This window comes from Siniperca chuatsi, linkage group LG3, assembly GCF_020085105.1.
Source record: "Siniperca chuatsi isolate FFG_IHB_CAS linkage group LG3, ASM2008510v1, whole genome shotgun sequence".
NCBI lineage: Eukaryota > Metazoa > Chordata > Actinopteri > Centrarchiformes > Sinipercidae > Siniperca > Siniperca chuatsi.
The window spans coordinates 27867555-28102662 of NC_058044.1; the positions used below are offsets into that span (position 1 = coordinate 27867555).

Sequence of the window (235108 nt, forward strand, 5' to 3'; positions counted from 1 at the left end):
TAAGTGCACATAGTAGTTCTTTGTGTATCAAATGTCAACAGAAGAACTACATGTATGTTTCTGTCTTTCAGGCATTTTGGCCAATGCAGTTTGGTGCTGCATTATACGGCCCAATCAGGCCGGCTGCGGTGCAGCTGCAGCACTCCGAGCAGCTTCCTAACTCAGTTGTGCAGGGACTCAGAGATGCCTTGTACTCTGCCATCACTGAGATAAAGTCTCTCAAGGAGGAAAACAAAGCTCTGAAGGAGCAGATTGGCCTGCTGGGAAACAGGCAGGTGGAGGTGAGCCAGCTCCAAGAGGAGCTCAAACAAAAGATGACCTCCTCAAAAGGGTCACCAAAAAAAGGCGGGCTAGAACAAGAGCCCACATGGAGACCCTGGGCCTGCTGTCTCAGATGGAGAAGGAGCTGAAGAGGAGCGAAGAGCAGTGGAAGAGCACATGTGATGCTCTGGAGGCGAGCCTCGTGTCCAAGAACAACCAGCTGCAGGTACGCTGCCTCAGCTCATCGCTATGCTTCAGAATAATGACTTGTTGGATTCTAACAGCTTGTTTTAGATGGGTTCAGAATGAGCTTTTGCAGTAAAACATATACTGTTTTTCTCTTTTCAGAAGCTCACTTTCAACACAAAGGAGCAGGAGCAGTCTGAGAAAAAGATAGAAAGGAACAGGAGGAGAAGAAAATGAAAGAGGAGGAGGAGGAGGAGAAAAATGAGAAGAAGAGAAAGGAAGAAAAGAAAAGATGGAAAATGTGGAGAAAGAAAAGGCAAAGAAAGAGAGGAAAGAACAGATGGAAAAGGTGGAGAAAGAAAAGATGGAGAAAGAGAGAGGAAAGAAAAGCTGGAGAAAGAAAAGGCAAAGAAAGAGAGGAAAGAAAAGATGGAAAAGGAGGAGAAAGAAAAGATGGAGAAAGAGAGGAAAGAAAAGGTGGAGAAAGAAAAGGCAAAGCAAGAGAGGAAAGAAAAGATGGAAAAGGAGGAGAAAGAAAGAATGGAGAAAGAGAGGAAAGAAAAGATGGAGAACAAAGAAAATGAAAAGGAGGAGAAGGAGTTGAAGAGGAATGAAGAGAAGGAAATGAATGAGAAAAATGAGAAGAAGGCAAAGAAGAAGAGGGGAAGAAAAAGAAGAACAGGCGTGCAAACTGAAAAGCAACAGTAAGGAGGAGAAACCTGCTGCCGGTTTGACTCAGGTCAGACATCAGCCCAACATCCTTCCTCCTGAAACCCCTACCCCTACCCTCCACCCCCTTCCTACCTTACCCACTCCCCCCTTCCTACCCCTTCTCCCCTCCTACCCCTTCCCCCACCCCCTTCTACCCCTTCTACCCCTTCCCCTCCTACCTCACCCCCTCTTATCCCTTCCTCCCCAAACCTCCACCCCTCCCCACCCAACCCTTCTTGTGCACCTATTAAATATTTTAAAATGTTGCAAATTGTTCAATCCAGTTCTGTTGAAGTAAATTACATCTGCCTGTGTATGCCTTTCTGAATATAGATATAATTTTAATATGATACCCATTTTACACTGGGAAAAATCCGCTAACACCCACTAACATCTGGCTTTTGTCTTCAGTGTGAGAGGGTACAATCAGCATTCACTCAAAAACCTGCATATACACGCTAATTTTGGTGTAAATCATTTTATACTATAATAGTATAAAATGATATAGGCTCCATGGCTCCTATCAAGTACTACAGCATTACAGTCCTTGTTTTGGAGGAACAGAGCCAACATGTAAGGGGTCTTTAAATTAGGGTTGAGCGAGTACTCGGCTGAAACGAATATCCGGTACAGATAATATCCTTTTTACGAGTATGAGTATCATCAGAGTAAAATGTGTCAATATCTGTACTTGTTATATATAGCAACTTTTATTAAAAACCTAGTTCTGTAAATAGTTCTCTTACTCTTGTGATCAAAAACATTGCTCTGAAGCTCAATTCTGAGGTTGTTCTGTAAATAGTTTTCTAATAAATATAGCAACTTCTGATCAACCCATATCAATTTCCGGCTTAAATGAACAACTTCTGGTTAGTCACACCAGTAGTAACCACCCATGTCTGGTTTAAGCCCGGATACGAATACAGATCATTTAGTTAGTTAGAACAGATACAGATACAGATAATGGTGTACTCGCTCATCCCTACTTTAAATCTTTAAATATGTCACTTGTTTTAGACTTCAAGTAGACATATCCAGGAATCTTTCTTCAAGTGTGTTTTTTGGTGTTCAAATGAGGCCTAACACCCCAAAAGAACTTGGATCAGCACTGAAATCTGCTCGCTTTTCCCTGACAACATAGGGAGTCAAGTTTAAAGTATCATTTGGATGATCTGATTAAAACTGCCCCATTCTTAATGGTAACGCCCCTGAACGTAGTGTATTCACCATACTAGAAACACTTCCAGTTTTTCCCATTCTATCTCCCAAAAGCAATATACTATTTAATACATCCCTGTCCATATACTTTTGTGTATTTATGGTCTGGGGTTGTTTTTAGTTCCAAATCTTCCTTCTAATGAGAATCTTAATGCTACAGTACACAAGTATATTTCAGATAGCAGTGTGCTTCCAACTTTGTGGCAACAGTTCAGAGAAGGCCTTTCCTGTTTCAACATGACAATGCCCCCGTGCACAGAGCCGGGTCCATAAAAAAAAGGTTTTCCCAGTTTGGTGTGGAAGAACATGACAGGCCTGCACACGACACTTCTCAGAAAGGTGGAGCCTGTTATAGCAGCATGTTAATTCCCCATGGTTTTTGGAATGCGATGCTTAACAATGACATGTGGGTGTAATGTTCAGGTGTCCACATAGATTTGGCCATGTAGTGTATATAATGACACGTGCCCCCACTAATTGAATGATAATTCATCCTCACATAATGACCTGCACCTGCAACAAAAACCCTCTTCCCTGTGCACAAATCAAACAAAGCAAAAATGAAGACTCTGATTAGGATCTGAGAGCTTGCCAATCAAATGGTCCTAAAATGCAAGATAACTCTGAGGAATCAAAGATTGTCTTAAAGAAATACACAGTGCTGCTGTGAAAAAGGCTGAGTGTATTTGGCCTCTTAGCTTGTTCTTTAGTGCCACTCTCCAGCCAGACTGTCAACATTGTACACAAAATATCAGAATTTACAGGATGGGTTGCCACAGCATCTGCAGAGCAGTGTATTACTGGGAATGTCATGCTCATCAGAGGATAAACCTGTTTTATTTAGGTTACAATGTAGCCTTTTCTCAGTGTCACCTTCAGGTCAAACATTTCATTTTTTTTGCCCCACTTATGGTATGGTTGCCTCCACAGTCTTCATCTGTCCAAGTTTTCTGGTGTGTATTGAACATCACAGCCTCAATGGGCTGCTGTTGTGGCTTTAGACTTCCAGTCTGTTAGTCCTGTTGAAAGAAGAAGGCACAGGAAGGATCAACCTGTGTGAAAGAATGTGAGGGACCAGTTTGTTGGAACAAACTAAAGTAGCATCAAACTAAATTATTTTTTCACTGTGATGGATAGTGCACAGCTATTGCATCGTTAACTAATTTGTTAGATAAGGAGTCTCCCTTTCTCTCTATCTCACCAATTTTATATATATATATGTATATATATATATATATATGTATATATATATATATATATATATATATATATATATATATATATATATATATATATATATATATATATATATATATATATATATATATATATATGTATATATATGAAGAGAAACCTCGGGAAGAGCTACAGAGGAGGGATCCCTCTCCCAGGAGGGACAGACATGCAATAGATGTCGTGTGTACAGAATAGATTCACAACAGAAAATACAGTACAAAATGTATATGTATATGTATTGTTTGTACAAATAGTACAAACAATTATGATGACAAAATGTAGATTGTAAAACATAAGTGAAGAGGATCTGGATGGATCCAGAAGGACAATTACGCAGCTGCAGGTGATGCCCACTAAGTAGGATCTGAGCCACGCAACCTCCTCTCCACCATAGAGACAGCAGCAGTGTTCCAGCAATCACAGATCCAGACTCTGCAGCTCCTGAGGCAGAAATACCTGCTGAAAGCGACAGAAGGAGAGATAAGAGACGAGAAAGCACAAAACTACCGGAACGATAAAATGTAGAGTTAGTAACATGCATTAATGGGATAATTATTCTGAAATTTTTGCTCGATGGTTGTGGAAAGTCACTGGAAAAACATAACAACTGCTGTCTATGTCCTGGTCGATTCATACAGCCAAAATGATTTGAGGCAGACTGCAGGTTAATGACTCAAACTGGCGTCTTCTGGGGTCCCGTTCTGAAAGACCTGGAAAAAAAGGAAAAAATAAGACTAAGGCTGTTTTTGTTTAATGTATCAATCAAAGACATAAACTTAACTACTTTCAGAGGGGTTGTTCTGCCCACACTGTTCGACATGAGCGCAGCTAAGCAGAGGTGTATTGTCTTCTTTACTGAGACGATTCCTTGAAAATGCTGACAGAGTAGAACTGGAAGAAATTAACAAAGCATATTTTTCAGGCACTTGGCTGTGACATATTAATATTACATTCATAGCACCACCTGCTGGCGAGAATTAATCTATCAACATAAGTGTTCTAAAAAGACACCAGATATTGATAACAACAACTCCACAGTGTCCGTTTGTATTGTAATTATCAGAAAGAAGACCACGGACCCAAAGCAAACCTAGATAAATATAAAATTGCCACATGACATGACATTTTGTTGTTATTTTGTCATTACAGTCGTGCCGGAGAAACCTGGGAAAGCACAACAGGGTTGTCATACCTTCTTGTGTTGTGCTCCGTATTCATCAGGAGTACCCGGATGAAGATGGGGAGTACACAGACTTTAAACCTCCCATTTAAATTTAAAGTCTTTTATACTGTAATTTGTTATGTACACAATTATGCATTCAATACACTTTTAATAAATATCATAGAAGTCTTGGACAGCTGTTTTTGAGTAATGACATGTTTGTATGTGTGTCACAACTTAACTTTTTTTAACATGGAGGCTGGTGGGGCTCTAGTGCAGGGACGGACCGAGGCAGGAGGCAGGCAGATATGCTGGAGGAAGACGATGACAGCTGCACGTGGGGAAAACACTCTTGTCAAATCTTACTATCATGTTATCATATATCATACAATAAGTCGATAATGTAATTATTGCAACAGGCCTAATGTAATGTATATATTACCCAAATAACAAAATTTTGATTAAGGGCCAGATTAGTACGGTGAGATGATGACTTACATGCTGGCAGAAAACAGCTGATTAGGGAAGGGGTTGTGGGGTTAAACACAGCTGAGCCTGAACACATGGCTAGCAATTGCGTCTGATTTCTCAGGTCGCTCATACTGTGAGCACAGGAATCCAGGAACAGCCACTGCATTCATCTCAGCCACAAAGCGTGAAGGGTCATGGATGACCTCGTTAAAGAGGAGGTCCGTAAGCTCAGTCACATACTCTAAAACACAGGAGAGAGCACATAACATAGCATATAGTTTGAGTCATTCATATGGTTTCAACTGTTGACAAATTGTTACCAAAGTAACTGCAATAGAAATGTTGTGTTTACTGCTAGGAATTGTGTCACACTGGCAAATGTACTACACCTTGTCGCTCAGGTGGTGCCAAAATCTCGCCAGCGGGGCGGATGTGTTTGGAATCATGCATATATTAGTATGGAAATACCAACAGACAATTGAGAATTACCTAACCAGTAGTATATTTGGCCTTGACCATGGCACACAACATGTTCCCCTCTCTTGGCCTTGGGAAATTTTATTTGGAACTGCAGTTCTCCTGCTGCAGTCCTCGCTTGGGTAAGCCAGAATTTTCATTGAAATGCAATGCGGCCAGGTAAAGTCTAAAATGAGGAGGATTTGTATGGGATTACTCCAAAATAGTTACGCTTGGGCCACACTGCCTTCCTCTCTCTACCTGTGTGTGGTGGCTGTCTCGCTGAACTGCTGCGGCTCGCACATGTGTGGTGTCCACACAGACAGCGGTTCCACGACGCACACACGCTGCTCAGATAGTTGGTTCAGCCCCATTCCCCAGTAACAGCGGCTTATCACTGAATCCCAGTTATCTCCGATGAAAGTTTGTAAAACTATCAGGTGTAAAATGCAGAGGCAGAGGTGGGTGTTGGTGGTGATCCATAGCTCTCCATCAAGGTGGATCTTCACAAAATCAATCCACCTTTTCTTGATCTCATAATTCTTGAGAAATTTAAATGAGGAGGCCGAGCTGTTTCGTAATTTCTTGCATTCAGGGAATATGCATTGGCGGGACGAAGGCATAGCTAGCTAGCAACCTGTAGGCTGTAGTAACTAACAGCAAAGTTAGTTATTGTAGTGTTAGGGGAGGGGCCACGCTCGGTGACTCCAGTGCGTCATGGAGCCATGGTTTCAGCCCCGCCCAAAAAATCCTGAACACAAAGATGGTGAAAAACGGTCTAACTCCACAGTTCAGTACTACATAGTTAACAGTCTTCGTAACATGTTTTAAGCAATACATTTTTAACATTTATGATGCGTTTAGAAACAAACTTCTGAATTTCCTTTACACGGTCTGTTTCTGTTATGCTGACCATCTTTTTGTTGCAGATTCTCCGTACAGATATATTCAGCCCCTTAAAGGTCACGGCGAGAATGTTTTTGAGAACTACTTTTGCATTCCCTCGCAATATGTTTTAACATATCTAACATCATAACATTTTGATTAACATCTTCATTGCTCCACACTGAAACGGCTGTTATAGTGTAAAGTGGGAAAATCCATGTAGCAGTACAGTGAGCAGGATGAAGCTTTTCTCAGTTCCTGCCAGCGTCACTAGAGGGCGCCATAAAGACATAAAAGAGGTGAAACCACATCACTGTTCAATTTGTTTCTTATCACTTGCCAGCAAGCAAACTTTGCACTACTTTTGAGTTGTGGGGGGAGAGTGGATAGTTCACTAAGCATGTGTGTGTGCATATGTACTCTATACAGTACATATACATGTGCAGGTTATCTTAGACAAGCTGGGGCAGCATACAGAGCACTTATCCCACAGTCTGATACTTACCATTTAAATAACTCAATGAAACAGAAAGATAAAGTCATCCAAAGGTAATTAGAAATGTGTGTGTGTGTGTGTGTGTGTGTGAGAGAGAGAGAGAGAGAGAGAGAGAGAGAGACAGGGATTTTCATGGTGTTTTATTCATGGTGTGAGACAGCTTAGGCCTTGCTCTGCTGTTATCTGGTGGCCTCCTACTCCTCCTCCACCACAATGGCTCCTGCTACCACATTCATCAACTTGACACCGCACACACACACAGACACACACTTTTCTCCCTCTCACTCCACACTATCCCATCCCCTGTTCTCTCTTTCCCCCTCTATATGTCTTTCCACTCCACATTTCTCCAGCTACATTTCTTCACCTTATTACTCTCTGAGAGCGAAAGAGACTGAATGATTCTTCTAACTCATCTCCCACTCTTTGTGACACATCATTTGTCGTTCTGATTAGAGCCCATAACGGTGCCTCTGGAGTGTGTGCAAGGCTTATGGTGTGTGTGTGTGTGTAAGTGTTTGGCTACAGGAGGAAACTGGCTGTCATTAACTTGGACTTATGGCTGGCTCGTTGTCTGTGCTGCTGACAATCTCCTGAGCGCTGGGGAGCAAGAAGACAGGTGTGTGTGTGTGTGTGTGTGTGTGTGTGTGTGTGTGTGTTCATGAGGCCTTTTACCTGCCACCTGCCCTGTGCAATAATTAAATTAGTTGGGTTAGACTTTCCACTAAAGAAATTATGTGTTTTTGCTGCAAAAATCAGCAATGTCACTTTTGCACTGCAAATTTGTAAGTCATCTAGCTTTTTAGCCATGCTAGCAACAGTCGGTCAGGTTGGTCCACCACTTTGGTCTAGACTAAAGTATCTCAACAACTACTGGATGGATTGTCAAGAATTGTGGTTCAGACATTCATGTCCCGCTTAGGATAAATTATTATCACTTTGGCGATGCCTAACTATTCACCTAGCACCATCATCAGGTCAAAATAATTTACAGCGTGTCCCAGATCCCAGCCCGTTCTCTTCAATCTGAGTGCAAATAACACAACTTTACACTTTCAAATTGTGTGCAGTGTATACAACAAAGTCCAATTTGGCGTGCCGGTGATTTGCCAATACCAGGCTGGACTTCCATTGTGCAGAGACAGTGTGTCATTTTACCAAGAGTGTCCAACTGCAGCACCTCAGACCTCCATCCTCAGACCATACTCTCCTCAGGCCCCTCTCATGCAGGAATTATTGCGACCCGATGGCTGATGCAAGATATCAGTAACAGAATATATTAATAATAATAATAATATTATAATTATAATAAGGATCAGGAAAATGACAAAGAAAACCTATGGCGTTTTAGTTAAGTAGTTAGTTGCTGATCTCAGGCGTACAGGTTGTATGCAGTAAACTGCAAGCTAATGTTAGCTAACTCGCTAACCTGTATGGGAAATTATGGTAGTAAGCTAATAGGCTAGCAGTGGCAGCCGGCAGTGCAGCCCTTGTGTTACGAAAGTCAGAGCAAACTTTTAAATTAGTTAGGCCTTGTAGATCTGAGTGAAGATTCAGTAACTGGATTGCTCATTTCGTGCCTCAAATTTGTTCAGAAACAGATTTTGGTGGACAGAACCCTACTACTCATGCTTGCCCCATTGGCTCACAGAACTAGGGGCCTCTCCTCCCACCGGGCACGATCCTGGGGAAATGAAGGCTCGCTAGCTACACTAGCTAATGCTGACAGCCAGAAACAAACATCTACGATCCATTGTCCGTTTGATAATCTAAACAAAGAACACATTTTCTTGCGGTGGCCTTTCTAAAATGAGCAGTGGTGAAAGTTAGCATATTTTGTTATGATCAAGGAGTTGATAAGCAGACAGCTAGCTAGCATAGCGCGCTAGCTAGTTGAAAAGTTGTCCGAACAAAACAAATGATGGATGGAGCGTGAGTTGTTTGTGTACCACCCCATCCCCCTTATAATACCATGAAGTGATTCGCTGAATCAAAAAATAGTAGTCACCTGGATGTAACTCCAGTTCTGCGTAGCCCTCTAATTGGCTTCGCATTGCTCGTCTCCCATTCATTGCTTGTCTCCCTTTGAAATTCACAACCAGGACTAGCTGGGCTTGTGGTTAGAGGGCTACGCGCATACTCACAGAACTGGAGTTACATTCAGGTAACTACTACTTCTATTTTGTATGTGCGCTGCTCTCTAATGGGCTTCGTTATTAGTTAAAACCTAAGGCGAAGGCCAAGGGATGAGATGTACTTCCAGCTGGGCCCGAAACAACTTTAGTCCAAACCTTGCCAAAATATCAAGAAACGACAGCAGTCCAGCAAAAGCTGGGTGTTACCAAAAAGCACCTCAGTCTGCTACAGATGAGGTCCCCACCCAGAAAGTGCACCAAGCAACCGAATGAGACACAGAATCTGCAGTCATGTTCCTGAGATATGACTGCACAAAGGTCAAGGTGGAAGACCAGGAGGCGACAAATGTTCTCCACTGACACACCCCTGAAAAGCACCACAGCCAGCGGACGTGATGCCCTTCATGTAGTGTGTCCTCAGGTCCTCCGGAGGAGGAGCGTGATCCTTCGCCTCATAACTCCTGCTTCGCAAATCCTGTGAGCGAGCCGCTGCACAAACAGAGGGGCCCCTTGAGCCCGACTGCTGTGGCAGGCAAACAGCCCGTTGGGCTTCCTGACAGACCACCGTGCGCTCCACAAAACAGCCCAGAGCGTGCAGTGGACACAAGGTGTCAGTGTGAGGGGAAAAGAAGCCTTCAGGCAAATGACCCTAGACCTGAATGAAGAGGTGATAACTTTGGGCTGAAAGGACGGGTTCAGACGCAGTGCCACCGACCCCGTCGGCGCTGACAGACATACAAGACTGCACAGACAGGGTGCACAGGTCCCCTGCCCTCTTGGCAGACGCCAAAAGGCAAGGCAAGGGTCGTTCTCTAATCAGAAGATCGGCGGTTCGATCCCAGCTCCCCCCAGCCAGTGTGGGCCCTTGGGCAAGATACTGAATCCCAAATTGTGTGTGTGTGTGAGTTAATTTCTTTGCACTGATGAGCAGTTGATACCTGCCATCAGTAAATGACATGTAGTGTAAAGTGCTTTGAGTGGGCGAAAGGTGTATACAACTACAGTCCATTTACCATTTAGTTTTGGTGACTAAACCAAACTGAGCCTCGCTGGTGACGTCATGCCAGTCAAGATGATGCGTGGCACAGTATTTGGATGCATCTGCTCTCCACAGAAGTTAATGGGAAGGGTTGGCGTATCGCCTGCACACAAAATTGGCATATGCACTGCACGCAATTTGAAACTGTAAAGTCGTGTTATTTGTAAGCAGGTTTTGAGTATGTAGTGTGTTCACACTGGAAAAATGACCAAATGAAGCATACTCAAACAAGACAGCATGCATGCTAAATAGTCGATTTTCGAGCTGCTCAGAGCTGGAATTTTCTTTAATAAATTCTGGGTGGTGGCGAAACAGCTCCACAAAGATCTTAGAAAACAAAAAAAATACATTGCATGTATTGTATCATTAGTGGTATGACAACTTTAGCCTTTCAAACGTGTGGACGTGTGTTTATGATGCATGCCTACAGTGAGCTCGCCCCAGGCTCCTGTTCAGAAATAGTTACAAAAATACAGAGAAATTTCCACAGTTCCAAGACAACAATCCATCATTTAGGTAGAGTAAATGTAATAGCTACATAGCCTACTCCAAATATTTTACCAACCTGTTCAAGAGCAGTAACGTGACAGCTGTGTCTGCCCTCAGTCCCGTCTCTCAGCGCTGTCCAACAAGGAAAAGCTAAAGCTACACCAATGGTTATCCGTGTTTGTCCTCGCCATCGATCGCTTTCTTTTTTTTTTACATTAATCCTTCCTCTGAAGGATGACTTTCTTTTAATAATGATTATTTTTTGGTACTTGGTACTACGGTTGCCCCAGAGCCATGAGAGAGTTGCACCATCTCCATTCAATTTCAATACAAGTGACTTTATTGGCATGACTGCATACAATACAATGTTGCCAAAGCATATTAACACAAACTATACAATCATAAACAAAATAAACAATAAACAATTCTCAATAATAAACATTCTCTCCAATGGACCTTTTTTTTTTACAGCAATGGCGGATCGCAGAGCTCTCTACATGGCTCTGGATTGTTCCCTGCTTCCTGGTGAGCCAGCAGGGAATGTCAGATATAAAAACTCCGGTTTACTGCCAATTAGAGATTTACCTGCCGGCGATAGGCTTAATCAGCATTATGTGAACTTGTTTGGCAAGGGCTTGAATGTAACGGACGTTCATTTATATGTTAAAGTCCCGCACTCTAGCTTTAAACATTATACCTGCTAAACATCAGCATGTTAGCATTGTCATGGTGAGCATGTTAGCATTTAGTACAGCCTCACAGAGCTGCTAGCATGGCTGTAGACTCTTAGTCTTGTTCATTTTATTATTTTAATATTCTCCTTACTGCTCTTGCTTGACATACTACTAATTCTAATTTTGAAAGGTAATAATTTTAGCAATTTATCAAGTGAAAATACCAAATACTTACTAGTTTTAGCCTCTCAAATGTGAAATGGTGTTACATTTTTATAATAAATATATAATAAATTCATATACAATAAATATATAAAAATATGTTTTGGGTGTTTTTGTCTGTTGGAAGAAATTCCTTGAAACTCTGGTAATGTACGATCGGAATTTGTCATTGGAATTTGACATTTTATACAATAAATGATTAATTGAAAGGAGCAGCAGAATTAGTGATAAAGAAAATTGTTGTTTCTTACAGCCCTGCAGCTACGCTCGTCTGATTGGATTTGTGTAGGGAGACGATGAGTTTCAATCTTCCAGGCTGCTGGTACTATCAACAGTTGCTCTACTTTTTCACACTAGTAATGAACACCTCAACATTGCGCTGTCTGGAGATGTTAAGGTGTGTGCTTGGGGGTGGATTGTAGCAAACACCTACAACTGCAGCATCCCCCCTCCACCCCTTCACTCTCCATCTTTCTCCTGTCCTTCATCCTCCTTCTTCCTCTCGTTTTTCTGTCCTGGGTGGTGTCGCTACTGAACATGAGTAATGATATTGTCATCTCTGTTAGTCTCCATTTATCAATGTCAGATGGGAAGCAGGAGTGTGGTGGATATGTGTGTGTGTGTGTGTGTATGTGTGTGTGCACGTGTGTGTGTGTGTGTGTGTGGTGGGTGGAGGGTAGAGAATCGAGGAGAAACAAGGCAGCTAGGGAGAGCGGAAAGGAAAGATGTAGCAGGAATATGAGGAGAGGAGGTAGATGAAGGTTGCCATGACGAAGAGGAGGGATGAAGAAAAGGGGCGTGGTTGACAGAGGATGAGGAGTGCGTTTGAATGGGAAAAAGATGAATTACAACAAACATGTCCTGGCCCTACGTGTGGTCTGTCTGTCTTTCTGTCTGTCTGCTGACACCAACAGGGAGCCCATGATTCATCGTCTATATTACTGCGAGACAGAATTAAGCCTCTGCTCTTTAGCATATGCAAGTCTAATTATGCAAATTAGGTCTGTTAGACAAAACATTACTGCAGCAGTTAGTCAGTCTGGTTTTAGGTGCTACTTGAATGTGTGTGCATTTGTCTCAGTCAGTCTTGAGACCCTGAAATGAAATAAAATTACTGCTCGTCAGCTAGCCAGGCAAGTATTGGTGTTGTTGTGTACGGAGCCCAGAAATGGACAATAACCACTAACCAGCTGATGAAATAATAAAGTTTTTTTTACTCTTCTTCCCCATGTTTTTCCCTAAAGGAAAAACATTTCCTTTTCATCACCACCTTTCCAGTTTTCCCTATGTTAATGAGATGGACATGTCCATGCATGTCCAGAGCAGTGACTGGTCCAGGGTTTGTGTGTGTGTGTTTGTGTAACATTAATGGAGACTGGAGATGACTGTGTGGCTAGGTAGCTTAACTAAAAAACAACTGGTGGCTAAACAAACTGAGCACCATCCTTTTCAGCTAGCTACATGTTTAAGCTAACTTTCATCATAAAACTACAACATTTGTTTATCATCCATATACTGTGCTCAACTTAAGCATTTTAGCCAGCAGGCTAACCGTTAGCTAGGTAGCGATACTTGGAAGTTCACAGACACCCTACTTCTATCTTTATAACATTAGCTTCATCTTCAAGTGCTCGCCTAGCCTTCACAATGGGAAGAAGTCTTGGACTTTATTGTGTTACCCTTGACATTTTGTAGATGTGTGTGATTTAATATTTTCTTATAAAGTCAAACTAAACTAAAAACTTTCAAGTAGTGTTAGCTAGCTAACTTTGTTAACGTTTGCTTGCTGAATGTTTTTGTTATATTTGTATTCAGTTATTTTTTTTACTTTTGTGATAACCTTTTACTACATTTTGTCCGTTTCAGGGCTCCACAGTTGTGGTCTATTGACTGGACTAACAAATGAACCCAATGAACAACAAAAACTTTCATTTGATATGATCAGCGAGAACATTCTCTCTTTATTGTATCTTTTTGAAAAAAAAAAGGCTTTTGTAATTCTCTTTTGTTAACATTTCAGAATTCTGTACAGGATAAAAAGAAACAAGCACTGCTTAAGAACAGAGTCAAATCTCAAACTAGAAAAAATAAATGAAAAAAAAATCCAAAAAAGAGAGGTTTACAATACAAATTAGTAGTAAGACATTGTCTGAAGTGCAATGGCATAGCTCAGATGGGTTAAACGTGAAACCAAAAAACGTCAAAATAAAAATACTTCTCTATTTTCCAACAAACAGTAAATTCTTTACAGAGTAGAGACTGTATTATCTGATGTATTTAAACCTGTAAAAACATATTTACAAATAGCCATTATCTTTTATATACTTTTTCTCATAATCACATATATGTCAGCACCAGTAAAAAAAAAACAAATAAAATAAAACAAAGAACATCAACAACAACAATTTTTGTTAAAATGTTGTCTACAGACTTGGTCCCGGTACATAATGATATTTGGAGGAAGCTTCCTTTCTCTTCCTGAAGGGATTTCAAACCAAATCATGAACCCTTACTTTGAAGAAGACAAGGTCACAGAGGCTGACCTTAACACTGAGAAGTGTTTCTCTACCTTCCTGCCTCCAGTTTGGAGTGGTAAACCTCAGGTGTTTTCCTACACACAACCTCCATTTCACTGGTCCGACACTGAATTTTTATTTGATCCTGCCTGGAGTACTGGAGCGGTATCAAGGTTTTGGAAGCATGAGCAGTGGAGCCACTGAAGTGGTGAGTGCACCACTGCATTTCCGACACAAGGAAGGCTCAAACAATCCAAGAGTTTATCTAGAGACAGGGTTTTTATTTATTTGACCATCTCCCTCTGATAAAACTGGGGGACGCTACAACCCTAAACACCTGTTTTCCCTTAACCTTCAGACTCCACACAGTGAGACGGAGGACTTCTACTCCCCAGACATGACAAAATAAAAGTACAGAACCTCATTCGTGGGTGCTACCAAATGCAGCAACCCTTACAGGATGATGGGCGTGGTGGTTTAAGTTTGTAGTTAAAGGGTTGGATTATACAACATCAACAACCATGAGAACAAATGTGTTGATGGCAAGGAGTTAGTTTACAGAGAAGAAGGCTTTTTGGTTTGTTGATTACAGCATCATCCTTCAAACTTTCACTCTGATGAGAGCTAAATACAAAGTAATGCACGCACAAACACGCTTTCATTCATCTTTTAACCAAGATTACAAAACAGTAAGAGAAGTAAGGTGTTATCTTACCAACGACTACTCTATTAAAACCTATTCGACACATATTTATTACTCAACCATTAAAAGAGTGGACAGCTTGTTGACGATGAATGAAAGCCATTAGGCCTGAAGTAAAGCCTATAGTTTACTTAAGTAAGCTCAGAGAAGGGGAGACACTGACTTCAGTGGAAGCACTGATTGTTTTGATGCTAACTGGCGCTAACCTTGTCACTCTTTAAGCCCAATCATCTGTCTGGAGTTTCTCTACTGTCTATAAAACAAACTCAAGGCTTAGCAGTGGTTCATTTTCCTAGTAAAGCGTTGGAAGGGGACAACTCGTATTTCTTCACAGTAGTGTTACAGTACAGCACAGTTACGTTCTAGTTTGGAGCGAGGGCGTTCTATAGCTGCGGTACAAGAAAAGCCACGATGTAAAGCAGGGCTACGGTGATTGACAAGTAGCTGTGTCACAATGGAAGGGAAGGCTGTGCTGCGACGGGAGGACAAACAGATTTTCAAAAGACAACACAAACTAAAAGAAAGGCTAATTTAAACTTTTTTTTTTCCTTTTAATCGACAAAGACACAACCAGCATCATTGTTAGACATAAAACACAGCAACAAACAAAACAATGTGGGTGGACTTTCAATGAGCTTTTTTTTTTTTCCTTAAAAAGAAGAAGTCACTTGTGGTGCTTGAATACATTCAGTGCCCAGCGATCATTTTGCTTTGTGTCAGCCTGATGCATGTGATGTGGTTTGTGTCACACAGGCAGAAGGTTTAATGTAATATTAGCTCTGTTAGCTGCCTCTCACACATCCGCTCATCCTCCCGGGTTGATGCTTGTTTGTCTGTTTGTCTATGTGTGTGCATGAGCTTTTAAGTCCAAGTGCTTGCTTTAGCTGCCTATTCTCTCCTTCTTTCTCAGATTTTCACCCTCTGTCTTCCTCTACATGTGTACCCTTCATCCACAGCCACACACAGGAAATGAAACCCCCCAAAAAAACGGCACCAGGTCGGTTGCCTAGCAAAAGCACTAGAGGGCAGAGTGAGCTTGGGTGGCACAATAGAGGAACATCATTTGTTCTGTTGTGATGTTCACAATTTAAACACAGAAAAGAGTGTTGAGAGTGAGGAACGAGTCTCTGGAGAGAGGGTGGGAAAGACAGGAGGAGAGAGGGAAGGAGGATGAGAGAGAGAGATCAAGTGAAGAGAACAAAGTGAGAGAGTGCGAGGGAGACAGATTTGTGTGTGTGTGTGAGTGTGTGTGTGTGTGTGTGTGTGTGTGTGTGTGTGTGTGTGTGTGTATATGGGGGGCACAAATCTAAGAGAGGAAATGGGAGCGCTGAGAGTGCTTTCTACTCCCTTCAGCTCCTCACATAGTTGAGAGATCTGAAGCACTGAGCTGGGTGGCACAAACACACAAACACAAATAAATTGCTGTCTTGAGAACAAGTCTTCCTTCCCCTTCATCAGTCTGCAGTGTTCAATCAGCCCCTGCTGAAGCTCGGGCTCAAAGCGCTGCTGTGTAAACGGGGCTCACTTTCAAACACTGGAACACAATTTATTCCATGGAGAAAAAAGGGAAACTAATGAAACACACCTCTTAATCTCTATATTGGTTTTTCATTAATATGCACGAGACATAATGATCGCTCTCTCCATCTCACACTCACACACACAAAACATAACACAACTAATTTATAACCTTGCTCATGTTTTACAAAACAAAAACATGCCAGTCCACATCATGTCATCCTTTATGTTTTACTTTCTCAGGTTTTAACATTTGTCCTACTTTAATGTTTAGTTCATCCAGTAAAAACTCATCTCCAGTGTCCCCGTTGGCTATTGACTCGGGAAAAACTCCTCCATCCAACCATCGTTTGAGTCCAGCTCCGCCCCTGAGCCATCACCCAATCCGAAGGCTCCTCCCCCTGAGGGCCCGCCCCCATACCCATAGGATGACATGTCCTGATTGGCTGTCCTCTGGTAGCCCGGTGGCTGACCTCCAACCCCGACTCCCCCTGGTCCGTAGGGTCCACCTCCTCCTCCCCCTGCCCCTATTCCAGGCCCCCCGGGGCCTGGCCCAAACCCTCCCATCCCAGTCATCCCCTGGCCCATCACCCCCTGGTTCATCCCCTGGTTCATGACCATGGGCCGGGGCTGGTTGGTCCTGGGCTGACCGCCCATGTGAGGGGCCATCATTGGGCCGCCCATACTGGCCGCTGGGTTGCCCACTCTGGGGTCCATCCCCTGGCTCATCCCCTGGCCTGGGCCCTGAAAGTGTTGCTTGGCCATGCGCGGGGGTTGACCCGGCTGCATCCCATAACCCTGGGCAGAGCTGAACCCCACCATGTCTCCTCCCCCTCCTCCTGTAGTCCTTCCGACTCCTCCCCCCATGGCCTGCAGACTCTGTCCTTGCTGCTGTGGCCAGCCGCCCCCCGCCATTCCCCCGCCTCCTGCTCCCAGCATGCTTTGCAGTCTCTGTGCTTGGGCTTTAGCGTTGGGAGGGCCTTTGAGAGGTTGCTGAGCCATGGAGCTCATTAACATCCCCTGTCCCCCATACCCCCCAGCTCCACCACCTCCAGGGCCTCCGGGCATACCTCCGACCCCAGGACCTGCACCTGCCTGCCGGGGTGGCCCTCCAGCGGGGTTGTGCTGCGGTGGAAGACCCATAGAGGCTTGGACACTTTGGCTCTGGTGCTGCTGCTGCTGGTGAATCATTTGGCTCATGGAGGGGTTGATCCCATACAGGGAACCCTGGTTGGACCCCTGGTTGCCGTAGGGTAAGCCCATGTCAGTTTGGGGTCCCACGGAGCCCCCCTGGCCCTGAACAGAACTCATCTGGACCATCTGCTGCTGGTTCTGCTGCTGCTGTTGTAGGAGACGGGCGGCTCGAATGTTCTGGAGAGCTTGGCTCCTGGATGCCAGATCCTGAGGAGGACCTAGGAGAGAAGAAGAAACAGAGGAGTTAAAAGCAGAGAACAGAGACAATGGAGTTGAGAAAGAATTAGAGAGGCATATGGAGACCGAAATCACAAAGGAGCTAGACTTTCGTAAAAGAGCTTTGGAGCCTGTATGCTAGATCCACTTAAATCACCAAATGGCACATAAGATCGATCTAATAAGACAGCGCTGAGGCAAAGATTTATGTTCCGTGACAACCTGTTTACTCTGGAAACGAATGCTTCCCTCCCAATTTACTTCAAATCCAACCACACTAAAATAAATCTAAACACACTAAAGCGCCAGCACCTCACTTCCCCACTTTTTCCTATTAGAGGATCTGTAGTGGCAGAGCAGAGGAGGTCTACTAGCATAGAAATGGCTCTAAATCCTCCAATAAACCCACCTCTGACATCATTTCATTAATCCCTCACCTCACAGCTCGGACTGGAACTGTAACAGAGGAGTCAGAATGAAGAGGCTCACACACTCAAGACTCAAGTAAGTAAGTAGGGAGTGAGCAGAGTTGGAAGTAATGAAACATGACAAAATAGTCACATCTATTCCACATGTCATGTAAATATAAATAAGTACAGCGAGTGTGATTATGTTGTAATTGCAGATGATACTAGCGCAATCATTGCTTTCAAATCACTGATACGCTGCTAGATAGCTGAACTAACAGGCATATTTCTAGGCCAGAGTTTTATGCTGAAGCCCCCTCTTCCTCTCCACATTATCTCCTAGACTTGCAGACAGACTCTCTGATGGCTATAAATGGCTTTCGACTTGACTCTCCTCCTCCCTCTCTGTATTTTTCTTCCTCTCCATCATCCTCTCACCCACTCATCTCTCTCTTTCTCTTCCCAAGCTCTCCTTCTACCGACAAGACCATCTACCTATTCCTCTAGTTGCCAACCTCCCCCCTCTCTCCCCCTCTCCCATTTCCCTTCTCTCATCCATCTCTCTGACTTCACCGGAACTCTGGGGGATCCAGGACAGACAAGTTGCCGTGGTAACAGGCAGAGCAGGAATATTCTTTTTTTTTTTTAGAGAGAGAGAGAGAGAGAGAGAGGAGAAAGAGGCTGAAGAGCATCTGAGCGCCAACTGATGTATCTGACAGACAGACAGAGAGGACAAGGTTTGGTTTCAGGGTGATGTTCAGTCAGCGCTGCTGTTTGCATACATGTTTTTATGTGTTTGTGTGTATATCTGTCTCTGAATATGGCAGAGAGTGAACTGTAAAATCTGTTAAATGTCTGGCGCTCTACCATGTATACCATACTTGTCGCCGACCAAGTATGCATATGTGATTGCAAGCCTTTTTTGTGTAACCATCTGGATGCTCTACAAGGAACTAGAAACTGATTTCCCAAAAATCCATTTACTAAGGTATGTCATGTCATCAATAAAATGCTGAAGAATTTAGGTCAGGTCTTGCCTTGTTTATTAGAAAATTTATTGGAGTGATGCCATTCTTATGTTTTTGCACATATTGTGTATATTGTTAGATTGCGCAGATGAAATGAATGCATGTGTTTGTGTGTCTCACCTTGGTACTGACTGACTTGGGGGTATGGATTCCTCTGGCCCTGGCCCATCTGTCTGGGGAGATGCTGCTGCTGCTGTTGGAGCTACACACACACACACACGATTGTTAAGAGTGTAGGTTATAAATGTGTTACATTCCTTCATATCTATTTCATGAATTCAAGATTTGGTATCATTATGGGATACAAAAAGGGTCACACAGAAAACACAGAAACAAATTTTACATAATAACAGATAAACATAATTAAATACTGTTACAAAATGCACACTGAAGTCTTAGGTCCAAAGCTAGTATATAATAATAAAGCCAAGCTTTTTGTCACTAGACCTTCAGTGGGGCAAACATATTTGCCTGATTTGTAATCATTAAATACTTGCATTGGACTTGAGTGTGCAAAGCCTTCTTTTCTCCATATTAGAGTTTTTTGGCCTTCTCGTGCCTTAACATTGTCTCATGACTGTGGTAAACTTCCAAAAAGTGTCCACTGTCAGAGTCACAACTTTCATTACATTCTGAGCGAGAATTGTGCATCGACAGGTACGAAAGCAGGGACCCACCTCAATTCTAATTTAGATAGCTGATCAGTCATTTGAGTCATTTAGTACAAATGCCACAGTACAGATGAGACAGATGTTTGGTACGGCAGAAGTGAGACAGATGTTTGGTGCAACTGAGGTGAGACAGATGTTGTGGTATAGCAGATGTGAGGCAGATGATTGGTACAGCAGAGACATGTTTGGTACAGTAAACGTAAGACAGATGTTTAGTACAGTAGAGGTAAGACAGATGTTTGGTATAGTAGAGACATTTATTTGGTACAGTAAAGACAGACAGATGCTTGGTAAAGTAGAGGTGAGACAGATGTAAAGTACAGCAGAAGTGAGATGGGTTTTTCGTACAGTGGAGACTGATGTTTAGTACAGTAAAGAGACAGATGTTTGGTATAGTAGAGGTAAGACAGGTGTTCGGTATAGCAGAAATGAGACAGATGTGTGCTGTCAGGATTAGATTAGTGTACAGTGTCTGCATGATGTTCTCCTACACAAATAATATCAAAATTGATCAGTGTTCAAATAGGAAACCAGAGGTAGCCCTGATACTATATCATAGCCATAGCTGTGCTGCAGGTATACTAAATTAAGTGGAAAAAAGGCAGTCTGGGTCCTTGCAGCATAAAAAGCAGCTACTGAATGTGTGCCTGGAAAGCAGAAGGTGTTGCTCATTTAAATGGAGGTTTGATATCCAGTTAACAACATACACTAAACCCCGGCAGGATGTGTTTCCTTTCAGACACCTATATTTGTGTGTCTGTGTATGTTTTTGCAGATCCAATTAAAACCAACATAGTGGGTGGTGACTTTAGAGTTCAGAACTCTTTAACACTTGATTCCCTCACAGAGAGAGAAATAAAAAGAAAACACCACATTATCACAGCAGGCGGCATGTGGCAAAACCACACACATACACATGGACACACACACATTGCAGAGATGAAAAGGAAGTAGTGAAGAGGGGGCTGGTTGAGGGTAATTATACATGCAACCAGACAACAGTACGGAAGAGGACAGGATGAGCTGCACTTGTTAGAGCTGTAGACACAGACAAATATACAGGAATGTATGAACAAACAATGCACACACACAAATTTTAATTTAAGGCATGACAGATGAATCACATAGACCTAGCCATTTTTTTAAAATCACTACACCATCACACTAACCTTATGCTATGAGCACACTGATTTAAAAACCCCCTCACCTGCTCAGCCAGTAGTTGCTGCTGCTGTTGTCTCTGCTCTCTGAAGAGCTGCTGTTTCTGCTGCTCCATCATGTGCATCTGCACCCTCTTCTCTTGCTCCATCGCCATCATCTGTTTCATCATGGCCGCCTGCTGCTGATTGCCCACGTAGCCCGGAGGTGGACCTGAGCCCTGGTTGGGCCCCACCCCTGAGGCCACGCCCCCAGCAGGGTGAGGAGGCGGGATGGCGCCCGGTGGTCGTGACATTCCCACCACACCTTGTTCCTGTACAGACAGAGAGGAGAGGACAGCTGGTCAGATGACTGTTGAAAAACCAGTCAATCACTTATCAATCAAGTTAAAGGAGTAGTTTGGAATGTTTATTATGTTTATTCGATTTCTTGCCAAGAGTTAAATGAGAAGATCGATACCACTGTACCTACTGTTAAATATAAGGCAACAGCCAGCAGCTGGTTAGCTTAGCTTAGCATAAAGATTGAAAACAGCTAGCCTAGCTCTGTCCAAAGGTAAGAAAATCCAATTACCAGCACCTCTAAACCTCACTAATTAACACGTTATATCTCATTATATCTACAACTTCCTGGAGTCTCCACTGGTTGCCTGGCAACTGCTCCTGGTCGTGAAATAGTCCGGTACATAACTTCCCCATAAAATGTTAAATTGTCATTTTTACACTTTACACGGATTGAACAAATGAGATATAACATGTTAATTAGTTAGCTTTAGATGTGCTAGTCGAATTGTGTTATCTTCAGACAGAGCCAGGCTAGCCGCTTCCCCGTTTCCAATCTTTGTGCTACTGGCTGCCAGCAGTAGCGTCATATTTACCATACAGATATGAGAGAGGTATTGATTTTCTAATTTAACTCTTGGCAAGAAGGCAAATAAGTGCCAAAATGCTGAACCTTTACTTTAAAGTCCAGTTATTATTTGTATAGCCACTTCAAACTATGCAAACCTCCTTTTCAGTGCATTTGTTACTGATCTTTATCACAAGCTAATGTCACACAATTACATAAGGTACAGAAGGAAGGCAAATTCAATACACTCCCAGCGTTGTTGGCATCTACAGTGACACCTTTGCACAGCCTGTTTTAGGCATGAAACTGTGGTCAGCCATTATGTTGTATAAAAGACACACTCCAGGTGTCTGTGAATGAGAGTGAAAAACAGGATAAAGACAGAACTGCCTCAAGATTCAGCTTGTCGGGCCACCCTGAGTCCTCCCAATGGGGCATTGGTTGGTCCTCGCTGCATACATTATCTCCTCATTAGCATATAAAGAGCACTTCCTCCTCCACTCAGCCGTATGCTAATCTCTAATAGGATGAAATGGCCTGCACTGGCCAATGGGAGGAGAGCGTTTATGAATCTATTAAAGGTTAGACAGCTGAACGAGAGTAGACATCGTTTAGGCCTGCCGGCAGTAAGAGAGGGGAAAGGCCAGAGAGGAAGAAGGACAATTCAGGCCAGTAAACAGTATGTGCACACATAAAAATGCAACAACACACAGCCACCCACAGGCACACAGAGGAATATACAATGTACAACAAATCACATTTAACTGTAGGGCAAGAATGAAACAGCAAAAGCAGGATTACAGTAGCGCATCGTAGCATTGGCAAGAGTCTGTAACACATCACTATACTCAATATGTTTTGAAAGAGCCAAAGCCTCATAATCCGCATTGAGGCTCCGCTCTTCTTAGAAAGGAGTTAGGTGGAGATAAACCTCATATATTAGAGCACAAAAAACCCCGTGGAGCAAACAGAATCGGCTGCTCAAGACTGGCTCACCAGACAGCCAGACCAGACTGATCGATGTTCAGAGCTACGTGTCTCATCTATGGTTGGCATGTTCTTGCTGGATGGCAGCAGGGCAGTCAGACGATGTAAGAAAGGAGAAGAGAGGGGAAGGAGAGGCGTAGTGTCACGAAATGACCAACGGGTGGCAGTGGTGATCTTTAAACATACATGTGTGCGTGTATGTGTGTTTGAGTCTCACTGGCCTCCTCTCAGCAGATGGCTCAATCATGAAGGTTCTGATCTACGATCTCTCCCTCTCCCCCACTCACTCGACCTCTTTTCTTCCCTTCTCTCTAAACATCCCACCATCAAACTCCTTTCTCCACTCTTTCTCTGGTTCTCTCTCTTTCTCTGTGTAGACAGGGGGCCCTGAGCCATGGCCACTCAATTGCCAGGGAACGAAGGAACGGAAGAGAGATGGATTTCAAAGGAGGGAAGAGAGGAAAAGTCTCAGAGAATTCAAGATTTTGGTGGATGAGGTGTGTGTGTGTGTGTGTGTGTGTGTGTGTGTGTTGCAGGGGAGAAGAGGTAATAGCCCAGTAGCAGTTTGCTAAAGAAATGAAAGAAAACTACAGTATGTACACACTGTATATAGTTAAATAAAGTGAAAGGCACATGAAAGGATGAAAAAATAGCGAATGAATTAGCAGTAGTATCAGTAGTATCTCAGTGTTATTAGTACTTCGCTGAAGCGTTGCTAATATACAATGAATTCAATGTCACGCCAATAAAGCTTACTGAACAGAATTGAATAGCAGGTATCCTCTTTAGACTGAAAAAAATGGAAATTAAATGAATTGAAGTGAAGAGAAAAGAATGTGTGTGAGGAAAGAAGGAAGGCAGGAGAGCAGAATGAGAAAAAGAAGAGAAAAGGAGAACAGATCTTGTTTTGGGAAAAAAAACAAGAGGAAGCGAGGAGGTGATGAGCCAAAAGAGGAGGAGTGAAAGGTGGGATTGAGGAGAGGAGAGCAGGTACCCTGGCAACAGTTGCTGTGGCGAGGAGCAGATGGCGCTCGGAGGAGCGGTTATGGCCGCCGCGCCTGGTAACCCTGCACAACACTGGGCAGACCCCAACAAGACACACATAAAGTATACACACAAACACACTCAGTTATCCTACAATTTTACATTGGCTTTCTTTGACCTCTTCTTTCTCTATTTATCAGCCCATCTTCCATTCTCTCTGTCCTCTCTGTCCTAACTCATGAATGTTGCTGAATAATGTAACAAAGAGCATCCACAGTCTGTCTGTCTGTTTTCTCTTTTAGCTCTGTCGATCCAACTTTCTCCGTCTTTGCCTCTGTTTCTCTGTCCGCACCCCAGACGCTTCATTCCGGGACTTTGGACCGGCTCGAGTCAGTCCTTAAACTCGGCTAATGAGACTAAATGGTTAGCTGCTAACTAAAGGAGGAACAGAGGAGCTCAGTCAGAAGCTGGAGTTTCAAACTACAACAGCTACTGTAAGTTGCAGATAGATCAGTTTGGAGCAGGAAAGATCAGGCAGAGAAAAAGGAACAGAGGATGAAATTAAAGGGGCGGTGAATGTATCATAGGTTGATCTGGAGGATGTGTGTATGAGTGTGTGTGTGTGTGTGTGTGTGTCTGGTGGAGGCTGTCAGCTTTATTGGGTTAGGAAGCATGGAGAGCCCAGGTGATTACATTACACATGAAGTGAGCGGAAATGTGTGTGTGCATGTGTGTAAGTGAGAGAGTGGGGGAGAGATTGTGAGAGAGACTGTTCATTTCATTCCTACGTCTCATGGAGCAGAAATACTGTGTCTACTGTATTCACTGTATGTGTGTGTGTGTGTTTAAAGGTGCATCTGCATACACTGGTATGATCATACACTCTTGAGTCAGGATGAAATCACCTGCTCCCATGGTGACCACACAGCAGAAAGATTGAAGGCTACACTTGCTATTACAAAATAACACACACACACACCACTGTGCACACCTTGTCACACACACACACACACACACACACACACACACACACACACACACACACACACACACACACACACAGTACAGTACAGTACATGCAACCACATTCAAAAAACCAAAAACAAACACAGACGGACAGACTACTACAGCACAACATGATGCCTTACAGTTCATGCATAAAGGCATTAAGTGAAACAACTGCACACCATGCGTGAACCCCCCCCCCAACACACACACACACACACACACAGAGAGCCTATCAGAGCAGCGGCGCCTGGCAGCAGAGTGCTGGGTGTCTGTGTGCTCTCCAGAGTGGCTCACATCTGTCACCCACTTGTGTAAGAGAAGGAAGGGAGGGAGTGTGAAGAGGAGGAGAGCAGGAGCAGTGAAAGAGAGGGAGCAGGGAGTGAGGGCTGGATGGATGAGGAGATGCCTCATTAGACTCTTACGCAGCCTATGGTTGCAATCAGACTGAGAAAGTGAACGGGAAGTACATTATTTGTTGATTGTGCATTTGGATCAGCAGCAAAGCTGGAGCAGGGGTGGGTGTTGCAGCAGTTGATGGTGCAGATGCTTGGAGTGTGTTAAAGCCCTGTCTCTGGTTAGTGTGGCCAGCTTGAAGGTCACAGGTTTTATTGCTTTCACAGCCAGCGCTCATCAATGTTTGAATGTCCTTGAGCTTCATACTGGTTGACCTTGCACTCTGACCCTGCTGGTGATGTCTACAGATGTGTAGAAATATGCAAATGAGGCGCCCCGGTAGCTCACCTGGTAGAGCTGAGCCCTTACCACAGCAGCATGTCATTGCCCTCTCTCTCTCCCCTGCCTTTCCTGTCCCTCTCTACTGTCACTGTCACAATAAGGCGAAATGTCAGGAAAAATGGAAATATACAAATCAAAAAGCTTGAAAAGACACTGATAGTAAGAGTTTCTGCACTTTCAAGGGCTCCAGCCTGAACGAATAGATGTGTATATAGCAAGTATTGATGTATGTAGAATTAAAAGAAAGACGAATGTAGTCATGTCAGTTATTTTTGTCAATGCATGCATTTCATTTTAAAATGTACCTCTACGTTCCAGTTCACCAATAAAAAACATTTGCAGCCCATATACAGTATTTATTGTAGAGTATTTAGTGTGAGTGCATCGCTAACCAGATGACCAGGACACTGCATACAACGTTTATGTGTATGTGTGCGTATCACTATCAGGCTAACATTGAAGGCTAAGAGTTCTGTAACTCACAGGACTAAACCCAGGAAAGTACATGGTTTAACTAAATTGTCAGGCATTACGATGGTCTTGCCTCCCAATTGAGCCTCATATCATAATTATATTGAGCATTTTCAAGTTTGTCAACTGGAATCTGCACAAATATGAACATTATCATGTAGTTTGGCTGGTTAATAACAGATATCTGACTGCAGTGTGCTTGTCTATGGCTATAATCTGAAAAATGCAGTCGATAAATTAAGTCTTCACAGTTTCTAGGTTTCTTCTAGTCTGTTCCCATCTTAAATCATCATATAGGAGGACAGGACATGTGTCAGCATAGGTTTTCATTCTGCTTAACATGGTAGATGTGAAATCGAGGAATAAAGCGTTTGTAATAAGGAAAAACAGTATTGTGTATTAGAGTGCATGGCTAAAACACAAGTATTATGCAGCACCTGGCACAACCATAACGACACATGCACATACAAAAACACACATACACACTGACCCTGAGCAGATGGTGGAGTCAGACCTTACAGTATTAAACTATCCCCACAGTGCCAGAGGTAAAGAAGACATCACTTTGACACACACACACACACACACACACACACACACACACACACACACACACAGTAACAAGGATAGGTGGAAGTATGAAGCCAGTGGTTTGATTCTTAACCACCACTTGTGTAGAACACATCCACCCACCTACCCTTACACCACCCCCTCAAAGACACTCACACTCACACACACACACACACACACACACACACAGACACACACTTACTCAGTTTCTCCCTGAAGACAGTTATATTTAAACTGCTGGAGAGGAGTCTTGCTCCCCACAGAGGTCTGTTTAATCTCTTAACATCTCTCTACTCTAAACCCTAACTGGCCTATTTCTGACTCTAGACACACACACACACGTATAATTTAAGGGGCAATGTCAAAGTGAAATACAGACAACCCCTTACTTTTTACAAAATTCTCCTCACAGACTCAAAAACAATGGACTGGGTTAACAGGTTTTCTGGGGATCATCCTTTAACCATAACTGAACCAACATGATGCCATGCAGGGATGCTGTAAAATGGATGTAGGCATGCAGGAGTGGATCAATTTAAGTAAATGAATCCCTGCAGCATAAATGCTGTTTGGAGGCACTGTGCTTAACCAAGGGATTTCTCTTCACACAGGATGCCACCCACAGACAGCATAGAACCTGGAATGTCAGTTCATGCTTGTTTGCAATCATGTAACATGATATTCTTTAAATGACAATTTATAGTTACAGATACAGTAACCATCTAATATTCACTCTATAGACTAATGACATATATCATTGCATTTATAGCCAAAACTAATTTGCAACGCTTGTCCCTTCATCCGCCCTGAATGACTTTTACTACTTTGTGCACGCAGGAATGGTTGCGTTGGTTTCTTGCTGACTTCACCACAGCTCCACCCAGGCTCCTCCACTTAGCAACAAATTATTTTTTCCCCCTAGATTCTAAAGTAGACAAGGTGGCAGCTTGTGGTAATCAAAAGATTACCTCAGAAATCTACAGGTTATTTCACAGACCCATGTTCACATTTTTAGCCACACTAGTAGTGTGACTAAATTATGGCAACGTGGATCGATCGTTCCACCACTTCGATCCAGATTGAAATATCAACTATTGGATGGACTGCAATGAAACTTTGTAAAGACATCGATGGTGCCCAGAGGAAGTGATCTCCTGACCTTTCCACTAACGCCATCGTGAGGTTGACATTTGTGGTTTTGAGTGAAATGTCTCAACTGTTAGATTTATTGTCACGTAATTTGGTTCAGACATTCAAGTTCCCCACAGGATGAATTGGTGATCCCTTAACTTTTCATCTACCGCCACAATCAGATCAAAATTTGAATTTGTCCAATATTTTTATGATCAACTACCTAAAAACTAATTCCATTTATTCCCATTACAGCAGGTGTTTAGCACTAATTAGAAAGTGGTAGCATGCTAACACTCAAAACTAAGATGGTGAACATGGTCAACCTAATACCTGCTAAACATCAGCATGTACGTCTGTCATTGTGAGCATGTTAGCATGCTGATGCTAGCATTTAGCTCTGAGCACTGCTGTGTCTCAGTAATGCCTCAAAAAGCCGCTAACATGTTGTAGACTGAGTCTTTTTCTATAGTCTGTACTCAAGAGGATTTACTATAGTATAACTTTTGGAGCACAGGTGGAGAGTCAGGAAGAAGCCCTTATTCTTTGATAGTAAGAAGAAGAAACCAAAAGCCAACGTTCACTGCTAATGGATGGAAAAAGAGTCAGCTATCATATCGAATTTGTAGGTGCGCTTGGATTATTTGGTCACACTTTATTTGGATAATCTGCCTACAGATAGTTTATAGAATATTTGTTACATTTCAACAGCTTATTAGTTGAGATTCAACTGTTCAACAAATACAACTGTTTTCCAGGTTTGGTTAGGTTTAGGCACAAAAAACATCTTGGTTAGGATATGTTCATGAATTGTCACATATACTCTATTGATAATCTGTTAAACATCTACAGACAACAGCAAAACAGTTGAAATGTTACAAATACTATCCAAATAAAGTGTTACCGAGTATTTAAATGTAAAATCTGCTTTTTGCCGGATAATCAAATATCTAAATTGTGGATAAATTTTCTTTCAATCAACTAATCATTAATTGATAAATTGTTTCAGCCCTACTTTTCACGGTTGTTTGTTTGGATCTTGTAAAGCAGTTTACAAGCTACTCTAAAGAGTTGCTTCGCTCTTAGTTCCACCCAAGTTCCCTCTTATGAATGTTATTACTGAGGTGGATAAACGGTCACAGACAGGGGAATATGACGAGCAGCGAGAGGACAGAAGACAGGAGTAAATCATGTTCATGACGACAAGCGAGGAGGAGGGAGTGTGAGCGGAGCAAAGGGATGAGATCATCGGTGGCCGGGGAGTGATTGTGGCGAGCAGACGAGTATACCACCCTGAGAGGGACCAGGTGCTATAGTAAATCACCCTGGAAACGGTCGCCATGGAGACCTTAAAGACACATGTGCGCACACGGGAGAGAGGGCCATGTCTGGGAGTGTGTGAGTGAGTGATGTAAATGTGTGTATTTTAAAACAGTAGAACAGTGTGAGTGTATGTGTATGAGAGAGAGGAAGATGTGTTTCTATGTAATCTAATCATGGCGGCTAAGAATGATACATCTGAGTGACAACACAGCAGGTGGACTGCTCTCTCTTCTCTCTGTCTCTCTATCACTCTTTCTTGTCTTGTGCGCTTTCATATCATAACCTCCATTATTATTACTGTGCGTGAGTGCACACACAGATGTGTACTGAGGGTAATATACAAAGCTTGTAGCTAGAAGTAACTATAAACAGAGAGAGAGAGAGGAAATTAAACGCTGTGGTGAGTGTGTGAGTGTGTGTGTATGTATGTATGTGAGGTTATCACATTCGGGCTCTTCCCAGAGAGAATTCCCAACTAGAGCGTTTGAATTATTCACAGCTGCGATCAGTGCAATAACACGGCTGTTAACGGCGGTAAAGATACGTTCCACACATCCGTCTATCCTCCCATCTCTGTTTGCCTCCATCCCTCTCTCTCGTTATGACAGTAAACTGCCTTTTAACCCATCTAGCCATCCTCCATATCTCCGAATAACCACCTCTTCAATTTCCTCCTTTCCTGTCTCACCACGCGCTCTGTGTTCCTGTCTTTCTTTTTGCTCTCTCTCAGTCTCTCACTCATTCTATCACTACTTCTCTTCCTCATCTGATTCAATATTTTTCTTTTCCACTGTTCATCTATATTTTTCTTAAATCCCTCCCTTATTTCTACCTTTTTTCAGATCCCTCCATCTAGCCATTCCTCCCCTCCAGCTGCCCTTCCTCCCTTGTTCTCTGTCCACCCTTCGACAACATCCATCTTCCCCTTATTCTTTCCTTCTTTGTTCACCCGAGGGCTGATCCTTCCTCTTCTCGCCTGCCTCACTCGCCCAACAGCGCTTCTCTCTCCTCCTCCACCCCCGCTTTCATTTGTTTTTCTACCTGTTTCACATTTGTTTTTCTACATCCACTCTCATCCATCTTTATTCTCGCTGTTGCTCATTTAACGTCTGGATCTGTCCCTGCCTCAGCAGCTATCATCCTGCTCCTTCGTCTTCCCCCCTCCTTTTCACCATTTACCGTTTCCCTCTTTTTCACTCTCTCCTCCTGTTTCATTTGACTCCATCTTTACCAAACGGCCGTATAACCTCCACCTCTCTTTGTCTCTCCCTCCATCAACCTCTCTAAATCTATCTCTGCCTCTGTCATAGCCCCCTCATTATGCCTTCTCCTCCTCTCCTCTCCACTCCCTCTCTCCAGAGAAGCCATTAGGTGCTGCTGTAAGGCTATCACTCTTTTGCTCTCTCCCTCTCTTTTTCTCTCTCTGCCGTAGTCTCGGGACAATAGGCTCCCCCTTCCCTTCCCTCTGCCATTCCTCCTCAGTCTCTCCATCTCTCTTCTTGTGTTTCTTCAGGCGCTCTTTTCTCTCCTCCTTTTCCCTCCCCCTCTACTCGTATCTTCAAATCATCTGACTCCCTTCTGCTTCCATCCTCTTCGCCTTACCTCCATCTTGATTTCTCCACCCCTCCAACTACCCCCCACCTTTCCCTTTATCCTACCATATTCCAGTGAGCTAGTCTAGGGTAGTGGTGGGCTTATATACACTCCATAATATATATATATATATATATATATATATATATATATATATATATATATATATATATATATATTTTTTCCCCACATTTGATCAGCTACACAAACACTGAAGGTGCGATTGATCAGGGCTGCAACTAATTTGACAAAATTATGCTAAACTAAATAATTTTTATGATCGATTCAATCAATTCATTTTCTCGCTTAATCGTTTGGTCTTCAAAATGCAACAAGTCCTCCAGTTTAAATGACAAAATATGATGTTGGTCCTCCAGAATGATACATATAAGCATTTTCTGATCCATCGCCCTTTTAAAAAATGAAACAGTTTTCTGATCTTACACCACAGTGGTTAAGGTTTGGGTAAGTTAAGGCACAAAATGACTTGGTTAAATGTTAGGAAAACATCATGGTTTGGGTTAAAATTATAATAATATAATAATCGATTATCAAGATTGTTGTCACTTATATTTCTGTTTATAGACTAATATATTAATCAACTAATCGTGTCTGCTCTACAGAGGGTTTCCCTGCCAATCTGTGGGTTTGAATCAGTGACCCATTGCTCACAAGTAGGGTTGCAAGTTATTTTCATTATCGATTAATCGCATGGCTTATAAAACTTCCGGAAACAGTGAAAAAGTCCATTACAAATTCCTAGAGCCCGAGGTGACATCATCATATGTCTTGTTTTGTTCGATCAACAGTCAAAAACTCAAATATTCAATTTACTATAATGGAAGACCAAGAAAAGTAGCGTATTCTCACATTTGAGAATCTGGAGGAATCAAATGTTTCCATCAGTTACCAAAATAGAAAAGAAGCAGACATTTCACCAGTGACCTGTGGTTGTTTTTTTTGAACATACTGTAAGCCTTCAGGAATACATCTGCTGCAGAATTCTGGCTGGTTTATACGCTCTGGAGAAGGGATATAATCATGAATAAATCCAATTTTCTTATCTACTTATTTATTAGAAGCAAACATTCACAAATCAGTCTGAGCATGCACACAAATGCTATCTACAGTGCACAACCTATCCGTACTTCCTTTTGTCTTACACATTTAGCTGCCTTTCTATGCGCTGCACCTTCAGCTATCTCCATCGCCCCCGACTCTGCCCATCTTTGTATGCCATTAATCTCTCTCCTCCTTTACCTCCTCTGCCTTACCCCTCCCTCTTTAACGCAGGGGAGACAGAGCAAGGGAAAGAGATATGGAGAGAGAGAATGACCATTATCTAAGCCAGCATCTGCAATAATTCCACAGTAGCCTATTATCCACAATAGAGCCAAAATGGCCTTTGGTAATATGATGAAATCTGCCGTAAAAAGTAGAAATGGGACTAAAAGCGTCAGAGTGTAGAAAAACCTCCATTCCTCAGCTGCTTTATCACATTATTGCATTCTACTCATCTCTCTGTCTGTCTGCCTCCCTCCCTCCCTCCCACATTCGGTGCATTACTGTGTCTTTCTCTAAATTCTCTCTATTTCACTCTGTTCCTATCTATTGCTTTCCTCATGTCTCACTTTCTCTTTCCGTCTCTTTATCGCGCTCTCTCTCCATCTATGTGACTCTCCATGAGTATGTGTCGATCTGTCGTCAGATAACACCATGTTCTCAAAAAGTAGAAAATGGAAATTCCATTAAACTAAGTGTTGGTCTCAGTCTCTTCCTAATGCTGCTAAAACGCTAATCCAACTCACACCCACATGCGCACGCACGCACACACACACACACACACGGATGTGCACGGATGTGACTGTGCTTGCACACAAACACAATCGAGAAAGGACCTTCCAATCAGTAGTGTACCACAAATAGGCACGGGAAAAACAATTTGTCGTCATTGCTAACAGCTGCTGCTGGTGGTGTGGGGGTTTGAGTGTGTGTGTGTGTGTGTGTGTGTGTGTGTGTGAGTGTGAGTGTGAGAGAGAGAGAGAGAGAGAGAGATCACCAGGCAGATCTCTCCCCCATTCCTTTTCTCCCCTCCTCCACTGCGTTGTCCCAAGGGAAGTGGATAGGTGATGTACAGACCCTCTCCTGATCGCACGACTCAGCAGAACAGATGGACAGAGAGAGAGAGAGAGAGAGGTGTACAGTGGTAGACTGAACAAAACGGCTATGTGATGGTGTTTCTGCAGGTGTGCAAATGCATGTAGTATGTGTAGAATGAAGATGCTAAGAGCTACTATATTGTTTCAATAATCTTTAAAGCTGCAATCCATTGAGTTGGCGGGGTATCTTCAAAACACCATGCTAGCACATGAAGATGTTCTCCATGGTCTGGAACACTGAAAAATATTGATCTGCTTGTCAAGTCACACCTGTTCTTGAAAGCAAGTCAGTTCAGAGTGTGGAAGTGTTTGTCCTTGCCCACAGCACTGAAATCAGCTTTAGCCTAGCTGTATCACACTTAACCTGCTAGCATGATCTTTGAAGTTTTGCAAAGGCTATTTCAAATAAATAGCAGGCTTACATCCAACTCTATGATGCTATTTGCTGTAGTTTAAATATCATTTCAATTACTGTACCACCACTGGAAAGGGTGACAACTTATCTACTAGTGGATTTTATTCCAGGCAGGTTGGAAAATAAAGGTCCTCACAGGTGTGAAGTTTTGGTCCCAATCTGAGACAGACCTGTGGAAAACATACCCAAACCTTACATGAGTAAATTTTAAAAAAAAGTAAAAGGGGCCCCATCTAAAAGGTACCCGAGGACAGCCAGAAGCTTTACAAGATAGTCCCAAGGACACCTAGATCCGAACAACCATGGTACATGTACACTCCGTCTCAACTCAAAAAACTTCCATCCCCCAATTATTCTTCTGTGATGATTATGACATGCTATGTGATCAGAGCTGATAGCGAGTCCACGTCAGTCCTCTTGGTTATTAGACATACATAGTAGGGGTGGACGGTATACCAGTTTCGTCACCGTCACCGGTGTCACGTTCTGCCACGACATGGATTTTGCAATACCGTCATTAATGTGATCAATTTTTTAGCATATTAAAACTGATGTGCTTTACTGTCGCTGCGATAACAGGTAGAGGGCTACGCACGTACTCATAGAACTGGAGTTACATCCAGTAACTATAAAAACAAACACCATAAAAAACAAAAAAATACCGTGATATACATTTTAGGCCACCCATAACACGTAGACATAGTTGGTACAGAGACCCAAAATCTGCAGCAACAGAACAGGACCCTTCCTGTCCCTTTGACTGATTATAATAATTTGGACCCTGTTCCTTGTCTTGGTTACCAGGAACCAAGTGGACCCATGTAGACCTAGAGCGAAAAGGCCTCTGAATCAGCATTTAAATAAAGGACACAAAATATAATCTCTCTCTACTGAAATTAATAAAAAACTAGGGCTTATAACATACAGTGTGCAGTACGTATGCTTATGATGAATTCAATGGTATGATAAGAGCAAAGCACAAAGCATGAGCAGACTGTAGACGCAGCACTGCTCATCAAAGAGCATCCATCTGTTCATTTTGCTAACATTTTACTTCTTTGAAAGTCTACCTGAATAGATAATGGCAGACCTTCACTGGCTGGCATGACGTTGTGGGGCTCTGGTAGTGAGGCTGCTAAGCCAGACTAAACTGAAGAACTCTCCACACAAAACTAAGCGGTAAAGAGCCAATTACCTTGGTTGTGACCAGAGACCCTTCCTCCCGCCGCCTTATCATTTCTACAAAACAAGAGCAATCGAGGAGTGGTTAAGAGGGAGGGAGAGAACCGTGTGAGGGGTGGGTGGAGGAATGACTCGAGGAGGGATGGAAGGAAAGCTGTTGATAAAGGAAGGGAGCAAACAGTCACCCTGAGGAGATGAAGAGAAGCGGGAGGAGAAGGGAGGGGGGATATATAGGGGAAATCATTTTTGAAGGAGTGGACTGTCGGCCAACCCAGAGGGAGAAATAGAAGTGTAAACAAATAGGGACAAACAAGAGTGAGCCGGAGAGAGAGAGAAAAGAGGGAGGGGAAGATGGAGGCAGAGTGGGAGGAAGGCACGAAGTGAGAAAACAAGCTCGACCATGTGTTTAAGTCAACAATGGCAAGAGAAACCTCAATAGAGAAAAAGGTGTGGGCGGGAAAACACTCCACGGGGAGAGATGAGACAGATGTAGAAGGGAAACAGGCACTGTGAGATGTAGAAAGAGACAGAGAGAGGAGAAGGAAAGAGATGTATCGAGAGATTCAGAGAGAGATGTAGAGAAAGAAATCAAGAGAAGATATTAAGCAATGGAAAGTAAAGGAATGCAGGAACTTCCTATAACTCAGTGACAGTGTTGACTGTTGACAGCAGAAACACTAAGATGAGGTGGGAGGAGAGGGATGGGATGATGGGGGGTGGTGGGAATTAAATGACAAGAAGAAAAACTAATTATTCTGTGATTCTGCTAATTAGCTCTGGCTTTACTGACAAGCTCTGTAAGGCAACAGACGTTTACCAAAGGATACACAGTGCCCTGATGGCCCGGGTGGGAGGGACCAGAGGAGGGAGGGAAAGATAGAGGGAAGGCGAGGTGGGAAAGAAAAGAGAGAGGGAGCGACGAAGGTGGGGCGGGGGGAGGCGTGGACAGACAGATGAGCGGACATGGACAGAAGGAGAAAGGAGGTGGCAGTGATGTGGGTCTGAAGTTATCTGAAACCACTCCATCAAGTAGGAGAGAGAAGAGCAAACCCCGGGGAATAAACTTGTGACGTCTGTTTACCCATGCATTGAGCAGCCTTTACATAAACTAACTATTAAAAAGTGTCATTTAGGCTCTTAACCACTGCAGATAATGCACACACTGGCATATCAATGAGTGGAAGTCATCTTTAAACACTGACTGTATTCTAATAACAGCTACTTGAAATATACAGATGCAGGGCGTGTGTGTGGTAAGGATGAAGGATTTCCAGTGATTTTTAAAATAATTACTTCCTGGGAATATGCCTCCTTTCCTGGGATTTCTCCCCATAAGTGGAGTTTGATTTTAAACACAAAACTGTGGATAATTATATAAACAGAAATATAAAATTAATAAAATGGCATGTCATACTCTGACATTCTTTCATATAGTCTACATTAGGTAATATAGTGATATTCTTTAGTAGTACAATTGACCCTCCTCTAAGCCCCAACCTCCTTTACTGCTGCTCCTCCTGTCAAGCTTTCCGTTCTAGCACGCAGTTAACGGTGGCAGGTTTACCACTCGAAATTCTTAGTAATTCAGTTAAAAAACAAAAACAAAACTATGGGTCCTTGACTTCAGACAGAAGCAGACAAAAGCAGGCAACTGTTGCCAGCAGAATCTATTAACTGTAACTAGCTAATGTTAGCTAACTAACAAACTTCATGGGCTGGTTGAAAATTCTGGTTAATACTGCGTGCAGTGGCAGGAAAGGAACATGTGTTGCATGCATGCATATTTGGCGTGTGTTGTTTGGTGGTGTGAGTCACTGAAGCATTGTTCCAGGATGTTTAGTTGTAGTGTTGGGGCTATTTTCTGCAATGTGCTTCATTTTTAGAATACTGTTCTCCATTTTTGATTTGAGGATGGTGGCCTACATGTCTTCTTGAACTGGCTGCATTTTTGTTAAACTCTGCTTCGTTCATACTTCTCATTTCAATTTGCCTTTTTAGCATGCAAAGACATTGGAAATAAACACTGCAATAGTAAAGTTAGTCCTGTGATATTACTGTGGTATTTAGCTATGAAGACAGTTGCATGTTAACATTAATGAGGTTTGGAGAAGGCGTCTTTGTATCAGCACACATGCTAAGAATCCTGGGCCCCGCAGGTGTTTTTCCCAGGCAAAAGTACGGAGATTTTGGAAAGAATTTCTAGAATTAGTGCATATGTACGGTAAACTTGTGCACAACTGGACATTGTGTATGCGTCTGCTGAAAAGTTATATAACGTACAAACCGCTTTATGTTCGCGTGTGTGTGAGAGAAAGTGAAAGACAAATGTAAAAGAGGTGTGTGTGTGTGTGTGTGTTTCTGCCTATGCTGAGAGCTCATTTGCAGTTCCTGCGTTTCACTCTGGCAGTGAGGTACGCCACGTGCCAGGAACGTGGCACTCGACAAAGCATTAGTTTACTGATCACATACACACACATTCACACACAGACACGCTGCAGCTAATGGTTACTGGCAGATCCAAGCACGAGTGAAGGGGGCGAAATGAAAGAGAGGGGTTAAGTCGTTGAGTATGGAGGGATTTAGACCTCAAACAGTTAGAGGAAAAGAGAGAGAGAGAGACAGAGAGAGAGAGAGGGAGAGAGAGACAGAGGGGGGTTGGGGGAGTAAAAGAGTGCACTGAATGACTCACTGAGCATGTTAGTGTTTAACTGTGTCGTACTGGTGTTAGTGAGTGATAGGGAAATCTACAGGGACCAACAGTGAAGGTAATGCCACAAGTGCGCCAGTAACGTCTGTCGTTCTCTAGATTTCACTCTGTTTCTGCTTTTCTGGTTCTCTCTGAGCCTCAGGAGACAGAGGAAGAGAAGAACACGCTGTGGAAGGAAGATGGGATATCCATGCATCTCATTTCTCTTCTCCTGGCCTCTGACTTTCTATCCTTCCGTCCATCCTGTGGCAGAAACGGATGCTTCTTTAACCAGATGAGATATCCCAGATTATTGACCCAGTGTATTGATATGTTCCACATTTCTTTGTGTACATGTATATGTGTGTGTGTGTGTGTGTGTTTGTTCTGGGAGACTAATGCTACGCCTCCAGTTTCTGCTGCAGAGAAATCAATGACAACACCACTCTTCTACCTTAGAAAACCAATGATGGAGTGGTTAGCAACACAAGTGTGTGTGTCAGTGTGCACATTGTGTGTATGTAAGTTTATGAACGTTTATGTGAGCTTGTTAGTGGATATTTGCCCATCCCCTTCATCCCTGCAACACAGACGGATAACAAGACGTTTCATGGCTGCAGCAATAAAATATGCGTACCTATCCGCTAATCCTCACTAGCGACATTGTCTTTCAAACCTGGAGGTGTTCATTAGTGCTGGCTAATGGTGGCTGAGGTGGGCTAATGCGTCAGGTCCTCTCAGAGACTACAGAGGGCCATTTGTGCCATAGCTGCTGAGATTGATTGGGGGTGGGCAAGAGTGGCATATTGTAGCATTAGCCATGCTCATTGACCATATGGAGATCAATACTTGAGAGGCCCGAGGACAGTCAGAAAGACACACACACACACACACACACACACACACACACACATATATATATATATATATATATATATATATATATATATATATATATATATATTTAACGTGAGCACACAAAAACTCCTCTATGCGCAAACATGGAGGGAGATAAATGCACACACTCACATCCACAAACAGCCTGTGGTCTAAATAATGTTAATGATTTGACCATTAGGAGTGAGGCATGAATCAGAGGTAATGGCTACAAGAGAGGGGCTGTATTGATAAATTGTTACACATGTAAAAGCACGGCACGCACACACACATACAAATACAAACAACAAAGCATGGAGCACAATATAATTAGAGCCACACATCTACAAAATAGAGAACGTGTCCAAGGTTGTATATGTACCTAACACATTATGGAGGAAACAAAGACATGTCACGTTCCACCAGTAAGCCATTTATGATCAGGACCAATCAGGGTACAGGTACTATTAATGGCTGATGACAGTCCCATGTTACCGCTTTCTCTTTTATCTTAATAACTCTTGCCAAAGACCAAAAACAGTAGCCGGTTTGAGTAAGAGATCAACAGGTTTGAAGCTTGTCAGACTGCCAAAAATCCTGGCAATTATTTATCTACCATCTTGACAATAGTGAGGTATACAGTCAAAGTACAGAGTTGCAAGGGAATCTACCAGTACCACCTTGACACAAATTTGTGACTTGACAGTAGTGTAAATTTCCACATATTTGACTGGCCAACACAGTGCATTTCCAGAATGATGTTACATTGTGTTGAGGAAAAAGTTGAGACTGGTTCAACTTTTTTGAACCTTGCGTCTTTTTGTCGAAGCATCGGCATCTCCACTGTGCCAACGCAGTGTCCTCATTGAAATGGATGAGAGGGTTGCAATTTTCACACAGTGTTTCAATGTCAGTGTGAACGTAGCCTTAGCAATACACAGTTGCTACAGGGGCAATAAGAATGATTTTTATTGCCCCTACCAGAACTTGACTAACATATTTGCAGGAGGATGAGAGAAATGTTGATTAAAACTCCATGATTACTTTGCTGGGTATCAACTGGCCAGAATTCAAACTCTGCCAGTCCCCAGAAAGTACTATTCTAACATTTTACTGGATATTGAGATATATTAAATGTTTGCTAGATGTTTCAGGTGGAACGTCGATCTAATTAGCTTACTTAACATGCTTACTTGTCCGGATTGTAAAAATTGAGCTTTCTGTACATCAATTACATGAACTGTAACAGAAGGGGCTGGAAAGGATGTGAAACCCATGGCAGAGCAGGGTGTGCCAGAAATCAGTGCTATTGCAATTTCTACTATCACTGACAAAGTTCAATATATGCCACAGATGAATAGATAAGGAATAGTTTCAACATTTTGGAAAATAAGCTTATCTGCTTTCTTTCTGAGAGTGAGATGAGAAGGGTTAAGTACGGAGCTGGAGTCACAATGTGTTTACCGCAGTTGACAAAGCAATCTCACCTCAAGGTCCATTTAGTGGTTATTGTGGGGCTTTCAATCATATAACATGATGCTCACAAAGTGCTCAAAAAAAATGGAAATGGGAAAAACGTGTACAGTTCCATGACAACTGAAAAACTCCGTCTGCCAATAAAGAGCATGGGATATAATTGAAAACTCCAAAACAACTACTAAATGGACCTTGTGGGGAGATTGTTTTGTCAACTGCTGTTTCCGAGGTCAAGAATTAATGTTAAACCTCCACTGTTTAGCCTAGCTTAACAGAAAGACTGGAAGCAGGGGGAAACAGCTAGCTTGGCTCTGTCCAAAGTGAAAAAAATGCACCTACCGACACCTCTATAACTGTCTTATTTACACTGTGTATCTTGTTTGTTTACACTGTACACTAACAGAAATGTAAAAGGAACAACTTGTGAGTTTAGGGGGTGTTACATGTTGCAAACTGATAAAACAGGAAAATATGAGACAAGAGGCAAGAATAAATCACTCTTCTCTCAAAAGCTCACATAGCCAACACCCTGACAGTCAATGAAACAATAAACATCAATGTCTACAGGATACATACCTTGGATGACAATCTTTCTACAGAGAGCCCATTGTGTCACACTGTTTCCATGTATAATGCACATGCAAGCCAGCTCTTACCAAGCAAAACAAACTTTAGGCATTGTCCACACACAAGGATGAATTTGCATTCACACCTATCAAGCCAGTATTTCTGACCACCAAATAATAAGGTTAAACCAGACTTGACTTAGTTTTGGCAAAAAAAATGCACTCAGGTATTAAGAGGTCACAGTTGCGTGAATATGACAGTAATGCAAGGTCATTATCAATGCCCAGTGTTCTGATACAGAAGTTGGCAGGCTGGAGGGAGGTGGAGAACGACGGGAGCGTTTAGGGCCCATATTCCCAGGTGAGTCTCAAGACACAATGCCAGCTATTTGAGTCTCATCTGCAAGGAGGGAGAAAAGGAGGAGCAGGAGAGGAGGAACGGGAGGGTAGGAGAAGGAAGAACGGAAACTAAGGCTCTAAATTTAGCCCGATGCGACATTCCAGAGAAGAATAATACTGCTTCCCTCTAGTGCTGCTGCTAGTGGAAGAAGACAGAGAGAGACAGAAAAAGGCACCAGAGGTGGGAGAGATACAGAGACAATGACGATCCCATATGCTTTACAGGCCCTAAAACACATGCAAAGAAGGACTCAACTCGAGACAATAGGCTACCAATGAGAGAATTTTAGAATGTTTCTGTGGTTAAAAGGAAACAATGCTGTGGTATGAAAAGTTTCCACTCACTGACTTGCTGGTAAATGTGGAAGATTTCAGAGTCTGAGTACTCAGGGAATCTATCATGTGATTCTCTGCTCGTCCTCATATCCCTGACCTTCTGCCTGGGGGGGTTAGTGAGGGGAGGAAAGAGGAGAGGAGAGGAGGAATGTTGAAAGAGCGAGAGAGTAGATATATTGGAAGCAAAGAGGCAGAGAAAGAGAAAGGAAGGAAAGATGAGAGGGAGGGAGTAGAGGAAAGGAGAAGGATGAAAAAATACAAGAGGACAGGAATGAAAACATACTCCTACTCCCTATTACATGCACATGTGGGTGCAAACACACACACACACACACACACACACACACACACACACACACACACACACACAAGAAATGAGTTGATGGTGTGGTTCCCACAATATTTTAACGCAAAGTTTCTTTGTGCGTGAGTGTCACAAAGTCAGTATGTGTGTATGTGCTCCTCAGGCTCGTGTCTCACATGACCACACACAGCTTGAGGTACGTCACCCACCAGGTAACTGTGTGCTCATGTCAAAACAGCTGCTATAGGCGTGGTGAGGAGTGTTATACATGACCTTTATTTGTCAGTGTGTTTCTGTGAATAAGTAAGCATGTCCGTGTACGTGTGTGTGTGTTTCTCCTTGCACGTAGGTACAGGAAAAACCAAGCTTGCAAACTTTCCAGAGTGACCAAAAATGAAGGAAGTTATCATCAAATACTTAAATCACTTAAACAAATTCAAACCACTTAAACTGTGTCCACTCTTTGAGATCAAAAACAAGCATTGCAATTAGCTATCTACACACATACACACTTTCGGTTAAAGGATAATTCTGGTTTATTTCAACTTGGGTCGGATTTTCGTAGCTTTGCCCACCTTTTCTATCAGTTATGATAACATTGTACTCAAAGTGATCACTGAGATCACTGGCAACACAGCAACATCGCTACAACAAAGTTCAACAGAGCAAGAAACAAGAGCAGTCAGACCATCAGACAGGAGATAAACGAGTCAACAGATGGAGATAAAACTGACAATAAGCACCCAAAATGTCAGTAGAAATCCCTCACTGGACAAGAAAACTGTGGGTGCACACAGCTACGGCAAGGTCAAAGTAGCAAATTGGTGTCTATAAAATGCGACAGTTTGACTAGTAATTTTCCGTTCACCTTTGTTTGCTCTTCTAGATAAGTTGGACTAACCTTGGGGTTTAATCTCAATCTTTGATCAATCTCATCTAACCATCGGGAAGAAAGCAAATAAGCATATTCCCCAAAATATCAAACTATACCTTTAAAACCTGTATGATCATCAGACTTCTTTTTAGCGATGTTAGCGCGTTCCCACATCTCAATTAACTTGGTGAGTACAATGTTATAATTACTGAAAAAGAAAGTAAGTTTGAATAAACTAAAACTTTTCTATTTAACACCTTAACTGAGTTGGTGTGGTAGGCTGACAGAAAGACAAAGCAGACAAGTATTAACTCAACGACAGGGCAGAGTACAAGTGTGTGAAAAAGTAAACGGAAGAAAGAGAGAGTGATAGACACAAAGGGAGAGTTCACGCCAGAGAACTAGGAGGGGGAGGGCAAGTTTGTGCAATTTCAGCAGGAACTGTTTGTGCCGTTCCAGACCGGGGTGACATGGCAGTGGCAGACATTAACAAACAATCAGCAGCACCAGAACATCACGATCAAACCGCTGCTCAATTGAAGTCATTTCTCAGCACACTGTGGGAGCGTTCCTGGTAGTTACTCTTAAATGGCACAGATAGAGAGATGATTGAAGGTTCGGTGAAGGTATGATGGGAGAATGTGTGTGAGTGTGTGTACTGGTGACCTCCTCTTACATGTCGACAAACAACCCCACCCCTTCTATCTCCCTCTCTCGCTTTCTCTCGGGGGTAGAGCGACGGCAGAGCCGGCCACAACGAGGTCAAAGAAAGATTTACTTCCTTATCAACTGGACCAGACAGCTGCCTGTCAAAGGAAAGCGAGACAGAAAGAAGGAGAGATGAAAGATGGAAACACGGATGAGATGGAGGGCTGCGATGGGCAAGGTCACGTTACTATGGAGATTTTACAGCAGCACGACATCGAAGGCGACTGTTGTGACTATCTGACACAGACGCACACATCAAGGTCTCTAGCCCTATGAAAGACAGGCAGGAGGATAGACAGGAGGAAAGAAGGAGGGAGAGAGTGATAGATGGAAAACAAGACAGATTTGGTCTTTGCTACGGCAGCAATGGAGAAAGTAGAGAGCTCAGTATGTGTGTGTGCTGCTGCAGCCCTCCTCTGCCAGATTACAGAGTGACGTGAGTGTTATCATTTCTCTGATAGGAGCTCTGCCACAAGAGGAGGAAGAGGAGGAGGAGGGAGGGGATGGAAGGAGAGGACAGAAAGGGGGAGGGGTGACGAGTCTCATTGCTGGAAAAATGGTCTAATAGCCAAGAAAAGGGCAGGGAGGGAGGGAGGGAGGGAAAAGGAAAAGTGAGGCAGAGAGAGCAGAGATAGAGACATAGTGCCACACAAAGGAACAGAGCATACACAAAGAAAGAGACAGGCAGAGGAAAAAAAGGACAAGGGAAATAGAGAGCAGTAGAAAGTGAAAGAAGAGGAAAAAAAGGCAGGGAGCTCGAAAAGAGAGTTCTTTGTGTGTGAGATCAGAGAGTGCAATAGCGAGGTGAAAAGTTAAAAAAAGCAAGGGAAAAAAGGGCAGAAGAAGGAAAATGTAGAGGTGACGGAGAGGTGAAAAGACAGGAGAAAGAAAGAAAGAAAGAAAGATGAGGGACAAGACATGGTGAGGTGCCCTGAGCGACTGGTGGGTCACAGAAAGTGTGTGTGTGTGTGTGTGTGTGTGTGTGTGTGTGTGTCTGTGTGTGTGTGTGTGCGTGTGTGTGTGTGTGTCTCCACATGGCAGCAGCAAGCAACATTTACAAAGAGGCAGCTGTTCCATTAGCTACTGCCATTGTGTCTAATTACATCCTGGTCTCCGTAGACACACACTCACACCCTTACACACACACACACACCCTTACACACACACACACACACACACACACACCCACACACACACAGCATATGTGCATATAAACACACAATCGCTGCCTCTCCAGCCAACCAAGAAATCCCTACCATGCACGCTAACAAGGAAAGGAACTTGGATCGACAGAGCCACAGTGCGTGTGTGTGTATATGTGTATGTGTGTGTTAATCACAGTGTCATGCACACTCCCTTACAACCCCACCCCCCTCAACACAAGAATACGAGGCAGAGAAAAGATCCACGAGTGTCTGTGTATGTGTGTTGCCAGCATCTTTCTCCCTCTCCCTCACACACACACACACACACACACACACACACACACACACACACACACACACACACACACCTCCCCCAGCCTTTGAGAAGAGGAGGATCTGAGGCTTTGTGAAATACCAAACATACCAGAGAAGCCACATGAGAGAGAAAAAGGCAGCTTTTGAGGAGCCTCAAAAGACACACACACACACACACACACTGACGCACACACACACACACACACACACGCTCACTCACTGAGACACAGGGTTTGCAGTTGTTACAGGAATGAGGCTTTTCACACACAAACAAACACGCACGCTAAGCTAACATGATGTAAAAGCAGATAGACAAACACATATTCACACAAACAACTCACAAACATACATACACACACACACACACACACATATACAGACTTCCTCCCTAATCAGCTCAGTGGTGTAGCATTTGGATAACAAGCACTCCTAAGACTCCTTGACAATGGTGAGACAGGAGAGCTTACATTATATTAAACCAGACAAACCATACACAAGCATCCTTCAAGCTAAGCACTGCTGCTAACCTGCTGTCTGAAGAATACACCGGCATGGAAATAAGAAAACCCAACGGGCCAACAAAAGTGTGGTTTTCCATTAAGTTAAGCCAGGTTAGGTCACAATTTTTCCGATAAACACTTGCAACAAAAAGGTTTGTCACTGAAGTCACTTCATTGGTCAATATTAAATAGTCAGATTCAAGCTAGAATTTGCAAAAGGATAAAAAGGCCCTTTATCACATTTGCTCCCTGGGTTGACACGTCACAGCCAAGACGGTTTTGGTGTGTGATACAGTTGTTAATTGATGCGATGCTTCACAATGTGGCTGGTGTGTGTTGAACTTTTGTCCCATTCTTCTCGTCCTCACCTGGTCAGGTTCATGTTTTGCCACCTGATGTATAGTAGATATTCACCTGCATTTCTGAGTAGGTCTGTTGCATATTAAACTTTGCTGTTCTTTAGTTTCTACTGCTTTCAGCCCTTGTTGCTGTTGCTATGTATTCCCTCAACTGTAGCTGCTAGCCTTACCCAGGAAGACGCTCACTGCTAGCCAGCTAGCCTACAGCAACCTCCTAACCTAAAGCAAATCAGGGCTGAGCAATAAATCATAGTAATTTCATTTATTATTTGAATTTTTTGAATTATTTATTAATTATTATTTGAATTAACCTAGATAATAGCTGGCTACAATAGCTATCACAAGAGTCACAAGATTACTAGCGTGTCCTGAATCCATACTACATACTTATTCTAAAGTATGTACTACATTCTAATCGTCATACTATATTACTTAATTAGTATGAAAAAAATCAACATACATGTGACTGTGACGTCAGTGAGAATGTCACTGAAAACTAAACTTCACAATAAGACAGCAAACTGTCTTTCTTAAGATTGAACACTTATTTTTTTGTTTTTCAAATCTGTCTGGAACTGTTTCACCACCCCCAAAACTGTGTTTACAATTTTTTTTAACTGTGAGCAGCTCCTCTATTTCCTTTTTTGCATTGCATTGTGGGGAAAATAGTATCCATCCACAGCACACTCAAAAACCAAGCGTATTTAGTATGCATGCTGTCTGTTTTGAGCATACTTCATTTAGTCACTTTTCCAGTGTGAACACACTACATAATCAAAACCTGTTTAGAATTAGTATGTAGTATGGATTTTCTGTTAAGAGCTCAACAATTGTGAAGCATTGAACTGCTGTGTGTAAAGACGCAGACAGCGGACGCACATGCAGTTCTGTTTCTACTACAATGGGTGTCTGCACACATGGACGTGTTTACGCATGTTTTATCTCGTCTACTTTAATCTGGCCAAATAGAGTTTTACGTCATCGAGCGTCTGCTCACCTCAGCCTGTCAAATTGCGTGTTTTTATATCTGAAATGCAAAGACAACAGGACAAGAGGGGGATTGGGAGAGACAGAGAGAGACACAGAGAGAAAGGAAAGACAAAGCAGGCAGGTCACCTCACTGAGCTTATCATCAGCAAAACCAGACATCGCTCTCTCTCCCTCACACACACACACACACACTACAGGTTTCTCTCATCTCACACTTAGGAGGGGAATGGGAGGAGTTTGCCTTATGAGAGTGACTGCACTACCAGTGCTCCGAGGGCACATTGTCCATTACAGCTCATTAGTTTCCTAAATCGCTATTCATTTTCAATGGGGCGCCCTGTGGTCTAATCCCACTGTGAGGAGGAAATGGCAGGCCATACAGGAGGGAATGAGAGAGATCAGTCACGTCATCGACAAAGAGACTGACACTATGTTGACGTCAAGCGAAGCAAATACAACATCTGAGGAGATACACACATCCCCATTAACGACAGGTATGAGCTTGGTGAAAGAGTCACATACTCACACACACACACACACACACACACACACACACACACACACACACAGTCTTCATCCCCCATTTCCATCCCCCACCTTGATTTATGAGCTCAACCTGGGAGATTGCTTTCCACAAGAGAGGGAGAAACATATACCAGCCTGCCTTTTGAAAGACACACACACACACGCACACATAAACTCATGCTGCCGTCCGTGTCAAGGTGAAATGGAGTAGCAAAACAAATAGATGTCTTAGTGGCAAACCACCGGTCCGGTGAGCAGTGACTCTGGAATAACTGTCGACACACACACACACACACACACACACACACACACACACACACACACACTTGAATGATTTATTTTTTCCCCATCTACATCCAGAAATCAGCAGGACAATAAAGATGTCTGCAGGTCTACAGATTGTATCAGACTTTAGGATGTCAAATGGTCTGAAAAAGATTAAAAGATTATTATTATGTTTTAATGCCTTGCTTCTCTTTCTGCTGCTGATGTTCAGTACTAGCAAAAATCAAAAACTACTGACACTGTCCCACAGGATTTTACCTATTTAGGGGTAAGAGCTGTGGCCAACAACATTTCCCTAATTCTTGAAAAGTTCAGGCATTCTGGAAAAAATCCTGCAGAGGGGAAAAAAAAAGCTAATTCAAATCCCTGAGGCAGGCAAGTATGTCACCTAACCTGCTCCTTTTAAACCCCCCACATAACACACGCTAATGCTCCCCGTGTGTTGATTAATGGCCACAGTGGAATGGCTCATCCTCAGGGGTTGAGGTTATATTGTGATTACTGGGCCATACATACTACAAGAGATGTGCGGCTAAATGATGTTTAATCACATTTGGTGTCTACTTGCTATCTATTTCATTGTCGTGTCTCTGTGTATGTGTTCTGCAACCATGTGGCACCTGGTCAGCAGCTGCGACTGCAACATTTCTATTTCAGGTCTTTTAGGATGACATTGTGATACATGCAAGGAAGTGTGTGTGTGTGTGTGTGTGTGTATATTTCAGTGATGTGACAGTGTCCAAAACGGGCAAAAAGAGACCCAAATGCCCTTGTGTGTGACGGAAAATAGCAGTCAGCCAAGAGCCTAGGTGTCAAACCGTTACTGAAGACTGATGGTGGCTCACTCAATTTTCTGTCTATGGTGTGTGTGTGTGTGTGTGTGTGTGTGTGTGTGTGTGTGTGTGTATTGTCCCTCTCAAAACAGAAACATATAACCTTTAATGCCCAGAAATAGTCTTCTGAATGATACTGTCAGCATGATCTGTAGTCTATTACTGTCCAGCCAGCAAGCTGGCTACTGCTGACGGAACAGGGCTCTATAACAGTAGACACTGCCGTTGTGGATTAGCCTACATAACCGCACATGTATTAAAGGATGTAATGCAGGTATTTAGCATTTCTGGATCTGCTTCTCTGCTGTCAAGCAGAGGGGGAGCACATTTTTTACTTCCTTTAGGATTCTGGAACTCACCAGAAGCATCTTAACACAAATCTATACATTACTACCGCGGTAGCTTGCCTTGAGTAGGCCCCCTCCCACCACACACACACACACTCTGTATTCGCTAGGAGAGTGTACGGTGTGATCATAATTGATGTTTTACTACCTGAGTAGGAATCGACTACATAATTACGCCGCATCACATGCCAGCTGCTTTCATACCACAACCATACAGTCAAAACAGAAAGGAATTTCAGAGTTAATTATCATCATCTCAACAAAATAAAAGTTGTTCAACAGAGCACAATGGAAACAAAACACTGCCAGGGAGCTGATTTTAAGCCGTAAGAGAGCCAAGTGCATTTTTCTTTAGATAATATGATCCCATTTTTTCATTGCGATTTTATTTTTCAGCACGGGTTCAGGTTAATGTGACTTTACCTGTCAGAAACAAAGAATACAGTGAACTGAAAACGTTTCTGATACAAAATAACATGATGTTCATCTGTGATAAAGGTTCTTTACTATCATTAAAATCAACTGACAGTCTACACCCCCCCCCTCCTGCTCCTGTTTAGCTCAGGTGGATCATTTAAAATATTCTGTGTGTCACAGCTGCTGTCCGAAGTGCTGATCCCGGGACCACCAGGGATCTGGGAGCTGTCCGGGGTGCTCGCCATTGTCGATATGCTGACGGGCAGGATTCCCACTGCTAACAATGACAGAAGACAATCTCCACTGCTGAGGGGATTTGCTGTTCTACACAGTCATATTATTTTAGGAAGCTTGGCAGTAGATTCTTCTGTTTGTCTTTTGTTTTCTGGGCACCACTCTGGTATATTCCTCTTTGTCGTCTCTGTGCCGATGTGGTGCTGTCCTCAACTTGTACTGATTAAAATTTGCTGCCTGATGTATCAATTTGACCAGAAGACGCCGATGTAAAGCATGTGACACAAAGAAAAATCATGCCTCAAAAGAGTTTTGAACTTTTTAAAAAATACACTCACTATGTGCACCCTATCTGCTTTTATTATATTTTCATACTGTGTCTGAGGCTCTTGTATTATTTTGCATTACAACCCAGCATGATGGCTAGACTTGTTCTCAATTGTACTCAACAATACAGAATAAAAGAAGCATGTGAGATGACTCAGCACTGATTTATGTCAGAGCAACAAACACACCCAAACATGTACAGGTATTGTTTACTGTACACACACACACACACACACACACACAGAGAATATGTATGCACATATAGTATATACACACTCATGCACGCACACATACACACACAGGTTTGCTGTTGATGGTGCAGGTAAAGCTGTGCTTTCCCAAGCAGTTTGAACTTTGTGTGTGACTGGCAAACATCCCTGTGTAGGGTAAGCAGATTTTCTGCCTTCTTGCGCAAAAACTACAATAAGGGAGAGTGGGATGGAGGGGAGAGGGAGGGAGGAAAGGGATGGCAAAGGGAGAAAGGGAGGGATAAGGAGAATGACAATGTGTTTTAGTGCTTACCTTCAACAAAATGATGGTAGACGAGGAAAGAAGGTCAGAAAATATATGGGGAAGGTGAGATCTCTTTCCTCAACCTGCCTCACTGTCTTGAGGATGGCAGCAGCACAGAGCACATGCTTTTTACTACTCACAGGTAGAGCTGTTTACACATCTCAACACAGCTTCTACTCAGCTCCATCTGCTGAATTTATTTTGTATAGCTGAATAAAAAATTGCCCTAGTGTAATGGGCATTGTTCACTATTTTCTGATATTTTACAGACCAAACAATTCTGCCATTAATAGAGAAAATAATCGGAAGATTAATTGATAGTGAAAATAATCGTTAGTTTCAGTCCTACACTGTATAGTGGCCTAAATCTAGTGCTCACTGAGTGGCACATGGATGTGTAATTCAGTTCCTATATAGGAGAACTTGATTTCAGTGCTTAGTTGTGGAGCTTCTAGTCCTGTTTAACACTGGGTTCAAGCCATGATGCCCGTACTCCTGCTTTTCCTCACTTTTCACGGGCCATTAAAACCAAATGTTGTGAAATTGCTGTTCACAAGTGTCAGAGCTTTGGTGGAGGGTTGACCAGCTGTTATTGTTTATAGATGCATATGAAATAAACCTGGAAACCAGAGCTACTAAAGGGGAGCTGCTGATAAGGGTGCAGCCAACCACCCATTATCCCACCACTGATGCACCTAATATCCATAGTACAAAATTACAAAGAGTACATACAGCCAGACACACAGTAACAAACTTGAAACAAGCACATTGAAATATGCAGAGTACTAGACAAAAATAGCATCTTCAGCCATATTTAACACACACACACACACACACACACACACACACACACACACACACACACACACACACACACACCAGGCAATTGGATTTCGCTGCTGCAAAGAGCAGCACAGAGTGACATGAAGCATGTGAGACTGCCGCCAAATTGAAACTCTGTGTCTAAAGTGAATTATCTTTGGCTGGCTGTGGCTGCATCACTGCTCTGTGTGTGTGTGTGTGTGTGTGTGTGTGTGTGTGTGTTACCCCCTAAAGTTATAATGTGTGGGCGTATATGAATGTGTCCCGGAATTAGTGTGACAGCGCATCTTTCCTGGTAAGGGTGTGTGTGTGTTTATTTGTGCACTTGGACGCGATGTTGGGAAGCTTGAGAAATTATGATATAAGACTGAGAAACAACAGTCGGGGGAGCTAAAACAAATACACACACACTCACGCAACTCGCATGCGCACACACCTCTGGTATGGACAAATTTGTCTGAGTATTCCTGTTAGAGGGGTTTGTGAATATACTACACAATCAAATATTAACAATGGTCAACATTTGTTTGACACAATATCAACAAAAACAGAACTCTGTAAGCCTCCCAAAGACATAATTTATTGCAGATTGGATTGCGTTATATTGCAGTGGTGATATTTAGTCTTCCATCCACATGCCTCAATTCATCAGTGCTTTACTATTGTCACCACTGCTACAAAAATAAAATCAATTGTTGCGTTTGTATACAATGACAGCTATAAATCAATACTGGCCTCTTGGAGTGTGTGTGTGTGTGTGTGTGTGTGTGTGTGTGTTTGTGATCAGGTATGCATGTGTCACAGACAGTCAAAACAGCGGTCTTCAACGTCACACTGTTTGCCCATGACAGCCCTCCCCCTCTTCCATCTTTAATCTTTTTCTTTCTGTGTCTTATCATGGCGGATGAGACAATAGGACCCTTGATAGGTGTCCTGTGCCATGCCTGATAACACTGCCTCCCTACGCTGCAGCTGTCACACCGGCTGACAGATGGACCCGGTGCAGGCACACACGTACAAACCCATGGAAAGGTACAGTTCACACACACAGACAAGAGCATGTGTTTGCTGACCATGACAAGAATAAAACACAGAGTACAGCATGCTAACCTATTAGCCTAGCCATACTTGCCAACATAGCCCTGATGATCAGTTGTTATTAGGGATGGAACTATTCATATCTTACTGGTAATAATCAAAAGCAGCAAAATTGATTTTATGTAATAAATAATTTGATGTAACTTAGAGGGTAAAGTTATGTAGTCATCTCATTTTAGCCGCAAAATGACAAATGCTGAATATAAACTCTGTACACTGGCCAAACTGCTAAATGAATCTTTGTTGTTGTCTTGTAACATTAAACCTGATCTGCTAGCTGGTGTCTGTAACAGTCAAAGGCATCTTTTTAAAACACATTTAAAAAAAAAAAACACCACTATGCTGTCTGTAGTTCCGTTAGCAGTAGATCCATGTGGTACTGGCTGCTAGCTAGGTAGCATTATCAAAATCTCCCAACTAAACCTTTAGTGATATCAATATTTTAAGCTTTTCATCTTAATATCACTAAATCAGGACCTCCAGAGCACTCAAAGCTTAGCAGCAACTTCTCCTGTTAGTCTGGGACCCTGTAACGTTAACATTAGCTACCAACCTGATTATTTAGGAGCTGTCAGATATCTTTAGCTTGAACTAAGTGTTAGTTTGTTGGTACTATCTTAATTAGACAACCAATTCTGTGTCATGACGGTTATTTTGGAAACTAACTACTAAGCAAAGCTATGGTACACCACTAATCAGTAATAAGTGTATTAGTTATCTTGGATAATGGTTTAGGGCAAAGTTAAAGACTCTGCACATCCGCACAGGTGTTATCACTTATTCCAGCTCAAGTTGAGCTGGGTGTAGCTATCCTGGGAATAATGTGAAGTCACCAAACTACATGTACCAATAATAATAAGAAAGGTGTAAGTTGTCCTGCTCTAAAATGTGCAATAAAGCTAACATAGTGTGAGGGAAACTGTGTAGGTGTACCATGGCCGTGTTATTGACCTTTAACTGTATGACGTGAGCTTCAATAGATAAACAGAATATATGCAAAGTGTTTAATCTTAAAATAATGAAAACATTGCTTATTATCATTACTTGTGGCTGATATCAACTTTGTCCAGCCCTAGCTGTTATAAAGTACAAATAAATGCAGCAGCTTGTCAAAAATAGATATTTTTTTAATGCTTTTGGATAGTTTGAAATTAAAATGAAGGGTTTCACTCCAAATGATATAGTCTTGTCTGATAGGAATATCGGCTGAATTACTTTGGTAAATGTGTAAATCTGTTAAAAACATTTTGCAAGTGAAATCAAGGCACAGGAACCCTTGTGCATATTTTAACTATCTAGTGTATAAGTGTCTATAAACTATTTATAAATCAGTTTACTTTTTTATGCCCATTATACATCTTTTTAACCTAAACCACAACAACTACAGTTCTGTTTGTTGATATTGTAGTAATCTTACTGCTCCTCAAGGATACATTAAGTCTATCTTATCTCATATGAACTATTCAGATAAGAAAGCTGAGGTCATGCTGGGAACAGGTTGCAAATAGAGCAGGGAACCAAATTTCTGTCTTCAGGTAACAACCAAGATAGTAAATCCCAAACTTCACCAGCCGCACTCAGCATACAGACCTGTAAATAACATCTGAATGTCTTATAAAAGTGGCTTATAGAGATACACCCCAGTTACAGCTAAAATGTATCCATATGTAACTGGAGGCTGTAGTCAATTTCACATCCTTGGTACGAAGCTGCAGAGATTTAGAGCAAGAAAAACCTTCTTATTTTAACTACCACTGACTAATGCAGCGAGTTGTAACTGAAAGTGGTATTTTTTAGTAATTAATTTTTTATCTCAGAGATCGTGTGGTATTTAAGCAATGTGCCTAGTGCTGTGATGCCTTTCGTTACTTAGATGTTCTGATGATGAACTTGATCTGTAGGTGGCGCTCTCCTCTGTTCAGCCCAGCTGTATTGGGTACTGCCAATTTCATGAACTGGGTTTGGACTGAATAAAAACTGCATTAAGTCAAAGGGTGACAGAGCGAAAAACAACATTTATTTATGTTTAAATGTTGCAGATCATTACTTTAACCAACTAAACCTGAGTTTTATTATCAGAAGCATCTGAAACCATTGTGCATCTTGTAGCACACACTCCAACATATAAAAATGACTTATATGTGCTGTATACCTGTATCCTGCAGACCCAAATAATGAATCAAACTACACAAACAGTGTGCTTTTGTGTATGTATGTGTGTGTGAATGAGAGGGAGCCACTGTGCCAGTGGGAGAGAGGAGAGGGAGGTAGGGAGTGTAGGAATAAAGAGGGGAAATAAGGAAGGAGATGGAGAGAGGGAGCTTTGCGCAACCATCAATCACCTTCTTGTGGTTCAAGTTTATTTGGCTTCATTTTTTTGGGGGGGGGGAGATACACAGCACACAGGAACGGGAGAGGAGCCGGGGGATAGAGAGAAAGGGAGGAAGACAGAGGGAGAAAACAGCATGGGGGGGAGAGAGGAAGAGTGGAAAGGAGGTGGAGAGTAATATACGGAGAGGGTAAACTACCTGGGAGTGAGAGGCAGTGAGAGAGGAGTGGAGGGCAGAGAAGTCAGGAAATAAAGAAGAAGAGGGTGAAGATATGTGCAAAAAAGGAGAATTAAGGGTTAAAAAATGCCTCTGCATCTACATGTCTTTAAATATGCGCAGACATTGTGTACAGACATTTGTATAAGCATCAGCACACAATGTTAATGTGCATTAAGGCATACTAGTGTTGCATTTAGCAAACCCCATTATATATGAAACACAACTAACACTAGAAACAGATACTCATTCCAAACACCACGAAACAAATCTCTGGAAAGAGAGAGAGAAAGAAGAGACATAAGCCAAGTGCACATATTGAGGTGTGTTTTCTCTGTGTGCGTGTGCATGTATATGTGTGTGTGTGTGTGTGTGTCTGGATCCACAGCCTGTCTCAGAGATCTAATGAGAGACCAGAGCTCCCTTCGTCTCCATTTCCTCAAATCACTACTCCGTCCCTCCTGCTCTCTTGCCTGCGCTGCTGTCGCTCTTCATAACTATTTGGACATTTGTATGTAGGTTACACTTTCTTTGTATGTCTCTATGTTGCTCTTTTTCCTCTCTCTTGTATGGGCATCATGTGATTTTTCTCACGTTGTGATCAGTTTCCATTCTCTCTCTACCATGTACCTTCTCTGCCTTTTAACAGCATGCAGCCCATGAGCCAGTCTTCCCCATGTTCTCATACAGTTCTTTTTCCAGTGCAGCCCACTTCTCCATGCCATATTGCCCTACTAACATATGACTCACAGTTCCTTCTTACCATTCTGCTCATTCATTCCTTCTGTTTTACCATTTAATCATCCACCTCTCTCTGCTTTTCTCTCTTTCCCTGCCACTATCTCTTCATCTCGGCCTGTTAAAGTTTTCAAATCAAATTTAACTTTTTATTGCGGTCACTGTGCGGTATCAGTATCATGATGTTATATTGTATAATTTTTTAGCATTGTATTAACTGCTGGTTTTAGCTGCTGTACAGAGCAGTGGAACAGTGGAAAAGCATCTATACCAGGCCTGTCCCCTAAACATGGATGATACGATTTATCAGTCAATGAGACCCTGATTTGAACGCAGATACAAAGTACAGACTGACATGGCTTTGAATGATCTGCTTATTGGAGTCTGTCTGTCAATTCCTATATGGATTACTATTAACTTTGGCACTTTATACAGCATAAGACAAACAATATCAACTTTGACTTCTAGGAGGAGCATGTTAGCCATTGGGCTTGGTTCCATTGGATGGGACAGAAATGTTGTGTTATGTTAGATGGCAGTATCCAGTACATGGCAGTGTCATGGTGTTCTGCCATCTATCATCATTTGGCAGTCTAGGTGTAAAGCCACCAGCAACTACTATTTATGGCCCTATGTGGGGGTATACTCGACATAAACTAGTTTGTATGATGTGTTGTCCAACCACGATTGAAAGCAAAAGTTTATAGCTATTCTGAACGTCCACACTCAAAGAACAGGTGCCTTTATAGCGAGAGGTGAGGCAGAATGAATTGTTCACATGGAAATAACGGCGCACACTTTCAGACAGCTCCTCATGGAAGGCATTCATAGAGTTGCATTTGCTTTAACATACAAAAAGTGACACAAATAGTTGTGTGAAGAGTGGAAAAACTATCGGACAGGCACTACGCATACTGACGCCTTTACAAATAAAGTCTGTGTACAGCGTTTTCTTATGGCTTTCTTGTGTTTGTTCTTTTTTTTAAAAAAAAACAGTTATGGGAAAGATGTTATCAATGAAAAGTAATAGTATCATTGTCACCTGCCCTGGTATTACTTCATTTTGTAACAAAACCACCCATAACTCAGTCATCTTATTTGAGAGACCTCCAAGAAAAAGGTAAAACACTTGTGTAATTTTCTGTCCCAGCATAGACAGTACACCAGGAAATTGGACGAGTTCTTAAAGGCTGACAAACTATTTTTGCTGGCAGTGCTGCGAGAATATGCCAGTATGCTCACTGCAACCTTAAGTTGTTAAGATGTTAACGCCAAACAGAAGATCTTACGAATCATGTTAGGTAGCAAATATGACTTGCGAGCTTCTCAAAAAGTACAGCAGACACTTTAACAAGTTCAGCTGTCCAGCTTGTGCAGTGTTGGAAATCAACATATAATCTGGCAATGCTTTTTGATATTGCAAATTTACCATTTTGCCTTTCTGAACACGGCAAACTTGATTTTGTTTGGCGTATAGGCACAGTTTAACACACACACACACACACACACACACAGACACAACTCTCTCCCACACCCTCCCTTGGTTTTCTCTCAGTTTTCTTGTCTTCCTTCTGCCGCTCTCCTTTCTCTCTTTTCTCAGTATCAGGTACAAGACTGTTGGATTAGGCTCCTTTAAGAGCGGATTAGCTGTGTCGGAGCCGTTTGAGGTAAATTGCTCCAAGGAGTCAATCTATCCCCTCCACCACCACCACCACCACCACATCCTTTCTCCTCTGTAAGACAGAGTCAAAATTCTCAACCTAATCCTCAAAGAGCCTTACTGCACCTCCCTCTGTCCTGCACCCTCTGTCTGCCTTCTCTGTTTCGGTTTTTCCTCCTCCATTCTCTCCCTCCTTCTTTCAGCCCACACAGAGGAGTGATGAGGAGTGGAGGAGTGGAGGAGTGATAGACGTGTGGGACGGGTAAGGTGGGGTGGGGGTTGAGAGGAAGGGCTGGCATGTGAATGCAGAGACTCCCGACAGACACACGTAGGTGAACCGTATGCCTTTACAAGACTGGCTGCTTTTGTTGTGTGTGCGCATGTGTGTGTGTGTGTGTGTGTGTGTGTGTGTGTGTGTGTGTGTGTATACCTGCTGCAGCATGTTACTAAACAGTAGTGAGTGGTGTTAATGGTAAGTGGCAACGTGTACGTGTGTGTGTGTGTGTTCGCATATGACTGAGCAGATGGGGAGGATGGGGTGCATTTTGGGGACAAGGGCGGGGTCACATCTGTGTCGTCCCTCGCGTTTGTCTTTGTGTGTCACTTGGCATGGTGGCCACATTTAGAGCCATCAACACAAACAAGGTGATTAGCAAGTTGGAACAAACACATTATTACTTGAAATGAATGGACTGACTTCATAATCTTTCTAATAGCCAACGCTTTACCCTCCCATCTCACTTAACATGTCCAAAAAACTGTATTCTGTTTATTCTAGGCTTATATCCAATTTGTACAACATTGATAGTGTGCTGTTAATGCAATCTGCAGCTGAGCCTTATGCCATATTTATCACTAAACTATACACAAGTGCAACCTGCTTATAGCCTGGAACATTTGGACGGAGACAGGCTGTCGCGTATACACACACATACACACAGACACACACAAGCTACCGCTGCCTACCCTCGTCTTGGAGCTGCCATTGATTTGGGCTGCAAGGTGCTGTGGGCAATGGTTACCATGGCAACCGGCAGCCGAGCAAGGCAGCCAAAGTTTGAGCTGGCATGAGGAGAGAGTGTGTGTGTGTGTGTGCGCGCATGTCTGCATGTGTGGACTGTTTGTGAGTGTGTATATAAGAGGTAGAGCAACCAAGCATGCATTTATGTTTCTGTGTGTGTGTGTGTGTGTGTGTGTGTGTGTGTGTGTGTGTGTGTGAGGTGCTGGCGGGGTGACAGCAGTCTGTTTAGTATGCAGCCTTCTGACTGCATCTCCTTCCTCCCTCCCTTTGGCCCACAGACACAGCATAAGAATGATCTACCCCCAAACACACACACACACACACACACACACACACACACACAAACACACACACACTTGGCTATGGCTGCTCTTCTACATATGCACATACTTAAAGTCACACACACATATACTCAGACGCCATGTGCCTGCAGACACATTGTGTCATGACTGGTTTCCAACACAGTGAGGCCTGCAGGTCAATACTGCAGATGAGATTAATATTAGAGAGGGCTTGATTACAGGCACACACACACACACACACACACACACACACTGAAAATAAACACTCCACCATATAGTGACATTCTTCTGAAAAAGCAGCCTGTTGGTGAAGGTGAGTATTGATATTTCCTCTCCAACCCTGTATTCACACCCCCAGGGCGTGTCGAATGGGTGGAGATGGTCTGTCTCAGTGTGTTTTCTCTGGTGCTGTCAGAGCGAACCAAACAGCTTTGTTGGGGTGTGTGTGTGTGTTGTGTTGTGGTGGGGAGTCTGGGGACCCTGGGAATTGTTTTCCCTCCCGCTGCTGCCGATACCTCACACACACACACACACACACACACACACAAAACATACAGCTATATAAACACACACACACACACACACTTATGTGTCCACTCTTATCTCTCAATACATTTACATAACACACTCACTATCATGCATGCTTACTGTGTATTATACACACATATATACAATCTTACATAACTTACATTCACACACTTACATTACACACAGTCTTAAATCAAAACCATATACACACTGTTGTATCAGACACACACATGCACAGACTAGCATTAAACCAGATACACACACACGTACATTTATATATATTAAGAACATACACAAGCAACGATACACACACACACACACATATTGATTGGGAGTAGTAAAGTGGAGCTCAGCACTAATAGCTCCCACTAAGCACAGGAGAGGCAGAGTGGTTAAGGAGGCAAGGAGGCTGTAGAGGGAGGGAGGATGAGGATGAAGAGAAAGTATGGGAAAGGAAATGTGAAGAGAGGAGAGGAGAGGAAAAGGGAAATAAAAGGAAAGTAAAGGAAATGAGAGGAGAGGAAAAGGAAATAAAAGGAAAGGAAATGTGAGGAGAGAAGAGGAGAGGAAGCAAAGAGAACAGATGTGAAAAAATGGACAGCAGGAGCACAGAGAGAGCTGTTTGTCTTGTGTTTGTCTTAACAGGAAGCATCTCAGGAGGGACAGAGAGAGAGAGAGAGCAAATACACACCAGAACACAGCAGTCTCCACCCTGCCCCCTCCACCTCCCTGCTCCACCCGAACACCCCTTCACAACCTGCCCCCCCCCCATCTTCAGAGCCTCTCTACAGGATCTGAGAGCAGCTCAGCTCAAGCCCTGACACGTGTGCCTGAGCGAGAGAGTGAGAGAGATGGGAGAGTGAGAGAGTGAGCAGTATTCACTTGTGTGTGTGCGTACGTGCGACTCAGAGAGAGCGAGTGGGGGGGGGGGGGTGACAGAGTGAGCAGGAGATAAAATGTGTGTACGTGAGGGAGGGAGGGCGGGAAGGTAATATCTTCTGCTCATGGGGATAGATGGAGGAAAGAGAGAGAGAAATTACTTGGTCTGGGGCTGTGCCGTCCCCAGTTCTTCGCTCTCTCTCTCTCACTCCCCTTGTGGATCCTTCCCTCCATTCCTCCCCATGTGGTTTGTAATAGAGCCAAACAGATATTGGATTTTTGAGGCAGATACAGATATCGATATTTGGGAGTTTATATAGTCTCATATCTGATAATCAGCTATTGTTCTTCTTCTTCTTTTTTTTGTAAATACATAACATAAAATCCCTTAATTTCCAAGTCCATTAAGTTTGCTTACATTAATTTTTCATAGATGAAAAATACATTTGTCAAAAACATAACAATAAACTTTAGACAGTAAACCTAAGTGGAAATTACATTAGTATCAGTAACAACTATATCCAACAAATACTACAAAAATATATTAAAGTTTTGATAAGAAAAATAAGATGCAGCCTATAAAACTGGAAAACAAGCCAGAACTATAATACAGAACTATAATAAACCTTAATTGAAGTAGTATGTGGTGCGGACAAACCTGTATTATGAAAATTAAAATAACCTGTCACCAATGACTACTTTATCTTTATTAATTTATCCTTCATGTAGTAGGACCGTCACTTCTTCGAAATATAAAGTACGAACTAATGAGAACTACATTTTTTGAATTTATTTGAATGCAACCCACGGAGCTTAATCCTAAACTACGCTGTAGAACTGAAGTTGTTCTGTGCATTTTTAAACGGCAGCAAGCGACTTTATCCGAGATTTGTCCGTTTCTGGTGTCAAATCCAAAATGCTTCCTCACATAGTATCACAATAGTCCTCAGCTGGTTTGGTGTCATGATTATCCCTTCAGCACAACTCGCTAGTTTCTGACATTTTGCGTTGACAAAGAGATAAACAATTAGCTCATTTACTGATATACTGGAAAACACCATGGATATCTATTATAAGAATTAATTTCAATAAACTAACAAAACAAATACCACTGTAAAATATGCGACATATATGAACTCGTCATTTTTCAGTGAAATAATATAGGCCTATTCTCAAAAAAGAAGGCAGCTTAGGCTGTGTTGCTGTGCTGATTTGCAGATAAATATTGAACTTAAAATAAACGAATAAAAATGAAGTATGTTCAGTGCACGTGAGACACCCTATGGGAAACTGGCTCTGTGTGTGTTTGTGTGTGTGTATATATGTGTGTGTTAAGTCTGCCACCCCTGAGACCTTGTGGAGGTCAGGGTTCTCAGTAGAAGAGGATGGTGAAAGGGATGAAAAGGAGGATGGAGGGGATGATGAGAGAGGCTTTACCTCTGGAAAGAGAGGGGTGGAGAAGGTAGAAAGCAGGACAGGGCTTTGTCAGAGAGTAGCATGCCTGTGGGTGTTTTTCAAAGCCTGTTTATTTGTTGAGTGTGTGTGTGTGTACATGTGTACATGTGTGTACACGTGAGGGGGCTGGTGTCGTGACTCACAGGGTCATTAGCTATGGCGTCGGCGCCTTCGTGCACTGCAATCGGTGTGTGACACCGTGATCTCCTACACGCACAAGCACACGCACGTACTCATTCACACATACACACAGTCAAACCTTCCGCTCCAATTTATCCGGATGACACCAGAAGTCCTCCTCTGAGCCCAACACCTGTCAATCCATTCTCATCCAATCATCACTCAGATAACCCCAGAGACCCGCCCCCGCGCTGCTAGCTTCACACAGCTGCACGCACACTTGTGCAACAAGCCACATCCGTCTCACAATCATTCTGTCTCACACACACACACGCGCGCAGTGAGCGACCGTATCATCCGTCACACGCAGACAATCACACATCTTCCACAGGCTCGTGCACGCGCCTTTGCTCCCCCACTTGCGGCTTCCACTGAGACATCCACCACTGTGGCGACGGTAACCGCGACAACGGGCATAAATTAGCGTCATGGCGATATGCAAAGAGAGGGAGCAACAATCAAAGCTTGACTAACGAGCTTTTGAGGAGCGAGGCTGAAGTTTACCCGAGCAGCTGCTAACTGGATTAGCCTACACACACACACACACACACACACAAACACACAAAAATAGAGCGAGGGAGAGAGGATGGAGCAGAGAGACAGTGATATTTAAGCACCACCTCTAAGACGACGACACACACACACACACACAGTCAAAGGTTAATGTACACATACTCTAATGCAGACAAAGAAAACAAATCTAAACACAGCTAGTATCACTTCACCCAAACGCAAACACCATTACCAAGGGTGTCTCAGAGTATATCAAGATATCAGCACACTCCACAACAAGAAATATACATACATACACCTTTAGTTAACCAGGTGAGCTTTGACAGTCATCAACAGCTTTAGCAGACATTGGTTGACCTGAATAGTCCAACCGAAGCTTTGCCTATGAACTGAACAACATAGACGCAATTACTGTTACAGAACAGAAAGTGGGAAATGATAAAGGGTGTTCTCTAATGACACAAAGAAACCAACAGGCTAACAGGTTTGCTAAAGCAGAAAGGAATTGTTATTGAAACATGAGATGCCCATGTACTAGCTGAAAGAACACATAAGAACAATAAGCAGTGGTGAAAGTGTTGCTAATACTGCCACTGGTTACTTAGGCAATATGCCAGCTTTGCAACAGGAACGCAGTTGAGTAATCTAAAAGCAATAATTATAACAAACACTGCTTACTATTTATCTTTTATTTGAAGGGTATGTCTGTTTAATACCTCATTTGGACCAAGCAATTAAAGATCCAATGCAGGGGAAAAAGGAGCATTACTATTTTCCTATTGCTTCATTTCAGCTTGTAACTGTAGCACCTCCTTGTTTATTGCATTTGGCATATGTTGTCATTATTTTTCAGGATTTCTCACCTTGACACACTGAAGAGTTTTGCAGCTTTTCGTCCAATGTGCCTATAATTTGGGCACAGATGGTTTGAAAACTCTAATATGAAACAGCTGATTGCCAAGACCTCTTTTAAGGCTGACAAATATTGCTAATTGCATTCAATATAATACGACCCACCTCTATAATACCCCTTTTACAGTGGTCTTCAGTGAAAGGGTACAATCAGCAGTCACTCCCGGGTCAAATGTCACGGGTATTTATTGGCTCCAATTGTAGATGTTTATGTAGTATTAGCATGCTAGGCCAACAGTCAACACAGTAAACCAGAGGCAGGCTGGCAAGAAAAAGCGGTCCCAACGTCTTTGTCGAACAAATCATTCATTTAAAATAAAATAAAAATAAACACAATCTGTTTGTTTCTATTGTTTGTGTTAAGCTAATATGTAAAATGAAACAAATTTTCAAGGTTGTCCCTCCCCATGTTTGTGTGTACAGAAAGCAAAATTTCAAAGTTGTCTGACTCCGCATTTGAAATTTCCAGATGACCAGCAATTTAGTTGTATTCAATCAGTAAGACCACATTAGAGCGCAAAACATATCTATGCTTCAAATACTTTTAAACTCCATTGTTTAGTGGCACTGGCTGGTCGTCACACATACCCGTCTCCATAGAGGTCTCTGTAAAGACTTCCTCAAAACTGTCCCTGTCTGACTCAGGTTCATCTGTTTGTTAAAAATGCATAAAACAGACATCATTTGGACTGTCTGACATGAGCATCAAATATTGTTGTATTCATTAAATTCATGATGAAGCACAGTCCAACCTTGACATAGGCAGATACATATGTGCTGTATTATGCAACACACCTGCCATTCATTCTATTTCTTGTAATGCAACAAGAAATTTACTTGAATGAAGTAGTCCAACATATGAATGATGTATTGTGCTCTAATTTACTTCACAGTCACACAATAACATTCAATAGTGCACTTCTAATTGGATCTGTGCTGGTTCCTGCTCCCTCCTCCTCCATCCTTTCCCTTTCTTGTTCAGAGCCTTGTTCACCTGTAGAGTAAGCATTTAACAAATCATTTTTATTGCTGTGCTGGCTATCAAATATTATATGCCTTATAGGCTATACGGCGAAAAAGAATTGATGAGTAGTTTAGAAGAACATGATCAAATTTACATGTTTATTATACCCATTTACAGTCGAAGTTGATGACCATTTTTTAAAACACTTTAGAGAAATTTAGCATAAACTGTTATGCACTGAGTCTGACTAGTGAAACCATTTAACTAGTTCATGGCACATAGCATGTAAGCATGACAAAGCACCTGCTCCCTGCTTGCTCCTCTTTGAGGTTTTTGACTCTTTAACGCTAAAACAACAACGTTATTTTGCGGCGTCAGTCAGCAAAGCCTTTTTCTTTTTTGCCGTACCTTCTCTGCACCCCTGGCTGCGGGTTTTCTCTTTCCACCCACGTTTTGGCAACGAGTGCTACATACATTTAACGAATGCTAGATACTAACTGTCCGAGTGCTAGACACTTTTAGTTTCAGTTGTGATGGCAACTGCTACCTGCTATTACAGACTGCACCAGCCGCGTCGCTGCAGCTAAGATGACTTATTGAATATCTGTATATACAGTAGGCTATACAGTATAATGCCGGATTTGGGAAAAAAAGACCAGCCCTCAAGACCGGCCCACCGGGAAAATTCCCAAACTTCCCGATGGCCAGTCCACGCCTGCCGTAAACACACCTGTCACTGCCCAGCACAGTGCTGTTAACCAGAAGCACCGCAGCTACACCTTATTTTTATACAGTCTATATGGGCTACACACAGCAACCATCGTAACATTGTCACTAGCCTCCATGCTGCTTTCTACTGTTTACTAATCCTGTTTTCTGGCAACACACTTTTTGACACATCAGAAAAAAAACAGAAAAGGTAAACTCATCTACTGCCAGTGTGAAAAGAGTCAATTGCCTATTTTTCCCGCAACTTGACAAAGCCTTTCCAGAACCACAGAAGACAATATAAAAACTGTTTTCATAGTAGTAGAATGTGAAGAATGGGTGGAGCGTTGCCACTAGTTGTCCACATCCTGTAAATGTTGATGTAAAGCTCATCGGCACCCAATAAATAATAAATGATCAATATTACAAAATAAAAAAAAGATTAAAAAAACGTGCACTGTAATTTCTGTTATATGTTTTATAGTGGACTTGCTAATGTTATTTGAGACCTGTGTGACTATTCACTAAAATATTAGAAATATTTCAGACTCTGCATTCCCATTCTGCATTGCTCACTTGTTTCTCTCTTTCCAGGCCCTTGACTTTCTTTTTAATATGCCACATCCTCACTCAACAATAAATCTCTCTCTTTCTGCATTGCCTTTCTCCTTTAAGTCGTTCTTTTTCTTCTCTGCACATCCCTCTCCTCTCTCTTCCCGGTCTCCAATTCTCTTCTGTTCACTCAAATAAATCTCTCCACCCCCACCCCCTTCTACCCACCCCCAAATCTATGAAACACACACAAACATGCATGTGCACTGACTCGCACTCACTCACTTACGCACACAAACACACAGCCCTCCAGGCAGCAGCCACAAAGGCCCCATATTAATAAATCTGCTCCTTTATTGGTGCTGAGTGTCTCTGGCAGAGGGAGAAAGAGAGGGAGGAGAGGGGGAGGAAAGAGGAGGAGCAGGACAGAAGACGCAGAGATCACCAAAGGGGAGGAGGAGGAGGAGGTGACTGACTGACTGTAGCCATATCATGAACACAAGGGAGGCAGAGTGAGAGAGACAGAGAGATAAAGGGAGAAGGACAACATCATCAACAAGCATGCACACACCAGCACACACACTTACAATACAACAATACAATGGCCCTGAGATAAAGAGCGACACCATGAGAAGAACCATACAAGTGTGAGGTTTCACTTGTGTAGGTGTTTATTTGTTAAGGTGTAGTCCACCCACACTTCCTTAACGTCCTCCGTCCGGTGGATTGTTAAGGACACCTAACACCTGGCTGAACCACTGGAGCGTTCAGAGTGGGCTGTGCTGGTTGCCGGGCTCGGGAAACAAACTGCCCGAGGTGGGCTTTCTGTAATGACAGCAGCTAGCTTGGTTTAGCGGTCCAATCTCAGCCATCAGTCAGCTGTGACAGATTGGGGATATGAGCTAAGGAGCTGTTTAGCTTTGGTGTTTGGCGTGGTGTGTGAGTGCATGCGCTTGTGTGTCTGGGGAAGGAGGAGTGGGGGGGAGTGGGACTATCAGTGCCGCTAGTGTTGCAGAGGCATCAATACACTCTCGACAGGCCATTTTCCTATGCCTATTCCCAGCCCTAGCTTGTTGCTGGGGCAACTACCGCCATTTTACCTTCCCTGACTGCACCTCCAGAAGGTTTTATAAAACAGCAATCCATTTTCTGTAATCTGCCCCGGTCAACTGTTTAATAACCGTAGCTCTTTTTTTTTTATTTCTGAATCCTTGCCATTGGGCATTCTATGTGTAAAAATGGAGTCCAACTTATCTGTATATTTCATAGGAAACCTCCAGTGAACAGAAACGTTTGATTTAGCTCCTCAAGGATTGACAAGCAAAAACTGTAGGGTGTTTTGTTTTCTTCCCAAGGTCATGGTTTGAGTGTCCTAAAACACCATGACCCTAAAACATGGCACTCATCTCCAAAGTCTGCTTTCTGTTTTCATTTGAAGAATGACTCTGGAATCAGAGCCATAGACAAACTTCAGTTGAGGGAAATCTTCCTCCTGGATCCACAGTATTGACTACACCTGAACTGCAGCATTGCTATGCAAACAACTTTGCCAAGCAACATTTATTAAAAACGGTAATGGAGAGCATCAAACAGTTCCCTTACCTGTCCATGAGGCTGCATGGCGCTGTAGGGCATGTTCTGGTTCAACACTTTCTGCTTCATCAGCAACATCCTCTTCTGCTCCTCACTCAGGTGGGCTGTCTGTCCCGGGATTGGCCCCTGGGTCTGCCCTGGCCCCGCGCCCTGGCCACCACCTCCCCCACCACCCATGTAGGGAGGCATCATGGGATTCTTGACCTGATTGTTCCCTCCCATGGGTGGAGTCATCCTCTGGCCTATGTGATCAACCCCGCTGCCGCTGAAGTGGCTCAGCGGTTTGGTGTTGTTATAGGACAACATGGCTGCTGTTTGCTGCTGCTGTTGCTGCTGTTGTTTGGACAGGGTGTTCTGGTTGATGCTGTTTGGCTGTTGCTGGCCCATCATGCCCATGTGGTTGTGAGGGAGGTAGTTATTCATGGGGGCTTTGGGCCCATTGTTGGGGGCCATCCCAGCCACTAGAGGGCCCTGTGGTGCATTAAAGGCTTGCGGTGGGTACATCATGGGGCTGTTGGGTTTGTCTTGGTTAAAGGGACCAGAGTTATAGGGACTGGTTGGAGCGCCTGCAGGGGACCAGTTGGCTGCTTGTTGCTGCTGCTGCTGCTTCTGCTGCAGCAGTTTAGCACGTTGCTGAGCCATTGCTTTTAGCTGCTCTGCTGGAGAAAGTTCAGGCGTCACTGGCCCTACAGGCTGACCTCCAGGGGCAACCCCAGCTGCTCCGGGTCCTGTGCCCGCCTGACTGACCCCTGGGCCTGGGTTCATCATGTATCCATTCCCAGGCCTAGAGACTGCTTGTGTCTGAGCCTGGGTTGGGGTCTGAGGCGAGCGAGCCACACAGTTATGCAATGGGGAACCTGATGCCATGGCAACGGCTGGAGACTGCTGCAAAGGTTGCTGAGGAGGAGTTCCATTGGCAGTGGTGGCAAACTGAGGGCCTGACGATGATGGTCGGACCTGAGGAGAGCAGTCCAAACACAAAAAATCCAGTGAGACTCATTAACTCTTAAATGAATAGTTCAACACAATACCGGTAGGTGATTAGCTTAGCTTAGAATAAAGACTGGAAACAGGGGGAACAGCTTGCCTGGCTCTCTCCAAAGTTCAACAATAGGCCTATCAACACCTCTAAAGCCTTCTAATTAACACATTGTCTCTTGTTTGTTTAATCTGTACACAAACAGCAAAATACAAATGACAATTTGTGGTTTTAGGGGGGGTTACTAGAAGGTTTGGTACCAACTTGCCTGTACAGAGACTTATACTAAAGCCTGTGCTCACTGGCCATATCTGGTAACCAGCGACGCAGCCGGAGACACCGCACAGAAGCACTGGATGGATGGATGGATAAACTGTTGTTTGTCAAGAAATATTCACAGCACAGGCTCTCCCTTAACTCACAACTTTTACATTTTTGTTTGTGTTCATATTAAAAAAAAGATTTTATTACTTATTGCAGAGCCATATACATTTATTAAATTAAACAGTTCATATATATATATATATATATATATATATATATACATAAATAAAAGAGTATCTAGATATTTTTTCTGTTTAGTGACCTGGTTGGAGTATTTAAGAACTGGTGAGTGATACTGGTTCACAAAAGTATCAATCTGATTTTCCATTTAGAATAAAAGACCATGACACTTAACCATTACAGAAATATATCGCTAAGTAAAGCCCTTGCAATGTCCACAAAAATCTGTTCATAACTTTAGAGATTTTTTTGTCGTGTTTGAAGCCATCTGTCCCAGACCAAAATACCTCACAGCTATCTTATAAAACTTTATATAATAATAATTATTATTATTATAATAACTTTGATTTACATAGCGCCTTTCAAGGGACCCAAGGACGCTTTACACAAAAAGGGGGAGATGTTGTTAAAGACCATAGGCCACAGTGTGCAAGTCTTTCATGTAAACAGGCATTTAAATTGGTACTCCACGTGAGTTACATGTTAACAAATGTACTGTAATTCTGCCTTTAGAGAAATATCAATATGTGACTGAATAACGTAAGCTGGTCACAATTTAGGGCAGAGATTTAGAGGAGGGTTTAAACACCCCTGCCATAGGTCATCAGGTTGACCCTCTCAGCACTGACCTGTGGTGAGCCCATAGGAACCTGTGGGCCTCCTTGTGGAGGCTGAGGAGGAGGAGGCAGGGCTGCTGCTGACGTCACCCCCGCTCCAGGTGCTGTCGTATTTCCAGCTGCTTCCTGTGGGCCTGGTGTCTGATTGTTTGCCGGCCTGCCAAACTCTGCCTCTTTCTTGTCCTCAAAGTCCTCATTGAAGAGGTCGTGCATATCGTCCTCTGGCACAGTGTTGGCCAGCTCGTCGATCAGCTCCTGCCACTCTTGGTCATTGAGGTTGATGTCAGAGAACAGTTTGTTCTGATTGGACAGAGACTGGGGATCAGAGGACTCCATCCCACCTCCGTCATCCAGTGGCTCCTGTTTCAGGTCTTTGAGGAGGCTGAAGCTGTCCTCCAGGTCCAGCGAGCCATTCAACTTCATGTCCGGGAGATGGCTGCCACCATTCTTCGCCAGCTCATCTGATGATTGGCCTACGTGGTTGCCATTGCTGTTTATAGTGTTGTTTCCGGTAGAAGTGTTGGGCCCGCCAAGTATGGGCTTAATGTCAATTTGGTGATGCAGTGGAGAGATGGGTGGTACATTGTTGTTATTGTTGTTGTTAGGGAGACCTGTTAGTGAGTCCAAACCACCGGAGCCCTCCTTCCGCACCCGTTTGGTAGTCGGTGAGTAGTTGCCTCCATCACAGATGCCATTTTGTTCTCCATTGAGGGGCGACCGTGCACTGTCCAGTTTCCTCTTTACAGTCTCCTGGAGCTGTAACAGGCAAAGGAAAATGGATTAGGGCTGAAGAAGCACCAGAGATGGGACATGCTAGGAATGTGAAAACTTTTCTGTGATCTTCAGGGTGCTAACAATGAAAACAACATGAGATTGTTGAGAATCAATAAGGCAACAGACTGCTTGCTCTCTACACACTTCAAGAACTGTCATGAGAATGTAAGAGGTGTGCTGAAAATCAAAATATCACCAGGACAAATCAATCAGGCTTTCAGAACAGATTCAATCTCGCTGAAATAATGATCACATAATAATGAGTTCTGACACAGAGCACATATGCATGTGTGCAGAAGTTTTCTTAAGCATAAAGTAAAACATGGGGCAAAGCAATGAGAAGACTAGCAGCAATCTCCATGAGCAATCTCAGCAGGCTCGACTCGAGGTTTTCTGAGGAGGGAAGGAAAGATCAAAAGAACAGCGCGTTCCATCTGTAGTATTCTCCCCATCATTAGCATCAGCCAATGGCCACATCCCATTCTTAGCCATACTGTAAGCAGCCTCTGCACAGTCTGCTTAACTTAAGAGTCTCACTGCCTCTGTCATGGCACAGACGAGATAACGACAGGGTGCTAACAAATGCTGGCTGGCAGTTAAGGTAATCACTATCATAGACCTGGGTTGGAGAGGAGAGGAGGTATGGGGGGACAGCAAACAGAAACTGAGATATACAAGAGAGAAGTGAGACAAAGGGCAGAAAACGGGGGAAAGGAGTAGAGTTAGACCATGCCAAAATGAGAAATTTAAAATCATCTCCATTTTGGCTTTTTATCTATGCTAGCAGGTGTTTTCCATCACGAAAAAAATGTGTTTTTCAAAAACAGTCATACACTGGATACATTTGAAAACAGCAATCTTGCCCTGTAGTGCTGACATGAAAACTGTAAAGCTAGGACCCTGCTGACAATTATACGGTAATTCTGTTCGGTTGATGATACAGGGCTTACAGTTCAGTGGAGTAATGAAAATATATAAAAAGATTATTTTTTAACAAGCAGACAAAAAAACAGATTTTGTAATGTGCTACTCCGTGCCCTAACTATCTGCTGGTGTGCTGTTATGGTGTCAAAGTGTAATTTACACTCAGGACATTATTCCTTTTAAACATCAGCTAGTCAACACAAGACATTACCAGCATTAAAGAGGACATTTCCCAAAATCTGAGCGAGGCAATGAGGCAACCTCTGGGTGCATTACAATCTCCCTGTGAATCTTTTTTTCAGGAGAACAGAGAAAGACGGTGATTTCATGTCAAAAGAAGGCACACTGTAGTCTTTTCCCCCGCGAGGATAGCAAGGAAGTTGACAGCAATGTGGACTCAGGTAAAAAATTGGAATTGTCAACAACTAAACTGTGATGAAAAAAGGGGGAAAGTGCATATAAATTGAGGTTTCTGTGTAATTTATATGCAATTTAATAAACTCTCAATCTCAATTTTATTCTTAAATCCTGTTAATTTCAAACCCTAATGAAGTTGGCAGAGAAATAGTAGATGCTATTAAAATGACGGATGGGAAGCAGGGATCTCATTTATGAAGGGTTCCCTGGGTGCAAATTTTGTGCTCCAACCCAAATCCAAGAGAAAGTTTAGAATTTATACAAAAAAAGATGATCTTTGTGTTCAAATCAGTGCCACATGTTTGCATTTAACTCCACTGTACAAAGAATGGATGGTATACTTACAGTATTTACATCTTTAAATGTTTTAAAATGCAGCTGACTTTCTAAAGGAAGTGAAATTAAATAAAATTGTTCTTATAGCAAAAATCTAGAATAACTGAAACAAAGAGCATGTAATGAAAATGTAAATGTACAAAAAATGAATACATGGGATAATATACTGGAAAAATACATTTCATTAATACTATTTGACTGAACCCTTCTTGTACTGAAACCTCCCTCCCTCTCAGTCAGTTTACACACACACACACACACACTTTCACAAACGCATACAAATGCATAGCCCCACAAATGCACACTGATTGGTAGGCAGTTTGCAAGTTATATACAGTACGTGTATCCTGCAGATCTACATTTCAAACTGTCTTCTGTGAAAAAAGGAGCTGAGAAGCAGTAAAATATTTTAAAATCCACACTCTCAGCGGTCACATGTGAAAGAGTCAAACACACACACACACAACGGAAACACCACTGATACATGTATGTGTGCAAACGCACACTTAGCTCTTTGTTATTCAGATGGAACAACAGACAAAATATATTCAGATTGTATTCTGACCCCGAGGTGGACCCACTCAAGCTGGCAGACGTACGTATACACACACACACACACACACACACACACACACACACACCACATCACCAAAAACACATAAATCATCCTTTTTTGACTTTCTTGCCCTACTGAATGTGTGTGTATGTGTGGGGTGGGGCTGTCAGGTTGGCTTCACCCTCTGTTCTCCACTATGACTGACAGCCAGCCTAATTATCTTTATGGCATGATAAACACTATTAGTATTGACAGCCAAAACTACAGTGTGTGTGTTGGTGTGTGACTTGAACTTTTATGCTGGTGTAGCCATTAGAGGAACAACTGAGAAAAACACACATCTCCACTGTCACGACACAGCTTCATCAACTCTGTGTGTTTGTGTGTGTGGTCCTGCAATCAATGGGTTTAAAAAAATGTAGGTCTCCTGTATGCTATGGGTTTGCTTTTGTGTGTGTAGGGGGTTTGTGTGCTTGTGCATGTGTGTGTGTTACAGGCTTTCCCTAAATGCCAGTGACTCATGTTGATAATAACAGACTCGCCTTTCAAAGCCCACCTATAAAAACTCCCATAATTATCCAGGTGGTGTGAACTATAGCACCCTCCCACAGACGCATACATGTGCGCACACACACACACACACATACGCATACACACGCATACACACGCGTGCACACAGAGAGCGAGAGAGAGGGGCTTTGTATACACACCCACCTATAAAAAAATCATTACCAGTTTAACCTTCTTGATAAAATCCTGAACATAGAGACAGAAACAAAGAAATAGAAAAATACACCCAGACAGAAAACGAAAGATGGACTGTGGTTCTGTCTGCTCAGTACTGTATGAGTCAGCATGCCAGAGCCTGAGGGAACGTGACAGGATGAATGACAAAACTGTGAGCTAGTACAAAATACTTTATATTAACTGTAGTTAATGAATCATTTGTTTCTTTTAGCACAATTGGCAACCTAATTACACCTCTGAACCTGTCATGCAGTGCGAACAGAAACAATATTTTCGTTTATTTGACAATCATGGCAATAAAATACCTGAACTGAGAGAAATAAGTGTCTGAGAGAAAGAATCAGAGCCAGGCGAAGAGAGAAGACAATGTCGAGAGTCAGAGACAAAGAATTTTGAAGTAGTTTATAATCAAGCTGGAGTGCTAGCGAAAGCAGAGGGAAAAGAGCATCGGAGTAAAAAGGACGAGAGGATGTAAGAGGGCAAAGAGAGAGAAAAAGGAAGAGAGCGCTATTTGTTTCCCCTCCTGCGTCTCTCTCTGTATTCTTTGACATAAACACCTGCTGACTGCTCCTCTGTCGGCTCCCAGAGCAGACAGAGAGAGAGAGAGAGAATGACAAAGATACAGAGAGACAAAGGTAAGAGAGACACACACACACACACACACACACACACACACACACACACACACAAGGAGGGGAGAAGGGATTTATTTGTCAGGCAGAAGGTCTTTTTCCTTTGAGTGGAGGAGCTACCAGAACATGAAGATGAAGAGGAGAGAGGGTGAAGGAGAGAAGAGGTAGGTAGGGGAGGGAGGAGGAGAAGATAGGTGGCTTGATGGAAAGGCATAGCGCGCCAAATGACAGCGGGGAGCAAACGATGAGAGGGTGATCAGAGAGGGAGAGGGAGGGAGAGAAGAGAGACAGAGATGGAACCACTAAGGTGCTGTTGTTATAGCAACCTGCTGCTCTGGTGCTATGTGTGCTGCATCCTCCTCCTTCCTCCTCCTCCTCCTCCTCTCGCTCACTTACTCCCTCTCTTTAAAGGTTGAGCATCATATTGAATTCCAACCAAAGTCTCAGCATTAAAAGAACATCTCTAAGTCGAGACAGTTCCACAACATGGAGATTGTTTTATGTTACAAAGCACATTGTGGAGATGTCTAGCAGACGTGCCTCTCAACATGAGCATACTGGTCAACAGCAGAAACCTTTTGTCTATAGGATTACACTTGTACAGCTAGAAAAACATACTGTATTCCTCCTAATATTTATCACAGAAGGTGGTGTTGTTGTAATCAAAGTCACACAGCTATTGTATCTTCTGTGAAAATGATTGCAATATATTTAATCCTTCTCACCATCCTTTTCTATTCTATTATACCTCTTTCCATGCTTTCTCTCTCACTCCCGCCACATCATCTCCTCACTCTTTTCTCTATACTGACTGCAGGGGACAGTCCTGCCAATAATAGGCAGGATATGGCCACACGACACACACACAAACACACACTGAGTGGCTACAGGGTGTGATGACAACTGTGCAAGAGAAAAAAGGTTAACCTAAGGCAGTTACCAGACACACACGATCATAGCACGCACATGCATCCCAGCATCACAAAGGAGCAACCAGAGCTTTTATGCTAATGATAAAACCTAGTGTAGGACCCATCCACTAAGTTTAGTGAACCTATCAGCCAATAGGGGCCACTGGTTGTTAGGATTATCTGTGATTCAAATTTCACCGCCAAAAGAGCAGTGTTGTGCATGAACGCGCTCATGTTTTCGGTGAACAGTGAACCGAACGTATCCGTTTGCAACTAATGAACATGAACGTCGTTCACTCCCGCGAGCCGTAACGATGCGCACGCTCTGTGTTTTACAGCATGCCGGTGTCTTGGGAAATATCTGCGAGTGAATGGTGATCACAAGAAATCATTAAAAGGGTAAGACCACGAGCCAACAGGCGCAAAGTTCCTCCACTAAAGTCAAACTCACAGCATTTTGTAAAGGAAAAAACAGAAGAAATGAAAGTGAACTAGTTCATTTTTTGATACTGTGAATTTTGTTCAAAATTCAAAATTGTGAACTATGAACGTGAACTAGTTAATTTGAATTTGTGTGAACTGAACTTTGAGCCAGCTCTTGTGAAGTGTGAACTTGCACAACACTGCAAAAGAGAAATATAGGGGAATTCATCTCTCAAAGAGAATAAATCCTTATCTACATTTTTAAACAATTCCCAGAATATATATACATTTGTTTAGGATTCTGCTTAAAGTTATGTTAAGTGAATTTACAAAGATGAATTATGTGGAGGGACTATAATCAGGTAGTCAGATACAGGTAGCACAGACCCATAAATATCGGTCATGACTGTCCAAATTTCATTTGGTTTCCCTGGTGGAGGCCAGTATACACCTTGCGCGTGAGTATGTGTGTGTATGCTTGTTCCTGGTCTGGCCCACTAGACTGTGAAATGAGTCAATTAAATCAAACAGGTCTTTAATAAGTAAGTGTGTGTGCCGCTGTATGTGTATTTCTTTGAGTGGTGTTGATGGGGGTTATGGCAAAAAGCTCTGGCGTGTATCCACCTATTTTAAACCATAACCTGCCAGCAAATTCTGCTGTTTGTAGTTGTAGGGTCTCTAACGTGTGACTTCAAGATTAAAAGATTGAAGATTTGAAAAGAAACCAGGAGCAGATGCTAATGAAAAGTCAGTGTTTGCTGTAATATCTCACAATTTCTTACAGCAAGACAGAGAGTCTGACATCAATTCTAAAATATCTCCACCTGTGTGGAATGTCAGTTAGCTTTAATGATACACTCTTTTTATTTCATTACTACTCAAGTCATTTCAGTGAAAAGAACTGGGAGGATATGAGGGCAAATCAAGAAGAAAAAAGGCAGGAGTGTCAGAGAGTCTGTCCTTCATTTCAAGGACACTGGTACAAGCACACATCAGCAAGCATCCATCCTGCCGAAGTGTCCTTGAGCAAGTCACTGAAACTCACCAGAAGAGCCTTTCTGTGAATTACCCACACATAAAGGGTCGGCAACTTGGTCCGAGCCCAAAAGGACCAAGATGGAGAGATCTGGACCAGGTTCTGGGCCACGTTGATGAGAAGACTGAAGGTTTGGGTAAGGTTCGGACCTTAAAGGAATAGTACGCTCATTTGCTTTCTTGCAGAGATGAGGAGACTGATACCACTCTCATGTCTGTACGGTAAGTATGCAGCTGGAGCCGGCAGCCAGTTAGCTTAGCTCAGCATAAAGACTGGAAACAAGGAAACAGCTAGCCTGTGTCTTTGTCTTCTCATCACATCAAAGTCTGGGTGTAAAATATTAGCTTTGGGCTTCTCACTAGGCCAAAATTCCTGGCCTGCGCAGTGCTCCGCTCTGAGACCTTCACATTATTTTGATTATTGTAAGATTGTAATATTTTCTTTCCCGCATGCCAATCTTTTAAGACACACAGTGTTTAGTTTTCCTGAACAGATCCCTGAACATTGAGCAATAAATGGACAGAACACAAAAACAAAGAGTCTGTGGGAGTGGAGGACAGAAAACTCCAAGTGACAAGAGGAAGGTACAAACAAAAGAACCATTTGGCCGCCATCCCGGAGAAGGGTGTATGTGTGTGTTTGTGTGTGTGTGAGAAAGCGCCTGCCAGTCTGCCTTTTGTACACAGGGGGCCTATACACCCCTGATTTGAATACACGCGCACTTCTAATCTTATAAACAATAACACCTTAAATTCTACCTTTTCCAATTCCGCAAATGAATCCAGTTTCATTTTGCAGTCGTAGCGTTGGCAGACGTAAGTCATGCTTCTTGCTCCTTCTGCCACAATAAAAACTATATTAAAACAACATACTGGTATTCTTATGACATGGCTCTGAGTTGGGATATTTAGTGTTTTCACAACAATTTAATTTTTTAAAGGCTACATGTCCTGTCCAACAAATTCAACAATATAGGGGAAACTCTGGTGTATGTTGCTGACTTTAAAATTTGTATTTATTAAAAAAGAATCCACACACATTTACATGCAAAAAACAAAAATGAGGCATGTATCTAAGTAGCTGTTGTTAGGACGATGTTGGCCAATGTTAGCCTGATATCACTTATCAGGTAGAACCCTAACACTAACGGCACACACAGAATAAACACTGTTGTGGTGTGATTTATTACAGCTCTTTCTAATATATATTATATGTCATTTGTGTGTGTGTGTGTGTATGCAGTAGAAAAAAAAGAGTGCGAGCGTGCACATGTACGTGTGTCATCAGCAGTTTCAAACCTGCTGAACTGACATAAAAACCTAGTGGCCACAGAAAGCTTTTTTCCTTCCCCATCTACCCCCATCCATCCCCGACCCCCCGACTAAATAACAGAGACCTTAGTGTGTGTGTGTTTGTTTGTGTTTGCGAGAGAAAGAGAGAGAGAGAGAGAAAGAGTGAATAAAAGAAAAAAGAAAAAGGGAGTAGGCTAAGGAGCAGTGTGTGTTAACAGACACATTTACAAACCATTAGCATTAAACACACAACTAATTATTATCCGAGTCAAGGGCTGTGTGTGTGTGCGTGTTTCTGTGTGCATCTCTGCATGTGTATACGCCTGAGTGTGTGTGTTTGCATTTTCGAGATAAAGTGTAAGTAAGACAAAGGGCAGGCGGAGAGAGCACAGAAGCAACAGAGAGAGAGAGAGAGAAAATGAAGGGATGAGAGAGGGGAAACTGTGTGTGTGTGTGTCTGTTTGTGTGTGGTTCCTGGCCAAGCAGCTCCTCTCTATTTATAGAGCTGTGGCTCCTTCCTGTTTCTGGAGCTGTACCATCACGCCAGGAGGAGGTGGGGGGGAGCGAGAGAGAGAGGGGGGGGGAGATGAGGAGAGGGAGGAAGTGTGAGTGGGTGTGTGGGAGGGGACACTGGTCGTGTTTGAGTCCTTAGTAAATCATCTGATCCTCCCCCTCTCTCTTTCTCTCTCTCTCTCTCTCACTCTCTCTCTCTTTCTCCCCTCCCACCCCATCCCTTCTTCCTCCCCCGCCCTCTCTTACTCAACAACATGGGCTCAGCCAGCAGCTACGAAAAAAAAAAAAAAAAACTACACACCAGAGAGGGAGAAGGAGAAACGGGAAAGAAACAGACAAAACTAAGCAGTGCTCAAAAATGATTAGTGGGATATTTTTGCATCTGATGGTGAAATTACAGAGTTCTGTTGCACAATGGGACACTGATGATTTAAAAAACTGTTAAGAGATGATTGCTGACATGTAATAACAGAGCAAACAACTGTTGACCTATTAGCTTTATAAAATCACGTGGTATCTGTCTGAATGAAACCTCTCTATTGTTCTCCCTGATTTGATTGTCGGAAGACAAACTGGGATTCAAAGTTTGGTACTCTGGCAATCACAACACAAAAAGAAAAAAGAAAAATCGCACAAAATGAGTGAGACTCATCGGTACAGTCTGTGAGACCGGCAATCCTTAAAAACCATACAGCCACTCCCATCCTATACTGCCCGTGAAGGAAGACAGTAGCTTGTGATCAGAGTTTGTCAAACGAAATACTGGAATATTTAGATTTTAAAAAGGTAATCATTTTGTGATAGAAAATTATCCCAACAAAACCCAGAAGCAGAAACAATTTGTCATTTCATGATGTCCTTTAACTACATTCCTGTTAAAATATAATGTTGAGCCTGGTATGAGTTTGACAGTATTTGGTAGGACTTTGAGAAATGTATAGGGCTAAAGATTAACATAGCACGCTTTTGACTGTACTATTTTTGTGATCTTTTTTAAAAGCTAAATAAAATTACTCCTATGGTTGTTGAGCTAGATTGCTTGTCTACTCGTTTACTTAAGACCAAGCAGCAAAGTCAAATTCTATTTCAGACTAGCTAATTAGCAAATTTAGTCTAGGGCTGGGCGATATGGCTTATAAATAATATATAATAATATTTTTAGGCTATGCTGCAATATACAATATATATCTCGACATACACATTTTCTCTAAAATAACATAGCTTAAATTCTCCAATAGTGCAAACATATGATGATCTGAATATGATGCATTGCTGTAGGTTAAACTACTTAACAGTATATGAAGTAGTTAAAATTAGCTCAACCTTAAACATCTACAGCAGTAAAATGCAACATGCACATTAATGCTTTAGTAATATTAATCCAGAAACATCATATATAATAATAAAACACTGACAGGGATCATTTTACTGCACAATGAGCACTTTAATTAAATGTTGCTATAATACACACAACCTTGGTAAGGTTATGAATGCAGAACTTGGAGTATTTTCAAAGTTTGTATTAGTACTTATGCTTAATTAAATGGATCTGAATATTTTTTCCACCTCTGGTTAGCACACACAACTGCAACTGCACCTGCGTTACCGGCCGAGCCTTCCCCTTTAAGAAAGGTGGCCTCGTGGGTAACCAGCGGTGTTGATGTGAAAGTGAGCCTTTCCCTTACGTTACTTTCGTCAGTCCTAAAGTGTGTAGATGAGGTTGCAGTATAATATATACTGGATGGCTGTGCGTTTGCCGCCACACAAAATAAATAAAAAGTCCCTGTTTATGTAACGTTACTACTGCGTCTTCTTGTACTCTTCACAGCAGAGTTAGTTCAGACTGTGAATAGCTAGCTGGTTAACAGCTTCGAATCAAGCTAAAGTCAATTTCAATAGCCTAACTAGCCTTCATTAACTATTATATTGCAACTTGAGCTTATCTACACATTTTATGGCTGACTAAAGTAACGTAACTACCCCTCAGCGGCAACCAGCGGAAACACTGAAAACTCGAATATGACGATATGGTCATCTGCTATATCGCACATTAATTAATATTTGAATAAATGGAAGATATTCAATATATTGCCCAGCCCTAATTTAGACTATTTAAATGGAGTGGAATGGAGCTTAGCAGTGGGGGATCTTGGAATATTGCATAAACACTCCCAAATCGGAATAACAGGAGGTTTTCCTGTTCTTCTAGAGGGACCATTGTGTCCCAACAAACACACATGGATAACTCCATGACAACTGAGAAAACTCAATCTGCTGATGAGGACCATACAAATGCTGTTCAAACCTCTGGCAGAAGCTCACAAGTGGACCTTGAGTTAGAATTATTTTATCAAACAAATGACATTGTTCATTTGTGGGAAGCCAGTTGGGGATCACGCCCTTATTACAGCAGTAGTGACTCTACTGGGTTGTGGCACCTGCCCGGATGGGGTCCAGGATCCAGGTGGGAGAGCGTAAGCCTTTTGGGCGTTATGCCCTCCAGGTGACAGGTGAAAACAAGCTGCTGGCGACACCATGTGTGATGGAGGTAGTAGCGCACGCCTGTCTACACTCAACTGTGGATTTAGCATTGACAAGGATGCTGATGCAAAGAGAACCAGGCATTTGAAATTGTGGAAACAGGGCAAAAATATCCAAAAAAGCAAGTTTAGAATAAAATTTTTAAGTACAAAACTGTGCAGTAGTTGTGTCTGACATTCAGTATTTTGTTCATGCTGGGAATGAATGAAGGCGGTCAAGTCCTGTCCAAACCCTCCAAAATGACTCTCCTGTCTCGGTGGCGATTATGAAAAACACTACGGGACATTTTACAAAATATTACAAGAAGCCATTAAAAGAAAGCTGAGGTGCAGGATATATTTCTTAATGCACAACTATTGAGTGATATTTTGGCTTAGCTAATATTCATCATGTACCTAGGCCCTTTCCAGGCTAAGTGTGCACTGTTCAGCCGTATTATGTAGGAAAATATAAATATCAGATTGGGACTCCATATTGGCAGACAAATGACTCTGTTTGGCATGGGGCCAAAAATCTTGATCAGGACATACTACTGGTTTTCCTGTGGCTGCTGGTGAGTTCCTCTGATCTGTTGGTCACTTTGGAATGCGGCCAGTCACTGTTTGGAAGGCCTATTATATTGTCAATATCATGGGAAAGTAATGAAATATGTAATTTACTAGCTACTTATGCCAATGAAAAAAAGTGTTTAGTCCTGTGTGTATATATGAAAAAAGAATAGTACAAGAGAGGAAAAGAAAGAAAGAGTGAAGGGAGAGACTCCTTGCTTCATAGCCAGATGGTCACCAGGAGGGGCCTGACAGCTGTGTGTGTGTGTGTGTGTGTGTGTGTGTGTTTGTGTATGTGAGGGTTTCTGTGTAAGTGTGTGTGCGCGAGAGAGAGAGAGAGAGAGAGAGAGATAGGGACAGATTGTGTCCAACACCTGTCCTCCCTGGACACAACAACAAAAGGGAAAGCAAGAAAGGCCAGCTAAACTCATCATGGGCAACATCAAACACAGAGCAAGAAACAGAAAGAAGGTGAGAGAGACAGTGAAGGAAGAACTGAGTGAAAGACAAAAGGCAACAGCAAAAGAAAGAAAGCAACAGAGAGCGATATACAAGAGAAAGAATGAAAAAGTTGAGAGACACAGGTGGAAAATTAGTGGGAGGATTTTCACCTTTGTTTCTTCATATGGAGCCATTTCTATTATCACACATGTAGAGGATGACATCTGCAGCCAAAAACAAAGTATGTTTGTGTGTAATATTAGTATTAGTCTGTGTAGGAGTGTACTGTATGTGTATATCTGTGTGTGTTGCAGAGGGGCTCCTCTGATAGGCTCGGTCGGGCGATGTGCCACAGAAGGCCAGCGTACGATTGGCTGTGTCGAAACTCAGTCAGCTTCTGCCTCTGCCAGAGCCTGTCGTGAAGGGCAGACTGGTGCACACACACACACACACACACACACACACACACAGATTTATGGATGCTCAGTAGCAGGCATAGTTTTTTCCCTCTTTTTCACCAGGTTTCCCTCTCTACACTGTTGCTTCTGAGCTGAGGGGGGACAGAGGGAGAGAGCAAGAGCTACAGTGAGGGAGAGAGGCTGCTATGGTAACAGATCACTGTGGCAGCGAGTGGAGGGGCCCTGATGGCTATTTGGCAGCAACGCCAGAATCTCACTGGCTGCACACACGCGTCAGTGTGAATGAGTGTGTGTTAAGTGTGTGTTGACCAGAAGACATGCTGAATGGGGAAGTGTGTGCGTGTGAGAGCCTTTCTGGGAGGAATGAACCCTTTGAGCTGGGTGTGTGTGTGTGTGTGTGTGTTTTGCTCTGTGCTCCAGATGTCCTTAGTCGTGCAGATCGATGGCCACACGAGAGCACATCCCACTAACTTGAGTCACGACACCCGTCTTCTTATTCCTCTCTCTGTCTCTTGTATATCCAGGCTGCAGGACTCTTCCACTTCTTCTTCTATTAAAGATGTTTTAATGAGCAAATACTTTCCTGTGGATTGACCAATCAGTTGATCAACTAGCCTTATGATTTCAGCCATGATAAATGAGCTGATGAGACAGCAGCAGGATGTTGTCTGAATAAAATAATGTTATTCCAGTTCTCTCTTCCTGGCTGCCTTCACTCTCTCCTCTCGCTAATTTTTCTGTGTGTATAACTAGGTCATGCAGTAATAGACTGCTGTTGCCTCGACACTGTGCAATTCCTTGAATGTGTGTGTTTTTGTGTCTGTGTCTGTGTGTGTGTGTGTTTGCACAGCCTAAACACACATTTCAACTAGACCTGGAAAGAACAAAGTCCAATCCAGTATGTGTGCATTCAGGAAACAAATGCAAGATCTAAGTATGCATACACACACACACACACACACACACACACACAGAGATAATTTATGTCCTTTATAATGGGTTGGCATTTGGGAGAGGTAGTATACCTGTAAGACAGTGTGTGTCTGCGTGTGTGTGTGTGTGTGTGTTTGAGACTGCGCCCACATGCATAGGAGATTATGTTTACCCTAGTACTGTTACAGAGGTGGGTAGTGTAGCCAAAAACTGTACTCAATAAAAGTACTGTTACTTTGCTCAAACAAGTACTCAACAAGTAATATAAAGAGTGTCAACATGTTACAGTGTCCTTAAACTTAAACAACCAGGTCTCTCCAGTCACAATAAGATTAGAGAAGCGGTCAAATCAGTCAATTATCTTTCTGAAAATGTCTCATATCAGAGGACTCATTTAGGTAATTGGGAGAAAATGCTGTGACGTTTCATCATTAATTGCCTATTAAATACAGGTGTGTTCACTTCTTCACTTTTACCTGAGGAAGACCATCTGTGGTTGAAACACTATATCAGTCATGTCCACATGAAATAAAAGTAGTTTGTCTTTTTTTTTCGTGTGCATAATTTGGTCTTCATCAGACTACATGAATGAGCGTGACTTTGCAACTTATTAGCATTAACACCACAGACACTTACTGCTCTCTGTCAGCTCAGTTCTCTGATGTACTGACCTCAGACCAACGTTCACAACCGGAGCCCGCTGCACTGTGCGCTGTTAATTCGTCTGTAAATATTAGCTGCTAGCGCTATTTGAAAGCCATACTCCGGCTGTAGCTTCAGCCATTGTGCTGCTTTAAACAGAGTCACGTGGAGGCGAGGCTGCAGTAGGAAGACAGAGTGCCAGCAGACCTGGGACCAGCTGACCACCTGCCTCTCAACAGATCATGAATGCATAAAATAATAAATAAAAGTAGCGCGATGAATGTATCCAAATGTAACGGAGTAATGATTTTTCTCTTAACATCTACTCAAGTAAGAGTAAAGAGTATGCTGCATTAAAACTACTGACAAGTACAATTTACTCAAAAAAGTGACTTAAGTACATTTAATGGAGTAAATGACTACTGTTGACTACAGATTTGAAGTACTGACACTTTGCCTGAGAATTTGCATTACATTTCAGAGGGACACATTATACTGGTTGCTTGTGAGTAGTAGAGTAGTTAGAGCAGTCTAACCACACAGCAGCCACATACAACATCTACATTTTCTTACCGGTTAATGCATCGATATTTTAAAGCCACTACACACCCTTGGTACACCCACACAGGTGTTTTCACTGGCCTGGTTTGACATGCATGTCCAGAATGTGCCCGATTGGCATCTCCCCGACTCTGTGTCACCTGACCTGTAATGTGGGCTTGATTAGACCAACATTAATTTTGGAAGGAAATTTCAAAATTTTAAGTTTATCTGTTAGTTAATTTATTACAGGTTATACCTGTTAACAGGTTAGTGACTGTGCAAGCAAGCTAGCTTGGCAGGCTATTGTGGCTGGCATGCGCTAGCATGTTGCTGGTTAGCTCGGTAGCTACCTTACAGCAGCTTGCCAACTAGCCCCACAAGTAGTCACTATAGTCCGAAATCACTCACTGAGATTTCGATATCACCGACGGGTGTGATGATGCATTTCCCTTTAGCTATCTTTTCCATTATGGTATTGTTGCTTTCAGTTAGTAAAGGACTTGACTAATTGTTCTGCAAGTGTAAACTCTTGAATGGATCTCTGTGTCTGAGTGTGTTTGTTCACGACTCTGCCTCCGGGCAGAAATCATGAGGGGAGCCAGAAGATAGAAAAACTAATCTATCATGACCTCTACAAGACACCTCCCAATCCATCTCTGTCTTGCTGTCTCTCTCACTCGTTCATCCCATTGATCCCATCTCATGGCAGAGTGATCTTCATTTAATGCAACAACAACTATGTGCTGTGGTTATTGTTTCTGTGTGTGTTTACGTTTGCTGCGTTCATGTGTGTGTGGCTCCCCTTGTGTAAACTGTACTTTTTATACCAAATCAAACAGACTGTTACCCTCCCTCTAAAAATCCAACTCTATCACTCTTCATTCATCTTTCTTCACCTCTCTATCTTACTCTTTTTCAGTATCTATCCCCTCCTCTCTGTTTCTCTCCCTACATCTCCCTCCATCTATCCCGTCCTGTGTTATGCATCAGCTCTCTCCTCTGTGCAGAGCAGGCAGACCCATCATTACCCCACCATGCAAGTATTGATCCACTGCCCCAGTGTGTGTGTGTTATTTTAAGATGCTCAGACCTGTAATCAGCGTGTTAATGATAGTTATCGCCAAAGCGACAAGCTCTATGTGGTTATTCCAGGCCTGTGGATACCAGCGAGAGGCTGGCAGCCTGAACGCACACATACAAACACATATACGACCACGTTACAAGGGTGGAGTTGTGGGCGTGCTGGTGTTCTAATGAGGGTGAGCGCTGCTCTGGGGCTCAGTGGGTCAAATCTGCAGCGAGGTTTGCCTTCTGGTGTCTGTCCATCATAAAAACGAGAGCTCATAACTCACACACAGCCCAGGGCTGCTGCAGGTAAGTGTGTGCGCCTGTGTATGTGTATATAAAACAGATATACGTGGTGGCTGCCATATCTGAGAAAGGTGACGTCATTTGTGCCCATGAGCACTGTGGTTTAAAAGATATTAAACACCTGAAGGAGAGTCTGGGATTGTATCTTAGGTCATCTTTTATTTCTTGCATTGACATAGACATAAGTAAGTGATGTGTGTGTGTGTGTGTGTGTGTGTGTGTGTGTGTGTGTGTGTATGTGTGTGGTATGGCTGTGCATGTGTGTGCATGCTGCTGTCCATCAGCAAAAAGGAAGTGACTCTGTGTAGCTGTGGGCTTTGATTCGCTCTGGACCAATGACTTCTGCATTTCCCCAAAACACGGCACTTTCACATTCCTATCAAAAAAAGGTATCCTAACCGCTGCGCCCACACACACACACACACACACACACACACACACACACACACACACACACACACACACACACACACACAAAGGGTACACACATGCAGATACAATTCATCTTGATATATTACAGGATACAGGTGTTGCACCCCCACACTATCCTTCCAAAAGCAAATCCATATTAACACACACAAGACACACACACACACACACACACACACAGCTTTGCCAGTATGGATAAGCCCTATTTGGCAGTGTTGAGGAAGATGCATTTCAGAGGTAAATGACATCATTACCATATAAATGACTTCCAGCCAAACACATCTGCTAATGTAGCTACACACACACACACACAAACAAATATGATATGGGTTACACATACTTTTAGTGCAGCAGACTTTCACATAGTGTGCACACTCAACACAAAAACTCAGCCTTAACCTTACACATCACACACACCGTACAATTTAAACATAGACACACACTGTAGGCTCTGATTGGGTTTAATGCTCACAGGATGGGAAGGCCAACCTTGACTTATGGAAATAACACCTATAGACCACACGGTATGCGCAAACAACACAGTGTTAGCAGACTTAGAGGTGAGTCTAAAGCCCAAATCAAGTTCCACTTCAAATAATTATTGTTGTTCTAATGTTTAGTCATGTGTAGAAACCTTTATTTATGCGGAGAAGGTTGCTCTTTAACAGTACTACTCTGGTTCAAATTCATACATTATATTTATTGTAAACACATTCACACTTTTGATTTGCTCAGAATAACACCTATATTTTTCTACTAATGGCCACTACAAGTCAAATGCCTTCTTCAAGTCACAGGGCTGGTGTTTGTTTGCTGTGTTGTTTCTGTTTTTCTGTGCTGTGTTTTGTATTGTTACAAGGGAGCTAATTACTTTTTTCTTCTATTTTCCTATACCCTTCTTATGCAGTTCTTATACATATGTTGCCAACCACTGTATGAATGACATGATGGCTCAAACCTGGGAGTCTATTTTCTATTTACTATCCTCTGGCAATTTACTACAGTTTGCACATAAAGTACATTGAGATTCATGTATGTAACACAGTAATATTCCAAGGTAAAACACAGAAAAGCTTACAATTAGGGCTGGCCGATAGATTTCCTTGTTTAAAAAAATGAGAAACTTTGATATTCTGTCAATATGTTAAAATGCTAGACAACATACTAACCACCAATCACATCACAGAAACAAAGCTATTCCTAAACAATCATATGGCAGTCCTTTACAAAGGAATGGATAACCCACTTCCCAAAGTAAGCATAGCAGGGTTGGTTGAGTTATCTTAAAACGCCAGATGCTATTGTTTTGGTAGCAAAAGTCAGAAAGATGGAACAGACGAGCGCTCCTTCACGTACTTCACGGTGGTGTGGCGATTCTTTGGCTATTTAAGCCCCTTTTTGGCCACAAGGTGGATGAGACAGAATGTAAACAAACAAAAGTTATGTTTACATTCAGTGTTTTTCTAAATCGTGCATTTTTTTACATCCATGTTTTCTAGCTTGCAGGCTTTTTCTTCCTTTTCTTTACTGTTGCTGCTAGCGCTTGCGTTTCTTTCCACATTACCAACTGTTGATCAATGTAATAGCGTAAAACCAGCAGCAAGAATGTCTACTGTGCACATGCAAGTGCACAATCTAAATAAAATGGGGATTCACTTGCAAAAACATTGCTCCATAGTGCTATTGGTGGTCAAAAACTCCACAGGGTACCTTTTAAGTCAGAAACGAAACAGACTGGTGATATAAATTGTTAACTCTGCCGAATATATACATGCTAACATATACTGGAAATACCACCAACTAAGTTTATCCCCTAAAGCATCTCAATCCAATAAAGCACACCATGCACTTACAGTCTCAGACACTAGCACATACATGTATTTACATATAGGTACAATGTTCTCATTAGACTGTTTCACATAGCCACCATAGTAACACTATCTAGGGTTAGACTTGAGACAGTGTTAGGCATTTGTATAGTTTTGAAAGCACATGCGAGAATTCACAACCCTCTTCTGTGGCGTCCTTATTTTTCTAGCTTGCTGCTGTTTTCCAGCTGTGCTTCCCCCCATGGTGAATAAAAAAAAAAAGCCTAGTATGTCAAAACCAGTGCTTTAATGGCCGAACGGGATTGACACAGAATTTCTTTCCATATAGGAGATCTACAGTATGTGTGAACGAAGAAAAATGCTACCTTAGATACAGTACCCTGCAATGATGCAGCTGCATGTGAGAGGAGCTTATGTGACGAGTACAAAAGAAGTAGAAGGATTTGGTGTGACACAAGACTAAGCTCAGACAGAAGCATTACAGCACCTATACAGACGGTCACTGGCTGTGTGTAGTGGGTGCTAACATAAAGCTGGCACTGGAAACACTTTCTCATGCTACAAAGACAAGAGGAGGCAGGTAGGCGACGCTGACTGCAGCAAAGCTGTGATGGCCGTTATTGTCCTCAAGACTAGGACGGCTTTTATCTGCTCTCCAGGCTCACAAAGAGGAGCGAGAGAGAGAAAGAGGGGGTGAAATAAAGAGTGAGAGCACACGGACTGCCTGCGGCTCGCTTTCAACATCTCAATGACTACATACACTCCTCTCTCTTTCTTTTTCACCCTGTTCTCCTCACTGGTCCTCCCCTCCCTCCCTATCTGTAGTTCTGCCTTTTTCTCCTCCTACTCGCTCTCTCTCCCGCCTCATGCCCCCAGGCCATAAACATCCGCATGTCACACACATGCCATGAAACACAATGAATACACATGCGCGCACACACGCACACACGCACACACACACACACACACGCACACACGCACACACACACACACACAAACTGCTGTGGACACACACACACAAACACCACCAACACTGAGGAACACCAGCGGTAGGCTTTGTTCCAGAGCGCTGGTTCTGGGGTCCTGAGGAACCGGTCATGCAAAAAATAAGTGTGTGTGTTTGTGTATGTGTGTGTGTCTGCATGCACATACACACATACACCCTTAACCGTCCACTGCATGACCGCCCTCCCACCCAGACTGTCGCTTCTTAACACCATCACTTATTCATGTGAGTGAACATTAGAACAGGACTCTCCCCCTCTGTATCTGTCTCTCAATCTCACTACAGTGTGTGTGTGTGTGTGTGTGTGTGCATGTGTGTGTTTTTCAGAGGAGGGGGTTTGTTAGTAGTGCATGATTACATGGGTTATGTTGTGGTGTGAATTAAGGAAGTTTATATTTCACAGAAAACAACAAAATCAGCCAGACAACCAGTTTGCTCTTTACTTGCTGTTTACCCCAACCAATGTGTGTGTTAATTTGTGTAGTGTCTGAATGGGTCCCTGTATGTCAAGAGTGTGTGTGTGTGTGTGTGTGTGTGTGTGTGTGTGACACAGAAAAGAGAGAAATAAAGGCAGAGAAAGAAAGGAACAGAGGAAGTTATTAATTATTTTAGCTCCTATTAGGAGGAACACGTCGAGTCGATACCCCTGGAGACGTGTCATGAACGCCTCTTATTGTTCTCTAGCTGACACACGCCACTCCCCCCCATCCTTCTCTCCCTGTCACATGTACCTTTCCTCTCCTCCCTCCACTTTCCGTCCTCCCTCTCGTTCATTTCGGCTGTGACACGCACATCTCTCCTCCTACCTCCCTCATTTGCTTAGTATTTTTTTGTTTTCCTCCAGCACCACATTTCCTCCGTCTCAACCTTTTCACTCTAATTTCCCATCTCCGCTGCGCTCCCCACATCTCCAATTTCCCTCTCTCCTGTCTTGTTCTCATCTTTCATCATTTTTACTTCCTCATCTCCTATGATATCGCTATCCTACCTCGAGCTCTTCATCCGAGCTAGATATCCTGCCCCTCCTTCCATTTCTATTCTACATTTACTTCATCTCTGTTGTCTCTCCTCCTCTTCATCCACACAGACACAGCTCACTCATCTCTGTTGAACTGTCACACTGTTTTTCGTGTGTGTGTGAGTGTGTGCGTGTGTGTGCGCGCGTGTGTGTGTGTCTGCCATTGGGAGATCATCTGGAAACTCACAGCCTCGGCTTGTATCCCCTGCTCAGTCGCAATGACTATAACCCGCCCCCAACCCACTAAAACAGCCAATGAGAAGATGGCAGACCACTTCCTTATTTCAAACGGCATGTGGTTTAAAGAGGCATTGGACAATTACACACAGCGAGAGGAAAACAGAGAGAGACGGAGAGAGACAGAGACAAAGAAAGAGGAATTCCTAGTTTATAGATACAGCTTTCCCTACAAAATTAAAAATACCAGGAAAATCCTGTTTGCTGTTGCTATGATCGGGTCAACATGGGTTAATTCAACCTGGCTCCGCAACCCTGCTTATGACCAGGGTTTAACTCAGGTAGAACTCTGAAAAGGTGAACACAGGTTATGATAGAATACCTATACTACGCTGTAACTAGTTGCTACAATCCTTTTTATAACATATTAGCTGAAAACCTTTTGTTTTCTCAAACCATAAATTCTGCCTATGTCAATCATAAAAATAATATGTTGTTAATTTGCTGCATTAACTTTTCACAAGGTAACTGAGTAAAGAAATCTTGCAAAGTTGCACCACACTGTCCACCACTTCCAGCAGACCTGTGTGATATTATCCTAAATCTCTTGTCACATTTACCTAATTAAAGCTGCACTTATCAATATTTTCATATTAACAATGGATCAAATGAAGTGTAATGTGAAAGGGGTCCCTGATGGTGATGAACCCAGAGATAATCACAGGACTCTGCAGTTCTCTTCAGCCTTACAGAGCGTTTTAGCATCTTTTAGGTCATCATTGTTTTGGTATTATAGCCCACAGCTTTACTGTTCTGGTTCAGTCTCATCACCCCTTCCAGCTGCAGCATGCAGCTGTTTTCAGGGGGAAAAAAACTGATAAACTCACTGTGCGCTACCTGTCCAGCACCAAATAGCTGACAGTTAAAGTTAGCAATGCAGCTACTAAAGAGTCTGATATTTCCCTCAGGAGTTGATGGAGACCAAAACAGAGCTAAAAAGAGAGGGAATATTATATAGTGAATATTTAAAATATTATTATAATATTATCCTTTACTAGATTCAGACTACTAACTTCTTGAAATTTGTGATAAGAGTATATTTAGGTCAGTAAGAGTCACATTGTTGGTAATTCAACAAGTTCAGTTTGTCACCCAGCTCCAGTGTAAAGTTTCCAGTGACCACTTTTAATGACACTAATGCAATAACCCTGTTTAGTCCATAGAATTACATAAGATCTGCTAGCATCTAGCTAGCAAATAAGGAACTCTCTAATAAGCAGTCAGCAGGACTTAAGTCAATACAGGAAGCTCTTTGACCTTGGAATCTGTTAGGAGTCGCCAGTCTAATATACAAATGAGACACTATTTATCTGTGAGCACACATGCATACACACACATTTGTAAAAATGCACACGCACACACACGCACGCACGCACGCACGCACGCACGCACGCTTAAGCACGCAAACTGAGATCAAAACCGTGATCGAATAGATGCACGTACACCCACAGCTCTCTACTGTCCCCGAGACAAAGACGGGAGTGCATCCCTGTGCAAGTGCCCCTGGGGGAGACCTGATTTTCCACCCACCCCATAACCCCCTCACGGATGCGCACACACACACACACACACACACACACACACACACGGATATTAACCCACCCCCGTGCTTGACGGCCTATTTTGAAGAGTAACAAACAGGATAGCAGACAGAAGTGGGGGGTGGGGCAAAAGGGTCCCTCTATGGTAACAAGGACATTATAAGCCAATTAGGATTGCCGCCTGAGTGACTGACAGACAGGGTGGAGAGCGTGACACGGCTCGCTGTCTGATGTGAAGAAGGTGTGCGTGTGTATGTGTGTGTGTCTTTGTATCAAATTGCATTCCCCTCTCTTATAACTAAAGCTTTGGGCTAATAGGCTCTAATATGTGCACATAAACACAGTCTAACACACACACACACACACACACACACACACACAAACAGGGCAAACATCCACATGATCCCCTCCCTTGAGGTCCACCTCCTACACGCGAAGGCATTCAAAAGATCTCTTTGTCTCTCTATCGTGCCAGAGAAATAAAGACGAGAGAAGGAAAGTGAGGAAGACTGGAGAGGGAAAAAAGAGAGCAAAGAGGAGAAAAAGAGCAGCGAAAAGGATAGGGTTTGCAGGAAAACAGGGAGACCTGAAGGGGGGGGGGCAGAGAGAAAACATGGAACAGGAGACACAGGAACAGGAGGGGGAGTGCAAAGGAGAGATGAGGAGAGAGCGGGCGAAGAGATGGAAGCTGGGAGAGAGCAAGAGACAGCCGGGCTCCAGCACTGCTCTGAACTCGTTTGATCCAGTTCGTCTCGCCAGGCGTTCCTCGAGATACATTCCTGTGGCTGGCTGGGCGCAGAGTGAGTGAGAGAGAGAGAGAGAGAGAGAGAGAGAGAGAGAGAGAGAGAGAGAGAGAGAGAGAGAGAGAGAGATACTGAGGGTGAGACCAGCAGAGAATGAGAAGCAGGGAGAAGCTTGTAGGTAATTTGTGAAAAGAGTAGAGAGACGAAAATCCACTAGAGGAAATTAAAAGACCAAGAAAACAAGAGATCAACTAGCAACACACAGAGAGAAACTTAGTGAGGAAATGTATTCAAGAGAGAGGAGCCGTAACAAAAGTTCACTAAGTGCCAAACGTTACCTGCTACAAAAGTTCAACCCCCCAACCCACCCTCTTTCTCTTTTGTTTTTTGTATTCTCTCTGCCGGAAGCCTGAGTCCTACAGTCAAGCAGCCAAGGAAAAAAAGGAAACACAAAACCATGTACAAGGAGAGGAGAGCCACAGAGAAAGGTTTTGTCACATTTAAAGTCACTGAAATAAATCCCTGATATACGCAACAAGCAACAAGAGCAGATGTGAGTGTGTGTGTGTGAGAAAAACATACTTCAGCATTGTACAGACTCATACCCCACAAACTGAAAAAAGGACACCATGAGAAGTAATGGAAATCCAGAGAGGAAGGATTTATGCATTCTGTCAACCCGGCCAATTAGGAGAAGATTAAATTGAAGCCCCATCTTCTCCTATTTTAGTTCCATGTATCAAACTTCAGAAACCTTTCTACTATAGACAGGTTGAGAGCAGTAACATCCTGACATTAGACAATGAGAGTCATGTATGACATTGAATTTATGTCTAGGTTTAGGTCTACTTTCAATCAATTTTATTTGCTAATCAATAGGCCACCCTATCACAGAGGTGATGTTTCCTGCCTGTAGCAGGTGCCACAGTTTCAGTACTTTTCAAAAAGCTGAAGTAATGCTATTAGGAATGTTGCTAAACATATGTTAGGTATACGTACTGTATACAGTACATCACTGTTTCTATGCTGTTTCTACATATGTGTTGGTTGGTGAAGATTCTTCCATGTTTGGGCCAACAGTGGTTTGGCCAAAAGAATGTCAATCAGGCCATGTAATTCTACTGCTGCAGATTCACAACATGTAAAGTGACAGTGGGAAATTTTGCATCATAAAATATGCAGTTATATTTGTATGTGAACCAAATGGTGTTTTGTTCTTCATCAGTAAGGATGTGCTATTTTCAAATTTACCATTATCCATTAACACCAGTGTGAAAAGCAAACTCAGTTTCAACACATAAACAGTGTTCTCAAATTTCACATTTGTCAGTCCTGGTGAGATATGTGACTAACCTGTGGACGTAGTGAACACATGAACAAAGTCGAAAGCAAAGGCACAAATTCTGTTTCCTGTGATGACTGCTTCAAGTCAGGCAATTTTGAATCTTGTGTATGTGAGTCACTTTTTCAATAATGTGAGGGTCGCCACCTGCTAGAGTCCCCGCAGACTCGCCTCAGCTTCAGATTTTACACATCGAATGCTACTGCTCCCTCCCTAAACACACCTCTCCTCCTCAAGTCCTTTTCCTCCCTCTAATCTCTACCCATTCCCCTACACACTCACCGTCCTTCTTTTTCTCTCTCTTCTTCCACTCGCTCTCTTCTTCCACTCGCTCTCTGCCTCTCTTGTTCACATCTGGTGTTACAATTCAAAGAACTGAATAGTGTGCGAGTCTGCGTGTGTGCACGCGAGTGATGAGAGGAGAGAGAGATGGGTCAATTACTGCAGGAAATGGAGAGTGAGTGTGTGCATACGCGTGTGTGTGGGTGGGTGGGTGGGTATGCGTGTGTGTGCGTGTGTTTGTGTACATGCAAAGAGGTGGGGGAGGGTTTAGTCTGTCATTACTTCCTTCCTTCAGGGTCCCTTTTTACGCATCTATAAAACGCCTGAACTGCTCTAAGGCCCGTTCCTTGTTACTTCTCTGTCAATCTTCCCAACTCATTCTCTGGCCCACCCTCAAGCTACCTTCTTTTATCCCCACAACCACACATGTATAAGCTCTGTATGGGCTGCTATTAGTGTGGTTCATGCACTCCTACTAACCTCTGCCCTAGTCCACCAAGTACTGTATACACAATAGCTGGACAAATTCACATCAACAAACTGTAGTCCATTCAGCGAGTGGATTTACAGTACAACAATAGTCAAAAGCTGTAAAGCAAACCCTTACATATACAGTCTGTGACAACCTTCCTTTCAGTACCTTATTAGAATGTACATAATACACAGTCTTCATCACAATTTACTTGACTTAAAGGAATAGTTCAACATTTTGGGAACAATGCTTAATCGCTTTCTTGTCAAATTAGATGTGAAAATCGACAGCACTCTCATGTCTACAGTAAATATGAGGCTACATCCAGCAGCTAGTTAGCTTAGCTTAGCATAAAGACTGGGAACAAGACTGGAGTTCCTGTCGTCACTGTAAGGGTCAAGTTATGCTTGATCAGAACTAGTTTGTACATCGTGTGTGTGTTTATAGTGTATAGTTCCGAACAGCTACACTTGATTAGTAGAGTGAAAAGCTGGACATCATAGGGGGGGGGACGCGATGTTGTTTAAATATGGGAATAACGCACATATTCAGACTGGTAGACATTCATGGTGTTGCACTCGGTTGTTCACATGAAAAGTGACATAAATAGCTGTGTAAAGATAAAACTTCAGAAAGGTGGGGGGGAGGGGGACTTCTGAAACTATTTTACCATCCGACAAGCATGGAGTTGCCAGGCAAGCAGTGGCGACTCCAGGAACTCACTGCACCCGACGAAGAAATAGTCCCACACATAACCCCCGTAAAACCACAACATGACATGTCAACACTTCAGTTTTTATACTGATTAAACAAACGATATAACATGTTAATTAATCAGCTTTGGGTGGATTTTGTTACTTTTGGACAGAGCCAGGCTAGCTTTTTCCAGTCTTTATGCTAGGCTAAGCTGCTGGCTGGCTTTACTGTACAAATATGAAGGTGGATCGATCTTTTCATTTAAGTTTTGGCAAGAAAGCAAATGAGCACATTTCCTTAAATGTCCATTCCTTGAATATTTTTTTATAAAAAGCTGAAGTAGGAGAGCTCATGTTGAGTAGATTTCTACTTACAATGATGGCTCAGTAAAAGGCAAGTGGATTCCAACCAACACACACACACACACTCTCTGGGTCCCGCATAACCAGCATAACATTCCTCGGGTCAAGTTAGCAATAATAAATATGCAACGTCCGGTTAGACTTTCAAAATAAAGCTTGCTGAGAAAGATTTCAGGTGACGTCACAGTTTGGTTTGGTTTAGGCCCCCCAAAAAGGTTTGGGTTAGAATAACTACTTTCTTAAAACAATCAACGTTGACTTTTGGTTTCACACGGAAACGAACCCCGGTCACCTGTGTGAAAGTTCTGTGTTTGACCCATTACTTTTAGGTTTGATCCTTGAGTACATATAATAGCATATACTTCAGTAGAATTTTGAGATTAAATCTTCTTGAGATGCATTCAGGCTTGAAATGATTAACCTTGGATCAATATATTACAATAATTTGGCTTCAAATTTTGCTCTGGCCTCTTCTTTATGTTTGTATTCAACATAATACCTTATTATCCAAATGAAATGTACGAATGTATATATGCGACACAAAAAGGCAATTTATTATTTTGGCTGGTAAAAATTATGCTTGGCCAGTGGATTTTTTTCCATTTACCAGTCCCATTGGCCGGTGAGTCAAAATGTTTTATTTCGGACACTGCACACTGTTGTCCACTCACAACAAGATTAGACACTAGTCTTGGCAGTCTCTGGCAAAGGTGGTACATGTATAGCTAACACACACACACACACACACACGGAGCACATCCTCTTTGCCTCCTTTCAAGGCCTCAACCTTACACATTACACAAGGTTACACATTTTTAGGGAGGAATATTGACTGTAAACAACACGTGTGTTTGTAATGAAAACCACGGAAAGTAACTTTTACATGTAGCACTAGCCACGTGCTAGACAGTTTTAAGTGTGGCTGGTTAGTTTGGGAATTACATGACTGTACTTCTATTTTGGGTAACCAACCATTATTTTACCGTCCCTCATTTACTGTAAACTATCTCAGATGTAGATGCCAAAATCGTGGTTTCTAGTTTCTAGTGTTAGTTGTCTAGTCTAGTCTGAAAACCATCGACCGTTGTGGCTGGTGGATAAAAAACAAGTTTGTTGCCCTCTGAAGAACAGATGAAAAGCCCACTAATACATAACACCAGTCAGAAGTATTCTGTGCGTGTCTGTCACTATTTGTATCTGTATAGTTAGTCTGTGTGCACCCAAACAAATGACTCAGATTCTGTCCAAGACTGGACTTCTCTTTCTCTGTGTGTGTACTTGCACACATACTGTACATGCAGGTGGACACTATATTTTAGTGTAGAATTACACACTGTAGCACTGCGTGTGTGTGTGTGTATATATATCTGTGGACCAGTGTCTTTAGTAGACTTGTGGTAATCCTCTTAACGTATGCTGCTTGAAGCTCAGAGCACATTATGTAACGCCTCTAATCCAGCACCGCATCAAGACAGACAGCAAAAGACCACTACCCATGCTCCCTTACACACACACAGACACACCCACACACACTCATTCCTAGAGTCCCAAAGACACACAATGTCACTGCACTTTAAATCTCAGGGTCTGTGTCATATCACTGATGAACAAACAGACTATTCTCACTCTAAATACCAAGAACTACTAGTTTGAGCTTTTAGGGCTGATGTCCAGAATGAAGCTGCAGAGAAACTGAAGCCCTGTCTTTCTTTGTGTGTCCCTGCTGCCCTCTTCACATATTCTCTGTATCTCCCCAATAACCTCAACATCCAAAAAAAATCTCTCACTCTCTCCTCCGTGCTCTCCGTTCTGTTGCCAGGGAAACAGCGGCCATCTTGCCGTGCCCCATCTGTCTTGGGTACACATCACAGGCCGGTCATAAATGTGGAATGACAGTCAGAGAGGGAAAGCAGAGAGGGTGAGACAGAGAAAGAGGTGGAGAGAGTCAGAGGAAGAGGAGAGAGGGAAACAGAAGAATGGAGAGGGACACTGACCAAGACGATTCACAGATCGCCTGTCCAGGTTAAGTGACTAAATTAAAAGCAGGATCGGATCTTGGCACAACCTTGTCTTTACCTACTATCACCTGTATGCTTCTACAACATTAATCAACCTGTTCTCTGATTAAGGCTGGGTATAATTTAAAAATCTTCTATATCTAAACAATGCCACACAACAACTTCTCAACATCTTAAATTTGATAAATCTAAATGTGTTTTTCATTTAACAAAAGAAGCTTACGTTCTCAGATGTTAGCTGTTGTCTAAACACAAGAACTTCTCCTACATAAAATACAGTCTGAAATTGGCCAAAAAAAAAAAAAAAAAGATAACAAATCTCACCAGACATTCATCATCTTTTGGCACTTGGCAGCTTTTAATAAAATATTATGGATACATTTAGGTTGGGATCATAAAAGTATTGAGATTGGATACCCCGCCCTACCTCAAACTGCCAAAATCTTTATTCAAATATCATGAAACTATACAACATATGATCATCTAATGCCTTATAAGTCTCGGAAAACAAGCTCTCACTAATGCATTACACTTACAGGCTTTACAGTAATTTAAATTTGCATTACTTCATCCATTTTAAGCTGCAATAGATGGGAGATTGTTTATAGTTTAACTGCAAAAAAAGAGAGAAGACTGACAAACACACTACACTTTTTCTCCTGATGTAGACACAAAGTATATGTGAGGTAAAAGAGTGACAGAGATATTACTTTCTTAGCTCCTAAATTTTTTTTTTGTGAACTAAGATACTAAACAGCGTGAATCAAAGGAGCAAACACAAGTACACTGTTGTACTTTGGAAGACTTTGGTCTTCGATTTGGTTCACAGCTTACATTTTCAGTCTTCATTCTACGACTTTTTAGTCCTGTCACTCCATGGAAAACTCTCCTGATGATCAATCACTTAGTCACAATTCCCAAATCTAGGCTGAACAATGGCTGCTGGAAAATTCACTTATCACTGGACACCCAGACCCTGTGAACCTAGTTAGCACTGCCACAATGACCCCAACACACACACACACACACACACACACACACACACACACAGAATTTCCATTACAAAAGGGGCAATAAGGATAGAGGCAAGGACCTTGTGACTATGTGTATTTGACACTGCTACAAACTGGGATCCACTACAATGTCTCCAGGTTGGACAATAAGGAGTCGTCAAATACATTATGTGCTCATTTGACTATTTTCTCAGCATTAAGAGAGCTGTATTTCACAGCACTGCTTTTTTAATTTATTTATTTTTTAAATAGTTTACTTTCTTTTCTCGCTCTTTACTACACTCAAATAAAATCTATTCGATTTGCAGTAATTAATGGTGACGCATTAAAAAAAAACCTTGCTTGAGAGTAACAAAATCCACCTGTTTACAAAAAGCAAGATCACTCGAACAACATAAAATCAAAAAATCAAAACCACAAGGTAACTGACTTCACACACAAGCCATTACCTAAAGAGTGCAGCCAGTTGCAGGCTGTGTATACTCAAATTCACAGCAAGTCCACCACTCTCTCCGTAACTAGCCAGCCATTCCCTTTTAAGTCTTGACCAACACATAGAAACGTACTAATTCGTGACAAATTATTACCTTTTTTTCCCTCCACTGCAACATTTCCATAACCTTTCTCCCAAAGCTCTTAGAGCAAAGAAAAAGATTGTTTATAAAGAGAACTGTAGTGCAGCCCCCCCACCCTTTCGCTTCTCTCTGATGGCCCTGTGTGCGCGTTCACGCACACTCCCAGGCCTGCTCTTTTAACATTTTCTCCGAATTTTTGTCATCTTAAAGAGCACTAATTACAGGCTTAAACATGCGGGCAACTGTAGAGTACACACACACACACACACATACACACTCCCACCCTCTCAACTCACTCAGCAAGTGAACATAATTAGAGACTTGAGAAAGCTATGAATGAGTGGGGAGAAGGGGGGTTGGAGGAGAGGAGATTAAAAGACATGCAAAAAGTTTATCTTGGGAGTTGAAGATCAGGGAGGAACTTCACACTGAGTTCTTGCAGTTTTCACTTTCAGACCACAGTTTCTTTATTGGGGTTGAAGCTTTCACTCAACGTCGACCAGGCCAGACTGGCCATCGGGCCAGCTGATTGGCCAAGAGTGTCGGGCCAGTGTTAAAAACGCTAAATGAAATTGATCAAAGCGAAAACAACATGAGGCAGCCACGTCATAATACCACAACGACCCTTCCAGAGTTGATTCCGTGTTTTAAAACATTAACAAATGACATCAACACTCAATCATGCTCTGTAGAAAAGAATTAGATGCGTATGCATGGAAATAATATTGAAAATAAAGTCCTGTATTTTGACCAACCAACCATTCTTCACCTTCTAGCAACCACTTCTATCCTTTTATGTCATCACAACATGACGTGTAGAGCCATAAAACGTGCTTGACACAGGTAATCCATCATCATAAACATTTCATTGCCTTTATTGTTGTCAGAGATATGTTATCAAGCAGTGACTGTTTAAAAACTCTTCCCTGCATGACAGCAAACGATTTACTTCGAATAATCACTAAATCGACATTATCGATTTCACAACAACCATGCCTGTTTACCAAGATAGAAAAATCATTTTGTTATTATCATTATTGCCATGACTACAAAACTGTTCATTTTGGAGACATGTATTTGCTGTTTTTTTGTGTGCTGAAAGCAGGTGAAACAAAGCTGAAAGAGCAGCGCTTGGCAACACATTCACTTCCTTTATTTACAAACACACACACACACACACACACACACACACACACCAACAACAAGAAAGCAAAATCAAGCATGGAGGATGATGATGATACAGCGGAGATACAACTTCAGGCAACACCTGCCAAGGTTAAATTCAAGTTGTGGCTTTCACAACACACACTAACACACAAAACATAAACTAAAGCTTGTTGACTACAGCTGTGCAAAGGCACGTATGGAGGTAATATAACAATACAAAACTCTGATAACACCATATGGTGCTAAAAGCTGAGAAAAAAGAAAGTTGCTTTACCTGTTAACAGACACTGTTCAGAAAACTAAAGCTTAACAAAACTTTAAAGTCCCCCTGAAAACCAATTTTCTTAATCTGCTTCTTATGAGCGACATAAGGGTCTCACATGTTGTGGGGTTGTTTGCTTATGTTGCCCGTACTGTCAATAAGTGCATTTCCATCCACCTGTTTTATGAGCATTTTCAATTTGCACGTAAAAAAAAAAAAAAAGTGGAATATTGCAAAAAAAAGTTTTACGCTTGGCTGAGGTGGAAAAGTTGGTGTATTGATTAAAGCAAAGTGCAATGGAAACAGACTTAGCGAATAAATCATGACGTAGCTGAAAGATGAAAACATCCGATCTGTGTGGAGCGATGAGCAGCCTGTAATCTTCCTCAAATTAATATATATAACAAACAGAAATGGAAGTCATATTTCCATCATGTTTTCTACATGGTTTCCCATCTTTTGAGGTTTGACTGGTGCTCTATGAATCACGTTAGCTCATTGCAGTGGTTTAATGGCACCTGACTGATATAAACAGTTGGTGGCGCTAATTCTCCAATGAACCAACACCTAATGATCACAAAAAAGTAGTGGATGGAAATGCACATTAATTAGCATTTATTTTACAGATTTACTGGAAAGTCAGTTAAAATTGAAACTACACTTCTTTAAATAATTTCCTTGATGCAGTTCTTATTTCCAGACCTTGAACATGAAACTCGCAATCTTTTTTACATTTTGCCAGACTTTTCAAAACTTTCTTGCTCTGTTTACAACTCTTTATCATCAAACTGTTCATCACTACCTCTCTTGAACCCCCCTCGCTCTGTCTGTTTGCGTCTCTCTACCTCTATTTTTAGCTCTCTTTTGCAGATTAGGGGCCTATTTATAGACCCCCTTATGTTGTCCAATAAGAGGACTCTCTAGGGGAGAATGGCAGCGTCACAAGGATTCACACAACTCCCACTTGGCTCCGAGCCCAACCTCCACACTCTCTCTCTCCCCCATCACGTTCATCCCACCCTCTCCCTCTACTCTTTTGCTTTCTCCTCCAATCCCATCCCACTGTTCTCCTCCTCCTTTCTGCCCCCCCCCCATCTATACAGGGTGGGTCCTGGCACGGTGCCCACAGCTTCAGTGGAAACTTTACACACATGAAAGAGCCTTACCTTAACCCCCCACAGCCTGATGTGTGTATGTGTGTGTGCGCGCGTGTGTGTGTGTGTGTTTGTTAAAAAAAACTCCTACGTCTTACTTACAAAAAGAGACAGTATAGAATCAGTAAAGACAAAATATCTACACCGAGCTACCTAGACATGCTATAATAACCGCAGTGATGTTGATATGTTTTCAATGTGGTGCGTCCCTGGGACACATTCACACCCACCTGTGCGTCTCAGGGACTCACTACATTGAAAACATATCAACATCACTGCGGGTATTATAGCATGTCTAGGTAGCTCGGTGTAGATATTGAGTTTGGCCCCAGTAAAATTGGTGTTGTTTGACTAATTGTAGTGTTAAACTCATGTTTGATGTTATATGGTTATAATTATGGTTATCAATGTATGTTGAAAATGCATCTGAAAATCAAACAAATAAAATCCCAAATCTGTAAATACACTGCAGACACACAGCACACAGAAAGAGGAGGTCATATTATGCAGAGAAATATTAGCTTTTTAGAAGTTTCATCAGGAGTCATAACGCCATCAAGCACATCATGTTTAATTAGGAAAGTACTTTAAAAACACGCACACAAAGGGGTAAACATTTACTGCATATTGCTGTTAGAAAATGAGTACAATTAGCTGATAATTAGCCTGATCAGCCACCGTCAGTAATCAATACAAACACACATTATTAGCCTGTAAACCATTAATCAAACCATTAATCAAACCAATAACTAACCGTAGTCAATGTCAGACAACCTTATCATACTTTAGCAGTTACCTAGTGTTTCTGTAGTGGTGACAAAACATAAAAAATATAGACTATATGCAGTATTAGCAGTTTGAATTAAACTGAAGCTTCCTGCGTGCTCTGGGAAAATATTAACTCCCTTTAAGAAATATAACATATTAACAATTTCCTTATGTGTTTGCAAAAACACATAACTCTAGAAACACAAGAAAAAAGGCGTCATATGTGGACAGTCTTCTTGTCAATTTGGCATCAATATAATCCATAAAGATAAACTGTATTTCAGTACTTACATACTTTCCCTATTTCACATTTTGGATTTTGTCGCCTCAACTCGAGTCACTACCAGCTTCCGTTGTTTAGCTGCGCTATTTTAGTGGGAGAAGACCATGGCAATGAGAGGCAAACGTTAAAAAAAAATTAAGATTCCTCACTAAAATACGTGCTGGTTCGTGGATCAGATACATGCTGAATTAAAACAGACTCATAACACTGTTAATTCACCGTCTATCGTGTGTGTGTGAGACAGGTATTTGAGGAGTTTTTTCAGTCGTTACCAAAGTAACTACCCGGTTTGCTGCTTCCCGTTTGGTGCTGGAGAGATACAGTATATGTGCAGACGGTAAGAAACAGGTTATTTGACAGCAAGGTTTCTTTTGTTTATTTTGATGATTTCAACACAAATTTGTTGCTCACAATGTAGCATTATCAGGGAAAAAAATATGGTGCGTCCCCTGGACGCGTCAGCAGTGAGTTGACTGCGTCCTTTCGGATTTTAATGCATCAGAAGCGCAGGACGCGTACCTAGCAACATCACTGTAACCCTCCCTCAAACTGCATAACATTCATAAACACTATACTCCCCTGGTATACTGAGACATATGCAGACAGAGAGACATAAAGATGGACAGATTTTTTTTCTTCTTAACTTTTTCCACCTTTGAAAAAAGAGGACATTACATAATTCTCCAAACACTTCCTCTCTAAGCCGAGAGCACTCTGGCGTTTTATCAGACACACACACACTTGACATATCCAAGCAGACAGGCAGCCTGTTCGGGCTGTCTGCATCACAGTCGCTATGACAACGGCGGGAGAACAATCCACAAAAACAGCCACTCGGGAGGGGGAGAGAGAGAGAGAGAGAGAGAGAGAGAGAGAGAGAGAGACAGACAAAGAGGGGGCCTAATGGGAAGCTCATGTGTACGTGCAGCTGTGCCAACTCGGGCTCCGTGCCATTTCTTTGCCAGATCCCCAAGTCTATTTCCTTTACCTGCCCTCTTCAGGAAACAAAAACTCTCACAAACAGCGGAGTCACATTTCATTTTCCAGAACATTTCCCTTTCTTTGTAGCTTTTCCATGACTTTGTCTAACAGAGTCGCAGATAAACATGGTCACACAAAAAATAACAGAAAATAAAAATGCTGCTATTGCCTCTCTACCTTAAATTCCTACTGATCACACACAAAACATATACACTTTTTCTACAGTACAAACCTCAACTGGATCATTTTGATTCAAGTCTGATAATCAGTGCAGATTATGCTGCAGAATGAAAAGGCTCCAGACAAGAGACTGTGGCTGTCTTGACCACTCAAGTCCAAAGCAGTCAAGCTGAAGACTTTTGTTAAATGTACAGAATGTCACTGGGCACATTTTGGCCTTAAAGCTGGAGAGATAATGCTGATCTGTTTAAAAGAGTCATGGTACAGCACCTACACCATGGGATCTTTGGTGCTTGTGTGGGTACATAAAGGGCTACAATGTAGTTTACTGTACATCTTTAGAAATTCTATTATATAGCTATAGTACACTTTCTGGAAAATCAATTGAGAACCTCTTTATGAATAAAACAAGACTAAGACTCTACAGCCACACTAGCAGCTCTGTGAAGCTGTACTTAGGTACAGCGGTGCTACTTAAGCACAATGCTAACATGCTAATGTTTAGTAGGTATGATGTTTACCACATTCACCATCTTAGTTTAGCATGTTAGCATGCTAACATTAGCTAATTAGCACTAATTGGCAGAGCAGTTGATTAGAAACTGCAGTGTTGCACAAAATGTGCCCATCCATCTAGTCGATGAAGAGATAATTAACTGGATAAGTGAAAACATTGACCAGCTGGTGGCGTTACAGAAACAGGGGGTTGCCAAAGTCAGTACGATTCATCCTCTGGGCACCATGAATGTCTGTACTAATTCATTCAATAGTTATTTCAGTCTGGACCAAAGTAGCAAACCGATCGACACACTGACTGACTGCCACACCTATCCCTAGAGAAAGGTGCACGTTGATGCAAAAATTATTTTTAAAAGATCCAATAAGACCATAAAGCAGCCCTGCTCATTAATTTGAAACATTCCCCAAAATAGAGAGATGTTAGAGGGATGGCTTGTGATGGAAACAGATTGGTTTCAGACACTCAGCACAAGAAGCAAATCCTCCTCCTCATCAGCTGTGACCCAGAGTATACAGAGTATATTTCTGAATGCTGCCTTACATTTGTGACACCTTGACATCGCCATGTCTGAAACCACAGAAACTTTGTATTTAGTCTGAACGGCCATCGCTGGGTAGGCGTTGAACGGTCTTGTCACCTAAGCTACAGGGTCTATTCCCAGAGCCTGATTCCAGAAAGTAAGTATGCCTTCTGCATACTGAAAGCAGCTTACATTTGCAAAGACCATGTTTTTTTTTTACAAACCCATTTGCTTAACACACAGGTGTAATGAACTGGAAAAGCAATGGTGTGGAAAATACACTGTTAATGTTCCAAAATATTTAGTGTATGTGCATACAAAGATTAGGACTTTTCCATCTCTCCAGGGACCTCCATTGGCTGACAGTTTGGATCCTCGAGGGGCTCTCTTTGTTATGTGTTGTGCGCTAGTCATTAAGTATCCATTAAAAACTCAATGGCTCCTTAACTGTCAACAAGCCAAAAATAAAACAAGAATCCCACACTTGCCATTTTCATGAACAGGGAAAAGTGACAATTACAGAGCTTGAAAAGAGCATAATCACTGCTCTTCCCTGCGTTCAGCAGAAGTGGCGCATCAAACTGTTACAACTTTTCACAGACGAAAGAATTTCAGGGCATTATCACTAAAGGGTTTCAGCTGAGCTTTAAGCTGCTAATTCCACAAAGCTTGCTTGACAAAAATCATACCACGTCTGACACGAATCTGCTCACAATTTCCAGGGAGATGTAGTTTTTCTTGGCTATTTTTGCTACTACACACTCCTCTTGTGAGTTCCAGTGCATTGCGTGATACACTGACATGAACAGTTTGTGACAGCAGAGAGCAGGGTAAACATCTGTCGATCTTGTCTCCTCAGTAGAATCCACAGTCTCTGCTAGAGGAGAAGGGAAGGCAGAGAGAAACAGGAAAGGAGAAAGGGTGGTACAGAGAGCAGAGGTTGAGAAGATATTGTGATATGCAAAGGCTGGCAGGCAGAAAGACTAACCTGAGGAGAGGGGATGACAAAGTGAGACTGAAAGGTGAAGGGGAGAAAAAATTCAGGAAAAGAAGAGGCACTGAGTGGCAAAAAGAAAAAAACAAGAAGTAGAGTTAAGTCAGGGCACAGAAAGTGTAAGAGATAACAGAGACAGACTAGGAGATGCTGAGACAAAAAAAAACCAACTTCTCCGTGACATAGATACCCATTCTTAATTGGTCCAAACTGAAATAAACATTTTCAGGATGAACCATAATACTACCAGGTCATACGTGCCATATATATTATTATTAAACCACAATAACATCTTAAGCATCTCCACTACAGTCCAGCATGGTCACTATTTCTAGCAGGAATGCAGTGACACAACAATCAAGGCTGTCTAGTTACATTCTCTGCATCACCATCATGACAAAGCAGTTAAAGCATTTAAAGGTGTGGGCAAACTTTATTAAAGCAGATGAAAACAGAACAGACAAATGTGATTTATCTTAAATAGAAAACTTGTTTGGGAAAGCAATAAAAGCAATCTGAAGATACACAACTCCAGCTGCACATGCTTTTCTATGTGCTTTCTATTAAATATGATCCCTTAAAGAATCATATTTAATAGAAACTGACATTTGGGGGAAATACGCTTTACGCTCTCATGTCTTTTCTTTAGATATATGGCTACAGCCAGCAGCCAGTTAGCTTAGCTAGGCATAAAGACTGCAAACAAAGGGAAACATCAAGCTTGGCTCTGTCTGAAGGTAACAAAATCTGCTTACTAGCACCTCTAAAGCTCACTAATTAACATTTAGCTTTTTTTCATTGGGTGAACACAAGTAACAACATGTTAATTAGTCAAATTTAGAGGTGCTGGTAGGAGGATTTTTGTCCACTTTGGACAGAGCCAGGCTAGCTGCTTCAAGTCTTTAGGCTAAACTAAGCTAAGCGGCTGCTGGCTGTACCTTCACATTTACCATACAGACACAGGAGTGGTACCAATCTTCTCGTCTAACTCTCAGCAAGACAGCGTATTTGTCAAAATCCAAACCAAACTATTCCTTTAAATAAACAAATGAATCAACTGTGTAACTAATGAAATAGTAAAGTGACTTTTTGCCCACCTGTACTTGGCAAATATGTTCTAATATGATTACACTTTCCTGCATTCTCTTTCTGTTTTGGAAAACTGTAGATTATTTTCTGTTGCTTTTATTAATGTGAGATATTGTTTTTCCATTGCCGGCCTAAGACAATGAGCCACTGACAGCAAACAAAACGGTGCTCCATTTTTCAAGCAGCTTTATGGACTACAGATGGGTTTTGTGTAACATGAAAGGGTCATGATTAACAGAGGACGGGTCCTGGTCAAAGCGTTTTTTTTTTAATTATTATTTTGGTGTATTGGTACCACTTTGCACATGTAGACAGTCCTGGCATCGACTGTAATGCAAATACAATATATTGTATAGTACACTGTCTGGTAAACGCTCAAGATCTAGGTCTTTTCCAGGAAAATAAAAATTTTCAAACACTTCCCAATCCTCTTTTGCCTGTCCGTTACCTATATTTTCTCATTTTAAGAATATTAATAGAATTGCTGCAATTCAACCAAAAATCCCAAATATAGGGTGTCCAATAACTTTTTGCTTAAAGTGTTTATTACTAGTATAGCTATTGGTAAAATCCTTATAATACCCTAGCCTAAGGAGAGAGGGCAGAAAGTGAGTGTGGTTTTGAAAAGAGCAGCTGGCGTGTTTCCTTGGTTGTGATCGTTGTTGCAGCTATTTTAGGAACCATTCAGGAAGTGATCTACAGACAGGCTGCTGACGGAGTATTCAGCTCAACCAAACACAGCTCAACTCATTGGGAACCAAAACAAGTACAATTGAATGGAACAGGGAGACAGCGCCCACAGAGAAAAGAAAGCAGAATAACCATGAGGGAGCTGTACATCTCTATTTGTTCTCCTCTATCAATTTTTAAGTTTACTTCTGTGTAATTAGTTAAGCAGTGCAGCACTAGCTGCTTATCACATCACATGCTAACACAGACCATGTACTGTATTTGATCCAGTGTCAGTGAGAGTGTGAGATCTTTGTTATCCCTTGCTGGTTTGAATCTTTACAGATTTGACATTTTCTTCTTCAAGAATCAAGTTCCACAAGATGACATCTGATATGTCTCACAGCACTATGCATCATATTCTGACCATTGGATATTTATTTTCTTAACATTTTGAGCACTCCTGTTCCACACCTACTGTAACCGTCGACTACTCCACCATGTTAGTTGATAGTCCATTCTCAACCCTGGAGGAAAATGGGGGATGCATGAAGTTCAACAATAAAATGTCTTGGGGGAACCACAATCTACAGGACCCCAATGCATTATACCTTCTATGATGAAGTATATGGTTGGAAGCTTCCTTGTTATGCCAGCAACCTCTGCTAAAGAAGGCTAAAAACAGAACTCAGGATATGTGACATTCAGAATTGTGGCAGGGTCTTGTGTCAAGAGCCTGACCCAGAGCAATACAGCAAACATTCTTACAGTTTGACAAAACAAATCAAATCTTAACTCAAGGTCCACTTTTCCAGAGTTTCCAGAACTGCTGCTAACTGTAGCTGCCATTAGCTAGTTAGCTGTGCAGCTATTCCTATTAGCTTTATTAAACCTCCTCCTCCCAGCGGTCCAAAGCTCCTGTGCTAGCGGTGTAAACACCAACACTCCCCCGGTGCTCCGAGCTCCCAGTCCAGGCAGAGTCAGCTAGCGTTAATAGGACAGCTAGCTGCATGTCTAACTGAGGTTACTAGCTAACAGCAGCTACAGTTAGCAGCAGTTAGTGGTTACCAGTCTAAGGCCGTTACTTTAGCAACAAGTAAAGCTATCTGTCCATCAGGAAACTCTATAAAGAGCTGAGGCAGAGCAGCCGGAGGACATCAGACAGTGTGTTATGTGTGTACCCCATCCACGAGAATCCATTTTGCCTGTTGTTGTGGCTTCTTGTTGTTTCGCACTTTAATATGACGCCATTGGTGTGCGAATGACTACGTACATACTTACTTCTGCTTACACAGAGGACATCAGTTGAGTAGGCGGCCCTTTAATGTGGCCCAGGACACATTCGCGTACACACTGCTAAAGTATGTGGCCATATGCGGCCCAGACCTTCTCCGAAAGTAGTCTGAGCGATTGGATCTCAATGCGTCCTCAATGCGTCTTGGGTGCATTCACACCTGTACTTGGAGCTGCCCACTTGTGATCGGATTACCCAGGACGCATGTTAATGCCAGGTGTAAACACAGCCTAAGATGCAATTTGCAAATGAAAGCTGTGGAAAAAGCAAGAGAGTGGACCTTGAGTTAAGATTGGTTTTTTGTCAAACTACTGTTTCTACTGCCAAGAATGAACAAACATGCTCAACATTCTTACAGCGACAAAACAGTGTTTCCAAAGCAGCAATTTAATGATCACCATAGGTCGATTCATTTAGACCTGTGTGAGGCCAAATAAGTCAGCTGATACTGACATCATCCACCTCAAAGCCCCTTTTTCAGCCAGATGTGATCGCTTCAGGTGTACTTTCAGACAATATAAGAGTCAACAGACAACCACTGTCATATTTGTAGGTCCCAATGCTGCATTACCATAAGACTTCCAGTCTGAAATCACCTGGTATAAATCAGTTATCAGACAGTAGCATAGCCATGTCGCTAACTGTCTGACCAAACAGTCAATATCCTCTCTCACACTGTCCTGCTTTACCCCACTGTGTCCTCGCTCCATCTTTTCCTCCGTGTTGCCCTCTGCAGTATTATCAGATAATGTGCGTTTTTTCCTCCTGCACTGCAGCCACTGTGGCACAATTACCCCGGCTGCTGCACTAATGGCTATTGATGCAGCTGAGGGCCCCACACACACACTTGCACAGGCAAACAATCATAAAAAATTCATGATGCTGGCTCAATAGGAAGGTGCAGGAGGTCTAGCCAGCCCTAGAAAGAACAACAAATGTCATTTAACAAAGGAGGGAAGAGGCAGATGATACAGGTCTCGACATTTCGCACAATATAACACGGAAAAATGCAGACACATGAATAGAGATAAATGTGTGCACGGTAATTGTATTAAGAGTCATCAGGTTAAGTTCAAACAGACCTGTTACCTGCAATTGAACAGATATCTCTGCGTGTCTGTACAGATCTGTGGATATACAGTAACAGCCTTTGTATATGAGTCTGTGTGTGTTGCTGGAGTCCGTGTGGTAGGTAATTCCCTCTTAGTGCGGGATTTCTCCCTGCCACCGACCTGCGCTGAGAGAGCTTTAGAGCACTAAGCCTGCTAGCTGAGACTGAACCAGGGATCACCGGAGACAAGGGGCTAAGAGATGGAGGGAGGGATGAAGAGGGAGAGAGAAAGAAAAGCACAGGTGGGTGTGAATGATCGAAAGGAAAGTAGGGATGGAAGATGACAAAGAGGAAAAATGAAAGGTCAAATGGTTGTTAGAATTAGAAGACTGAGATGCAGAAAGGACAACAGGAAGGGGATCCCAGATGGGAATTAGGAGAGGTCGCTGTGTGATGGGTGGATGTAATAAAGGGGAAAGAATGGAGGAGGGACATGTGATTTAGTGCAAGAAAATTATTTTTCAGTGGGTTTTTAAATGGATCCTGGTTGACCCTGAGTTTAAACAGACAAACCGGTAACAGGAAGGTCACTGTGTTGTTGCCTGGCACCAACAGGAAGCTGAAAACACTGTCAAAGAGGAGGTGATATTTCCTCAGTAGTCACCACTTACTAAGTAATCTTTTACTGCATGTGCATAAAACTAGGAGACAAGAATGTCATGTTGATGAGAGGTACATAAGTTTTGTTAAATTGGATCACAAAAATGTCTTAATTTTCAAAAAGAGCTTCAGTCTTAGTAGAAAAATATGTCATACAGACCACGACAGTGTAAAGATAGTGTTTTCCCCATTAAGCCAAAACACAACCATCACTATAACCAGTGGTGGAGTAATGTACTTACTTGGGTTACTTTACTTGAGTATTTCCATTTTCCGCTACTTTGTACTTCTACTCCATTACATTTCAGAGAGAAATATTGTACTAATTCCACAACATTTATTTATTAAGTCAATTTTATTTAAAAAACCCAATATCACAAATCACAATTTGCCTGAACTATTTGACAGCTACTAGTTACAGTGATGCGGATATGTTTTCAATGTAGTGAGTCCCCAAGACCCACAGGTGGTCATTTGAGTGGGTCATTTGAGATTTGGGCTGCTTGACAAATTGTAGTGTTAAACCGCTGTTTGATGTTATATGGTTATCAATGTATGTTGAAAATGTATCTGAAAATTAAACAAATAAAATCCCAAATCTGTAAATACACTGCAGACACACAGCACACAGAAAAAGGAGGTCATATTATACAGAGAAATATTAGCTTTTTCTGGGTGAATAAATGTTAAAAAGGGATGCTAAAGGGCAACGAGAATGCTGAGCGTTCAAGTTTCATCAGGAGTTGTTAAAAACACCATCAAGCACATCATGTTTAATTAGGAAAGTACTTTAAAAACACGCACACAAAGGGGTAAACATTTACTGCATATTGCTGTTAGAAAATGAGTACAATTAGCTGATAATTAGCCTGATCAGCCACCGTCAGTAATCAATACAAACACACATTATTAGCCTGTAAACCATTAATCAAACCATTAATCAAACCAATAACTAACCGCAGTCAATGTCAGACAACCTTATCATACTTTAGCAGTTACCTAGTGTTTCTGTAGTGGTGACAAAACATAAAAAATATAGACTACATGCAGTATTAGCAGTTTGAATTAAACTGAAGCTTCCTGCGTGCTCCGGGGAAAATATTACGCCAAACTCCCTTTAAGAAATATAACATATTAACAATTTCCTTACGTATTTGCAAAAACACATAACTCTAGAAACACAAGATAAAAGGTGTCATATGTCGACAGTCTTCTTGTCAATTTGGCATCAATATAATCCATAAAGATAAACTGTATTTCAGTACTTACATACTTCACATTTTGGATTTTGTCGCCTCAACTCGAGTCACTACCAGCTTCCGTTGTTTAGCTGCGCTATTTTAGTGGGAGAAGACCATGGCAATGAGAGGCAAACGTTAAAAAAAAATTAAGATTCCTCACTAAAATACGTGCTGGTTCGTGGATCAGATACATGCTGAATTAAACAGACTCATAACACTGTTAATTCACCGTCTATCGTGTGTGTGTGAGACAGGTATTTGAGGAGTTTTTTCAGTCGTTACCAAAGTAACTACCCGGTTTGCTGCTTCCCGTTTGGTGCTGGAGAGATACAGTATATGTGCAGACGGTAAGAAACAGGTTATTTGACAGCAAGGTTTCTTTTGTTTATTTCGATGATTTCAACACGAATTTAACCACCAGAGGCCCGAAGGGGTAAAATTATCTAATATTCCACAAAAAGGCAAATATTAGAGGAAAGTAGAAAACAAACAAACCTGTAACCCTTTGGAGGGGGGTTAGATACCTAACTGTATATACTTACACCTCAACCTGCTGCTTACACACTGTTGCATCAGTATTAACAATCTAATAAATGTATTAATATATCACTGACAGGGGATATTTTTCGCAGATGAGTAGCCTACTTTTACGCTTGATACTTTAAGTACATTTTGCTGATAATACTTCTGTACTTTTACTGAAGTAGGATTTTAAATGCAGGAATAGTACTGTACTAATGATGTGACTGTCTGCTAGCATTATCTTGTGAATAACAAATCACAGAGTGAGAAGTGAGAAAAGGAGGGATAGGAGTACTGGACTTATAGTACAATTCATGGAGAGCAAACAGGGGATAAGGGGAATAATGTGGATGAATAAAAGATGATGTTGAAGCCATTTCTATGGAAGTAATAATATTTTGAGTTTATTTTGTAAATCTGAGAAAAACTTGTGTTGCAAATGAAACGTAGAAATTGGAACGTAAACAATTAGCCAGTGATCTAGTATAATGCAATTTGATTGGCTGTTAGATTTAGTATGAAAGAAACAGAACCCTGCGAAACAGTCAGAAGCCGCTGGACTCTGGAGCAACACAGTCTTTTGACCTACACAGAACTACACGGTTAATTTGTAAGAAAAGTAAAGATCCTAAGTTTTAAATTTTTTATGTTTCGAGCGTGATAATTAAACAGTCAAACGAAGAACTTTGGAATCTTGACTTTTATTCACTGACGTTTTGTTTTTGAGTACAAAAGAACTTTGAAGTCCTAAGCTAGTGAGTTAGCTTGTTGCACTCACAGATGAACTAAAGATTTTTTTATCCAGTGGTCACATTTGGCATTAAATTCCCATATACACTGGTTCCTTTCATTGTTATTAATAGCAAAATTGAGTTTTGAAACAAAAGTCTCTAAATGACGACTGTTTCTAGGCTTAGGGTAAGCTAAACTGCAAAACTGTCAGAACTGAGCAGCACTTCGCTGGTGCCAACTTCTGATGTCCCATAGTGGATGGTGATATGAACTGTTGGCTAACTACTACTTGCTGCCACTTGAGCAAACATGCATACATACAGCAACTTACATGAAGCAACTCAAGTCGCCTCTCTGCGGCCTCTTCCTTATGTTACACAGTACGAGTGTGTATTCATGCATCCATTAAGACATACAGTACATACTATTCTCTTTTCTATCCTAAAGTTATCCTGCTTGTCATATAGACAATGGTAGTGTAGGGAATGAAGGTGGGTGGTCAATTTCAGTACTCCCTTAACAAGGTCAATATTTTACAAAGCCTGCTTGGTTGTAGAATAGTTGCCTAATTGGTGGTCACTTGCCTCAAAAAGAGCTGGTAGCTGAGAAAGAAAAAAGCCAAACGTAACAGGCACTTGGCTGAGGCTGTTTTTAATTTAGCTCTGTGGTGGTGTGTGTGTGGTATGTACATATTAAATTAACATGTCATAAACTACACGTTAGATGATGAAACAGAAAATTGCTCACAGCGTTCAGTCATGACTGTGGGAGCAAAAATCTTTTCCATCACACACACACTCAAATATCTACATGTACAATACATCCACTCAACTCTCACATTCATGAGGAATGCAACGCACATATGCACAATAGCGCTCACACACACTCACACACACACACAACTGTGGTGGATCACAGGACCTAAGCATCTCTGATAACAACCTCATCTATATTTTATCATTTTAATGTTGGTGTGTGTGTGTGTGTGTGTGAGTATATGAAGGGTGAAAGGAACAAAGGTGGGTTCCCACCATTATTGTATCAATAAGTGTGTGCTTCTTTGATGCTATGCTACCTATTCTATGCAGAGGAGCAAGCTAGCAGCCTTCTAACAAAATCCAAACAAAAGGACAGTGCCAGCACTGAAGAAACTGGAAGAGTCCTTCCAGCGGTTGTCTGTTTACTTTGGAACAATTTTTCTGGCACTTAAAAGGGACATTTCATCCCAAAATCAAAAATACATATTTTTCCTCTTACCTGTAGTGCTGTTTATCCATCTGGATTGTTTTGGTGTGAGTTGCCGAGTTTTTGACATATCGGCTGTAGAGATGTCTGCTTTTTTTTAATATATATAATGGGACTATATGGCACTGAACTATCGGTAGAAAGAAAATATCAGATTGTTAGATTTATCAGATTTTATAAAACTTTCAAATATTGATATCAGCCTCAGAAATCAGTATTGGCCAGGCTATAATCTCTTCATTCAGTATGTGTTGGTGTACCAGTTTGCCTGCAACTAACGATTATTTTCATTATTGATTAATCTGATGATTTTTTTTTATTATTAATTGTTTGGTCTATGGAATGTCAAAAAAATCATTTTAAAATGCCGATCTTCAAATGTCTTATTTTGTCAGACCAAAAGTCTAAAAACCCAAAGTTATTCAGTTTACTATTATATATGACAATTACAAGCAGGAAATCCTGCCATTTGAGAACCTGAGAATTTTTTCACTATTGTTGCTTGAAAATGGCAGAAATGATTATTTGATTCTCAAAATGGTTGCCAATATTTTTTCTGTTGATCAACTCGGTTAATTAACTAATCGTTTCAGCTCTAATCATAAGTGCTGTAAATTGTGGGCCATTATAGCTTATTCATATTATATCGGCACTTGGCAACAATAAGACCTGACTGTTTGAAAACTACAGCAGAGCCATTTACCACCATCATCCATCGCAGCGACCGAGATTATTTCACTTTACCGGGATGGGCTGCCCAAATACTGACATGCTTTGGAAAATACAATCCTGCCTTCTGAGCCTGGGAATGATAGCTCATTTACAAACTGGCAACTAATGTATGTAACACACATTTATATAAAATGAAATTGGACAAGACTGTAAAATTCTTAACGAGGGACCTGATTCTGTAGCATTCTTCTCTCCTTCAATAAATCCCAGCAAGCAGGTGTTTTGTCTGTAGTGTGAGTAACTACGACCGTGTAGGTTTGAATGCCCTTCGACACATCGCCACACTTTCTCATTCATCCATCGTGTCTCACATCACTGAAACTGGTGCAGCAAAAAAAAAAAAACCCAGAGTGAAGCAATTTGAGCTGTTCTGTGTACAGGAGTGGAAGATGATGCCTTTATAGTGTAGCTGCAGAGTGCGAATGAGTGTAAATGTATAATTATGAAGCATAGAGAAACACAAGTTGAAACAAATTAAAAAGGATGCTAACCTCTCTAAGAATCCCAGGCTGAAGCCTAAACAATTAAGTGTTGAGTAGGAAAATATAACGCAGTTGGCAGGAGGTGAGAAGACTAAAAGAGCCCATGAAACTAGTTGAGCAAATATTTCAGGACTGAAACATGAACAAGGCCTTCTGCCATACCCTGTTGAACCATCACTGATTATGTAAGTGCGACCTTATTAATAGGTAGACTAAGCATGAAAGTATGTGTGTGCATGACAGAAGAAGTATCTCTAACTATTATTAAGTACTAGTCTGATTAGCTTTGACCTTTCTTTAAAAGATCTTTACTTTAAGTAACTAAAACTTTCTGGACAGGAGTTTGTTGTTGCTCCAACAGCCTTAGCGGAGGGAAAACTGCTCCCTCGCTTTTTCAAGGGTCTGCGCCGAACGTGTGTGTGTTCCTGTAGAACATGTGAACTAGCGTGGGTGGAAGGGAATGTGGTCGCAGCCGCCCCAAATCAAAAACATCTAGAGTTTGTGCGTGTGTGTGTAGGGACTGAGGGACAAGGGTGAGAAGAAGCAAAAAAAGGGTGACAAAAATTTTAATAAAGTGCACATGAGATTAGAAAAGATAAAAGGGAAGAGTTTGAAGGGAGTCCGTGAAATTAGCATGCAATGAGTCGAAAACAGCATGTCTGTGATGTCACGGGTGAATGTCGACGTCACACTCTGCGTGTGTGCATGTACGTACTGGTGAGTGTCAGCTCCATGCCAGCTCAGTGGTTTAAATATAGCACTTGGGCAACAATCCCAGCTGACATTACAATGCTATAGCGACCAAGACCCATGTACACTACATTAGCGCTGTGCTAACGCTGAAACCAGAGAAGTGGTGAACAGAGGGAGGGAGGAGAGGAGAGGAGAGGAGAGGAGAGGAGAGGAGAGAGAGAGAGAGAGAGAGAGAGAGAGAGAGAGAGGGGAAGGCCTCAGATTCATGAAAACTCAGCCGCCCACACTCCGGCCTCTGCTGCCAAGAGTTGAGCAGGACAACAGTGTGTGTGTGTGTGTGTGTGTGTGTGTGTGTGTGAGACATTCCTCGGCGAGGTGGACGCCAAGGAGCGAGCAGAGCTGAAGACAGACTGTCCTGAGCTACTGTGTTTTAGTGGAACTAACGAGCCCCACACTGTGCACCTCGGCCTCGCAGCTGTAAACTTGTTAGCGATTAGGTAATCAGATCTGACTGGATGTTTGGTCAAAAAGTACAGGTCACAATTCTGTTTTTAAGCAAAACCGTGGCCCGTTGGTTCAGAGACACGTGCCTGTAACTCGAAGGTCACAGGTTTGATCTTCACAACAGCCCATTTGCTTCCATCAGGACCTCAACAAAGAAAACTGCCTGCTTATAAAAACATAGTGAAAGTGAAAACATGACAGCTACTGGTGAACTGTTTTGTTGTTTGTCTATGCCTTTAGATAACTAGCCAAAAGTAGACGATGTCACATCATGTTAAGACATTAAATACAATTTTCTCAGAATTTTGTGCTGACACCGAACAATCATATAAAAGAAAATACAAGAAGAATACGCACAAATTACTCCCCAGCAGTGACCTCAACAGGCCCAAGTGCAACACAGCCAGAGGACGTGTTGTGTTTTGTGGTGCGACGCTGTTACTGCCATCACTAATTCTCTGTCTACCAACATGTGAGATGAACAAGCTCACACCTGTTCCCTGTAGGTCGTCAAATGTCATTCTGGGAAGCTGAGCGCACCAAATAACCTTTAATGCAACATCATCACAGACTGATGATATCTTAACAGTACAAGGTTATTGAAGAATGATTTCTGTGTTTACTTCTGATGTTCTGGTGTTGTAATGACTGAGTGGTCCAGTCCATTTGAGATTGGACCACAAACCATGAGAGTCATGATATAAACTCTCCTGTACAACCATTTCAACTTTAAGGGAAGGAAGATGTGATGTCCCCCCACCCATCACTGCATTGATGCTAATTTATAAATGGACTTAATCTATCAATATCAAGGGAACACCAAAGTGTTGTGTTCCCCCTACACTAATCACTAATGGTCTCAGCCTAAAATTCCTAGCCTGGTAAAGCTGGATTAGTACTTGATGTAAGGGGTTATCTAGAGACTTGTAGATACCTACGCCCTGTGTTTTGATCTGTAGTTCAGTGTCAGATTTCACCTGTTGATAGCACCACTGCAACACCAGCTGGGTGTATTGCATGTTACTGAAAATGAAAAAATGACTGAGCCTTTCTTCAACTTGCTTCATGTTGTCTTAACTATCAACAACGCTATCACAAGCTTACAGGAGACAACACAAGCAACCCAAGCTGACCAGTCACAGTCCTTGCAGTACCCACATGGTATCTCCATAAATCGCCACAGCCCTGACATGTAGTTACAGTTTTGAGCAGGAGCACGCCAGCTATGGTGTAATCTACACCTTAATGCACAACTATAAATCCAGCTTTACACATTCTTTGTTCTTTGTGTGCACATAGCCACGAAGGCCTGACCCATGTCCACAAGGGTCTACATGGACATGTGCATACATCGGTGTGCGGCACAAAGTTTATGACCATGCAGACTGTACGCGCTGGCTGCACAGGCATTAACACGTTCGTTTCCAGAGACACCCAATGTAGTAAAAACAGACGTGCACATGCATGTCTGCCCTGCTGTATATTTGGTCCTTAAAGAGTAACTAAACCCCAAAGTTTTGGCTAAAGTGCCTCTACCCTGGAAATTCAAAAAAATGGCGGCCTGGTCACAAACTTTCTCAAATTACAGCTAAACAGTACACTTAAATGTGTTTCTGAAACAACAAGTCCTCCAACCCAGACGACCCACAGAAGCGCTTCTTAAATTAGCGTCCCTACCGGTGGCCGTTGAGGACGGGCTGCAAGCATACGTTACGTAAATCACATCACATAAGTCACGTGACGTTAAATACGTGGTTAACATTGAAACAGTCGCAGTTTGGTGAGGTTTAGGCAAAAAACGACTTGGTTAGGCTCAGGAAAAGATCGTGGTTTGGGTTAAAAAGTGGTGGGGGGGTTTAGTTACTCTTTAAGGTGTACCTTTTATGAAATTAATATTTTAGATTCACAACCTCTGACAGTGACAGAGAAAACTGACACTTAATTCAGTTTTCTTGTATGCCCAATGAAGAGTTAATAAATATGTAATACATTTCTAAATTAGTAAGGTTAAACAGTTAGGTTAGTGTGAATTTTGTGTTGTCGTGGAAGCCACTGTTGAGGACCACTTTATAAGTAGGCCTATAAGTTTTGTGTGTGTGTGTGTGTGTGTGTGTGTGTGTGTGTGTGCGCGCGCGCGCAATGGACAGGGAGCTAACAACACACCTTCAATGTGTGTCCCCAAGGAACTATAATCATCAGCTTTTACAACGAGCCTATAAGTTAGACACCATCCGCTTGCTTCTATACCATTATATCACCTGTCTAACTCAATCAGATACAGTTTTAAGAGGGCAGAAGTTTGTAATATGTAAATGAATCCTTGACTGTCCCAGTGTTCCTGGCTGTACTGGAAATATCACATCCCAGGTCCCCTTTACCTGTAGCTACTGCTTTGAATGTTTTGTAGTTCACTATTGTACTCCTTGAATGGTGTCAAAGAAATGGTGGGAAAGACAGAACGGGCTCCCAGGGTCTTCTTTTCTTTTCTCACTAATAGTTATTCTATAAACACAAACACACACTTTCCATAATTATAGGCTTGCCTCTGCCACCATGTGGGTGTGTCTGAGAACCATTAGACCAAAGCACAGTGTACTGGGAAGTACATGGCAATACAAAATTCTCAAGAAATCACACTAAAACGGTGTGGACTGTGGAATTAGGAGTATATTATTTCCAATTTATGAACTATAATCTGCCATAACTGGATAATCAGTTTCTTGCCAGTTTGTCAAACACTGTCTTGCCGCTTTTATCGCTTAGAAACACAGAGTTTCACATATTTCATCTATTTACTTTTTGTACTTGTAGACATTCCTGACATTCTTTGAACTGACTAGTACCATATTGACGCTGCAAACCAACCAGTACAACAGCACATACACTTCACAGCCAAAAAGTGATCTGTGTAATGTTAGCTTTATATTATGAAGTCTTAATATACAACTAAATCATGACATGAGCATACTTGCCACTGTACTCATCATTTAGGTGTAGGTGAAACCGCCTTCATAACACACCTTCTCAACACAATATACTTCCAAGAACAGTCTGTAACATAACCCCTACAGAATAAGGCCCTCTGGGTATTTGTGTATGCATGCGATGTGTGTAGTTACATTAACAGCACACTTTGCTTTCCTAGAATTCCTGCTTCTGCAGTGACTACATACAGCCATCTAGCTGCAGCTCCGTTCTTCAGAGAAAAAACGGGAGAGGGATGGCAGATTTTTCTCTCATTTCCTTTCATCTCCTTTACAATTCATGCCTAAACAATGACAAGAACTTAGCGTAGCATAAAAAGGGCACTAAAACCGAGCACTCTGTAATTTAGCTATTGAATGCTGTGTGTATGCATTTGAGGTGTCGCCATCAGTGACTGGGAGAGGAGCAGAGAGGGACAGAGCAGAGGGATGCCACTGTGTCTTTAAGCAGTAATCCCTCCATTCTCTGAGCATTTGTTGCTGGCCATCTAATGGGCGGTTCGGTTTAATGTCCACAAGGGCCACTGGGAGGCCCTGCACTATTAAAATCACTGCTGCTTTCTCAAGCTATAGCTGGTCAGGCTGTGGAGCTCTTAAATAACGACTGAGGCTGTCTCGAAATTAAAGACGTTCTGATTTTGCATTTCAAAAGGGTAGGAACTGGGCTCACTGCAGCAACAAAAGGGATAACAATGTTGACATTCCCCACATGTATCCTTTGGTCTTTTCTAAAGGAAACAGGAGCTTGGCCACAGGAGACGTGGTGTGAACAGGGGACACTACACAGTTTGCCAGTATCTGTCTCCATCTCTGTCATGCAAGCAATGACCATCAGGATATTTTCTTTGTAAATTACAAATTCCAATCTAATCCTCCAATTTTAAACAGGTCTGATCTGCAGACCCCACGATCCTTGTTAGACAGACAGTCATATGAAACTCAACAATACTCCATGCTACCAATGCCAACTACTAACAGCAAATCCCTATAGCATTCCTATAAAATCTACTGTGAGTTTATATTGACTCTATTGGACTTACAGTACATATATTTCCTAAGCATCACTGCATTATTTTTACAATGACATGCAGTTTTGTGGATGTATTATTTTGTGTGAAGCTCCACAGTTAATTATGAATGAATCTCCAAAAGTTACTTACAGTATACAACAAGTTCAGTAACTACCGTGGCAGTCATCTGAAGTAATTTTGACGGCAGGGTACCTTTACTGAGGAGGTGGCTGATTTTGAGAGTGTGTTACAAAGGTTACAGAACAGGCTGCAGCATAAACTGCTACTGCTAAGATGTTGCAACTTAATGCTGCCTGTCTTGCAGAACAATGTGCACCCAAAAGCAAAGAACAAGAAAGGAGAAGTTGTTTTCATGCAAAAAAAACAGCCATCCTCCAGAAGTTAGTTTAAAGTTTCTGAAGTGAAAATCTTAACTTGATAATCAGCAGTCCCTTCCAAACTTTCAGCCTTCCTTTGAGCATAAAGCAGCAGTGATCTTGCAAAAGATCAGATATCAGCTGTCAGGCTTGTCATTTCCAAATACTGCAGCATCCAAGCCCTAGCAGCCTGTTTTCTTCAACAAGGGCTGGATTTCTTTGTAAACAAAAGCACTAGTTGGCACTCTGGTTTGAAAAAGTGAAGTGTGTGTTTCCAAAGCAATTGCCAGCGCTGAGTGAACGTGTTTTCAACAAGTTTTCACAGTGGTAACAAGTAGTAGTAGTTGTAGTGGAGTTTGCAGCTTGATGGGGGCCCAGTATTTTTGGAGACAGAGAAATGGAGGGGAAATGAAAGAGAGTGTTTATTTAAGTGTGCGCAGTGGTTATGTGTGAATGGGGGTCTCAGGGCAGTCTTGGCCGTGATTGAGAGCTCGTCCTTACCGCTATGAGCGTGTTATTCCTCTGTTCCGTGGAGGAGGCAGAGTCCAGGTCCGGCTGCTTGCTCTGCGGCTGCTTGCTGCTGCCGCCGGCTGACTTCTTGGCCCTCTGCTCCAGACTCCGCTGGTACAGGCTGACCGTCTCCCTCCGCTCTATCTCCAGCTGCTCGGCATGGGCTTGCTGGTACCTGTTCTCGCAGTTTACGTGGTGTCTCCGGCAGCCCTCTATCCGCTGCCTCAGCCTCTCCACCACCGTGCTGTGCTTAGGTATACCCACCGCCCCGGCGGGCACCACGCTCCCGGCGGCCGGGTTCATGCTGTTGTTGATGCAGATACTGCCGTTGGGTCCGGCAGCGGGGGAGGCGAAGTCCCCCATCACTGGGCCGAGTGGCTGCTATTTTGGAAGAACTTTTCTCCCCGTCAAGCTCACCGCCACCGCCGCCACCACCACCTCCTCCTCCTCCTCCGGCCACCTCCACCTCCACCACCTAGTGTCCTCTCCCTCTCTGTCCTCCCCGGTGAAGGGTCCGAAGCAGCCGGGCAGCGGACGTAAGGTACAACCGACAACAGCCGCCGAAGCGAGCAAAAACCACCGGGAAGGTTTAAAGGGCTGCGAGCCCAGCAGTCATATGTTTAATGGCTCGCGAGTGACCGTTTCTTCTTCCCTCCTCGGCACTGTTTCCAAACAAACCGCTCCCGAAAACACAAATAACACCTATCTTGAGTGAGACCAGAGCAAGCCCCAAACTGAATTCAACAATATAACCGCTGCCACGCTGCTAACAACAACTCCGCTGGGGGAAAAAAACAATACCGTGAAGGTTTAAACGTTAGCAGGCACTCTACGGTCATATACACACAAACCGTCCCGCGGAGGAGCAGCGGCGGCAGCAGCAACAGTCCACTCGCCGTTTTACTGCGTTGTCCTTTGAGAAAAAGTTTTGCTGCCTGAACCGAACGGGCTCCGGAGTTTCCCAGTGAACTTGCATCTCATATGGTTTTGGTCTGAAAGAAATCCCGGTGAAGATGTTGTTGAGTTGGGTGAAAGAGCACAAGCGCCCTCGGTAGTCCGGTTGTGAGGCAACTAGAGTAGCCCAGGCGGCGCAAAACGCGGATATGGGAAGCAGTGGCGGAAGTCTGTAGTCACTGACTGCCGCTTGCCACCATCACAATAATCAGGTCCGCTTCTCCTCCATGCCAGCGGAGTGATATCAGGACAGGAGTTGAGTAAAAAACAGCTAGAGGCTGTGAGGAGCCCGCTGATGGACACTCGGAAAACCCGAAGTGGAGTCCGGAGTGTATCCCGGAGAGGACCGGGCTGGTCCCACCTACGACTTGTCTTGTGCTGTATAGGTTACACCCCCCAAGTTAGGGACACAAACTCTGTTTGTCACTGGCGTAAATAGGTCACTTTAATGTCCCTGTAGGGAAATTTGTTTTGGACAAATGTCTTCATTGCTAGCTCATTAAAGTAACTTCATTACCAAATTGAAGGGGGGGGGGTCTTTTTTTTGTTTTGTTTTTGCAAACAATTAAAAACAAACTTAACATAAAGATAGTGATAAACAGAGATACATACAGAGGCCCATGTAGGCAATTCACATAAGCAAAAGGCAACAACAACTATAAGAGTATTGCAATAAGCACAATCCCAATAACAGAGAATGAATAATAGTACAAATGAAATAATGGGCATCATAACACATCACCAGAGTGGTCAGGCCACGAAATAGGACAGTGATGTAGACAAGGACGAACTTTTCTTTTACTATTTTTTCATTACTAACTATTACAGATAAAATTTGTTCTGCACTATTGCATATATACTGTATATGAACTGATAATAGAGAAAACCTTTCATGAGCTGACTAGAAAAAAACAGCAACCCTATGAAATTACACCATCATCTGCATCATCCACCATATCACTGACGCACAATAACCCTGTTTGATATGTTGAAGTTTTAGTGGCAAAATACTAAAATTATTAATTAATTAATTAATTAATTACAGGACTATTACTATGATATTACCTTTATTAACAGGATATTATAATACTGCTACAAATTTTGGGTTTAGTAGAGAAATGTCCTGAACTACATTTTTTCAGAACTGCATCATGTGTGAACGGTGACTGGTTCAAACCTGGGTGTGAAAGTGGTTATAGAAATCATACCAGCTACTTGTACCTGGCATATTAACGAACCCTTCAGACACAAACTTTATAGGATTTCTTTTGCATGTGGCCAGCTCATGAGAGGTTAATGCTACACTACATTACAATGGACTGAGAAGAGTGGAGTTTGGAAGGTTCACTGCCAATATCTACCACTATTAACCCTAGTAGAAATGTTATTAAAATGCACCACAGAAACTCATCATGCGCCAGTGTGCATGTGACACGCACTACTAAAGACACAAATCATCGTCTCAGGCCAAATATATTGAGATAATTTCTCAGAATTTAGATAATATCCTCAGAACTGTGAAATAACTGTCACAGAAAAGTCACAGGGGAGGATGTCAGAATTCTATATGTGTATAATGAAACACTTTTCTCTGGCTGATGAATCACATTAAAACAATTTAAGCAGGAATTGCTAATAATGACAACAAATTGCTGATAGCCTTCCTATGATGTAAGCTAGTGGTTGGCCTGCTCATGTGCTGCATAGTTTGGGTGTATTGCATGGTTTTGTAGTAATACATAGTACTGAATAATATGCAGTATGTAGTCGGTTAGTATCCAAGTTCTTAACACATGGATGAGCAGCTGAGGACTATAGCTTCCATACAGCTCAAACTTCCATGTGCTTCCTAAAAATACACAAGGTTTAATATTCTATCCCTTAAATTTTACATTTTTGTCATTTACATCTTTTCCATCAGAGAAAACCTACATGGAGTATAACTTTAATTTCAAGACATGTTTACAAAATTAAAATAAGAAGAAAAAAAAAACAGCTGAATTAATGATTTCATTTTTTTTTTACCAATTTACCAATAGATTCAAATGATCAAGCTCCTGTGGCAAAACTACATGTGTACCTTTTCAGCTGATTATAGTTTAAAATATAATGGTGAACAGATAATGATGTTGATGAAATCTAAATCACAGAAAAAAAGGAGCAGAGGTGCAAGGGGCAACAGGGGCTCAAACTCAAGCAAAAATCTGTTTTAGAGAAAAATAATTGAACTTTATTTTGAAACATTTAAACAACATACTGTAGAGACAAAATAGGTCAGAGTTACAGAGTTTACATTTTAGGACATTTAGGTGATTTATCAATCGATCATGATTGACAAAAGGTGCAACAATAGAATAAGTTTCAGTTCCATTCAAAGACCCCGATAATATGGAGAAGTATCTAACCTTTGTGCTTTAAAAATAGCTGTTAAAAATACTTCTGCCACATGCAAGAAAAAGAAAAGGAAATAAAAAAAAAATTAAATTTCAAATGAGAGCACTTGTAAGGTCCTGCTTGTTCTTTATGACAACCATGTGATTCACATCTTACTATCAACTTCCAGGACCTAATATTTGAATAATTGTTTCACATGAAAATATGATCTTCAATGCAGTGAACATGTGACTGATGATTGCTTGTAATATAAAGTAATGTTGTGAATCACAAGTACTTTTACATTGCATGGTGATAACCATACATGACACTCCTCTTCACAATCACCAAGTCAACACGAAGGAATGATCACAGGCATGCACGCACACATTCACATGCGCACAAATGGACTTAATCTTATCCTCACAAATGTGGTTTAATTCAAGGTTATGTCGCAGAAGAGGCCATTTCGCTATCTCTGTCTCTCGCTGTCTCTCTCTCTCCCTCTCTCCCTCTCTCTCTCTCTCTCTCTCTCTCCCGCTTTTATTTTTATCTGCCATGTCATATGGGAGTTCTGAGTTCCATCTCCGACTGTTCAGGCCATATGTTCTCCCTTGTCTCTTTCTAACCATCCCACCAACACACACTCATGTTCTCACACACGCAGTCATTCACCACCACACATGCTGTAGACCAACAGAGACATGGACCTGCACGCTCACACACATACACACACTCACACAATATGCATGGCAATTAGAACATGGACAGCATGTGTCTCTGCTTCCACTTCATTGCGTGTTGTTCATTTCTGTTTCCTGTTTCAGTGTTAAAAGATTAGTAATGAGGTGATTCTTGCATTAGCACAAGTGATCAAAATTACATGTCAAACACAAATCTGGTGTGGGATAGCAGTTAAGACTGGTTTATGCTCGACGCAGTGTTGCTGGCATGAGGGTCTGCCGGCCAAAAATGACATCATCGCACCTTTTGCGTCAAGCCGCAAGCTTTTGCAGAGCTTGGCCGTGCACCTCTGAATTTTTGTAACTAGGCGCCCAGGGCCTGCAGGTGCACTTTTCATTTCAACATGGAGGCCAAAGCTGCCCGAGCAGGTTCGCCTCTACAAACACATCTGTGTCAAATGACTCTCAATTCATGGAGAGAGATCGCCATCACACTGGCAAAAGATAAGTCATTTTGTAGGAAAGTGTGGAAAAGTATGAGGGATCGCTATGTTTGTACACTCCCTGGCATGTCGGAAAATACTACAACGACAACGCGCTGAACATAAACGCCTCTGTGCATGCTGGCAGCTCTGCGGAGGCCCACGTCACGGCGTCTTGCGCGAGTATAAACAAAGCTTTAGTATCCGCAGCAAAGCAGGGCCAGCCCTATAAACGCAAAAGCTTGTCCCTGACTTATTGAGTGATGAAGTTATACCATTGGTTAGTCAAGTGTTGGAGTTTCCCCTATTGGCTGTTGCCCTTCAAAATGAATAGGCGCAAACAGTCCTGAATTACATCCTCAGGAGGCTTTTAAGCTTTGTTTTTGCTTGCGCGAAACACCATGGCGTAAATGGCGCATGAGCTACGAGCGCGCAAAGAGCAGTCATGCTCTCAGTTGTATTGTAATGAACTAATGTCATGTTCTACAGAAGCCTGTTTGAACTTTTGTATTCAACAAAGTGAGAAAAAAATTAAATAAAAACCTTCAAACTCGTCCATCTTGAAATGAAAAGCCCCAAGCGTGGAGTGAGCGCCTAGTCTCAAAAAATTGGGAGGTGCACGCCCACTGCGCTGCGCCGACTTGCAGAGCCTACGCGCTCAACAAAAGAGACACAATGATGTCACTTATGTCATCGACCATAAACAAAGCTTTACAGTGGGCCGTGGACAGTCCTCAGTTACGTCTTATTTCTTACCCAGGCCATCATCTCGTGTGACCCATTAGAGTAATCTCCTGATCCCAGGTTGGGAACCATTGTCATAAACCAAGTTTCCATCCAAATTTAGTGCAAATTTCCAGAAAATCAGCAAATGAAAATGCAAATTAAAGCACGTTTCCATCTACTGTACACCTACTGTATGTGAATTTTACAAGTTGGTGCACCAAGATCAACAGTTAATTCTCCAGGTGCCATCAAACCATTGCAAAAGAAGAGGGCGTAATGAGATGACATAATTAAAAGAGCGACAGTCAAAGCTCAAACGAACAAATGTTTTCTACATTTCTACAATGCACAAAACATGATGGCGATATGCCATTTCAGTTGGTTTCATATATTAATATAATATATATATAATATATAATAAGACAACTAGGGAAAGACCATGTGACAGCTCGGAACTGGCAACTAATCACGTAATTGGCACAGAAACTACAGCTGCTGGACACGACCTGGAAACATGTAGCTGTGGCTGGTCCAAGTTAACATTTCTCCGAGGTCAAAGAATACACCAAGGCCGGATGAAAAGCCTGAAACACGTGAGACTGGGACCTTGCATGGACCAGTATTTCCTGAGAGAAGGGTCCAGTCAGTCAAGTGAAGCTCAGCAACAATACACAACCCACAGTCTGCCGAGCATCAATATCCCGGTTGTAGAGGAAGGTAATTCATCCATGACATCTGAGAACCTGGAACCCATACAGACACAACATGTGATGGAGAAGCCTTGTTAAGAGACTGGGATCTGATTCCACAGGAGAGGAGCTTGATAGCTGAAGGCTCTGGCTCCCATTCTACTTTTGGAGACTCTAGGAACCATAAGTAACCCTGTATTCTGGGAGCGCAGTGTTCTAGTGGGGTAATAAGGTACTATGAGCTCTTTAAGATACAATGGTGCCTGACCATTAAGAGCTTTGTAGGTGTGGAAAAGGATTTTAAATTCAAAAAACAAATGCATGGACAAGTTTTTCTGCATCATTTTGATACAGGATGTGCCTCATTTCTGCAATGTTACCTAGGTGAAAAAGGGCAGTCCTTGAAGTTTGTTTTATGTGGGAGTTACAGGACAAATCCTGATCAACGATAACTCCGAGATTCCTTATGGTGGTGCTGGAGGCCAGGGCAATGCCATCTACAGTAACTATATTTTTAGATAACATGTCTCGGAGATGTTTGGGGCCAAGTGCAATCATTTCAGTTTTGTGAGAAAATTGCAGGTCATTCAGGTTATATAGGTTTATATCCTTAAGGCATGCTTGAAGTTTAACAAACTGATTAGTTTCATCTGGCTTGATATTGATCGAAAGGTCCTGCGGTGGAAACACAGTTTATAATATAAGTTATAATCTATGACTCCCTTTACATCTTGCATTAAAATGCGTCTCATATCCAGATTGTATCTAGATATGATTTAACCTGATTGCATTTACACCTGGTATTAATATGTGTCTCCAGTGTCCACACTGAGATCCAATCGAGATCCGATCGCATGTCCAGCTCAAACAACTGAACGTCACATTCTCCTCTCGTTTGCGTGGGTCCAACAAAACAAAAAAATAAAAAAGATAGTAGCCATCCGTGAAGCTGCGCTATTGTATGGACTTTTGACTGATTTTCGAAGCCGTCTTCGATAACAGGAATTCCGAAGACAAAAGCAGAGGAGAATGCTGTTTTATGCAGCTGCTTTTATTTCAGCTGTGGTCAGTGCCACCACTGGGTGTCAAACCTATGTATGCACTGTTGAACTTTTTTTTTATTTATTTATTTATTTTTTACATTTTTTGAATGTTACACATTGCTCTTGTCCATAAAAAGAGATGTGAAACTAAAACATGTCTTTCATTTCACTTTGTTGACAGTGAACTTATAAATGGACACATCAACCATTTGGCAGAGTCAGTTGAGACTTTTGTTCTTGATCTCCTTGATTTTTGAATGTCTGTTCAATGATTTCCTCTCTGCTGCCTCACTGGACCAACCAGCCACAATCAAAGTAGTCTGACTGCAGCAAGTCAGACTAGTCAGTTGATCTGTTGCCCTCTCAACATAACTACTGTTAATCAAGTCAAGTCAGATTTATTTTTGTAGCACATTTCATACAATGTAAGCTCAATGTGCTTCACAAACAACAAATGTGAACAAAATAAAATAAGACATGAATACATATTGAAATACATATTAAAAGAAAAACAAATTCATCCATAAGTTCATCCCCTGCCCACCCACCAACATAAACATACCCACCCACAGATACCCAAAAAGAGTGAGAGTGAGAGAGAGAGAAAGAGCGAGAGAGAGAGAGAGAGAGAGAGAGAGAGAGAGAGAGAGACAGGGCGGATGGACGGACAGAAGTACTAGCTAATCAGACCTGAGAGAACAGCTAGGTCTTAAGTTTGCTTTTAAAAGATGAGACAGTTATAATACATCTCACGTCACCAGGCAGTTTGTTCCAGAGAGTGGGCCCATAATAACTGAATGCACCTTCACCAAATTTACTACTGATCATGAGTACAGTTAGTAGACCAGTGTCTGATGAAGTTCTGGAGGGTTTGTAAGCAGTGAGCAGATCAGAGATGTATTTAGGAGCTAGACCATTAAGTAATTTGTAAACAGTGAGCAATATTTTGAAATCAATTCTGTATTTTATCAGAAGCCAGAGAAGTGATCTAAGTACAGGAGTAATATGTTCAATATGTTTTTCTTGTTCCAGTGAGTACTCTGGCAGCAGCAGGAGCTGGAGCTGTCTCACAGTCTTTATGGGGAGTCCAGCAAGAGGGGCATTACAGTAGCCTAGCCTGGAGGAGATAAATGCATGAACCAGTTTTTCAGTGTCTGACTGAGACAAGATGGATTTGACTTTGGAAATATTTTTAGGTAGTAAAATGCTGTTCTAGTTATACTTGTAACGTGGCTTGTGAAGTTTAGTTCTGAATCCAAGATAACACCTAGATTTCTAACCTGCTCACTGGGTTTCAGAGACAGCTAGATCAGTTTGGAGTGGATCTTCTGTCTTTGACATCTAGCACCTACCACAAGGATCTTAGTCTAGTCATACACATTGTGCTTGTGTATGATGGAGCCAAGTGGCAGCATATAGAGATGAAACAGTAATGGGCCTAGAACTGAGCCTTGTGGGACCCCACAACAAATGTTAAAATTGCCATTGTTTTGAAGTTGTCAAGAGACACAGAGAATGTCCTGCCTCTTAGGTAGGAAGAGATGCAGTTAATGACACGGCCAGATAGGCCAACTGAAATTTGTAGTCTACTGAGTAGAATGTCGTGGTCGACGTTGTCAAAAGCTGCAGTCAGGTCTAATACTAAGATGGAAGGTTTGTTTACAGCACTGTTGATCTTTAGGTCACTGACTACTTTTATGAGAACTGTTTCAGTGCTGTGGTTAGTCCTGAAGCCAAATTGATATACATCATACAGATTGTGAAGTGATAAGTAACTATGCAGCTTTTTCAAGTATTTTACTAAGAAAAGGGATATTGGAGATTGGTCTGTAGTTGCTAATCACAGATGGGTCTAAGTTGTTCTTGTTGGTACTGTTAGTAGCTCCACTCCTTTCTGTGCTCTGACCAGACCTGCACATTTCTGTCAACAGGATACCTTGATCCTGGGTTCAGTGGGATCAAATATCTGGCTTGCTTCTCTCCAAGATCTTCACTAACAAAAAACACATATTGAAGATCCATGCATGCCGATGGACTCCTACATGGGTATTGTACATAAAGTTATTTCTTTCTTTTCAGATTATCTGCTTCTTTATTAAAACATTTTTTTTTTAAATTGGCTTGAGATATTGGTGTTCTATTTAATTTTAGGTTATGCTTGACAAGTCAAGTCAAGTCAATTCTATTCATATAACCCAATACCACAAATTACAAATTTACCTCAGGGGGCTTTACAATCTGTACAGCATACAACACCCTCTGTCTTTAGACCCTTGATTCGGATAAGGAAACACTCCCCCCCAAAAGAACTTTTTTAAGGGGAAAAAATGGATGAAACCTCAGGGAGAGCAACAGAGAAGGGATCCCCAGGACAGACAAACATGGAAAAGATGTTGTGTGTACAGAATAGACCAACATGATGAAATTACAGTATGGACAATCATGATGACAAAATTATAGATATATTGTAAACATATATGAAGAGTGGATCCCATAGGTCGACTCTGAGATTATGTATTTCCACCCACGTAATTTGATTGACAACGCAATTGCATTTACACTTGTGTTTAATGTGGTCACAATGCGTCCCTGGCCACCTCCGGAGGTGGTTTGGCCGATCAGATCACAATCTGTCCTCAGTGCATCTTGGGTGCATTTACACCTGTACTTTCATGTGGTCAAGCACTATCCGATTGCAATCCGATCACCCAAAAGGTGTAAAGGGGGTCAATATGATTATGAAAGAACAACACTAAGAGTCTACAACCACACTAGTAGCTCTGTGAGGTTGAATTTAGCTTTGAGCTCAATGCCAATGTCAGCATGCTAACATGCTCACAGTGACAATGCTAATATGCTGATGTTAAGAAGGGAATGTTTACAATGTCCAATATCTTAGTTTAGCATGCTAGTATCCTAACATTTCCTAATTAGCACAGCTAAGTACAACTGATGGGCATGTCATTAGTTGTGCCAAAGTATTGGACAAAGTCAGGAGATCACCAAAGCCAGTAGGATTAATCTTTGGGGGACCATGAATGTTTGTACCGAAATTCATGGAAATCCATCCAAATTTCAGTCTGGACCAAACTGGTGGACCGACCAACCGTACAACAGACAAACATCGTCATCCCTCCAACCACATTGCTAGCATGGCTAAAAATTACCAATGCAGCTTTTAGGCATTTTAATTGGTTTACAATTTTCATTGCAAGCTTGTGCAGCATTATTCCGACTTTGACTGTGTTTGATCAAATCAGCTTTAGGCAATACCCCCATAAAAGCAATGCTATGGCTTAGCTGTTTTGGCGTTTTAATCGGTTCAGATTTAAGATAAAATGAAAACATGTTTGGCAAATATTTGACTTTGGTCTGACTTTTCACTGTAACTTCCTCTTCTACTCCCCTGTGCACCACAAAGCATGACCACTACTTTGCGTCACATTGACCAGCTAGCTCTACAAGCACAGTTTGTGTCCATGGATGTGTGTGTTTTTGTGTGTGTGGCTATAGCTGGTGCTCTAGTGCTGCCGGTTTAGTGCTTCAGGAATGAATGGAATGTTGTCTTACACACGGCACACAGCACAAATGAACCACATTTTCGAGTACTTGCTTTCACCTATTTTTACTCCGTACTTCTTACTTCTCTGTTTCTTTTCCTTCTCTGCTACCATAATACTTACAGATGTTCTTTTTTTAAATTAGTTTTAAACTGGTTAAATTATTTTACTTTCCCTCCATTTTGGTTGTCAGCACTGACATTGGGGGAGTGGGTGGTTGTAAATGTTTTCAGGATTTTGGAGCGGGGGAGTGTCCAACTGTATTTTGACTCTAAAACAGCCATTGTTAAATATCTGTTTCCCACCATAAAATAGCTCCAAGCGGAGCTCTCTGTGATGTATTAGGATAGTGGATGTCTATGCTACACTTTGCAAAGGTACAATAGTGCTGCAGAAAGGTTTTAACAACTTGCAGTTAGCCAGTCACTCCTATTAAAGAAGAGAGTTGTTTTTGAGAAGTGATTATTAAGAGATGTTAATAGCTGTATTCACTGGATCTGCCTCTTCGTTGTGCTCTTACACAAAAGCATCAAAGATAATTTGTTGTTTGCTCTTGAGCAAGGAAGAGATATATTCCTTTTCTTTTCTCACTTTCATGCTGGTTTGTCTGCTCACGACTTCAAGTGTGGGAGGTATAGAATGAGTTTACACAAAAGGTACGGACACACACACACACAGAAACACACTCAGGGTTGAGAACTGAGAGCTGGAGGGAAGTATTGAATGTTGTAAACAACCATGTCTGTGTATCTCTCTGACTGCGTGTTGCTCTCTTTGTTACATCATAAACCAATCAAACAGATTCAGACCAAACACAAACGTCCCCAAAGAATAAAAGAAAAATGTGCTTAACCTAATTTGAGGATTTCCTCCCACACTGACGCCACATATCTCCTCCTCTTTTTTCTCCCATGTGGCCTTTTCCGTCTTCCTCTGTCCTCACTATATTGACTTCCACAGCGTTTTGACATTCAGACCACACTGTTCACCCTGTGATGACCCCCTACACACGCTCAATGATACCCAGGGGGAGAATGGGGCTCTCCTACCCTTCAGGCTCTTCCGGAGACTCCCCTCCCTGGAGTGGCAGCAAGAAAGAGAGAGAGGAAGGACCCTGCTTATTCTGCCTGTCTCTCTCTCTCTTAGTGGAGAGGTTACTGGGCTGTTGCACTAGACCGCCTGTCTCTAAATATTTAATGTACGCGGCACCGCCTCAGAGACTGAGATAAAGAGAGAATCAGGGTGGCTGATATATTGATGAGCCGCAGGGAGGGCAGAAGATTGGATGGAAGGAAGGAGGAGGGTTGAGAAATAGAGGAATAAAAGGAAGGATGTGAGAGACACCTTGCTCAAGGGCACACTGATGGTAGTTAGTGAGAGAGTGGAGAGAGTTGCTTGTTTGCTGTCCACACCCAGATTTTTTCCATGATGGTCACTCTAATACAGGTAGATTTTAAAATGTTGTAAACATTATTTTCTAAAACCACATTATTTTCAAAAACCTGACAGTCAATTTTGACCTGTGGATGTCACTAGTGGAAAGGTGAGGAGCTCACCAAAGTTATTACAAACTATCCTTTGGGGAACATGATTGTTTGTACCAGATTTCATGCCAGTCCATTCCATTTCGGGGAGCCCTATTTTTCGGGGGTGGGAGGGTATTGTACACATCTACGTGCATACATGAATGCGCCCACCTACATGCAAAAATATACTACCAATACATTTCAATTCATACAGAGAATATTTAGCCTGGGACAACAAAGAAACTATTCACCATGTTTTTTTTAATCGCTCTCTGCCAAGAAACAATAAAAATGCCAGTGCACAATGGAAAGGCAAGGTTTGCGTTACTTTGTTAAACAGACCAGACCTAGGCTGCATGACAATTATGAACATGCCCACAGTCTCAATTGTTGGTCTTACGGAAAACATAGCAAGATAACTTTTCCAACAGCTACTCTAAACACAACACCAATGCTCGCTGCCCAGTAAAAGATTCCGGAGGTAACGTTGCAATACAAATCCACCATTATACAGTAGACTATGCATCAAACTGTGTCAACACCCTACAAATATTCACTCGAAAGACAACGTATGGTGCGTTTTTCTGTCTAAATATAAATTTAGCCGAGCTCCCCGTAGCTTCCCCGTTTTTCTAACCCTGTATGGCATGTGAGTGATAAGATAGATCTGAACCTATTCTTTAAGCTCAGCTCTCAAATATAGTGTATTGATATCAGTAAGTCCTCGGTGTGAACATGTTAGCATTGTGACTTGTTGAAATTTTACTTACAGGACAAGTGTAACGACTGCATTTTTGTAGCGATAAATTGGTTTTATAACCTGAAAAAGTGCACTTGGCAAGCAAGCTAGCTAGTTATTCTGCTAAAATTACTTGACCTTTTGTAGTGTGCTGGGTCTGAGCTGACTGTATTACTAACCTGTTCAATACTCTGTTCCTATCTATGTACATATTTCTGTGTTATTGTATTTGCTATGTCAGTTATGTTGTGAAGCATTGCCAGTTAATGAGAGACATGTCCAAGCATGTTGGGTCTGAGGTAGGGTTGCCAACCGTCCCGTAAAATACGGAATCATCCTGTAATTGGAAACTAAACGTCGTGTTCGGTTAAACGTTGTTTTGTTGGCAATCGTCCATGCCGAATTTACCTTAAGACCCTCTTGATTTATAAAACATCTAAAATAAGCAAGTTCACTACGTGAGTTCCATTGTACATTAACAAATAAAAATGTAGGATTTATGAATGAAGTTTGGTGAGTAAGCAGAAAACACTGTTCTTACCATTTACAATTACCACTAATTAATGTCCTCTTTCATCCCACACTGTATCATCATAGGTCGGTTTCTCATTCAGACCAACTGAACTCATAAATTAGCTCTAAAATCTTATCTTAATTTGATACTGAATGATTTGACAAACATACATTGTTCCATCTGTATGGAATTTATAATTCATTTTTTGCACTGGAGTGAGCACTTGAATATCACTACCCTGCAAGTTTTCAATGAATGTACAGTATGAAGCCAGTCTAATGTATGTCATAGTTTTTGTGGAATAAATTTGTTTATTTCTCTCTCTTTACCCTCAACAGCGATGTAGCTGAAGATGATACACACAATCCATCCTCCAGACTAGACCTTGTCTGTATATACCATTATGGCAAGCTAGCAGGTCTCATTTTAAGTTTGATGTTTCACTTCATGTTACACATGGTCTCATGGGAAATGGAGAAAAAGATTTTGAGGAAAAAAATCCCTCAGAAATCAATCGGGCTACAATTCTGTGAACTTTTAAAAAACTGTGTTCTAAAAAAGTTGCTTATTAGAAAATATGATGAGGCAGTGCACATTAAATGAGGATATGTGTGTGTGTGTGTGTGTGTATGTATAAGCTCGTATGCACTCTCTGCAGTGTGTCCATGGCCTGGCATTAGACTCTGATGTGCTGCAATAACTGCTGCTTTTCATACAAGAATGCTATTGTTACCCACACATACACACACATTACCACAGTGTTTACTCCCAGTGCACAGTGCCGCGACAGTCTAAAACCTCTGGCTGGGAAACAAGAAGTGGTGACCACAATCTCCATGAAGGCTGAGAGGAGAATTATATTGTTTTCTGCCTGATCAGCTGATGAGCAAGAAGCAAAACACAAAGGATTTAAATAACAGTTTGAAACCAGACTTCCACTGAAAAAGGCTGATTTAAGAAGTAAGGGACAAAGATATTTAGGCCCAAGCACCAACTGGACTGAAATGCAAGAATTATTATTCTTATTCTTTATTATTCCATCTTTTTACAAATGAATCACATTTTTGAGGGCTTAAAAGTGCTCAAAGTTGTGAAACTTTGCACACTCATCAGGCCTACGTTTCATCTACGTGTACGAAAATTGGGAGGTACATGTATAACCCCAAGACATGCAAAAATGCCTGCAGCCATACCCTAAACCCAACAGGAAGTTGGCCATTTTTAATTGATTTTTTTTAAATATTTGTGATTTATAGGGGTCTTACTTTAACAAACTCGTCCTAGACCGTTAATCTGATCCACTTCAAACTTGGACAACACATATAAAAGACCTTCACGGTGAGCGTGTGTTATCTAGCGCTACATAGTGGACACAGGAAGTGACAGGTAACTCCTATGTGCAGTGACCGAAACACATTTTAGAGCCGAGTCGAACAGCTGCAGCACGCCCCGACGTGCGTGGAGGTGCGAGGGCCTGATCATCGCTGCTTGCAGCTTTAATTTCTTATTGTTACTGTTGGTTATTTTACAGTTAAAGAGACAGACATGATTATCAGGTGGTGGAAAAAAGAAGAGGTATTAGTAAAGAAAAAACGAGCTTGAAAATGGTAAGACACAGAGAACTTGGGGGTGTACTGTTAATGACAATAAAAAGGCAGAGAAAAATATCTCCCCTGTAAACAATACAAATACACACACACATACGCACGCCCACACGTGTGTGTCATGATCACTAAGGATGCTGGGTAATTATGCTAAGGATGCCATAATGAGATGCATATGCCCTCTCTCATTAAGGAACGACATCTTCTTTCCTTTCAAAATATGTTAATTTCTTAAGTACCATGCACACGCTACTGCGACATACAAGGAGACACACACACACACACACACACACACACACACAATTCTGAATGACACATCTCCTCTGCTTCTAGTTAGTTAACCCTGTATACATACACAAAAACACACACAGGCCTACATTTTTGCAAACACAATGCTTAGAACCATACAAACACACACAGAGATATAAACACAAAGCATACGCATACCAGATTGATATACTGATGGACCCATGGAAACGATTGGATTTCATGGCTGCCTTAAATAATGCTGTGACATCAGATTTTATGGAAAACAAACACACACACTCATGTCTCACAGATCAATAAAGAAGCACACATGTACATACACCGTATAAGACCAATCCACACACGAGGGACAGACATTAAATATTAAAAGATAAAGTTGAATTGATGATAAAATTGAATGATAACTGCTTTATCAAACCAAGTCTGTTTTAATATAATCATTTATGTCAGTATAAAAACCCCCCAGAGGATTTAAGACACACACACACACATATAAAAACACACCCTGATACATACGACACGATGTGACAGTCTGACTTCTAAATTTAGGTCATATGTGTTCATGACTTCATGGGTGCGTTTATGACTTCATGACACCATCGAGACATTCCGTGTCCACACAGGTCAGTTGGAGAAGCACCACAACAGACTGATGTCAATAGCTCGACCACACACACACACACACACACACACACACACACACACACACACACACACACACTGACTCACAGAATACTCACTGAATATCCCTTAATGACTGTTATTTGGCACTTTCTTGCCATGTCATGGTGACGCAAGGCAAAGAGAACAATTAAATACGACTGTTTTGTCAATGCAAAAACAGAAAAACAAGGTGGCACAGACTCTACAGTTCTGATGCCAAAATCAATCATTTCTCAAGTTTTTCTTTTTAAAAGACAGTTTTTCACAGAGTTGTAGCTTACATTTAATAGCACGGTACCAAACTAATTGGTGTTCACAGAGGACTGCAAAATGTTTAGGAAGGTCATCAGTAAGAGGAGATCTTTGAGCCATTGACTTGAAGTTTGAAAGATTGGTTTTGTGTTTTTTGTGCTTCTCAAAGTCCTAGACTGCACACATGTGCTCACTGTGAGATAAGGAAAGTGGGTGGATGAGTGAAGAAACTGGAATCAAAATGTTGCAAATTGAGTCAATTGTCAATTATCTCTTCCTGCTATAAACTTAAGAAGCTATAATCAATATACAGTGGTATGAAAAAGTGTTTGCCCCCTTCCCGATTTCTTATTTTTTTGCATGTTTGTCACACTTAAATGTTTCAGATCATCAAACAAATTTAAATATTAGTCAAAAATAACACAAGTAAACACAAAATAAAGTTTTTAAATTAAGGTTGTTATTAAGGGAAAACAAAATCCAAACCTACATGGCCCTGTGTGAAATAGTGATTGACTGACAGATCTCAGTTACTTTCTTTCTCATTTGTTCCTGAATCTCTTTGGATCTCGGTATGATGTCTAGCTTTTGAAGATCTTTTGGTCTACTTCCCTTTGTCAGGAAGGTCCTATTTAAGTAATTTCTTGACTGAGAACAGGTGTGGCAGTAATCAGGCCTGGGTGTGGCTAGAGAAATTGAACTCAGGTGTGATAAACCACAGTTAAGTTATGTTTTAACAGGTGGGGCAATCACTTCTTCACACAGGGCCATGTGGGTTTGGATTTTGTTTTCCCTTAATAATAACAACCTTCATTTAAAAACTTTATGTTGTGTTTACTTGTGTTTTCTTTGACTAATATTTAAATTTGTTTGATGATCTGAAACATTTAAGTGTGACAAACATGCAAAAAAATAAGAAATCAGGAAGGGGGCAAACACTTTTTCACACCACTGTATTTATAATAACAATGGATCAAATGAGTGAAGGGTATAGATATTTCCCTGGTGGAAACCAAAAACCGAGCTAAAAAGAAAGTGACTATTGGACTTACATTCATCACACGATTCCAAATGAATGATAACGTTGCTCCGTATTTGCTGGATGCGTAAATAAGCAACTATTGCTAACAAGTTTGCCATATCAACATAAAAGGTTGATATGCAAAGCAATAAGTAAACCTAACCATATTGTTTAAAGATCCCCTCCAGACGTTTTAAAGTATGTAAAAATAGTGTTATGATTAATATTTTGTTTAACATGGTTATCCCACATAAAAAGTTCTGAAAAGAAAAAATCTACTCTTTCTCCCTCATTGAGAAATTCTGGATCTCTGAATGCCCCGCCCACCGCCGATGGTGTTTGTTTGACAGGTGCCGGAAAGAGCATGTTTGTAGCTGACACAATGTTAGTGGTTGTGAAACATAGAATAATATCTGCTACGAATTTACAGTGTGTTCACATTGTTATTATGAAACATTAGTAGATAGTGGAAGGAAGCTCCGGGGTCCGTTTACATCCAAAAACTGCACACTCTACCACGTTTGCTGTCAAAACTTTCACTACGCTAACTTAGTGCAAACTCTCGCTCTCTGTACTGACAAGTCCGCTCTGCAATGGAGGTTTCAGGTTTCTTTGCCGGTGACATTGCGATTGACTTTCGAATTTGTGACATCCCAAATCTAGCTTGCCCTGAGTACGTTTGAATCTTAGATTTTAGGGAAGTGTACAGACAACTCCCCCTTCAGTAGAGGAATGTGAAAACACCTCTCCAGTGACAGACTTTGCACAGATACTAGTCAGTAAAGTCAAGCTCTGACATTTTAGGGGACTTAAACATAAGAAAAACTAATTTTTGAGTGCAAGAGTACTTTAAACAGGCAGGCCAGTTCACTCAAGATGTTAGATTAGAATTTAGCTGGCTAACGTATGGACATCGCCTCACTGGTTGTGATTACCCTGTACAGATTGTAACACCTGTAAAGTCTCACATCAGGCTGTGATTGGTTGTCTTCAAATCAACATCACCATGGTCCTACCAGTAGCCAGACAACTCATCTTCTGTTTCTGGTGTGACTGAAACACTAGAAACAGGGAGACAAAGGAAATGTTACTCACTTAAGGATTCCTTTGGAGTGTGCATGTATCTTTCTGTACAGATTATAGGTGTGCATGTGCATTTGTTTGTGTTTGAGTGCATATGTGTGTATGCATGTTTGTGTGTCTCTCTGTCTTGGAGAACAGAATGCACATTGCCTAAAAGTCAAAATAATTTTAGTTAAATTTACAGACAGATCAGTATTGGTTCAGTCGCACCAGGAGGTGAACTGTTATTTGGTGGAAGTCACTCTACACCATGCAGCTAATGGTGGTGGGTGGATTAAGCCCCGGGTCCCTGACTCACAGGGGGCCCTAAATGCGTCTGTTGTCTCTGTGTTGTGTAAACCTTTGTACTTTCAAAATGCCACCTTTTCAAGTAATGAGATACAACCCTGTTTTTTAGCTCATCAAACATGTGTTATTAAGTTTTTCCCTGGCTTCTGAGGGAGTTCAAAGTGAGCCAAAGTGTTATTAAAAATAGGTTTGATCCAAAAGAGGACCCTGCACATCCTTCCATCAAAGTAAAAATATGAAAATAACCAAAGCCAGATTAAGGTTTAACATCAGAAATACTGTGATTGATGTTGCCGTGGACAGAGAGAGGATGATGGTTATTCCGTGTTTGGTTGTGCTGTTGAGCTTTTAGGATTTACTTTACCTTTTTTTACTGCACTGCTATGCAGGGGTAAACACATAATGTGCTGTATTCTGTCTCCCTTGTACTTACAATAAAAACATTAAGTGTATTTGTGCAAAGTGCGCATATGGAAGTTGTTTATTCTTTCACATCTCAACTTCTTTAACAAATACTTACACATATGCCCAGTAGTGTAGACAAAATAAGAAGCAAACGCTACTTTACACAAAAATAAAAATAAGTTTAGTTGTTATGGGGAGGGGTATTGAGCTTATGAAAACAGTTGTGTAATATCTTCTGTGACGCTGAAGGGAACTTTCTAAAGTCTAAGAAAATAACCTTGATGATGTCATCAGGGTTATTTCAGCTCAGGCATGGAGACTACAAAGCCTTTGATACGAACGTGGAATGTGGAGTCTGAAAGACAACAAAAAGACACTATCAAGTTGCATTACGGGAAGTGTAGGATCCGGTGTTTATCTCAGCTTGGCCCTTAGAAACAAACGCTGCATTCACACATACAAAGTAGCAGACAGTCTCTGGCCTATCATGAAGATGTAGCTCTGTGGTTGTGTTGAGTTCCTAATTAACATACTGTACTCTACTCCGCCTGGACAGTTATTTTCTGACGTAGCCGCCGTACTACGCACAAGGAAGTAGTTCATTTTCCTTTCCCTTCCTTTTCCTTGTGTACAGAATAGCTTTCTTTGCAGTCTTTTATTACCTTGCAGTATGCGTTGTTGAAACTGTTTTAATACAAGCATTGCGGTCCTGTATCTGCCCTGAAAGCGATCCCAACTCGTGGAGTGGAGTGGAGTAGCTAATAAACAACTCTGTGCTTCTCATCCGGCAAAAAAGTTCAACCAGGCTCAACATTTGCTGCAGCACGACGCAATGTCATCCGGCAAGGCGTTGCGTTGGGCAATCACATACATGCAAGCGCACATTCCATGATGGATTACTTTGTAACATGAACACCAAATTTCGACTATTTACCTCATGCTCATCTGGACTGTCTCTGAGTATTACAAACTTGTGTTTTAGCATCTGAGAAGCCTTTAAACACATGAATCTGTTATTCAAACTCGACATCCTGGATCGTATTTCACTTTCTGACCAATACCTAAAACAACATGCCCCACCAACATCGAGCCGTGTTTTAACGCAGGGCTGTTTTCAGTCTGAATCCCAGCCAAAAGTCAAGATATCCTGGCCGCTGTAGCATGCATTTACAGTGGGTTTTTTTTTGTTGTTGTTGTTGTTTATCTGTCCTTTGCAAGGACTGCATGCAGTGTCATTGTGTTATTCTGGTAGACAGTGGAGCAGGTGAGGTTGATGACTGCTACAATCCTCCACTGCTGACAAATCTACAGCTCTGTTCTGTCCTGTGGTTTCTGGCAGACAGAGAGTCAAAAGAAATGGCAGTTCAGAGTGCAGGCTACTACTCTACTCACTCAAGTATTCTTACAGGAGTGTGTGTGTGAGCGTGTGTGTGTGTGTGTGTGTGTGTGTGTGTGTGCTCCCCACAGAGTATTGTGAGTGGGATGAGATTGAGGTAGGAAGAATAGGTTGAGGGAGAAGGGGGGAGAGGAGAGGAGAGAAGAGGAGAGGAGAGGGGAGGAAACATGTATGGTGAAGATCTTAAAGGAACACTGTAGCCATTCATGGCTGCTTGCAAACCCTGGAGTGGACTTTTACTGGAACAGGATAGATAGATAGATAGATAGATAGATAGATAGATAGATAGATAGATAGATAGATAGATAGATAGATAGATAGATAGATAGATAGATAGATAGATAGATGGATAGACAGTGAGGACGAAAGAGAGATGATGACACAAAACGCTGATCCTCATTGAAATGCCTAGTTTGCCCTCAAGCTGCTGAATATTTTAGAGCAATTCAATTAGTCCATGGATAAAGCTACAAGGTGGGACAAACACACACACACACACACAGGCAAACCCACACATTTACCATCCCAAATGGACACTGTCTATAAAGGCTTATCTTATTGTGAATAAAGTCAGAATGAATGTCTGTTGTCTAAAACCTCACACCTGAGTGTTTGTCTTTGCTCCTTTACTTTGACTATTTCTACCGTCTCTTTTTCACCCCTGTCGCAACTTGACAAGATAGAGATTCCTCTCACAGAGATAAGCATTATTACTCCATTGTACGTCTCTCTTTCCCTCTTTCTGTATTTCTCCCTTTCCCCTCAATAAGCAATTCCACCAGAATTGTGAGCATTTCTTGTTCTACTTAAAGTATATTTACAACAATTAACATGCAGATAGTAAACACATATAAATAATGTCCAAAGTATAAATTCAGCTCTTTTACATCTCAACTTTACAAGTAAAATCTCAAAATCAACCTTTGTATTTTTCCCCCAGTCATGTTGCCTGTATGTGCATCTCACTGGATCTCAACTTTCACATGGAGCTGTGATTGTGCATGCTAAAATTACACACAATTAAAACTTCTAACTTCTCCATCTTCACCTAGATATTTAATTTACACCATGTGCTTGTGGATAAAATGCCAAGTTACATGTTAAACTGCAAATCTTGAAAATTGTGGTTGCAAAGGATTGGCTGAGTGGTGGAGGGACAACACGCGGAGGCTGGAGTAATCACTTTTATTTGTAGTTTACATCAGACAAGCAAGCAGTTGAGGCTGGTTGCGGCAAAAACTATATACAAAAATGAAAGAAAAAATAAACTTATAAAAACCTTTCAAGAACATAAGGAAACTCAGTCAGGAGCTTCTACTCCTTGCCTTTGAACAGGAGGCTCCTCCTACAGACAAACCAATGCTAATTCAAAATCAATTAAGATATTCAAATAACATTTCTATGTAAAACCAATAAAACAATTTCTAATCATTATTAGAATTGTCCTACAATAGAAATATAAACAATATAGGTTACTCTACTCAACATCTGAGTTCTATAAATCCCAATGGATGCTTTCACTTCCTGTTTGTGCAAGCTTGAGCTCTAAGAGTGTGTTTAGGAGCAGTTAGAACTTCCCCAGTGTGGGCACTCCAAGTTAAGGCAGGTGAAATGCCACTGAGGTTACATCGCAATCAACTGGTGGCCAATTACTGGGTCAACCTAAGGGGGCATGGAGATAGCCATCCAACACTGCAGGGTACTGCAGACATGTTGGGAGAAGGAGAGGACACGTAAAGAAAGCTTTGGCTGGACAGGAGAGCAAAAAGAAAAAGATATGTGATCCCCAAACAAATACAACAGGGTCTGCAATTGCTGTACCTAGTTACCAGGTGGGATTTAGCAGAGAGAGCAGACAAATTAGCACAAGAAGCAGTAAAAAAAGGAAAGGAAATGTTGAAATCAATATTAAATTATCAAAATCAGAGGAGAAAAGCATAGTGCAGAGAAAGGTAAATCAACAGTGGCAACAGCATGGGATAATGCAATAAAGGGGAGACATTTACACTCAATCCAAAACAGAGTAGATGTGTTAAGAAGTAGGGGAACAAAACGGAAAGAGCAAGTAATAATAAGCAGGCTGAGAATTAGGCACAGCAACCTTAACAGTACACTTTCCATCACAGGAAAACATCCAACAGGTCTTTGCAATCTATGCCCTGAGGCTGAGACAGTAGAGCATGTCCTTATCATGCAGGAAATTTACGCAAGAAAGACAAGAAATGATGACGCAACTACGAAAAATAGAGCGGGTAGAGGACAACATTAAAAGTCTATTAGAATGTGGAGACAGTGTTCCAGGGAGGAAATGGTCATTTAGTTTTTTAAGAATGAGTGGACAGGAAAGACGGCTGTAAAATTAATGGACACCAAGGGAGAATAAAACCTGAAGGTGGCAGTAATGCAACATCGTGGATGCCAACTGCCGTAAAACCTCAAAGAAAAAGACGAAGGCGAAGAAGACGACTTCCTGTTTGGCAGTTTGGAACCATGACCAGCAGGTAATATGGAGTGGAGCTCATGCAACAAATGTCTTAATGATTTAATTGAAGTCAGTTTGTTAGCATGCTATATCCACACATGCTCCCTATGCTAACATAACTTAGCCACAGAGGCCTGGACTACACCATTAGGACTACAGATTGGTAGTGACGGCAGGATGGAATAAATAATAAAACTGCAGAAACTACATTGTGCTTGGCCATTGTGCAACCTGCTGTTATAGGACACGGGTTAGCACCTTGACCGTGGTGCTAGATGACTTTTCTTGCTTTATCCTTTCTTGATGAAAGACATTTCCAAATAACAAGACTAAGCCATGCTTGTGGCTGTGCTTAGGCACAGTGGTGCTTTGAGCTAAATGCTAATGCTAGCATGGCAACATGCTCACAATGCTTAGTTTAGCATGTTAGCATGCTAATATTTGCTAATTAGCCCTAAACACAAAGTACAGCTGAGGCTGATGGGAACCATGACAAAGCAGAAGGACCAGCTGTTTCAAAAACATCAGTAAATGAATCAATTGAGGAACAAAAACTTTCATCTATTTTTTTTAAGACCCTTAAAGAAACATGTTCATACTTTCCAGTGGAGAGGTCAGAGGTTATGGCAGATATAAAACAGCCTGTTCACATCTTTTCTGCCACTTTTCCCACGTCCAGACTACATACTAATTCCAAGTGGGTTTTTAACATGTGGTGTGTCACGCTGAGAAAAAGATAAGCCCAATCAAAGATGCCAGTGTGTAGATTAAATTTCTTTGATTTATGACAACTTTAAAATGGCAAAGTCACAGTTTGATGCCAGTCTGCGCACATATTGTATATATAAAGGTCAGTATAAAGTACATAATGCATAATGTTAGCGTGTAGTTTGGATTTGGGACCCAGCTTGAGTCTTTGGGCCCCCCTCTGTTCCCCATAACTTGTACTGCCTCCAACTGGGTTCCTTATTTTTCCCGAAAATCATCCAGGTCTCTCAGGTTACTTTCATGTTGCTATGGTGATGAAGACAGCAATCAGGGAGAATGATTCTCAATGATTGGATGATCTTCAATGATTGGATGAAGATGTGAATGATAATATGTTAAAGTCAGAGGACCGTGTGTGTTTAATCACACATGTTAAGATGTTATCAAACTGTCAAAAATCACACAATTTGATCACTTAGTCATTCATCAGTCCTATCTGTATTTTGCAATTTGGCTTTTTTCAACACCATTTTTACTTATTTCTGCAAAAACATACTAGAAACACATACAAAAATAAATATTGAAAGAAAATCCAAAAATATCCAACTAATAGGGTCAGCTAGTCATTCAATTTACAAAACGTGCATGTGAGTTTGTGTATGGATGGGGGTTTAAAATGCCAATTTATAAGGTTAATGCATCTGAACATTGTGTCATTTTATAACTTGAATTCCATGATCACTGAATTGTAAAAAACTAGAGGAAACAATTTGCTTTTATTTTTCCACAGCGCCGAATTTAGCTTCCACTGTGCAGAGATTCACTGTTGGATTCATTCATAGACATGCTCACACACACACAATGTTGAGGACACAGTAGGGAGACGCAAACATGCTGATGTGCTCAGTACCAGAGTAGCCGGGAGATGGACAGATGGACGAGTGCTCTTTTTACAGCCTCTTCTCCTCCCTGGGTGTGTGTGTGTGTGTGTGTGTGTGTGTGTGTGTGTGTGAGTGTGCTGTATGTGTATGCCCCATGCCTAGCATAACACTGGCAGAGTGTTAGTGCCAAAGTGGGCATCTGGTCTGTGGACTATCACAGGGGAGAGAGAGAGGAGAGAGAGAACAGTCACACCAATATACACTCTCCTCTCTCTCTCTCTCTCTCAAGTTGTGGATGCAGCTAATCCTGCTACAGATCTTGCTCTGGTTCTTGGATGTCGCTGTGCAGCAATAATTAACTACACACACACACACACACACACACACACACACACACACACACACACACAAAGACAAAGGGGAGAAAGAGCACACTGGTTGCAGATTTCGACAACGAACAGTTGTGCGTTCAATATACAAACAGAGAGAAACATGTACGCCACACACACACAGGGGCCAGAATAAAGGTCAGACACTCTCAGTGGCTTCATTTTCTGTCAGAATCAAGCTGTGGTGTGTTTTGTGTGTGTGTGTGTGTGTGTGTGTGTGTATTTCAGTGGACTGCTTCCAGGTTTTGTAGGGGTCAAACTGTCTCTGGGGCCTGGAGTATCGCAGGTGCTAGAACCTAACACTGGCCACTAACCATCACACTCACACAAATGCACACTACACTAATAAATACACACCTATCCGTTTCACTCAAAAGTTCACTCGAAACGATGAAACATCATCCTGCACCAGCCTGTAAACTTTGAACCTTTGTTCTCTTCTCGCCTTTGAGCGTAGTCTAGTGTTTTGGGTGGAACTGCTGCTTTAGTGACACCAGCCAAGTTTAGTTGGCACTGTCATTCTTTATGTGAGTGTGAGTGATAAAGCTGATCTGTGATCAGCAGCGGGGCTCAGAGAGAGCTGATCAGGCTGCAGTTTGTGAAACTCGTTTCCGTAAATGTCAGTTTCTTCCTGGCTTGATGGGGTGGGGGAATCCTAACAACACATGCACAGCATTTCAAAAACACGCTGCAAAGACACACAACACAACCAAATACACAAATGTGCAGCAAAGACACAAAACAACAATGGAAGTGTTTCCAGAGGACACTAAAAAGGGTTGTGACTCAGGAAGTCGGGTCTGTTTCATCTGTTCATTGTTTTTCTGTTATTTTGTTTTGTACTGTGTAATTTCTTTATTCCGAAGAAATTGCCACTACAACAGTTTCTCCACTTGGTGCAGTCTGATCTGCAGCGTGCACTTACCTCGCGGGAACACGCAGATTCAAAGAAAAAGTTTGTAAAGCATTTTTGAAACTGAAAATTAAGGTAAATTTGAAGGAATTTTAAATTTTTATTTTTTTGGAAAACTGCTGTTAATCAGATAATACCAGGTTCATCAGTGATGACTGACGGCCTGTCTAATGTGTGTATTTCTGGTGTAATGCCTATATGATTATCATGCAGGCTACATGCCGTCTGTCAACCCTGGTGGTAGGATAGTAAAGGTTAATATATGTAACACATAAATAATACATAAACACTAAATCTCCTCACAAATAGAATTACTGATAGTTTGTGTATTTGCAGCGTGTTTTCGAAATGCTGTGCATGTGTTGGCAAATTAATGAAAATGTTTTCTTAATTTGTGTTGTGTCTATTTGCATGTGTTTTCTTAAGTTGCGGTGCGTTTGAATTGCACCGTAGAATCCTCTGCAAACACACATGCGTGAGAACACACACACACACACACACACACACAGCAGAACATAAGCAAGTAAAGACACTCAAGTATGGCCGAGAAAACAGAAAAGAGCACAGACACACCAAAGCAGCTGCAAATGTGAGCATGAACAGATCTACACACAAATACATGAATACAAACATAACAAACACAAACAGAAAAATGCAGATGCACACACATCGTCTTTCAGACAACAAAACCACATGCTGCTGTAATTCATACTATCTGCACGGTGTGTAAGTAGTCATTTTCAGCTGGCTAGACTTAAATACCCGATTTGATTTAGACCTGACCTAGACTTGACGTAGAGTGTGCTTCTCTTGTTTATTATTATGTTATAATTTACATGGTATTTCCAGTCCTTGCCACTTGTATTAGAACAAAATCTTTAAGGAGCACTTGTCTTCTGAGGTTTTTTTTTTTTGTCAAACCACAGTTTACAAAATCAAGACTTAGTTTATGTGGTTCTTTTGCATTATGTTGTAGGACCTCTTTTATCTCCTGTGGTACAACTATAGGATTTTTTGAAGTATTTTTGTCTGCAGTTGCTGCATAATATAATGAAGATATCTAAAATAAGTACCTCTAAAAAAAATGTAAATGTTTAACTTGCTCTAATATTTTTCAGAATCATGCTGTCTAATATCAGTGGTTTAAGGTTAACATAAAGCTCTAGACCATGAAAGCCTCAGGTCTTCCTCTTTGCTGTATGCGTGTGTGTAAAGTGCACCGTCACTGCAGGCTGCTCTCCAGATGGAACATGATGGAGTCTCTGTTGCTTGTCACTGATCTGCAGTGTTCAACAGTAACCACCAGAGTGCAGGCTGCTCCCACAGATCTAATGAAACCGCTTTCCCATTCATGTCATTTTAGGTCAACGCTGCACTGAGGCATTGTCTAATTAGGTGAATTAAAACACATGAATAATCGTGGCAAATAACTGATTCATACTGTGCTGTATGTCTTACAGCACCTCAGATTTGTGACGTTCTGGTTTTCGTGCAAAATGGAAGAAAAACAGCAGATAAAGCAAAACGATGGACCATCTGACATCATTAACAACACACACTCTCTTTTCAGGTCAGTGTGACCAAGTGTGTGCCTCCACTCCTGTGTGTGTGCCGTCTTTATGGCAACCTTTCACGTGAGCAGACTGGGACTTGAACTTTGACCCCTGATAGTTTTCCTGCTGGGGCGGTCTGTCTCGTTTTTTGATCCAGTTGTCGCCATGGCGACCCATTCCCACGACAGCACTGTAACCTGAGCCACCAGTCAGGTAGGGCAGGTAACCGTGACGATGTGAATGATTCAGGAAGCAGGTGTTTGTGGAGGCAGGGCCAAACGACAAGTAGAGCGTAAGAGAGAAGAAACAAGAGCAAAGTTTAAACAAAAGGAGAAAGTGACAAATGCTGGAACGCTCAGACACTGATGAATGATTCTGTGAGGTAAAAATAAAAAGGAAACCAAGCTGGAAGAAGAAAGGGAGGCTCGGGCCATGGAGGCCAAGGTGGATGAGGATGATGGGACGTTCACTAACATCTCTCTGGCAGACGACACAGGTAAAGCCTCTGGATAATTCAGCTATTGTTTTGGTCTTTTTTTTGCAAAGTTAGCCCTTTTCTGGCCTTCAATTTTTTTTTATGTGCACAAAACAAACAGCAGTACAGTTCCCTATTATCTGCAGCTGAGGACACATTTGTGTTGTAAATATGAAACATGCTCTTCAAGTGTCAAGTGACTATTTGCTGAGACTGTCAAAAAATCTACCCCTTAAATCAAACTTGTCATTTCATTATATACTTCTGTTTTCTTTTGTAAATGACAGTTAAAGCAGTTGTTACAAGTATGTGACTGAACAAAGGGCAATGAGGCAGAACCATACAGCTCATTAAACCAGAGTGGTTATGTTGGTGTGTTGTGCTTTGATGGCACTGAGGCGTGGCTCCTTCCAAAGCTGCATCGCTTTGTTTATGGTATTCACTGCATATCTAATAGACATTTGTGCGCGCACACACACACACACACACACACACACACACACACACACACACACACACACACACACACACACACACACACAGTAATTGTCCTTACTAAACTTGATTATGAGGACAAAATGTTAAGAAGTCGTGATTTACCATGGGGAATAATCCCTTCCTGATCTAAATCCTTACTATATGAATTAACAGTATCCATTTACTGTGTGTCTTACAGTAAGCACTTACACATTCTTCAGCGTTGTATCAACAACTATCCATTACCTATTGATTTGTGAGTGACCAACATCTTCAATACAATGAAACAAACATTAAGCATTTGAATGTGCATGAAGTGATCCTAAACCTCTTATGTTTAGCAGTCTGTTTTTTTGTTGTTGTTGTTTTTTTTTGAGAACAAGAATGGCAAGAATCATGACCATAACATGTTTGGAGGCTGCAACAAGAATCTGTGTGGAGTTTGCGTGTTCTCCCTGTGCCTGCGTGGGTTCTCTCCGGCTTCCTCCCACAATCCAAAGACATGCAGGTTAGGTTAATTGGCGGTCTAAATTGCCCGTAGATGTGACTGTGAGCGTGAATGGTTGTCTGTCTCTATGCGTCAGCCCTGTGATCGACTGGCGACCTGTCCAGGGTGTACCCCGCCTCTCGCCCAGTGTCAGCTGGGATCAGCTCCAGCCACCACCCTCTGAGGATAAGTGGTTATATGGTCCCGTGCAAGACATGACCGAAAGATGAAATAATATTGCAATTCAAACAAATGTGCAATCATTTGTCAGCCTGGTTGGTTAATCCCGCCTTGACCCCAGCAGCCAGATATGGGCATGTTAGAACCGCTGGAAACAATACGAGGGGTTAAGTGGAAAGTTTGAACTGGGGGCACACAAAACATAGAAAATTTGTTTTGCAAAGGCTTTACAGGCATTTGCTTGGAACACACGTCATTTCATGTAAACTCATAACTGAGAGTTCTGTCCTTCGTTCAATCCAAATGAACCCTTCTCACACCTATACTGAGCATCCACTCCACTAATTAGGCCATCACATTTGGCTTTGTTTAAAATGTTCAAAGTAGAAAATATAGTTGTTGTGGAAATGTCAAATTATCTCTGAAACTATCCATCAAAATCCCATATTAATAACGTTTAGTTTCAACCAACAGCTGATTTTCGACCACTTGGGGGCAGCAGAAATAAACTGTGGACACACTGACATATCATCACATTTTAAGTTGATATGTTGGACTTATTATTTCCATCAGATATGGAGCAACATTAGCTTTCATTTGGAGTCGTGTTTCTGACCACCTGATGAATGGAAGTCCAATTTTCATTTAGCTCTGTTTTTGGTCTCTACCAACTCCTGAGGGAAACATCTGCCTCTTTAGCTGCTAAATGCTCCACTATGTTCACTGAGTGGCTAAGTCTGCTGTTTGGTGCTGAGCAGGTAGTGTACAGTGGGTTTTTTTTTTTTTAGAGCTTTTTAGTTGAAAACAACTGCCTGCTGCGGGTTAAAACGACACTATAAGAGCGGTGATAGTGAACCAGAACAGTAAAGTTTAGGCTGGACAGCTAAACAATGAGCTGAAACTCGCTATAAAGCTGAGTAGAGCCGAGGGGAGCTGCAGATTAAGGGGGTCATTTTCTGTCGGTTCATCGCTACAAGCAACCACTTACTTCTAACTTCTTCTTAAAGAAGAATAAATACAACCTTCCCCTTACAAATAAACAATTTCATAAGCAATAAAACACACGCCTGCTCAATTTTATACGCTCTGGTTTTGCCTCCGTAGCCTTACAGTACTTGCTCTAGTATGACCACTAGCTTATGGTGGCTAATGTTAGCAAACTACTGTTTGTGCTACTGTTACATTTTAGCATTTTTCATTATCTCGTAATGTGTTAATTTCATTCATATTGGCCACGGGGGCCGCTGTTCAACAAGTAAAATAATCATAACTAATTTGACCCACTTGTAAATTACTTAGCCAAGTGTAAGTAATTACACTTACTTTTTCCATAGCTCTTCATCAAATGATGGAGTTTCCTCGATGGACAACTGCCCTGGTGATGGTTGACAGTTGTCATGGTGGCAACTTTATCATTAGATGTGAGATGCGGTTGAAAAAAGCAAGTAAGTGGGCCTTTAGGAATTTGGACATGTTATGTGCTTTCCATGGCTCTCTGGTTGGTCTGACTTGATCCACTGGATGCTCTCTTAAAAACAGTGGTGAAAACTGAGCTTGTGAGATGTAGTCTGGGTCTGGGGGGCCAAAACATTTTTCTCCTCACAAATCTCCTTTGCAGACCCTAAATCTTGACTTGCAAATTGATTATAGCTTGGGTTCCTAATGTGTTTACTCATAGCTTTGTCACTGATAAATTCATCAGTCATTCAGAAAGAGTTGGAAAGTAGGCTACATATTTAGAAATGTTAGTAGGTTGGCACTTTCAGCTATCTCACAGAGTTTGGGAAACACACACAGCAAGAAAGCAAAAGAGAGGGTGAGGCAAAGATGGAGCGAGAGTAGACTGGCCATAGAAGGCTGTTGGCTGAAGCAGCAGTGTCCCCAGGGTTTAGTTTGGCTGACAAGCAGCAGCATATGGACTCCTCAGAGCGAGCAGGGGCCCAGCGCGGAGGCTGCAGGGATACCACACACAGACATGTATCTCTTAATGTTCACTCCGGCCGGCAACTACTCCATGCATACATACAGACAGATGGACAGAAAGAGAGCTAGATGCACAAAAACAAACACAAACACACACTAAAGACTGGTGGGGAGGGTCAGGTTTTCATTGCCAACTGCTGCTATGACTGTCTTGTGTATGTGATTTGCTACCAGGGGGAATGACTGAATGCCTGAGCATCTGTTACGACTGCAGCAAGTGTGTGTGTGTGTGCGCGCAGTAGTTGCCCTCCCCCCCAGTCGGTTGGTGTGGTCACGTACTCACAGTGACGTCTGATGACGATGTTGATGGGTGAAGTACCAGCTATCATCATCATCCTCCTCCTCATCATCATCACCACCACCACAGAGCCTCTAGTCTGTTTAAAGGGTATAACTCCGCTACACGGAGAAGACATTTCTTGCTTTGGGTGAGTTTCAACGCCGACGTGTGCTAGTTGTTTTGTGTAAAATGAGTAGCTGAATCCCTTTTCCATTTCCATTTGAAGCTAACGCTAGCTAGCAGCAGCCGTTAGCTTGTAACAGTTAGCAGCACTCCGGCCGATGTCCGTTCGCACACTGAAATGTATTTATCACAGAGTCGCTTCTAAATAAGAGACTAGCTAACTAGACAGTTGAGTTTCGGTTGCTTCTGGTGAGACACTAACCTCGCATTTGGTGTGGAAGTAGTTATGTTATGTTACAGCTCCGTTGGCGTAGCAAGCCACAAAGCTATTGAACTTAACGTTACATAGCTAACTAAGCTAATGTTAGTTACATGCATCCATTACCGGACACGTTATCTGCTTAATTTTAGCCAATTTTTGCCCAAAATGTTGATGACAGCCTTCACGTTGATCAACCCACGGCTTTATACTAGATGTGATAACATGTTTGCAAGTTTAGCAACGATGCCCACGCGTTTTCGGGCTTTGTTATGGAGATGGCTCATTCTCTGTTTACGGACACCGGACTGAGGTACAGCAGAGTCTTGCCAAGCTAGTGAAGGACCAGCGATTCGCGACGGAGATGGAAGATGACCCATCTACGTGAAAGGCGAAATGATGAGCAAGGAAAGGCCAGAATATGAGTAGTTGGACTTTAACAAACAGGGTGGCTGTCCGATAACACAACTGTGGCTCTGAAAGGGAGATTTGATGTGCTGGACTAACGTTGATTTCTTCACTTCACTGTAATTTGGCGTTAATCGCTCGTTTATTTGTGGCTGTAGTGGCAATATAACTGCAAATTAGATTGTTGGAAAGTAGACAGACACAGAAAAGTCTACCCATATCCAAAGAAGCGTTTGGCTCATAACAGCCATTTCAGTGATACTTTTGCAGGTCAGCAGTAGGCAGCACACCCACATCATCTCACACCCTGGCCCTGGGTGCGGTGTCTGCTCCCAACCAGCTACTATCACCCTCAGCAGGCAGGGATAACATGCCTAAACTCTGTTTACACAGCTGTCAGATGTATCTGCATTTCTTAGCTGACAACGCTTAATGACTTAGACTTGCTGTAAACTTAACAGGAATCATGTTTTGCAACATATTGTGGTTTTTTTTTTTTTGTGTGCCACTTCTCACATCTACTAGAACACTTTAGAATTGTGGTACCTGACAGTAGACATGTAGAATATATCATGTAACCTTAACCCCTGACTATTCTTAACTTAAGAATTGCTTTAAAAAAAAACAACAACTTTTTATTAATATAAGAAAATCTCCCCAGTTGACCTGAAATTTTCAACATTTACCCTGTATTTGGCAGGTGCTAATTTAATTCCCTGGAAATAACACATGACTATAGTGACTGTTATTTAGGCCATCATCTACTAACTAATTTGATCAAAACACAAGATGTGTCAGGATCTGGGTGGCTTCCCACCTCGACTTAACAATGTCCCGGGGAAACCCTGACGCCCCAGTATTTGCTGTTCTCTATATGAACAGAGAAGCAGATAAGAGCAGGAATCTCAGCTGGCTTTAGAAATATTCGTCATGTTACAACATTGTCTCTGTTCTTTCTCTTTTACAGTGGACAGTGGATCCGCAGCCCTGTATTCTAAACAGGAGAACGAGCTTTTCATCATGAACTGTGACATAGATGGTGCGTCTGCTTACATGCAAGAAACAATTTATGTGAAACAATTTATGTCTGAGGGTGGCATCATGTAGTAATGATGAGATAATGTGCTGTAATTGTATGTAAATAGCATCAGTGTTTGTGTCCATTTCAGGAGACATGGAGAACCAGGTGGAGATGGAGGAGAAGACGAGGTTAATAAATCAAGTTTTGGAACTTCAGCACACACTGGAAGGTAACACACACATATTACTCACACACACAACTTTATTTTTACTGTGTCTTCCCCAGGATGGGGAAATTGCACCGCTGGTTAGTAAAGTCAACAACAGCTGTCCATATGTTCTGATTATCTTACAATTTTATTTTTGAAGTCCCTTGACATTAGTAGGCCCCAAACACTCGTTCTTTCCTCCCCACCAAAACATCTGTCTTTAATGCCTTTTGAGAATGAAGTTTTAAAACACTGGATTCTTCTCCCTGTGCTGCTGCTCTTTTCTCTCTGTTGTTCCTCGCATCAGCCACTCTGCTGTCTTGATATAGTCCTGTGCTAATGCACTCACTCTACCTCTCTTATACTCTCTCCATCTCTTTTCCACATTCACAAACACCACGCATAGAAACACAAGGTTTTGTCCAGTGGATGGCAGATTTTTCCCAGTAGACGCAGTGATAGTTGGGAACCTGAAAAATGTTTTTTAAAAGACGAAAAGAATTTGCTGTGAATTCAGTTTTGTATCTGTAAACGGTGCTCTGAGTTACGTAACTTGATGGCCAAAACAGTTACACTTGGCTAAATGTCATCAACCAACCAAAGGTAGCTTTCTCTTATCAAGAAAAATGTTTAGGAAAGCTAAGAACTGAGCCTTTTTCAACTTTAATCGAATAGAAATTGTGACCCAGTTACTCAAGATAATCCACAGATTTGTTGTGAGCAGTTTCATGTAGGAACTATCGGTAAAAAGAAAATAGTTCCTACACGAAACTGCTCACAACAAAACTGTGGATTACCTCGAGTAACCGGGTCACAATTTCTGGAAACCGACATTGCTGTTGAGTTTTTCAAATGTATTTTTTTGGCGCTTTGAGCTGAGTGTCATATAGTCCCATTATATTCAAAAAAGGCAGACATCTCTAAGGCCGATATCTCCAAAGCTCGGACACTCACACCAAAACAATCTAGATGGATAAACAGCACTACAGGCAAGAGGAGAAATATGTATTTTTTATTTTGGGGTGAACTGCCCCTTTAAACTCAGTACATCACAGACATCCAGTTTAATAATTAGTTTTAGCACAGATAGAGCAGAAAAGGCTGCACACTAATACATCTGTGCCTGCTGTTTGTGTTTCTTGACATCGGCCTTATATCTGCAAACAGCTGGCAAGCTAGCGTTAGCTACCCAGCAGGTATGGACAGACTGAATACAGTTAAATATACGACTCTTGCGTCAACTCCCGTGGATCCACCTCTTGAGATAATACCTCCTTCTTCACAGCTTACGAGGTTGGGCCACGTTTATTTTGTTGAATTAGCCGGGGGGGGACCTCCTGAATAGTAGATAAAGTCTAAGACAGGGTAAGTTGATATCACTGGTTTTAGCTTCCCATTCTTATGTTTGTATCAGACTTGTCAGCGCGGGTCGACGCAGTCAAGGAGGAGAACCTCAAGTTAAAGTCTGAGAACCAGGTCCTTGGTCAGTACATCGAGAACCTCATGTCAGCTTCCAGCGTCTTCCAGACCACCGACACCAAGAGCAAACGGAAGTGAAGTACCCTTCGGGAAACACCTGCAGACCCAGGCCAGCAGCTGGGAGAGAAAACCCACCATGGAGACATGGAGAGGGGTTTGTTTTCTCAGCAGACCTGGGTGTTTTCTGTAACCGTTAGAGCTCACTTACCGGAGTCAAAAACTAACAATTTAAAAATCAAACACATAAATTGACTTTGTCACGTGTCCCGCTGGCTCAGAAATAGATCAATTTAATGTTAGTCTGGCCCAGGTCTGTTTTGCAACAGCTTCCTCTCTACATTACAGACGAGGTAGACATCACCCTTTAATCACTAACACAAAAACAGAACCAGAATATGTACATGAAGTGGTTAAGGGTAATTTGTACCTTAAGTTTCTTCTTAATGCTCTCTGTCAATGTAGTATGTGTAAAATAATTCTAAATAACTGCTGTTTTACCCTTCTTGGTTTTCTGTTCGAGAACAATTCTGATTTTCTGTGGTTTTCCCAACTTTCTGACACAGTGTTCCCGTCTCAAACTTACTAGTAATTGGGCGACAAATACTGTTTGACCATGAACCTCATTTTCAACACTGGTTTATTTTATTATTTATTTTTGTAAAGTATTTTCTACGTCAGTTGCATCTGAGTTTTTGGTCTTGGATGTCATCATATCTGTCTTTATAAAGCACGACTGTATTCTTCCATTTAAAAGCAAACTGAACAGTATTACTGAGAATGAAAAATGTATTTGGATCGCATGTATGAGTAATACACTTCTTGAATGAGTTTCTTTCTGTTTGACAGTTCAGTATATCTAATGAAATGTCATTAAATCAATAATCACTGAATTACAGACTGAAAACTAGCTACTGAGAACTCTTAACACTAGGAGGTGGATACATATAGGTACCATTGAGAGCTCAGCAACAATGTAAGTAAAAGCACAGAGAAACTAAAAGTTGTGTAAACTAGCACTCCATAAAAGTGTAGGTCTTAACTAACATCAGTAATGTTTTTATTGCAAGTGGTTGATTTTTAAATCAAAGATTTTCTTTCTGTACTTAAAGTATTTGTAACCCTTTCAATTGATCATGTCATAAATGAGTGGTGTGGCCCAAAGAGTAATGTAAGAGCGAGAGAGGAAATGGTAGGGTCATAAATGCAGCAGGGCTCTGTCACATACAAACCCTGCATTATTACATTTTGTGTCCTTAACCAGTAATGTCCACGGGGGAGGGGGACTGAACGGGCCAGATGACACAAGGAAGAGGTGAGGTGGGAAGCAAGACATGCTTTCCCCTTGAACTGCAAGAACAAAAGCAGTAAAGAGGCCTTGAGTGCTATTGATCCATTTGGCCAGGCCTGGAATACATCACCTGCTAGAGGATGGGTTTGACCGTAAATGTGCTGATGTCGTCAGACGGCAGAGTGGAGGGAGTGTCCTCCAAGACTGCAGCTGCCTCAGATAAAAAGAAAAAAGGACAGAGGGTGGAAGGCGGAGATGAAAAGTAATGCAATCTTAACAAATTTGTATTCTTTTTTTTAAACTGAAGTATCCAGTTCAATAATGTCTGGAAAGCGGTAATTAATGTCTAAACATCAGATGACTGTGGTGGTGTTTAAAAATGGGGGGAACTGGTAATATTATTAGGCTATAAACTGTATATGCTGTAATCTTTTTCTTATTTTGATATTTATGAATAGTTGTACAGTAGTATTTCATTAATTTCTTTCTGGCATGCTGAATATGCCCTACCTACACACCCCCTGGTACCTGCACCTTTGCCTTTAAACATTTTTGTTTTAATAAAAACCTAAGACCACTCCTTTCTCTGGGTCTTTTGTCACCTACAGTGGTGTGAAAAAGTGTTTGTCCCGTTCCTGATTTCTTTTTTTTTTTGCATGTTTGTCACACTTAAATGTTTCAAATCATCAAACAAATTTAAATATTAGTCAAAGATAACATGTAACCACAAAATGGCCCTTTTTGAAAGTGATCGCCCCCTAAACCTAACTGCAATCAAGCGTTTGCGATTACTTACAATGAGTCTTTTACAGCGCTGTGGAGGAATTTTGGCCCACTCATCTTTGCAGAATTGTTGTAATTCAGCCACATTGGAGGGTTTTCGAGCATTGACTGCCTTTTAAAGGTCATGCCACAGCATTTCAATAGGATTCAGGTCAGGACTTTGACTAGGCCACTCCAAAGTCTTCATTTTGTTCTTCTTCAGCCATTCAGAGACCCACAACAACATCCAAAGAACTGCAGGCCTCACTATCCTCAGTTAAGGTCAGTGTTCATGACTCCACCATAAGAAAGAGACTGAGCAAAAAGGGCCTGCATGACAGAGTTCCAAGACAAAAACCACTGCTGAGCAAAAAGAACATTAAGGCTCGTTTCATTTTTGCCAGAAAACATCTTGATTCCCAAGACTTTTAGGAAAAGACTCTGTGGACTGACAAGACAAAAGTTGAACTTTTTGGAAGGTGTGTCCCATTACATCTGATGTAAAAGTAACACCGCATTTCAGAAAAAGAACATCATACCATCAGTAAAATATGGTGGTGGTAGTGTGATGGTCTGGGGCTGTTTTTTTGCCCAGTGTCTTTCTTATGGTGGAGTCATGAACACTGACCTTAACTGAGGCAAGTGAGGCCTGCAGTTCTTTGGATGTTGTTGTGGGTCTCTGAATGCCTGAAGAAGAACAAAATGAAGCCTTTGGATTGGCCTAGTCAAAGTCCTGACCTGAATCCTATTGAGATGCTGTGGCATGACCTTAAAAAGGCAGTCAATGCTCAAAAACCCTCCAATGTGGCTGAATTACAACAATTCTGCAAACATGAGTGGGCCAAAATTCCTCCACAGCGCTGTAAAAGACTCATTGTAAGTTATGGCAAACGCTTGATTGCAGTTGTTGCTGCTAAGGGTGGCCCAACCAGTTATTAGGTTTAGGGGGCAATCACTATTTCACACAGGGCCATGTAGGTTTGGATTTTGTTTTCCCTTAATAATAACAACCTTTATTTAAAAACTGCATTTTGTGTTTACTTGTGTTATCTTTGACTAATATTTATGTTTGTTTGATGATCTGAAACATTTAAGTGTGACAAACATGCAAAAAAATAAGAAATCAGGAAGGGGGCAAACACTTTTTCATACCACTGTACGTCATCTGTCAGATGACAGGCGAGCAAGAGAAAATAAATCAAAATCACTCCAAAATGAAGGAAATAATGTGCCTCATTTGATCAGACTTCTAACAAAAGGTTGTTTTTTTTTTTTATTAAATAGTTTTATTTTCAAGAGCAATGTACAATTTGCAAACAAATGTTAACAGAGATATCTGCCAGCATCTGGCAAGAACATGAACTACAAAAGCTTGAGACAATAATATAAAACAAATAAATTAGCATCCACAGCTTTCCAACAGCAGAGACCCACACATTTAGTCTGTCTTATTGACAACTAATGGCCAAGGCATTCAAAATTACCTATTTTTGCTGCAAGCGCTGAGAAAGTGAGTGTTTTGATTATAGACTTTACTAAGGTAAAGCATTTCAAACAGACCGAATAAGCTTCAGACTGAATAAGCACATCAGTGGCTGATCATATTTAAGAAAATTGCCTCAAGTCACTCAAAACACCATTATTAAATTTTTATTCATACTGGCATAAACCAATTTAAAAACAAACCAATAAATAGGGTTATCAGTGCTGATCCTCAGTTCTTAAATTGCTATAACTTAGTAAAAAACACACAAAAGTAACTGATGCTCCTCACAAACTACGTAAAATCTAAACAGAACATCCATTTTTTTTAAAGAGGTAAACATTTTATCCTAAGCTGAGGCAACTTATCAGCTGAAAAGTCCTGACACCGCAGTAACATCTCAAACAGCATTTCCTCGCAGCCTGGCGTCCTCTCCTCCTGGCCTGTTCTGGAAACCCGAACAATTTCAAACAAGGAAGGAACTTTGTCAAACTGCGTCCTTGAACTTGTTCTTTAAAACGAAGGACACGAGAATAAATGTAGCCCCTATGATATGCTGTAAAATGGTATGAACAACTGACAGCAGTGCAGACGCTCTCTGCTGCCTTCACTCTCAGAGGAGACAGAGTGGTAGATCTATGATGGCAAATATTCAGAGAGAAGACTGACAGCAGAGACGGGGTGAACGGGAACAGAGGTGGAAGAGGCAGGGCTTTTTTAGGCTGACAGGCATTTCGACAGCAGTTGCTTAGAGGGGAGAGGAAGGATGAAGAAAGCGTGGAAGCTCAGGATGAAGGAGGGAAAACAGCTAAATGCAGAAAATCTCCAGGGGATTCATCTGATAGTTCAATGAGCAGACAGAAGGAGGGGAGAGGAGGGGCGATGCAGGGTGTGGATTGGGAGACTGCGGACCTGTGATGGGTGCAGCCGAGGGATGGAGGAGACGTGGATGGGGCAGCCGGGGTGACTGCAGGCTACCAGGTGGTTTGGAGGAAATACATGCTGCTCCGCTCGGAGAGGGGGGAGCAGCAGCAGAGACGGCCCTTCCACCTCCTCCACATCGGGTGAGAAAGGAGACAGTAGGCGCGCAGACTCTTCAGTCCTTCCGTACCCTCCTCTTTCTCACAGCTTGTTTGTGGCTCTCTTCGGTGACGTCTCCTCCCTCCTTCGGCTGCGGGCCGGAATGCGAATGAAATAAAGAGCAAGAAAAAGCTCAATTTAATGGATGAGACATAAAACATCATTCTTGCATTTACCACATGACCAACTAGTTAACAAAAAGTGTAGAGTTAGCCCCATCTTACAGGGTGTCTGGAATTTTTTTTTTATTAAATATTTTTAAGACCTTTTAAATGCCAAGTACAATTATATGATACATGATCATTCTTACAAGTGAAATCACTGACAGTGAAAACAAGCGCAGCCAGACTCCCTGACCATGCACATTTCTCACTAGGACAAGGACACAGTGTCAGAGACATGAAATAGTCTCAACAGAAAGGAGGTGAGTGAATGATCCTGCTCAGTGTTGTCTGCAGGCCACAAGAGACAGGCTAACCATGAGTGTGAGAACATGAATGAACGAATAAATGAATGTGCCCTTTAACAATACACCACCAAACAGCAACATTTTAGCAACCTTTTAAACACAGTGTGTTCTTAGGGAATATGAAAATAACTAGGGGTTCCCATCCCATACCCAGTAAAGTCAAAATCACCAATATTGATACAGATATCGATACTCTAGCAACTAATCTGCTCATGTAGGGGAAAGCCATGTATCATGATTTATGAGGTGAATGCATCATTAATTGATTACTTCTGAATACATTTTCATTACCACTGGGTGATTTTCCAAACATTAAGCATTCGTTTTTACTATTTTCTGTTAATTACTTTATCACATGCATGTTAAAACACAAGACCGTTTTTAATGAGACCATGTGCATTGTGTAAATTCTTTAAACTAATGAGGTGAATATTGTGGCCAGAACATGATCTAATGTGACACGGATCCTTTTTTTGGTATCAATCCTATTGACGCTAGTATCAATATTGAAAACAAGACTTCGTATAGCAGTATCGATTCTTTAGGTATTGATCTATCCGCCACTGATTAAAAGACCTGCAGACACGGGGCCAGTTGGCCTACATGAGCTCAATAGTATGTCAAATTTCTTGTGTCACAACAGCGCACTTATTTAACAGTGTTGAAACAGTGACGAAAACATGATGTTCTAGGCCTGTGCTCAGAACCTAAGACATCAGCATGAGAAAAACTGCTACCCTACCATGTGTGTTAAAACAAGTGTGGCTGCCAATTCACACGTTTGAGACAAACAGACCGACTCTGACAGATGGAGTGATGTGTAATAGCTGCTGTCATTGCTGTGAAAGTCGATATGTTGATGTGAAAATACATTCCATACATTTCGCATTGTTAGAATTTCCTAAATCATATATTGATAGAATTTTGATCTGTCACTTAATGAAATAGGTGGACATGCAAATTTTAAAGAAGCTTAAACCCTGACTTTAAAAAAAAAAATAAAAATAGAATAAAAAGTATTTTTATTTTATCTTAGTTCCAGTAAGCATATCAATAGTCTTGTTTTATCTATGAAGTTTTGCATTAGCAATACATTTTGTTATTGAGAGAGAAAAATGTCTGGATTTGTCCAGACAAAACTGGATCTGTCTTCAAAAAGTCTATTGGGATAAAAAAAAAAAAATTGTATTCATTCTATTAAACAATTTAAAAACATAATAGACAACCCAGTTATTATCCTGCACCAGATGAATATGGGATAACATGGAACCTTTTAAAGATCAAGGTAAAGTGAAACAAACTCCTGATATCTACCAACACCATCAGCTCATGCTGCTGTGCAGGTAAGAATAACTCACAATGACACCAACCTCATCTTCTAATGTCCTCTCAGGAGCTTTGCTTTCCTCTTCGCCCTCCTCCTCCTCGTCATCATCCCCCTCTAGATTGTCACCTCCTGCATCGGCTCCCTCCTCCTCCTCCTCCTCCTCCTCCTCCTCCTCCTCAGCTTCTTCTGTTGCTTTGGAGAGAGGAACAGTAAAGGTGATGACAGTGAGGACAAAGAAATATGATTCTAGAACAATGTAGCAGTGAAAGTACAATACTCTGGTCCATACAGCACCAACAGAAGAGTGTGGTGTACTGTGTTTGACCCTCTAACCTGCAGCTGTAGCTCCTTCTGTAGCCTCAGCTGCTTTGTCTTCCTCATCTGCTGCTGCCTCCTCTTCTTCTTCTTCTTCTTCATCCTCCTCTTCCTCTTCTTCTACAACAGCCTGGGGTAGATCCACCTTCTTGTACACATAGTCATCATCTGATTTCTAGGACACAAAAAGGAGATGGGATCACAGGTTTAGAGGGTTTTCTGGTGTGCTTCCACATAGATCGGGGATCAGAAACATACACTAAATAAATGACTCATTAGATGCACAGCACCTTTGGCCAGCAGAAGAGCACAGCCAGTCCTACAGGCAGGCCAACTGTTAATATGTAGATCACCCAGAGCCACGGTCGTTCCTCTGCTGCCATCATCAGCTGGGCAAAAATTCCCGGCTGGTGGGAATCGAGGGGTGAGGAAAGTGACCAGAGAGCAAGAGCAAATAGTGAGCATTTGTGAGCCTTTCCCTCACAGAAACTGACAGCCCTGTGGTAAATTATATGCACACAGTGACAATGTGTCTATGTTCCTGTTGCCCTTACAAAACATCACACTGACCTCGTTAGCGCTGGCCACCAGTTTCTTCAGCCCCCAGCTGTCAGCGGCCCAGCGGTCGGCCACCTCCTTGTGAGAGGTGATAATGAAGTTGTCAAAGTAGATATCCGAGGTCATGGACCACAACTCCAAGCCCACAGCACTGAAAGGTGTCATCCTGAACGGCTGCAGGTCCTCAAAATAGTCTGGGTTATCGGTCTTACGCGGCTTCCAGACTCCCTTGGGAGAAGACGAAGAATGTGGAAGAAGAGATCACAAGATGGTTTCAGCTGATGCACAAACATACAGCCTCTCCAACAGGATAGGTCAGAGGCGTTGCATGTAACAGAGTGTAAGCTGTCTTTTGGCTGAGTGCTGAAGTGTGCACATCCTTATTCAAGTTTAAAAAAAAAAAAAAAACTAAAACTAGGAACAGTAAATATAAGAGTAATGGCCTGATCAGATATCAGTGTGTAAGTTTGATTTTTCAAACCCATGTAGTAAAATAAAACTCTAAGAAGCCAAAAACAGCTTGGTAGTACCCGATTTAGTTATAGTTTGTTATAGTTACCTGATAGTTGGGATTGTCCACCAGAGGGGCTTTCCACTTGCCCTTGTACTGAGGATTGTTGATCTTGGGACGCTTCCACTCCCCACAGCCGGGGGCCGTCTCACAGGCTGGGTTAGGAATCTGCGGGGCTTCCCACTCTCCATCCATCTCCTCGTCCCTGCACACAGAGGAGAGCTGTCAGGCTGGATCATTTCCTTAGTGTAAATACTGTAACATAATTCAAATGCTGGTTATGGGTTTGTTTGGGTGGACCTGTGGTGAATGTGTTTATTTACCAGTCTTCTGGTTTGTCAGCGTTAGGGTCGGGGACAAACTCTGGTTCGTCGTCCAGCCAGCCCTCTGGCTTCAGAGCGTCAGGGTCATCGATCTTTGCCGGAGCATCTTCATCCCTGACGAACACACACGTCCATGTTTGTTATTAATGACTAGGTCACTGAGGCCCTAACATTTAAACATGTCCAATCTGCAACAAATCTGTACGGTCTACTAGCATGGGGGTGGTAGTCACCAGTCATCGGGCTTGACAGCCTCGGGGTCAGGAATCTTGGCCCTCTCGTCCCAGTCCTCTGGCTTGGAGTCATTGGGGTCATCGATCTCTTTGGGTGGGTTGACTGGAGGCACCATGTCATGCAGCAGGCTGCCGCGGCTCACACTGGACTGGTCGATCAACATCTCGTAGCTGTTGTCTGGGTTCAGGACTGACAACAGGGAAACATGCTGAATGAATGTGTGAGCAAAATGAGAAATGTACATTTTAAAAACACAGTTATTATTATTAAGCAAGTTATTATGCTTCAGTGTGGTACGTAAGGCATTACATATAAAAGACACGTTTTAGACACATATAAAAGCATATATTTTAAATTGTCTCCGTACCCAAAGTGTAGAGGTGAGTCTTCTTGTCAGTGTAGAACTTCTTGAGGTCGACATCGGCCCTCTTGGCATGCTTCTCCTCCAAATCTTTGTTCAGAGGATTCTGGTGGCGGAAGATGAAGTGCAGCTTGTAGTCCTCGCCACACTTGTCTGGTCCAAACATGATGGTGTAGGGTGTACGGTCTTGGAATTGCTCCTATAGGGCAGAAGAAACAAGAATTTAATTTAAAGAGTAAATAGAGTAAATCTATTTTGTTTAAATCCAGACAATCTTTTTGCCAGTTCTACCACACATACACAAGACAGAGGAGGAATGCTCTGAAGGGTTTGGATTCTGTTTCTGTTTGTTATGTACTTGCTCCAGTGTAAGATGCTTGTGCAAATGGCGTATATGTGCCGTTTCTGCCACACAAGTAACATTTTACAGTGCAAATCAAAACTTTACACATTATAAATGGAGTAAGGTAGAATCACAACATGTACACCAACCAGATTGAGATTGTCAGTGGCTGAAAGCAGTTTGATGTACGCTCCACCACAGTCGATACCATCCTGGAAATTCACCTCATACCTGCAACCAGAACACAACAAAACAAGTAAACAAGTCTTTGTCACATTCATTTACTCCATTTTGTTAACTGTAAAACACAAATAACTGATGTTAGCCACTCACTTATACATCCACTAACCACCGTAGCTGATGGAAAACGTCCGCTTGCATGAAAAAAAAAAAAGAAAATGTATGTGTGTGTGCATGTTTGAACTCACTGTAAGACCAGAGGTTCATCCTGGAAGACAAAGGGTTTGTCCAGCATTGCGGCGATTGCGTGGTGTTTGGCCCGGGACTTGAGAACCAGACCCTGGTCTCCTGGAACTTTGTTCTCCTTTAGCTGCTCCACAGCCCACTTCCCTACAGCCGGAGAGGAGAGGGGCGGACATTCAACAACCTGAGTTTCATTTTCATGGTTATCATTGTTATGGGTTATGATATTACTTTACTTAACAGCTTAATTACTGGGGTGTGTGGTTGCAGTCTCTGCTTTAGTGTAGTCAACAGAACATCGCAAACACTGTTTTAGTGTCTTGAGCCGAGTGACCTCATATCTAAGCAATTACGCTGCCAAGTGTTATCAGAACTAATAGGGATGGTGGCCAAAACTATAAAAATAAGAACCATCGTTGTAAATATCTTTCTTATTTGCATCATACATGAGAAAAGAGTCTTTGAGAGGTAAAGATAAGAACAGCAAGTTGTGCCTCTGTACAAGCTCTCGTACACAGTCACACAGCTGGATTAGCAGAACGGGGGGAAAAAAAGCAACAAACCGTCGTATTTGGCGACGTCATCATCTGCGTCTCCCTTCACGGTCTTTGACAGCTGCCATCTGTGGAGATCAACATCCCTGAACTCTTAGCTTCCACACAAGAAAAGGTGAACACCCACACACAAACACACTACAACCAGTGATTGTGTAAGTTTATCCTCAGCACCATCGAGGCTCATGTATCCTAGCATGCATCAAATATTTAGCCTGTATTTTCAGCAGCACTTGGTGGTACATTTTTCAGGCTATACCTGTCCAGTGATCCATCATCAAACGTCTCTGCAAAGTAGACATCTCCAGTGGGAACAGGAGTCTTGTATGTCACCTGTGGAACAAAAACCACGAATTAGAAGTTGATATGCAAGCCATTTTTTCTTAATCCAGAGCTTCTTAAAGCTAGAGTGCGGGACTTTTACATATAAATGAACGTCCATTACATTCAAGCCCGTGCCAAAAGACTTCACACAGTGCTGATCAACCAGCCAACCAGCAATGATTGGTTTACCACAGCAGAAGCGGGGAGAAACCCAGAGCCATGAAGAGAGCTCCGCGATCCGTCATTGCTGTAAAAAACAAAAAGGTCCATGGGAGAGAATGTTTATTGTTGTTTTATTGTTTATAGAGCCCAACTGATATGGGATTTTTGAGACCGATACCGATTTTAGAGAGGAAACATTCACAGATTACCGATATAGTGAATTTTTGAGCTTGAATGAAAATAGACGGACCTTTTCTGTATGGATTTTGGACCGATATTCATATGCAAAGGTACTCAGAAGGCTGCTTTCATAAACAAATAACTTTATTAAAAAGAATATTTAAGTTAAATATTCTTTAACATGTTAAATATACATTGTCAACCAATTCTAGAAATGAACACTGAGAAAATCAAGAATAAATAAAAATAAAATAAATAACTAAATAAACATCAGTATTCTGTTTGGTATCAGTCAATTGCTGAAGTAGCAGAAAATGCCATGGAAATACTCAAGTAAAGTACAAGTACCTCTAAATTGTACTGAAGTACAGTACTAAATGTACTTAGTTACATTCCACCACTGCTCTCTACTAAACCACATATTCTCTGACTTACTCTATCAACCTATGGGATTCATGCTACAGCTCTGAACCACTATTTCAAAGGATTGAACTCCAATTAGAGATGCTTTTTTTGCTAATCAAAACATGTCATCTGTAGCAATATTTCACTGTTAATGTAACGGTCACAAACATGAACTCATGGTTCGCTGGGGGGGGGGGGGTTCAGGGGAAACGTTATTTATTTACTTGGCAGCATTGCATCTCACCAACTAGGTAACAACGTAGCGTGAAGTCAACACTCAACAGACTCAAACCACCACCGCACCGTCAACTGCTGAGCTGCAGAATGATGAAGAGACGCTCTAACGCTTACCTTTCAATCTACTAACGTTACTGACTGACAAACTATAGCTGGCTACCTCGCTAACACAACAATTGTTATAAGCATGAGTGACGTGACGGTTGTCAGGGAGAGGGTTATATTAGAGTTATATTGAAAGGGGACAAATGATGGATTTATGGTTTATTAACTTTCCAGCAATGTATTTCACAAACTAGTTAGCAATTTACCGCAAACACACCACTTTGACTCCACAACGTCTGCTCAGCTGTGCACACTGCACTCTACTGCATGTGCTGCGCGATGCTGAGAGTATTGTAGCCATATGACGGCCATCATTTCCCAGCATTCCCTGCCTAGTGCTGAAAGCACTTTGTTAAGTTAGCTGCCTTATGTTCAAAATGCAAATGTTACTTTTTGTTAGTGTTTGTAATGTGTCTGTACAGAACATGGTGGTGAGGTGGCTGTTACATTTCATGACACCAGCTGTATTGCGCTAGTATTGTGGGAGTTGTTGAGAGCTGCTTCTTCTCTTTTAAATTACACTGCTTGCCTGTGTGGTGACAGCACACTCTGCTGGAAAAGCTTTGTAGTAACACAAGTATGTTAACGCTGGCCATTGTTACTGCCTAATGTACTGAAAAGATAACAGATACGCAGATACCAATATATCAGAGATAGGCAATATCTGACGATAATATTGGCTAACTGATAAATTGGTCGGGCTGTAATTGTTTCTTTTGTTTATTATGATTGTATAGTTTGTGTTAATATGCTTTGGCAATGTTGTATTGTATGCAGTCACGCCAATAACGCCACTTAAATTGAAATTGAACAGAGATGATGCAACTTTCCTTGTTGGAGAGCGCTGAGAGACGGGACTGAGGGCAGACACAGCTGTCAAGTTACTGCTCTTGAACAGGTTGGTAAAATATTTGGAGTAGGCTATGTAACTATTACATTTACTCTACTTTAATAATGGATTATTGTCTTGGAACTGTGAAAATTTCTCTGCATTCAGCTTGGGGAAAGCTCACTGTAGGCATACAACATAAGTACACGTCCACAGTGTTTGTGTAATTACTCTCACTGCCAGAAGGGGGAGACAAAAGTTCCACACTTCAGCTTTAAATTTAATTGATTATACTATTTTTGATATATTTCAGTTTTACATATGACTTTTACATGACCTATGACCCATTCCTGACCTGGAAGGAGACATTTGCATCTGTTCCAGCCTTCCCATTCGCTGTGTCTGGCTCATCAGAGAGGTCTTCATCATTCACCGTCGCCTCCTCGTCCTCGTCCTCCTCTTCTGCCATCAAAACCTTTAATTCCTCCTCGTCCAAGTCCATATCTTCATCGACGTCTGAAACATCAACCTCCAACTGCTTCTCCTGGGCCGCCACAGCCAGGGAGGTCAGGAGCAACACGCACCACATCCAACCCCTGTCCAACTTCATCTGTAGAGGGTAAAAATAGGGAGGGGGTGTAGTGATGGCAGACAACAGAGTATGAGATAAGGGTGTCAGAGAGCAGCAGACTGAGGAGGGCGTGGTATGGGAGGATGAGGGAGGGGGATGAGAAGAAGACAGATGTTATTTATGGAGAGCAACGGGGTGTCAATGATATAAATAGAGAACACAAGTGCGTAAAAGGAAGGAGGAATGAGAGGGTGAGTGTTAGAGAAAATCAAAAGAGATTGAGGTCACATTAGTACACGGTGCTACTTGATGTGGGGCCTGTGTCCTCAGATCACATCCTTATCTCACATTTGTCGCACTATTTCCTTTAAAAACCTTTAAGCTTCTTCTCTGTTGTAATGCATTTCCACCAGATAAATCATAAAGACAGGCTCCTTCTACACAGATGCCAGAAACATCTGTGCTTTCAAATCTGTAGAATTACCACTAGCCTCTTTACAATATGTCCTCTTTCCCAAGCATCCTTACTAGTCCTAATTTGTAGCTGCAAATACATCAGATTAGAATCTTTGTGTGTGTCCTAATATGCATTTCAAACCTTAAAAGATACTCTGCTGAATAACGGTACAATTCAGAGATCTGTTACACCAAACAACAGCTTCAATGAACTCCTATTGATCGGGCCACACCTGCTCACTCTCGTTGTGAGCAGCAGAATTGAAAAGCATCTCTGCAGACAACACAGCGGCACGCTTTGATTAATTCCTAATTAACTTTAATTCCCATACTGCTGTTGTTCTATTTGCTAACATCAGAGTGCAGGAGGATCAAAAGGATTCTGATAAACATGAGAGAAATGATGAATGGAGAGCACTATTAAGGGCCATCTTATCTTGAAAAGCATCAAGATGTTGCTCGTTTATTTGCATCTTTGGTCTGAATGCAAGCAACACAACAGTTTGTAAGAAATCTTGGCCACGTCCCATGCAGGAAGAGAAAATGGATTCTGTGAGAATATACAAAACATGTATATATGTTAAAAAAAATAAATAAATCAAAAGCATCTCAGAAGTAGAAACACTTATTGCAAAAATTCTTTTGGGCTGTTGCTTTTTGCTGCACAGAATCCGATCAAGACATTAAGTGGTCACATTCATAAACAGTAGGGCGATGGTTGGGAGCCCTCAATGAATTGGCATCTTGACTTTAACAAGAATGAGTCAGAAGTGGTTCTCAACCAGCAACATTAGGAGTCAAAACTGAATAGTCAGCCAGTTCTTTGTCTTTTGACTTTTATTTGTGTCTATGAAAGACCCAACTGCTGAAGAGGCATAGTACTTAAAGAAGGTTTCAGCTGCTTTAACATGAAGAGGGTCATCTACCACGGCTTTTGCAGTGTGCACATCATGACAAACTCAACAGTAAAATTAACTGTCTGAGGCAAACCCTTTACTGGTTGAATGCATCCCAACCCACAGCCTTCCTGTTTCACATGACATGTCTATAACGTATGTCAGGGATAGTGATCTGAGTCAATGGTTACAACTCTATAGAGGGGATGGAGGCGGAAAAGGTTACTACATCAATTTTAGATAAACCAGTGCAAAATTCAATGTTGCTCTCTGACATAATTATTCCAGTTTTGGCCTTTCTGTGAATCAGCTTTAGGCTATTTCCTCATGAAACAGATATCACAGCTTAGCCTTGCGTGCTGACTAAACACAGACAGGATTCAACAACTGAAATGTGGCGCTCATACACCCCCAGCATTCAGACATAACATGCAAGTAATTGCAAATTAATTGCTGTGACATCTTGAAAATATCTTTCCTGCTGTCAATCCATCAGTAATATAGGTAAGGTCTCACTTGAAAGTAATTGTGGCCAAACTATAACCAGGTATCTCTAAACAGTTGCCACTGTCTGTGACAAGTCATCTCAACCCCACATCTATTTAAACAAGATCATCATAACCAGCCTAGAGGCAAAGGAGCTGACAGTAATTTATCTTACCTACAGTGTGTGCTGAAAGTCCCAAACAGGCCATTCCCTAACTTATCTAACAAAATCAACTAGCTATTCTGTCTGGATGTCAGCAACCGCAGCCAATTATATTTCCCATTAAGCTTCAGTTCTCCTATTTATCACAGATATAGCCCAAGTGTAACGTTACTGGGGTAACATCCTGTATCAGCCTCTGGTTGATGTTAAATAGTGCCAACAAGCTCTTGTTTTATTTTTAAGACTATGTCAGAGAAGCTTATTACTGAACAGATATAGGAACTACAGAGAAAAGGTCATAGGACAGGGTTGTGGAGCTAACATGGCTGCCATCGAACACTGCAATGTCCAAACTCTTTTAGATGAATGGCTCTGGCTGCAGCACCTGCTCCTCTAGCTAGCTAGCACGGCGCGCCAATCACAAACAGCAAACGTTAGCATAACATTTACAGCTTAGCTAGTAAACTAATGGGATTATACAAGGGGCCCCACCAATTAAACATGCCCCGTTGTTCCAAACACAAACGGCCAAAATTTATTTTAAAGTAAAGGTTGGCCGAAAATGTCTTGTTAGACTGCAGAGAGGATAGCAATGGTTAGCTTGCTAAATTAGCAGTGATGTCGCATAGGGAGGGCTGGAGAGAATGAATGAGCGCACGCAAACAAACCTTGCGCCTTCTTGGAATTGCAGAGAAAATTCCTCGATGAAAAGCTGCTTCTCCGATTTGGAAAAAAAAACAGAGAAATTATCTTGTGCGTTTGGCCCGCTTTAAGTATCACCGAGGCCCGCCGCGTACGATTGAGGGAAAACACGGTTGGTCGCTGGAGAAGATGGGACGTAGATGACAGCTTGGCCCCGATAACGGTGCGCGGTTGATGATTGCGAGCGAGTCATTACAAACGGGCATGCGCATTTCGCGCAGATGGAGAGCGTGAATGGTGCCTTCAGTGCCACCGGCAGTTGTAACTAATAATAGGATGCCGGAGCTGTTGACAGTTGACACTATCACTATTACTACACTATTAGACACTATTAAAGGCATTTCGTTTCAGTATTTCCGAGACTCTTCTGTTTCTACTAATATTGCTATTATTTTATAGAGATAAGTTTTAACTAAATTATCTTTGCTACTGAAACGATTAGAATACTTTCCCCACGACTTTAACTACAATTGTATACTTATTCTGGAGCATTACTTTTGTTGAGTTGTGAAATTTTGTTTTCAATAAATATGCTCGGTGCTCAGTACAAAATGCTTGCCGATTGACTGCCACAATACAGCCACCACAAACTACCTTCGCTACATTCTGCTAGTGTTCCAACAAAAGCACACGACAAATGCGTGATACGCATATATATTTCAAATTTCCTCAAAAAATACTACAGGCTGTCGATATTTACAACTCTGAAAGTCCCAAATTAGAAGCTTAAGAGGAGCACCTTAAGGCATCAGGAACTCGCTCTGCAGCAGGATTTCAAAGTAAAAGCTTATTTTCAGTAAATTCTACTAAAAATGCTCCGCGGGCACAGTGCCAACGAAGATCTGGGTCATAACAAATAAACACAAGCAGAGTAACATAACATATATTTCACAATAATTATGAACAAGGTCAAATAAAGATAATATGTCCACTTTGGTTTTACTATGGCATGTCGAAGCACTTCCGGGATAGAGTTCAGAAAATATTGATGGCGGCCCCATGCCTGTCGGAGCAGTGGCAAAGAAGTGCAGTTGTTAATTAAATTATTGAAATCTAACAGCAGCCACTCAAAACTCCCAGAATGAAGGACACACCGCTGTCTAACTGTGAGCGGGATTTCTTGCTTAAAGCCATCGAAGAGAAAAAGGTGAGCTGGTTTCTGAACATTGTGTCCACTTTATGTAACTTAACGTTACTGACTTATAAAACTGATGCGGCGATTGATGTTCCACTAAAGGCAAACAATAGTGTTAGCATTTGGACAGTTACGACTAACTTACAATAACTAATACAGAATAAAGAATTGTTCTCTGTAAACATTCAATAACAGGAAGATGGACTGTTACCAGACACCACAGTTCACTAAAGTCAGTCTTCAGTAATTGTAAATGGAAAGGTGTCACAGTCTTAACGTGGAATTCGGCTTTAGGGGAAGTGTCGTCCATGTCCTCTGCATCCCATAGTAGTCCCCAAAAAGTGGTCTTTTTTTGTGGGACTGTTTCACCTGTCCTCTCCCTGCAGCGCCTGGATGGACGACAGACCTACGACTACAGAAAGATGAAGATCACATTTGGGACTGACTATGGATGCTGCTTTGTGGATTTGGGGAAAACCAGGTGAATCCATGGCCACTGCCAGATATGTGTAACGTCTTTGCTTTTCCTACCTGGTGACCCCATGACTGTTTAACCTTCCTCATACATATGGTATCTTAACACGCTAAAGTTCTATGGGAGGAACAATGCTTGTCTTCACAACATCAGTGTGTAAAGATGGACCTGTCAAAGGGTCCATGGGGTTGAGGAGGTTAAAGGGAAGAAAGCCTCTCAAACAAGGCATTGACATTGTGCTGAGTCGAAGTGACACTACCCATGTAATGCACCTAAATTCACATGGAACATTTTGTCTGTATTTTTTTGCGATAATGGAATATCAATGGGCTGCACTCTACAGGGTCATGGCTCAGGTGTCGTGTGAGCTGGTGGCTCCTAAAGAGAATCGACCAAACGAGGGAATCCTGTTCTTTAACATCGAGCTGTCACCCATGGCCTCACCAGCATTTGAACAGGGCAGGTGAGGAAAAAAAAAAAACTACAGAGATTATGTTTGTATGTTCTTTTCTACTAATACATCTGACAGATTATATGTTACACATTCCCTCTTGTTCACTGGTAACATTTCTCATCACATCATAAAATTTGATGAATGGAGTTAGGGGACATATTAGACCAGGACTGTTGTGTGCATGGTTCATTTAGTCAAACTGTTTGTGCAGAGAGTGTAAATGATCTGTGGGGGGGGGGTTCTTTCTCTCCAGACAGTCTGAGTTGTCAGTGAAGCTGAACAGACAGCTGGAGAGATGCTTGAGGAACTCCAAGTGCATTGATACTGAGTCCCTGTGTGTGGTGTCTGGAGAAAAGGTAAAACACACACACACACACACAAGACAAAACAGAAAAGAACCTGATCTAGTGTGATGATGATGATGATGATGATGGGTGTCTCTGTGTTCAGGTGTGGCAGATCAGAGTGGACGTTCACATGTTAAATCACGATGGGAACCTGATGGATGCTGCCAGCATTGCTGCTATCACCGCTCTGTGCCACTTCAGACGCCCTGATGTCGGCATCCAGGGAGAGGAAGTCACAGTGGTGAGTCAGCAGCAAACAGCAGGTGTTGTCTCCGCTTCGCTGAATTCTGCTGGGACATGGCTGATGCTCCATGACACTTACAGAGGATGTAATGTAGGAATTTCCCTGCTTTACTGCAAGTGACAACGGGTTAATCATTTATACTGTGCAATTTCAGTGTCAACATATCTTTTTTTATTGTCAAAACAAAAACACTTTACAGTTATGTTGCACCACAGATTTTATATTGTAACTCATGTCAGAACAGTTTAAATTTCTTTTATACTTTGTGTTGGTTGTAATTTTGTATTTATTCCTGTGCTCCCTTAGTACAGTCCAGAGGAGAGAGACCCTATTCCTCTGAGTATCTACCACATGCCTATCAGTGTCAGCTTCTCCTTCTTCCAACAAGGGTAAGGCACCCATTTGAGTACAAGACAGAATCGTTTTCTGTGCAAAGTACCAAAATGCTAAGATTTTTAATTTGAAGGGCACCCTGTTAATTCAACTGTATGGGCATTTTGGAGGATGTTGTTTGTGGTGCTGTTGAACTGTGTTGCATTAAACGGAGAGGTGTTTCCAGGGCTTAATTTGTGCTGGAAACACCTCCCAGATTGGATCGGCACCTCCTTTGTGTAATATCTGTTCTGTCATTCTTTTATTTCCCACTGAAGTTACTCTTAAATCTCTTATTTTAGATGCGTTTTAAATCTGATTTTAACAAAAAGAGAGAGAGAGAGTAGTGTGAGTTTTGGGCACCTCACCTGAGCTAATGTTGCTGCGATTTGAATTAGGACACCCTCAGCAACATGGAGGAAACTGGTAAAATGTCAAGAAGACAATCAAATTTGATGAATTTCTTCAAGGTCAGTCGGACCCCGAGCAGACCAAAGCTGTTTCGGCGGATCAACAGGGTGCAGATAATAGCACTGAATTCTGGCAAGTGGTTTAATGCTTTTTGGTGTCTAAATATTTTGGCATATGATTACTGTAACCCCCGCAGCTAAGCAAGTGGGTGTTTTTGCTGGGAAATGGTGAAATGAGTCTGGCTACATTAGGAGGTGTGTGTGTGTGTGTGGGTGCGGCGCTGCCCATAGTACTGAAACTGAGCGGAGGAGATCGACAGACAGAACACGTCACTTAGGTCGGCTAACCTGCAATAAATATATTTATTTATTTAAATCCCCCTCGCAGGTGGCATGTGTCACCCTCAAGCTCGGGTCCTGTACCGGAGGCCTCGGAGTTTGAGGGTTCTGCGCAGTATCTCAGCTGTTCTTAGGACTGCACTCTTCTGGACAGAGACTTCAGATGTTGTACCTGGAATCTGCTGGAGCGACTCTCCCAGTTTGGGGGTCGCAGCCCCCAGTGCTCCGAGTACCACTGGCACCACTGTTGCTTTTGCTCTCCACATCTTTTCTAGCTCCTCTGTCCCCCATTGGTATTTTTTTGAGCTCCTCGTGTTCCTTCTTCTTGATGTTGCTGCCGCTCGGGATTGCTACATCTATCACCACCGCCGTCTTCTGCAACACGATCTGTGGTTGGTTAGCCATCACCTTGTTTGTCAGTCTGGATCCGGAAGTCCCACAGGATCTTAGCTCAGCCATTCTCGACTACCTTAGGAGTCTTTGTTGTTTCATCCTGGGCACTCACTAGTCCTCGGCTTCCCTCGTTCCACTCAGTGTACAGTCTCAGGGTGCTGGATTTGGGGAGAAACCCTCCATGCATTGTGAGGAGCTTCCTTGTCTTGATATCAGTGGCCTCTATCTCCTCCTTTGGCCATTTTATTACACCGGCGGGGTATCTGACGACTGGCAGGGCGTATGTGTTGATGGCTCAGATCTTGTCCTTCCAAATCAGCTGACTTTTCAGGGCCTGCCTTACTCTGTGTAGGTATTTGGCTGTGGCTTCCTTGCTGCCTCCTCACGGTTTCCGTTTGCCTGCGTGATCCCAAGGTATTCTGTCCCGAACGTCTATAATGTTGCCTTCTGGTAGTTCAACCCCCTCGGTTCTGATAATTTTCCCTCTTTGTGATACCATCCGACTGCACTTGTCCAGTCTGAATGACATTCCGATGTCGTTGCTGTAGATCCTGGTAGTGTGGATCAGTGAGTCGATGTCTCGCTCATTCCTGGCATACAGCTTGATGTCCTCCATGTAGAGGAGGTGACTGATGGTTGCTCCACTTTGGAACCTGTATCCGTAGCCACCCTTTGTGATGATCTGGCTGAGGGGGTTCAGGTTCAATTTATTTATTGCAGGACAGTATTAAACTGCATTAGTTGTAGCGAAGGTGTGCCTAATAAACTGGCAACTGAGTGTATATTAAAACTCACGAATAAAAACAAATAGTTCTTCTTCTATACTTCCTGTTTGCTCTGCAGAACCTATCTGCTGGTGGACCCCTGTGAGCGGGAGGAGCGGGTGATGGACGGCTTGCTGATGATCGCCATGAACAAACACAGAGAAATCTGCTCCATCCAGTCCAGTGGGGGCATCATGTTGCTTAAAGAGCAGGTGAAAATAATATTGAGCTGTTGTCTTAGTTTTGTAGCCATAAATATCAATTACCTTTAAAAATATTATCACTTACTTCACTGTAGAGCTTCACAATCATCCATGTTTGCTTGGAGAGCTGCTTTCCAAAACACTCACAGGTTGAATATAACCACTATTATCAGTGTAGTTATCCTGTAGGAAAACATGAACACGAGTGAAGTAACAAAAAAAAAACAACGTATTCGTATGAGAAAACGTTTAGCACCATTTTTTTTTGTGTGTGTTGTTGAAGGTTATGAGATGCAGTAAAATAGCCAGCGTTAAAGTGTCTGAAATCACAGAACTCATCAGCAAAGCCCTGGAGAATGACAAGAAAGCAAGGTGAGCAGCAACATCACATTACCACACCTCTGTATTAAACTGTGGAAGTGGACATATTTACCACAATTGTAACTCCAGGTGTTGTCGTTAGAGGATATATAAGAACTCTGTATTTTTCCATTTTCCAGGAAGGCGGGTGGCAGGTGTGGTTTTGCAGAGTCTATGCCTCAGGAGCGAATCACAGCACTGAAAATGGACGAGACTCCAGTGGAGATGACAGATGTGACAGACAGAGCCGATGACATCGTCCGGAAAGCCGAGGCCCCACCTCAGACGTATCCTTTACTGAGCCTGAATAACAGCTTCTACCAAGAGAATGTCTTTGTCACTTTGCGATATTATATACACTGTGGCTCCTTAACAATACATACCAGGGTGCCGTCCCCAGTGGTCCCCGTCCCAGGTGTGGGTCAGGTAGGGCAGGGGCTGCAGAACACCTGGGGACTGGAGGAGGATGATGAAGAGGAAGAGGAGGAAAATGACAACAGTGGTGAAGAACAGGAGGAAAAAGTAACAAAGATGGAAGAGGAAAAGGAGGAGATCAGAGGAGGTTATTTTTTTAAATCTTAATTTCAAGTAAAAGTTATATAGGTAAGATGTGTGTTTCTAAAGAGAAAGGGCATCAACACACATAAAAGTTGTTTTAAAGAAAAAAAGCAAAATAAAATTTCTGACAGAAATGATACAATAGGCAGGAATCAGATGTCAAACCAACACGCTGACAGGCCCAAACATATTTAAATTTCATCTAACTTTAGGTAATAAATGATGATTCTGTGAGTATGTTTTCTTTTGAATAACTTGAAAAATTGGGGAATTTGTTTTGACTTGCAGGAGATGTGGTTGAGATATCTGACAGTGAAGAGGAGGAAGTGGTCATACTTCATCCGGAAACACCAAACAAAGCTCCTAAGTAGGTGCACCAGTTGTGTTTATATATACACCAGTTGTTATTTTTTTATATATATATATATATATATATATATATATATATATATATATATATATATATATATATATATATATATATATGACGTATGCACACTTTACACAAGGATTAATAGGTTGATCTTTTTTTCTTGCTCTCAGAAATACAGGACCCAGTTCCCACCAGAAGAGGGCGACAACATCAAAGAAAAGACAGAAATAATGAAAGAAGTGTTGGATTCTTACTCTGAGAACGTGAAGTTTCCTTATTGTTTGTAGCCATTTGGATCGATATAAAAACAGACTGTGCTAACAGATGTCTAGAAAATTATTTTTTACATAATTTTTTTTTATTAAAAATGAAAGGATGTAAAAGCGTTTCATAAGTATGATTAAAAATTAATATTCTCAACCATCGTGGGGTGTTTAACTTTTTACATTTCGGTTACGTTTGCAAAGTGGCATATTTTGCAAGGAAATATGTGATCTGTGGTGCTGATTATGAATCGAAGTAAGAAAGAAAATATATAAGCAATCACAGTTAACTGAAAATAGGACAAGTATGCTGAGATTGTTTTTCTTTTTTATGGTGCCAGAAAGCACAAGTTGTGGCTACAACTACATGTAATGCAGTATGTCACTGCCGTTCATTTTGTAAAACGCATAAGGACGTTAAACATGCAGGTGAAATTATCTGGCGAAGTCGGCGCGGTAAAACACAGGTTCCACCGAGATTTGAACTCGGATCGCTGGATTCAGAGTCCAGAGTGCTAACCATTACACCATGGAACCACCGTTAAAGCCTTATGAGACTTTTTTACTTATCTGAGTATAATCGACTCAAGCAAAGACAACATGCATTAGTAGGGCTGTTGCACGTGTAACTACTGAGACTATAAAAATGATTGTGTTCCTTAAGGAGAAAGATATTAACCATTTTTTGTAAACGGTTATTGTACCCGCTATCTTTAACCACGTTAGCAAGAATGAAAGTAATTAAATTAAACGTAAATGCTGTAAATCAGTAGCTACGGGAATAATCGAACACCAAACAAAACTCAATTGGCCCGTACGGGGATCGAACCCGCGACCTTGGCGTTATTAGCACCACGCTCTAACCAACTGAGCTAACCGGCCACAAGCTCGGATTAGGCCTACACCCTTCACATAGTATTATATTAACCACACTGTTTAATGAAAACTATAAAGCCACTTCAACGACACAGAAAAAAGGCAGAGAAAATGGTAAAGAATCCTCTGACCTAAGTTTCTGCTCCTCCAGTCTCTTACTGCAAGGCCTTATCTTCCAAACATCGCTAATATAAAACTATTTAGCATTAGCAGTCTTTAATTAGCAGCTTTGTATGCTTACCTTATAAAGGTAAAATGGGTTGTAAACGGTGTTGCATGTGATTGTGAATGTAGAGAGACATCGTAGAAAAGGTTTCAGTCGTAGTCATCTGGACACTGTTTTCAGAATCAAGACGTTTCGGCTCCCCTCCGGAAGTCATTCTCAATTGTGAAAATGGTCTGAGAATTGAGAATGACTTCCGGAGGGGAGCGAAACGTCTTGATTCTGAAAACAGTGTCCAGATGACTACGACTGAAACCTTTTCTACGATGGAACACTCCTGGACGAATGAGGGACTACACCGTAATGTAGAGAGACATTCACACCCCCCCGTTCTCACAACACTACATATATGAGTCTGGACAGACATGGATATAAACTGCAACTTGACTGACCTGCAGGGTTTGCATACTAATATTCCGGGTGATGTATTTAATATAAAGGTATACAAAACAACATGTGAATTTGGTGCGCAAACTCCTAAAGTTTCTTGTCCTGGCTAGACTGACTGTTCACACCAGTGTATCATCGACAAACATCTCAGCTCTACCAGGGCAAGTCTTATACACAGAGGTGTGTTAGAGTGTGCGTAAATACGTACGTGACAGTGTGTGTGTGTGTGTGGCTGTGTGCAGAGGAGTGGCACCACAGTTTTCTATAGTGTGGAGTGAAGTGCTCAGAAATCTGATACTAAAACTCACGACTGATGCAAATCCACACTATACCCAAATTAAATATGTATGTGCATACGTTGCTTTAAACGAGAGAAGGATGCGGCTACTGTGTGACTCCTACTAGGCTGGTGTAACATAAATGTGTCATCATTTGTGCATGTGTTTTGGTTTTTTTTTCGATATGAATGCGTTCTCTGGCTTGTGCACATGTTCAGAGTTGCACTCAGCTCAGAACTTGTTATGATGCCTCAGTACATGGCAATGAGGAAGCTACATACCCTCACTCAGCCACACCTCTGCCTTTGCTTCAGATTTTGTGGGAGCCATATCAAGCACACTTTATGTATCTGTTAAGAGGGGGCTTTTAACCGATACACATGACTAACTGCTATGTAATACTGCCTAATTCGTTCTCATAAAGTGCTGTGTGACTGTGTAACCCTGCCTCTGAATCCCTCTCCTTCCCCAAGACCTCAGGACTTCAGCAAATGATTGCTTATCTTTTTTTTCTTCTGTCTTTTCCTTGTGGTTAGCTGATAAAAGTATAGCAAATGCAGCTGTACTTGCGTCACGCAGGCACACACACACGTGCAGCTTGGTAGTTAGTGGAAAAGTACTGGACAAAGCAGAGACTGTGACTGCACACAACCCTCATCGTTGCCATCAACAGTCCGACACACAAAGCCATGGTTGGCCTACTCAGTGCATTCAATGACACACTGTGTCAGATCAAACTCTTTATCTGACCACTCAGTGCATAATCAGTGTTGCTATTACAGCCATAACAGCCACTACAGTGCATAATTTATCACTACATTGGGCTTGCGCGCTGTAAGGGGTTAAGGCTGTGGTTAACACAGCTAGATTTATACTGGGGGATCACAGGGTACCGTATATCTTTAGACAAGTTTCTTTTGTTTCTTTTGAGTGTGCACAAGTGCATATACAAAACAAATACAAGGTATAATATGTAGCTTTTCTGCATAGACCTGTGTTATATATTTTATCCCAAATGTTTCCAACAATTTTCAAACCTAGAGAAATCTGTAATTTTAATCAAGGTAACGGTGCGTTTCATTTGGTCACCTGTCAATGGCGTCATATCCCCTCTGCGCTTGTGTCAGCATCGTGGTTGTCTGCCGGAGGCTGTCATAAACTGACTTTTTATTATTTATTTATATATTTTAAACCAAATTTTTACAATACACTTTTTAGATCTTGGTCATTTTCAACTATATATGTACCTACTGTAACTACTGTCACGTCACGTCTTTTTTGCTGAAGGGAAGAGATGATTCTGACTTCCTGCCTTAACCCGTTTACATACAATATGTTTTTTAGTGTACAGTTTAAAGGATCCTTCCAGGGGTTTTGCATGTTTTTGGCATTTTATACTACTGTAGTATTGGTACTAAGTGGCTGCAACAACAGCCCAGTATCCTAGGAATTACATTTATGTTAAGTAGATCATGCAGGAGACTGGAATTTGCATTCTGTCGCAGACCTGCAATTATCATTCGCCCTTTCAGTAACCACCACAAGCTTTCCCTAAACATAACCATAGTTGGCAAATATTGGCATTGAAACGTAATCCAGTGTTTTGCAGAATCTACTATCTCGACATTCTTGTCTGGTGATTGGGTTGATCCCACATGACAAGACAAATGTTAGGTAGTCATGTGGTCTGATCTGGTTTTTATCTGTAGAGAATATGTGATTTTTAGTAAATCAACAAAAACTTGCAAAAACACATGACAGTGATGCAATCCATCATGTGAATGCATAAGTGTGAGTGAATACCACGACATTTCAAGACAGAAACTGTCAGAGTGACTAAGACTAATAAGGGCTGGTTTGGGATGGTTTCCAAAAGGGGAGATGGCATTGGTGTGTTTCTCTCCTGTCCGGGGGAAGAAGTCCTGACTCTGGCTTCAAGACTTGGATTCCGGTTCTCAAATGACCAGGGTGGGTGACATTTCAGACCAGCTGCTGAAAACCAGTTAACAGGGATACAGGGACATCCTGTCAGATTAATAACAACATTAATAACTTACCCTCCAGTGTGGGTTAATTTAGCTAACATTATACATTTAGAAACATGTCCAGTCCAGTCCATCTTTTTTTCTATTCATTATTTTTATGATTTAGAGTTTGATTTAAAGTTCTACTCAAACCCTAACCTGAACTGTACCTGGAAAGAATATTTGAATGTGGTGTGTGCGTTTTTCAGGGAAACTGGGAACTGCTATAATTAAGAGCAACAGTATCCTTTGCTTTGAATCATGAGCTCCTCCTTTCTAATAGAGTGTTATAAATAGAGAATGAAGTAAGAGCATGGTACTTGTTTTAACAAGCAATCACTTTTTATATATTTTATTTAACATGAAAAAAGTTTGCTCCCCAGGGTTTTCATGAACCCTCTTTTTCATTAAGTCAGAGGCACCTTTTAAAATAAAGGTTTATCTTTAACACCAAAATACATCAACAACATCACACTGATCAATCAAAGATCTCACTTTAGCAATTCTTTGCTGAAGAAAGCAGTAACAACCCTCAGTTCACTTTTTTTATTTGTCTGAAAACTGGACCATGGTCCTATGGTCTTTTTCCTTAGAGTTTTACAGGGAACAATGTTGGACAGGCTGAATAAGACTGACACACAAGGGAAGAACCCAATATCCACCCAACAGAGTGAGTAGCAAGCTCAGCCTTTCAGACAGTTTCATTAAACTTTCCAGTCCTTAACAAAGTCATGTAGGCGATGCATGACCAAGCCACTCAACATAGTGGGTTGTTTGGCCCCAAGCTCAAATGTCTTCTAAGTGGGAAACTGTTGGACCAGAAGTGATAAAACGAAACTCTGTCATGTGAGAGCATTTGCACTTAAGCAGTCTGTATTAATAGTTCTGTTTGGGGTGTTGATGGCCACCAGTCAAAGTGCTGGTCTTCGTGATAGTGGGGGGTAATACATGGCTTTACATGAGGTTCCTAGTGAATCTAACATGATGGGACTGTTGCTGTTTAACACGAGTATGTCGTCTGTCTCTTAATCCAAACTGCTCTTTTCTCAACGCCTACAGTTTAATGTACTGCTGCAGTTTATTACCTCCGCCAAAGAGGTTATGTTTTTGGTGCCGTTTGTCTGTTTGTCTGTCAGCAGGAAAAACTACTGGCTCGATTTTCTTGAAACTTGGTGGAAGAGTGTGGCATTGGCCAAGGAAGAACCCATTAAATTTTGGAGCAGATCTGAAACACAGGGCGGATACACTAATTATTTTTCACTTTCGTTAACATTGCAAGATAGGCCAATTGCAACACCAGTGTCTATGATAAAATTAACTGAATTTGTTGCGCATGCACGAACCCGTCGTAATAAAAGTGAATGATGTGCCGCGACTAAAACATACATCAAAACATAACAGCCACCTCAAACATCACTGTAGAAACAAATGCATGTGATTTTTTCGGATTAATCTGGAATTACAGATTTTCCAACCTGCGCAAAGTACATGATAAATGCGCAGCTGAGATGATAAGGCTTCAGCTAGACACAACCATTCTAATAGTTTTGGAAATATATCCAGACATAGTGGTTGCGCTTTGCAGATTTGCATATATTAGATTGGACTATTGGCCTTGGCAGAGGTCTGTGCTCTTCGAGTGCACTTCTAGTTCTTAATGTATTTACTGAGTTTTATAGAAATTAAGTTGGAGGAATAATTTTCACTGCAGTTGAAATTGATTAATACTCTAAAAGTAATTTTTTATAGAATATTATTATTATTATGATTATTATCATATAATTGTCATAAAATACAAAGAATCTGTATAATAAGTTGCAAAACTAAAGCCAATTTTGTGTTTTATCCTTCACTGAATGAAATAACTACACAGGATTATACAAACCATTATTGTGTGGTCTTACTTGACTCACCTGTGCATCATCAAACTGCCTTAGATCTGCTCCAACATATAGTTTAGCAGCAGATCAGCTGGACCTGAGTTTGAACAGGGCAATCACCTTAAATCTCTAAACGTACAAGTTTAACATAACCGTTAAACCACAAGCTCAGGACTTAACAGCTCATACTGCCAAAGCCCAGATGATTTAGTAGCTAGAAAAAGGTTTGCGGGCCCATTGAAACAATGCCTCAGGCCGTGACCCCTGTAAAGTTCTCATTCAGACTTAAAACAACAAGCCAATAGAAATTTTCAAGCGTCATCTTCTCTGTTTTGCAGTTGGCTCACAACAAAAGGTCCATACTGTTTCTTTTCTCACTGTGTGGTTGAATAGACCCAATTAGGTAAAGAATTACCAGATCCACTGTTTTGTCATAGCCTTGTAAAGCTTTGTTGTGTCAACTGTGACTCTCTTTCATTACTTAATTTATGTTATGAACAGCAAATTGCTCAATACTGGTAAATGTGTTTGATGTTAGTTCAAATGTGAACTGCTAAGCTAACAGTAATTCCTATTCTCCTGCACTGAGACCTTGATAAAATGACTATTTCCATTCATGCAAATGTGACAATAAACAGAAATAGCAATGATAAACATCTGTATTATCAGCTGTATTGTGTTATTGCATTTAATTAATTAAAATGAAAGGTCTTATTGATACATTTTTTATGTAGACGAATAAAAAACAAACAAAAAAAACATCCACAGAGCTTTTAGAAAGGTGCGGAATAAATCATCATCTATCATTTCTCTTCTATAGGAAAAATGGTGCCCCTGAGGACTTTTTTATGATTATCTTTAATTCTGATAGCCATAATTGATCGCATCTACACAAGTGGGTTCCCCCCCTTAAACATTATAATTCCCAACATCACAATGCGGGCAGACTCCAGATAATGAGAACAAAGGTATAGATGGAAAAACCTGTGGATTGGATGTCATTATCAGATAATGGATCCATGTACACTTTAATACCAGGTGTGAATGGGACCTTTCAAAGGCAGACTTTACTCTGTGTACAGATTCCAGCTCCTTCACTGGGATTAAACAGTGACTGAATTTGCAAAGTCTGTGGTTGGGATGAAAACCTGCATACTGTATATAGCACATGGTTGCCCATCACAGCATATTTTTTTTATCTCTTTATTTGGATATCAATACTTTAATATGAATTTAAAAACCAAACTTTTTTCCCAAAGCTATTGAACAGGAAAAGTAGTCCACAGCCTCCCTGCCAAGATGTACAGTATCTGTCTGGTTTTGACTACTCAACAAAGTTTACTCTTGACTCAGTAAAACAAATGAAGATTATGTGCCCCATTCTCTGAATCATAATTGTTGTTTGGCTTTAATCACATGCGCTTGATCCAGAAGAATAGAGTACATACTGGTCAGCAAAAACACTTAATCTCACTCGAAGGTTCCTGACGGTCCAGTAAACTGAGAGCTTAAAGGGTTACTTGGAAATTGTCTTTACCTAGAAAATGTATTTTGAACAGGAGATGATTCATAGTGATTATGCAATGTTAGTGGTTTGGTGACATACTGTATGTTGCTGTGTTGATCTGAAATGAAACAGACAATGGTGGTGATGTGCTGTGAAACACCTTCAATGGCTTCTCTAATCACCCGATCATTAAAACTGAGTTTTTCAAGGATACTAGTCTGGAGCAAAGAGTGCAAGGTAACAATCTGGAGTATTATCCACTAAAAAACTGTCTTAAAGGGACATGTAGGCAATCCCACTACACAGTTTAAGGCATAATTACTACAAATCATTGTTTTTGTCCAGCCGTTATATTCTGTTTTTACTGCCTGCCTGCTTTGAGCAGCCTGCCAACCGGTAAAATCCTCTAAATGTTTGGAAAAGCTCATTTATGTTCTGTTCACAAATTGGGACTATATAAAAAGGGTATTAACAACCTTTAAAGGAATTTGACATTTTGGCAAATATGCTTATTTGCTTTCTTGTTGAGTAAGATGAGACGATTAATATCACTCATGTCCATACTGTAAATAAGAAGCTAGCTACAACTAGCTGTCAGTTAGCTTAGCTAAGCTTAGCATAAACACTGGAAATAGTGGGAAAATGCTAGCCTGGCTCTATCCAAAAGAACAATCTGCCCACCAGCACCTCGAAAGCTCACTGACATATTATATCTTGTTTGTTCTGTTCAAAACTCTTCGCACAGAACCAGGCTAGCGTTCCCCTTATTCCCAGTCTCTATGCTAAGTTAAGCTAACCTACTTCTGGCTGAAGCTTTGTATTTGTCATACAGATGCAAGATTGGTATCAAAATGTCTATTATTTTAACCTGAAAGGCAGCACTTTAACCTTATATTGACTGTTTCATTTAAATTCCAATGTACTGGAGAACAGAGCTAAAACAATGAAGCATTATTACTGTTCACTGAAAGCAAGACACCTAAGCAATTTTACTTGTGGCCGAAAGGTGTCGCCAAATTAACTGTCACAGACCTGACATTAAAGTTGTGCATAGGAACACATGCCTTCATATTGAGGAAATTAACACCGGCCTCTGAAATGTTGCACACGGACTGCTCCAGTGGACCACAGTTTATATTTGGACTGCCACAACAAAATTAAATTTTCAAAATAGAAACACAATAAAACACAAGACTTGGATCTGCTACTCTCTTGGAGCTTGCAGTGAAAAAGCAACTCATCCATATCATGTGCTCTCTCACTCACCAGCTTAGCAGTGAAACAGAAGACCGTTGAGCTGTCCGAGCTTGGTACTAATGTCAGTTTAAACGCACTAAACTTTTTGAATGCTGATAGTATGTTGCATTTTTTGTGTCAACTTTTAAACGAGTCTACAACCATGTTAGCGGCTAATGTTTTAGACTCTTGGCACAGCAGTGCACGCTAAATGCTAATGTCAGCATGCTGCCAGCTCTCACGCATTGACTGTGAGGCTCAAGCAATCGACACTTTTCACGCTCTCACGCCACACGTCCATTTTCACACGCAGTGAAAAACAAATGTATAACTGATAACGCAAATCAACGCCGATGCAACACCAGAATATGCCGGGATAGTAATTAAGTGGACCCACTCTCACGTAGTGATGTGTCGGTCCCGAACAAGTCGGCCCTGAGCCGGCTCCTTTAAGTGAACTAGAATGGTAACGTTACTGGTAGAGTTTTGCGAAATTAAACCAACAGCAAGTTTGACACTACTTACTAGACACTGGACTTGCATTTATTTACAGTGAGTATGTATGTAGGCATAGATCTACCAGTCCTATTCTTCAAAGTATAGCTTATATTCCTAGTTGAATACCACAGCATGTGATGTTCAGTAGGGTTCTGGGTTAAACATGCAGAGAGTAAGACAGATTTTTCTGATGTGTATTCACCACTTTTCTGGCAGAAAGATTAAACTAAGTGTGATAGCCATCTTAAACATAATCTGTTGCTTTAAGGAGGTGAGAATATGATAACAGCATGCAGAAATGAGGTGAGTTCTAAAAATTTTAAAATCAAATCACCAATAGCATCTATTAACAATATATGTGAACAAAATTCAATCTTATCCACTCATATATTTCACCCATTTTTCAGTGCCCCCCAGTCCTCCAGATTCCACATTTTGGCAACAAAATTACTCCATAAATTCACTAGAATGCAGGAAAACAGTTTCTAAAATCAACAATATTCTGGGGGAAGATCCCACGATACCCTGGTTAGGTTTGGTCTCACGATATAGGCTATGATGTCTGGAGCTTGGCAAGTATGCTGATCAACCATACTTATTCATTACTGATCATGATTGTTGGCTTTTCAGCTATACATGCTTGTAAAATTGTGAATTTGGCTGCTGAACTTTTTAAACAAACTTCCTGAGGGTTGAGGAGTGATGACCATGACCCCTGCGGTGGGTAATGTCACAGAAGTCCTACTCATAAAATGCACCGACTTCACCAAAACCGAATCTCACTCCAAACTAAATTGAGTTTGCAGCTAATATGCTCACAATAACAGCGCTACCATGGTGAGGTTTAGTGTGTTAACATGCTGACATAGGCATTAGCACTAAAATAAACTAGCGCTGTAGCTACATGTCATGTGCAGACAGCTTTAGTTGTATTAAAGAGTAAGGCTGTATTCATACCAAATCAGGCGTTGCGACGAAAACGGCAGCCTGTCCCTAACCCGGACCCTTATCTAGCCTTCAGACGAACACTGGCAGAGCACTTCCCTTGGTTAATTTTTTTATTTTGGTGGCTCGTTCAACAAGCTATGATGCAGGACGTGCGTTCATGTTTGTAAGTTAAATAAGGAGACTTTAGCATGAAGCTAATGTGGGTGGTTGTTCAGCATCTGTGGGTCTTGTGTTGTGTAGCAGGCTTCTGTCTGGCTCAGTGTGACTGTCTGCTTGGCCTGTATGAGAATGCTGACATTTCTGCTTTATGCAAGATTTGATTGGCTGTATCGAAATTAGGTCTCCATCTATGAAGACAGATACCAGAACCCTGTTCGGTAGTACTGCAAAAGTAGGTGGCACCATCATGAAACCAAACAATACAGTATTTAAATTCTCAAAGGAGAACACAGGACACGTGATTTACAGCTGTAGCATTCATGTCTGCTCAGGTAATTTAATAATCAGTCATTTCAGTTGGACTTTAAAGTTCTTGTTGATAGGGATGTAGACTTAACAGTTAATTTAAATCAGTGCCCATTGGTCATGACATTTTGTAATGTTAACAACTGACTCTGTCACAAAGACAAATACACTAAGTTAGCAGCTGGAATTGTATATGTAAGACCAATGCATAATGGTATTTCCAACATTGGAATGGTTTTACATTAAAAAATAAGCCAAATTAAGCCATAAACCCAGAGTGTGTGTTACCAGCTGTACATTTTGTCTATTGTAAAAGCAGCCATCGCATGGAAAATGTGCAGTCTGATGGCTCTGAATGGTTGGAAAACTTAACTATTTCACATACAATACTATTAAAACCCTTTGAAACTGTAATTCATGACAAACCAAAGAGCGGTTTCATTAACAGCATGATGAACACTAATGGCATGGCTTCTCTAATCACCATCATTAAAACTTTGAGTTTGATTTTAGAGGATAGTGGTATGGAGCAAAGAGTAAAAGTAAGACTATTATCCACTAAAAAACTGTCTTAAGGGGACAAATATCCCACTACACAGTTTAAGGCATTATGTACTTTTTGTATCATTTATTTTATTGTTCTTTTGTCCAGCCATATTCTGTTTTTACTGACTGCATGCTTCTGGAAGCTTGCTCACCATTAACCAGTAAAGTTCTGTAAATGTTTGGAAAAACTTTATATTTACAACTTGGGAAAACTTAGCAATTCAAGAAAACAATTCTTGGAAGGCTCACATGTGTTGCATGACCCATTAAGATGATTTAGACAGCAAAGAAACGGTGATTTGGTTTCAGCCTTTATTCTGACAGAACATCACCCCATGGGGATTTACATTAATCAGTTATAAAGTAGGACCTTGCCAAGTGGCAAGAGAGAACAGCCTTCATGAAAGTTCTATATACAAACATGCAGTCAACATGCATAATAGTATAAAACCAAATACATATTAGGGGAAAATACATAGAACTCACAGCATATTTCAATTATAAAACTAACTGTCAACTGTCATAGATGATGTTTGACTAACCAAACATGGAAAATAAAACATCTCTCCTCAAAAAGTGATGAAATGCATAGATGACAACATACATATGCTCCATTATTAAGGTGCTGCCATCCTTCACTATACTGTGGTAGGCTTGCTGAGGACCGCTGACAAGTTTTCTTCCATCAAATTATGACTGGAGACATTATCGGGCAGGAGTGTTTGTTCCACATAGCTATTACTTTGACTCATTGATGTGTAACATGTTTTTCCTGAATCACTGCTGACACAAATGAACTGCCACCCAGTGATTTAAACGTGTGTGAAGGTGCAATTACATTTAATGTTCTTCAAAATTGAAGGTGAATTTATTTTACTTAAATAAACGTTGCTGACTTGAGATAAAATACACATTTGTGTTTTTCTTCTAAAACTCACAATGCATAGCGACCATTTTTGATAAAAAATAAAAAGTGTAAAATATACAAATCATGATTAGACTGTACAGTACAAGGGTATAATACAGGTAGGAATCACAATCATATAAAAAGATGGATGCATTGTGTCCTGCATGTGTCCTGTTTGTTCTGTGCGATCAGTCTTTAGAAAGTGACATTCATACAGTGTGCTTTGGATAGAAGTCAGAATCATAGGTTAAAGGTTTGTATACTTAAATCCAACATTACCAGTCCATGAGGTATTTGACCAGTAAGTATACACCCATTTTACAATGGCCAGCAAACAATCGCTGACAGCGGAGTGAAACCAGTTTCCAGTGATATTAAAAGCAACAGTATGGCAGAGGAAGGCTTTCTGACTGTCGCTCATTAGCAGGAATCTCTTTGCACAACAAACTACTATGTAGGCTCAATACAACACGACATACATTTAAAAAACACAAGGGTCATTAAACAGTATGTTCTCTAATAAAAACTAATCATGAAACGGGAGTAAAATTTGTACTGTTGTGAAACTTTAATGTAAATTCTCAGAATCTTAGCTGCAAATATTTTCACCCCCTCAGACGAAAAAAAAATGATCCCACTGTAACCCACAGCTTTTCAGACAGTAAAACAAAAACAAAACTACACAGAACAAAGTTACTGACAAACTGAAAGGCACTTCTCTCACAGTGATGGACGGAGGAAAAGCAAGGAGGAGGAATGGGTGAGGAGGAGGAAAACAAGGGATATGTCTGGTGTTCTTTCTCTCTGCGCAGTTGTAGAAAACTGCTACATTAAGTTATTTATCATCTGAGTAAATGAGGGGAATGGGTTTATAATAACTGCAGCATGCTTTGAGATCATGTTCTGCAGTTTTGTCTCTCCCTGCTGCTATTCACGACAAAACAAGTAATATTAAATAATCAGAACAAAACTACAGAGTGTTTAAAAGCCTAAAATAGTGTTTGGGTCACTTCTGTTCAAGTGTTTTTGGTCGCCGTTTGTGATTTTCAATATTGCTTGCACAGCAAAGCCACCAGCATTGCACTGCAACCCAACTCAGAGCAGTCAGACAGGGTGGGACACTTTAGACATCCATAGCTGGGTGGTCACATTGTGGTAAAAAAACAAATGTTAAACGTGCTGGTGTCTACTGAGCAGTATTATAGAGATGGAGGATAAAAGTTGCTCTGTGAAAATTTACATTTAACTATAAACCTTCACATCTTGGATATGTTCACACAACTCTGATTGTCCTCTGCTTGCACACAGATTAATCTTAATCTCTACAAAAAGAACATTTTCACAAGTGTGGACTACTGCAAAACAGCATTTGATCAGTTTTGGGGATCAGAAAACAGCAGTGTGTAATTTTAAAACAAAATCACATTGGTGTATAAGCAACGATTATATGTATATGTAATATTTTAGAAGTTAAAAATTGATTATCTAATATTAACTAGCAAGCCAAGAAGAATTATTGTTGCTCAGGCAGCAGATCAGCTAGAGAAAGGAAGAGATCAGATCACATTCAAATAAACTGTTAAATAATAAAATGTCTCTCACGAATGCGCCGTGGAACAGTGCTGAGCATGTACTCGTTCTTTGGGTAGCATTTCTTTGTTCTGGTGTGAAAGAGAACCCTGTCATGCTGCACATAGCTGCAAATCATTTACAGAGGTTCACACTGAGAGAAGCTAGGTGGACTTGCTGTACAGTACAGAGACATTTCCTGCCGACCACGGGTCGAGCTGACAAACATGTCCGCCGAGCCTCCTCAGCAGCTGGTGGTGCGCAGTAGCTGCTTGCCCGCGGAGGCTTCTTCGTTATCAGAGTTGGTCCTCTTGTTGTCTGTGGCTCTGGCTGTCGGTTTCTGCTTGCGTTTGATCTTGAACACGTCCCACCTCTCAGGCAGCAGATCCTTGTTGAAAATGATGGACGCCAGCCAGGAGAAGAGCAGAATGGATGCGAGCGAGATGATCATGATGGCAGTGCGGAAGGGGAAGAACTGGGTTAGCTTTCCCTCATCGTCCAGCCGGCAACCAGGGAAATGGATGGCAGGTGGGAGGCCAATGAGGGGCTCGCCGCTCAATAATCTCATGATGATTCCCATCATGTAGCCCGCGGTGGCTCCGTAGCCGTTAGACACCTTGAAGAAGAGGACGCAGACCAGCTGAGGGAACATGATGGTGTAGGACATGTCCACGCCCACAAGCCAGAAGACCAGGACGCTGCTGTCCAGGAAGGTGAGGGCAGTGCCAGCCAGACCCACCACCACCACTGAGATACGGATCACCCAATGCATCTCACGGTCTGATGCCTGAAGGAGTGGAGAGAATGACAACAAGAAAGACAAAGAGTTAAGTTTCACTTTACACCTTGTTAAACCTAAGTAGCAGGGTTTTCTCAGAGCAACAGAAGATATTATACAACTGTTTTAACACTGTTCCTTTAACTTCACCTGATCGAGCCTATTTGCTGCAGTTTTGTCTTTGAACATAAGATGGTTTAACAGAGTACAGCCCTACAAAGCTAAAACACAGTACGTACATATTTGGTCAAAATTAAGACCAGATCCTGATTTATTTTATATATAGATATAAAAATTAGCATGATTATTATAGATTAATTTATCTTTCTAGTTCATTAGTTAAAATGGACAAAGCTGAAGAACACTTTGTGTTTGTAGATACTGTGTTTTCCTCATGTCCTTTAGATTGCCTAAACAGAGGGCAGAATTGTTTTTAGTCACGTAAGGTCTGTGACAATGATCGGATCAGACTAAAAGGCATAAAGTTAACATTTTGTTACACAGTTTGGCAGACTTCAAAGCCTTTTTCTCAACTTCACTGTTTCTGTAGTTACTGCTTTCTGCAATTCTAAGGCAGCATAATAACATTAAGTATTTTTTTAAATATTTGGTTATGGACATAAACACAGTTGATATCTGTCACCAAAATGTTCACCTGCTTCCTGATGATGTTCTTGTAGATATTTGCGGAAAACAATGAGGCGGAAGACAGAAGAGCTGAGTCCATGGAGGACATGACAGCAGCAGCTACAGCTCCAATGCCAATGATAGAGACGTAGGAGGGTGTGAGGTACTGCAGGGCGATGGGGAGGATGGAGCCTGCCTGGTTGCGCTCATATGGGGTAGGCAATCCATAGCTGGTTGAGTTCCAGTCTGGGAGGAAGGACAGATGAATATTTGGATTAAGACTAAAGGAATGTTTGAAAGACTGAGGGGAAGAATACACGAATCAAGCAAGAAACAGGGGTTTCTGATAACCAGAGCTTAATTCAGTGAAATTATGAGAAAAATGTATGAATTCTGACTGTTTTAAATGCAGAAGCCCAAGGTCAACACAGACACTAAGTTAAGGGAGGCTGGAGTGTGTACCTGTAGATGCAGCCACAGCCCCGACCAGCACAGAGGGGATACCCAGCACCAGGCAGAAGGCTGAAGAACTGAAGCAAGTCACTTGAGCCTGGGTGTAAGAGGAGGCCGACAGGATTCTTTGGTAGAACGCCTGGTAGGCCAAACCGCCCAGAGCCTGGCACAAACACACAGTTCAGACATGTTGACAGGAATCAGTTTGTACAGCAACACAGGACAAGAAGGAACAATCCTCTCATGACTTTGCTGTTGTTATGCTTGGCTGTTTGCTCATGTAATGGAATAAGCCCATTTGATTTAACTGCTGGGTTAAATTTTATTTAACTGCTGTGATGTCAGGAGTTATGTAAATACTGCATAACCTGTGCATTAGACCACATTTAGTGCTGTCTGTGTGTGTGTATATAATGACCTCTCCCACTCCACTCACCAGCAGCATGAAATCATCGAACCACTTGCCAGCTTCATCGAGCTCCACCGTGCCAACCCAGGGAGCCTGGAAGGTCTGGTTGTAGGCCGTCAGTGAGATGTCCACAGAGTGAGGGTTGGTCAACAGGAAAGGAACACACACCCACTGTATACACAAACACAAGTACACAGCTAATCTGATTATGGGCCTGGTGGGGGAAGTTATCAGTATGTCACTAGAAATTAGGAATCTGAAACTAGACAGAGTTAAAGGTTTGGTTTCTGAGTGGTATACAGCACTCTAATGTCAAAGTTTGGTTAACTTACATAGTTCTCTTTGATCCAGAATTATCAGTATTTAGTTGACAAAATAATCTCACCATATGGTCCATTTAGTAGCTGTTTGGGAGCTTTTCAGTCATATCACATGATTTTCATCAGCTGATGCAGTTTGACCAGTTTTCATGGAATTTTAATAGAATTTCACGGAGGCTCAACTTTTAAGTGAATACTGACAAGAAGATTTTAAAGTGCTCCGAATTTTTTTTTAATTCGAACATCTACAATTTCATGACAACTGTGCAAACTGCTGCTAATGAAGGTCATGTGAAATAACCAAAAGCTCCAGAACAGATATTATATGGACCTTGTGAGAAGATTATTTTGTCAACTAGTTTAATCAGTATGTAGGTTAAGTGACCGTGTGTACATCTGGGTGTTAAGGAGTGACAAATAAAAAGCAGCTTTAAGTAGCTTGAAGGCCGGTCGCACCAGCATTTAAAACGGTAAACCTTTGCGGAATAAAACCAATTAATTGCAATGGAATCAACATGATCAGTAGTTTTACTCTAAGAGGCTATGTAAATCCGCACAAATGTTTCGTGTCCAGCTGACCATTAGCATGATCTTGATAGTGCAGATCTTTGAAGGAACAGAGAGCCAGACAGTCCAAATTGGAGGAAGTTATCTTCTAGCTTATTAACTGTGTTGCGTTATCCATTTTTATTTAACCTACTCCGTGGGAGTATAAACTGCTCCACAAAATGAATAATTTTCCGACAGTTATAAAACAGGAGTCAATTGTACAAATATGTCTTTTGAATAAACTGTAAACTTTCTGTCAAGTGAACAAGTGGTCATTCGCTCTGTGAGCTTTTAACCCCATTTTTAAATAACTCTAACTTAAATAACTTAATTGAATGAAATAATGTACAATCCTGAGAATGCAATGTCACAGGAAGTAAATAGCACAGTACAGGGAAAAGAGAAAGAAGTTAAGAGAGCTGATGTGACTGACTAGTATGTTCCTGGCTGGCTGCGGTGTTAGCGGTTAGCTCGTCTGCTAGAGTAGTTCACCAACTAGGTCTGCAAGTATTGCCTACATCACCAAGTTTCTAGAACCACATATTTCGCAAAGATTTATCAACTTATTTAGATGGATGCCATTTTGAACACTGAGTGAGGGAAACTTCAAATAGACTTCACAGTTGTCAAATAAGCTAATGAAATCAGTAATGCATTAATTTAGCAGGTAATTTAATCAGCTAGTCTACTTAATAAGTTACCGGGTACCTCTGCTGGACTCTATATTTAAATTGAATCCCTCTGTATTGTTTCATCCACTTGTTTCTACAATGTAGTTGAATGAGTAATCTGATGAACATCATTCAATATAAGAATGGAGCTGGAGCTCTAAGGTTCCCTGACCTGATTGTTCAAAATGGCCGCTGTGTGAACAGGTCAAAAGATATTACGCACCAGACTGACAAAGATCAGGATGAGCTGGATGACATCTGTATAGGCCACAGAGTAGAGCCCCCCCAGCAGTGTGTAGATTATGGCCACCACTGAGGAGATGATGATGGAGTAGACGTAGGACAGGTCCAGGATCACACTCATAGTTCCACCTGGAACAACACAGCAGAGCAATGAGCATCGGAGGACTGATGGAGACAAAAAGTCTTACAGCAAGTTGTCTAATGTACAGGCGCTGGTTGCTACAGATACATGCAACTGCTTACTGTGATGGTTAAGTTAATTAAGTGTTTTATTAGGTTCTCAGTCTCTCTTTTTCAATCTTTTAAATATTTTCTCTCACACAGACACACACATATTCATGCATCCACTTTTGTGTATTAATACTAAGATTACTAATAAGGTTTACTAAGAAACTAGGCTATGACATCGTCAAAAAACACTCAAACAAAAAAATTACAAACAAATTACACTTTTACCAACAAAAAGCAAAACATTACATTTCCAGTAAATTAAGGCAATAATAAAGTTATACTTGGGTGCATGGGTGGCTTTAGTTTAAACCTTTAAATAACATCCAAGTGCTTTGATAAAGCAAAAAGCCAACATAAAAGTGATAATGATAATATTATAACAAACAGAACTGTACAGAAACACATAACAGAAGCAGCCTATTGATTGTGACTCCAAATATTCCTTTTTCACCCTCTTGGGTGAATTATCACCCTTACTTATGATTCTTAAATAATAAAAAAAAAATCAAGAAGAAGGTGGAGAGAAGTGTCTTCAAGTAGTGAAACAAATATGTAAAAAATGAGAACTATATAAGTAAATGTAAACAAGTGAATAAAAAAAAATAGACAACTTGTTACTCAAACAAGGCAAGCAAAACGTCACTACCTTCACCGTCTCTTCTGCCACATTGCCAGGGTCCCCCCAGCCGCAGCCTGCAGCCACACCACAACAATGCCCTTAAACAGAGAAGTGTCAGATCGGCACCATCGATCGCCACTGCCACCCTGCTGACCTCCCACACCACCCCGCCACAACTTTCTGTCTTGCCCACTAGCTTTGCACCATCTTGACGATGCATACTTGACTGTTTCAGTTGGAGTTTTCACCCCATGTGTTCAGCATTTTTGAACTCTGATCTGTTACCCTAGAAGCTTTTTGTCACCTTATTGTTTTTCTAGCTGCTTTATCATATTATCTCCAGTAGTTTGTTTTTTGTCGCTTTCCTCTCACCATCACTTAATAAAACAAAATAGTAGATACTACAGTTATTAACCACCTGTTCACACTTGGCACAAAAATGCATCTTGTTAGAAAAGCTCTAAATACAAGTGGGAATACATTTAGAGGTTGTCAGTGATGCAAATGTATACATAACCACAACGAACCACAAAGTTCACTTTGCATAACAAACCTCAGAACCTCGCATGAAAGGTACCGTAATCTTTTTCACTCTGCATTTAAGTCACATTTACATGTTTTTTCTTATTTTAAGCTTTTCTGTGTAGCTTTGCTGTGTTTTGTGTGGTTTTGTAGTTTGTATTAACTGAAATATTATCAGGGAAGCAAACTCTGACCACAAGTGGTCACTCGAGATGCATTCTGATGCCATGTGTGAACTGAAATCCATCTCATCTACATCTAGACCTGATCTGGATATGTCTCAAACAGGGCCTTATTGTTGTTGTTTGTCCTGTAACTTCTCTTGTGGTGGGACATGACGCAACATAATCACTTATCGTAAATAATCCCTGGTTTTCCAGATATAGCACTAGATCTCTTATCTGTTCTGTGCTGAGCTGTGCTATTCCCCTCTGTGCTAATTTTAGGGAGGGGAAAGGTGGGATGAGATTCAGGGGCCTCTGGGACTTAATGGGCAGCACCAGGAATGGACAGACGCAAAGAGCTGCCTAAATACCCCTGTGTTGTTTTTAGAACCTTGTCCCACTTTCAAAACTCATGCATGTGTGTGCATGCACACACACAAATACACGCTTTGCAACCTTTCTGTCCTGTCCCCGATTCCTTCCCGGCAGAAATTTGACCATGACTGTGTACTGTGACTGTTGATACTACACAGCTAACTGACAGCACATGGAAAGTGTGTTTTAAAAATTAGATCCTTTCTGGCACTGAACCACCACACACACACACTCGCTCAAGCAGACCATGAAGCTCAATTTATACTACACACACACACACACACACACACACACACACACACATAAACAGTCTCCCAGCAACAACACCCCTGTGGGTCAAATGCTCAGCGCACTATCTGGAGTGTCAAGTGTTTGTTTGTGTGTGTGTGATGCCAAGCGAACATTGCGGGTTTTGTTCATAAGTAAGACAGGAGGTTTTACTGAGGAGTGAGGGGTCACTTAACTCTATATTGGTTTAATAGGTTTGGACTAAAACGTACCAGAACATTCCTGCCTCCCTACCAGTCCTTTTGTGGAGCGCCATAACAGCATACAGTGCTACCTTGGTGACTCAAACACTGTCAATGGATTTCACTGTTTCCCTTCAAGTCTTTTTAAACATTTATACACAGAAATGAAATTATAATTCAGCTTGTAACTTTTACCCTCTGTCAATCAGTCTAGGCCTTGGCACAAACAATGGAAAAAAGTCTCTAATGACACAACAATCTGGTTTGAACAACTGATCACCTTTCACAATCAACAGGCTGCTCGATGTTTAACCCCCTTTTTCAAATATCACTGGAAAAGAAAACAGCGTTAAAAACACACACAAGAAAACAATGTACACACACACACATTTTTTCTCACGCACATTCACACTGCAGAGCACACACACACACACTTGCATCCACTATCAAAGCGCATAAACACACACACACACACACACAAATTATCATTTACAGAAACAGTAAAAACAATAGTGTCAAATGTAGTAGCTTCAATAGAAATAACAGTACCATTACATAAACAACGCTAATTATATCACAAGGAGCCACAAATAAATCATCCTGTCATCTGAACAATTTTCCACACTACACAATAATAATCCACATAAATAATAATAATAATAATAATCCACTGCAGCAGTTAGTTATTTTTAGTGACTGACCCTCATTGTACTCCTAATGCTACGGGTCAACAATTGTTTTTTTATTTCATTTCAGCAAGGGAGCAAAGACAAGCGTCTGCAGCATCTGGGTGTAAAATGTGTGTGGCAAATATTTGCCTAGAGCTCGGCATTGTGAAATTTGTAAATATACAGTAAATAAGGCATTTTTTTGGTGCCCAGCATGGTACAGCTCAGCTTGGTTCATTATGCACTGTTAAGTTTTTTATTAAGTTAATTGACCGTTTGCTAAGCTGCACCCCCTTTCCTTACTATTGTTACGCCTGCCAAGCTTTCCTCAAATGGCACATAGGCAATTTTTAACATTAATGTTAATGTTGGCAGATTTACCACTTGAAATTCTTGGTAATTTTTGAAACAATGGGTCCTTGATTTCAGACAGAGGTAGGCAAATGCAGGCAAACTCATTTATAGCTGGCAACTCTTGATTTTGTCACATGAAATTACAAATGTCGCTGGCATATTTTATCAGCTGTAGCTAGCTAATTATAGTGACGCTAGCTCCATGAGTTGGTTGAAAATGCAGCCTCCAGACTTTTTAATGTTTTCAGCTGACTTGTTTTAAAGTGAGAATCTTGTAAAAGGGTCTTAACTATGTTAAGACTACCACTAGACTAACTAGGCAGTTTTTAAAAAAAGCCCCCCCCCAAACTCTTTATATCGGCATTATATCTCTGACTACAGCCCCATAGACACTGCTTTGCCATGTGTAGAAATCCAAAGCTTGCTAGGCCAGCTGTGCCTAATTATGTTTGCTAGGCTATGATTGGACAATTCGAAAGGGGCATAGCGAATGGTCAGTTTCCTTTGACTTTTTTGGAAATATTGTGTTGTGTACATAGACTGTATAAAAGAAGTAGACGTAGCCTAGTCTGAAAAGTGAAGCTGGGTGTGCCTTTAAATCTGCATTCTTCCTAATGGCTGGCAGGAGGCAACTCCACTGGTTGCAAAAAGTCAGATTGTATTCACCTTATTTTAGAATGCAAAAGTAAATTTTGAACTTCTGTTTTTTGTGCCACACTTCTGTTTGATTCCCTGAGCTAACTAACGTTGGCTTAACTATCTTATTTAACAATGTTGTGGGAGCACTTCCAAAAATCAATAAAAAATCGAAATGACAGGTTGGTGCCACACCCTCAAACTATTAACGAGTGAGAGCATGACATCCAGGTTATAAACAAGGTCATCCAGGTTTTTATGTCGTTAAGGCATGCTTGAAGTTTAGGTAACTGATTAGTTTAATCTGGCTTGATTGATAGATATAATTGGGTATCATCCGCATAACAATAAAAGTTTATGGAGTGTTTCCTAATAATATTGCCTAAACGAAGCATATATAAGGTGAATAGAATCGGTCCAAGCACACAACCTTCTGGAACTCTATGACTAACTTTGGTGTGCACGGAGGGTTCACCGTTAACATGTACAAACTGAGATCGATCTAATAGGTAGGATTTAAACCGGGCTTAGTGAGGTTCTTTTAATGCCAATTAAATGTTCCAGAATGCAGCACTAAGATCTAACAAGACAAGTATAGAGACAAGTCCATTGTCCAATGCAATTAAAAGGTAATTTGTAATTTTCCCCAGTGCTGTTTCTGTGCTATGATGCACTCTAAATCCTGACTGAAAATCCTCAAATTAACTAATGTTATTTAGAAAGTCACACAACTGATTGGCAACTGCTTTCTGAAGGATCTTACAGAGAAAGGGAAGGTCTATAGGTCTATGGTTGGCTAAAACTCCTTGATCAAGAGTGGGCTTTTTAAGAAGAGGTTTAATTACAGCTATTTTAAAAGACTGTGAGACATAGCCTGTTGATAAAGACAGATTGATCATATCCCGTAAAGAAGTGCTAACTAAGGGTAAAATGTCTTTAAGCAGCCTAATTGGAATGGGGTCTAAGAGACAGGTTGATGGCTTGGTGAAGAGATCATTGAAGTTAGTTGAAGAAAGTCGACAGGAGAAAAGCAGTCTAAATATATCAGGTTTTACAGCTGTTTCTAAGATACCTGTGTTTGAAGCTAAATTGGTACCAGTTGAGGGCAGGACGTGATGAATTCTTTCTCAAATAGTTAAAATTTTATCATTAAAGAAGCTCATGAAGTCGTTACTACTGAGTGCTATAGAAATACATGGCTCAATAGAGCTGTGACACTCTGTCAGTCTGGTTACAGTGCTGAAAAGAAACCTGGGGTTTGCGGAGGGCTTTCCTATATGTTTTAAGAATATCTTGCCAGGCAAAACGAGATTCTTCCAGATTGTTGGAATGCCATTTCCTTTCAAGTTTTCGCGATGTTTGCTTTAATTTGTGGGTTTGGGGGTTATACCATGGAGCTAACCTTTGTTTTATTATCATCTTTTTTAGAGGGGCGACAGAATTGAGTGTCGCTCGCAGTGAGCCTGCAGCACTATCAACAAGATGGTCAATTTGGGAGTGGCTAAAATTAGCATAGGAGTCCTCTGTTATATTGAGACATAGCATTGAATTAAATGCAGATGGAATCGCTTCCTTAAATTTAGCGACAGCACTATCAGATAGACATCTAACTATCAGATAGACTAAGTCAGCTTAGCACTTCTCTGGAAAAGGGTGGTTGAAAACACTCCTTCTAAACCTTTTGTTTGTACCAGATTCCTAATGAGTTGATGGTCTCAATTGCTAGTTTCAAGTCTTCTTCAATACAGCATGATGTTTATTTTGTAAATTATGGTCCCATTTACAGTAAAATAGATGATAAAGCAGGGTATGCTTTAGGGTGTGGCTACCTTGTGATTGACAAGTTGCTAGCACTGCAACCTGTCAGTCAGGATAGAGGCGTAGCAATGCGTATTCATGGCAACTTTGACCCTTTCACAGTGTGTTTTCAGTTCATGAAAGTTAATTGTAACATTTTGGTCACCTAAAAGTGTCTTGTTCAACGTTCGGTTGTACTGAAAGACACTCTAAGGAGTTGGTTGTTAATTTTTTTCGGTAAGTACATTTTGTTTTAAGCCTGTTTTTCGCTAGCCAAAATTAGCATCCCAATTTATTTCACAGTTAATGTGAATTATGGATGCACCTTGCTAAACAAGCTAGCTAGCTAGCGCTAGCATTAGGTAGGAACCCTCACTCCTCCTCAGCTCCACCCTCTCGTCCAAATATGGTAACGTCTGGCACACAAAAAAACAAGATGGCAACAGCCAAAATGCCATACTTGGGGCTTCAAAACGATAGTCCACAAACCAATGGTTGACGTCACGGTGGCTACGTCCACTTTTTTATACAGTCCATGGTTGCGTATATAGTGTTTTTTTTTTAACTTCATATATACTTATTGTTATATAACTGTTTATCTACTGAACCAAAGCAGCTAAATATAGTGTGTGGTCAAAATAACAGAAACACCTGACAATAAAGTGTAATCCAATATAATGGCTCAGTAATAAATAGGTTGTGAAAATGGTTTTGACTGTGTCAGAGCTAATTTATAAAGCTGTAGTTTGTGGTGATGATTTTATTATGAAGTCAGGTGTTCACCAAGCTGTTTTTCTTCTCTAGTATGTGTGCACACATTATAATGTCAGTTTTACAGCGTGAGGTAACTTACCCAGGCTGACGAGTGTGCGTGCCACCCACAGGACATCAGCCACCAGTGCGGGAAAGATCAGTGCACTGCTCAGAACATTCCCATACTTATGTTGGAAGGGGTCCATCATTGTCATATACTTGTTCTCTCTCATAGGCTTGGCAAAGAAAAATCCACCTGGAGCAGGAGGGAAGGGATTAGCATAAAACCACAATCTCTCTCTGGAAATGATGGAGCCTTCAATTTTAAAACATGGTTATATTTCTATCATATCACAACACAACTGAGAGAGAAAGGAAGAATGAGCGGGGCAGAACAAGTGCCTGTGAACAATGAGAAAAACAAGTGTTCCCTCCAGATAACACAATATATCCACTTGGCCAACAATGCACAAGAGCAGAATGGGGAATGTTATATTTCCTGAACTTTGGAGTTTCCAGTTCTCATTACTCTCACAAAGTGCAGGCCATTGTGACATTTAGTGGGACAGTTAAGCATAACAATTGTGCATTTTGTGATAAAAGCAATACATTTGGCACAGATGTAGGTTCATATGTTATGAAAATATATAGATATCGGGGCGTTGCAAATAGGTGCTAAAATTTCCTGAATGTTGCAGAAAACTGATTTTATGACTGATTATTGCCAAGGTGTGTTCAAACTGATTAGATCTGATGTCAGAAGAACGGAGACATGTTTTTGTCTAAAGGTGCTTTTTAAAAGCTTTTAACCTGAGAAAAACACGAAAACCAAATAAAAGGAGCATACTCACTTCAGGGTCAAATTTCACCCCTTGCCTTCTTGCTAGAATGACAACCACATCTATACATCCATAAAATGGCAAGATCTTCAGCTTTCCATTGGTGCATTTTACTTTTCAGTACAACTGATAGAGACATAGCTGGATAAAGTTATGGGTTGGTGGTAACCTCTAGTCACAGGTCGCAAGAGAACCTTTTAGTTTGGGTAAGTGCTTCATGTTCATACGATGTTTATTTATGCTTATCTGAGCAAGGGAGCTGTCTGATCTGTCTTGTCTGGTCTCTAACCTGTGACCAAGCCAACTTGGTTGAACTTATGAGGAAACTAAGATCAGTCTCCTGCTGGAATAGCTCACAGGGTCACAGAGACACATAAGATAATCCACCACGGCAAGGTGCCAACTCCAATAGGATTAGATTTTTATTTAAATTTTTTTTAATTAATTTTTTTAAATGTATACAGTCAGACAGTCTTGCCAGTGTTCATTTCAGACCCTGCATACAAGACCATTACGCCCTGTGTACAAGACTATCTATGGTAGGCTGCATAAAGTTCATATCTATTTTCTCATTTGTGTTCATTTAAGTATTTAATGCTACAATGTAAGGATAATATGCACCATTAAATCAATTTCATCAGCACAGTTGTATCCAATTACTTGGCCCAGATGACAATAATTTGTCTTAAAAAACAAAAGAAGGTGAAGACAGTAGAGGGTCAGGGTTTATGGTTCAGGGCTTAAAGCTTTAGGGATCAGTTGTGCTGCTCACCTAAGAAGAAGGTCAGGACATAAGGCACAGGCATGAGAGCCCAAACTGCGCCTAGTGTTGGGTTGTATGTTGCCTCAGCTATACCGAGGATGAAGCCTCCACCAACCCATGTAGCTGCAGAGAGACAAACACACATATTATTAAAAGGAGAAACATGACTCAGACACCATACTAGCTTGCGCATTCCACTGACTTCTTCAGGCATACCAAACAACCACTTTTTTTAGACACACCACTAGACGTCAGTTATCAACTGAACCCCCTCTGACTGCTTTACCAGTAAGAGTGAAGATGCCAACTAGCAAGTTGATGTTGCGTCCCGCCAGTAGCGTTATCTCCATGCCATCCCCTGTGCACTTCTTCTCCTCCCTCTTGGAGCGCATGGACGCCCAGATGCCTGTGCCCAAGATCAGCAGGTAGAACGCCGCCATCACCACCAGACCCGGCACATTGAGAGACATCCTGAACAGCTTCTGTGTGCGTTTCCTGTTGAGAGACAGAATAAAGAAACATAAAGATTTGTTGCTAACAGCTAGAAAAAGAAATATGCAAATGCTGTTTGCAATGGTTGTTTGTATCACTGTAACATACAGTTCAAAATGCACAAAATCACATTACAAGACATTCTCATTTACTTTTTGGGTAAAAAATATTTGTAGGACTGTAGGACAAGGGGGGCTGAGGAGGCAAGTTTGCACAAATTCAAGTGTCATCTAAAATTATTCTGACAAACAAAAGGTTAATTCATCATGTGCAGAAAGCTATTAAACGCATATGATAAACAATGAATAGAAAACAGTAGCAAGTATTCAAATCAAACATCAAATTCAAACAGGGGGTGCGTGAGGTGAAAAAGGAACTCTATGTCTTCTTAAAGAAAGGAAGTGAATAAAGAAAAGGCTGCAGTGGAAAAAAAAGAAAGCAGCAGCATCATCTCAAATGACTTGGCTCTGCTTGCTTGGCAGATAGGGAAATGGAGTGAGAAGAGGTGGAGTGGAGGAGGAAGAAAAAAAGAAGGCAAGGGTGGGTGGACGGAACGATGAAGAGTCGAAGAGGCAAAAGGGGTCTCACCATAATACTTGGCAGCACTGACAAAGATGGCGGACAGATGTTGTCCCCCGTCTTCAGTTGTTGGGCGGCCCGAGTTTCGACCCCAAACATCGGGAAGTGAACACAACTCAGAGCCACGTTAGTGTATACACATGTGTGTGTCTGTGTGTGTGGTTACTGTAACTGTGCATTGGACAGATGGTTTTCTAAAAAAAGGATTTAAAGATCCTTAAAAAAACGTTAATCTTTAACTGCTGGTTTGGACCTACTTGCACCCACATTAATATGGCTAATGTTGACTATACTGTAGCAACTGTGTTAATGCAGTCTAGTAAAGTGAAGGATGCAAGACATGTTTTCTATCTGAAATATCACAGTAAGGCAGTTTCTTAGAAAAACGATTTCTTTATTATAGACAGAAACTCATTTATAATAAACAAAGCCATTATTGTCATGGTGAAAAACAAGACATGGCCCCTACCCAACATAGTGGAAAACACATTTGTTAAACAAAAAGTTTTGGCTCAAATCAGAAAACTTGAAGAAGAAAGATTATACGTATATCCACTTGGGAAAACAGAGAGGGGGGTCCTTGTTGTGTTATGTATGTGTTTGTGCACATTTACTGTATGTTACATTATAGCACTGATATTTTCTGGTGCAATGAACACATCAGATGTGCGCCATAATTAGAGTTAATGTGACAGACGTGAATGTATTGGCATCAAAGTAGTAGTTTTATTTTGAAAAACCCTTTATCTACAGCAGTATTAAAGCTGTATAAATTCAATCTCAGTTGGATTGGAAGTACAAGCAACCCTTTCAACTGTCAACAAAACAAACAAGAAGTCTGATACTCCACCAATGCTTAGTCGACTAATTGCTGCTGCCAGACAGTGGGGAAAATCTAATACTCTGACACATCACTGTGTGATACACAAATGGCAGTACAGGGAATAAGACAAAGCTCAAATCACCAGGATTAACCTCTGAGAGAACAATGAATGTTTGGAACTATTCCAGGGACTCCTAAAATGTTTATGGGGCTTTAAAAATGGAACCACAGGGGTGACAGGATTCTCTGTGGGCAGCTGGTATTTCTGTTGTAAAATAAAGAACATTTGAAAAGGAATTGTAGAGGACACTGTGTCTCAGTCCCAGGCTTATCTGAGACATTTGCTCCTGAGATATTTACCCTTACAGATACAGTAACCGACACAGATTCTGAATTTATGGACAACACAGGTCAGCCTTAATTGTTATGTAATAGTTCCTTTAGTTCCAATAGCACACCTATTGATCTATTTTAGAGTCATATTCGTATTACATGTCTCCCTCCCTCCCTCACTACACACCCACACAAACACACACTTTCCTTGCCCTCTTTCAATGTGATGATTGTGATGTCCATTAGGACCTGGCCGTTGCTTGTGATTTGCCTTTCCTCAGTGAGGCTGGATGTATTCACATTACTAACCTCTGGTCCAAATGCAACAACAGTAAACTATTGAAACTGATTCAGTCACACTTTTACCTTGCCATACACTAAATACTCCATATTTTTTGCAGTTATTGAGGGCCTGGATTTAATATAAGCTGAATTTCTCCCATGTTTGAATTCTAAGCCAGATCAAGAAAATAAAGAATAATATATAAAGTATGTAGGTAATTAAGTAGTTTTGCCTCAGACCTTAAAGCACAAATAAATGGTTGGCGAACAGCATCCCATCGCCCTCAATGTCACATCATGTCTTTATGGTCCATACCAGAGCAAGGCCATCACGGTACCAGAATTTTAAACTTCGATACAATACTAGTATAAAAAACAATACTCAATACCATGAGAAAAAGAAAATAAGTCCTAGGCAGACAAAATAGTATAATTACATTTTTTTTATTAACAACCTGCATGCAGTGCTGGTACAGAAAAAGTCACTGAACACATAGGCCTACCAATACATTTGTAATAATGTTAATAGTAATCACTAGTAATAATAATGTTAATTACGCCTACACATTCTTTACGTTATTATTATTGCTATTAGTATTGTTTCTTTTTTCTCTAATGTCGCTTCACTTGTAAACACAGTACAGTGGTCTCCGTGTGTTTCCCCTGTATAAATACCTACAGTAGACGACTATCAGCAGACAGGAGTACCAGCACGGAAGCTAAGCAATGCACTGCTGTGAAACTGGGAAGTAACAAAATGTATTTTAGCAAACTTAAAAAGTCAGTTTAAGTGTACACTACACTACACAAAACAACTTTAATAACCCCTTTCACACTAAGAAATGCTCAATCAATTATATGCATCAGTGTCAAGTAATTTTTCTGTAAATATGGCTTCCGCAGTTTGCTTACTCAATACCTTGTAACTTTCCATAACTCTTCCTACAAGGCTCAAGCATGAATACAATGCAGGTAGATTAAGAGATACAGCATGGATAAGGGTAGGGTTGATATGACTGCTGGGTCTGATAATATCCCTTGCCGTGTACTATGAACATATGCCAATCAGCTAGTTGATGTCATTACTGACATTTTTAACATATCACTGTCACAGGAGATTGTTCCCACCTGCTTCAAAACAAATGTAAATTTCTAGATGTTTCACATTCCAAACTTCAGCTGTACGCAAAAAATCAGCCGTACGTCCTACAGAGCTGAATTTTTTTCAGCACATCCACTAATGTGTAACAAAAGTTTGCCTCATTGTAACTTATGTTCAATTAAGAAGCCCGTCACTCTATATTTTTCAAAATTTGAAAAAATCAATTAACATCTATATCTACACATAGGTCTATCTGATTAACACGAAACGTGGCTCAGTAGTTTCCCGTCCCCCACCCAGGCTCTGTGCAAAATTCGGCACAAACCTGCCACTAGGTGGTGCTTCTATTGCAACTTCATGAAATATTTTTCATACTCATACATACTTTTTCAAACTCCTCCTAAGCGGTGAGTCCGATCTGCATGAAACTTTGCACATAGAATCTATGGACCCTCATGATCAAAAGTAATTAAAAGAATTTTGATACTCCAAAAATATGCAAGTTATAAAGGAACAGGAAGTGATGTCATATCTCCACATAGGATTGTCCAAATAACACTAAATTTGGGCCAGTACTTTCCCATGTCCCACAGAGGCTCAGTGCAAAATTTGGCACCAATCAGCCACTAGGTGGCGCTTTTGTTGCAAAATAATGAAATATGCAAAAATAATTTTTCCAAGCTACTGTTTCTGAACTGAATATTTTCCAATCTCTGCATTGATCTCCACCGGCGACTTCCATCGTGCTCGTGGAACTGCAGATCCGACTTGCATTGCCTCTGTGGGCCATGTTGCGACTTGCACCGGAGGCTTGGACCCCATTAATACCTGCTTGCAGGTCTAGTTGGGTATTGGACTTCCTCACAAACAGACCCCAGACAGTTCGGATTGGCAGTCACACCTCTTCCACTGTAGTGCTCAACACCGGAGACCCTCAGGGCTGTGTGCTCAGCCCCCTTCTGTTCACGCTGTCCACCCATGACTGCCACCCCGACATGGAGACAACTCTATTGTGAAGTTTACGGATGACACCACCATCATCGGCCAGATTTCAAACAACGATGACATCATTCATATCAGGAGGAAATCGACAATTTTGCAGAGTACAACCTACTGCTCATCAAAACCAAGATGCTGATTGTTGATTTTGGAGAAAAAGGAGGCAAAGACCCACACCCCTGTCTACATCAGTGGAGCTGAGGTGGAGCAGTTGAACAGTTTTAGCTTCCTGGGAATCAGCATCACAGAGAACTTAACGTGGTCATCTCACATTTCCACCCTGGTCAAGAAAGCTCATTAACGGCCGTATTTCGTAAGGAAACTTAAAAAGGCAAAATTCCTGTGCCAGGTTCTTGTTAACTTTCACAGAGGAGCAATAGAGAGCATCCTGACTGGAAACATCACAAACTGGCATGGGATGTGCACGGCCCAGGACCGGAGGGGTCTGCAGTGGGTGATTAAAACCGCTCAGAAAATCATTGGTACCAACCTACCGAGCATCAGTGATATCGGTAAGGTCAAGTGCCTGTGCAGAGTCCAACGGATACTAAAGGACCGTACCCACCCCAGCCACAGCCTGTTCACCCTGCTGCCATCTGGAAAGAGATACAGAAGTATCTGCTGTCATACCATCAGACTACAGAGCAGCTTCTTCCCTCAGGCTGTGAGACTACTAAATTCATCCTTAGCACTGCACCATGTAAAATAGCTTTTATTATTTATGACTTATTATATATTCACTAATCTACTGTACATCATTTTTGTACATAACATTTGTTGAGTAGCATAAAGTTAACTACAATCAAAATCTCAATAATCATCATGATCAATCTATCTTGTAAATATTGTCTTAATTTTCAATGAGTTTTTTTTCTCTCTCTTTGTGGTTCAAACCAAAAGAAAAAAAAATCCCTATCAGAAAACCCTTTCAACATGCACACCACAAACAAGAAAAAAAAATCCCATTCATGAGATAAATTGCCTTAAGTCCTCTAAGTTTTAAATTGTCATACATGCAAGCTTCTTAAAGCATGAAAATCTAGCAAAAAGCCAACATAAATAAACAGCATGTGAGAAAAATGAAGGAACTGAATAAGAACTAATGTACTACTAAACTATACTTTGATGCCTTCTAGTGGCTTGGGTGATGTCTGGCTGTAAAATAGGCAATGTATTGAAAATGTATTTTAATGTAATGTACAGGGTGCCTTGACAACTACTTGTTCAGTAAAAGACAGGGTGAGGCTCCCCTCAAGACTGCAAATGATGATGGTCAGTCAAACAGTCACTCAAACAAGTGTGTCAAGTATTGTATATATTTGACTGATTCTGCATCTAATTGTGTTTATTGATTCTGGTTCTTATTCAATCCTGGTTCCGATTCTTGGCACACTAGACTAAGAAGTTAAACTCATATATTTTAGTTATTCATTTGATTATCCTTGAAATATCCGTGGTGCATTTAATGATGTTACCTGTGCAATCTAAAGTCAGTTAAATTCCTAAAAATCTATGTTTCATTCAGCTATGTACAAAACATTCCAGCAACCAGACAGCAAGCCTCCGTAAGCAAACCTGGCAGACCTGCTATGGGTTAAAAAACAAGTTTCTGTTTCTATTTTAGTTCCATTTTGGAAGCTTGTTAAGCCTTTCGTGTGCATCTATGAGGTAAAAATTGCATTTGAACTTTGTATTTTGTTTATGCTGGGGATGATCTGCACTTTCCCTTTTTGAACTGACAATGGTTTCTTCACTGTTCTTCATTCAAATAGAAATATGGAATAATTGTTCTAAACCAGCGAAATTACTTTTTAAAAACTAATACTTTAAGACAATTTAAGTTTTTGAACCCTATTGGTGTATAAAGCAGTCTCCACTTAAGCACCTTATTGATTGTCAAATGTCTTGAGTTTAAAGGACCATTCACAAGGAGTTCCGTGTTTGCCTAAGAGAAAGCAGGCACAGAGTTGATTGCCTCTGTGATGTGAGTATCTTTGGACATGAGTGCTCTCTTTGTCTAAATATTCCATGTGGTATTCTCTTTCATACAGGTGCAGTAGTGTGCCTTGGCACTGACGCAGCTACAACACTCTTTTTACGAATCCTGCCCTCCCCCCATCCCACACCTCCTCATCACCCTGCCTCTCAGTACTTTTCCACTCAGACTGACTCTTCTGACGACTGCGTGTTTGCCGCCTGCTTCTTCTAAATCTCCACCCATCTGTGTTTACAGATGTTATCATCTGCTTTTAGCGGGTAGCATTGGACTGACTGTAGATAACTTTCATTACAAAGCTACACGTGTCTGTGCACATGCACATTCACACGTTATAAAGCTATAAGACTTCAGGTTGATGTAGAGCTCCAGTGAAATGTGTCCCCGCTACTCTTTGTCTTTCACAGAGAGGTAGGAAGAAAGTGAGAGGACCAACAGAGAAATCATTAAAAATCACAACCGGCTTCTCTTTTGTTAAAACCCCTCTCTTCGGAGTGCCCTGGTTTTAGAATCTTTCTGGGAAATCATCCATCAAGGCTTACCAAGCAGTGGGTTTTGAAAGGGATTGAACCAACAAAAACATTAATTATTTTCTAATATCTTGGGTGTAAGAGTTGACTTTGGGAAAAATTCTCTATAGATTTACAGTAAAGTCACTCATGTGTCTATACCTACAGCATCTGTACATTTAAAACTATGCCAAAATGTTACATGTTACTGGATAAGTTCAGTGGACATTATCATATCTTGAAAGACTTTCATCGGGTGCATCAAAAGTTGGGTGGGCAACAAAAGGATTTGTCAAAAGTACGTTAGCGAATCTCTGTCTTAGAGGGAGCTACTCACTCAAGATGCTGTGATGAGGAGGTGTCAGGGTTAGTGGGCTTAGTGGGTCAGCCCTCAGGGATGATGACTTTGATTAAGAGTGACAGGAACGTGAATGATAAAGGGCTGAGGGAAGGAAATACGGAGTGACAGTGACAAAATCAGACCAAAAGAGTTTCTTTTCCACGTGGGAAACTGCCAGGATATGCCGCCATGAAAATTAACCAAAAACATTGATATCACTGAGAACTGGCAAATTACAAAACTTAAAAAAAAACAACTTTGCATCTATAGTGACATACATACAAAACCCTTCTGGGGACATATTCAAAATAAATGACAGCAATCGCTCACTGCATCCTATACAGTCACTTTGAAATATTAGTTATACAAAAGTTAGTGAAGTCTCAATAATGTTTTTCATTACAGTTTTTCAAACACAGTATAGTAGTCTTCAAAACAAGATATAATCATTAAAATGTAATTAAAAGATATTGTAATTAGTTGGAGTCTGATAGTACAATATAGAATATACTGCATTGTCTCAGGCTCTGCTACTTCTCTATTCTCAGACCAAGTGCAGTGGAAAATTACAGCTTATCAAAACCATTGATAGAGAGAATACAGAAAACAAAGATAGACAGCTGTAGTCACAGAAGACAAACCACGAGAGCCAACTTGGCACCGCAGCGCTGCCCCTCAGGGCTATTTCTAGGAGATAGCCATGCACTCTCCCAACTTGACCGAGCACACATACTGTACATGCACACACATGGAAACACTTCTGTATTTTTTAGCAAAAACATGTCTTTTTGCAAAGTCAAAAAGATGTACATAAAGTAGACAACATGACAACAAAGAAAATGAAAAAAACTGAGCACAGGAGACGCAAGTGAGTACATTCAGTGATTGAATACATACCTAGGGTTAACAGTACGTGTCAGTTCTTAGTGATGATGTGAAGAGGGAATTATTCTCACAGGACAGAAAACAGGCCAGGTGATAAATTCAGTCCAGGAGGACAATTCATACAACACTCATCCACAGTGTTGGGGAGTGAAAGAGACTGCCACGAGTTGGAAGGCAACACAAAGAAACAACTGGTGGTCTTCAATCTCTTACACTTGAGAGTGTTAAAAAAGCCAAAAAGTCAATTTTCAGAACTGTTGTTTAAAGAGTTTTTAACAGTGCTCTGCAGTGAAGAGAGAGGAGTCTGACTGATGTTCAAAGCTCATCAAGCAGGTTCAATGAGGAAGGATGGAACGCTCTAGAATCGGCACTCAGCCTTCCCCTGGTTTTAAAGCTCACGGGGTGGGAGGGGTCAGACAGGATACAAAGGAGAGGGAAGCTGCTACTACTGCCACCTGATTGGTGACTGCATCGGTGCTCCTGTCTGCAGCCAATTAGCTGTGTTCAGACTGCGGGGAAGATCCAGTCCCTGTTTAGCTTCGGTCTACATGAGGATGCCTTTGACTGTAGGGCGGCACTCCCCCTTTCTCTGTCAAACTCTGCCTCTCGCTAACTCAAGCATCTCTCATTCTTTTCCCCTTTTCCTCTCTCTTCAAATTGTGTCCTTTCCTGCAGCTTCTCTCATCAATACACCCTCTTTCTCTAATTCTACCTATCAGAAGTGAATCACCGCACCTCTCTATCTCTCACCTACCTGCTGTGTTTCACAGCGACTGTACAGCCAGCGTGACAGATGCCACCAGGATGCCCACACGCCTGCAATACATGGAGAAAAACATCTCCTTCTCCAGGCTGCCCCTGGTTTGTTTTCTTCAGTTTTATTAGTGTGTGCTCATGTGTGAGTGTGGGGGCGCATAACTGCCTCCTTGCCCAGGACTTCCACAAAGCTTTGCTTGTTCTGTTCATATGGTTTAGGTTTAGTGTATCAAGCATTTAGTAAATATCATGGGAGGAGCCTGACTGAAAGTATGGGGCAGCAGAAGTTGCAGTGAAGAAATAGGCATGAGTTTGGTTAAAAATAGACAGTGTTGAAAGTGTTGTGCTCATGTTTGCAGAGGGACTCCCTTCTCAATATAAAATTATTTAATTTTGAATATATATCCAAGTCTGCCTTGATCGACAGAATGCTATTAAGGCGTCTTTGTATGGTCCAGGTGAAGCCAAATGTCACACACGGCCTCAAAGCCAAATATTTTCAGACGGTTTTCACATATTCTCACACTGGTGGGGAAAGATGAAACCATTTCACGAGAAGAGCAACATTCTCAGGGCAACTCATCATTCAGCTGCCAGCCTTCACAATAATCAAATATACAAAGCAACACATAATAAATAAATAGTTGTTAAAATGACAACCGTGCCAATCAAACTAATAAAAACATCTATCGACACATTTTTAGAAACTGATAAAGATCATGAGATCAAAAACCAGCATCTTGTCATCCTGACCAAAAAAAAACTTCTCCTAATTGAATACCACAGGGAATTTCAATACCACTCATCAACCTCATCCTCATCCTCTGCTTTCTTTTCCTCAGCTTGAATCAACAAAGAGACTATTGAATAGAGGATTGTTTTCATCCCCCCCCCCCATGCATTTGATTTATTGATTGCTGTGGGGATGAAAAGAGAATTTAAACAAATATAACAAAAAATGCTTCTGAAATACATTACCTACCCTAGCTTTAATATATTTACACTACATCTGTTGCCGCCGTAGCCCTGATGTGTAGTTACATTTTTGAGGAGGCGCATGTTAGCTACAGTGTAGTCCACAACATAGCTACAGCTGTATAGTTTGTTTGAAGAGCATATGGTCCTTCATTTAATTAAAAGGCCTGTCTCAACACCCAGACTTGTGGTCTTGAGCACATTAGTTTGAGGTAAGGTAAGTGTGTCCCTCTTCTGAAAAATGCCAAAGCCTTAACTCACGCTTGAGTATTTAGAGCTAAATGTATCCCACAATACTGCACCACACCAGTACAGTTGCTGATGGTACCATACCTACAAACTGGTTTGCCACAGGCGTCTCTCTCTCTGTGTCCACGCAGTCTCCAAAGCTCACGTAGGAAGTTTCACCAGTGCTCCTAGTGGAGTCCTGTTATTATTTTATAGCTGAAATAAAACCAGATTCAGAAGCAGCTCCTGCACCAACAAATGTATCTGTCAATTATACTTCTGAACTGTAAAAACCATGGAAGCCATATTTGGGTAGACAAAATGATGCTTATGGAGGCATCAGTGGCACCGGATTCAGTCTGGTTTACCCTTGGTGAGATGTTAAGCAATAACAGTCTGCACCTGCCCACCACATTCTGAGAGGCAGTCTAATCAAGCCAAATAAGTAAAAACAGAAACTGTGCAGGGTCTTGAAATGTTACTATAAATGTTTGTCAATTTGAAACATTTTGATATGTCATAGCAGGAAAAGCACACTTGTATCGAATGACATTATCACGTAAGTGCCCAATAACAAAAACGCCTCGGATGAGCACATGTTCAGAAATGATAGTCCATCTGTGTGTGCCTGTGAGCCATTACAGTTCCAGCATGCACAAGTTGTGCAAGAGTGCCTGTGAGGGACGCACTGGAGAGGAAAACAAGTTCCCACTAGCCATGTTTATTCCCTTCACTCTTTTTCTGTCTCAGCTCTTTCTGTGCAAAACAAAGTGCTTCCTGGATGTTCTGTGTATTGCGGCAAAAAGTTTGATTCATGCCAAACCTTTTCAGGATTTGGCACTATCAGGGCACTATCTTTGGTCAGATTTGGTTTCTGTCTGCCTGGAAACTGCTGCATGTACCACTCTGCTGTTTCTTTCTCTATCGAATCACGAGTAATGGAATACAAGAGCGACAAGTAATACAATCCCCAGCAATACTGGAGTTTCACTTTCATTTCAGTGTGTAGATCGTCATTACATCATTTATCATATTTTGTAAACAAACCTGTGTACATGACAGACAGTTAGGTAGGTCAGGTATTTAGATGCCACAAAATCCTGGTTTCTACTGAAGTAGGCTACTCCAGCTATTCATTCATTAGATTCAGATACATGGCAAAATGAACAGAATTAATATTTTATGGTGATGCTAGCTTCTCTGTCCTCTCCTCTGTGCGTTAGACCAAGGGCGGGGCTCAGCTCTTACACATGCACGCACACACACACGCACACACAGCGGACAGCAGAGAGGCCGCAGTGGAGACAGTGAACCAGGTGAAGTGAAGGTAACCTTTTACTTGAGTTGACGACAACTGGAGTAAAAAGTGGAAAAAGTAGAAAAGCAATATTTCCACCTGCTTGTTAAACTTGTTAGGCTAATAGCGAATTGTTACAAACAAGCCAAAACTGGACTACTGCCGTTGCCGGAGGTCTGTGGTCTCTGAGTGCCCTTCTAGTTCATTGTTATGATACTAAGGTGTTTCTTTCAGTAATCCTGTTGACACGTCATAGCATGAAGAGCACAGGTGTAACAAGTGACATTTTGATTTGAGGGGAAGTAAACACTTTGTGTTTTGATTGACAAATAGCCTATGCAAAATCCCATAAACAGGCTGATGTCAAAAACAGGAATGACAGCACGTACAATAGCAGGGCCGTGGCACTACTACACCTGCAGCCATTATTGAAGTCACTGGTTACATCTTTGTTTGACAAGTTGAAATATCCACCATGAAAAACGATCCGGCGGTCCCGTCGCCGGCCCTTGATCTGGTTCACCGGCCTCCAGATAGCTCCCGCTTTCGCCGCAGACCTCCAGAGGGTTTCTGCTTTCGCCATAGACCTCCAGAGGGTTCCCACTTTCGCCGCCGACCTCCAGAGGGCCCCAGCCTTGGTCTTCGCCGCCAGCCTCCATAGAGTCCCAGCCTTGGTCTTTGCCGCTGGCCTCTGGAAGGTCTTGGTCTTTGCCGCCGGCCTCCGGAAGGTCTTGGTCTTCGCTGCCGGTCTCCAGTAGGTCTTGGTCTTTGCCGCCAGTCTCCGGTGACCTCCCACCTGTACCACAAGCATTCCACCAGGCCTCCAGAAGGGGTCGAACTTCATCACAGACCGCATGAGTTCAGCTCCTCGCCTGTCCAGTCCCCGGGCCGTCCGCCTGAGGTCCCCAGCTCCTCGCCTGTCTAGCCTGTGGGCCATCTGCCGGAGGTCCTCAGCCCTGCGCCAAGCCAGCCCTCAGCCGGAGGTCCTCAGCCCCACGCCAGGCCAGTCCCTGGGTCGTCTGCCCCAGGTCCTCAGTCCCGTGCCAGGCCAGTCCGCGGGGAGTCCGCCGGAGGTCCTCAGCTCCACCCTGGTTCTGCTACCGGGTTGTCCGCCCGGGATCGGGTTCATGGTCATCAGTCCGAGACTCCCTGCTCCACACCTGTCCAACCTCCTGGTCATCCGTCCGAGACTCCCCGCTCCACACATGCCCAGGCTCTGTCTGGTCACCCAGATCAACCTGCTCCCCGTGGTGGAGGACGAGGTTTTTCGGCCCTCGGGAGCTGGCCGTGGAGGGGGGGGTACTGTCACAGATTCGCCAGGCTCCACCATCAACTAATCACCCACACCTGCTCCCAATTACACTCCTGCTCCCCATTAGATCCCAATCACAGCCAGCTTATAAGCCCTACACTCACCTCAGTATGTGTCCGACCTCGTTCATGACTAGGACTCTCCACGCTACTCGGCATTACACCCATTAGCCCTTCTCCAGCGATCCCCTGTCTCCAGCGATCTCCCTCTCCAGCGAGTCCTTCCCCCTACTAACTTCCCTCTTTCCATACCTACAACATCTGGCAATAATCCAATAAAGAACATTCTGGTTCCATCGTGGTGTTCCCTACCTGTCTGTTTCGTAACAAGGGGAGGGTATCGTTGGGATTGTATCTTTATTTTATCCATACTCTTATCAGCCCGGTTATTTATCAATACTCTTTTTTTTTCAATACTAAATAATTGGGTTTTAGAATTGATATATATTTTAAATAGAACTAAATATTGTTTCTAGAGCAGCAACAGTAAAGTTCACAACAGCAAAGTCACTATATACACTCAATATCTCACTGGAAACAAATCTATAATGTCAGTAAAATAAATAGCCTAACATTCCTGACATCAAAATACTGAAGAAAGAATGAATAACACAGACATCAGTCAGGAGGAGGAAGGACTGATACTCTGTCCTCCTCCCTCTGCTGCAGGTACCGCTTGTAGGGAGAGGAGGGGCTGCCGTCTCAGCCAGCAGCTATGTTTATGTCTATGTTGTGTGTATATATATATATATATATATATATATGCATGTAATTTGAAACAAACTTATTTCTTAATTCTTTTTGTGTGAAATAAATGTCAGAATGGTGGTTGACTGCAATCTTCAGGGGCAGTAAACTACTATAAGGTCTGTCATGTAAAAAAGATGCACCATTCCTCTTCGTTAACATAAAAGTTGAGCCAGTAATTGCTGAGAATGCGCTATCATCGTTTAAAAGTACAGAAAGGAACAAACAAGGATTGTCAAAGGATCAGACAGGTTGGAAGCAAAACCCCAAACTTAGCCAAACTTATTTAGAAGAGAAAACAAAGCCAAACAGTGAAATTATTACCCAAAATGTCCACTTTGGTAGCTAATATGGCAAACCGGTCGGCTTGTTTACAACCTGTATTAACATCTCACTTCTCGTGTTTTTTGCTCCATAGGACCTATTTTTTTGCATATTTAATTTTGCAGGAGCAATTTTAACAGAAGGATTAGTAAATTTATTGGAAATTAATACATTTTAAATGCAATAATTAATCAAATTCTATAGCAATTAATTTACTTGGATAAACAGAGGCATTTATGAAACACTTTACAAATGTTAAAACAATTTAATCTGTGAATACTTTCATATTACAAAGCACTTTACTGCACTTTGCAAATAAAACAATTGATATGCTGATTAATACTTTGTCACTGCCTAGTTTAGCTGGAAGTTTGAAGCATTTGGGGGTCGGATGTCATGACTAATACATAATGCTGGTGTAAGGCAAGATGTGGTTGCTCTACCGGAAGAGTTTCAGTGATGAAAGATAGTTTTCTTGTGGAGGAAAGAGAAAAGGCTTTTTGTCTTAATGGCAAGGTCAATGGAGAGTACAGTATATACTGTATAATATATATATATACACAGTATGTATTTGGTTGATACTGTGGTGGATCAGTCCTGTGAGAGTGCACCTCTGAACATGGGGGTTTATCAGTACCTAAAGGATTGCTTTACAACAACTTTTAAAGATTTAGTTCCTCCATGCTTTATTAATCCCATTCAGTACTTAATTGTACTCAAACACCATGCCAACTAATCATCCTTCATCACAGAAAGTAAGAAAAGCTAAAATTGCAAGAGAAAGGCTTGGGGGAGATGAGTAAGAGTGCTCCATCAAATGAAAGAAAGCTATCAGGTGATCTAGTTCCCGTCTTATCCTAACACAGTAACTGATTAAACCCTGGAGACCCACAGAGGAGGGGAGCCAGATGGAGGGAGGAGGGTCACATGAAGGAGAGAGGTGATGAGCACAAGGTGGTTATGACAACAGTCCAATCAGCAGCTGCCATTTATCAAATGATACTTGAATGAACCCGTCTGAGTTCAGCTCACTGTGGTGTCTTTAGCAACAACAGTCTGTGTTTCTGTTGGTCTCAAGGCTTAACACTTAAAACACTATAGGTGCTGTATTCAATCTGATCATATGACACCAATTATCTTTGTATGATAGGACTGGTAGGACAGCATGATCACATAACAGAAACTTGCCTGACTGACTGTTGGCCAGCAGTCAACAATCAGTTCCATTATGAAATAAAGGCTGTTTTGTAATAGAAGGCCATTGTCTAATGCATATGTCAACACATACACAACAAAAATATATTAACTGGTGTAATAACTGTGTAGTTAGTTCGTTCATGTGATATTGAATACTATTCACCAAAGTATTCAAAGTGAAAACAGATCTCTACAAAGTGATCTATATTAATTTCAAATATAAAATACAAGTACATTTTGCAAGTATTCACCATCTTGAATAGGACACAACTAAATCATCACTGGTGTGGCCAATGGGTTTTAGAATTGACATAATTAGTTAAATAGAGATCACAGGTGTCAGGGGTTTTAATTGATTGTAGAAATACAACTATACCTGGAAATCCAATTTTTGGTGACTCAGACATGTGGCAAAACCTACACCATGAAGACAAAGAAACACTCCGAGCAACTCTGCGAAAAGGTGACTGAAAAAGTGACAAATGAGGGGATGGATACAGGAACATTTGATTTAACATCCCTTGGATTACAGTGAGATCAAAATTTGCCTAGCGCTAGTGCTTCACCTGTCGCAGCTTTACGAGAGAATGGCAAAGAGAAAGCTACTCTTAAAACAACTCACAACATCTCAGCTACAGTTTGCCAGAGGCCACGAGGGAGTCAGCTGGAAGAATTTATTCTGTGGTCCGAAATTGAGCTTTGTGGCCTAAAGACTAAATGCTGTGTTAAACTGCACATCATCATGAACATAGCATCCCAAGCGTGAAGCATGGTGGTGGAAACATCATGCTGTGGGGATGCTTCTCTGCAGCAGGCCCTAGAAGGCCTGGGAGGCTAGAGGGTAAAATGAAAGGAGAAAAATACAGGGAAAACCTGGAGGAAAACCTGATGCAGTCTGAAACCTGCAACTTGGGAGACAATGAGCCCGAGCATTAAGCCCACATCTCAATCCAAGCAAGAATTTGTGGCTTGACTGTGGCTTGAGGATGGGCAAAGCTGACAGAGACCTATCCATTCAGACTCATGACTGTAACTGCTGCTACCATACCTGCCAACACTCCCGTTTTTTACAGGTTCTCCCGTATTTCAAGGCCATCTCTCCCGTTTTGTTGTTTCTCCTGGGAAACTCCCATAATTTGCATGGCTCTCAAATTTCTGAATAATCGTTATACACGGATCCAAGTTTTGGATGTTTTTCTGACGTCACCCAAGTTACCAGATAGTCTACTATCATCATCAACCGGTAAACCCACTTGGTACTTGACACTTAGTTTATCTTATACTTATACCGACCTGATACTTAATTTATTTTCTGACCTGTTTTTATAGTGTTTTATAGTGTATCATATTGTTTGCTAGTACTGTCTCCTGTGTGACGTAAAGGCGAGCTACTGTAACAAAGAGTTTCCCTACGGGGATCAATAAAGTATTTCTGATTCTGATTCTGATGAAACACAATCCACACACTACATACAATTTGTATCAATCTGTCACCGCAACCTGGCAACCCACAACCCAATCCAAAGGGCGTGTGCGCAGCTGCTCTCCGCGTGGGCAGACGGCCCAACATCAGGGCAGGATGGCGCTCCACCTAGCACTCATTCAGCAGCAACGCAAGAGCTGCACCTCCCGAATGCAATCTGATTCAGCTTGGAGATGAAGTCTCCTTAACCTTGAATAAACTATTAAATGCAGTTTGAGTTCCTGTATATACTGGTCTTTTATTGACACAGAAAACATACTTGCCCGGGCAGGAGAGTTCAATTGAGCTCAGCCATCACAGTAACAATGTGAAATAATCTGTCATTCAACATTTAATCTCTACTTGTGGCTTCACGTACAACTTGAAGCCACAACAAAAAAAAAATGTAGTAAGTTTATTTATATAGCACCTTGTCACAAAGTGCCTCACAATAAAAGACCTGTACTGCAGCAATTATTGGCAACTTACTTCAAGTATTAGTCATTTGTAATATCTTGAATATCAGTAACCTTTGTTAAAAAATATATTATTTTGTTGTATCTCTAATTGCTGTTTTATTTTGTTTTGATTTAAAGCACTTTGAACTGCTTTTGTATGAGATGGTGCTATGCAAATAAAAAATTTAGTTGATTTGAATGAATTCGTTTTTTTCCCCCCATCATGATTTCTATGAAAACTCAATCTATTGTCCGGGTTATTATCAGTTAATTACTATACATGATGTTGTGTGCTGCTAATTTCAACACCACAAACGGTATGTGTGGGGAGGGACGCGCTGTGAGAGAGGCACTTTTAGCAGGTGAATGCCAATTTCAAATTATTTTATGTCATTATGAATAACGATGTTATGTCTGGTTTACATTAGCCTGCATTTTGACATAATTAGTGACCAAATTCTGCTTTAAAACCCCATGTGAAACTTTGAAATTAATCCTTCAATATAGTCAATAGTCATCTAAAACAAAAATTACACTAAAGCCAATGCAGTGTACAGAGGGAATGCTGCTTGAAGTGAAAAGGAAAAACATCCAACAAAAGTAAGAGAGAGAGAACAAATGTTGAAGTTTATAAGCTCATAAACTGTTTCCAGGAAAGATAAAACAATCCAGGGACAAAGCACGTTACAACAAGTGAGCTGGTCTAATCAGGATAGACAGGCTGTTTATCAGCGTGTGTCAGCCTTCTCTGCTCTTACTCATGAATTAAAATTGATTTAGATTCCATTTTAATGTTTAAGTATAGTCTACGGTAAGTACATCTTTGTGGGCTTTTGGCACAGTAAAATGGTGTTATAGTTCTTTAAAGGTTAGACTGACAAACAAGTGTTTAAATCAAAGCGTGGGTGACACATTATAACCCAAGGTTGTGGTGTGTGCTTTTCTCTAACCAACACAATACTACACTGTGTGTTTATACACTTAAAAGTACACAAACTCACAACTTTACATTCAGCCCTCTCCTCTAGAGCGTCTGAAACAGTTTGTGTCAGGGTGGGAGTGGACAGCCACAATCTTTTCTGCACGCCTCAGAGTCCTGGAGATGTACAGGTCCTGGAGGGAAGGTGGACTGCAGCCAATCACCTTCTCAGCGGAACAAATGATACGCTGCAGTCGGCCCTTGTCCTTGGCAGTGGCAGCGGCGTACCAGATTGTAATGGATGAAGTGAGGATGGAGCTGTTGGTGTACAGGGAGAAGAGCAGAGGGGAAAGAACGCAGCCTTGGGGGAACTGGTGCAGATGGTCCAGGAGTCAGAGACATGTTTCCCCAGCCTCATGTTCTGCCTCCTGTCTGGAGTCGGGATGATGGTGTTGAAGGCGGAGCTGAAATCCACAAACAGGATCCTGGCATAGGTTCCTGAGGAGTCCAGGTGTTGGAGGATGAAGTGAAGTGCCATGTTTACTGCATCGTCTACAGACCTGTTAGCTCTGTAGGCAAACTGCATGGGGTCCAGGAGTGGGTCTCTGATGGATTTGAGGTGGGACAACATAAGGCGCTCAAAAGACTTCATTGCTACAGTGGTAAGGGGGACAGGTCTGTAGTCGTTAAGTCCTGTGGTCCTTGTTTTTTTGGGGATGATGGTGGAGGATTTGAAGCAGGTTGGCACATGGCATGTCTCCACTGAGGTGTTAAAGATGTCTGATCTGATATGATCAGCACAGTGCTTCAGGGTGGATGGAGAGACAGAGTCTGGCCCGGCTGCTTTGCGGGGGTTATGCCTCCTGAACAGTCTGTTGACGTCCCATTCCAGGATGGAGAGAGTTGTTGTTGCAGTAGGGGAGGAGGGAGCTTCAAAAAAAATTCTAAAAAGGATCCTCCCTCCTTAGAATGTAACTATCAAAGTAGCTGCGTGTTCTGTCATTCCTTTATTTTCCTATGACATTACTTCATTTGGGTAGGCACAGTGGTGGAAAGTAACTAAGTACTGATTATATAATAATGCATTGTTCTCACCTGGATATAGACAAATAAAGCTAACATTCCAAAAATTAGTATTATCATAAAAACTGGTAAAAAAAAAAAAGCAATAAAAAATCCTGTTCCTATTTGAGACAATGTTCTGTCACAAAATGTGCATAGCTTGAAAACTGTGACATGTGATAAAGACCCTGCTGTTTGTTTAGTAGGTGAGTCTATAGTGTTTCAGTTCAGTGTGATATGCCTATACAGCTCTGAACTGACTCCACATAAATTTTCTTTTCTCCCTAATCATTCAACAGTGGGTGTTTTTGATAGCTGCAGGCAACACATTCGACTGCGAAAAACTAACCTTGATCTGATGACACACACTCATTCACTCTCACACTTGCACCAACAGATACCTGTGTATACACATTCAGCTGTTTGTCTAATGCTTGCTTAGATGACAGAGTCCGAAACAGGCAGAAGCAAATACATGCTAATTATGTATATTTTCACATGCAATACACACACACGCTGTCATTTTAAGCCATTTTCTTAACTTTTCCTCTTTACCTCCTCCCTCCTTGCCTACTGCCTGACAAACGCTACTTGTTTCTTTTTAGCTGGCAGCCATTTGATATTTGAGGTTTGGGACACACTGTGCCAGAACAGCTAATTAGTTCATGACATGGAGTAAGCTCCCGATTACAGTTATCTGTCACGACCTGCAGATTGGAACTTCTGCTCTGGACAAGAAATAGAGGGAAACCAGACCATCTTTAAGCACTTTTGAGTGGATTATGAAGCATTCTGTGCCCACAATGCACAAAACAAAAGCAGAAACATATGCTAGCCCTTCAGGTGGGACAACAAGGTGTCAAAATTTTGATTTTGATAAATGATAAATGCCTACTAAGTTCTAGACAATTAATTAGTTATTGAGTAATAGTAAATGAAATGTTGGCGCTTGCCAGGTTATTACTCATTAGAGGCTGCAAACAAAATAAGTAAAGAAGCAAAGCAGTGTGTATGGCATGACATTAAAGGTAGCAATTAAATATTTTGACTATATTTAGATTTAAACACGTGACACAAAGTCTAACATAACTTTATCATGGCAGCAGCAGCGTCTCCATCAGCAGTGAACACACAGAACCAGCTGGCTCTCTCTGCCATGCCACGAGAGAGAGAGCTCACAGTGGAGTGTTTTTCCATGACGTCTTTAGTGCACGAGAGTGTGTGCAGTGTATTTCCTCTGTTACATCAGAGCACTTTTGTTCAGAAAAACTGGCTTTTTGCATTATGAAAGCCTATAGGAACTTGTATTTTTACTTGCATAATGATGATTACAGACCTGGCCAAAATCAATGACCAGACCAGATCTGCCAAAGAGTGACACTTTGTAACACTTAGGAAGGGCTACATAAAATCAGAACTACAAATGGCACTCGTGATGTGATCGTGAAATCTAGTTTTTCTACAAGTAATACCAAAGAGAGCAGATGTTTACGTCTGTCTGCCGTGACAGTGCGGTATCGAGGTTTTGCAACATCATAAAATCTTCCTCTAACACACACGTGCAAAGAGTGGTGATAAAGAGGAAACACTTTACTTGCATGCCATGCAAAACTGTGGTGCGTTTAAGAACACAATGTGGCAAGATCTTTTTTCAAGCCACGCCAAGGGATAATATTTTCGTAGAAATTGTAGCAAAAAACAAAACAACACAACAGAAACAGAACAGAAAACATAAGTCAACCACCTGGCAAACAGTCAGGAAACCTTTCTCAAAAACTGATAACAAATGGGACTGAAGTATTTGGACATCCAAACCTCCATGATACCCTTTTTAATTTGTTTTTTTGTATTAAAAAACCCCCCCGAATTTTTCATAGTAATCTATTAGAACACCTCGATGGGAAGCACAGCCATCACCAAAACACACTAGCATTTAGTCTAATCTGTTCTCAATCCCTCTTCTGAATAAATGAAAAGGAACTGCGTAATTTGGCTAAATGAATGAATAACAACCTCTTTCGCCAACTCATAGCAGTTATGATTTTGCCTAACAGACTGCTTGGTAAATATAATCTTTTCACTTTTCCTTCAGAGCAGGTCTAGACCATACTCTTTGAAGCACTGGCACGGCATGGATTCTTTTTTAAAATAATAATAATTTATTTTTACTAATAAAAAAGAACCGGAGTATCAGTAAAGTACCAGCCCCATAAGAGTATTGATAAGAGTAGTAGTATTGATTCATTCCTAACAATACCCATCCCTAGTTTTGGCACTCTTATTAGCAAAGCTCAGTGTACAAAACATGGGCTGATCGTCGCTTTCGCCAGATAAAATGAAAAACTTCAGGTCATATCAGCTGTCGCTAACTAACGTTAATTCCATGACTAACTTGATGACTGGCCAAAATTAAACTTTGTTGTTGTCGGGTTTGTGTGCTCTCTGCAAACAGGTCTTGTGTCGAAGTCTGTTCCCCCCTCGAATAGTGTTTCCCTCCCCTTCGAACTGTGTTTCCCATACTGTTGCCCCCTGCAGTTGGGTTAGGTTAGGTTATGGTTAGGTGTCATTGAAATAAATGGTTAGAGTAATGTTGGGTTGAGGTTAAACATCACAGAAAACTACTGGTGGGGGTAAATGAGACTGTACAATCGCATATTTTTGTAGTCCAATAGAGAGAGGAGTCTTCTCTAGTAAAACCACCAGCTGATCACGTCACATCAGTTTCAGGGGTCAGAATCTCTCCGTTAAAATTTCATTCACATCATATCAATAAATGAAGCGGATTAACTTTTAGTTCTGAATAAGGACCTTCAGTATTTGGAGCAAGTATCTTGGACAATTAGGTGTGCCAAGGTATTGGTCAGTAGGTCAGTAGGCTGCTGTGTGTGTAATGTTGAATACATATTTAATCAGAACTGCATTTCTTTTGCTGCCATGTATAATCTTTATTGTGTACTGAGCATCTTTGTCACAAGCCTTCTTTCAGGATGAATTAAACAGCATCTTATCTCATTTTCAGGTTGGAGCTACAGGTTGTGAACAGCAAATTAGGCTGCCACTCATCTGACCTACAGATTTCCACTGCATGTTTAGTTGAACACTAAACATAAATTGGTTCATAAGAGGTTTGAAATGATTCAGATTAAATAAGTGGATTTGATACTGGATTCAGATTGGGTAAAGTTCTAAAACCCCAACTTTAATTTCAAAAGCCTAAAAAGAACAAGTAGACTCTATGGTGTTTGAAAAAGGACTAGTGCCCCTTTTTTAAAAATAAATGTAAGCGAAGAGGCCTGTCATGCCCCCCTCAGGATGAATTGTAATGACTGTCATTCATCTAGTGCCATAATCAGGTCAAAACATTCATTTGTCAAATACTTGAGGTTTATGATTAACTAACATTCATCCATTCACACACACACACACACACACACACACACACACACACACACACACACATTCACATACTGATGGCAGCCATGCAAGGTCCTGGCCTGACCTTCAGGAGCAATTTGGGATGCACTGTCTTGCTCAAGTACACTTCGACACATAGACAGATAAACTCATTTAGGCATTTTAGAGCGTGAAAACAAAAAAAACCCCAAACAAAATCTGGATTTTCATTCTTGTTGAAGGTGCATCCTGTGCAATAACAAGTTTTGTTTTGTTGGATTTTGTTGAGTTTTGTAAGGCATTAAAAAGTAGCCAATTTTAATAACTTGCTTCTGTGACTTTGGCTATGACATAACACTAACAGGTCTAAGGTTGTAAATGTGCAGGGGTGTTACAATGGACAGCATTAGATTCAGTTTTAACCTCTTTCTCAAATGTATACAACAGCTGTCTTTAGTGGCTTTAAATACAGTATGCCTCCATCAGAAGGTTAGTTGCCAAACACTTGAGACCCCAGGGCCACAGCTTTGGCAACATGGTTGGTGATCACGACACCAGTCTGATCACAAAGAAACGTGTGCCAGGGATTCTTGTTTAAATTTATGATGCCGGCCTATAAAGTCTTCCTGTTCTAAAATAGATTGACCCGCATCTTAACTCAGTGGCCATCTGTGTCCGAAGCATATGGTTACAACCTCATGCTGACAAAAGGTCAACTCTAGACATGTCACCACATAAGTACTGTGTCTTTGCAGCTTAGATATTCATCTTATTCAGCTACGCCAATGGGGCATCCTTGAAGTCATTAGTACCGCAGGCTCACGGTCATAATCTACATACTGCGTTGTTTTGCAGAATGAATCGGCCCTGTTAAAAATCACAGAGCCAACAATAGCACAAGGCCAGCTGCTGAAGATTATCTGCCCTTCAAGGCTTTTGTTACACTACTGTAGGAGCACGTTTAACTCACTGGCATGATTTGTTGGGAAAACGAAAATGATTACATAACTCAAAAAAGAGTATCAGTGTCTGTATAGTACACAGGGGCGATATGCCTTCTTCTTATTTCTGTATAGTAATAATATTACTGTACAGTAATGTGTTTGGAGGTTAATGTAAGTAATTCCTGTATAGTAATAATAATAGTCAAGACAGTTTTTATTAATTAGAATAAATAAACATCAATATCAGTCTTCATGTAGAGCAGAGTAGCATCGATCTAAAGGTTTAGTGACCAAAATGTGTTAATACAAACACAGGACAAATCCACCTTAATTTTATGCACATTTGTCACTAACTAAACTACAACAAAATAACGACACAGTAAAGAAAGACAACACATAAAAAAAAAAAAAAACTCAACTAACAGCAAAAACAAGTGCAAAATCTGTGAAGCTGTAATTTGGGGAGATTAGACGTGATTGATGATTTGTTTGTGCTTTTTTAGTTTGCAACAATTGGAAAATGACAGGGCATCCTAACCCTCATCTCTAGAGACACACTGTGCCACTGATCAACATCTTGTACTCCTTACCTGTTTACGCAGGATGTTCTTGTAGATGTTTGAAGAGAAAACAGAAGTTGCAGACAACAGGCCAGAATCCGTGGATGACATGACAGCAGCGGCCACAGCGCCGATTCCAATGATTGAGATGTAAGACGGAGTCAGGTAATGTAGGATCAGGGGCAGGATCAAAGTCTGCTCACCACGTACATATGGAGGTGGAGAGCCGTACAGCATTAGGTTCCAGTGTGGACAAGAGAAATTAGTTAAATATATAATTGTTCAGTGTTGGGCAGGTAGAGTACAGTGGGTTTATCAGAGCTTTTTCACTGAAAACAGCTGCCTGCTGCAATTAGAAATGGTTTTGATGAGAGTGATCCACATTAAATTGCTCCATAGAGGGGAACTACAAAGCTGGGAGATATTTCTTTGTGGGTTTGTCACTCTGAGGACCCCTTTCACATATGACATTTGGTCCATTGTTAACATAAAAATATTGACTAGTGCAGCTTTAAATTAAACTTAATTATTGGATCTACGGAGGGCCAAGGCACCAGCGACCCCGGTTTCCATCCAGGGGGTCAGTGTGGACATTGTTGAGGACTACAAGTACCTGGGAGTACACTTAGACAATAAACTGGACTGGGCTAAGAACAGTCAAGCTGTTTACAGGAAGGGCCAGAGCCGCCTCTATTTTCAACATCTGCCGGACAATGCTGAGGATGTTTTATGAGTCTGTGGTGGCCAGTGCTATCCTGTATGCTGTTGCATGCTGGGGCAGCAGGCTGAGGGTAGCGGACGCTAACAGACTCAACAGACTGATCCGTAAGGCCAGTGACATTGTGGGGGTGGAGCTGGACTCTCTGTCTGTGGTGTCAGAGAGGAGGATGCTGGCCAAACCACATGCCATCTTGGACAGTGTCTCCCACCCGCTCCATGACGTGCTGGTCAAACAAAGGAGTACCTTCAACGGAAGACTCATCCCCCCAAAATGCACCACAGAGCGCCACAGGAAGTCATTCCTGCCTGTGGCCATCAAACTCTTTTACTCCTCCCTCTAAGTGTTAGCCTATATGACCCTAAGTCATTAAACTGGACATTGATCATTACATCACTTCAGTACTTGAATAATTGTGTAATATCTGTGTACTACTCCTGTGCAATATTTAGTTGTTTTCTTTTTTTCCTATTATTACTCATACCTCCATTACTGCTGTTGCACTACTACTTATTACTTATATTATTACATTGTAGTATTATACTGTATTATCATCATCAACCGGTAAACCCACTTGGTACTATCCATTTATTTTATTTTATACTTATACCCACTTGGCACTAAATTTACTTTCTGACCTGTTTTTAATAGTGTATTGTATTGTATTATATATATATATATATATATATATATATATATATATATATATATATATATATTTTTTTTTTTTTTTTTTTTTTTGCTAGTACTTTCTCCTGTGTGCACTGACGTAAAGACGAGCTGCTGTAACAAAGACTTTCCCTTCGGGGATCAATAAAGTATTTCTGATTCTGATACTTCTACTTCTCTACATCTTAATACTACAGCCGCAGGCAGCAACAACCAATCAAAAACGCATCAAACTACAGGAACCCCTGAGACCATTTCACATTCAATAATTTGTCAAAATACACATAAAATGGGGAAAAAATTTATGGACGACATAAAATAAATACTAGTAATATTTATCACAAATATATAATCTTATACTGTATTCAGCTCCAATTACAGAGTTGCATTATAGTTTATATATAATTTTAAATTTTACTCACACTAATATGTAAAAAAGCAACCTAACTAACAACAATGGCACAAAAGCCAGCCTCATCTAACCCTGCAGACACAGCATCTGCAGTTTGTCATGAGACAACCCTAGATTAACCAGGTTTCCAATACTTGAATGTTTTGCTCAACCGAAGCACTCAAAGTCAAACTAAACAACCAGTGATACAACAAAATATCTTTATCAGTTTTTATATTGTCCCAATATGAAAATCTGCAAACAAAGTTCTCACAGAAAGTTCTCCCCAAAATGAGTGGTATCTTAAAGGCAAAATAAGTAATAAAAATTCAAAGTTGGTCCCTCCTCCCCACCTCAAAGAGCAAGAGAGAGCGAGAGCGAGCTAGAGAGTGAATTAACTGTGTATGTAACGGATTGTTTCAAGGCGGTTACACGCCGACACCTCCGCAATTGCCGGATTTTGTGTGAATGCAGCCAAAGCCAGGCTTCATCCTGTCTGCTCTGCCTGTGAGTGTAGCTCAGCCCCACCCTCGGCCAAACTGACACACAGGCCTGCACACAGACAGAGAGCAGCTGAGAGACGGAGACAGCGATGTCGCTACGTTTGAGTCCCAATTTTACACCTTGCGCGCTGTTAATGACTGGGGACTACACACCACTGCCCAAAGGTTGACACCCAGAAATGTCCCAAACACGGCAAAATAATAAGAAACTACTAAGAAAATACAGGCAGAGGGCAGGGTCTCTGCAGATACAGACACGCCACATACCTCTAGTGTTTCATAAGTGATGACTGAGAGACATTATTTTTGTATGAGTCTATACATTGTTTTTTTTAGGAAAACCTTTAAGCGTTTGGCACCACCACTAGTTGAGTCTAGTTGCGTTTCCAGTAGTTCTGCACATCTCAGCAGTGTGTTTGAGGAAAGATGTCTTACCACCTACACTGCTAAACGTAAGCTACACTTGTAAATTGTCAAATCTGGGTAATGTACAGAGGCCATATGAAGGCTTAGGAAGGCAACTATCATATACATATGTCATATTACAAAATGACTGACAATCAATATTTTTGCCAAACAATACAAATAGCTCCTGGCAGTTTAAGTGTCTGTATTAAAGGTCAGTCATCGCTAACCTAATTCCCACCTGTGGAGGCAGCAACAGCCCCAACCAAGACAAGGGGGATTCCCAGTATGGTGATGGAAAGGGCAGCAGCATAACAGGTTAACTGGGCTGTTAGTGGTGAGGAGGCAGACAGCATCCTCTGGTGGAAGCTCTGAAATGAAACACTACCGAGACCCTGGAAAAAAGAGCACAGGCAGAGGAGGAAGATGAATGTTGAGGACAAGAAAAGACGAGGAAGATAAGGGAAGGAGGAAATATAGTGATAAAAGCTTATCAAATGTGCTGTTGTAGTGTCAACTACAGGTGGGCACTGGTATTCTCTTTTGGCTCGTCCTGCGAAATGTCCATGTCTATTACAGACCACATCCTGTAATTTCGCGACAGCAAAAATTCCGTCCGGAACGATGAATTACATTTTGATGAGCACAGTGGATATTTTTTCCCCAACCTCCCCCTGTAATGTTAATCCTATCTGAATGGGATCAGTTTAAGATTAACTCTGAATTAATTTGCTTTGAATACAAGGATGCATTGCTATGTCTGATGATTTTTTATCGTTACATTCTGCCACAGTGCTGTTACACTTTCCTGTCTTTAGTCTTTGTCATGCAGATTAAAAGCTGGTTGGAAACACGATTTTGCATCTACATTGCCGAGAAATTGTCTTTCGCCAGGAGAAAACTGGCTGGGGAGATCAGGTTTCTATGGTGGCCCTGAGGGTCAAAACATGACATTTCACAAAACACAACGACATTTCACAAAACACAAAAACATTTCACAAACACAAAAACATTTCACAAAAAAACAACATTTCAGATTACAGAAATGGAGGGACATCACTTCTTGTTTGTGATTGGACAGAACCCAAGTCCCTGGCGACAGTTCAAGGTTATTTCCTCTTTGTGTAGCCTAGCCTAGCCTACTATTCTCAGCAGTGTCCTTGCACACATCTTAAACTGAGTTTGAAAGGATGGAAGAGGAGATTGAAATCATAAGAGAATACTTTAACAAAGGACATGATGTAGCCTAATTCTTGATATGTTTTCAACATGACATTAAAATGTCCTGTGGGACCCAGAAGCACACTTGAAAGAATTAGGACTGAGGAGACGGGAGATGTCAATTCAAGGAGAGGGAAGCACAATTTTTTTTCTTCTATTTTATCTTTTACGCTCCAGCGGCACCCATTTTCAGGGCTAGTTGATTCGGCAGGTGAGTTGTTACACACTCCTTAGTGGATTTCCCGACTTCCATGGCCATTGTCCTGCTGTCTATATCGACCAACACCTTGTCAGTGCAAATGCTTCGTGAACTGAACCCACGCGGACACGTTGCAGGCATGTAAACAGGTAAATGACAAATTTAAACCATTTGGATGGGTTCTCCCCCAGAATCATGTGGCTCAAATGTGGACAAACATAAGTAATAAAAAACAACTTCTATATCCAAACATCCCTTTTTCAGAAAGCAGGTTTAGTGAAAACTCTGAGATGGTCAACCCTGAAATGAGGGAAACTCTGTTCCATTCCTGAAAGAGATATAACTGACTCTGTGAACCTGCTCGCTGGCAGGTTTACTTCAACAAAATGACTGCTTTCATGATCAATCTGTCATCAATGTAAGGACAGAGACAGTGATCCTCTACTCTGAATAAAATCTATACATTGTCCTTTGTAGCACTGTGACTGTGTAGACATTACAGTAAGACTTGTCAGGTTGTCAACAGTTCCCCTGCACTGAAACATAAACCATACATTACTCTATCACTGTTAAAACAAATATGTATGAAGACACATAAGACAGTGATCAATAAACAATCATTTGTCATGTTGTGATTGGTCGCACTGTGGTCTTTCTTAGTGAAATCTAAAATAGACCTCTAAAAATGTACAGTCAGTTTGAACTTAGAGACCTTTTCAGCTGCAAATCACCAAAATCATTATTACTGGGTTGGACTATGATTTTACAATCACAGGCCCCATAAGTCATATGTCTTATCTGTTGGATCCATATTGTCATCTTTCTGCCACCTGCATTTTGTCCCCTTCAGGTTACAGCTAAATAAATATACTTAAATATATTTAAAAACTGAATTTAACATACAATTCAAGCACGAGTCTGATGAATGAGTGGACTATGCTGAATAAAATGTAATAGTGTTGGTAGCCACACACTAAGTTGATGTTAGTTTATGTTATGCTCCACACAGACTCTCTTTGCATGCTAACTAACTCCTTTTAACTTGGCACCATTATCCTAAACAGACCACACACATACACCTCTAGTTTGGCCCTTAAAGACAACCAGACACCGCAGAGAGTAACTTTAAAGCTCCCGCTGCACATGTTCCTTTGTTTCTGACAACATGGGTTTGTGCTCATGCACGCGAGACATACGGAGGCAGAACAAAGGAACATACACATACAAACACACCCTTTGTTCTGTACTCTGGTGTATTTAGAGTTAGTCTTCATATTGTGTGCTTTTCCTTTGTTTATCTTTTAAATAAATGCTCGTTTATAATTATGCTGGTTTCTTTAATGTTGCACAAGAGTGAGTAATTTGCCAACCTCTTCTATGTTGAACTCCAAATCCTTCAACCTACTAGCTATCAATGGTAATTTTGGTTAGTTATTAATTAAATTATTAATCTGAGTTCCAAATTGATAGTTTATTTTATTTTATGAGATTCAGTCAATTAATTGGCCATCATTTCTCTTCTTTAAGAAGAGTGGTGCCCCTGAGGATTTTATTCATTAAAGTTATTTATAGTTGATTATCTTTCATAATTCTGATATAATTAATTGATCGCACCTACACAAGTGGGTGCCCCCCTTTAACCATTGTAAATCCCAACACTGGTCTTCTTCTTAAATGATTAAGACTGATTTGAATGTTGTCTCCAATAAAAAAAACATGATGAAATTTTTTCCTGTTAGCATGCACTCTGACACACTGATCAAGAATAAATTACTTCAGATTGACATTATCAGCTCAAATCAGCTGTTACATGAGCCAAGACACAAATCTATTCATGCTGACTTGATATAATTATCTCATTATCTAGATAAGATTTGATAAAGAGATAATTATCCTGTTTACTGAGAAATTAAGTTTTGTTTCTACTGAGAAAACAACCTTTCCTTAAGATCACAAGATAATTAATCTGTTAGCACAAGGAAACAGCATTGTTATCCCAAAACAATGAGATCCTGAACTTGTTATTGAGATAACAGAATTTAAAAAATAACCAGGGCCTCTCTCAGCATCACAATGCCTATGTTCTGCTAGCAAAATAACAAAAAAACAAAACATGACAAAAAATAACAAATAACTGTTGAGCTAAGATGAGTTTCTGAGCCCTACAGAACAACTTACCAGTCATGGTGAAAATCCTAACCAGCAAGCTGATATTCCTGCCTCAGAGGAGCACCACTTCGGTCCTGTCTTCATGGCTCTTCCTCTCAGCTTTCCTGGACTTTTGGGTGGCCCACACCTCTGTCCCCAGAATCAGGATATAGAACAGCACCACCACAACCACACATGTTCAGAACCATGGTGGCCAACTACTATGGATCACACTGACCGGCAGAAGGGCTGAATGGATAACAAATTCAAAATGTTTTATATGGGCCAAGAGTGTGCAAGAACGAAGGTCACAGACATAGTCAGGAGCTTGAAAACCATATTTTGGAAGCACTCCTGAGTTCACCTGAGGTAACAATATTGATGATGTACTCAAGAAAGAGACAAGTTAATTTGTCCAAAACCAAGATTTACTTCTCACTGGTTAGAGTTAATAATATTAATACTAATATTATTGGAATACCACCAAGCATGATTAAACGCACAATTCCTAGAAGCTCCAGCCTTTGGGAACTCCAAGAGGAGGGATTGGAGGCGGCTACGCAGTGAAGGGCTACTTCGAGGTCCTGGTTCGCCCTCTCTGTTGAACCAGTTAGACTGTGGATGGCAGCCGGAGGAAAGGCTGACGGTGATTCCCAGAGGTTGGCCAAAGGATTTCCAAACCTGAGAGATGAACTGGGGGCCCCAGTCTGAGACAATGTCCAACGGGATCCCGTGGAGCCAGAACACTTGGTGGGTCGGGAGGTCTGCCGTCTCCAGAGCTGAAGGGAGCTTTGGTAAGGCCACGCAGTGTACAGCCTTGGAAAACCGATCCACGACGGTAAGTATGGTGGTGTTACCCTGCGATGGAGGCAGTCTGGTAACAAAGTCTAGGGCGATGTGGGACCATGGGCAACTGGGAACCGGGAGTGGTTGCAGCAGACCGGCCAGTGGCCGATGAGATCACTTCCCTCGAGCACAGACAGTACAGGCAGCCACAAAGGCCCGGGTATCGGCCTCCATGGTGGACCACCAAAAGTGCCGTCGGCAAACATGCGGTTAGGAGGACCGTTGCCTGGGTCTGGCTGATCGCTCTGGGCCTCCCTCACCACTGTTTCTATCTCCCACGTGAGGGCGGCTACCACGCAGGGAAAGATCTTGACGGGATAGTGCGTCGGCCTTGATGTTCTTAGACCCGGGCTGATAGGTGAGGGTGAACTCAAAACGCCCAAAAAAACAATGCCCATTGTGCCTGGTGAGAGTTGAGTCTCTTAGTTGACTGAATGTATTCAAGATTCTTGTGGTCCGTCCAGACTATGAAGGGTTGCTCTGCTCCTTCTAGCCAGTGGTGCTACTCTTCCAACGCCAACTTTACCGCCAATAGCTCCCTGTTGCCCATATCATAATTTCATTCGGCGGGGGTGAGTCGGCAGGAGAAGAAGGCACAAGGATGAAGTCTCTGGTCCGTGCTGGAGTACTGGGAGAGTACGGCCCTGACTCCCACATCCGATGCGTCCATGTCAACTGCGAATTGGCGTGCAGGATCAGGTTGGATCAGGATAGGAGCGGAGGTGAACAAGGCCTTAAGCTTGGCCAAGGTGGCATCTGCCTAGGCATTCCAGGAGAAGGGCACCTTGGAGGAGGTGAGCTTGGTGAGTGGGACCGCCACACGACTGTAGTCTCGGATGAACTGCCAGGAAAAGTTGGCAAATCCCAGGAAGTGTTGTAATTGCTTACGATTGATAGGTGTAGGCCGAGACTGCTTTTATCTTGGCCAGGTCCGTCCTCATCTGCCCACTCTCCAGGATGTAACCCAAGAAGCTCACTGAGTCTGCGTGGAATTTGCATTTTTCGGCCTTGACGAAGAGGCGGTTCTCCAGCAGTTGTTGTAAGACCTGACGAATGTGACGTGGCTAGCTGGGTCTCGGGAGAAGATGAGGATGTCGTCAAGGTAGACGAATACAAAGCAGTTTAAGAAGTCGCGGAGGACGTCGTTGACCAAGGCTTGGAACACCGCTGGTGCGTTGGTGAGCCCGAATGGCATGACCAGGTATTCAAAGTGGACTAGGGGCGGGTTGAAGGCGGTCTTCCATTCATCCCCCTCCGTATTCGAACCAGGTGATAGGCGTTGCGGAGGTCCAGTTTAGTGAATATGCGGCAGTCCCACAGGCATCAGGGTGATCAAAGATGGTCGTTATCATCTCCAGGAAGTCTGCCAAGGAAAGTGACGAGAGGGGTCAGCTAGTATGTGTAG

At 41.6% G+C, this 235108-nt stretch overlaps 5 protein-coding genes, 1 long non-coding RNA gene and 2 other non-coding genes across 22 annotated transcripts; 2 read left to right on the forward strand and 6 right to left on the reverse strand.

The window, feature by feature from the left end:
• Nucleotides 1-1394: 1394 nt before the first annotated feature.
• LOC122873359 lies at nucleotides 1395-10868 on the reverse strand. 6 transcript variants are annotated; one of them, XR_006377420.1, is made up of 7 exons: nucleotides 9091-9152; nucleotides 8241-8332; nucleotides 5273-5486; nucleotides 5017-5105; nucleotides 4397-4503; nucleotides 3946-4313; nucleotides 1395-3395 (listed from the first exon to the last, which is right to left on the reverse strand). It is a non-coding gene; the product is annotated as an uncharacterized LOC122873359 (long non-coding RNA). The 6 variants fall into 6 exon arrangements; XR_006377421.1 differs by lacking the exons at nucleotides 8241-8332; nucleotides 9091-9152 and adding an exon at nucleotides 10822-10868; XR_006377419.1 differs by lacking the exon at nucleotides 8241-8332 and having other exon boundaries at nucleotides 4394-4503; nucleotides 9091-9233.
• Nucleotides 10869-13567: 2699 nt separating this feature from the next.
• Nucleotides 13568-121609, reverse strand: maml3 (mastermind-like transcriptional coactivator 3). The gene is made up of 6 exons (XM_044189097.1): nucleotides 120223-121609; nucleotides 68058-68801; nucleotides 65955-66902; nucleotides 21102-21365; nucleotides 19344-19425; nucleotides 13568-17790 (listed from the first exon to the last, which is right to left on the reverse strand). The coding sequence occupies exons 1-6, from the start codon at nucleotides 120592-120594 to the stop codon at nucleotides 16691-16693; spliced, it is 3510 nt and encodes a 1169-aa protein (XP_044045032.1). The 5' UTR covers nucleotides 120595-121609; the 3' UTR covers nucleotides 13568-16690.
• Nucleotides 121610-147703: 26094 nt separating this feature from the next.
• On the forward strand, nucleotides 147704-156670 carry scoca (short coiled-coil protein a). 3 transcript variants are annotated; one of them, XM_044190571.1, is made up of 4 exons: nucleotides 147704-147921; nucleotides 153065-153136; nucleotides 153267-153347; nucleotides 154741-156670. In XM_044190571.1, the coding sequence occupies exons 1-4, from the start codon at nucleotides 147858-147860 to the stop codon at nucleotides 154881-154883; spliced, it is 360 nt and encodes a 119-aa protein (XP_044046506.1). In that variant the 5' UTR covers nucleotides 147704-147857; the 3' UTR covers nucleotides 154884-156670. The 3 variants fall into 3 exon arrangements, with proteins under 3 accessions (XP_044046506.1, XP_044046505.1, XP_044046507.1); XM_044190570.1 differs by lacking the exon at nucleotides 147704-147921 and adding an exon at nucleotides 148759-148885; XM_044190572.1 differs by lacking the exon at nucleotides 147704-147921 and adding an exon at nucleotides 151192-151455.
• A 1432-nt stretch (nucleotides 156671-158102) lies between these two features.
• Nucleotides 158103-170565, reverse strand: clgn (calmegin). 4 transcript variants are annotated; one of them, XM_044190250.1, is made up of 15 exons: nucleotides 170319-170565; nucleotides 167434-167768; nucleotides 165096-165169; nucleotides 164846-164904; nucleotides 164288-164429; nucleotides 164009-164090; nucleotides 163523-163715; nucleotides 163155-163344; nucleotides 162922-163035; nucleotides 162647-162803; nucleotides 162100-162315; nucleotides 161820-161936; nucleotides 161548-161704; nucleotides 161246-161406; nucleotides 158103-159509 (listed from the first exon to the last, which is right to left on the reverse strand). In XM_044190250.1, exons 2-15 carry the CDS (start codon nucleotides 167686-167688, stop codon nucleotides 159435-159437), a joined length of 1992 nt encoding a protein of 663 aa, XP_044046185.1. In that variant the 5' UTR covers nucleotides 167689-167768; nucleotides 170319-170565; the 3' UTR covers nucleotides 158103-159434. The 4 variants fall into 4 exon arrangements, with proteins under 4 accessions (XP_044046185.1, XP_044046186.1, XP_044046183.1 ...); XM_044190251.1 differs by having other exon boundaries at nucleotides 161246-161400; nucleotides 167434-167688; nucleotides 170319-170564; XM_044190248.1 differs by having other exon boundaries at nucleotides 167434-167688; nucleotides 170319-170563.
• A 744-nt stretch (nucleotides 170566-171309) lies between these two features.
• On the forward strand, nucleotides 171310-177199 carry exosc9 (exosome component 9). Its single transcript, XM_044190253.1, has 12 exons — nucleotides 171310-171499; nucleotides 171874-171968; nucleotides 172306-172425; nucleotides 172670-172772; nucleotides 172867-173004; nucleotides 173314-173396; nucleotides 175365-175497; nucleotides 175772-175860; nucleotides 175989-176135; nucleotides 176235-176410; nucleotides 176695-176773; nucleotides 176950-177199. The coding sequence occupies exons 1-12, from the start codon at nucleotides 171434-171436 to the stop codon at nucleotides 177008-177010; spliced, it is 1290 nt and encodes a 429-aa protein (XP_044046188.1). The 5' UTR covers nucleotides 171310-171433; the 3' UTR covers nucleotides 177011-177199.
• A 308-nt stretch (nucleotides 177200-177507) lies between these two features.
• Nucleotides 177508-177579, reverse strand: trnaq-cug. The gene has a single exon. It is a non-coding gene; the product is annotated as a tRNA-Gln (tRNA).
• Nucleotides 177580-177850: 271 nt separating this feature from the next.
• Nucleotides 177851-177924, reverse strand: trnai-aau. Its single transcript has one exon. It is a non-coding gene; the product is annotated as a tRNA-Ile (tRNA).
• Nucleotides 177925-188211: 10287 nt separating this feature from the next.
• Nucleotides 188212-213055, reverse strand: LOC122873449 (high affinity choline transporter 1-like). 5 transcript variants are annotated; one of them, XM_044190157.1, is made up of 9 exons: nucleotides 213035-213055; nucleotides 202917-203125; nucleotides 202640-202753; nucleotides 201129-201284; nucleotides 194420-194568; nucleotides 192684-192827; nucleotides 192257-192410; nucleotides 191823-192040; nucleotides 188212-191176 (listed from the first exon to the last, which is right to left on the reverse strand). In XM_044190157.1, the coding sequence occupies exons 2-9, from the start codon at nucleotides 203098-203100 to the stop codon at nucleotides 190634-190636; spliced, it is 1662 nt and encodes a 553-aa protein (XP_044046092.1). In that variant the 5' UTR covers nucleotides 203101-203125; nucleotides 213035-213055; the 3' UTR covers nucleotides 188212-190633. The 5 variants fall into 5 exon arrangements, with proteins under 5 accessions (XP_044046092.1, XP_044046087.1, XP_044046089.1 ...); XM_044190152.1 differs by lacking the exon at nucleotides 213035-213055 and adding an exon at nucleotides 211725-211951; XM_044190154.1 differs by lacking the exon at nucleotides 213035-213055 and adding an exon at nucleotides 210983-211337.
• Nucleotides 213056-235108: the final 22053 nt, after the last annotated feature.

Excerpts from the sequence above, each read along its gene's own strand:
- maml3 (XM_044189097.1), bottom strand. The coding sequence starts at position 120,594 with ATGGGGGACTTCGCCTCCCCCGCTGCCGGACCCAACGGCAGTATCTGC. Across the intron at positions 21,366-65,954 it reads CCATGCAGCCTCATGGACAG|GAACAAGGTGTGGTGGGAAT; the intron begins GTAAGGGAACTG and ends CTGTCTGTACAG. Across the intron at positions 19,426-21,101 it reads AGCAACTACTGGCTGAGCAG|CTCCAACAGCAGCAGCAGCA; the intron begins GTGAGGGGGTTT and ends GTGTGTGTGTAG.
- scoca (XM_044190570.1), top strand. The coding sequence starts at position 148,762 with ATGGCAAGAATCATGACCATAACATGTTTGGAGGCTGCAACAAGAATC. Across the intron at positions 148,886-153,064 it reads CACAATCCAAAGACATGCAG|TGGACAGTGGATCCGCAGCC; the intron begins GTTAGGTTAATT and ends TCTCTTTTACAG. Across the intron at positions 153,348-154,740 it reads ACTTCAGCACACACTGGAAG|ACTTGTCAGCGCGGGTCGAC; the intron begins GTAACACACACA and ends TGTTTGTATCAG.
- clgn (XM_044190250.1), bottom strand. The coding sequence starts at position 167,688 with ATGAAGTTGGACAGGGGTTGGATGTGGTGCGTGTTGCTCCTGACCTCC. Across the intron at positions 165,170-167,433 it reads ATGCAAATGTCTCCTTCCAG|GTGACATACAAGACTCCTGT; the intron begins GTCAGGAATGGG and ends TTTGTTCCACAG. Across the intron at positions 162,804-162,921 it reads GCTGACAAACCAGAAGACTG|GGACGAGGAGATGGATGGAG; the intron begins GTAAATAAACAC and ends CTCTGTGTGCAG.
- exosc9 (XM_044190253.1), top strand. The coding sequence starts at position 171,434 with ATGAAGGACACACCGCTGTCTAACTGTGAGCGGGATTTCTTGCTTAAA. Across the intron at positions 171,969-172,305 it reads GTGGATTTGGGGAAAACCAG|GGTCATGGCTCAGGTGTCGT; the intron begins GTGAATCCATGG and ends TGCACTCTACAG. Across the intron at positions 176,411-176,694 it reads AAAGGAGGAGATCAGAGGAG|GAGATGTGGTTGAGATATCT; the intron begins GTTATTTTTTTA and ends TTTGACTTGCAG.
- LOC122873449 (XM_044190152.1), bottom strand. The coding sequence starts at position 211,936 with ATGAACAGAACAAGCAAAGCTTTGTGGAAGTCCTGGGCAAGGAGGCAG. Across the intron at positions 201,285-202,639 it reads TGTCCTGACCTTCTTCTTAG|GTGGATTTTTCTTTGCCAAG; the intron begins GTGAGCAGCACA and ends CTCCTGCTCCAG. Across the intron at positions 192,041-192,256 it reads GGCTGTGGCTGCATCTACAG|ACTGGAACTCAACCAGCTAT; the intron begins GTACACACTCCA and ends CCTTCCTCCCAG.